Source organism: Lepidochelys kempii, chromosome 20 (genome assembly GCF_965140285.1).
Source record: "Lepidochelys kempii isolate rLepKem1 chromosome 20, rLepKem1.hap1, whole genome shotgun sequence".
Classification (NCBI taxonomy): Eukaryota; Metazoa; Chordata; order Testudines; family Cheloniidae; genus Lepidochelys; species Lepidochelys kempii.
The window spans coordinates 21,575,998-21,861,616 of record NC_136399.1 but is presented as its reverse complement, the minus strand read 5'-3'; the positions used below and the strand labels follow the sequence as shown (position 1 = coordinate 21,861,616).

Genomic DNA, 285,619 nt, shown 5'->3' with positions numbered 1-285,619 from the left:
TTCTCGTCCACTGTCACCCCTAGGTCCTTTTCCGCAGAACTGCTGCCTAGCCATTCGGTCCCTAGTCTGTAGCGGTGCATTGGATTCTTCCGTCCTAAGTGCAGGACCCTGCACTTATCCTTATTGAACCTCATCAGATTTCTTTTGGCCCAATCCTCCAATTTGTCTAGGTCCTTCTGTATCCTATCCCTCCCCTCCAGCGTATCTACCACTCCTCCCAGTTTAGTATCATCCGCAAATTTGCTGAGAGTGCAATCCACACCATCCTCCAGATCATTTATGAAGATATTGAACAAAACTGGCCCCAGGACTGACCCTTGGGGCACTCCACTTGATACCGGCTGCCAACTAGACAAGGAGCCATTGATCACTACCCGTTGAGCCCGACAATCTAGCCAGCTTTCTACCCACCTTATAGTGCATTCATCCAGCCCATACTTCCTTAACTTGCTGACAAGAATACTGTGGGAGACTGTGTCAAAAGCTTTGCTAAAGTCAAGAAACAATAAATCCACTGCTTTCCCTTCATCCACAGAACCAGTAATCTCATCATAAAAGGCGATTAGATTAGTCAGGCATGACCTTCCCTTGGTGAATCCATGCTGGCTGTTCCTGATCACTTTCCTCTCATGAAAGTGCTTCAGGATTGATTCTTTGAGGACCTGCTCCATGATTTTTCCAGGGACTGAGGTGAGGCTGACTGGCCTGTAGTTCCCAGGATCCTCCTTCTTCCCTTTTTTAAAGATTGGCACTACATTAGCCTTTTTCCAGTCATCCGGGACTTCCCCGGTTCGCCACGAGTTTTCAAAGATAATGGCCAATGGCTCTGCAATCACAGCCGCCAATTCCTTCAGCACTCTCGGATGCAACTCGTCTGGCCCCATGGACTTGTGCACGTCCAGCTTTTCTAAATAGTCCCTAACCACCTCTATCTCCACAGAGGGCTGGCCATCTCTTCCCCATTTTGTGATGCCCAGCGCAGCAGTCTGGGAGCTGACCTTGTTAGTGAAAACAGAGGCAAAAAAAGCATTGAGTACATTAGCTTTTTCCACATCCTCTGTCACTAGGTTGCCTCCCTCATTCAGTAAGGGGCCAACACTTTCCTTGGCTTTCTTCTTGTTGCCAACATACCTGAAAAAACCCTTCTTGTTACTCTTGACATCTCTCGCTAGCTGCAGCTCCAGGTGCGATTTGGCCCTCCTGATTTCATTCCTACATGCCCGAGCAATATTTTAAACTCTTCCCTGGTCATATGTCCAAACTTCCACTTCTTGTAAGCTTGTAGAACACATTGGAAATTTGTTCCCATGGATCCTAGATATGCTGTTCCCCTCCTGCAATCCCTCACACCCTCCGCATGCCAAGGACCTTCCAAACCAAGGCATTTGACCCTCCAGGGTTGCTTTGTTCCCTTCTCAACTATGGTCTCTGAGAGTGGACACATCTGCGCCGAGGGAGGAGAGTCTGTTTCTCAAGATCCACAGGGTCGGGGCAAAGAACGTCACATTTATCTGTGGAAACAGCTGAAAATATTTCTTGTGAAACGTTTCATCCGGTGCCAATGACTCGAGCTGAGGCAGAGAACGATCCCAGGGGAGAGATCTGAACACTGCAGAACCAGGGACCATTGATCCCCTCTTCTGTAATATCCTCTGGCAGCTCTCGGTCCCTCCCCGTGCACAGAGCTGATGGCACTGCCAGGGCTGAGATGGATCAATGGGATCACAGAGGCCAGATTCTGCTTAGAGTTAAAAATGAAGTGACTACAGTGGGCTCAGTTTACACCAGTGTACCTGAGAGCAGGATCTGAGTCAGAGTTTCCAGCGCCTGTCTTTAGGCTCTTCCCTGCCACTTTCAGGCTGCAACTAATCTCCCCATCCCAGGCTCTGGGAAGAAACCGCATGGACTTTTGTCATCTTCACTCCACCCAATGTAGATCCTTTCCCCCACCAAACACTTGCATGGTGCAGCCCTTCCCTTCCTCATTCCTTGGGTCAGTAACTGGACTAGACCAAACTCTTGCTGTCCTCAAGGTAAGCTCCCACTGGTTTCTGGGATTATGGCACAGACTGGACCCAGGAAGCTCCAATGAAAGGCTCTCTACAGGCTGAGCCAGCAGGTACAGGAGGAAGGAAGAAGAAGAAGTGCAGGCTGTAGCTCATGAAAGCTTATGCTCAAATAAATTGGTTAGTCTCTAAGGTGCCACAAGTCCTCCTTTTCTTTTTGCGAATACAGACTAACACGGCTGTTACTCTGAAACCTGTCATTATCCCAGCTGAGTGACATTAATATGAGTCTATTACCCCTTTTCAGCCACTGGAGCAGAGATGGGGTGTGACGGGTTGGGTCACAGAAACCCCTTTGGGAACTGCCACCTGATGTGCTGTGACTACCTCTGAGCCCATTTTCCCTGGCATCTTGGGACTTCAGCAGAGGACTACAGGGCATGTGGCACATGGCCAAGCCTTTCTCCTTCCATCCAGCAGAGGGCAGGGGTACAACTGCCCCCGCAAGCCGATTTCTGTATCAAAGAAAGCACTGTTTCATGCTGATTCCCTGAACCGCATAAGGTATAGGAAGCTGCTTTCTCATTAGTTTGGATCAGGGGTGACCCAGACAGAGCTGTTAAGCACTTTCCACGATGAATCATAACCCAGTGTGACACAGTGCAAACCCTCCCCCAGTAAAACAGCTCCAGTGCATCAGGAATAAGGAGGTCTCTCCACTTCTCAGACACAGTGGGAGCCCAGAAAGGCAGCACAATCCAAAGGCTCAGCAGGTGAGCCCCCGACAGGGAGCAAAGTGAGGGGATCCCCACACCTTTCTATGGTGCAAGGTCAAGTTCACAGCTCTGGAGAGGTGAAGGGGTCTCCCATCTCTGATGGCCCCACTCACCACCCTGGAGTTCAGCTGAACATTCCTCAGCCTCTCACCAGCTGGTAGCAGGGAGGAGAGTCTGTTTCTCAAGATCCACTGGGTCGGGGCAAAGAACGTCACATTTATCTGTGGAAACAGCTGAAAATATTTCTTGTGAAACGTTTCATCCGGGGCCAATGACTTGAGCTGAGGCAGAGAACGATCCCAGGGGAGAGATCTGAACACTGCAGAACCAGGGACCATTGATCCCCTCTTCTGTAATATCCTCTGGCAGCTCTCGGTCCCTCCCCATGCACGGAGCTGATGGCACAGTCAGGGCTGAGATGGATCAATGGGATCACAGAGGCCAGATTCTGCTTAGAGTTAAAAATGAAGTGACTCCAGCGGGCTCAGTTTACGCCAATGTAACTGAGAGCAGGATCTGAGTCAGAGTTTCCAGCGCCTGTCTTTAGGCTCTTCCCTGCCACTTTCAGGCTGCAACTAATCTCCCCATCCCGGGCTCTGGGAAGAAACCGCATGGACTTTTGTCATCTTCACTCCACCCAATGTAGATCCTTTCCCCCACCAAACACTTGCATGGTGCAGCCCCTCCCTTCCTCATTCCTTGCGTCAGTAACTGGATTAGACCAAACTCTTGCTGTCCTCAAGGTAAGCTCCCACTGGTTTCTGGGATTATGGCACAGACTGGACCCAGGAAGCTCCAATGACAGGCTCTCTACAGGCTGAGCCAGCAGGTACAGGCAGGGAGGAAGAAAAAGCGCATTATCCCAGCTGAGTGACATTAATATGAGTCTATTACCCCTTTTCAGCCACTGGAGCAGAGATGGGGTGTGACGGGTTGGGTCACAGAAACCCCTTTGGGAACTGCCACCTGATGTGCTGTGACTACCTCTGAGCCCATTTTCCCTGGCATCTTTGGACTTCAGTGCCTTGCCTGTTTGTGCCAGACACACTAGCCTGCTACAAACACAGACCGAGGTCCAAACCACGTCCCCCCAAATCTGCAGGCTTTACTGAAAACAGCTTAAGAAGTGCTCCTGTCTCCAACACCCAGATACCCAGTTCCCAATGGGATCCAAACCCCGAATAAATCCGTTTTACTCCGTACAAAGCTTATATAGGGTAAACTCATAAATTGTTCGCCCTCTGTAACACTGATAGAGAGAGATGCACAGCTGTATGCCCTCCCAAGTATTAATACATACTCTGGGTTAATTAATAAGTAAAAAGTGATTTTAGTAAATATAAAAAAGTAGGATTAAGTGGTTCCAAGTAATGACAGACAGAACAAAGTGAATTACCAAGCAAAATAAAACAGAAACACACAAGTATAAGCCTAATACAGTTGGAAACTAAATGCAGGTAAATCTCACTCTCAGAGATGTTCCAATAAGCTTCTTTGACAGACTAGACTCCTTCCTAGTCTGGGTCCAGCAATCACTCATACCCCTGTAGTTACTGTCCTTTGTTCCAGTTTCTTTCAGGGTGGAGAAGCTCTCTCTTGAGCCAGATGAAGACAAAATGGAGGGGTTTCCAAGGGTCTTACATAGTCTCTCTTATGGGTGGAAACCCCTTGTGTTTTACTATGCAGAATCACAGCTACAAGATGGAGTTTTGGAGTCACATGGGCAAGTCACATGTCCACGCATGACTCAGTTCTTTACCGGCCGACACCATTGACTACATGTTAGTTTGAACATTCCCAGGAAACTCAGCTGTGGATTGGCATCTTTCAGTGTTCGTTGTTAGTTAAGTACTCCTAATTACTTGAATAACCACTTCACAGTATGTTGACCACATCTGTTTTAAATGCTTCCTACAGCAAACACTTTAAATACAAGCATAGAGCCAACGCTCATAACTTTTTATATAAAAATGATACATGCATACGAATAGGAAGAAACATTCAGTAGAACATAGCCTTTGCAAAGATATGTTACATGGCATATGTAGCAAAAAACATATTCCAGTAATGTCATATATACATTCATAAGCATATTTCTATAAAGCATTATGGGGTACAATGTCACATGGGGATTGTGTCCTGAAACAAAAAATGGATTAGACTGAAAACCTTGAACACAGTCCCAGAGCCAGGTGTGGGCCCCAGTTATACCAGTGTAAATCCAAAGACACGCCACAAGAATCCATGGAGTTAATCCTGATTTACACAGGTGTAAACACTCAGAGCTCAGATACCATGGTGATGGGTGTGGAATAAGAACCTGGGGGGATAGAGAGAGATTAGAGAGAGATGTGAGCAAGTCTGGCCTGCTGGTGCCAACAGAGTATGCAGATTACTCTCTCTCTGGCAGATGCTGCAGTATTGATGGAGAGCCAGATACTCAGCTGATGTAAATCAGCTTAGCTGCATTGAAAGCAGCGGAGCTACCTGTTTTACACCATCCGAGGATATCGCCAGGAGTGTCTAGAAGAAGGCAAACCCTTTTTAGTGGAAGTTCCTCATGTTAGAGGAGGGAGAAGGAAGAGGGGATCCTAAGGGCTTTGTACACAGGAAGAAAGTTGTTGGTTTCCTATCCACCAGCACCACAAACCCAGCCTGGGACCTAGGCGTCCAGTTAGGATCATTAGTGGGGTGAGGTCTGTGGATGTATGGCAGTTGGGCAACTCATCTATAGCACTCGGGGCAGCTTAGTGTCACTGGGGAGGGTCTGCCTTTACTGTCAGAGAGTTTTGTAGCCATCTGGGTTGAATACTGCAGAAATAGCCACCACCAGGCTGGAAATCCATAGCCGAAAGGGTACATGAATCTCTTCTTGAACCGGCTGGTACTGGTGTAATTCATGACCTTCAGTTTCCTGATGGTGAGGAAGGAGGTGCAGGCCCTTCAGGAACATCCAGGTGAAGCAGGCCAGGAAGAGGTAGTGTAGGAAGCCAGCAATGACAGCACATGCCACCAGGGGGAGATAGAGAACCCAGGGACACTGCAGTGGGGAAGGGAAATGCTGAGTTTGGGGGAGACCTGTCAGGGGGTCAGGGTGGGATTCTTGTTAGCACAGATCTCCAGTTATAGTGCTCCGTGACCCAGAGACGGCAGGTTCCTCGGTCTATGGAGGGTCCTATGGCTGCACATTGCTGATGCAGGAAGGGAGCAGAGATTAGTGGTTAGAGCAGGGAGCAGGGCTCAGGGGATCCTGGTTCTGTTCCCAGCCCTGCCACAGATTCCCTGGGATAGTGGGCAAATCACTTAGTCTCCCTCTGCCTCAATTCCTCTCCTGTGACATGGGCAGAGAACTGGCCAAACTCCTGGGGATGGGGAGACTGAGGCCACTGTGCCCAGTTTGAAGGGGCTTAACATGGGGTGGAAACATCCCCCCGGGAATCCCCTCTGTGTCCTGCACAGCCAGAATCCAGGAAGCACAAAGGGGTTCAAAGCCACACACCCCAGCCCTGCTGCGAGTGGAGAAACAGAGCAGGGGAGAATCAGGCCGTATACGACTGCAGGTGCGGGTCACCACAGTGAGGAAGAGCAGGTAGGCCAGGAAGAGGCAGAGGTAGAGCTGCAGGTGGAGAGAGGTGCTGGCTGTGATGGGGCAAGGTCAGCTGGCTATAGGAAAGTAGTGGGAGAAAGATATATTAGCCCCAGGCTAAACAAATCCCTGTTACCAGGGTAAGCAAATGGCAGTTGCTCCAGATCAATTAAGGCACCTGGGGCCAATTAAGATCCTTCCAGAAAGCAGGTAAGATAGCTAGGTTGATTGGGACACCTGAAGCCAATCAGGGGCTGGCTGAAACTAGTTAAAAGCCTCCCAGTCAGGTGGGGGCGCATGTGTCAGGAGCTATAGGAGGAAGCTGCGCTGCTGGAGAAATGGAGCAGTACAAACCCTGTCAGGCACAAGGAAGGAGGCCCTGAGGTAAGCGTGATGTAGATATTGAGGAAGTGGGGGCTGCTGTGGGGAAGTGGCCTAGGGAATCGTACTTGTCCTGTTTCCAAAAAGTCAGCTACCAAGAGCTGCTACTATCAGGAGCCTGGAGTAGAGGGTGGGCCCAGGCTTCCCCATCCCTTCCCTGACTAATCACTGAGACTGGGAGACAACAGAGACTGTGTGAGGGAGTGTAGCTTCTCCTCACCTTTCTTGTTGGCTTATGATGAAAATGGCTCAGTAGGCTGTGACCTTTGCCTCTAGAGGGAGAAGGGCTATGTAGAGGGTCACAGTGAGCCTCTGAGGCTAGCGTAATCCGCCAGGAAGCACAGGACTCGCTGAGACAAGGTCAGAGCTTTGCCACATGACATTGTGGATGGAGCGGCAGAGGAGGAAGGTGAGGATGGTGAGATCCTGAGGTTCCTACTCAGACATTACCCCAGCAAAGCCACCAATGGCTCAGGGTCCAGGCCTCTGAGCTGAGTCTGAGAGTGAGATACCTGCACTGTTGTGGGACCCATAAGGAGAGCGAAGCTGGAGAGATGGTCACAACTGCAGGTGGTGTGAGTGCTGTTTGTGTGCAGAGCGGTGCAGCCGGCTGGAGACCAGGTGCCTTCCCCAGTGGATGCAGGGAGCCTCTTCCTTGGCTGTCTTTGCCTGGAAACACAATAGCACCATTATCATCCTCATGAGATCACAGAGATGATGTTGTTTCTGTTATTGTGTGTCTATATTCCACGCAGTAACAAACCCAAGGCCACGTAGTGCTCCATGGCTCTCCCCATGCAGCACCCAGTGCCCATGGGTCATTTGATGATGACAGTGGAGAGAGAACTCCGATCCCAGAGCTCTAAAAGCAAAGGCCCTGCTACCTGAGAGCCCTTGTTAGCTAGCGGACTACAGGGCATGTGGCACATGGCCAAGCCTTTTTCCTTCCATCCAGCAGAGGGCAGGGGTACAACTCCCCCTGCAAACTGATTTCTGTATCAAAGAAAGCACTGTTTCATGCTGATTCCCTGAACCGCATAAGGTATAGGAAGCTGCTTTCTCATTAGTTTGGATCAGGGGTGATCCAGGCAGAGCTGGTACCCTGGAGCACTTTCCACGATGAATCATTGCACCGTGTCACACGGGGTTAACCATTGTTACCTCCCCCAGTAAAACAGATCCAGTGCATCAGGAATAAGGAGGTCTCTCCACTTCTCAGACACAGTGGGAGCCCAGAAAGGAAGAACAATCCAAAGGCTCAGCAGGTGAGTCCCAGACAGGGAGCAAAGTGAGGGGATGCCCACACCTCTCTCTGGTGCAGGGTCAAGTTCACAGCTCTGGAGAGGTGAAGGGGTCTCCCATCTCCAATGGCCCCACTCACCACCCTGGAGTTCAGCTGAACATTCCTCCGCTTCTCACCAGCTGGTAGATTCCCCTCACTGAGAAATGTCTTGTTAATGATGGAGTCCAGGGTGGAATAAGTAATACAAGCAACAGCCGTGAAACCTGTTGGAACAGGAGATGATACCTCGTTCTGGACATAGGGATGCTGAAGTTGAAGAAAGAGCCAGCCAGGTGCAGCTAACAGGGAATTTCAGAGAGCATAGTTGCAGAGCCTATGGTTGGAGTTAGAGGGACTTGGTGAGCTGTTCAGTGGTGGTTTGTCTCCATGTAGCTGGAATTTGGGTCCCCTGGAGATGTCGGGTGAGAGAAGTCTGTTCTTGTCTCTGTGGGGGGCAGAAGAACCACCAACATCTGGAAGCTGAAGCCAGACAAAATGAAACTGGAAATCAGACACCACAGCGAGAGCGATTAACCATTGGAACAAACTCCCAAGGGAAGCAGTGGATTCTCCACCCCATGCTGTCTTCAAATCCAGACCGACTGCCCTTCTGGAAGGCACCAGGCAATTTAGACAAACACAAGTTATTGGGCTCAATTCACGGGGCCAGTTCTATGCAGAAGGTCAGACCAGATGATCCAATGGTTCCTTCTGGCCTTAAACTCTATGAGACACCCAATGACCAGTGAGACTGTGGCAGAAATGGGCATCAAACTCAGGAGTCCTGCCTAATCACTGGAGCAGGCTACCTCCCCGGTCTGAGGCCAGAGAAGCATTCCATCTTGGAAACATTAAGCTGCAGAAAGCCGAGGCGAAGACGTGACTTCTCAGTGAAGACAAGCAGAGAAGTTGGTCAGGGAGGAGCTTTCCCTGGTGCTGGAGGATTCGGGAGCAGTATCAGGACTTGTCTACTCTGCAAGTTACTGTGCTGCAAGCGAGGTGGAGAATCTATGGCGCACCAGCTTGCTGCGCAATAACATCCCTTGCAGGCACTGCTGTAGCACGCTGAACTGCAGCAATGCTGACAGGGGATTTTACTGACCCGCAAGCTGGTACGCTGGAGATTCACAACCTGGCTTGCAGTGCAGCATCTTGCCATGTAGACAAACTCTCAGTTAGGTCGTATGAGCCTGAAAGTGGGAGTTGAGGGGAAATGTTATTCTGGTTCCCACCCAGGGAGATGCTCATCTCCAGCCTGGGGTTTAGCTGGGCTAAGAATCCCCTCCCCTTTCCATTCATACCACAGAGGCCCTCTGCTGAGCCATCTCCCCTCGGAGCCCCCACCTCTGTGAGACAAGCAGAAATGAAGGCGTCTGCACAGTCCCATGGCCGACAGCCTGAGAACTACTGGCACAGTCAGCAAGGTCCCCACTCGTGCTGGAGCCAGAGACGAGGCTCCTGGCCTGGGGATCCACGGGGACAGAGCAAGAATAGAACCAGGACGGGGGTTTGGTGCCTGAGAATCGCTCTGTGCTGCAGTTTGGTCCCTGGGCATCTCCATCCCCTGGATTGTACCTTGTGTGGTTGCCATGGTGACTGTATCACAGGGAATGTCCATCGTCTCCTCCTGAGCTCTCAGCCTGAGGCCCCGCTGTCTGCACTGCAGTACCCTGTGAAACGCGAATCTCAGTACCTTGTGGGAGGGGAGGTGGGAGAGGAAGTGACAGAGCTCCCCACACTGAAACCACTTCCCCAGGAATCTGTCCATTCTTGCCCAGATCCTTACCCCTCTCCCACTCTGCCTGGTGTGTGAAGGTTTTTGGGGTTCTTCCCTGTTGGGGAAGGGGATGGTTTGGGGCTCCCCCTCTCTGCCTCCCCTTGGCCCATCTCCACGTATCCCCTCCCCACATTCTGGCTGCATCCCCTCTGCACTCACCCAGCTGGTGGAGTGGCGTTTGGGGTGGGGGCAGAATGGGGGGAGAAGTGCCTGGCTCAGCATAGCTGACCCTAGGGGCAGACTGCAAGTATTGCATTGAAAACCTCAGGCATTTTCTGATACACCTCAGGGCACTGGCTGGGCTGGATTAAAATTCCTGGGGCAGGGGGCAGTGCTGTTCTGTGTCTGTATTGAATGCACTGTATAATCTTCTATCCCACAGCAGCTGAGAGCCAGATGGCCCCTTCACCTGTAGATCCTGTCCTCCCGTTCTGAGTGTTCATCTCTGGAGACCGGAGCAGAGTGGCCAGCATGGCCTGTTTCATGGCCTGCATCAGGAGCGTCACAGCCGATGCCACCTCTCCCTTGCTGGCACCGGCCCGGAGGGAGCTGCTGTTCAGGAGGGAGTCGAAAGGGTGAGTTGCTTCCTAGCGATGGGGCAAGACACACCTTGTGAGTGAGGAATCTGGGGGCTCCAGTGCCACATCCCGTGTGGGGACAGTGACGTTGCTTGGGGACACTGGGGGTCAGACTGGCCTTTCCCAGCTAGGGGTGCTGCACACCAATGTACACTCACCACTAGAGCGTGCATGCACACACACATCCCCAGTGGAAAGCATAGATATTTTCTGAAGAGTATCTATCTGCACCTCTTCCTGCTGTGAGACCCCTACATGAACTAAGGGGTCACTGGGCTCTGGGGCACACCCAGGGCAGACCCTCTCACCTGTAATGGTAACGCCACACTCCACATGTGGATATGAAAATCTTTACAGTTGAATTCATGAAAGAGTAAACCCCACAGCTGCTGCTGCTCATCTCTCCCTGCAGAGAGACCCAGGGCAAAGGGTGAGTTCTGCAGGCACCGGAGGGCAGTGCAGAACTGAGGCAGGTGTCTCCTCATTGCCATTTGGCATAGACGCATGCAGAGGCCTGATCCTGCCAACCCTAACCGTAGGCATAGAGCTTTTCAGGATTGGGCCCCAGCTATGAAAGGTACAAACAAAAAGGCAAGATTGGTGATTTGGCGTCACTGGAAGGGCAGAGTTAAGCTTGTTGGTGCCTGAGCTGTGCATTTCTGACCTTTCTGATAAGTAGGTTTCCTTTCAGTTTAGTCGGGTCTGGCCCATGCTGAAGGACAATGGCTTTGGGGGTAAGGCACAGGACTGGTACTCAGGAGATCTGGGTTCAGCTCCTGGCTCTGATGTTGACTCTGGGTGCTCCTGGGCCGATCCCATAATCTCTCTGCACCTCAGTTTCCTCTTAAGCAAAGCATGGATAATCATCCTTCCTCTATTTGGTTTGCAAGCGCTTGAGGACAAGAAGTGTCTGTGACTCACTCTTTGGAAGGGCCTAGCACAATGGGGAGCTGATCTTGGCTGGTGCTTCTAGGCACTACCGTAATACAAACACCAAAGCTTTTAGTCTCGACGTTTCTGTAGTGTTGGCAGAAACACTGAGCAAAACACCCAACAAATGAATGATCAGTTCAAAGGTACCTGCAGAGAGAAGTTCCTGCACCTCTCTAGGGTCCCCCTCTGTCTCCCCAGCTGCTCACCGCACCCCGCTCCGGACTGCTCCAGCCCCAGTTCCACCACTCGGTCTCTGCACTGCTGCTGCTCTGCCTCCAGCTCCCTGGGCTGCTTCTCTGGTCCCTCTGGCTCTGGTTGCTGCAGCTCTGCTCCCAGGACAAGTCTGCTCTGCAGGCTGCTTCTGTGACTTTGCTCCCAGCACTGACCTGCTTCGTGGGCTAATTTTCTGGCCCCTCTGGCTCTGGTTGCTGCAGCTCTCCTCCCAGGACAGGTCTGCTCTCTCTGGGCTGTGCCTCTGGCTTTGGGGCTGCAGCTCTGCTCCCAGGACAGGGTCTGCTCTCTCTGGGCTGTGCCTCTGGCTTTGGGGCTGCAGCTCTGCTCCCAGGACAGGGTCTGCTCTCTCTGGGCTGCTTTTCTGGTCCCTCTGGATCTGGCACAGCTCTGCTCCCCAGCTTACCTTGGGCCCCTGCTTTCTCCTTAGCTCGGCCCCACTCTGTCCGACCAGGCAATTCCAGCTCATGAGGAGGATGGGACCTCCCTGGCCTCCTGACTCCTGACTCAGCCTGATTCAGGCTGACCTGGAGCCTTGGCCTCTCCCCATTGTTCCTGGGGACTGTCAGTCTCAGGGTCCTGATTCCCCATCAACCCTTCCCCCTTTTTAGTACTGGGAGCTAGCAACTAAAACACCCCCATTGAATGTTGGTAAGGGGGCAACAGTCCTCTTACACAAGCACAAAGACATTCCCTTTTATAGCCCAGCTGCACTGACCTGGGACATGGAACCCAGGTGTCCAGGGCCCTGAGAAGTCAGTTAGAAAGGACCCAGAGGGGCTTTCCGGTGAGCTGGAGACAGTGAAACCAGCTGGAAACCCGGGGAGGTGGAGCCAGTGCAGAGGGTTTGCACAGGAAGCAGGATGCCTGGGGGGACACGGCTTTGGGATTCAGGATCCTGGGCTCCCGGGCAGGTGTCAGCCTCTTTCTGCTGCTGCAGTTGGAGGGAGGGGGATTGCAGGGTGTGATGGGATGAAATCCATGTTGATGAGTGACCCCGGTCGGAGCAGAGATCTCTCCAGTCTATCATGAGCCAACCCCTCAGGTCAGGAGTCTCTGTGGGGCTGGAGAACAGGGATGGGGACCTGAGGGGCTCTTCTTTTGCCCCATCACCTTGGATGGTGTCTGCTATCATCAGGTGCTAATGGATGCAGCATCACATTGGGCCCCATTCTTCTCTCACTGTTGATCTCAGCCAAGTCAATGGAAAGCAGAAGTGTCATGGCCTCACTCTCCCGAAAGCTCCTGAATCAAAAGGGTTGTGAAGTGATGCAAGAATAGTCACATCTGTTTTTTGCTATACTTGCCCAAGGCTAGCCCTACCCTGAGAGGGGCCAATCACCTCCAGGAGGCACTGGTGAGCAACCTCAATTCCTTCTGAGTGAAGGAAACTCCGCGTTTCCCAGGGGACACTCAGAACCTCACAAACTTTCTAGCAAACACATGGAACTTGGAGTTTGGAGGAGTCTCATAGACTTTAAGGTCAGAAGGGACCATTATGATCATCTAATCTGATGACCTGCACAACGCAGGCCACAGAATCTCACCCACCCACTCCTGTAACAAACCTCTGACCTAACTTTGAGCTATTGAAGTCCTCAAATCGTGGTTTAAAGACTTCAAGGTGCAGAGAATCCTCCAGCAAGTGACCCGTACTCCACACTGCAGAGGAAGGCGAAAACCCCCCAGGGCCTCTGCCAATCTGCTCTGGAGGAAAATTCCTTCCCGACCCCAAATATGGCTAAACCCTGAGCATGTGGGCAAGACTCAGCAGCCAGACACCCAGGGAAGAATTCTCTGTAGTAACTCGGATCCCACTCTATCCAGTGTCCCATCACAGGCCATTGGGCATATTTACCGCTAATAGTCAAAGATCAATTAATTGCTAAATTAGGCTACCCCATCCTACCATCCCCTCCATAAATTTATCAAGCTTAGTCTTGAAGCCAGATATGTCTTTTGCCTCCACTGCTCCCCTTGGAAGGCTATTCCAGAACTTCACTCCTCTGATGGTTAGAAACCTTCATCTAATTTCAAGTCTAAACTTCCTGATGGCCAGTTATTCTTGTGTCCACATTGGTACTGAGCTTAAATAATTCCTCTCCCTCCCTGATATTTATCCCACTGATTTATAGAGAGCAATCATATCTCCCCTCAACCTTCTTTTGGTCAGGCTAAACAAGCCAAGCTCTTTGTGTCTCCTTTTAAAAGACAGGTTTTCCATTCCTCGGATCATCTTAGTAGCCCTTCTCTGTACCTGTTCCAGTTTGAATTCATCCTTCTCAAACATGGGAGACCAGAACTGCACACAATATTCCAGTTGAGGCCTCACCAGTGCCTTGTATAACGGTACTAACACCTCCTGATCTCTTCTGGAAATACGTCAACTGATGCATCCCAGGACCGCATTAGCTTTCTTCATGGCCACATCACATTGGCGACTCATAGTCATCCTGTGGTCAACCAATACTCCGAGGTTTTTCTCCTCCTCTGTTACTTCCAAGTGATGCGTCTCCAGTTTAGAACAAAAATTCTTGTTATTAATCTCTAAATGCATGACCTTGCACTTTTCACAATTAAATTTCATCCTATTACTATTAGTCCAGTTTACAAGGTCATCCAGATCTTCCTGTAGGATATCCCAGTCCCCCTCTGTATTGGCAATACCTCCCAGCTTTGTGTCATCCGCAAACTTTATTAGCACACTCCCACTTCTTGTGTCAAGGTCAGTAATAAAAAGATTAAATAAGATTGGTCCCCAAACCGATCCCTGAGGATCTCCACTAGTAACTTCCTTCCAGCCTGACAGTTCACCTTTCAGTTTGACCCGTTGTAGTCTCCCCTTTAAACAGTTCCTTATCCACTTTTCAATTTTCATATTGATCCTCATCTTTTCCAGTATAGCTAATAATTCTCCATGTGGGACCGTATCAAATGCCTTACTGAAATTGAAGTGAATTAGATCCACTGCATTTCCTTTGTCTAACAAATCTGTTACCTTCTCAAAGGAGGAGATCAGGTTGGTTTGGCACGATCTACCTTTTGTAAAACCATGTTGTATTTTGTCCTAATTACCATTGACCTCAATGTCCTTAACTACTTTCTCCTTCCAGGCACCTGGAAGTCAGTCTGTGCGCACATGGCTGGAATTCTAGCTGTGGTGGTCACACATCTGAAATAGTTGTCTTGATAAAAAAGCAGTTTAGTTTTACAAGCATGGAATCCTCTCCTGTTATTACCCAACATGCAGTACACGAAAACTGGTGGCTGGGGTCTGCCTAGTGAGACCTGCAGCTCAGAAGAGTGTGTTTAACAGAAAAAACAAAGCAGCACCTAGAAACGGAGCAAACAGCCACTAAACCAATTCCTGCTCCAGGGCTGGCTACTTCACAAGGAGTAAGTACCACAGGCACTCACTCCCAACCAACAGGTGAGGGACTGAGCAGTGATCCCAGGAGTGAGTAGGAGCAGGGAGGTGATTTCACCTTTGCATATGGCATTGAGGAGGCATAAACTGGAATACTGCCTCCCATTCTGAGGTCCCATTTGGAAAGGGATGTTGAACAATTGGAAAGGGCGCAGAAAAGAGCTACAAAAATGATTCAAGAGCTGAAGAAATGCCTGACAGTGAGAGCTCAATCTGTTTAGCAAATCAAAATGAAGATCAAGAGGGGAATTTGCCAGCTCCTGAGTCTTCAAATCCAGACTGGCTGCCTTTCTGGAAGATGCTTTACTCAAGCACCTCCTTCTGGGCTGAATAGAGGGTAACTGGATGAAATTCTATTGTCTGTGTTACACAGCAGAGGAGACTTGATGATCTAATGATCCTTTTTGGCCTTAAAATCTGTGACTCTGAACAATTCCTCTTGGCACAGATACACCAGAGAATCTAGGCCGGTGAATCTAAGGTTTCACTGTCGGGACAGTATCTCAGATGGTGGAACATTCATATTGGAGGGAGCAGAAGTAATTGTAAATTACATCAACTTAGACCCTTCTGGACTCTCCTAATCCATCCCTGAATTCATCCCACTGACTTCATTCCACTCACTGGACAGAGTCCTGTCACCTCGGCTTCCCACGGCAACTCAGAGGCTATCAGGAAAGGAAGAGCGCTGAGGCTTCTGAGCTTTGCAGATCCCTTATCTCAGAAAAACAACACAGGAAGCCAACCTGATGCACATCTTGTTATCAGCCAAAAGTATCATATCAGCCAAAAGTATTGCAGACAGGAAAGAGCTATCTTCCCACCCTGCCTTGCTCACACTTCCTGCTGCCCCACCTCACCGCCCAGCCTGGGCACCTCATAATCATTTGCTTCCCCAAGTAACTTATTCCTCATGGGTGAAATTTACCACAGTGCAGAGGGCTCAGCACCATTTGAGTCCTGGCCTCAACGGAATGTACGTAATGCCCAGACTGAGCATTGCTTACCATCAGAATGGACTGAGATTTCAGTGTCTTGGTGTCTTTAACTATTCATCCTAAGGCAGTACAAATATAATGCTTAGGTCACTTATATACACTCTCCTAAACCCAGGAATACACTTTCTGGAACATAACATATCTTAATAAAAAGCCAGACCTTCATCCAGATGGCAGTGTGGCTCCTTATCAGTGAGAAGGTGTTGGTTCTAGCTTACATCTGCAACTGTCTCCTTCAAGAAGCAGATTGTCAATGCGCCAGATCCCCAGCTGGTGTAAACCAGCATCACTCCATTGGAGTCAACAGGGCCAGATCCCCAGCTGGTGTAAATGGGCAAAGCTCCATTGGAGTCAACGGGGCTAGATCCCCAGCTGGTGTAAACCAGCATCGCTCCATTGGAGTCAACGGGGCCAGATCCCCAGCTGGTGTAAATGGGCAAAGCTCCATTGGAGTCAACACACCCATTCACACCCTCTGAGGATCTGGCCCTGTATGATGAACTTCCACACACTCAGGCGTAGGATCATGCCCAGAACTAGTGCAGGGACGAGATGGGGTGATTAACGAGAATGAGGAAGCTCTTGAAAAGTGTTCTATGTCTAACCTGGGGGAGTTAAACTCAGGCTCAGCACAGAGGCTGTTTGAGCCAAAACACTGAGCTGGTGTAGGAGACCAAGCCCAGACTGAAAGGGCTAGTGAGGCTCCCAGCATAGGCTGAGCTACACGTCCCCCACACAACGTGGACCATGCACTCTAACTGTCCCCGCGCCAGAGCAGTTCTTCCCCAGCAGCACTAGTGTTGTGGATGTTCGATGCAGTGGCTGGTTGTGTCGGGAGCACTGAGTGCACCCAGCTGATGAAAGGCTGGCATTTCGGGGGGGGGCTTGTGGGGCACGGAAGCTGTGGTAATGACACAGTGTGACTGTGTTGGAGAAGTTGGAGCCATGTCATGGGAACTGGCTGTGCTTTTTATTTCCTTTCTTTTGTGGGTTTCATTGTGAACGTGTTTCAATGTAACAGCCGTGATGAAGTGAGCTGTAGCTCACGAAAGCTCATGCTCAAATAAATTGGTTAGTCTCTAAGGTGCCACAAGTACTCCTTTTCTTTTTGTGTTTCAATGTGTATCATTACAAAGCTTATAATCTACTGTGTGTTCATCCTATTTCTATGTATTATTCTTGTATCTAAAACTAGAAATATGAAGTATAATTCTGAATAATTCCAATGGGACTTCAAAGTGTGGGCCATTAATTATGGCTCGGAATCTTGATGGCTCCCATTAATTAGAACAATTGACTGTAGATGGCTCTGTTTACCTGCAAGCCTGGTGACATTGTAACTAGGTTGCATCCAGTTAAAGATGCAAACAGAACAAAGGGATCCCAGTCATGTGGAATCCCCTGCTTTTCACATAAGATGCCTGCTGGAACTAACAAGGTCTGTACTGGGGGAAGGATTGGGCCCAGACTAAGAAGGAGTCTAGTCTGTGAAAGAAGCTTATTGGAACATCTCTGTGGGTGAGATTTACCTGTATTAAGGTTCTTAAATGTATTAGGCTTAGATTTGCATGTTTTGTTTTATTTTGTTTGGTCACTTACTTTGTTCTGTCTGTTATTACTTGAAACCACTTGCATCCTACTTTTTATATTTAATAAAATCACTTGTGTTTATTAATCTGTGCCTAGATGATCCTTGACCTCCACTCCATCCTCAGTGTTTAGATTTTTTCTTTGTTTTCTTCTTACTTATACGGCTATGAACCTTTTACTATTGGTTTTAATTCCCTTTGCAAGGTCCAACTCTACTTGACTTTTAGCCTGTCTCACTTTATCCCTACATGTTCTGACCCCAATAAGGTAGCTTTCCTTGCTGATCCCTCCCATCTTCCACTCCCTGTATGCTTTCTGCTTTTTCTTAATCACCTCTCTGAGATGCTTGCTCATCCAGCTTGGTCTACAACTCCTGCCTGTGAATTTTTTCCCCTTTTTTGGGATGCAGGCTTCCGATAGCTTCTGCAGCTTTGATTTAAAGTAATCCCAGGCCTCCTCCTAGTTGCAGATTCATTTTTGTTAATCCTTCCGTTCAGTTTGAACTGAATTAGCTCATGATCACTTGAACCAAGATTGTCCCCTACAACCATTTCTTCTATGAGGTCCTCACTACTCACCAAAACCAAATCTAAAATGGCATCCCCTCTAGTCAGTTCAGCAGCTACTTGATGAAGGAATCCATCAGCTATCGCATCTAGGAAAATCTGAGCCCTATTATTATTACTAGCACTTGTCCCCCAGTCTATATCTGGGAAGTTAAAGTCTCCCATGATCACTCAGTTTCCATTAGTATTTACTTCATTAAAAATATTAAAGAGGGCTCTATCCATATCCAAATTAGATCCCGGCGGTCTATAGCAGACCCCAAGCACTATCCCAGGGGAGGCTCTAGTAGTTTTCTTCCCCCATGTAATTTTTGCCCAGACTGACTCCGTCTTATCCATTCCTTTGCTTCTTATTGCTTTACATTCTACCTCATCATTGATATACAATGCTACAACTCCACCTTTACCTTACCTTTATTTCGATCTTTCCTAACAGCACATACCCTTCAATACCTGTAGTCCAGTCCTGACTACTATTCCACCATGTTTCTGTTATCCCTATAATATCTGGTTTCACTTCCTGAACCAGTAGATCTAGTTCCTTCATTTTGTTACCTAGGCTCCTCGCATTGGTGTACAAACATCTTAATTTTTGCCGTTTGGCCTCGCTCACATTCTGTACTCTATTAGGCACGGTCATTCTACAGCCAGAATAACCTATTAGACTGGTATCCACACTGCCCTTCCTCCTTATGCCCATTCTCCTACCCATGGCTGTATCCTTTCTTACTTCGTTTTCTTCCCCCTCAATGCTAAAATCCAGCATAGAGATTACCTGGACATCTCCCAACCATCTCCCCCATATTCCTAGTTTAAAGCTGTCTTAATCAGTTGTCTCAGCCTCCATCCTCAAAGTCTATTTCCTTCCTTACTCAGATGAAGTCCATCCCAAGAAAACTGTCCTCTGTCCATGAATGCCTTCCAGTGGCCATACATCCCAAAGCCCTCCTTATAGCACCACTGCCTAATCCATCTGTTGATAGTCATAATCTTGTCACACCTTTGTTGCCCTTCTCTAGGAACAGTCAGAATCCCACTAAAGATCACCTGAGCCTCGATTTCCTTAAGCATCTTCCCCAGCCTAGCATAGTCTCTCTTAATACTCTTCTATTCTCTGGATCAGCTCTAGTTACAGGCCTGTCTATTCTTCTCAGTAAAGAGTCGATCACATAGACCTGCCTTTTCCTGGTGACAGTGCTATTCTCCAGTCTATCCCCTGTTCCCTCTGGCTGCAAGTTCTTCCCATTCCTATTCTCCCTTGTAATCCTCTTCAACCCATCCTGTATCCTCCTGGGGCTCATATTTGGTGTTGTCTCCATTGACTCTTCCCCTTTTCCTAGCCGCTCTTCTCTTCTTTCTTCGCCCTTCCACCTTCAGTGACTACCTGCTGAGCCCCTTCTTCATTTTCCAACTCTGCAAACCTGTTCTTGAGCTCTATTTCTCCTTCACTAGCCCATCTTTTCCTCTGCCTGGTTCTTTTAGTCACATGCTTCCACTGACCACTTTCCTCACTCAGCAGTCTCCTCTCAGAATTCCTCAGTCCTGCTTCCATCTGCAAGTCTGAGCTTTTCTTTTCAGATACCTCATGTCTTTGCTCCATAATCTGCTCGAACTCCTTTCTAAACTCAACCAGACTTTCCACCTGCATCTCCAAACCTCAGATCTTTTCCTCCATCAGCTCTCTCAGATGGCATTTCATGCAGACAAAAACTCTTACCAGGTACTCCCTCCAGGACCAAGTACATACCGCAGCTTCCCACATCCAGTCATCTTCATTGTGTCTTCCACTGCCTGGGTCACTCCCACTGCTGCTTCTGTGTCTGTCATCGCCTTCAAACCTAAATCCTGTTAATCTGGGAAACACAAACCACACCAAAACACCACCCCCCACAGCAAAAACAAACCCCAAACAAGCACCACAAACACAAACTACCCTTACAAACTCCCCCTGAAACTCCCCTGTTTACAGCTCTGTTTGCTGGCTCCTGTGCCGCTACAGGAGTCTGTATCTTTAAATATTCATGGTAAACAGGCCCAAAGGGGATGTTAGATGGGGTGGGATCCGAGTTACTGCAGAAAATTCTTTCCTGGGTATCTGGCTGGTGAATCTTGCCTATATGCTCAGGGTTCAGCTGATCGCCATATCTGGGGTCGGGAAGGAATTTTTCTCCAGGGCAGATTGGAAGAGGCCCTGGAAGTTTTTCATCTTCCTCTGTAGCATGGGGCACGGGTGACTTGCTGAAGGATTCTCTGCTCCTTGAAGTCTTTAAACCACGATTTAAACCACTGTAATTCACAGTTCCCAGATGGTCGAGGAGCTCATCAATCTGGGGCATCGGATAGGCGTCAAACATCGAGACTGCATTTACCTTCTGAAAGTCGATACGGAGGTGATGGCTCCCATCAGGTTTTGGGACCAGTACAATGGGGCTGCGCCACTCAATGACTCCCAGTTCTACCATTGTTTGGACTTCCTTCTCTGGCCATTATCTTTGAAAACTCGTGGCGAACCGGGGAAGTCCCGGATGACTGGAAAAAGGCTAATGTAGTGCCAATCTTTAAAAAAGGGAAGAAGGAGGATCCTGGGAACTACAGGCCAGTCAGCCTCACCTCAGTCCCTGGAAAAATCATGGAGCAGGTCCTCAAAGAATCAATCCTGAAGCACTTGCATGAGAGGAAAGTGATCAGGAACAGCCAGCATGGATTCACCAAGGGAAGGTCATGCCTGACTAATCTAATCGCCTTTTATGATGAGATTACTGGTTCTGTGGATGAAGGGAAAGCAGTGGATGTATTGTTTCTTGACTTTAGCAAAGCTTTTGACACGGTCTCCCATAGTATTCTTGTCAGCAAGTTAAGGAAGTATGGGCTGGATGAATGCACCATAAGGTGGGTAGAAAGCTGGCTAAATTGTCGGGCTCAACGGGTAGTGATCAATGGCTCCATGTCTAGTTGGCAGCCGGTATCAAGTGGAGTGCCCCAGGGGTCGGTCCTGGGGCCGGTTTTATTCAATATCTTCATAAATGATCTGGAGGATGGTGTGGATTGCACTCTCAGCAAATTTGCGGATGATACTAAACTGGGAGGAGTGGTAGATACGCTGGAGGGGAGGGATAGGATACAGAAGGACCTAGACCAATTGGAAGATTGGGCCAAAAGGAATCTGATGAGGTTCAATAAGGATAAGTGCAGGGTCCTGCACTTAGGACGGAAGAACCCAATGCACAGCTACAGACTAGGGACCGAATGGCTAGGCAGCAGTTCTGCAGAAAAGGACCTAGGGGTGACAGTGGACGAGAAGCTGGATATGAGTCAGCAGTGTGCCCTTGTTGCCAAGAAGGCCAATGGCATTTTGGGATGTATAAGTAGGGGCATAGCGAGCAGATCGAGGGACGTGATCGTTCCCCTCTATTCGACATTGGTGAGGCCTCATCTGGAGTACTGTGTCCAGTTTTGGGCCCCACACTTCAAGAAGGATGTGGATAAATTGGAGAGAGTCCAGCGAAGGGCAACAAAAATGATTAGGGGACTGGAACACATGAGTTATGAGGAGAGGCTGAGGGAGCTGGGATTGTTTAGCCTGCAGAAGAGAAGAATGAGGGGGGATTTGATAGCTGCTTTCAACTACCTGAAAGGGGGTTCCAAAGAGGATGGCTCTAGACTGTTCTCAATGGTAGCAGATGACAGAACGAGGAGTAATGGTCTCAAGTTGCAGTGGGGGAGGTTTAGATTGGATATTAGGAAAAACTTTTTCACTAAGAGGGTGGTGAAACACTGGAATGCGTTACCTAGGGAGGTGGTAGAATCTCCTTCCTTAGAGGTTTTTAAGGTCAGGCTTGACAAAGCCCTGGCTGGGATGATTTAACTGGGAATTGGTCCTGCTTTGAGCAGGGGGTTGGACTAGATGACCTTCTGGGGTCCCTTCCAACCCTGATATTCTATGATTCTATGATTCTATGATTCTATGATCTCTTGCATCTGCCATGGGAGGGGGCGGGCCGCTTCCCGGACCACCTGTCCCGGGGTTGACTGGATCGTGTGCCGTACGATGGTGGTCTGGCCAGGCTGTGTGGTGCAAGTCTTCTGGAAGGCTTCCAGGAGGCACTGAGCTTCTTTCCGTTGATCAGCTGATATCGTGTCACCCAACCTGGACCCGTGGGTACCTGGACCCATGGGTACACTTTATGTCTCCGTGACCATACTGGAGTCAAATCTCTCCGTCGGTCCTTTTTGGGTTCGGGATGACTCCCTGCCATATGAGGGTGTGCCCACATCCTGAATCCAGGAGGGCCGTGACTGGCTTGGGGCCTACTTCCACTGGCGTTGTCAGCTTCGGGGAGGATGGCTTGCGGGTCTGGGATTCCCTGGCGCAGACCTGGCCAAAGCTACAATCCATCTCAGGACATTAGTGCTGTAAGTGTCCGAAATGGCCACACGTGAAGCAGGGCCCCATGTCTCAATGTGCTGGCAGAGGCACTGCTTCTAGAGGTAGGCTCCGATGATAGTCTGGGCCCACCAGGCTCAAGGCTCCCCGAGAAGCGCGCCCTGTGGATGATTGGGTGGGGAGTTACAGGTGCGGTTCTCTGAGTTGCGGGCACCTGGGTGCTGCTCAGGTCTGGGTTCGGGTGTTTGGGTTGATACTGGCTGCCAACTAGACATCGAACCGTTGATCACTACCCATTGAGCCCGACAATCTAGCCAGCTTTCTATTCACCTTATAGTCCGTCCATACAGTCCATACTTCTTTAACTTTCTGGCAAAAATACTGTATCAAAAGCTTTGCTAAGGTCAAGATATATCACATCCACTGGTTTCCCCATATCCACAGAGCCAGTTATCTCATCATAGAAGGCAATTAGGTTGGTCAGGCATGACTTGCCCTTGGTGAATCCATGTTGACTGTTCCTGGTCACTTTCCTCTCCTCCAAGTGCTTCAAAATGGATTCCTTGAGGACCTGCTCCATAATTTTGCTGGGGACTGAAGTGAGGATGACCAGTCTGTAGTTCCCCAGTTCTCTTTCTTCCCTTTTTAAAATATGGGCATTGTATTTGCCTGTTTCCAATTGTCCGGGACCTCCCCCGATCACCACAAATTTTCAAAGATAATGGCCAATGTCTCTGCAATCACATCAGCCAACTCCCTCAGCACTTTTGGAGCCATTAGATCTGGACCCATGGACTTGTGCATGTCCAGCTTTTCTAAATAGTCCTTAACCTGTTCTTTCACCACTGAGGGCTGCTCACCTCCTCCCCATACTGTGCTGCCCAGTGCAGCAGTCTGGGAGCTGACCTTGACTGTGAAGACCAAGGCCAAAAAAACCCCCAAACCCAAACCCAAAACCAAAAAAAAAAAACCAACCCAAAAAACCCAACAACCACATTGAGAACTTCTGCTTTTTCCACATCCTCTGTCACTAGGTTGCCTCCCCCGTTCAGTAAGGATCCCACACGTTCCCTGACCACCTTCTTGTTGCTAACATACCTGTAGAAACCCTTCTTGTTACTCTTCACATCCCTGGCTCGCTGCAACTCCAATTGTATTTTAGCCTTCCTGATTACACCCCTGCATGCTCGAGCAATATTTTTATACTCCTCCCAAGTCATCTGTCCAAATATCCACTTCTTGTAAGCTTCCTTTATGTGTTTAAGCTCACCGAAGATTTCTCTGTTAAGCTAAACTGGTTGCCTGCCCTATTTGCTATTCTTACTGCACTTCGGGATGATTTGTTCCTGCCCCCTCAATAAGGCTTTTTTAAAATACAGCCAGCTCTCATGGACTCCTTGCCCCCACATATTAGCCTCCCAGGGGATATTGCCCATCAGTTCCCTAAGGGAGTTTAAGTCTGCTTTCCTGAAGTCCAGGGTCTGTATTTTGCTACTCTCCTTTCTTCCTTTTTTCAGGATCCTGAACTCAACCATTTCATGGTCACTGCTGCCTAGGTTGCCACCCACTTCTACTTCCCCTATCAATTCTTCACTGTTTGAAAGCAGCAGGTGAAGAGGAACATGGCCCCATGTCAGTTCTTCCAGCACTTGTACCAGGAAGTTGTCCCCAACACTCTCCAAAAACTTCCTGGATTGTCTGTGCACTGCTGTATTGCTCTCCCAGCAGATGTCGGGGTGATTGAAGTCCCCCATTAGAACCAGGGTCTGTGATCTGGAAACTTGTCATAGTTGTCTGAAGAAAGCCTCGTCTATCTCATCCTTCTGATCCGGTGGTCTATAGCACACGCCCACCACGACACCACTCTTGTTGCTCTAGCCTCTAAACTTAATGCAAAGACTCTCAACAGGCTTTTCTCCAGTTTTAAACTGGAGCTCTGAGCAATCACACTGCTTTCTTACGTACAATGCAAGTCCTCCACCTTTCCTCCCATACCTGTCCTTCCTGAACTGTTTATACCCATCCATGACAGCGCTCCAGTCATGTGAACTGCCCCACCAAGTTTCTGTTATTCCAACCACATCATAGTTCCTTGAGTGTGCCAGGACTTCCTATTCTTCCTGCTTGTTTCCCAGGCTTCTTGCGTTCATGTACATGCACCTAAGAAAACTAGCTGATTGCCCCTACTTTCTCAGTATGAATCAGGAGGCTTCCCATCATGTATACTCCTCCTTGTGTTTCGTCCTGGTATCCCACTCCTCCACTTACCTCTGGGTTCAGGTCACCGTCCCCCGCTGAACCTAGTTTAAAGCCCTCCTCACTAGGTTAGCAAGCCTGCCTGCAAAGATGCTCTTCCCTTTCTTCGTTAGGTGGATCCCATCTCTTCCTAGCAATCCTTCTTCCCAGAACAACATCCCATGGTCTAAAAATCCAAAGTCCTGTCTCCGACACCACCTGCGTAACCACCTGCGTACCTCCACAATTTGACAGTCCCTACCTGGGCCTATTCCCCAGCCCCACCCCAGAGCCTGAACCCCCAGCCAAAGCCTTCAGCCCCCGACCCCAGCCCAGAACTCCTTCCTGCACCCCAAACCACTCATCCCTGGCCCCACCCCAGAGCTTTCATCTCCAGCTGGAGTTCCCACCCCTTCCTGCACCCAACCGCTTGGCCCAGCCTAGAGCTCCCTCCCGCACCCTGAACCCCTCATTTCTGGCCCCGCCCCAGAGCCGACACCCCCAGCTGGAGCCCTCACCCCCTCCAGCCCCCCAACTCCCTGCCCCAGCCTGGTGAAAATGAGCGAGTGAGTGAGGGTGGGGGAGAGCGTGCGACAGAGAGAGGGGGGGATGGAGCGAATGAGAGGCGGGGCCTTGGAGAAGGGGCGGGACAGGGGCAGCGTCTCAGGGCAGGGGTAGGGCAGGGGATAGGGATAGGGTGTTCGGTTTTGTGCTATTAGAACTTTGGCAGCCCTAACTACATACTATCAGTACCATTCTAAGGAGCCTGACGGGTTCTTTAAAATAGTTATACCAGCAAACCCTTCCTAGTGTAGACAAGGCCTTAGTTCCAATCAGTTAGATTTGCGCAAAACTTTTGAAGACAATGGGGTTGCTCCGGTGTCACTGAGGTAATTCAGATTTATACCAGTGTAAATAAGATCAGGAGAATTTCCAGTAAAAGCTGGATGTAAATGACAGGAGACTAAAGCCCAGATACTCTGTTTTTTCCATTCAGGTCTCATCCTCTGATATTACTTAGGGGCATGGGTCTGAGGAGTTTTTCTTTCTCCTAGCACTGCAAGTTTTGAGGATGAGACAGGGCTTTCCCTGTGTGCCCTTATTCATTTGGCCTCTGGTTACACAGGACTCTCCCATCCACTCCTCATTGCTCAGTGGGGGAGCACAAAGATTTCTATTAGGGATCTGGAAGACATCTTACCTCTAGTTGTCTTCTATGGGGAAAGAAGACCTTAAAACTCTTCTCTCCTTGTATTTTCAGGAGATGACTTAATGGGATGATTTAATTGGGGATTGGTCCTGCTTGAGCAGGGGGTTGGACTAGATGACCTCCTGAGGTCCCTTCCAACCCTGGTATTCTATGATTCTATCATTCTATGACTGCTTGCCCACTCCCAAGTTTGCAGCTTCTGGTCTCCTGCACTACCCATACCATATGTCTTTGTGAGGAACATCTGCTCGGCCAATACCCCTTCAAACCCTCCTGCCTGCACCCCTCTTTCTATGGGAGCATAGCTAGAAACACTCCCAGGTCCTGCTCCTGCTGCATATGGGTCCTGTGACATTCAGGGAATGTCTACACTGCATTCAGGAGATAAAAGCTAGCTTGAGTAACAATAGCAGTGTCGTCACTGCATTGGGTAGCTCTAATATGGACAGGGCAGTACAGAAAGAAAGTTTAAGGTGAATATTGGAGAATACCAGCAGACAATAGAGCTGGCTGACTTTTTTCAAAGTTTTGACAAAAATGCTGTCAAGGCTGATTCCACACTCTGGTACTTCAAGTGTGGAAGGTGGGGCCTGCTAGGATTTTAAAAATTAATACTTGCCACTCCACGCTTGTATTAAACTCCCAAAGTTACAGCTCCTCTGTGACCTTGGCTTGGTAAACACTTCCACCACCCAAATGCAAAACCCCTTTTGGAATCCAGGAAGACACACTTGGGAATTCCTTCCTGTGGGGTACCCTCAAGCCCTTTCACCTCCTCCCCCCTCTGGGAAGAGCTGAGAAAGAAAACAAAGGAAATTAGCTGTTGCTACCAGCTAATTTGACAACATATGCACAAACCTCTTAGGACACCAAAAATCCAACCCTGTTCTTTAAAACAGGTAAATATTATTAAAAACAGAAAAGAAAGAAAAATGCATCTGTAATTTAGGCATTTGCTAGATTCCAAAAATTAAGCACCCAAACTAGCTTTCTTGAGGGTTCATCTTAAAGGTTACAAGCAAACAAAAGCATCTGGGGTTAGCACAGAGGAGACCATTAGCCATAAGAAATAAACAGAAATAACCCTAATTGGGTCTTTCTAAACATTCCTGATCCACTTACACATTTGGGAGTTCCAAATAAGTAGTTCTAGGTATGATCTGATGATTTATGATCATACCTGGCTTAAAGCTTCTCATAGCATAACTGCTCCCTGTTCCCCTCTTTCCCAGAGCAATAACAACAGAGACATAAAGGGGAAGTTTTTTCCCCATTTGAATAAGTTCTAGCCTTCCCATTGGCTCTTTTGGTCAGGTGCCCACTCCCGTTTCTTCACCTGGGGGACTTTGTTAACCCTTTACAGGTAAAGCAAGCAGAGAACAGCCACCAAAAGGGACTTTTTAGCTAATTGGCTGGCTGGGTGTCCATAAAAGAGAGCTTCTCCCCCCCCCCCGCCCTGCATTTATCACAAATGCATTGAAACCGTAAACTTTAACCAAAAAAAGGAGTGGGGAAAGAATCAAGAACATTTTGAATTTCAACAAAAGGGGGACGGGGGAGAATGCAGGGAGGAAAAATGTCAAAGTTTTTATAGTTTTTGAGCAACTATGTAGCTGGCTGAAATTTTTTATATTTCAAAATTTCATTGAATAAGTACAGACAATTTTTCAACAATTTTGTTGTTGCATCTTCCCCACCCCTCACAGCTTTAGTGGGAAGTGACTATCAAAATAGTAACTGTAGGGGACTTAGGCACCAGAATTTAAGAGTTCGAAATAAGACTGGGTGACTTAAGCAATCAATTAAAACAGCTTGAGAACTGAACATTGAATAAGTCATTCAGCAAAATTATTCCATGGATAATGTTGAACCATGACTATATTCAAGGGAATTGATTTCAGAGGGGTAGCGGTTTTAGTCTGTATCAGCAAAAACAACAAGGAGTCCTTGTGGCACCTTAGACACTAACAGATTTACTTCGACATAAGCTTTCGTGGGCTATAACCCACTTCATCAGGTGCATCAGATACATGAAAGCTTATGCCCAAATAAATGTGTTAGTCCCTAAGGTGACACAAGGACTCCTCGTTGTTTTTATTCAAGGGAATTGCAATCCATTTGGGGGAAATTTTCAAACAGGCAAAGTTAATTTAGGGCCAGATTCTATAACTCATTTAGGCTCCCAAGCCCCTTCTCTCTTCCCAGGGGCAAAATGGGATCCTCCCTTCCCACCAGTTTTAAACCCCTCTTTCTGTGGCCTGCCGTCAATAGACGCCTGAGTCTGTTCGAAGGCATCAGCTAAAAGAGCCATCTCATCCACAGACTTGACATCTTCGTCCCATAGACACTGGTTTACTTCAGCCTTATATATGCTTAAGAAATGCTCTTGAGCAACAAGATCAACTTGCCACCTCTTTACCCCTCACCCATTTCCCCAACAAATCTTTCATTTTGTTTACATATTCCCCATTACTCGTCCCAATATCCCTCTTAAGATTCCTAAATGTAACTCTATATGTTTCAGGGGTAATCTGAAATCTTCACAAAATAGTATCTTTAAATTTATAGTAGTCTAAAGCATCTTCAATAGGCATTCCATTGAATACACTTCGAGCTTTACCAGTTAATTTCGCAATCAGGGTAGGAACTCTCTTATTATTTCATGTATTACACACAGCCTTTCAAAGGTAGTCAGATATTCAGCAATATCATCCTGTATGCCAGACATAAGAGTTCCCATCTGTGGATTTTTGGAGTGATGAGAGTTGTTGGGGTCGGGGGGTTCTGGTTCTGCTTCTCTAGCAGGTCCAGTTGGTGTTTTCGCTCTCTCTCTACCTCTGTTCTCTTTCTTCCCACTCTGTTTCTCTTTCTTCCCTCTCTTTCTCTTTTTCTTCTATGGCCCTTCTGTGTGTAACCTCCTCTCTGGCTGCCTTCCTGGCTGCCTCTGCTTCCATAGTTTCCCTGGCTGCAGCTGCTTCTTTGAGCCTCATTTCTGCCTGCCACATTTGAAACTCGCAGTCCTTTGCCTTCTCTGCCGCTTCCAGTCTGGCCAGATCTAGTTTTTTAGCTGCCTCACTGGTAGTCATATTTCTGCTTTCTTGTGCTTATTTCCCTTTCCCGAAATAAACAAACAGAAAATAACAAAATTGTGACCTCCTCCTGACTGTTTTTAGCCAGTGCACTTAAGACTCAGTTAAAATCACAAATATCGGTGCTTAAAGTGTGAACTCTACTTGGAGTAACAAGCTGCACATACAACCCTGCTCTCTGCCCCACTGTGATGTTCCCCTCTGGTGTTATCTGGACCGGTGATCTGCTAGATCAGTCCAATTCTTTGACTCTGGGAGCCAGCCTTACCCTACTCTGCTGTTAGAACCCCCACTCTTGGGCTGTTCACGCACAGCCTCTGGCATATAAGCTGCTCCTTGGATTGTGCAACCGAATGACACTAACCAATATCTCCGGTCCCAGACACAAACCTAGGAACCTCCGTCTTGCAGTGTCCAGTTATGCCTGCTGGACGCTGCAAGCTTATATAAATTCGTCAGTGCAACAAAGAAATTGATATGCACCAGGCTTGTTATTCCAAGGAGAGTCTCTGACACGCTTCAAACCAAACACACTGCTACAGTAGGATAAACAAAGAGATTTATTAACTACAAAGATAGATTTTAAGTGATTATAAGTCAAAGCAAAACAAGTTGGATTTGGTCAAATGAAATAGAAACAAAACACATTCTAAGCTGATCTTAACACTTTCAGTGTCCTTACATATTTAGCTGCTGCTCACCATGGGCTGGCTGGTTGCCCTTCAGCCAGGCTCTCTGCTTTGATCAGTGCTTCAGTCGCTTGGTGGTGATGTCTGTAGATGGAGGTGGAAGAGAGAGGAAGAGCATGGCAAACATCTCTCCCTTTTATCATGTTCTTTCTTCCCTCTTGGCTTTGCCCCCCTCTTTCAGACTCAGGTGAGCATTACCTCATCGCAGTCCCAAACTGACCAAAGGAAGTGGGGTGACTCACTCAAGAGTCCAACAGACCCTTTGTTGCTGCCTAGGCAAGTGTCCTTTGTTCCTTTGAGGCTGGGCTGGGTTTGTCCCATACATGCCCTGATGAGGTGTGAACTGCCCCTCTGCTCTTGGAGAGTTTTGCCTGGGCCTATTTTAAGCCATGAGGACACATTGTCATCCTCATAACTATATATATGAATTTACAGCCCATAACATTACTATAACATTACTGTAACAACCATTACTATAACATCACTATATAGCATCATGAGCCTTCCGAAGACTCCCAATATGATATACTTTGCATTGGATACCACACAGTCATATTATAAGGATGAACATGGAGGTGCAGGGTGTTCCCCCGAGGTACAGAACGTCACTCCTCCCCCATTAACTTACTGCAAGAGGGTTAGTCACTGACGAGCTCAAAGGTAGTTTGTGTTATTGTTCTCTTGGCACCCAGCCATCAAGGCCATCAGGCGGTGTGCCTCAGTTTCCTCATTCACACACAGCAAACCAGGTTTTTTATGGTTTTTCTGCTGTGATAAGCTTTAAACCTGTTTACAGGTATTAATTGAAAAGTAGCATTATCATAAGGTTTAACATCCATGTCAAAATTTTTATCCTAAAACTTAACATTAATACCAAAATGTTTATCTCAGATGTATGTTTACCAGTATCTTTATGATATCACACCCTCTTTTCAGATAGCGTAGTGTAAGGTTAGTTTGTTCATTACCCATGCTGTCCTTTGACTCTCTCCAATGTAATCAGTCACTGGCTTTTCTTTCCCTCCAGCATTCCCCTCTGTGTGGGCTCTTAATATAATCATGTTTCTGGAATTTTGGTGCCTCAGAGTCTGGCAAGATAGGTGTTCAGGGGGATCCTGCACATTGGCTGGCCCTTTGGGGAGTGGTCTCCCAATCCCAGGACTGTACATAGGTAGAAAATCCAGCTCCCCTTTTGGGGTTAGCCAGTGTTTCCTCCTCCCAGCACTGAGTCCTTCCCTGCCCCCTAGTGGGCTGTGATCGGGGCTTTCTGGGCGAGGTGTCTTTACCCTTCGATCAGATTCACCTTCTCCCAGCAGCCTTCCCGTAACTGCTCCCTGTTTCTCACCAGCCTGGGGGAAAACACCCCCTTCTCTGTCAGTTGGGTCATTTGTATTCCGGCAAACTACCCCCTGGCAATTTCCTGGTCCCAACTCCTCTGTTATCACAGGCATTGGAGCTGCATCTTGATTTAAAGAGACAAGGTTACTTTCCAAAAACTTATCAGAAATAGCATCCTGAAGAACAGGGACCTGGATTGGGGTACCCTCCGCCACCCCTTTCTCTGTCCCTGAGAAGTCAGCTGTGTGACTGCTCCCCTCCAGGAGGCTTCTTGTCAAAACCTGGGTCACAGACTGAGTGCCTGGGTGCATAGATCCTGACCCAGCCACCCTCATAGTGTCCCGGGCATCCTGCGCCGAGTGACTAGTGAGGAAACATTCCTGTACCCCCATTATTCCTTCCCCAGTTCCCTCCTCTGGGCCCTCTCCTAAGACACATTCTACTGTGGGTCATCAGCAGGGATTGTACCTAGAATCTTCTGCACTGAAAGCATGAGCCTTGTACCCTTTTAGCTAAGGGATATGCAGCATAAGAACAGTCTGATTCCCTGTTGGCCTGTGAGGGCACTGTGATGAAGCGGGACTGTTCTTAACGTTTCCTCTGAATATTGTGGGGGTGCCTCAGTTTCCCCTAAGCAGTTCTTAAGTATCTAGGTGGTGGGATAAGGGTGTATGATCATTGCAGAGCCCTAGAGGGTAGGTGTGTGCAGGGGCTGGACACAGAGAATGGCCAACACCCTGTTTCCTGGCAACTGGTGGCCTGGGCCCTTCCCCTCTGCAAGGTGAGAGCTAAAGGGTCGGAGATAAAGAGATCAGGTGACCTCCTGGCCCGGGAAAGGGACAAAACCCAGGGGAGGAGGGGCTGGAGAGAGTTTCAGTTTGGGGCTGGCTGGGGACATGGAGTGAAGGGCAGATGTGGTTGTCTGGCTCACTGCCCCCCAAAATGGACCCAGCTGAGGGGTCCTTGTTCTCTGCACCTACAAGCTCTGTTTAGACCATGTTCCTGTCGTCTAATAAACCTTCTGTTTTACTGGCTGGCTGAGAGTCACGTCTGACTGCGGAGTTGACCCTCTGGCTTCCCGAGGAGTCCCGCCTGGGCGGAGTCGCTGTGGGAAGCGCACGGAGGGGCAGAGGATGCTGAATGCTCCGAGGTCAGACCCAGGAAGATGGAAGCTGTGTGAGCTGTGTATCCTGAAGACAGGCTGCTCCCAGAAAGGAGACTTCCCCAGAGTCCTGACTGGTTTCGTAGGGAGCAGTTCCAGAGCATCGCCTAGGGACTCTGTGACAGGCACCTAGCACACTTCAGGGGTTGGGGAAGATAATAAATAATAAAGGGCCCATCCCCTTAGTGGGATCAGCTGCTGACTTCCTTGAGGTGAACTTGGCCCAAAGACTCTGTTTCCAGACACCAGAGATAAGGGGAGTAAAGAGGAAGTTGCTGTGAGCGAGTTTGTGTCAGTTCTGCTTGTGGGTTTGTTTTGGGTTAATAAGGAAGGTGCCAGGGTCAGAATCCCAGAGCTTGTCTTCTGAGCAGCCATGGCACGCCGAGGCTTCGCGTTTCCTCCAAGTAAGTAGAACCGAGTTAGTGATGACAGAGCTGTGGTGTTTGGGAGAGTGTGGCAGGGAAGCCGCTATCCGCTGAATAGCTGGGAGTAGCCAGCTGGCAACTTATTGGAGATGCCAGGGAGGGGAAGTTAGAAGGGTTCTGTCCTGAAGTACTTCGGAGGTTCCCTGGCCTATCAGGGTACATCTACACAGCCTGTGGCAGGGACCCTCCAAGCCCACCTTGACAGACTCAGGCTTTTGCTACCATGATAAAAAGAGCGGTGTAGTCAGCACTTTTAAGTTGTGGTTTGGACCAGCTGAGGCCCATTCCTTTCCCTAGACTTCAGAGCCTGACCTCCAGTCCAAGCCACCCGCAACTTAGAAGCTCTGTGTACTCAGCTACTTTTAGCACAGGAGCCCGAGCCCGAGTCTGTCGAGCTGGGTTCTGAGCCCTGCTGCTGCAGTCTGCTGCGCGGTGTAGATGTACATTCTGTTACCAGCTGGGCTTCACAGGTGGACAGAGAGCAGCTGCAGCACCAACTCTTGGCTAAACAGATTAGCAAGATACATGCTCTCCTGCAAGCTTACGGTGCATCTTGCCCCTCTCTAGGGCATGTGTTTGTTTCCTTGCTGAGCATTGGGCATGCTGACCCATGAGGAACAGATGGGAGAAGGTTATATCTGACAGAACCCAAATGACAAGGGCAAAGGGGGAAAGCCCTGTGTGGTGATTGTAAAAAGAAAAGGAGTACTTGTGGCACCTTAGAGACTAACCAATTTATTAGAGCATAAGCTTTCGTGAGCTACAGCTCACTTCATCAGATGCATATCGTGGAAACTGCAGCAGGCTTTATATATACACAGAGAATATGAACCAATACCTCCTCCCACCCCACTGTCCTGCTGGCAATAGCTTATCTAAAGTGATCATCAGGTGGGCCATTTCCAGCACAAATCCAGGTTTTCTCACCCTCCACCCCCCCACACAAATTCACTCTCCTGCTGGTGATAGCCCATCCAAAGTGACAACGCTTTATACAATGTGCATGACAATCAAGTTGAGCTATTTCCTGCACAAATCCAGGTTTTCTCACATCCCCCCCACCCCCATACACACACAAACTCACTCTCCTGCTGGTAATAGTTCATCCAAACTGACCACTCTTCAAGTTTAAATCCAAGTTAAACCAGAACATCTGGGGGGGGGGGGTAGGAAAAAACAAGAGGAAACAGGCTACCTTGCATAATGACTTAGCCACTCCCAGTCTCTATTTAAGCCTAAATTAATAGTATCCAATTTGCAAATGAATTCCAATTCAGCAGTTTCTCGCTGGAGTCTGGATTTGAAGTTTTTTTGTTTTAAGATAGCGACCTTCATGTCTGTGATTGCGTGACCAGAGAGATTGAAGTGTTCTCCGACTGGTTTATGAATGTTATATGGTGATTGTGTGAATTTTGGTAATGATTTATGATTCCTGTGCATGCTTCAGTTTCCCTCCGGCCTTTGCATTTCTGTGCATTGAGCGTAAAGGGATATGATGTGGTATTTGACTCAACAGTCTGGCTGGAGACCAGAGTCATTAACAAACTAAGTAAAGAAAATTTACACCTGTGAATGGAGGGTCTGGAAAAGACAGCGGAAACCCCAGTGGCCAGGACATTCACTCCTTGTGATCAACAGCTGAGAGGAAGGAGATTTCCTGGAGGCTTGCAGGGCAGCAAACCAAATGCACTGTGCGGGAGAACAAAGGGGAAAGGTGACAGGTGGCTGGGTTTAGAGCTGAGCTTTCAGAGACACAGGAAACACACCTGGAACTAAAGGAACAGAGACGGTGAGAAAGTGCCAAGACGGTTTGTTCCTACAGCAGCCTGACTCATGGGAGCTCTGGCATTGGTCAGCATGGACCATGTCTTAACCTGTGCCTCTCTATGCTACAGTAAGGACTGTTGGATTCTGTAGGCCAGGTGGCTAATACATTCTTAGCTTGTTTTGAAAAGGCTGCCTGGCATTACTGAAAATACTCACTGAGAGCATTGTTCCCTGAAGGAGTACAGAACAAACCTCCCACTGGAGTCTGGCTCTGCTGGACTTACTACTGGGAGCCATGGAAAATGATGGGGATTGCTGGCACCCAAAGGCCTAGTTTTCGAGGCCACAGGTCTGCCCCTGTGGAACTGTGTGGGTCCTTGGGGCCCAGCACATTACAGGGATCTCTCCAAAGGGACTGGTTACAGGCTGTGTCATAGACCAGACCCTGTGACTCCATGACACCCTGCCCCAGGCCATTGAGAAGCTACTCAGACTCCAGCCTCCCAGCTGCCTCCTACAGGGCATCAGAGGGTGAGACTAGAATGGAAAAATCCAGTTTCTACCTTCCATTCTCCCCACATCAATGAGGTCCAGTGCCCTGATCCTATTTCTGATCTCCTAAGTCCCAGGATAAATTCAGGATTACGCCAATAAAAGTAAATCAATGGAGTCATTCCAAATTGACACCAGTGTAACTGAGATTAGGTTCAGACTCATACAAAGGTGCTTAGACTCCTTTATTTAGTAATGTCTCCCTGTGTTATTTGCTGCCATATCTTAGATTTTAAACAAATTTTGTTCATCTTCTCTCAAGTGTTTTTCCTCCTTGGACTGTTCTGGTTTCTACCACCAGCAAGTACCCAGATGACAAACAGAATTGGTAAATTCTCAGGTAAGTGAAACATAATGCCTTGTGTACATTGGTGAGGCCTCATCTGGAGTACTGTGTCCAGTTTTGGGCCCCACACTCCAAGAAGGATGTGGATAAATTGGAGAGAGTCCAGCGAAGGGCAACAAAAATGATTAGGGGTCTAGAACACATGACTTATGAGGAGAGGCTGAGGGAGCTGGGATTGTTTAGTCTGCAGAAGAGAAGAATGAGGGGGGATTTGATAGCTGCTTTCAACTACCTGAAAGGGGGTTCCAAAGAGGATGGCTCTAGACTGTTCTCAATGGTAGCAGATGACAGAACGAGGAGTAATGGTCTCAAGTTGCAGTGGGGGAGGTTTAGATTGGATATTAGGAAAACCTTTTTCACTATGAGGGTGGTGAAACACTGGAATGCGTTACCTAGGGAGGTGGTAGAATCTCCTTCCTTAGAGGTTTTTAAGGTCAGGCTTGATAAAGCCCTGGCTGGGATGATTTAACTGGGAATTGGTCCTGCTTCGAGCAGGGGGTTGGACTAGATGACCTCCTGAGGTCCCTTCCAACCCTGATATTCTATGATTCTATGATTCTATGTGTAACGTTTCTGTGCCCATAATAAGTGAGTATCATATAGAGTGTCTGTCATGAAGCTGGTATTGGCTTGGCAGCTCTCAGCAGCATTCTCTGGAGTCTAATGTGGGGGTTCACTGCATCTGGGTCATTAGGCGCAGCGGAATGCCCAGAGGGGTGGGTCCACCTCAGGTTCTAAACAGGCCCTGAAGGGAAAACCCAGAATTTTGAGAACAGGGAAGATTGGGTGTTAGGGATAATTCCTCCTTCTCTGTGTTCGTTTATTCATTCACTCCCTCTTTCTCCCTCTGTCACTCCTTAGGGTATTCTAGTTTTAGTCTGCTCACACTCTGTCCCATGGTGGACAAGAACCTCTTTCTGCTTCCATGTCCCACTGAGAGGTCTTTTAATAGTGTCACTAGGCCATACTGAAAAGCCAGAGGTGGGCCCAGAAAGCGGTAGCTGGTGACTTCCTATACTGGACTGCAGTCCCTGGAAGTCTGTCAGAAAGGAGCGAGGGAGAATGAAGTAGCAGTAACTCTGGATCTGTCGTTTTGGCAGCTTCCTCTTTAAGGAGCTGTGAGTATTACAGAATTGCAAATGAAAATTGAGATCCTGATCAATTTCATGTAGAAACTAGAAGCGCGGGGAAATTCTTATTGCCAAGAAGGCCAGTGGCACATTGGGCTGTATTAGTGGGAGCAGTGCCAGCAGATTGAGCGAAGTGATTATTCCCCTCTATTCAGCACTGGTGAGGCCACACATAGAATCATAGAATATCAGGGTTGGAAGGGACCTCAGGAGGTCATCTAGTCCAACGTCCTGCTCAGAGCAGGACCTAATCCCCAACTAAATCATCCCAGCCAGGGTTTTGTCAAGCCTGACCTTAAAAATCTCTAAGGAAGGAGATTCCACCACCTCCCTAGGTAACGCATTGCAGTGCTTCACCACTCTCCTAGTGAAACAGTGTTTCCTAATATCCAACCTACACCTCCCCCACTGCAACCTGAGACCATTACTCCTCATTCTGTCATCTGGTACCACTGAGAACAGTCTAGATCCATCCTCTTTGGAACCCCCTTTCAGGTAGTTGAAAGCAAATCCCCCCTCATTCTTCTCTTCTGCAGACTAAATAATCCCAGTTCCCTCAGCCTCTCCTCATAAATCACGTGCTCCAGCCCCCTAATCATCTTTGTTGCCCTCCGCTGGACTCTTTCCAATTTTTCGACATCCTTCTTGTAGTGTGGGGTCCAAAACTGGACACAGTACTCCAGATGAGGTCTCACCAATGCTGAATGGAGGGGATCGATCATGTCCCTCGATCTGCTGGTAATGCTCCTACTTATACAGCCCAAAATGCCGTTAGCCTTCTTGGCAACAAGGGCACAATGTTGACTCGTATAAAGCTTCTCATCCACCGTAACCCCTCAGTTCTTTTCTGCAGAACTGCTGCCTAGCCGCTCAGGCCCTAGTCTGTAGGGGTGCATGGGATTCTTCCGTCCTAAGTGCAGGACTCTGCACTTGTCCTTGTTGAACCTCATCAGATTTCTTCTGGCCCAATCCTCTATTTTGTCTAGATCCCTCTGTATCCTATCCCTATCCTTCAGCATATCTACCACTCCTCCCAGTTTAGTGTCATCTGCAAACTTGCTGAGGGTGCAATCCACGCCATCCTCCAGGTCGTTAATGAAGATATTGAACAAAACCAGCCCCAGGACCGACTCTTGGGGCACTGTGCTTGATACCGGCTGCCAGCTAGACTTGGAGCCATTTATCACTACTTGTTGAGCCCAAGGATCTAGCCAGCTTTCTATCCATCTTATAGTCCATTCATTCAGCCCATACTTCTTTAACTTGCTGGCAAGAATACTGTGCGATACCATATCAAAAACTTTGCTAAAGTCAAGGAATAACACTTGGAGTATTGCAAACAGTTTTGGTCCCCCCACTACAGAAGGGATGTGGACACATTGAAGAGAGTTGAGTGCAGGGCAATGAAAATGATTAGGGGGCTGGGGCACATGACTTACGAGGAGAGGCTGAGGGAACTGGGGTTAATTTAGTCTGTAGAAGAGAAGAGTGTGTGGGGGGATTTGATAACAGCCTTCAACTACTTGAAGGGGGGTTCCAAAGAGGATGGAGCTCGGCTGCTCTCTGTGATGGTAGATGACAGGAAAAGGAGCAACCATCTCAAGTTGCAGTGGGGGAGGTATATGTTGGATGTTAGAAAACACTATTTCACCAGGAGGGTGGTGAAGCACTGGAATGGGTTCCCTAGGGAGGTGGTGGAATCTCCATCCTTAGAGGTTTTTAAGGCCTGGCTTGACAAGCCCTGGCTGGGATAGTTTAGTTGGTGTTGGTCCTGCTTTGAGCAGGGGATTGGTCTAGCCCAGTGCTTCTCAAGCTATCTGATGTGGGGGACCAGCAATTTTTTTTTCCAATGTGCGCGCAGACTGGCAGCTGATGGCTTGCAGACCAGCGCCGGTCCACGGACCACCACTTTGAGTAGCACTGGTCTAGATGACCTCCTGAGGTCTCTTCCAACCCTAATATTCTATGATTCTATGATCCTACAAATGGAGCTAAATCCTGAGAGGCATTGAGGACCGGCAGCCAGGGCCGGCCCTAGACTAAATTGTGTGCATCCCCTTCCATTTGTTAAACCTTTATATACCTTATTTTTGATTGCATTTGTAGTCCATTTCATGACTTTGATGCATTATTTGTATGCATGATTTATCTCTGTCTGATAAGATTAACGGTTGATACTAGGGTTGCCAGGCATCCGGTTTTCAACTGAAATGCCCAGTCGAAAATGGGCCCTGGCGGCTCCGGACAGCACCACTCACCGGGTCATTAAAAGTCAGGTCGGTGGTGCAGTGAGGCTATGGCAGGCTCCCTGCCTACCCTGGCTTTACGTAGCTCCCTGGAAGCAGCCAGCACGTCCAGCCCCTAGGCTCAGCGGTGATCAGAGAAGCTCCAAGTGCTGCCGCTGCTCCCAGGGCCAGCTCCGCAGCTCCCATTGGCTGGGAACTGTGGCCAATGGGAGCTGTGGAGACAGCGCCTGTGGGCATGGGCAGTGCACACTACACAGAGCCACCTGGCTGCTCCTCTGCCTAGGGGGCAGAACATGCTGGCCACTTCTGGGAGCAGTGTGGAGCTAGGGCAGGAAGGGAGCCTGCCTTAGCCCCGCTGCGCCACCGACTGGGAGCTGCCTGAGGTAAGTGCCGCCCAGCCAGAGCCCCCACCCTGAACCCCCTACCCTAGGTTGGAACCGCATCCTGCACCCAAACCCCCTCCCAGACCCCACACCCCTACTTGTACTCCAACTCCCTGCCGCAGGTCAGAACCCAATTCTGCACCCTAATTCCCTCCCAGACCCTGCACCCTCACCTGGATCCCAAATCCTTGCCCCAGGTTGGAACCCCCTCCCACATCCAAACTCCATCCCAGAGCACGCACCCCCAGATAGAGCTCTCACCCCCTCCCACAACTCAACCCTCTGCCCCAGCCTAGTGAAAGTGAGGGAGGGAGGCAGAGAGTGACCAATGGAGGTAGGGAGGCTGGAATGAGTGGAGGGCAGGTCCTTGGGGAAGTGGCGGGGCTTGGGGAAGGGGGCAGGGGCCAGGGTGTTTGGTTTTGTGCAATCAGAAAGTTGCCAAGCAGGTGCTGCCCTGCTCCGTGTATAGTCACAAGGGCATGGCTGACAACATTCTAGGAGGCTGGAGGAAAATGTAGTTCTCAGAAAATCTGGAAGGTTCCATGAGATCCTATAAAGGTCCAGAACATTCTAGGAGGCTAGTGAAAAATGAATCCATATATGAAATACCTGAAACATTTTACTTCAAACATTCTGTTTTCCCTTTTGTCGCTAACAACCAAAACAGCACCCCGAGCCCGGGGCCCCCCAAACCTGGCGCCACCGGTGGTTGCCTGGGTCACCTGCCCCTAAATCCAGCCCTGCCGCCAGCTCCCATTCAGGCTAAGAATGATGGGCCTCATTCTCTTCTCACGTACATCAATGTAAATCAGGAGAAATGCACTGAAATCAATGGAGGTCATATGGTGTAAGGGACAGGAGAAGGAAGCCCAGCATTTCACAATATCTCCCCTCACTGATCGTATTAAAGGGCCTGAAGCTAGACAGTCAGATTCTCAGCTAGTGGAAATTTGAGAAGCTATAACACATTTGGCCTTAATTTTCTTTCCACTCAGGGCAGAGAGAGAGCTCTGGGAGTGAGGATAAAATGTTTATTGAGGGATATGATGTTTCTGGATCTCTCTATAAAGAGCCAAGTGGGATGTCAGCTGGGGGGTAATGGGCAGAATCCTCATGTTTTGTAAATCAGCAAAGGTCTGTTTGTAGTCAGTGGTGCTACACTGATTTACACTATTTGAAGATCTGGCCCTATATAATTAAAAGAGAAATAAAAGAAACTTATTAAATTAAAGTTTTATTTAACTTTTTAAATCGTAATTTTATTTATCTGTTTCTTATGTGTGTTTAATAAAGAATTCTCTCTCTCTCTTTCTGTGTGTGTATATACATATATATATATATATATATATATATTTAACAGTGGTGGTTACAAAAGGAGACCATGCCAGTGATAATTTGACACAAGACCCCAAATCACACATATGTGTTTAATGTTGTAATAGTACAAAGGGGTTTTATTACTACTGTACCCCAATAGGTCCAAGGCACCTACCCTTCTCAACACAACAGACTAAGGTTCTATTCCCAATGCTGAGAAGGATTGTAGGTTTTAATGCTTAGAGCACAAGAGACTGAGAGTCAGGAAACCTGGGTTGTATTCTTATTCTACTGCTGATTTGTGGGGTTACTTTGAGCAAGCTCCTAACCCTCTCTGTGCCTTAATTTCCCCCTCAGTGCAATGGGGACAGTAATATTGACCCATCTCCTGGTGGGACTGAGAATTTTTTAAAGTGTTTTGAGCTTAGACAGGAGGTGCTAGGGGAGGGCAAACAATTATTCTTAGAACTGAGTCCAAATCATTAAGTGTGCATCTGGATCTGACATTTTTCTGTGTTTCCATGAGTGTTTGGATACAGGATTCTGGTTCTCAACAATTATAGAGATCAGGGACAATCATGGAGTTCTGATCCAGATTGGAACGTTCCCCGAAGTCGTGTTTGGTTCCAAGGTCTTTGTTGGGTTCTAAGCTGTCTAAGTTGCGCTTGTTTATTATTTAAAATAATGTTTACTATTGATAAAAATTATTTTCATTTAGATTACAAATATAATGGGGAAAATTTCTAGCTGCATTAAGATTTTCAAGTTCCTTTTCTTTTTTACTGGGCCTTAATTTTTGGCCTGAACAAAGTTGATCCAGTCCCTTTTACTCTATCCACCTCTTGACAGTGTCTCTCTCCACCTCTAACATTTTATTGCTATTTTTCCTTGCAGGCACATGTCAGACTGAGACTCTGGGAAGAGAATTCATCACCTCCTACATGGAGGACTGTGGGAACTCGAGTCAATTTGAAGTGCAAATTACTGGTTACTTTGCCTTCACTTCAGTGTCTGTTTCCATCTCCAATTACACGGGTGATGGGGCAAGGTTTGAGAATAAGACTATGGTAAATCAGGGAGAGATGGTGCCGGTCAGGCTACCAGAGTCAGTGGGAGTTAAGGGCAGTACCAAGTTCTCCAAGGTGGTCCTAGTCAAGGCTGACAAAGATATCTCGGTAGTGTCTGTCAGCAACAAACATGTGAGCCCTGAGACCACTGTGCTGTATCCTGTCTCCAGCTTGGGAAATGAACACTACGTAGTGACTCCCTTCACGGAATCCTTCAAGAGTTATCCAGAGTTCTCTATTATAACGTACCAGGAGCCCAACTCCGTGGACGTCCATGTGAAAGGCAAGTTACATTACCTAACACAGGTCTACTCCACTGGCAACAAACTGGGAATTAAGCTCCCCAGTTTCCAAGGCATCCAGTTACAAGGCATAGAAGATCTGTCTGGCACCAGGATTGTCTCAGAAAAGCCAGTGGCCGTCTTGGTTGGCCAGGTGTGTTTTTGTAATAGCACAAAATGCAAGCACGTCTTTGAGCAGCTCCTACCAGTCTGCAGCTGGGGTACAACATACATCATTCCTCCCTTACCCTGGCAGAAAGTAGATGACATAGTCTATATCACTGCTTCCCAGAGCACGACTGTGATGTATCAACGAGGGGACAAGCAAGAGAATGTTACTCTAACAGGAGGCAATGTACTCCAACTTCCTGTCGAGCCCTCAATCTCACTCTACATCTCTGCTAACGTGGGCATCCAGGTGGTGTTCTACAGCCTGGGCGCAGCTATCCCTAATTCCTCCCACGCCTTCCTGATGAATGTTCCAGATGTTGCCAGTTACTGCCTGATGTATTCTATAAATGAGCAGGAGGGCTTCAAGAACTTTGCCTTGATGGTGGCCAATAGATCAGAGACTGGCGCCATCATCTTAGACAATCAGCCTCTAAAGGATGTGAAGTGGAACCCAGTCCCTGGCACTGAGTTCGTTTGGGGCATGCGTACGCTTGGACCTGCCATGAGATCCCATGCTGTGGAACATGCCAGCTCTCCATTCGCACTCCTGAGTGTTGGCACTGCTCCCATGGACAGCTATGGGACTCCAGGTTCCTGCAGGAAGGGTGAGTAGCCTGGGTTTTAAATCTATTTTGACCACAGTTTCTGTGCATGATGCAAAGAAAACAGTGTCACAATCGGGGAGGCAACCATGGGCCTGGTGTAAAGTCTGTTGATTTTGATGGGGCTCCATTGAGTTACACCAGCTGAGAATTTGGCCCAGCATGCCATCCTAGGCCACCACTAGCCACAGTTACTCAGGCTGTGTCCATACTACAGAAGCTACAGCAGCAAGTACGGCGCTGCAGATGTGCCTCTGAAGCACTGTCGTGTAGACACTTGGTACAGCGATGGAAGGGGTTTTTCTGTCACTGTAGTGAATCCACCCCGCCGCGAGCTGGTATCTGGGTTGACAGAAGAATTCTTTTGTCAACCTAGTGGTGTCGACACTGGGCTTTGGACGCTTTAACTACGTCTCTCAGGGGTGTGCATTTTTCACACCGCTGAGTGACATAGCTAGATGTACCTAAGTTTTAGGCGTAGTCCAGGCCTAAGATTGTACCTGTGTTGCTAGCTGTACTCAACTAGTTTCCGCCCAGCTCATGTAGTTAGGCAGCTGCTCGCCAGCTGGTCTGAATTGGTTTAAGGACCATTGCACTTTTCCTCCTACACTTGGTTGTGATGCCCTCTGGTACCCAAGGGAATTTTGTGCCTGATTCTTACTTATGCCACTCCTGTGCTTGCACTGGGGAAGACTATAGAAGACTTCTTCTCTTGTCCTAGCTACCACCTCTGAGAGGCGGATTTACTACAGCAATGGAAGAACCCTTCCATCACCATCGTCAGTGTCTACACTACAGTGACACAGCTGCAGCTGCACCACTTTAGCGTTCCTAGTGTAGACATACCTTGATGAGAGTTAGGCCTTTTAGAAGTACAAGAGCAGGGTTAGAACAGTTCTTGGGAAGGGAAACTTCTTGAGTATTGATGTAACAACTGTCTTCTTGGTAACCCCAAGGATCAAACCCAGGACCTTTTAACTCCATGACCCACTCCTGATTGAGCTAAGAGACAAACTCCCATAGCTAGGAGCTGTAGCAGAACCAGACCTTTGGTGGAGCAGCCCCAGAGGACACATAAGACACACTGATCAATGAGACACACAGACAAAGCTTAAGTGAGTATTAACCAGGTGATGTGTGGACACACACCAGGCTTTTAGGGCTGAATGTATTGCTAACTGATTATAAACTCAGTTGAAAGTTGTCAGACAGGGCTAAAGGGATCAATGGAGCTAAAGGAAGAAAACACCTTCAGGAGATCATCAACTTTGTATTCTGGAAGGAAGAAAGGATGGCCTTTGTGGTTAAAATGTTAGGCTGGGACTCAATTGATCAAGCTTCCATTCCCAGCTCCGTCATAGAGTTCGTGTGAGTGTGGTCTTAGGTGTGTCACTTTGGCCAAGATTTTCAAAATTGCCTTGTGATTTTGGTTGCCTAACCTGACACCTTAAAGGGTGAGTGCTCAGCACTTTTGAAAGTCAGGGCCCTTTTAAGATGTCTGAAATCACGAGACACTTTTGAAAACCTTAGCCCTGCAGATGTTGACTTGATGTAATTGTCCGTGCCTCTCTTTGTGTTGCTAGATGTTACCTTTAAATGCCAGACTGAGACTCAACAGATAAGAGAGCAGTTGAAGAAGTGCAGAGATGTCTTTCAGCAGGTATGTGTAAGGGGTTTATTTGGGCTTTGAGGGTTTTCACAAAGAGTACACAGAAAACTTTGAGCCTGAGGATTCTCTGCTTATCCAAGGTTTACCACTGACTTCAGTGGGAGCAGAATCAGTCCAACACAAAGTGCTTTTGAAAACTCAACCTTCAATACTATGTGAAATATCAGCATGTCTGTGGGCTTCAGCACACTTAGCCTTAACATGTATAATCTGTGGACATTGTAGTGGGACAGCCAGCCAATCACAGGTCAAAGCAAGATCACGATGAGGAACCATTTACCTTAATTTTGGGTGGCCTTTCCATGCTTGTAGAAATAACCCATTTCCTCTGATTGTTCTGCAGGGCAACACCAGTGAATTTTGCTCCTTCATGAATTCAACCTTAGTGAATTTGGAGTCCATGTGTGCAGAGGGCAGAGCAGCATCGCTGGAGGTTAGAGGTTCTGCCCCTACGTGGGTGGACGCTCCATGGCCAAATGCCCTGCGCATTGGTATAGTCCTCTCACTTTGGGGGAAATTGTAGCTGCTCTTCAGAAAAGGGGTGTGTGTGCGCATGTGCATGATCTCTAGCTGAAGTGGCAGGGGATCTGGGTTCTGTCCCCACTGGTCCTAGGAAGATCCAAATTGCTTCCGGGGGCAACACAGAGAGAACGGAGATGTCTGCTGATTGGTTGTAATGTTCTCTGGCACCTACACTGAAGGGACCAGGGATGAGGAGCGAATGACACACGGTGTTAGACGTACCCTGGCTTCAGGTTACTGTGAAGTCCTGAGCAAGCCTCAGTAGCCTCACTCGCTCAGTAAAGGGCTCCCTCTTTGAGAAAGCTGCAGTCCCTCTGAGTGGGAAGGTCACTATGAACCCGTATGTCCCTAAGAGGGTCATTGTTCCCCTGGGAGTCTGAAGAATGTGTCTCATGAACCACTGAAATCCTCCGTCCTTCTCAGGGTGTTTCCTTTCCCAATCCCAGGAAGTTGCTCGCCCCTTTGGTTCCTTGCTGAATAGCTCCTTCCTCAGTGCTGGTGGGACTGAGAGCAAGAGGGAGGTGGCCTCTGCCGTGACCTTCCTCCTGCAGAGTGTGGAATTGGCTGCACTGACGGTTGCTTTGCGGTCTCCGGAGAATAAGACGAATGTGACAACAGAGTTTATGGGTGAGGAGGATGAGAGGCTCCCACATCGCCTTGTGGCAGCTGTGAGATGGGGGTTATACTCTTTTCAGTGCAGAACACCACTGCAGCCTCACTGCCCCTCCCTCAGGGTTTAAAACCCAGCCCTGGGCGGCAGCTGAATGAGCCACTGAGGGAGGTTAACCATGGAGAGAAACTAGCCCCAGGCCCCTCCCTCTCTGCCCAAGGCCCATCCCCTCCTCTTCCATCCCCCATCTTCCACTAGAGCCCAGAGAAACCTGCCTCGCACCCCGCACTACCCCAGACCCAGAGCGTCAGATGGGTACTGCAGCCAGAGAACCCCCAGCCCTAGAGTGCTGGGCAGCCGGAGCATCCCCAACTCCAGTGCCCGGCAGATGGGCAGACAGCATGACGTGGCATGGCCCCAGCCCCAGCGCCCCCAGCCCTGGGCCTTGTGAGCACCTGCCTGCCCCAGCCTGCCTGCCCCAGCCTCTCAGCCATGGAAGAGTCAGAAGGGAACTGGAAGTAGGCAGGAGGGAGCCTGGGGGCAAAGCATGGGCTGGGCCATGCCAGGCTGTTTAGGGAGGCACAGCCTTCCCCGGCCTATGCTACCCACCACCCATAAACCCAGCCCTGGCGCTTTGCAGCAATGGCAGCTGCCTGAGAGGGGTTTAAAAGCAATGCCAATCTCCTGTCGCCACAGGCAGCTGCCATTAGTTCCTCCTTTCACTCCCTGCCCCAGCAATACCCCTTCTTGCTGCTTCCCCTGCTAAAGTGCAGAGGTGAGGCAGCAGGGAGAAGTTGCCTTCTGCCTCTTGGCACAGTGGCATCTTCATGGGGGCGCAGGCATGATGGATCACAGAAGGTCAGCAAGAGGGGCTCAGGGAAACACAGAAAGATGGAGGTGAGGAGGAAGGGGGAGGGGTGGTGGGATTCAGAGATAGTGGAGCTCCAAACCTGCCTTGCCCTTGCAGCAAGAAGCATTGCCATTTCTCTCTCCAGCTATTGAGACGCTCCTCGTCCGAGCTGCAAGTTGCCGTGATGAGGTCTTCAGGCTGAGAGGTCAGGAGGAGACAATGGACGTTCACTGCAATGCTGTCACCAGAGCAGCCACAGAAGGTACCATCCTGGTGCTTCCCAGGCACTCACCCCTTTAGACACCAAACCCCGGCCCTAGTTCTCCCCTTCCTCTCGCCCCACACTGGCTTGCTTGCCTTTGTTATCCTGACACTAGTGTGGACCTTGTTGGCTGAGCCAGTGTTTCTCAGGCCGTTGAGCTGTGCAGAGCCCTTCATTCCTGGCTGTCCCTCAGCATGAAAACCAACCCATGTGGGGCAGGGAGGAGAGAGAAGCTTTGATGGGCATATGAATTGGTCCAGAGAATGGAAAGATCAGAGATCCGTTGGCCCAACACATGATGTCCTGATGATGAGCCCAGCTAGGCCCCAGGTTGACGTGTGTGACTTCCTGGAATGGAACCAGATAATATTGACCAATTTTACTCCAATTTTCAGGCCAGTATGACGTAACTGGGACTGGTTCTTAATTCTTTAGCCCCAGTGAAAGCTCCTCACTAACCAACCTCGCAGTCTCTCCTAACCAAGAAAAACTATGGCTTCACCTCAGTGCCTTTCACCTAGGGCTGTGTACCGAGCTGGATAAGGTGCAGTATGGGGGTATGATTTCTAAAGAGCACTAACTAACTGTGCATTAATTGGTCCGTATAGACCCTACTAGTGTGCACTAAAGGTTCCCTAGTGTGCTTTAATGTACGTTAGTGCACTTTAGGACTCACACTCCCATCGTGCACGCCAGATGTTTCCAACACAGAAGTGCTTCTGTGGAAGAAGAGGAAGGAGGCAACATATTCGAGTGGTTAAAGCTCAAAATGCTAGCCAGGACTCCTGGGTTCTTTTCCCAGCTCTGCCCCAGACTCGCTGTGACCTTTGGCACCTGGCTTGCTCTTTCTTTGTCTCAGTGTCCCTGTCTCTATGATGAGGCATCATTTCATGTTTTCAGATCCTTGGGCTGTTGCTTTTATTTCTTACTCCACCTTGGACTCCATCATTAACACGACATTACTTGATGAGGGAGATCTAATGGCTGATGAGAAAATGAGGAATTTTCACCTGAATTCCAGGGTGGTGAGTGGGGCTATCGGAGATGGGAGGCCCATGTACCTCTCCAGACCTGTGAATTTCACCCTGCACCATAGACAGGTGAGTGTAGATCTTTTTACTTTGCTGTGTGCCCAGGACTCCAGGACTCCGGGACACAGACAGGGGTAAGGGGGCCAAGGCTGGGACTGCAGCTGGTGGTGGGTCTGGGTCTGGAAGCAGGGCCAGAGCCGTGGCCGGGAGCTGAGGCTGGGAGCAGGAATGGAGCAGGAGCCAGGCTGCGGTGGGGGCCAGCAGCTGAGTCCATGGCGAGGTGCGGCTCCACTCCCAGCCCCGCCCCTTCCCCCAGCCTGGGCCGGGAATGGAGCTGCAAGAGGCTGGGGCTCGGAGTGGAGCCATGCTGAAGCTGGGGACGGTGCCAGACCTGGGGCTGGAAGTCAGGGATGCGACTACTGGTGGGACCAGAGCAGAGCTCAGGGTGGGGAGGGGCTGGGTGGTGCTTCCTTTCTGCCCCCCATGGGGGCTGACCCAGGACCTGTCATGTCTCTCCAAAGGGGGGTGCACCCCACAGTTTGGGGACCTCTGCCCTATAGACAGAAGAGTTCAGGGAAACGGCATGAGATGGTGCCGTCTTTGACAAAGTAATGAACTTGCTAGAGTGCATGTGGGTATTTGTGGGCGGGTGTGTGAATGCCTTTTAATGGCTCAAATCAAAACTTCACAATTGTGTGTCATAGACCCCACAGTGCCCAGAGTTAAGGGAATTACCACTTTAGCTCTGGGGTCAGGGACTTGTGCTATTGGAGCGGGAGGATCTCGCTTGTATTTCCACTGCCAATGGGAAGTCCCATGGGAAGTTAGGTGCAGCACAATGAGAGTCATGAAGCCGTTGGTGACTTCAGGTTTATTATTGTCTATTAGAAACGTGTGAGAAAAGAAACAGTATTCTCCCCATGACCCAGTGAGGATGATGATGGGGTGTTTTGGTTTCCAGGCAAAGAAAGAGGAGGAAGAGACTCGCTGCGTTCACTGGAAATTCATCCCTGGGAAAGGCACCTGGGCTGAGGATGGCTGCAAAAGTCTCCAGACGAACAGCACTCACACCATCTGCAGCTGTGACCATCTCTCCAGCTTCGCACTCCTGATGGGTCACACCAGAGTGGAGGTATCTCAGTGTCAGACAAAATCAGTGGGAATTTTGCCTGAATGACCGCTGAGTAGGAACCTCAGGGTATAATCTGTGGCTGTACAGGATGGGTGGGGTTTTGATCTGAGGTGCCTAGAGTAGCCCACACTGAAAATGCCAAGGTCATGGCAGGCTGCAAAAAGGAGAGCAGATTTCCCCAAAACTGCTGGTTAACACTGTAGTTAGAATCACCAACCAGTCACAATCTGTGCTCCAGATCCCCAACACTGGTTACTGAGAAGCTGAAAAAAAGAAATCACACAGCCCCCTTTATTGCATTCTAGTCTCTGGCTCCCAATCAGCAGATAGGGCCTGTAAAATGAGAAGTTACTTAAAAGCTCTATTCAGTTAACAAAATGTTCTTCTGATCTCCCATGGGGCAGCCACATTGCCAGGTCAATATTAGTTTGGCTCTTACCCAAAATACCATGCTGCCAGTCAATCCTTTAGTATCTAAAACTAAAGGTTTTTATTATAAATGAAAAGAAAAGAAAGAGAGTTGTTAAATGATCAAAGCAAACCGATACATATGACTTCAAGGTCCATATATCAGGTTCTTAGCAGCGTTGGTGAGTTTGCTGGCTTGTAAAGTCCCTCTGGAACACATCCAAAGCTTAGATGGGTCTATCAGACCTTTGTTCAAAGCTTCAGTCTGTCGAGAAGTTACTCCAGAGGTGAGAAGCAGGATTGAAGACAAAATGGAGGTGATGCAGCTGCCTTTTTCTATCCTTTTCCATGTGGCTTGTACTTCCTCTGTCCCAAAGAGAAGATCACAGCACATGGGCATGGAAAGGTACTTGGAGTCTCCTGTTCATAGGCATGTTCCTACATGTCCTACTGACTCTTGGGCATAGCCCCTGGCTTCTCTCAATGCGTTCATTCTAGAGCTCAGCGATTCTCAAACTTGAGGAACCTGAGGACCCCCATTTTGATTTAAAATTTTTCGCAGACCCCCAACCCCCTGCTCAGCTCAAGGCCCCACCCGCATTCTATCTATTCCCCTAAGGCCCCACCCACATCTTCCCGCCCCTGGTCCACCCCTGCTCCTCCTCTTCCCTGTGTCTTTCTGCCCCCTCCCCCGAGCGCCCCCCATGCCCACTCCTTCCCCTCCCTCCCAGTGCCTCCTGCATGCTGCTGAACAGCTGTTCTCCGGCATGCAGAAGGCACTGGGAGGGAGGTAGAGGACTTGGTCAGCAGGGTCTTCGGACCCCCTGGAGTGTCCTTGCGGACCCCCGTTTGAGAAACGCTGGTATGTTACACCAATAAAAATGATACCAACAGGATCTTGTGAGAGGGACAAGGCAAATTGCCACGTTTATTGTAAATACAACAAAATATTCCTATATGCAATTTCTATATAGATCCAATCACACACACAGACATTCACACACAGGTTCTACATAAAGGTTGTTATAGTTACCAGCCTAGATGTTGCTCGTGCCAAGTCACTGGCCAGGTGGCCTGGACACGAGAGTGGAGCCGAGTCGTTGTCAGATGCGCATCCGATGCTCCTGAAGGGTGGTCGTAGAACCAGACTCAAAGAACACAGTCCCTGGACCCAATTTTTATAGGTCTCTGGTTCAATACAAGTCTATGGAAGTTGCTTCATCATGCTGAATTTACAATTGAGATGACCATCAATCAGCTCAATCAGCAGGTGGTACATCCATGATGGCTCCATGATGGCTAGGTGTTATCTTCTTGCTCTTCCTTGATGCGTTTTGGGTGGATTCCGGTTCGCCCTCCAGGGGTCACCCGGTTATCTCCACTTTGCATATTCTTCGGCCCACGGATATCAAGGTTGAAATTCTTAGGATTAGGCTGGCACCATTTATTAACCAATTATGTCCCTGCTTCAGGCTCTCAATTCCATGCACTCATCATTCGTTCTTTTACTTAACAACACAATCTATGACTCTTGATTCATTTAACAAGTTTTATCCCACTATCTGTTTTTCCCTCTTTGGATACCAAGATTTACATAGGCATGACAAGGAGCCCCTGCGGGGGAAGAGCATCAGGGTGTTGTTTTAAAGAACAGCGTTTGTTTCCTCAAAGTTCTTATCACTTTCCAGCACAGACTCTTTGTCCTGTATCAGCCTGAAATAATTAGCGCTTTGGCCTTGCATTTGTTACAGAGTGAAATTCAACGGCACGGAACTGATGTTCATACCTTTTTACAATACCTATATACTCTTTTGTCTATCTTTATTTCTACTACTACATAATTATAATTCTATCCTACTTATATAGCTTTGAGGGCAACCCAACAGATATAGCTGATTACCCTTGATGGGCCATCAAACAAACTGGATAGTGCTGATGCCAATCTGTCTGGGGGTGTCACCCAGAAACACAGCACAGACATATCACACATTTATAACTCACGATGCAAAGATGATACATACATATAAACAAGATGTTCATACTTACAAATCGTAACTTTTCGACTAATACCTTACATGGTAAGGTAAGATTCACTGAAATTTTGTAATATTGTTACACATATAAATGGTCACCCATATTCCATAGAATCATAGAACTGGAAGGGACCTCAAGAAGTTATTTAGTCCAGTCCCCTGCACTCAAGGCAGGACTAAGTATTTTCTAGACCATCCCTGACAGCTGTTAGTCCAACCTGCTCTTAAAAATAATGATGGAGATTCCACAACCTCCCTAAGCACTTTATTCCAGTGCTTAACCACCCTGACAGTTAGGAAGTTTTTCCTAATGTCCAACCTAAACCGCCCTTGCTGCAATTTAAGCCCATTGCTTCTTGTCCTATCCTCAGAGGTTAAGAACAATTTTTCTCTCTCCGCCTAGTAACAAACTTTTATGTATTTGAAAACTGTTATTATGTCCCCTCTCAGTCTTCTCTTCTCCAGACTGGACAAACCCATTGTTTTCACTCTTCACGCATAGGTCACGTTTTCTAGACCTTTAATCATTTTTGTGGCTGTTCTCTGGACTTTCTCCGATTTATCCACATCTTTCCTGAAAGGTGGCGCCCAGAACTGGACACAATTTTCCAGTTGAGGCCTAATCAGCGCGGAATAGAGCGGAACAATTACTTCTCATGTCTTGCTTACAATACTCCTGCTAATGCATCCCAGAATGATGTTTGCTTTTTTTGCAACAGCGTTACACTGTTCACTCATATTTATTCTGTGATCCACTCAGGGCCGTCCTTAGGCATACGTAGCTGCATATGTGGCTGTGTAGGGCACCTGAAAATTTGGGGCACTGCTGGGGCTTAGTGTCCACCCTTCTGCCTCTTCCTATCCCTGTTCTGACTCTTCCTGCAGGCTCACACAGCTAGCTGCTGCAGCCTGGTGACTCTACTCTGGAGGGGATCCAGTAACTTAAAAGTGAAAGGTTTCAGAGGAACAGCCGTGTTAGTCTGTATTCGCAAAAAGAAAAGGAGTACTTGTGGCACCTTAGAGACTAACCAATTTATTTGAGCATGAGCTTTCGTGAGCTACAGCTCACTTCTGATGAAGTGAGCTGTAGCTCACGAAAGCTCATGCTCAAATAAATTGGTTAGTCTCTAAGGTGCCACAAGTACTCCTTTTCTTTTTAAAAGTGAAAGCCTCCAGTCTGCCAGACCTATTAGCACAACACTGAAACTGTTAAAGAGCCATTCAAGTGGTAATGAAGCCATTTAACAGGCATTTGCCAACCCCTAGGTATATACTGTCAGTTTCTGAATTTACTGACAAAAACAGTTGTGCATTACTGTAATATTTACTCAGAACATATTAGTCTACAGGACCTTAGTTTAAAATGTGCTTTAAAAGTATTTCATTACAAGATTGCTGAAGATCATAAAATCACATCTCTAAAGAATCCTTGCATAGATTTTAAGATCCACAATCGGAGTATTCATCTTTAGCTTTAAATGCTTGGATCATCAGACATCTAGTTTTTTAAATAAATCCTTCAAACAACCACTCTTATCTAAAATACACATTTTAATTTGAATTACTATAGTACAAAAAACTTACTTCCAAAGTCTTCCTGTCTATCCCTTTCTCCCCCACCCCTCATTGAAGAGAGGCTAGCTCTTAAAGGGACAACACCCCCTTCCTTCCAAATAGCTGGACAAACGAGTTTCCCTTTCTTTACTTCTGACTATTTGATGAACTAGTTTTAAGAGAACCATCCAGCGAAATCAGTACCTTAGTAAGATATAAAATCCTTTGTTATGCCTAAAATCTTTGGAAACATATTTTTTAAAGTTGGTGAAATTTTATAAATGTGTCTGTTGTTATGGAGATCACACAAAGTAAATTAGTTTTCCCTTTCTCTAAAAGCAATGAACATTGTTATGAACACACTAAACCTCTGTGACTGATTAATTTAAAATAATATCTTTGTTTCAGTGAGTTAAATATGTAGTCATCTGGAATGATTACTTTATGAAGGCTTAAGAGTACATTTAAAAAATAAAACGAGTGTAGAAATACTGATTAAGAAAATATAAAACAGAGAAGAGCTGCATCATGTATTCCATAATATTTAATGTTGTATTCGGCAGGACAGCTGACTTGCCCTTACTACAAAGTTTTTTCAAATAAATCTCTGACAAACTTCAGGGTATATCAAAATAGTTGAGACTGACATTTTTTATTCCTAAATTTAGTGCTTTTAATTAGGTACCTTCTGCATGTCCAGTCTTCACCTTCTGGCATGCAGTGGAAAACATGCTCCATTTTCTTTTGAACCCCCCCTCCCCATCTTCTGCAATTTCTTTCTAATGTAATTTGCTTCATTTGGATTCAGGGATTTGGCTGGAAGGGGATGAGCAGGGAGTGGAAGGGAAGAGAGGAGGGAGACAGTGGGGAGGGTCGGGGCCTGGACAGAGTGGGGGCGGGGCCTGGGGTGGAGCAGGGGTGAAGTATGGGCGGAGCCACAGGCAGAAGAGGTGGGCTGGGGAGCTACCTTGGGAAAGTACCAGATTAAATCTGGGAAAGTACCAGATTTAAGATGGATTCCAGTATCATGTGACATGGTCACATGTCCTGTGAGACCCCCTAGTCTCCATTCCTCCAGGGCTGGCCTGCAGGTACCGGAATGTTTGCAAGTAAACAGAGCCATTTACAGGTGATTGCTTCTGAAGCACCCTTAATGGCTTCCACTTAACATGTGTACATCAGTGATACAAGTTTATATCTTATTCTCCTAACTCCAAACATAGAAATAATACATGCAAACAAATGGGATGAACACACTCAGTAGATCCTAAGCTTTGTAATGATACCTTACAAGAGACCTTTTGCGTAAAGCATATTTCAGAAACATCATAGTTACACTCATAAGCATATTTTCATAAAACATTATGGAGTGCAACGTCACGCGCACATACTGCGTAGGGAGAGGGTACGGGGGTCTCTGTGGGGAACTGTGACTCTCCATCTCCGTGAGGCGGGCCGGGTGGCTCAGTATCCTTGCTGCCTCATCCTTCTCCCCCCACCCACAGCTTGACTGTGAACCACGGATAACTAATCTCTGGGAACGATTTTCCAACCAGTTATGCACCCACCTAAAAGTGTCTCCATCTAGGTTGTATTTGCCTAGTTTGTTTATGGGAAGTCTCAGAAGCCTTAGAGCTTGTCTACACTGGCAATTTATGGCGCTGAAACTTTCTTGCTCAGGGGTGTGAAAAAACACCCCCTGGAACACAGCAAGTTTCAGCGCTATAAAGCGCCAGTGAAGCAGTGCACCAGGTAGCTACGCCTCTCGTGGAGGTGGGTTTTTTAAAGTGCTGGGAGAACTCTCTCCCAGTGCTCTGCTGCGACTACACAAGCCGCGGTAAAGCGCTGCGATGGCAGCACTTTAGCATTGCCAGTGTAGACGAGCCCTTGCTAAAGTCAAGAAATACCACATCTACCTTGTCACCACCATCCACAAGGCTTGTTACCCTGTCAAAGAAAGCTATTAGGCAGGCTTGACATGATTTATTCTTGACAAATCCATGCTGACTGTTATTTATCACCTTTTTATCTTCTAGGTGTTTGTAAACTGATTGCTTAATTATTTGCTCCATTATCTTTCCGGATACGGAAGTTAAGCTGACCGGTCTGTAATTCCCTGGGGTGTCCTTACTTCCCTTTATTTCCCATGTAGCATCACAGGGCTCACTGGTGAGTCTCCCTTTGCTGTGTTACAGGAGAGTTATCCACTGACCGTCGTCACCTACGTGGGACTGACCTTCTCTCTGCTGTGCCTCCTCCTCGCCATCCTCACCTTCCTCCTTTGCCGCTCCATCCGCAATGTCAGCACCTGCCTCCACCTGCAGCTCTGCCTCTGCCTCTTCCTGGCCGACCTGCTCTTCCTCACCGCGGTGACCCGCACCCGCAGTCGGGTCTGTTACCCACTTTTATTCTTGGTTTAAAATTGAGCTGTGTCCAGATCCTCTGTCAGCATTTCTAACGCTCCCCTCACTCCAGCACCTTTTTATACCCTCAGCTGGATGGTAACATTTATTCCATGCTCTTTAGTCCTGAAGAAATAATTATTTACTCCCCTCCAAAAGAAATCTCTCTGGGTGAAACCAGTCCTTCCCTTTCCCTTGTGGGCTCCATCCTTCATCAGACAAAGGAACCTCGATTTCCAGAGTCACAGTCCCCTGCCTGTCCTCTCTGCCCCCACACTGATGGGCAGATGCAAGGCACCTATATCTTGAAGCAGATACAGAGAAGAGAACCGACACCATCCTGGTCTCTCCCTATTATGAGGACCGGAAACTTGTTTATGTCCCTGCTCCCTATCCTAGGATTCCTCACAGTATCCAACAATTTCCACGATTCATTTGGGAACTACAACCCCCAGAAACCATCTTTTCTGAGTGGAGATCAGGACCGGCCTGGTCTCTGAATGATTGAAAGGGCCAGCCAGCTTGCCCTTAGACAAGCCCTCGTAGACTGAAGAATGTATTTTCTCTGGGAGAGAGCCGTAACTGGAGACATGTGTTAATAAAAAGCCCTATATGATCCTCACAAAAGTCCCCCCACCTCCAAATTCAGTGTTTCTCTTCCCAGAAGCAGTGTCCCAGAGCTCTCTCTCGTCCTGTCCTCAGGTGGTGTGTGCTGTCATTGCTGGCTTCCTACACTACCTCTTCCTGGCCGGCTTCACCTGGATGTTCCTGGAGGGACTGCACCTCTTCCTCACAGTCCGGAACCTGAAGGTCGTGAATTACACCAGCGCCAGCCGGTTCAAGAAGAGATTTATGTACCCGTTCGGCTATGGATTCCCAGCCCTGGTGGTGGCTATTTCTGCAGCGGTGAATCCTGGAGGCTACGGAACTTCCAACCAGTAAGTGCAGTGCCCATCCCAAAGGGGAGCTGGGATCTGGCTTCCATGCAGGTGTTCGGCTCACCCCAGGTCTGACTTGAACCTAGATTTCCCTGCTCACCCTGCCTGGGAGCTGACTGTGACACTAGGCTGCCCTGAGTGCTGTAGTTGAGTTGCCCACCTGTCAGACATCTACACTCCTCGCCACACTGATGATGTGGAAGAACAAGCCAGAAAGATCCCAGCTTGACTTCCAGCTCCCAGGCTGGGTTTGTGGCATTGGTGGGTAGGAAACAAATGCACCTTCTTACTGTGGGCAAATCCCTGAGGATCCCCTCTCTCAAGTGAGCGACTCCACTAAAACAGGGCATGGCAGGTTCTAGACACCCCAGGCTAGATCCTCAGCTGGTGTCAATCAGGGTAGCTTCACTTCCTTCAGTGCAGCTCGGCCAATGTACATCCGCTGCATGTCTGGCCCTCCCTCAATACTGCGCCCATCCACCAGGAAGGGTCATTTGAGGAGGTGGAAGAGGAAGTGGTGGCTGAAAGCTGAGGTGCTGAGGTAGATGGGGAGAGCTGTTAGCCTGCAGCCCGCAGGAGAGTCGGCCATGTCACAGGCTGGCTGAGATCTATCTTGCTTTTGAGAGCCAGCTGCCCTGTGACACCCTCTCTCTGCCCACGGTGCTGAAAAAGGGTCATAATCCCATTAAAGTCACCTTCTTCTTGCTCCCTGCCTGTAGCTGCTGGCTCAGCCTGGAGAGAGGATTTCATTGGAGCTTCCTGGGACCAGTCTGTGCCATAATCCTGGTGGGTACCTCACAGAACCACAGGGCCCCATTTTCCTCTCTCCTCTGCGACCCTGTGGAGTCCTGTGGAGCCAAGAGAGGAATATCTCCCAGAGAATTTAAGATGAAAGAGTCCAAGAAGATCCCATTTCATTCCTCCCTCTTTGGCCAGTGCAGGATTTCCCACTAACAGAATAGCCTACGTTCTATGGAGGCAGTCCGGGCGAATGGGTCGGGCACTGGGTTGTGAGTCAGGGGACCTGACTCTGCCACTGGCCTGCTGTGTTAACTTGGGAAGTAGCTTCCCCTCGCTGTACCTCTGTTTCTCCTCCCACCCTTTGTCTGTCTTGCTCATAGGCACCGAAAAAAATAGCGGATGCTCAGCACCCACTGGCAGCCAGCTCCCCACTGCCGGCGGCCGTGCGGATCAACTCCTCCCCCTCCATCCCAGCGCCTCCCGCAGTCAGCTGTTCTGTGGTGTGCAGGACGCGCGGTGGGGGAGGGGGTGGAACTGGGTGGGAAGAGGTGGGGTGGGGGTGGGAAGAGGCAGGTGTCACGGAGTCCCCGGGCGATGCTCTGGAACTGCTCCCTACGAAGCCAGTCAGGACTCTGGGGAAGTCTCCTTCCTGTGAGCAGCCTGTCTTCAGGACACACAGCCCACACAGCTTCCATCTTCCTGGGTCTGACCTCAGAGCATTCAGCATCCTCTGCCCCTCCGTGCACTTCCTACAGCGAGTCCACCCAGGCGGGGTCCTGGGGAAGCCAGAGGGTCCTGCACCCCAACTTCGCAGTCAGACGTGACTCTCAGCCAGCCAGTAAAACAGAGGTTGAAGGGAATCCTCTATAGACAGGACCTAGAAGCTTTGGGCCAAATCACACAGCTCTAAATCTGGAATCAGTGGAGTCACTACAGATTCAGATAAGAGCAGAATGTGGCCCTCTGGCTGTATGATCACATGTGATGCATTGCAGCCCTGCCTTTGCCAACTGTTCCCTGCATGGCCTGGGACCAAGATTTGGTAGCGAATGGTATATGACCCACCTTGACGAGCAGTCACTGGTCTGCAGCAGTCTGATCCCATAGGATTGTTCTGTGCCTCAGGCAGAGAGACTGGCCTTGGCTAGCATGTTTTACAAGGAATATTTCACGCTGTTTCCACAGATAAATTTAACATTTTTTATTGTAACCCTCTGGATCCTGAGAGACAAACTCTCCTCCCTTAATGAAGATGTGTCCACTCTCAAAGACACCAGGTAGGACAGCACTATATCTACTAGAACAGGGATGGGCAAACTTTTTGGCTCGAGGGCCACATCTGGGTGGGGAAATTGCATGCAGGGCCATGAAAGTAGGGCTGGGACAGAGGTTGGGGTGCGGGAGGGAGTGTGGGGTGTGGGAGGGGATTCGGTGTGCAGGAAGGGGCTCAGGGCAAGGGGTTGGGGTGGAGGAGGGGTGTGGGGTGTACGATGGGGCTCAGGGCAGGGGGTTGGGGTGCAGGATGGAGTGCAGAGTGGGGGAAAGGGCTCAGGGCAGGGGTGCAGGGAGGGGTCCGGAGTGCGGGAGGGGGCTCAGGAAAGGGAGTTGAGATTTGGGTTATAGGAAGGGTTCGGGGTGCAGGCTCCATCCCGGCGCCACTTACTAGGAGTGGCTCCGGGGTGGCAGCGGGGCTCAGGCAGGCTCCCTGCCTGCCTGCCCTGGCCCTGCACTGCTCCCAGAAGTGGCCAGCACCAAGTCCCTGCTGCCCCTGGAGGGGAGGGGGCAGAGGGCACCGTGCGCTGCCCTCGTCTGCGGGTACTTCCCCCAAAGCTCCCATTGGCCATGGTTCCTTGTTCCTGGCCAATGGGAGCTGCAGGGGGGCAGGGGTAGAGGAGCGGTGTCGGCAGGCGAGGGCAGCGTGCGGAGCCCTCTCCTCTCCCTTTCCCCCAGGGGCTGCAGGGCTGTGGTGCCAGCTGCTTCTGGGAGTGGTGCGGGGCCCACGGCACCACAGGGCTGACAATTCGCAGGCCGGATCGAAAGCCCTGATGAGCCAGATCTGGCTAGTGGGCCGTAGTTTGCCCACCCCTGTACTAGAAGGGTCCAGTGAGCCTCCTGTATGGGAATTCCTGTGGGATTCCCCAGAGAGTGCTGCTAGAATACAGCTGAGCAGATGCCACTGTAGGGTTTCCAGGTTATCTTGGTGACCTTCTGCTTGATGAGAGAGTAACAGTCTCACTGTCCAAGGAGCTGATAAACCCTAACTCACATCAGCAGTCCCTTACTCATGAGTCCTAAAGTTGTCCATGGGACCATCTGCCAAAATAAGGACAATTTGCATGAGTAAGAGTATGCTGGATCGGACCTTAAATTAGACACACCACAGCCAGGGTGGCAAAGGAAGGGTCAGGTTAGGAGAGAGGAGAGGTCTATGGCAGAAAAGGATCATCATGGGAATTACTTTTCTGCCATGTGTATCATCTTCGTCCCTGGATGGATTTTGAGATGACAGTTGCAGTCTGTTCCGAAGCCTGCTGAAGTCAGTGGAAGTATTGGTACGGAAGAGACTGCTAGATCAGTGAGGCTCTCGCAGTAAGTCCTGTGGCACATTCAGATTGTGGCATGCAAATTGTCTTTCAATTAGCTCATCATGAAATCTGTTTGTTAGGGAGGAACAAGATCAGGGCCGCCAGCTGGGAGTGCTGGGTGGAGACATGAGAGGGGAAAAAGATTTTGGAACCAGTTCAGAATGTTGAGGCTTCAGAAAGCCATGGTCTTACTGCCCGTGCGTAGTGCTGTGTAAGGAGAACTGCAAGTCTGTGCTGATAGTGAGAGCTGGGCCGTGTGCTACTTAGGGAGGAAACTCATCTCTTTTCCCTGTGGCTGTGGATACTGTCGAGGTAAAGTGCCATCCATTGAGGAGGAAGGCAAGTGTGGCTTGCTGTTGCTCTGTAGCAACCCCTCTGTCTATCGATGGACCAAGATAGATGGGTTCCCGAGAGCCCAATATCCTGTTCCCTCTTGATTGTCACATTGCCAGGGCCTGATGTGAAGGGATTAAAAACAAAACCGTAATGAGAGGTTGAACCATTTGCTTTGGAAGAGCCACCTGTGGGAGGTTAAGGTGTGTGTGTGTGGGAGAGATGGTTGGGCACAATATTGTATTTTGGATTCATAGGCGTAAGTTGCCATTGTGTTCATCTTGACAGTACCCCTAAGTCACAGTAAAGCATGTGCCAGCTGTTTCGCCCCACACTGCCCGCAGTCCCCTGACTCAGTCACTCACCAGAGGATCGTTATAATGGGATCTCTCCGTCTGCCTTTATCCAGACTACTGACTTTTAAAGCTATCGCCCAACTATTCATTCTGGGCTGCACATGGAGTCTTGGTCTCTTCCAAGTTGGCTCAGCAAAAATGGTCATGGCGTATTTATTCAACATTGTCAACAGCCTGCAGGGAGCCTTCATCTTCCTGGTGCACTGTCTCCTCAATCGCCAGGTAACGCCCATGGCATGTCATCAGCCACCCAGTGACTTCACGGGACTAGCAGTGGCCTGTCTGAGGGTGTTAGTTACATGATGTAGTGAACATGTCCCTTATTCTGCAGGTGAGAGAGGAGTACAGGAGATGGATTAAAGGCACAAGAAAACCCAGCCCCACAACTCAAACGTTTAGTCCGTCTGTGGCCACTGTCGCTACCAACACCAAGGTGGTAAGAGATCCTCTATTCTGTTCCAATATCAGCATCCAAAAGTCGCATCCATCTGGGTCTGTCAGAGCTGGTGATATGCCTTGTCCCCTGAGTGACACATGCTTGTTTTAACCCATCTGAGAACGGCACTGGGAGTCTTAGTGAAATTCAATTGCATCCAAATCAAGGGGGAATCCCAGGTCTCCTAGAACCCAGCACAGAACTCCTCTTTTCTTGCGCACCTCCACATTCCCTTTCCTTTGCTTCTTTGCAAGCTCCATGCATCACTCACTGTGGAATGGGCTGGGATACAAATTCAGGTAATTATCCAATTGGGGAAGTTTGCAAACCAAAACCTGGGTGGAAATCTTCCCAGTGTAGATGAGCCAGGCCAACGAAGAGTTAGCACTGGATGGAATTTCCTCTGGCTCTTCTACTGGGAAAGGATCCAGAAGCTTTGTCTGGAGTGAAAAGTGGAGACTTATATCTGGGAAAATCTCCCTGCTCCAGTCCCAGCATGAGACGCCACAACCTTTGTCTGGAAGTACACATTTCTGGTTTATTTAGAGCAGCCTCTATTAAGCGCTACTTTATGGCTTACCTGTGCATGGGTTGGGGAAGGGAGCGGGCTTTGTCTACATTTGTTTAGTTATTTTCCTGCACGTGATGTCACTTCAGTGGAGGCTGGCTGAATTTTTGCAGACTCTGCACTATTCCTGAATGAGGACCCAGTCCTGATCCCATTGAAGTTGACTGGAGTTTTCCCATGGGATTGGCACTCAATGTATATTTGTTTTGCTGGCAGGTGAGTTGGGGAGAGCCCTCCACTTCATCTCCATGAAACAATCATCTTTCCAACCAACGATGTTTATCATACAGCCGGCTTTGCTGTGCCAGCGGGGCAGTTGCCGTTCTTCATCCCAACTACATACAAAACCTGGAAGGGGAAGCGGGATTGGACAAAATCCTCTCTCTAATCCAAATCCAAAACTCCTACTGAATTCAAAGGCCACCCTAGGGCTTTAGCTGCTTGTGTCTCCCAGATTTAAAGGGCCAGATCCCAGGTCAGAGAGCAGTTATTTCTTAGGGAAAGCACAACATGTGTGGGGGTTTGGGGGGTGGGAGGCGATTTGCAGAGGCCTCGCGTGCTGTGTGTGTGAGCTAGCTCTGCTGTTTCACTGTAATGCGTAAATAATAAAATAACCTGCTTATGGAGCTTGGTTGCTTCTTTGGTTTGAGGGTTTGCTGTCAGGTTCTGCCTGTCCTGGAAACCTAGGGCCCAGTTCTAAAGCCTCTTTATGCCAGTCTGGCTTAAAGGTGTAAAGGGGCTTTAAAGTGGGCAGCAATGGCCCTGTGATTAGCCCTCCTGGGCAGGAGTCCTTCCTGGCTGCTGTGGAACTGGCATAAAATCTCTCCATTAGCCCTGCTCCCAGCCCCTGGCATGGGGGTTGTGACTGGTGGGGTGGAGGTGCTGCTGAGGGCATGGCTGAGGCACACTGCTTCGTGGCTATTGTCTGCTTCCCAAGGCCCCGAAGGACCCTTGGAAATGCACGAGTTTACACCAGCTGAGGACCTGGCCTGTAACCGCGTTTCAGCTTCAGCGATGTCACTGCACCACTAAATGCTCTTGACGTTACCTGGCGATTGAGGAGACACTGCACCCAGGAAGATGAAGGCTCCCCGCAGGCTGTTGACAATGGGGACTGCTGGGCCGACTTGGAGGAGACCAAAGCTCCATGTGCAGCCCAGAAGGAAGAGCTGGGCAATAGCTTTAAAGGTCAGTAACCTGGATACAGGCAGATGGAGAGATCCCGTTACAATAACCCTATGGAGAGCAATTGGGTCAGGAGGATCTGGGCAGAGTGGCGTGGAGCTACCAGCCCCTGCTTCCTGTGTGGGACAGGGCTACTGTCAGTGAGAACACATTGGGAATTTGTTCCCATGGATCCTAGATATGCTGTTCCCCTCCTGCAATCCCTCACACCCTCCGCATGCCAAGGACCTTCCAAACCAAGGCATTTGACCCTCCAGGGTTGCTTTGTTGCCTTCTCAACTATGGTCTCTGACAGTGGACGCATCTGCGCCGAGGGAGGAGAGTCTGTTTCTCAAGATCCACAGGGTCGGGGCAAAGAACGTCACATTTATCTGTGGAAACAGCTGAAAATATTTCTTGTGAAACGTTTCATCCGGGGCCAATGACTCGAGCTGAGGCAGAGAACGATCCCAGGGGACAGATCTGAACACTGCAGTACCAGGGACCATTGATCCCCTCTTCTGTAATATCCTCTGGCAGCTCTCGGTCCCTCCCCATGCACAGAGCTGATGGCACTGCCAGGGCTGAGATGGATCAATGGGATCACAGAGGCCAGATTCTGCTTAGAGTTAAAAATGAAGTGATTCCAGTGGGCTCAGTTTACACCAGCGTAACTGAGTGCAGGATCTGAGTCAGAGTTTCCAGCGCCTGTCTTTAGGCTCTTCCCTGCCACTTTTAGGCTGCAACTAATCTCTCCATCCCGAGCTCTGGGAAGAAACCGCATGGACTTTTGTCATCTTCACTCCACCCAATGTAGATCCTTTCCCCCACCAAATACTTGCATGGTGCAGCCCCTCCCTTCCTCATACCTTGGGTCAGTAACTGGACTAGACCAAACTCTTGCTGTCCTCAAGGTAAGCTCCCACTGATTTCTGGGATTATGGCACAGACTGGACCCAGGAAGCTCCAATGAAAGGCTCTCTACAGGCTGAGCCAGCAGGTACAGGCAGGGAGGAAGAAGAAGAAGCGCATTATCCCAGCTGAGTGACATTAATATGAGTCTATTACCCCTTTTCAGCCACTGGAGCAAAGATGGGGTGTGACGGGTTGGGTCACAGAAACCCCTTTGGGAACTGCCACTTGATGTGCTCTGACTACCTCTGAGCCCGTTTTCCCTGGCATCTTGGGACTTCAGTGCCTTGCCTGGTTGTGCCAGACACACTAGCCTGCTACAAACACAGACCCAGGTCCAAACCACGTCCCCCAAAATCTGCAGGCTTTACTAAAAACAGCTTAAGAAGTGCTCCTGTCTCCAACACCCAGATACCCAGTTCCCAATGGGATCCAAACCCCAAATAAATCCCTTTTGCTCCGTACAAAGCTTATACAGGGTAAACTCATAAATTGTTCGCCCTCTATAACACTGATAGAGATGCACAGTTGTATGCCCTCCCAAGTATTACTCTGGGTTAATTAATAAGTAAAAAGTGATTTTATTAAATATAAAAAGTAGGATTAAGTGGTTCCAAGTAATGACAGAGAGAATAAAGTGAATTACCAAGCAAAATAAAACAAAACCACACAAGTATAAGCCTAATACAGTAGGAAACTTAATGCATGTAAATCTCACTCTCAGAGATGTTCCAGTAAGCTTCTTTGACAGACTAGACTCCTTCCTAGTCTGGGTCCAGCAATCACTCACACCCCTATAGTTACTGTCCTTTGTTCCAGTTTCTTTCAGGCATTTCTTTGGGGTGGAGAAGCTCTCTCTTGAGCCAGATGAAGACAAAATGGAGGGGTTTCCAATGGTCTTACATAGTCTCTCTTATGGGTGGAAACCCCTTGTGTTTTACTATGCAGAATCACAGCTACAAGATGGAGTTTTGGAGTCACATGGGCAAGTCACATGTCCATGCATGACTCAGTTCTTTACCGGCCAACACCATTGACTACATGTTAGTTTGAGCGTTCCCAGGAAACTCAGCTGTGGATTGGCGTCTTTCAATGTTCATCGTTAGTTAAGTACTCCTAATTACTTGAATAACCACTTCACACTATGTTGACCACATCTGTTTTATGTGCTTCCTACAGCAAACACTTTAAATACAAGCATAGAGCCAATGCTCATAACTTCATATATAAAAATGATACATGCATATGGATAGGAAGAATACATTCCGTAGAACATAACCTTTGCAAAGATATGTCACATGGCATATGTAGTGTCAAAGTTTGACTCAGACTCACAATTTATCAGACCACTCTGTTTTATTAGCAAAGCTGCTCTGCTAATACATTTAGAAGTGAGCCCCCCGAGTGGGGCTTGTGTCTCTTAATTTATACAGTTTTTTGGAGAACAAGTTACAGAGAAGTTACGGACAAAAGAAGAAAAAGATTTTAGTCACCACCCTTCGAGATCCCTGAGACCAGTCACGTATCTTCAATTACCTGCCACCCTTAACAATCTCCTTTAACAGCTTCCAGTTAACTTAACTAATTGCCCTTCACACCTTCCATTCTGATGCCTGCTTCTTAGATGTGCTGGCTCTATCTTAATTGCTTCTCCATTCAAAAGCTAGCTGTCCCTGCGTGTGCTCCCTCAGATACTTTGTAACATGTTTTGGCATGCCCTCTCATATACAATGTATCCAGCATGTCCCCTTATACAATGTTATACTTCCACAATCCCCCCTTTTGGTCAAGGCTACGCCCATGACCAATGACTTACTGGATTCCATGCATCAATCGTTCTTTTTCATTACTTTCACTGGTGACATTTAACAACATTAGATTAGCACTCTGATGGATGGTGTGTCTTGTGCAGTTTTGGATACAACAAGAAATCAATTGAAAACACACAAAGATTATTAGAATTCCAAATAGGATAGTCAGGATTCCTTGAAACAACCAGTTTCCCAGACTAGAGAAATTGAATAAGTTACTTATCCATTTCCACAAGGAACTTGGTTCTTCATGGGGAAGGTATGCAATTTGCTCCAGATGGCTAGCATGATTTATTACCTCATTAGTATTATCAGGTATGTATACACAGCATTCTGTTCCAATTAGAGCACAGGTCCCTCCTTTGGCTGCCAGTATTATATCTAATGCTTGATTGTTTTGGAGGGCCAGTTGTCGGACCGCTCCTGCTTCTTTGGCTAGAGCTTTTAAGCTCTCTCCTGTTTCATTGGCCATGATCTCAACCACTGCTTGTAACCTTAAAAGCCTTTTTGCATGGTGGATTACCCCCTCTACCAGGACTAAAGAAATGCCAACAGCTTCTTCCCAAGTTAGGGGGCTTATGTTATCCACATACCATTTAGCATCTGGCAAGTCCCTCCTTTTTCGCCTGAAATTACGGAGGCGATTTCGTGGGAGGGATTGAAGCACCCGGAATTGTGGGAAAAGCTGAGCAGGATAACAGATACCTGACCAATTTGCTGGTAACACAGTGTAAGCATTTTCCCCACAAACCCAATGATGTCCCATTAAAGCTGGGAAGTGTTGACTGCAACCCTTTGACATGTAAGAATTTACGAAGGAGGAATAGTATCCCCCAAAGGGCACAGGATGATTTTCACTGGGAGAAGAGGTAGCATTCACATGACATTTGTAGATGGTGCTGTTTTTCTCAGGGAGGCTGTAGGGGGAGCAAGAGATTGAATCTTTGGTTTGGTCCCAGGTTGAGAGGAAGTTTATCTTTCCATACCCGGTTCGCCATTCTCCAACCTTGTTTGAATAGTCCCATACACCATGGGACACGATGTATTGGAGACAGCTGCTCCTCCCTAGATTCAGCCCTGTCCCACTACACACCCAGCACCAGTGGCCCTTTCCTTTCACCACACTTGTAAGTTTAGGAACATATGTTTTTCCCAGCCCCCAAGTGTCATTTTCCTTCCATGTCCTTTTAAGTGGATAGGGTTCTCCAGCAAGCTCTGAGGAATTCAAAGGGATTGCCATGGTGGGGATACTAGCTTGTGAGTGAGCTGGGATGTGGCTGCAGACCCAGCAATTAGAAATATTCAGGATCTGGGCTATCTGCACCTGTTGTTGGATGAAAGAATTGTCACTGTCACTCTGGATTCCCCAGACCCTCAGGACACAGGAGCTGAGGATTAAGCTTCTCAAAGGACACATGTTGGAAGCAGGACCCTTTCTGGTTCCGACAACCCCTTTCGAGGGAACCGCAGTCACGGTTTTACGTCCACCAGGCAGCAGGCGCTAGGCTCACTGCTGCTTCTTGTTTGTTGGGTCCTGCTGCCTGCTTACCCTCTGCTTCTGGCAACCCTTACGAGAGCAGAGATTGTAAGGTATTGCAGGCTGTTCCTCTGTGTCTTCTGGGGTTGAAGCTGGTTCGGCGTGGTCTTGCAGAGGTGCTTGGTCCCCTTGAGGTGGCGCTGGCTTACACTGTGAGGCGTGGATCCATGCAGCGATGCCGGATAATTTCACTGCTGTCTGGGTGGTGAGCAGTACCTGGTATGGACCCTTCCACCGGGGTTCCAAGGCGTGCTTCCGAAGGTGGTGCCGCAGGCAGACCCAAGCACCAGGCTCAAGAGTGTGACAGGCAGCAGAGGTGGGTTCCCTCAGCCAAGCTGCTCGCACCTGCGAATGGAAGGAGCTCACAGCTTGCATTAACCCTTTGCAGTACTGGAGGAGCATGCTGTGAGTTAGGTTTAGGGCTGGGGTAATAGTAACCATTGTTCGCATAGGGCGTCCCATGATGATTTCAAATGGATTCAATTTGTGTCTCTGGGATGGGGATGACCAAATTTCCATAAGGGCCAGTGGTAAAGCAGCTGGCCAGTTTAACCCTATGGAACTACAGATTTTTGCCAACTTATTTTTAAGCACACCATTTCGCCTTTCAACTGCCCCTGCACTCTGTGGATGGTAAGGGCAGTGCAATAGGTGGGTGACATGTAATACCTGGTTTAGATGTTGAACAATTTTTCCAGTAAAATGTGTTCCCCGGTCACTAGAAAAAGTGGCAGGAATTCCCTTGGTAGGGATAATGTGGTTTAACAGACATTTTGCAACGGACAATGAATCAGCTTTGCGACAGGGAAAAGCTTCAATCCAACCCGAAAACAGACATATTATAACTAAAATGAATTCATATTTCTGACACTTTGGCATTTGTACAAAATCAAGTTGCCAGTGTAGGAAAGGTGCTTGAGGCAAACCCTGGAACCCTTGTGTTACTTTTACAGATTTGCCTACATTGTGGCTTTGACAAGTAACACAAGCGGCACAGTGGCGGGTTGCAAAGGAGCTGAAATGGGGAGCCCACCACCCCGCCTTACTCATAGCAGAGACCATCCCCTCCTTGCCGACATGCGAAACACCATGTAGCAGCGTGTCTAGAGACAGGTAGAGTGAGAGGGGGGCTACAAAGGTACTGGTGGGTGATCGCCAAAGGGAATCAGAATGCAAAGAGCAACCCAAAGCACTCCAGGAGTCTCTCTCTGTTTCTGGGGCAGAATCCTGGAGCTGAGCGAGATGAGACAGGGATGGTGGCGTTACAGAGACAGAGAGGGGACCAAGAAACGCTTCTGGTGAAGGTTTTATAGTGGCGGCATGTTTTGCAGCAGCATCAGCAAGTGCATTACCTTTTGCCACCTCGGTGTCTGCCGCTGAGTGGCCAGTACACTTAGCAATTGCCAAGGCAGACGGTAGTAAAACTGCATACAGGAGGGCGGCAATGTAGGGTCCATTCTTGATGGGGTACTAGTAGAGGTAAGAAAACCTCGAGCCTGCCAGAGGGTGCCAAAGTCATGCACAACCCCAAAGGCATACCGAGAATCAGTAAAAATAGTGGCAGAGAGCCCCTTGGCTAGAAAGCAGGCACGGGTTAGAGCAATCAGTTCAGCCACCTGGGCAGAGGTCACAGAGGGTAAGGGCGCAGCTTCTGTGGTCTCAGAGAGAGAGACCACAGCGTACCCTGCAAGAAGGTGGCCTTGGTCATTTCTATAACAGGACCCATCAGTGAATAATACCAGGTCAGAGTTAGGGAGAGGTACATCTGAAAGGTCGGGGCGCGGGACAGTGATAGCAGAGACAGTTGCAAGGCAGTCATGGGGTTCACCATCACTAGGTAAAGGAAGGAGGGTAGCAGGGTTTAACCGGGAGCAGCGCTTAATTGTGATATGTGAGGCTGAAAGCAGCAAAAGTTCATACCTAGTGAGGTGAGCAGAGGAGAGGTGAGCAGTGTTGTGTTGCAGAAGGAGAGTTTCCACAGAATGGGGAACCATGAGAGTGAGAGGAGAGCGGAGGACAAGGGACTCAGATAGCGCGTAGGCAAGGGGATAAACCCTGGGCTACAGGGTCCAAGGTTGCAGAAAAATAAGCCACTGGGCGATTTCTGTCACCGTGCTCCTGAGTAAGAACCCCGAGGGCACAAGCAGATTGTTCGTGACAGAAAACGTTAAAAGGCTTCTCATAGTTAGGTAACCCTAAGGCAGGGGCAGAGGCTAAATTCTGCTTAAGGGAGATGAAAGCAGCATTTGCTTCAAGTGGCCATGGCATGGGGTTAGGTACAGAGGATCGAGTGAGTTCTTGGAGGGACTTGTACCAGGGCTGGATAGAGTGCACGGGAGCCCTGGGAGAGAAGGAAGCCTAGGTATGTGACAGAGGTTTGGCAGAGCTGCAATTTTGTGCGAGAAGCCTTATGACCCTTGTTCGCTAAAGCTGTGAGAAGTGTTAGTGAATCAGTTTCTGAGGCAGACAGAGAGGGGGAGCACAGGAGTAAGTCGTCCACATATTGGATCAGTGTGGATCCTGATGGGAAAACTAGATCAGCAAGATCCCTGGCTAGGGCTTGAGAAAAATAGGATGGACTCTCTGTATACCCCTGGGGAAGGGTAGTCCATGTATATTGCTGACCCTTGTAGGAGAAGGCAAAGAGATACTGGGATTCAGAGTGAACTGGGACAGAGAAGAAAGCGGAGCACAAATCTCCAACAGTGAAGTGGGTTGCATTTGGGGGAATAGACGCTAGTATTGTAGCAGGGTTAGGAACCACTGGAAAAGGAGGTCTGACAATACGGTTAATAGCTCGAAGGTCTTGAACAAATCACCACAATTTGCCATCAGCCTTTTGAACTGGGAGGATAGGGGTGTTACAGGGGCTGGAACAAGGGACAATAATTCCTTGTTCTTTTAATGCAGATATAACTGGAGCAATCCCAGCCTCTGCCTCAGGATTCAAAGGATACTGAGACAGGAGAGGCAGAGGTTTGGAATTGTCTACAGTAATCCGAACTGGGTCAGTATTTAATCGGCCCACTTCAGATGGGTGAGATGGCCATAGGGAGGAAGGAACCTGAGAGATTAGGTGCTCTAGGGACAGAGTTAAGGGACAGCAAGGGACCGGAGTGGAGAGGGAAGTTTCAGACAGCAGGGAGGCTACAGAATCACATAAGGAAGACAGAGGGATTTGCGGATAGACACCATCTGGGGAGCAGTAAATAGAACAGCCAAGTTTGCATAGCAAGTCCCGTCCCAGAAGGTTTGCAGGGGTGGAATCAGAGAGGAGGAATGCATGCTCCTCAGAGAGGGGACCGACCTGAACAGACAAAGGTTTTGAGAGGGGAAAAGAGGTAGGGATCCCTGTAATGCCAACAGCAGACACAGATCTTCCAGATCGGGGAACCTCAGGCAAGTCAATGGTGCGGATTGTAGAAAGAGAAGCTCCAGTATCAACAAGGAAAGGGAGAGAGAGATCATTTACAGTCAGGACACTGTAGGGGACAGAGGTAATAAGGGAGCTAAAACTTTGTGAGGTTCCCCAGCATCCCGTCATTGTTGGGGTGAAAAATAGGGTTGGGGATCAGCTGGAGGAACCAGCGGGGGGTTCACTTGATTTCCCATACAATTATTAGGTCATCTCGGACACTCTTTTTTCCAGTGTCCAGGCTGTTTACAGTAGTTACAAACCCCAGTTAATCCAGCTCCCTGCCCCCTTCCGCAACCCCGTCCCTGTCCCCGGTGTGGTCTGCTTAATCCTGAATAATGCTGTATCTGCAGAGCCATTAACTTTTGGGAGGACTGTTCCTCCTTTCCTTTTAAAGTGTGGTGGCAATGCTCTGCTACTGTCAGCAATTTGTCCATGGTTTCAGTCTCCCATCCCACACTTATTCGTTTTAACATGCTGCCTGTGGCAAGGAGAAGACCATCAACCAATGCATGTGCCAAGGCCCCCTGCCCATTTACATCGGGCTCTTGTATTCCTGAATGTTGTAGGAAAATATCAGTTAGCTGGGACCTATAGTTGCCTGGGCTTTCTCCTTGCCCTTGCTTACAGCAAGGTATTGCTGTCCAGTTTGTTTTAGGAGACCACACTTTGGGAATGGCTTGATGCAGGCGCTTCCAAAGAGCCATACACCGGTCTCTGTATGCCGAATCTGGGCCAGTTCTTTTTATGGTTGAGTGGCGTGCCTCAGCTGGCCAGTCTGCGGCAGCCAACCATTTTTCATAATAACTGGCAGGAGCTAACAATTTACACAGTTGGAGGAGATCTGTCTCAGAGGGTTCATAGGTTTCACAGATTAACAGAAACGCCTCAGCAAATTTGACAGTTTTCCTGTGGTTTGGGAAAACTTTTAACTATAGATAAAAGTTCCGTATGAGTCCAGGGCTTATAATCCCATATGGACTCACTTTCTCCCATCTTAAGGACTCGTAAGGGTGCCACAACAGTTTGATCAGTCTCTCATTAACCTCCCATCAGGTTCTCTTTTCCAAGAAGAGATGTCAACAGAATCTTTGCAGTCTGCTTTGGATTTCTTCTTCATAATATTTTGCAGAGCTGTGAGGCCAATGAGGGTATCTTCTTCACTTTCATTATCTGTAGTCACTGAAGATTTTTCCTTTTCTGATTTCTTATTTGCGCAGGAGTATGGTGGGGGTCGGGTTTGATCTGGATCATTGTACAGGACTGGGCAAAGGGGAGCGCTCAGACTAGTGGTGGGAGAGACTGCATCCAATTGAACTGTTAGTTTTTTGATAGAATTTTTAAGAGAGGTGAGTTTTGACTCAGTCCATCTACAATTTGCCTCTTCCCACCACTGCATGAAGCAGTCTACTTCTCGTCTCTCCAATTTGGTTTTTGGGAGGACGAGTTTGCTTTTTAAAGCATCCACTCGATCCTTGTCCCAAGAACCTAACAGTGGCCACTGTAATTTGGGGTTCTCTAGAGCTAATTTGTACCATTTTTCAAGAAACCTACAAGAGTCCAGACCCCTCCTAAAATACATAAAATAAGCTGGAGTTCCCTTAGGGAACTGTTCTACCTTAGACTTCTGATTACCCATCCAGGAGGACTTCACACAGCGCTCACACAAAAAGGAAATTCGGGCTCAGCAGAGCAGTACCCGGTGCAACACACAGAAAGGAGCCCACAGGCTACTGCCTCAACTGCCCTTGCTTTCACACCAGGGGTTATACCCAAGGCGTGGTGCGGCTGCAGCTGTGCAGATTCCACTTATTCAGACCGTGGGGATGGGGACCCCTTGGTCAGCCAGTCTCCGGACAGAGATGGCTCCCAGATTCACACACACACCACGGGGAAGACGGACAGACACAAAGACAAGATAGTCCTCAAACTGGTTAAAGCACAAAAATAATAATTACCTGAGACGTCTGATTCCAGAAGCTGGATCCAAAGACCCCTACCCGAACAGAGTGGGAACCAACAAGTTCAATGGCGTAGACTGCGTTGCTGCTGTGTACCTTTCTGTTTTGTGGAGGATCGCTTGGACTAAGCGTCCAGGCGCCGGCTGCCACGATCGTCCTGCAAGGCAGTCAGGGATCACACAGCCCCAGTGAAGCTGCTTGCCATCTTGGTGGGACCTCCAAATTGTCAAAGTTTGACTCAGACTCACAATTTATCAGACCACTCTGTTTTATTAGAAAAGCTGCTCTGCTAATACATTTAGAAGTGAGCCCCCCGAGTGAGGCTTGTGTCTCTTAATTTATACAGCTTGCTGGAGAACAAGTTACAGAGAAGTTACGGACAAAAGAAGAAAAAGATTTTAGTCATCACCCTTTGAGATCCCTGAGACCAGTCACGTATCTTCAATTACCTGCCACCCTTAACAATCTCCTTTAACAGCTTCCAGTTAACTTAACTAATTGCCCTTCACACCTTCCATTCTGATGCCTGCTTCTTAGATGTGCTGGCTCTATCTTAATTGCTTCTCCATTCAAAAGCTAACTGTCCCTACGTGTGCTCCCTCAGATACTTTGTAACATGTTTTGGCATGCCCTCTCATATACAATGTATCCAGCATGTCCCCTTATACAACGTTATACTTATACAATGTTATACTTCCACACTTCTTACCGCCCTGGGAAATAACAAAAAACTTATTCGGTGGAGTTTAGCTCTCCAAGATTTTGATTTCGACATCCAACACATCTCAGGAGCCTCTAACAAAGTGGCTGATGCACTCTCCTGTGAAAGTTTCCCAGAATCAACTGATTAAAATCGTCCTTGAGATGTGGAAAATATTGTTAGTCTTTATGTACTTGGTAGTATATTTAGAGGTGCATGTGTCTTATTAACTTTGTTTTTTCCTAGAGCTCCAGGAAAAAATCCCAGCCAGCATTTTACCCTAGCTGAGATTTGGGGTGTGTGTCATAAATATAAAGCAAAGGGTAAACCCCTTTAAAATCCCTCCTGGCCAGAGGAAAGAATCCTCTCACCTGTAAAGGGTTACGAAGCTAAAGGTAACCTCGCTGGCACCTGACCAAAATGACCAATGAGGAGACAAGATACTTTCAAAAGCTGGGAGGAGGGAGAAAAACAAAGGGTCTGTGTCTGTCTGTGTGATGCTTTTGCCGGGGACAGAATAGGAATGGAGTCTTAGAATTTAGTAAGTAATCCAGCTAGGTATGTGTTAGATTATGATTTCTTTAAATGGCTGAGAAAATAGCTGTGCTGAATAGAATAAATATTCCTGTCTGCGCGTCTTTTTTGTAACTTAAGGTTTTGCCTAGAGGGATTCTCTATGTTTTGAATCTAATTACCCTGTAAGGTATCTACCATCCTGATTTTACAGAGATGATTCCTTTTTACTTCTATTAAAAGTCTTCTTGTAAGAAAACTGAATGCTTTTTCATTGTTCTAAGCTCCAAGGGTTTGGGTCTGTGGTCACCGATGCAAATTGGTGAGGATTTTTACCAAATCTTCCCCAGGAACTGGGGTGCAAGGGTTGGGAGGATTTTGGAGGGACAGACGTGTCCAAACTCCATTTTTTTGGGAACCCAGATAAAAGTTTGGTGGTGGCAGTGGAAGTCCAGGGGCAAAGGGTAAAATAGTTTGTACCTTGGGGAAGTTTTAACCTAAGCTGGTAAAAGTAAGCTTAGGAGGTTTTCATGCAGGTCCCCACATCTGTACCCTAGAGTTCAGAGTGGGGAAGGAACCTTGACAGCTGGAGACAATGAAACCAGCTGGGAACCCAGGGGAGGTGGAGCCTGTGCAGAGGGTTTGCACAGGAGGCAGGATGCCTGGGGGGACATGGCTTTGGGATTCAGGATCCTGGGCTCCTGGGCAGGTGTCAGTCTCTTTCTGCTACTGCAGTTGGAGGGAGGGGGATTGCAGGGTGTGATGGGATGAAATCCATGTTGATGAGTGACCCTGGTCGGAGCAGAGATCTCTCCAGTCTATCATGAGCCAACCCCTCAGGTCAGGAGTTTCTGTGGGGCTGGAGAAAAGGGATGGGGACCTGAGGGGCTCTTCCTTTGCCCCATCACCTTGGATGGTGTCTGCTATCATCAGTTGCTAATGGACACAGCATCACATTGGGTCCCATTCTTCTCTCACTGTTGATCTCAGCCAAGTCAATGGAAAGCAGAAGTGTCACTCTCCCGAAAGCTCCTGAATCAAAAGGGTTGTGAAGTGATGCAAGAATAGTCACATCTGTTTTTTGCTATACTTGCTCAAGGCTAGCCCTACCCTGAGATGGGCCAATCACCTCCAGGAGGCACTGGTGAGCAACCTCAATTCCTTCTGTGTGAGGGGAACTCCGCGTTTCCCAGGGGACACTCAGAACCTCACAAACTCTCTAGCAAACACATGGAACTTGGAGTTTGGAGGAGGCTCATAGACTTTAAGGTCAGAAAGGACCATTATGATCATCTAATCTGATGACCAGCACAACGCAGGCCACAGAATCTCACCCACTCACTCCTGTAACAAATCCCTGACCTACGTTTGAGCTATTGAAGTCCTCAAATCGTGGTTTAAAGACTTCAAGGTGCAGAGAATCCTCCAGCAAGTGACCTGTACCCCACACTGCAGAGGAAGGCGAAAATGCCCCAGGGCCTCTGCCATTCTGCCCTGGAGGAAAATTTCTTCCCAACCCCAAATATGGCGAAACCCTGAGCATGTGGGCAAGACTGAGCAGCCAGACACCCAGGAACGAATTCTCTGTAGTAACTCGGATCCCACCCTATCCAGTATCCCATCACAGGCCATTGGGCATATTTACTGCTAATGATCAAAGATCAATGAATCAACAAATTAGGCTACCCCATCATACCATCCCCTCCATAAATTTATCAAGCTTAGTCTTGAAGCCAGATTTGCCTCCACTGCTCCCCTTGGAAGGCTATTCCAGAACTTCACTCCTCTGATGGTTAGAAACCTTCATCTAATTTCAAGTCTAAACTTCCTGATGGCCAGTTTATACCCATTTATTCTTGTGTCCACATTGGTACTGAGCTTAAATAATTCCTCTCCCTCCCTGATATTTATCCCACTGATAGATTTATAGAGAGCAATCATATCTCCCCTCAACCTTCTTTTGGTCAGGCTAAACAAGTCAAGCTCTTTGTGTCTCCTTTCATAAGACAGGTTTTCCATTTCTCGGATCATCTTAGTAGCCCTTCTCTGTACCTGTTCCAGTTTGAATTCATCCTTCTTAAACATGGGAGACCAGAACTGCACACAGTATTCCAGGTGAGGCCTCACCAGTGCCTTGTATAACGGTACTAACACCTCCTGATCTCTACTGGAGATACCTCAACCCAGGACTGCATTAGCTTTTTTCCTGGCCACATCACATTGGCGGCTCATAGTCATCCTGTGGTCAACCAATACTCCAAGGTTTTTTTCCTCCTCTGTTACTTCCAAGTGATGCTTCCCCAGTTTAGAACAAAAATTCTTGTTATTAATCTCTAAATGCATGACCTTGCACTTTTCACTATTAAATTTCATCATATTACTCCAGTTTACAAGGTCATCCAGATGTTCCTGTAGGATATCCCAGTCCCTCTCTGTATTGGCAATACCTCCCAGCTTCGTGTCATGTGCAAACTTTATTAGCACATTCCCCCTTCTTGTGTCAAGGTCAGTAATAAAAAGATTAAATAAGATTGGTCCCCAAACCGATCCCTGAGGAACTCCACTGGTAACTTCCTTCCATCTTGATAGTTCACCTTTCAGTTTGACCCGTTGTAGTCTCCCCTTTAACCAGTTCCTTATCCACTTTTCAATTTTCATATTGATCCCCATCTTTTCCAGTTTAGCTAATAATTCTCCATGTGGAACTGTATCAAATGCCTTACTGAAACTGAGGTGAATTAGATCCACTGCATTTCCTTTGTCTAACAAATCTGTTACCTTCTCAAAGGAGGAGATCAGGTTGGTTTGGCACAATCTACCTTTTGTAAAACCATGTTGTATTTTGTCCTAATTACCATTGACCTCAATGTCCTTAACTACTTTCTCCTTCCAGGCAGCTGGAAGTCAGTCTGTGTGCACATGGCTGGAAGTCTATCTGTGGTGGTCACACATCTGAAATAATTGTCTTGATAAAAAAAAGCAGTTTAGTTTTACAAGCATGGAATCCTCTCCTATTATTACCCAACATGCAGTACATGAAAACTGGTGGCTGGGGTCTGCCTAGTGAGACCCGCAGCTCAGAAGAGTGTGTTTAACAGAAAAAACAAAGCAGCACCTAGAAACGGAGCAAACAGCCACTAAACCAATTCCTGCTCCAGGGCTGGCTACTTCACAAGGAGTAAGTACCACAGGCGCTCACTCCCAACCAACAGGTGAGGGACTGAGCAGTGATCCCAGGAGTGAGTAGGAGCAGGGAGGTGATTTCACCTTTGCATATGGCATTGAGGAGGCACAAACTGGAATACTGCCTCCCATTCTGAGGTCCACATTTGGAAAAGGATGTTGAACAATTGGAAAGGGTGCAGAAAAGAGCTACAAAAATGATTCAAGAGCTGAAGAAATGCCTGACAGTGAGAGCTCAATCTGTTTAGCATATCAAAATGAAGATCAAGAGGGGAATTGCCAGCTCCTGAGTCTTCAAATCCAGACTGGCTGCCGTTCTGGAAGATGCTTTACTCAAGCACCCCTTACTGGGCTCAATAGAGGGTAACTGGATGAAATTCTATTGTCTGTGTTACACAGGAGAGGAGACTTGATGATCTAATGATCCTTTTTGGCCTTAAAATCTGTGACTCTGAACAATTCCTCTTGGCGCAGGCACACCAGAGAATCTAGCCCTGTGAATCTAAGGATGTTTCACTGTCAGGACAGCATCTCAGTTGGTGGAACATTCATTTTGGAGGGACCAGAAGTAATTGCAAATTACATCAACTTAGACCCTTCTGGACTCTCCTAATCCACCCCTGAATTCATCCCACTGACTTCATTCCACTCACTGGACAGAGTCCTGTCACCTCGGCTTCCCACGGCGACTCAGAGGCTATCAGGAAAGGACGAGCGCTGAGGCTTCTGAGCTTTGCAGATCCCTTATCTCAGAAAAACAAACACAGGAAGCCAACCTGATGTACATCTTATTACATGCCATCATATCAGCCAAAAGTATTGCAGACAGGAAAGAGCTATCTTCCCACCCTGCCTTGCTCACACTTCCTGCTGCCCCACCACACCGCCCAGCCTGGGCCCCTCATAATCATTTGCTTCCCCAAGTAACTTATTCCTCATGGGTGAAATTTACCACAGAGCAGAGGGCTCAGCACCATTAGAGTCCTGGCCTCAACGGAACGTACGTAATGCCCAGACTGAACATTGAAATCTCAGTCCATTCTGATGGTAAGCAGTGTCTTGGGGTCTTTAACTATTCATCCTAAGGCAGTACAAATATAATGCTTAGGTCACTTATATACACTCTCCTAAACCCAGGAATACACTTACTGGAACGTAACATATCTTAATAAAAACCCAGACCTTCATCCAGATGGCAGTGTGGCTCCTTATCAGTGAGATGGTTATCTTAGCTATGATTATAGCTCACATCTGCAACTATCTCCTTCAAGAAACAGATTGTCAATGCTCTAGATCCCCAACTGGTGTCAGTCAGCATCGCTCCATTGAAGTCAATGTGGCCAGATCCCCAGCTGGTTAAATGGGCAAAGCTCCTTTGGAGTCAACACACCTGTTAGGGGGCTTATTCCTTCACCCACTTACTTCCCTGGTCCTTCTCGCAGGAACAGAGCAACAATACCCAAAGTCCAAAGGTGCAAACAATTCGATGGTTATTGGGGTGAACTTCCAGCAAGCATGATTCCAGTTTCCTTCCTTAGTATCCTCCTTCCCAGCTCTGACACCACAGAGCCTTACACCTGTGTCCCTGTTCCGATTCCTGCCCTTAGCCAAACAGGATTCCAGTTTCCCCACTCCCATTCCCTGTGCCCATCTCCCCCTTTAGCAAAACATGATTCCAATTTCCTTACCCCCATTCCTCCCCACCCCCAACCACTTCCTGACTGACTGCAGACTATATAGTAAAACTTGAGTTCTGCTTTGCTATACCTTAACCAATCATGTTCCTGAAATTTAACTAACCAATCCTAATATATTGTAACATGATTATGTAACCAATTATATCCCACCACCTTAATTAGTTTACAGCCAGCAAAATTAATTATGCAGCAGACAGGAACAATCACAGAACCAGACAGAGATTATACAGACAAACAATAGCAAAGTAGGAACTATAATGACAAAACAATACAGAAGTGAGGATTCCACATCCCAGCTATTGATAAGTGAGTTCTTGCCAGACAGCATGCTATCAAACTAAGTTTCCTTTTACATCTTCTAGGCACTTCCCTTTCTCTGGGGGCAGTAGGCATGATCACGACAGGATTGTGTTCCTAACAGCCCAATAGCACCTTATTTCAATGTGACTAGTTTGGAATGTGAGGAGGTGACTGTTCGCTTCCCAGCTTATGGCTGCCTCTGTTGCTTAGCCAAAGGCCTTAGCCTAAGAACAGGGCCTCAGACTGTCACAGTAAGAGAAGGCCCTTACACCGGCAAACAGTGATTTTGATTCTTTTATACCTCTATAATTAGCCAAGTGATAAGAATACACCTAAATTCTTAGAGTATAGGCCTTTACAGACAGACCTGAATATCTATATCCTAACACCCATTCACACCAGCTGAGGATCTGGCCCTGTATGATGAACTTCCACACACTCAGGCGTAGGGTCATGCCCAGAACTAGGGCAGGGACGAGATGGGGTAATTAACGAGAATGAAGAAGCTCTTCAGAAGTGTTCTATGTCTAACCTGGGGGAGTTAAACTCAGGCTCAGCACAGAGGCTGTTTGAGCCAAAACACTGAGCTGATGCAGGAGACCAAGCCCAGACTGCAAGGGCTAGTGAGGCTCCCAGCATAGGCTGAGCTTCACGTCCCCCACACAACACAGACCACACACTGCAACTGGAACGCTGTCCCCGCGCCAGAGCAGTTCTTCCCCAGCAGCACTAGTGTTGTGGATGTTCGATGCAGTGGCTGGTTGTGTCGGGAGCACTGAGTGCACCCAGCTGATGAAAAGCTGGCGTTTCGGGGGGCTTGTGGAGCACGGAAGCTGTGGTAATGACACAGTGTGACTGTGTTGGAGAAGTTGGAGCCATGTCATGGGAACTGGCTGTGCTTTTTATTTCCTTTCTTTTGTGGGTTTCATTGTGAACGTGTTTCAATGTGTATCATTACAAAGTTTATAATCTACTGTGTGTTCATCCTATTTCTATGTATGTATTATTCTTGTATCTAAAACTAGAAATATGAAATATAATTCTGAATAATTCCAATAGGACTTCAAAGTGTGGGCCATTCATAATGGCTCGGAATCTTGATGGCTCCCATTAATTAGAACAAAGAAAAGGAGTACTTGTGGCACCTTAGAGACTAACCAATTTATTTGAGCATGAGCTTTCGTGAGGTGAGCTGTAGCTCACGAAAGCTCATGCTCAAATAAATTGGTTAGTCTCTAAGGTGCCACAAGTACTCCTTTTCTTTTTGCGAATACAGACTAACACGGCTGTTCCTCTGAAACCTGTCATTAATTAGAACAATTGACTGTAGATGGCTCTGCTTACCTTGAAGCCTGGTGACATTGTAACTAGGTTGCATCCAGTTAATGATGCAAACAGAACAAAGGGGTCCCAGTCATGTGGAATCCCCTGCTTTTCACATAAGATGCCTGCTGGAACTAACAAGGTCTGTACCAGGGGAAGGATTGGGCCCAGACTAAGAAGGAGTCTAGTCTGTGAAAGGTTTCAGAGTAGCAGCCGTGTCAGTCTGTATTCGCAAAAAGAAAAGGAGTACTTGTGGCACCTTAGAGACTAAATAAATTGGTTAGTCTCTAAGATGCCACAAGTACTTCTTTTCTTTTAGTCTGTGAAAGAAGCTTATTGGAACATCTGAGGGTGAGATTTACCTGTATTAAGGTTCTTAAATGTATTAGGCTTAGATTTGCATGTTTTGTTTTATTTTGCTTGGCCACTTACTTTGTTCGGTCTGTTATTACTTGAAACCACTTGCATCCTACTTTTTATACTTAATAAAATCACTTGTGTTTATTAATCTGTGCCTAGAAGATCCTTGACCTCCACTACATCCTCAGTGTTTAGCGGTTCCACTTCTTTCTTTTTGTTTTCTTCTTATTTATATGGCTATAGAACCTTTTACTATTGGTTTTAATTCCCTTTGCAAGGTCCAACTCTACTTGACTTTTAGCCTGTCTCCTTTTATCCCTACATGTTCTGACTCCAATAAGGTAGCTTTCCTTGCTGATCCCTCCCATCTTCCACTCCCTGTATGCTTTCTGCTTTTTCTTAATCACCTCTCTGAGATGCTTGCTCATCCCGCTTGGTCTACAAATCCTGCCTGTGAATTTTTTCCCCTTTCTTGGGATGCAGGCTTCCAATAACTTCTGCAGCTTTGATTTAAAGTAATCCCAGGCCTCCTCTGCCTTTAGATCCACAAGTTCTTCAGTCCAAACCACTTCCCTAACTAATTTCCTTCATTGTTGAAAGTCATCTCTTTTGAAATCAAAAACCCTAGTTGCAGATTTTTGTTAATCCTTCCGTTCAGTTTGAACTGAATTAGCTCATGATCACTTGAACCAAGATTGTCCCCTACAACCATTTCTTCTATGAGGTCCTCGCTACTCACCAAAACCAAATCTAAAATGGCATCCCCTCTAGTCAGTTCAGCAGCTACTTGATGAAGGAATCCATCAGCTATCGCATCTAGGAAAATCTGAGCCCTATTATTATTACTAGCACTTGTCCCACAGTCTATATCTGGAAAGTTAAAGTCTCCTATGATCACTCAGTTTCCATTAGTATTTACTTTGTTAAAAAGTATCCTGCCCTTCCTCCTTATGTCCATTCTCCTACCCACGGCTGTATCCTTTCTTACTTCGTTTTCTTCCCTCTCAATGCTAAAATCCGGCGTGGAGATTACCTGGACATCTCCCCCAAATTCCTAGTTGAAAGCTCTCTTAATCAGTTGTTTCAGCCTCCATCCTCAAAGTCTATTTCTTTCCCTACTCAGATGAAGTCCATCCCAAGAGAACTGTCCTCTGTCCATGAATGCATCCCAGTGGGCATACATCCCAAAGCCCTCCTTATAGCACCACTGCCTAATCCATCTGTTGATAGTCATAATCTTGTCACACCTTTGTTGCCCTTCTCTAGGAACAGGCAGAATCGCACTAAAAATCACCTGAGCCTCGATTTCCTTAAGCATCTTCCCTAGCCTAGCATAGTCTCCCTTAATACTCTTCTATTCTCTGGATCAGCTCTAGTTACAGGCCTGTCTATTCTTCTCAGTAAAGAGTCGATCACATAGACCTGCCTTTTCCTGGTGACGGTGCTATTCTCCAGTCAATCGCCTGTTCCCTCTGGCTGCAAGTTCTTCCCATTCCTATTCTCCCTTGTAATCCTCTTCAACCCATCCTGTATCCTCCTGGGGTTCATATTTGGTGTCGTCTCCGTTGACTCTTCCTTTTCCTAGCCGCTCTTCTCTTCTTTCTTCGCCCTTCCACCTTCAGTGACTACCTGCTGAGCCACTTCATTTTCCAACTCTGCAAACCTGTTCTTGAGCTCTATTTCTCCTTCATTAGCCCATCTTTTCCTCTGCCTGGTTCTTTTAGTCACATGCTTCCACTGAGCACTTTCCTCACCCAGCAGTCTCCCCTCAGAATTCCTCAGTCCTGCTTCCATCTGCAAGTCTGAGCTTTTCCCTTCAGATACCTCATGTCTTTGCTCCATAATCTGCTCGAACCCCTTTCTAAACTCAACCAGAGTTTCCACCTGCATCTCCAAACCTCAGATCTTTTCCTCCATCAGCTCTCTCAGATGGCATTTCATGCAGACAAAACTCTTACCAGGTACCCCCTCCAGGACCATGTACATACCGCAGCTTCCACATCCAGTCATCTTCATTGTGTCTTCCACTGCCTGGGTCACTCCCACTGCTGCCTCTGTATCTGTCATTGCCTTCCCACCTAAATCCTATTCATCTGGGAAACACAAACCACACCAAAACACCACTGCCCACAGCAAAAACAAACCCCAAACAAGCACCACAAACACAAACTACCCTTACAAACTCCCCCTAAAACTCCCCCGTTTACAGCTCTGTTTGCTGGCTCCCGTGCCGCTACAGGAGTCTGTATCTTTAAATATTCATGGTAAACAGGCCCAATGGCCTGTGAGGGGATGTTAGATGGGGTGGGATCCGAGTTACTGCAGAAAATTCTTTCCTGGGTATCTGGCTGGTGAATCTTGCCCATATGCTCAGGGTTCAGCTGATCGCCATATCTGGGGTCGGGAAGGAATTTTCCTCTAGGGCAGATTGGAAGAGGCCATGGAGGTTTTTCGCCTTCCTCTGTAGCATGGGGCACGGGTGACTTGCTGAAGGATTCTCTGCTCCTTGAAATCTTTAAACCATGATTTGAACAAAACACATTCTAAGCTGATCTTAACACTTTCAGTGTCCTTACATATTTAGATGCTTCTCACCACAGGCTGGCTGGTTGCCCTTCAGCCAGGCTCTCCGCTTTGATCAGTGCTTCAGTCGCTTGGTGGTGATGTCTGTAGATGGAGGTGGAAGAGAGAGGAAGAGCATGGCAAACATCTCTCCCTTTTATCATGTTCTTTCTTCCCTCTTGGCTTTGCCCCCCTCTTTCCGACTCAGGTGAGCATTACCTCATTGCAGTCCCAAAGTGACCAAAGAAGTGGGGTGACTCACTCAAGAGTCCAACAGACTCTTTGTTGCTGCCTAGGCAAGTGTCCTTTGTTCCTTTGAGGCTGGGCTGGGTTTGTCCCATACATGCCCTGTTGAGGTGTGAACTGCCCCTCTGCTCTTGGAGAGTTTTGCCTGGGCCTATTTTAAGCCATGAGGACACATTGTCATCCTCATAACTATATATATGAATTTACAGCCCATAACATTACTATACCATTACTGTAACAACCATTACTATAACATCACTATAACAACAATGCTCAGTGCATCATGAGCCTTCTGAAGACTCCCGATATGACAAACTTTGCATTGGATACCACACAGTCATATTATAAGGATGAACATGGGGGTGCAGGCTGTTCACCCGAGGTACAGAACGTCACTCCTCCCCCATTAACTTACTGCAAGAGGGTTAGTCACTGACTAGCTCAAAGGTAGTTTGTGTTATAGTTCTCTTGGCACCCAGCCATCAAGGCCATCAGGCGGTGTACCTCAGTTTCCTCATTCACACACAGCAAACCAGGTTTTTTATGGTTTCTCTGCTGTGATAAGCTTTAAACCTGTTTACAGGTATTAATTGAAAAATAGCATTATCATAAGGTTTAACATCCATGTCAAAATTCTTACCCCAAAACTTAACATTAATACCAAAATTTTTATCTCAGATGTACGTTTACCAGTATCTTTATGATATCATGCCCTCTTTTCAGAAAGTGTACTGTAAGTCTAGTTTGTTCATTACCCATGCTGTCCTTTGACTCTCTCCCATGTAATCAGTCACTGGCTTTTCTTTCCCTCCAGCATTCCCCTCTGTGTGGGCTCTTAATTTAATCATGTTTCTGGAATTTTGGTGCCTCAGAGTCTGGCAAGATAGGTGTTCAGGGGGATCCTGCACATTGGCTGGCCCTTTGGGGAGTGGTCTCCCAACCCCAGGACTGCACCTAGGTAGAAAATCCAGCTCACTTTTTGGGGTTACCCGGTGTTTCCTCCTCCCAGCACTGAGTCCTTCCCTGCCCCCTAGTGGGCTGTGATCGGGGCTCTCTGGGCGAGGTGTCTTTACCCTTCGATCAGATTCACCTTCTCCCAGCAGCCTTCCTGTAACTGCTCCCTGTTTCTTACCAGCCTGGGGGAAAACACCCCCTTCTCTGTCAGTTGGGTCATTTGTATTCCGGCAAACTACCCCCTGGCAATTTCCTGGTCCCAACTCCTCTGTTATCACAGGCATTGGAGCTGCATCTTGATTTAAAGAGACAAGGTTACTTTCCAAAAACTTATCAGAAATAGCATCCTGAAGAACAGGGACCTGGATTGGGGTACCCTTCGCCACCCCTTTCTCTGTCCCTGAGAAGTCAGCTGTGAGACTGCTCCCCTCCAGGAGGCTCCTTGTCAAAACCTGGGTCACAGACTGAGTGCCTGGGTGCATAGATCCTGACCCAGCCACCCTCCTAGTGTCCCGGGCATCCTGCACTGAGTGACTAGTGAGGAGACATTCCTGTACCCCCATTATTCCTTCCCCAGTTCCCTCCTCTGGGCCCTCTCCTAAGACATATTCTACTATGGGTCATCAGCAGGGATTGTACCTAGAACCTTCTGCACTGAAAGCATGAGCCTTGTACCCTTTTAGCTAAGGGATATGCAGCGTAAGGACTGTCTGATTCCCTGTTGGCCTGTGAGGGCACTGTGATGAAGCGGGACTGTTCTTAATGTTTCCTCTGAATATTGTGGGGGTGCCTCAGTTTCCCCTATGCAGTTCTTAAGTATCTAGGTGGTGGGATAAGGGTGTATGATCGTTGCAGAGCCCTGGAGGGCAGGTGTGTGCAGGGGTCTGGACACAGAGAATGGCCAACACCCTGTTTCCTGGCAACTGGTGGCCTGGGCCCTTCCCCCCTCCAAGGTGAGCGCTAAAGGGTTGGAGACAAAGAGATCAGGTGACCTCCTGGCCTGGGAAAGGGACAATGCCAGAGGAGGAGGGGCTGGAGAGAGTTTCAGTTTGGGGCTGGCTGGGGACATGGAGTGAAGTGCAGACGTGGTTGTCTGGCTCACTGCCCCCCAAAATGGACCCAGCTGAGGGGTCCTGTTCTCTGCACCTACAAGCTCTGTTTAGACCATGTTCCAGTCGTCTAATAAACCTTCTGTTTTACTGGCTGGCTGAGAGTCACGTCTGACTGCGGAGTTGACCCTCTGGCTTCCCCAGGAGCCCCGCCCGAGTGGACTCGCTGTGGGAAGCGCACGGAGGGGCAGTGGTCAGACCCAGGAAGGTGGAAGTTGTGTGAGCTGTGTGTCTTGAAGACAGTCTGCTCACAGAAAGGAGACTTCCCCAGACACCAGAGATAAGGGGAGTAAAGAGGAAGTTGCTGTGAACGAGTTTGTGTCAGTTCTGCTTGTGGGTTTGTTTCGGGTTAATAAGGAAGGTGCCAGGGTCAGAATCCCAGAGCTTGTCTTCTGAGCAGCCATGGCACGCCGAGGCTTCGCGTTTCCTCCAAGTAAGTAGAACCGAGTTAGTGATGACAGAGCCGTGGTGTATGGGAGAGTGTGGCAGGCAAGCCGCTATCCGCTGGATAGCTGGGAGTAGCCAGCTGGCAACTTATTGGAGATGCCAGGGAGGGGAAGTTAGAAGGGTTCTGTCCTGAAGTACTTCGGAGGTTCCCTGGCCTATCAGGGTACATCTACACAGCCTGTGGCAGGGACCCTCCAAGCCCACCTTGACAGACTCAGGCTTTTGCTACCATGATAAAAAGAGCGGTGTCGTCAGCACTTTTAAGTTGTGGTTTGGACCAGCTGAGGCCCATTCCTTTCCCTAGACTTCAGAGCCTGACCTCCAGTCCAAGCCACCCACAACTTAGAAGCTCTGTGTACTCAGCTACTTTTAGCACAGGAGCCCAAGCCCGACTCTGTCGAGCTGGGTTCTGAGCCCTGCTGCTGCAGTCTGCTGCGCGGTGTAGATGTACATTCTGTTACTAGCTGGGCTTCACAGGTGGACAGAGAGCAGCTGCAGCACCAACTCTTGGCTAAACAGATTAGCAAGATACATGCTCTCCTGCAAACTTATGGTGCATCTTGCCCCTCTCTAGGGCGTGTGTTTGTTTCCTTGCTGAGCATTGGGCATGCTGACCCATGAGGAACAGATGGGAGAAGGTTATATCTGACAGAACCCAAATGACAAGGGCAAAGGGGGAAAGCCCGGTGTGGTGATTGTGTGAATTTTGGTAATGATTTATGATTCCTGTGCATGCTTCAGTTTCCCTCCGGCCTTTGCATTTCTGTGCATTGAGCGTAAAGGGATATGATGTGGTATTTGACTCAACAGTCTGGCTGGAGACCAGAGTCATTAACAAACTAAGTAAAGAAAATTTACACCTGTGAATGGAGGGTCTGGAAAAGTCAGCGGAAACCCCAGTGGCCAGGACATTCACTCCTTGTGACCCACAGCTGAGAGGAAGGAGATTTCCTGGAGGCTTGCAGGGCAGCAAACCAAATGCACTGAGTGGGAGAACAAAGGGGAAAGATGACAGTGGGCTGGATTTAGAGCTGAGCTTTCAGAGACACAGGAAACACACCTGGAACTAAAGGAACAGAGACGGTGAGAAAGTGCCAAGATGGTTTGTTCCTACAGCAGCCTGGCTCATGGGAGCCCTGGCATTGGTCAGCATGGCCCATGTCTTAACCTGTGCCTCTCTATGCTAAAGTCAGGACTGTTGGATTCTGTAGGCCAGGTGGCTAATACATTCTTAGCTTGTTTTGAAAAGGCTGCCTGACATTACTGAAAATACTCACTGAGAGCATTGTTCCCTGAAGGAGTAAAGAACAAACCTCGCACTGGAGTCTGGCTCTGCTGGACTTACTACTGGGAGCCATGGAAAATGATGGGGATTGCTGGCACCCAAAGGCCTAGCTTTGGAGGCCACGGGTCTGCCCCTGTGGAACTGTGTAGGTCCTTGGGGCCCAGCACACTACAGGGATCTCTCCAAAGGGACTGGTTACAGGCTGTGTCATAGACCAGACCCTGTGACTCCCTGACACCCTGCCTCAGGCCATTGAGAAGCTACTCAGACTCCAGCTTCCCAGCTGCCTCCTACAGGGCATCAGAGGATGAGACTAGAATGGAAAAATCCAGTGTCTACCTTCCATTCTCCCCACATCAATGAGGTCCAATGCCCTGATCCTATTTCTGATCTCCTAAGTCCCAGGATAAATCCAGGATAATGCCAATAAAAGTAAATCAATGGAGTCATTCCAAATTGACACCAGTATAACTGAGATTAGGGTCAGACTCATACAAAGGTGCTTAGACTCCTTTAATTAGTAATGTCTCCCTGTGTTGTTTATTGCCATATCTTAGATTTTAAACAAATTTTGTTCATCTTCTCTCAAGTGTTTTTCCTCCTTGGACTGTTCTGGTTTCTACCACCAGCAAGCGCCCAGACGACAAACAGAATTGGTAAATTCTCAGGTTCGTGAAACATAATGCCTTGTGTAACGTTTCTGTGCCCATAATAAGTGAGTATCATATAGAGTGTCTGCCATGAAGCTGGTATTGGCTTGGCAGCTCTCAGCAGCATTCTCTGGACTCTGATGTGGGGGTTCACTGCATCTGGGTCATTAGGCGCAGCGGAATGCCCAGAGGGGTGGGTCCACCTCAGGTTCTAAACAGACCCTGAAGGGAAAACCCAGAATTTTGAGAACAGGGAAGATTGGGTGTCAGGGATAATTCCTCCTTCTCTGTGTTCGTTTATTCATTCACTCCCTCTTTCTCCCTCTGTCACTCCTTAGGGTATTCTAGTTTTAGTCTGCTCACACTCTGTCCCATGGTGGACAAGAACCTCTTTCTGCTTCCATGTCCCACTGAGAGGTCTTTTAATAGTGTCACTAGGCCATACTGAAAAGCCAGAGGTGGGCCCAGAAAGCGGTAGCTGGTGACTTCCTATACTGGACTGCAGTCCCTGGAAGTCTGTCAGAAAGGAGCGAGGGAGAATGAAGTAGCAGTAACTCTGGATCTGTCGTTTTGGCAGCTTCCTCTTTAAGGAGCTGTGAGTATTACAGAATTGCAAATGAAAATTGAGATCCTGATCAATTTCATGTAGAAACTAGAAGCGCGGGGAAATTCTTATTGCCAAGAAGGCCAGTGGCACATTGGGCTGTATTAGTGGGAGCATTGTCAGCAGATTGAGCGAAGTGATTATTCCCCTCTATTCAGCACTGGTGAGGCCACACATAGAATATCAGGGTTGGAAGGGACCTCAAGAGGTCATCTAGTCCAACCTCCTGCTCAAAGCAGGACCAATCCCCAACTAAATCATCCCAGCCAGGGCTTTGTCAAGCCTGACCCTTAAAAATCTCTTAGGAAGGAGATTCCATCACCTCCCTAGGTAATGCATTGCCGTGCTTCACCACTCTCCTAGTGAAACAGTGTTTCCTAATATCCAACCTACACCTCCCCCACTGCAACCTGAGACCATTACTCCTCATTCTGTCATCTGGTACCACTGAGAACAGTCTAGATCTATTCTCTTTGGAACCCCCTTTCAGGTAGTTAAAAGCAGCTATCAAATCCCCCTCATTCTTCTCTTCTGCAGACTAAATAATCCCAGTTCCCTCAGCCTCTTCTCATAACTCACGTGCTCCATAGAACCATAGAACCATAGAATATCAGAGTTGGAAGGGACCTCAGGAGGTCATCTAGTCCAACCCCCTGCTCAAAGCAGGACCAGTCCCCAACTAAATCATCCTAGCCAGGGCTTTGTCAAGCCTGACCTTAAAAATATCTAAGGAAGGAGATTCCACCACCTCCCTCGGCAACGCATTCCAGTGTTTCACCACCCTCCTAGTGAAAAAGTTTTTCCTAATATCCAACCTAAACCTCCCCCACTGCAACTTGAGACCGTTACTCCTTGTTCTGTCATCAGCTACCACTGAGAACACTCTAGATCCATCCTCTTTGGAACCCCCTTTCAGGTAGTTGAAAGCAGCTATCAAATCCCCCCTCATTCTTCTCTTCTGCAGACTAAACAGTCCCAGTTCCCTCAGCATCTCCTCATAAGTCATGTGTTCCAGTCCCCTAATCATTTTTGTTGCCCTCCGCTGGACGTTTTCCAATTTTTCCACATCCTTCTTGTAGTGTGGGGCCCAAAACTGGACATAGTACTCCAGATGAAGCCTCACCAATGTCGAATAGAGGGGAACCATCACCAGCCCCCTAATCATCTTTGTTGCCCTCCGCTGGACTCTTCCCAATTTTTCGACATCCTTCTTGTAGTGTGGGGTCCAAACTGGACACAGTACTCCCGATGAGGTCTCACCAATGCCGAATAGAGGGGAACGATCACGTTCCTTGATCTGCTGGCAATGTTCCTACTTATACAGCCCAAAATGCCATTAGCCGTCTTGGCAACAAGGGCACACTGTTGATTCCTATAAAGCTTCTCATCCACCGTAACGCCTCAGTCCTTTTCTGCAGAACTGCTGCCTAGCCGCTTGGTCCCTAGTCTGTAGCGGTGCATGGGATTCTTCCGTCCTAAGTGCAGGACTCTGCACTTGTCCTTGTTGAACCTCATCAGATTTCTTTTGGCCCAATCCTCTAATTTGTCTAGGTCCCTCTGTATCCTATCCCTGTCCTCCAGCGTATCTACCACTCCTCACAGTTTAGTGTCATCTGCAAACTTGCTGAGGGTACAATCCACACCATCCTCCAGATCATTAATGAAGATATTGAACAAAACCAGCCCCAGGACTGACCCTTGGGGCACTCCACTTGATACCGGCTGCCAACTAGACATGGAGCCATTCATCACTACCTGTTGAGCTCGAGGATCGAGCCAGCTTTCTATCCCCCTTATAGTCCATTCATCCAGCCCATACTTCTTTAACTTGCTGGAAAGAATACTGTGTGAGACCGTGTCAAAAACTTTGCTAAAGTCAAGGAATAACATCTGGAGTATTGCAATTTTGGTCCCCCCACTACAGAAGGGATGTGGACACATTGAAGAGAGTCCAGTGGAGTGCAATGAAAATAATTAAGGGGCTGGGGCACATGACTTACGAGGAGAGGCTGAGGGAACTGGGGTTAATTTAGTCTGCAGAAGAGAAGAGTGAGGGGGGATTTGATAGCAGCCTTCAACTACTTGAAGGGGGGGTTCCAAAGAGGATGGAGCTCGGCTGTTCTCAGTGATGGCAGATGACAGGAAAAGGAGCAATGGTCTCAAGTTGCAGTGGGGGAGGTGTACATTGGATTTTAGGAAACACTATTTCACCAGGAGGGTGGTGAAGCACTGGAATGGGTTCCCTAGGGAGGTGGTGGAATCTCCATCCTTAGAGGTTTTTAAGGCCTGGCTTGACAAGCCCTGGCTGGGATAGTTTAGTTGGTGTTGGTCCTGCTTTGAGCAGGGGATTGGTCTAGCCCAATGCTTCTCAAGCAATCTGATGTGGGGGACAGGCAATTTTTTTTTCAAATGTGCGTGCAGACCGGCAGCCGATGGCTTGCAGATCAGCGCGGGTCCACGGACCACCACTTTGAGTAGCACTGGTCTAGATGACCAACTGAGGTCTCTTCCAACCCTAATATTCTATGATTCTATGATCCTACAAATGGAGCTAAATCCTGAGAGGCATTGAGGACCGGCAGCCAGGGCCGGCCCTAGACCAAATGGGGTGCACACCCTTCCATTTGTTAAACCTTTATATACCTTATTTTTGATTGCATTTGTAGTCCATTTCATGACTTTGATGCACGATTTGTATGCATGATTTATCCCTGTCTCATGAGATTAACAGTTGATACTAGGGTTGCCAGGCATCCGGTTTTCAACTGAAACGCCCAGTCGAAAATGGGCCCTGGCGGCTCCGGACAGCACCACTCACTGCGCCATTAAAAGTCAGGTCGGTGGTGCAGTGAGGCTATGGCAGGCTCCCTGCCTGCCCTGGCTTTGCGTAGCTCTCCGGAAGCAGCCAGCACGTCCAGCCCCTAGGCTCAGCGGTGATCAGAGAAGCTCCAAGTGCTGCCGCTGCTCCCAGGGCCAGCTCCGCAGCTCCCATTGGCTGGGAACTGTGGCCAATGGGAGCTGTGGAGTCAGCGCCTGTGGGCATGGGCAGTGCACACTACACAGAGCCACCTGGCTGCTCCTCTGCCTAGGGGGCAGAACATGCCGGCCACTTCTGGGAGAAGTGTGGAGCCAGGGCAGGAAGGGAGCCTGCCTTAGCCCTGCTGCATCACCAACTAGGAGCTGCCTGAGGTAATTGCCGCCCAGCCAGAGCCCCCACCCTGAACCCCCTACCCTAGGTTGGAACCTCATCCTGCACCCAAACTCACTCCCAGACCCCACACCCCTACCTGCACTCCAACCGCCTGCCGCAGGTCAGAACCCAATTCTGCACCCTAATTCCCTCCCAGACCCTGCACCCTCACCTGCATCCCAAATCCTTGCCCCAGGTTGGAACCCCCTCCCATACCCAAACTCCATCCCAGAGCCTGCACCCCCAGATGGAGCCCTCACCCCCTCCCACAACTCAACCCTCTGCCCCAGCCTAGTGAAATTGAGGGAGGGAGGCAGAGAGCGACCAATGGAGGGAGGGAGGCTGGAGTGAGTGGGGGGCAGGGCCTTGGAGAAGTGGCGGGGCCTTGGGGAAGAGGGCAGGGGCCAGGGTGTTTGGTTTTATGAAAAATGAATCCACATACGGAATACATGAAACATTTTACTTCAAACATTCTGTTTTCCCTTTTGTTGCTAACAACAAAAACAGCACCCCGAGCCCAGGGCCCCCCAAACCTGGCACCACTGATGGTTGCCTGGGTCACCTGCCCCTAAATCCAGCCCTGCCGCCAGCTCCCATTCAGGCTAAGAATGATGGGCCTCATTCTCTTCTCATGTACATCAATGTAAATCAGGAGAAATGCACTGAAATCAATGGCGGTCATATGGTGTAAGGGACAGGGGAAGGAGGCTCAGCATTTCACAATATCTTCCCTCACTGATCGTATTAAAGGGGCTGAAGCTAGACAGCCAGATTCTCAGCTAGTGGAAATTTGAGAAGCTATATTACGTTTGGCCTTAATTTTCTTTCAACTCAGGACAGAGAGAGAGCTCTGGGAGTGAGGATAAAATGTTTATTGGGAGATACAATGTTTCTGGATCTCTCTATAAAGAGCCAAGTTGGATGTCAGCTGGGGGGTGATGGGCAGAATCCTCATCTGTTGTAAATCAGCAAAGGTCTGTTGTAGTCAGTGGTGCTACACTGATTTACACTGTCTGAAGATCTGGCCCTATATAACTAAAAGGGAAGTAAAGGAAACTGATTAAATGAAACTTTTATTGAACTTTTTAAATTGTAATTTTATTAATCTGTTTCTTATGTGTGTTTAATGAAGGGTTCTCTCTCTCTCTCTCTTTCTGTATATATATATTTAACGGTGGTGGTCACAACAGGAGACGGTGCCAGCGATAACTTGACACAAGACCCAAACCACACTTATGGGTTTAATGTTGTAACAGTACAAAAGGGTTTTATTATCACCTGAGCCAAATAGGCCCAAGGCACCTACCCTTCTCAACACAACAGAATATGGTTCTATAGTTTTTAACGCTTAGAGCACAAGAGACTGAGAGTAGGAAACCTGGATTCTATTCTTAGTTCTACTGCTGATTTGTGGGGTTACTTTGAGCAAGCTCCTAATCCTCTCTGTGCCTTAGTTTTCCGCTCAGTGCAATGGGGACAGTAATATTGACCCATCTCCTGGTGGGACTGAGAATTATTGAATGTCTGTCTGTAAAGTGTTTGAAGCTTAGACAGGAGGTGCTAGGGAAGGGGAAACAATTATTCTTAGAGCTGAGTCCAAATCATTAAGTGTGCATTTGGATCTGACATTTTTCTGTGTTTCCATGAGTGTTTGGATCCAGGATTCTGGTTCTCAACAATTATAGAGATCAGGGACATTCATGGAGTTCTGATCCAGATTGGAACATTCCCCGAAGTCATGTTTGGTTCCCAAGTCTTTGTTGGGTTCTAAGCTGTCTAAGTTGTCCTTGTTCATTATTTAAAATAATGTGTACTATTAATAAAAATTATTTTAATTTAGATTAAAAATATAATGGGAAAAATTTCTAGCTGCATTAAGATTTTCAGGCTCCGTTTCTTTTTACTGGGTCTTAATTTTTGACCTGAACAAAGTTGATCCAGTCCCTTTTACTCTATCCACCTCTTGACAGTATCTCTCTCTACCTCCAATGTTTTATTGCTATTTTTCCTTGCAGGCACATGTCAGACTGAGACTCTGGGAAGAGAATTCATCACCTCCTACATGGAGGACTGTGGGAACTCGAGTCAATTTGAAGTGCAAATTACTGGCTACTTTGCCTTCACTTCAGTGTCTGTTTCCATCCCCAATTGCAAGGGTGACAGGGCAAGGTTTGAGAATAAGACTATGGTAAATCAGGGAGAGATGGTGCGGGTCAGGCTACCAGAGTCAGTGGGAATTAACGGCAGTGACGTGGTCTCCAAGGTGGTCCTAGTCAAGGCTGACAAAGATATCTCGGTAGTGTCTGTCAGCAACAAGCATGTGAGCCCTGAGATCACTGTGCTGTATCCTGTCTCCAGCTTGGGAAATGAACACTATGTAGTGACTCCCTCTACGGAATCCTTCGATAGTTACCCAGAGTTCTCTATTATAACGTACCAGGAGCCCAACTCCGTGGAGGTCCATGTGAAAGGCAAGTTACATTACCTAACACAGGTCCACACCACTGGCAGCAAACTGAAATTTAAGCCCTTCAGTTTCCATGTCATCCAGTTACAAGGCATAGAAGATCTGTCTGGCACCAGGATTGTCTCAGAAAAGCCAGTGGCCGTCTTGGTTGGCCAGGTGTGTTTTTGTAATAGCACAAAATGCAACCACGTCTTTGAGCAGCTCCTACCAGTCTGCAGCTGGGGAACAACATACATCATTCCTCCCTTACCCTGGCAGAAAAAAGATGGCATAGTCTATATCACTGCTTCCCAGAGCATGACTGTGTTGTATCAACGAGGAGACCAGCAAGAGAATGTTACTCTAACAGGAGGCAATGTATTCCAACTTCCTGTCAAGCCCTCAATCCCAGTCTACATCTCTGCTAACGTGGGCATCCAGGTGGTGTTCTACAGCCTGGGCGCAGCTATCCCTAATTCCTCCCACGCCTTCCTGATGAATGTTCCAGATGTTGCCAGTTACTGCCTGATGTATTCTATAAATGAGCAGGAGGGCTTTGAGAACTTTGCCTTGATGGTGGCCAATAGATCAGAGACTGGTGCCATCATCTTAGACAATCAGCCTCTAAAGGATGTGAAGTGGAACCCAGTCCCTGGCACTGAGTTCGTTTGGGGCATGCGTACGCTTGGACCTGCCATGAGATCCCATGCTGTGGAACATGCCAGCTCTCCATTCGCACTCCTGAGTGTTGGCACTGCTGCCATGGACAGCTATGGGATTCCGGGTTCCTGCAGGAAGAGTGAGTAGCCTGGGTTTTAAATCTATTTTGGCAATGTAAGGCTTTTAGTGTAACTGAGGCCTGCTCAACACCTAAAACTTCAGTCAATCATAAGGCAGCCTAAGCCTCAGGGTAGGCAACACAAGGTCAACAGAAGACTTCTTCTCTTGTCCTAGCTACCACCTCTGAGAGGCGGATTTACTACAGCAATGGAAGAACCCTTCCATCACCATCGTCAGTGTCTACACTACAGTGACACAGCTGCAGCTGCACCACTTTAGCGTTCCTACTGTAGACATACCTTGATGAGAGTCAGGCCTTTTAGAAGTACAAGAGCAGGGTTAGAACAGTTCTTGGGAAGGGAAACTTCTTGAGTATTGATGTAACAACTGTCTTCTTGGTAACCCCAAGGATCAAACCCAGGACCTTGTAAATCCATGACCCACTCCTGATTGAGCTAAGAGACAAACTCCCATAGCTAGGAGCTGTAGCAGAACCAGACCTTTGGTGGAGCAGCCCCAGAGGACACATAAGACACACTGATCAATGAGACACACAGACAAAGCTTAAGTGAGTATTAACCAGGTGATGTGTGGACACACGCCAGGCTTTTAGGGCTGAATGTATTGCTAACTGATTATAAACTCAGTTGAAAGTTGTCAGACAGGGCTAAAGGGATCAATGGAGCTAAAGGGAGAAAACACCTGCTGGGTTTCAGGAGATCATCAACTTTGTATTCTGGAAGGAAGAAAGGATGGCCTTTGTGGTTAAAATGCTAGGCTTGGACTCAGTTGATCAAGCTTCCATTTCCAGCTCCGTCATAGAGTTTGTGTGAGTGTGGTCTTAGGTGTGTCACTTTGGCCAAGATTTTCAAAATCGCCTTGTGATTTTGCTTGCCTAACCTGACACCTTAAAGGGTGAGTGCTCAGCACTTTTGAAAGTCAGGGCCCTTTTAAGTTGTCTGAAATCACGAGACACTTTTGAAAACCTTAGCCCTGCAGATGTTGACTTGATGTAATTGTCCGTGCCTCTCTTTGTGTTGCTAGATGTTACCTTTAAATGCCAGACTGAGACTCAACAGATAAGAGAGCAGTTGAAGAAGTGCAGAGATGTCTTTCAGCAGGTATGTGTAAGGGGTTTATTTGGGCTTTGAGGGTTTTCACAAAGAGTACACAGAAAACTTTGAGCCTGAGGATTCTCTGCTTATCCAAGGTTTACCACTGACTTCAGTGGGAGCAGAATCAGTCCAACACAAAGTGCTTTTGAAAACTCAACCTTCAATACTATGTGAAATATCAGCATGTCTGTGGGCTTCAGCACACTTAGCCTTAACATGTATAATCTGTGGACATTGTAGTGGGACAGCCAGCCAACCACAGGTCAAAGCAAGATCACGATGAGGAACCATTTACCTTAATTTTGGGTGGCCTTTCCATGCTTGTAGAAATAACCCATTTCCTCTGATTGTTCTGCAGGGCAACACCAGTGAATTTTGCTCCTTCATGAATTCAACCTTAGTGAATTTGGAGTCCATGTGTGCAGAGGGCAGAGCAGCATCGCTGGAGGTTAGAGGTTCTGCCCCTACGTGGGTGGGCGCTCCATGGCCAAATGCCCTGCGCATTGGTATAGCCCTCTCACTTTGGGGGAAATTGTAGCTGCTCTTCAGAAAAGGGGTGTGTGTGCGCATGTGCATGATCTCTAGCTGAAGTGGCAGGGGATCTGGGTTCTGTCCCCACTGGTCCTAGGAGGATCCAAATTGCTTCCGGGGGCAATACAGAGAGAACCGAGATGTCTGCTGATTGGTTGTAATGTTCTCTGGCACCTACACTGAAGGGACCAGGGATGAGGAGCGAATGACACACGGTGTTAGACGTACCCTGGCTTCAGGTTACTGTGAAGTCCTGAGCAAGCCTCAGTAGCCTCACTCGCTCAGTAAAGGGCTCCCTCTTTGAGAAAGCTGCAGTCCCTCTGAGTGGGAAGGTCACTATGAACCTGTATGTCCCTAAGAGGGTCATTGTTCCCCTGGGAGTCTGAAGAATGTGTCTCATGAACCACTGAAATCCTCCGTCCTTCTCAGGGTGTTTCCTTTCCCAATCCCAGGAAGTTGCTCGCCCCTTTGGTTCCTTGCTGAATAGCTCCATCCTCAGTGCTGGTGGGACTGAGAGCAAGAGGGAGGTGGCCTCCGCCGTGACCTTCCTCCTGCAGAGTGTGGAATTGGCTGCACTGACGGTTGCTTTGCGGTCTCCGGAGTCTAAGACCCAGAACGTGACAACAGAGTTTATGGGTGAGGAGGATGAGAGGCTCCCACATCGCCTCGTGGCAGCTGTGAGATGGGGGTTATACACTTTTCAGTGCAGAACACCACTGCAGCCTCACTGCCCCTCTCTCAGGGTTTAAAACCCAGCCCTGGGCGGCAGGTGAATGAGCCACTGAGAGACGTTAACCATTGAGAGAAACTAGCCCCAGGCCCCTCCCTCTCTGCCCAAGGCCCATCCCCTCCTCTTCCATCCCCCATCTTCCACTAGAGCCCAGAGAAACCTGCCTTGCACCCCGCACTACCCCAGACCCGGAGCGTCCGATGGGTACTGCAGCCAGAGAACCCCCAGCCGTAGAGTGCTGGGCAGCCGGAGCATCCCCAACTCCAGCGCCGGGCAGATGGGCAGACAGCATGACGTGGCATGGCCCCAGCCCCAGCGCCCCCAGCCCTGGGCCTTGTGAGCACCTGCCTGCCCCAGCCTGCCTGCCCCAGCCTCTCAGCCATGGAAGAGTCGGAAGGGAACTGGAAGTAGGCAGGAGGGAGCCTGGGGGCAAAGCATGGGCTGGGCCATGCCAGGCTGTTTGGGGAGGCACAGCCTTCCCCAGCCTATGCTACCCGCCACCCATAAACCCAGCCCTGGGGCTTTGCAGCAATGGCAGCTGCCTGAGAGGGGTTTAAAAGCAATGCCAATCTTCTGTTGCCACAGGCAGCTGCCATTAGTTCCTCCTTTCACTCCCTGCCCCAGCAATACCCCTTCTTGCTGCTTCCCCTGCTAAAGCGCAGAGGTGAGGCAGCAGGGAGAAGTTGCCTTCTGCCTCTTGGCACAGTGGCATCTTCATGGGGGCGCAGGCATGATGGATCACAGAAGGTCAGCCAGAGGGGCTCAGGGAAACGCAGAGAGATGGAGGTGAGGAGGAAGGGGGAGGGGTGGTGGGATTCAGAAATAGTGGAGCTCCAAACCTGCCTTGCCCTTGCAGCAAGAAGCATTGCCATTTCCCTCCCCAGCTATCAAGACGCTCCTCGTCCGAGCTGCAAGTTGCCGTGATGAGGTCTTCAGGCTGAGAGGTCAGAAGGAGACAATGGACATTTACTGCAATGCCGTCACCAGAGCAGACACAAAAGGTACCATCCTGGTGCTTCCCAGGCACTCACCCCTTTAGATACCAAACCCCGGCCCTAGTTCTCCCCTTCCTCTCGCCCCATGCTGGCTTGCTTGCCTTTGTTATCCTGACACTAGTGTGGACCTTGTTGGCTGAGCCAGTGTTTCTCAGGCCGTTGAGCTGTGCAGAGCCCTTCATTCCTGGCTGTCCCTCAGCATGAAAATCAACCCATGTGGGGCAGGGAGGAGAGAGAAGCTTTGATGGGCATATGAATTGGTCCAGAGAATGGAAAGATCAGAGATCCGTTGGCCCAACACATGATGTCCTGATGATGAGCCCAGCTTGGCCCCAGGTTGACATGTGTGACTTCCTGGAATGGAACCAGGATAATATTGACCAATTTTACTCCAATTTTCAGGCCAGTATGATGTAACTGGGGCTGGTTCTTAATTCTTTAGCCCTAGGGAAAGCTCCTCACTAACCATCCCCTCTGCCTCTCCTAACCAAGAAAAACTATGGCTTCACCTCAGTGCCTTTCACCTAGGGCTGTGTACCGAGCTGGATAATGTGTAGTATGGGGGTATGATTTCTAACGAGCACTAACTAACTGTGCATTAATTGGTCTGTATAGACCCTACTAGTGTGCACTAAAGGTTCCCTAGTGTGCTTTAATGTATGTTAGTGCACTTTAGGAATCACACTCCTATCGTGCACGCCAGATGTTTCCAACACAGAAGTGCTTCTGTGGAAGAAGAGGGAGGAGGCAACATATTCCAGTGGTTAAAGCTCAAAATGCTAGCCAGGACTCCTGGGTTCTTTTCCCAGCTCTGCCCCAGACTCGCTGTGACCTTTGGCACGTGGATTGCTCTTTCTTTGTCTCAGTGTCCCTGTCTCTATGATGAGGCATCATTTCATGTTTTCAGATCCTTGGGCTGTTGCTTTTATTTCTTACTCCACCCTGGACTCCATCATTAACACGACATTACTTGATGAGGGAGATCTAATGGCTGATGAGAAATTGAGGAATTTTCACCTGAATTCCAGGGTGGTGAGTGGGGCTATCGGAGATGGGAGGCCCATGAACCTCTCCAGACCTGTGAATTTCACCCTGCGCCATAGACAGGTGAGTGTAGATCCTTTTACTTTGCTGTGTGCCCAGGACTCCAGCTGGTCACTTGAAAGGTGCGTGTTCTGTAGGGCATTTGAGTTCTGCTGCCTTTCTGGACTGAGAAACAGTTATCTGAGAAAGAGAGGGAGCTTCTTCAGTCCTGACGCTGGGGAGGACATTACATAGCTTTCACTCCAGGCCTGACTGGGTTACGATTAATCATGTAAAATGCTCAGGAATAACAATTGTGCCTGGCTCACCCCTTAGAGCAGGAATAAATGGAAGGCAATTCCCTATAGCAGTGGTCCCCAAAGTTTTGAGGGTCTCACCCCCCCCGACCCCATTCACAGCTCTTCCCCTGAGCCAGGGCCAGGAGCGGGGCCATGGCTCGGGGGCAGGAGCAAAGGACACAGACAGGGGTAAGGGGGCCAAGGCTGGGACTGCAGCTGGTGGTGGGTCTGGGTCTGGAAGCAGGGCCAGAGCCGTGGCCGGGAGCTGAGGCTGGGAGCAGGAATGGAGCAGGAGCCAGGCTGCGGTGGGGGCCAGCAGCTGAGTCCATGGCGAGGTGCGGCTCCACTCCCAGCCCCGCCCCTTCCCCCAGCCTGGGCCGGGAATGGAGCTGCAAGAGGCTGGGGCTGGGAGAGGAGCCATGCTGAAGCTGGGGACGGTGCCAGACCTGGGGCTGGAAGTCAGGGATGCGACTACTGGTGGGACCAGAGCAGAGCTCAGGGTGGGGAGGGGCTGGGTGGTGCTCCCTCTCTGCTCCCCATGGGGGCTGACCCAGGACCTGTCATGTCCCTCCAAAGGGGGGCGCACCCCACAGTTTGGGGACCTCTGCCCTATAGACAGAAGAGTTCAGGGAAACGGCATGAGATGGTGCCGTCTTTGACAAAGTAATGAACTTGCTAGAGTGCATGTGGGTATTTGTGGGCGGGTGTGTGAATGCCTTTTAACGGCTCAAATCAAAACTTCACAATTGTGTGTCATAGACCCCACAGTGCCCAGAGTTAAGGGAATTACCACTTTAGCTCTGGGGTCAGGGACTTGTGCTATTGGAGCGGGAGGATCTCGCTTGTATTTCCACTGCCAATGGGAAGTCCCAAATGGCTTTTACGTGCAGCACAATGAGAGTCATGAAGCCATTGATGACTTCAGGTTTATTATTGTCTATTAGAAACGTGTGACAAAAGAAACAGTATTCTCCCCATGACCCAGTGAGGATAATGATGGGGTGTTTTGGTTTCCAGGCAAAGAAAGAAGAGGAAGAGACTCGCTGCGTTCACTGGAAATTCATCCTTGGGAAAGGCACCTGGGCTGAGGATGGCTGCAAAAGTCTCCAGACGAACAGCACTCACACCATCTGCAGCTGTGACCATCTCTCCAGCTTCGCACTACTGATGGGTCCCACCGGAGTGGAGGTCAGTGTCAGACTCAGTGTCAGACTCAGATCAAAGGGCTGAACTCTGAGCTCCTTACTTGGACAAAATCAGTGGGAATTTTGCCTGAATGACCGCTGAGTAGGAACCTCAGGGTATAATCTGTGGCCATACAGGATGCGTGGGGTTTTGATCTGAGGTGCCTAGAGTAGCCCACACTGAAAATGCCAAGGTCACGGCAGGCTGCAAAAAGGAGAGCAGATTTCCCCAAAACTGCTGGTTAACACTGTAGTTTGAATCACCAACCAGTCACAATCTGTGCTCCAGATCCCCAACACTGGTTATTGAGAAGCTGAAAAAAAAAAATCACACAGCCCCCTTTATTGCATTCCATGCTGCCAGTCAATCTTTTAGTATCTAAAACTAAAGGTTTTTGTTATAAATGAAAAGAAAAGAAAGAGAAGAGAGTTGTTAAATGATCAAAGCAATCCGATACATATGACTTCAAGGTCCATATATCAGGTTCTTAGCAGCGATGGTGAGTTTGCTGGCTTGTAAAGTCCCTCTGGAACACATCCAAAGCTTAGATGGGTCTATCAGACCTTTGTTCAAAGCTTCAGTTTGTCGAGAAGTTACTCCAGAGGTGAGAAGCAGGATTGAAGACAAAATGGAGCTGATGCAGCTGCCTTTTTCTTTCCTTTTCCATGTGGCTTGTACTTCCCCTGTCTGAAACACAAGCTCACAGCACATGGGCATGGAAAGGTACTTGGAGTCCCCTGTTCATAGGCATGTCCCTACATATCCTGCTGACTCTTGGGCATAGCCCCTGGCTTCTCTCAATGCGTTCATTCTAGAGCTCAGTGATTCTCAAACTTTAGGAACCTGTGGACCCCCATTTTGATTTAAAATTTTTTGCAGACCTTAAACCCCCTGCTCAGCCCCAGGCCCCACCCCCATTCCATCTATTCCCCTAAGGCCCCACCCCACGTCTTCCTTCCCCTGGTCCACCCCTGCTCCTCCTCTTCCCTGTGTCTGCCCCCTCCCCTGAGCGTCCCCCATGCCCACTCCTTCCCCTCCCTCCCAGTGCCTCCTGAACGCTGCTGAACAGCAGTTCTCCGGCATGCAGAAGGCACTGGGAGGGAGGTGGAGGACTTGGTCAGCAGGATCTTCGGACCCCCTGGCGTGGCCTCGCGGACCCCCGTTTGAGAAACGCTGGTATGTTACACCAATAAAAATGATACCAACAGGATCTTGTGAGAGGGACAAGGCAAATTGCCACGTTTATTGTAAATACAACAAAATATTCCTATATGCAATTTCTATATAGATCCAATCACACACACAGACATTCACACACAGGTTCTACATAAAGGCTGTTATAGTTACCCGCCTAGATGTTGCTCATGCCAAGCCACTGGCCAGGTGGCCTGGACACGAGAGTGGAGCCGAGTCGTTGTCAGATGCGCATCCGATGCTCCTGGAGGGTGGTCGTAGAACCAGACTCAAAGAACACATGAAGTATGGGCGGGGCCACAGGGAGAAGAGGTGGGCTGGGGAGCTACCCTGGGAAAGTACGAGATTAAATCTGGGAAAGTACCAGATTTAAGATGGATTCCAGTATCATGTGACATACTCTCCATTCTTCCAGCGCTGGCCCGCACGTACCCGGAAAGTTTGCAAATAAACAGATTTCAGAGTAACAGCCGTGTTAGTCTGTATTCGCAAAAAGAAAAGGAGGACTTGTGGCACCTGAGAGACTAACCAATTTATTTGAGCATAAGCTTTTGTGAGCTACAGCTCACTTCAACGGATGCATCCGATGAAGTGAGCTGTAGCTCACGAAAGCTTATGCTCAAATAAATTGGTTAGTCTCTAAGGTGCCACAAGTCCTCCTTTTCTTTTTGCGAATACAGACTAACACGGCTGTTACTCTGAAATGTGTACATCAGTGATACAAGTTTATATCTGATTCTCCTAACTCCAAACATAGAAATAATACATGCAAACAAAGGGGATGAACACACTCAGTAGATCCTAAGCTTTGTAATGATACCTTACAAGAGACCTTTTGCGTAAAGCATATTTCAGAAACATCATAGTGACACTCATAAGCATATTTTCATAAAACATTATGGAGTGCAACGTCACGCGCACATTCTGCGTAGGGAGAGGGTACGGGGGTCTCTGTGGGGAACTGTGACTCTCCACCTCCGTGAGGCGGGCCGGGTGGCTCAGTATCCTTGCTGCCTCGTCCTTCTCCCCCCACCCACAGCTTGACTGTGAACCATGGATAACTAATCTCTGGGAACGATTTTCCAACCAGTTATGCACCCACCTAAAAGTGTCTCCATCTAGGTTGTATTTGCCTAGTTTGTTTATGGGAAGTCTCAGAAGCCTTAGGGCTTGTCTACACTGGCAATTTATGGCGCTGAAACTTTCTTGCTCAGGGGTGTGAAAAAACACCCCCTGGAACACAGCAAGTTTCAGCGCTATAAAGCGCCAGTGAAGCAGTGCACCAGGTAGCTACGCCTCTCGTGGAGGTGGGTTTTTTAAAGTGCTGGGAGAACTCTCTCCCAGCGCTCTGCTGCGACTACACAAGCCGCGGTAAAGCGCCACGATGGCAGCACTTTAGCATTGCCAGTGTAGACGAGCCCTTGCTAAAGTCAAGAAATACCACATCTACCTTGTCACCACCATCCACAAGGCTTGTTACCCTGTCAAAGAAAGCTGTTAGGCTGGCTTGACATGATTTATTCTTGACAAATCCATGCTGACTGTTATTTATCACCTTTTTATCTTCTAGGTGTTTGTAAACTGATTGCTTAATTATTTGCTCCATTATCGTTCCGGATACGGAAGTTAAGCTGACTTTTCTGTAATTCCCTGGGGTGTCCTTACTTCCCTTTATTTCCCATGTAGCATCACAGGGCTCACTGGTGAGTCTCCCTTTGCTGTGTTACAGGAGAGTTATCCACTGACCGTCGTCACCTACGTGGGACTGACCTTCTCCCTGCTGTGCCTCCTCCTCGCCATCCTCACCTTCCTCCTTTGCCGCTCCATCCGCAATGTCAGCACCTCCCTCCACCTGCAGCTCTGCCTCTGCCTCTTCCTGGCCGACCTGCTCTTCCTCACCACGGTGACCCGCACCCGCAGTCAGGTCTGTTACCCACTTTTATTCTTGGTTTAAAATTGAGCTGTGTCCAGATCCTCTGTCAGCATTTCTAACGCTCCCCTCACTCCAGCACCTTTTTATACCCTCAGCTGGGTGGTAACATTTATTCCATGCTCTTTAGTCCCACAGAAATAATTATTTACTCCCCTCCAAAAGAAATCTCTCTGGGTGAAACCAGTCCTTCCCTTTCCCTTGTGGGCTCCATCCTTCATCAGACAAAGGAACCTCGATTTCCAGAGTCACAGTCCCCTGCCTGTCCTCTCTGCCCCCACACTGATGGGCAGATGCAAGGCACCTATATCTTGAAGCAGGTACAGAGAAGAGAACCGACACCCTCCAGGTCTCTCCCTATTATGAGGACCGGGAACTTGTTTATGTCCCTGCTCCCTATCCTAGGATTCCTCACAGTATCCAACAATTTCCACGATTCATTTGGGAACTACAACCCCCAGAAACCATCTTTTCTGAGTGGAGATCAGGACCAGCCTGGACTCTGAATGATTGAAAGGGCCAGCCAGCTTGCCCTTAGACAAGCTCCTGTAGACTGAAGAATTTATTGTCCCTGGGAGAGAGCCGTAACTGGAGACATGTGTTAATAAAAAGCCCTATATGATCCTCACAGAAGTCCCCCCACCTCCAAATTCAGTGTTTCCCTTCCCAGAAGCAGTGTCCCAGAGCTCTCTCTCGTCCTGTCCTCAGGTGGTGTGTGCTGTCATTGCTGGCTTCTTACACTACCTCTTCCTGGCCGGCTTCACCTGGATGTTCCTGGAGGGGCTGCACCTCTTCCTCACCGTCCGGAACCTGAAGGTCGTGAATTACACCAGCGCCAGCCGGTTCAAGAAGAGATTTATGTACCCGTTCGGCTACGGATTCCCAGCCCTGGTGGTGGCTATTTCTGCAGCGGTGAATCCTGGAGGCTATGGAACTTCCAAATAGTAAGTGCAGTGCCCATCCCGAAGGGGAGCAGGGATGTGGCTTCCATGTGGTTGTCTGGCTCACCCCAGGTCTGACTTGAACCGAGATTTTCCTGCCTGGGAGCTGACTGTGACACTGAGCTGCCCTGAGCGCTGTAGTTGAGTTTCCCACCTGTCAGACATCTACACTCCTCGCCCCACTGATGATGCGGAAGAACAAGCCAGAAAGATCCCAGCTTGACTCCCAGCTCCCAGGCTGGATTTGTGGCATTGGTGGGTAGGAAACAAATGCACCTTCCTACTGTGGGCAAATCCCTGAGGATCCCCTCTCTCAAGTGAGCGACTCCACTAAAACAGGGCATGGCAGATTCTAGACACCCCAGGCTAGATCTTCAGCTGGTGTAAATCAGGGTAGCTTCACTTCCTTCAGTGCAGCTAGGCACATATACATCCGCTGCATGTCTGGCCCTCCCTCAATACTGCGCCCATCCACCAGAAAGGGTCATTTGAGGAGGTGGAAGAGGAAGTGGAGGCTGAAAGCAGGAGATGCTGAGGTAGATGGGGAGGGCTGTTAGCCTGCCGCCCGCAGGAGAGTCGGCCATGTCACAGGCTGGCTGAGATCCATCTTGCTTTTGAGAGCCAGCTGCCCTGTGACACCCTCTCTCTGCCTGCGGTGCTGAAAAAGGGTCGTAATCCCATTAAAGTCGCCTTCTTCTTGCTCCCTGCCTGTAGCTGCTGGCTCAGCCTGGAGAGAGGATTTCATTGGAGCTTCCTGGGACCAGTCTGTGCCATAATCCTGGTGGGTACCTCACAGAACCACAGGGCCCCATTTTCCTCTCTCCTCTGCAACCCTGTGGAGTCCTGTGGAGCCAAGAGAGGAATATCTCCCAGAGAATTTAAGATGAAAGAGTCCAAGAAGATCCCATTTCATTCCTCCCTCTTTGGCCAGTGCAGGATTTCCCACTAACAGAATAGCCTACGTTCTATGGAGGCAGTCCGGGCGAATGGGTCGGGCACTGGGTTGTGAGTCAGGGGACCTGACTCTGCCACTGGCCTGCTGTGTTAACTTGGGAAGTAGCTTCCCCTTGCTGTACCTCTGTTTCTCCTCCTACCCTTTGTCTGTCTTGCTCATAGGCACCGAAAAAAATAGCGGATGCTCAGCACCCACTGGCAGCCAGCTCCCCACTGCCAGCGGCCGTGCGGATCAACTCCTCCCCCTCCATCCCAGCGCCTCCCGCAGTCAGCTGTTCTGTGGTGTGCAGGACGCGCGGTGTGGGAGGGGGTGGAACTGGGTGGGAAGAGGTGGGGTGGGGGTGGGAAGAGGCAGGTCTCACAGAGTCCCCGGGCGATGCTCTGGAACTGCTCCCTACGAAGCCAGTCAGGACTCTGGGGAAGTCTCTTTTCTGTGAGCAGCCTGTCTTCAGGACACACAGCCCACACAGCTTCCACCTTCCTGGGTCTGACCTCAGAGCATTCAGCATCCTCTGCCCCTCCGTGCGCTTCCTACAGCGAGTCCACCCAGGCAGGGCTCCTGGAGAAGCCAGAGGGTCAACTCCGCAGTCAGACGTGACTCTCAGCCAGCCAGTAAAACAGAAGGTTTATTAGACAACTGGAACATGGTCTGAGACAGAGCTTGTAGATACAGAGAACAGGACCACTCAGCTGGGTCCATTTTGGGGGGCAGTGAGCCAGACAACCATGTCTGCACTTCACTCCATGGCCCCAGCCAGCCCTAAACTGAAACTCTCTCCAGCCCCTCCTCCCCTGGGTTTTGTCCTGATCTCTTTGTCTCCAACCCTTTAGCTCTCACCTTCCAGGGGGGAAGGGCCCAGGCCACCAGTTGCCAGGAAACAGGGTGTTGGCCATTCTCTGTGTCCAGACCCCTGCACACACCTGCCCTCTAGGGCTCTGCAACGATCATATACCCTTATCCCACCACCGAGATACTTAAGAACTGCATAGGGGAAACTGAGGCACCCCCACAATATTCAGAGGAACCATTAAGAACAGTCCCACTTCGTCACATCTCTCCCCCTTTCAAGACCGAACTGAGTGGGGTCACTTTAGCTGGTGACCTGGGGAAGTTCTAACCCACCAATGTTCCCATAGATGCCCCAGCACCACTTGGAGAAGGAGTGGGGTGGGGGCGGGGCTTGGGGTGGGGTGGGGGGTTGAGTGGCCCAGAGGAAGCCGGTCTCTGTGGTCTTGCTTAGTTATTTTGCAAACAAATGCTCCAGGACAGGGGCTGTTCCTTTCTAGGTGTGAGTACAGAACCCAGTGCCGTCTCAGTTGGAGCCTCTAGGTGCTACCACAATATGATTAATTATAATATGTCATTACTCATGCAATGCTGCCATGGAAGCAAGTGGGACCTCTGCCGGAATGAGGATAGTTTTGTCCCGTGCCTTGTCCAGCCTGGCTGGTAAATAACCCAAGTGATGGGGGAAGGGAAGGTGGCTGCTGCATGGGGAGTTTGGGGAAGGAAGGGAACATGTGTTGTAAGAGATAAAGGTAGCAAATGTCCTTGCAGATTCCTCCCCATCTCAGGCAGCAGGTTAAGAATTAATTTCAGTCTCAGAATTGAAGGGAATCCTCTATAGACAGGATCTAGAAGCTTTGGGCCAAATCACACAGCTCTAAATCCGGAATAACTGTAGACCCCACTGGAATCAGTGGAGTCACTCCAGATTCAGATAAGAGCAGAATGTGGCCCTCTGGCTGTATGATCACATGTGATGCATTGCAGCCCTGCCTTTGCCAACTGTTCCCTGCATGGCCTGGGACCAAGATCTGGTAGCGAATGGTATATGACCCACCTTGACGAGCAGTCACTGGTCTGCAGCAGTCTGATCCCATAGGATTCTTCTGTGCCTCAGGCAGAGAGACTGGCCTTGGCTAGCATGTTTTACAAGGAATATTTCATGCTGTTTCCACAGATAAATTTAACATTTTTTATTGCAACCCTCTGGATCCTGAGAGACAAACTCTCCTCCCTTAATGAAGATGTGTCCACTCTCAAAGACACCAGGTAGGACAGCACTATATCTACTAGAATAGGGGTGGGCAAATTTTTGGCTCGAGGGCCACATCCGCGTGGGGAAATTGCATGCAGGGCCATGAAAGTAGGGCTGGAACAGGGGCTTGGGGTGCGGGAGGGAGTGTAGGGTGTGGGAGGGGCTAAGGGCAAGGGGTTGGGGGGGGAGGAGGGAGTGGCAGAGTGTGGGAAAGAGCTCATGGCAGGGGTGTAGGGAGGGGTCCAGAGTGGGGGAGGGGGCTCAGGGAAGGGAGTCAAAATGTGGGTTACAGGAGGGGTTCGGTGTGCAGGCTCTGGCCCGGCGCCACTTACCTGGAGTGGCTCCAGGGTGGCAGTGGGGCTCAGGCAGGCTCCCTGCCTGCCCGCCCTGGCCCTGCACCGCTCCCGGAAGTGACCGGCGCCACATTCCTGCGGCCCCTGGGAGATGGGGGGCGAGGGCTCCGTGCGCTGCCCTCGTCTGCGGGTTCTTCCCCCGAAACTCCCATTGGCCGTGTTTCCTTGTTCCTGGCCAATGGGAGCTGTGGGGGGAGGGGGTGGGGGGAAGGGGTAGAGGAGCGGTGTTGGCAGGCGAGGGCAGTGTGCGGAGCCCTCTCCTCTCCCCATGCCCATGCCTAGTGCTGTGTAAGGAGAAATGCAAGTCTGTGCTGATAGTGAGAGCTGGGCCATGTGCTACTTAGGGAGGAAACTCATCTCTTTTCCCTGTGGCTGTGGATACTGTCGAGGTAAAGTGCCATCCATTGAGGAGGAAGGCAAGTGTGGCTTGCTGTTGCTCTGTAGCAACCCCTCTGTCTATCTGTGGACCAACATAGATGGGTTCCCGAGAGCCCAATATCCTGTTCCCTCTTGATTGTCACATTGCCAGGGCCTGATGTGAAGGGATTAAAAACAAAACCGTAATGAGAGGTTGAACTATTTGCTTTGGAAGAGCCACCTGTGGGAGGTTAAGGTGTGTGTGTGTGGGAGAGATGGTTGGGCACAATATTGTATTTTGGATTCATAGGCGTAAGTTGCCATTGTGTTCATCTTGACAGTACCCCTAAGTCACAGTAAAGCGGGTGCCAGCTGTTTCGCCCCACACTGCCCGCAGCCCCCTGACTCAGTCACTCACCAGAGGATCGTTATAATGGGATCTCTCCATCTGCCTTTATCCAGACTACTGACTTTTAAAGCTATCGCCCAGCTATTCATTCTGGGCTGCACATGGAGTCTTGGTATCTTCCAAGTTGGCTCAGCAAAAATGGTCATGGCGTATTTATTCAACATTGTCAACAGCCTGCAGGGAGCCTTCATCTTCCTGGTGCACTGTCTCCTCAATCGCCAGGTAACGCCCATGGCATGTCATCAGCCACCCAGTGACTTCACGGGACTAGCAGTGGCCTGTCTGAGGGTGTTAGTTACATGATGTAGTGACCATGTCCCTTATTCTCCAGGTGAGAGAGGAGTACAGGAGGTGGATTAAAGGCACAAGAAAACCCAGCCCCACAACTCAAACGTTTAGTCCGTCTGTGTCCACTGTCACAACCGGCACCAAGATGGTAAGAGATCCTCTATTCTGTTCCAATATCAGCATCCAAAAGTCGCATCCATCTGGGTCTGTCAGAGCTGCTGAGATGCCTTGTCCCCTGAGTGACACGTGCTTGTTTTAACCCATCTGAGAACGGCACTGGGAGTCTTAGTGAAATTCAATTGCATCCAAATCAAGGGGGAATCCCAGGTCTCCTAGAACCCAGCACAGAACTCCTCTTTTCTTGCGCACCTCCACATTCCCTTTCCTTTGCTTCTTTGCAAGCTCCATGCATCACTCAATGTGGAATGGGCTGGGATACAAATTCAGGTAATTATCCAATTGGGGAAGTTTGCAAACCAAAACCTGGGTGGAAATCTTCCCAGTGTAGATGGGCCAGACCAATGAAGAGTTAGCACTGGATGGAATTTCCTCTGGCTCTTCTACTGGGAAAGGATCCAGAAGCTTTGTCTGGAGTGAAAAGTGGAGACTTATATCTGGGAAAATCTCCCTGCTCCAGTCCCAGCATGAGACGCCACAACCTTTGTCTGGAAGTACACATTTCTGGTTTATTTAGAGCAGCCTCTATTAAGCGCTACTTTATGGCTTACCTGTGCATGGGTTGGGGAAGGGAGTGGGCTTTGTCTTCACTTGTTTAGTTATTTTCCTGCACGTGATGTCACTTCAGTGGAGGCTGGCTGAATTTTGCAGACTCTGCGCTATTCCTGAATGAGGACCCAGTCCTGATCCCATTGAAGTTGACTGGAGTTTTCCCATGGGATTGGCACTCAATGTATATTTGTTTTGCTGGCAGGTGAGTTGGGGAGAGCCCTCCACTTCATCTCCATGAAACAATCATCTCTCCAACCAACAATGTTTATCGTACAGCCGGCTTTGCTGTGCCAGCGGGGCAGTTGCCGTTCTTCATCCCAACTACATACAAAACCTGGAAGGGGAAGCGGGATTGGACAAAATCCTCTCTCTAATCCAAATCCAAAACTCCTACTGAATTCAAAGGCCACCCTAGGGTTTTAGCTGGGTGTGTCTCCCACATTTAAAGGGCCAGATCCCAGGTCAGAGAGCAGTTATTTCTTAGGGAAAGCATGTGGGGGAGTTGGGGGGTGGGAGGCGATTTGCAGAGGCCTCGCGTGCTGTGTGTGTGAGCTAGCTCTGCTGTTTCACTGTAATGCGTAAATAATAAAATAACCTGCTTATGGAGCTTGGTTGCTTCTTTGGTTTGAGGGTTTGCTGTCAGGTTCTGCCTGTCCTGGAAACCTAGGGCCCAGTTCTAAAGCCTCTTTATGCCACTCTGGCTTAAAGGTGTAAAGGGGCTTTAAAGTGGGCAGCAATGGCCCTGTGATTAGCCCTCCTGGGCAGGAGTCCTTCCTGGCTGCTGTGGAGCTGGCATAAAATCTCTCCATTAGCCCTGCTCCCAGCCCCTGGCATGGGGGTTGTGACTGGTGGGGTGGAGGTGCTGCTGAGGGCATGGCTGAGGCACATTGCTTCGTGGCTATTGTCTGCTTCCCAATGCCCCGAAGGACCCTTGGAAATGCACGAGTTTACACCAGCTGAGGACCTGGCCTGTAACCACGTTTCAGCTTCAGCGATGTCACTGCACCATTAAATGCTCTTCTGCCTTTTTTTTTTTTTTAAGGACATTTGTTTCAAACGGTGCTGTTCAAACCGTGCTGTTCCCGCAGCACTAGGAAATTCGCTGATGTCATCGTTCTGTTAGAAACTTCTCCAAACTGAGAGCAGTGACGGTGTCAGCCCACTTCTGTTCGCCGTGTTTATTTATGTGATCTGGGCACGTACAGTCCCATTGTGCTTGGTGCTGTACATACTCATAGTCAGAGACAATCCCTGTCCCAAAGAGCTCACAATTGTGTGCTATTTTACGGGTTGAATGACTGAATGACATAATCCCCCCCCCCCACCCCCTCCGCAATGTCCGTCACGAAGTCCGGTAATTTTGTCAAGTGTCCGTCACGCAACGTGGTGGTGCCTACTCCTGCCCTGTGCTTCAGGGGGACACAGGGTCATAGAATCATAGAATATCAGGGTTGGAAGGGACCCCAGAGGGTCATCTAGTCCAACCCCCTGCTCGAAGCAGGACCAATTCCCAGTTAAATCATCCCAGCCAGGGCTTTGTCAAGCCTGACCTTAAAAACCTCTAAGGAAGGAGATTCTACCACCTCCCTAGGTAACGCATTCCAGTGTTTCACCACCCTCTTAGTGAAAAAGTTTTTCCTAATATCCAATCTAAACCTCCCCCACTGCAACTTGAGACCATTACTCCTTGTTCTGTCATCTGCTACCATTGAGAACAGTCTAGAGCCATCCTCTTTGGAACCCCCTTTCAGGTAGTTGAAAGCAGCTATCAAATCCCCCTCATTCTTCTCTTCTGCAGGCTAAACAATCCCAGCTCCCTCAGCCTCTCCTCATAAGTCATGTGTTCCAGACCCCTAATCATTTTTGTTGCCCTTCGCTGGACTCTCTCCAATTTATCCACATCCTTCTTGTAGTGTGGGGCCCAAAACTGGACACAGTACTCCAGATTAGGCCTCACCAATGTCGAATAGAGGGGAACAATCACGTCCCTCGATCTGCTCGCTATGCCCCTACTTATACATCCCAAAATGCCATTGGCCTTCTTGGCAACAAGGGCACACTGCTGACTCATATCCAGCTTCTCGTCCACTGTCACCCCTAGGTCCTTTTCCGCAGGGTCCAGGGTGGCCTGCAGGGCTAGTGGGGGGCCTGGCGGCAGCAGCAGCAAGTAACCTGGCTCCAGCCCGCTCCGCTCCACCCTGCCGGGTTCGCGGGGTTGCTCATGGGTGGGGGTGGGGGGAAAGGGTGGGGGTGGGGGTGGGAAGAGGTGGGGTGGAGCAGGGTGTGCTGGGGCCGGGTTGCTCACTGCTGCTGGTGCCAGACACCCATTGACCCCCCCAGGCCACCCTGGACCCTGCGTCTCCCTGAAGCACAGGGCTCCCCAAAGCATGGGGCCTGGGGCGTTTGCCCCGATCCATACTATGGATGGGACGGCTCTGCTTGGGCACCACCAAAAATTATACAAACCTGCCGCCCATGTAGATCGGACATCTGAGATTTCGTGCTGGACGTTCGGAAGCCCTTGATCCATCTCCTGTACGCCTCTCTCACCTGGAGCGTGAGGGACACGGTCACTGCACTATGTAACTAACTCTGAGGAGATCAGGCATGGCCACTGCGAGGCTGATGAAGGTGCTGGGTGGGGGTGATGACAGGCACAGGCGTTACCTGTCAATTGAGGAGAGAGTGCACCCAGGAAGATGAAGGCTCCCTGCAGGCTGTTGACGGTGGTGAATAAATACGCCATGACCGTGGCTGCTGGGCCGACTTGGAGGAGACCAAAGCTCCATGTGCAGTCCAGAATGAAGAGCTGGGTGATGGCTTTAAAGGTCAGTAACCTGGATAAAGACAGATGGAGAGATCCCGTTACAATAACCCTCTGGAGAGCAACTGGGTCAGGAGGATCTGGGCAGAGTGGGGTGGAGCTACTGGTCCCTGCTTTCTTGTGTGGGACATGTTTACTGTAAATGAGAACACACTGGGAATTTGTTCCCATGGATCTTAGATATGCTGTTCCTCTCCTGCAATCCCTCACACCCTCCGCATGCCAAGGACCTTCCAAACCAAGGCATTTGACCCTCCAGGGTTGCTTTGTTGCCTTCTCAACTATGGTCTCTGAGAGTGGACGCATCTGCGCCGAGGGAGGAGAGTCTGTTTCTCAAGATCCACAGGGTCGGGGCAAAGAACGTCACATTTATCTGTGGAAACAGCTGAAAATATTTTCTGTAAAACGTTTCATCCAGGGCCAATGACTCGAGCTGAGGCAGAGAACGATCCCAGGGGACAGATCTGAACACTGCAGAACCAGGGACCATTGATCCCCTCTTCTGTAATATCCTCTGGCAGCTCTCGGTCCCTCCCCATGCACGGAGCTGATGGCACTGCCAGGGCTGAGATGGATCAATGGGATCACAGAGGCCAGATTCTGCTTAGAGTTAAAAATGAAGTGACTCCAGCCTTCAGTGGGCTCAGTTTACACCAGTGTATCTGAGAGCAGGATCTGAGTCAGAGTTTCCAGCACCTGTCTTTAGGCTCTTCCCTGCCACTTTCAGGCTGCAACTAATCTCCCCATCCCGGGCTCTGGGAAGAAACCGCATGGACTTTGTCATCTTCACTCCACCCAATGTAGATCCTTTCCCCCACCAAACACTGCATGGTGCAGCCCTTCCCTTCCTCATTCCTTGGGTCAGTAACTGGACTAGACCAAACTCTTGCTGTCCTCAAGGTAAGCTCCCACTGGTTTCTGTGGCAGCTGTGCCCGAGTAAAGGCTCTGGCCTGGGGATACAGCCATACATAGAGTTTTATGGGCCATGTTCTCCTCCTGGCTCCTCTGAAATCAGTGGGGTCGCAGAGGAGAGAGGAGAATGGGGCCCTGTGGTTCTGTGAGGTACCCACCAGGATTATGGCACAGGCTGGATCCAGGAAGCTCCAACGAAAGGCTCTCTACAGGCTGAGCCAGCAGCTACAGGCAGGGAGGAAGAAGAAGTGCATTATCCCAGCTCAGTGACATTAATATGAGTATATTACCCCTTTTCAGCCACTGGAGTAGAGATGGGGTGTGACGGGTTGGGTCACAGAAACCCCTTTGGGAACTGCCATCTGATGTGCTGTGACTACCTCTGAGCGTGTTTTCCCTGGCATCTTGGGACTTCAGTACCTTGCCGGGTGGTGCCAGACACACTAGCCTGCTACAAACACAGACCCAGGTCCAAACCATGTCCCCCAAAAGCTGCAGGCTTTACTGAAAACAGCTTAAGAAGTGCTCCTGTCTCCAACACCCAGATACCCAGTTCCCAATGGGATCCAAACCCCAAATAAATCTGTTTTACTCCATACAAAGCTTATCCTGGGTAAACTCATAAATTGTTCGCCCTCTGTAACACTGATAGAGAGAGATGCACAGCTGTTTGCCCTCCCAAGTATTAATACATACTCTGGGTTAATTAATAAGTAAAAAGTGATTATATTAAATATAAAAAGTAGGATTAAGTGGTTCCAAGTAATGACAGACAGAACAAAGTGAATTATCAAGCAAAACAAAATAAAAACACACAAGTATAAGCCTAATACAGTAGGAAACTAAATGCAGGTAAATCTCACCCTCAGAGATGTTCCAATAAGCTTCTTTGACAGACTACAGAGTAACAGCCGTGTTAGTCTGTATTCGCAAAAAGAAAAAGAGTACTTGTGGCACCTTAGAGACTAACCAATTTATTTGAGCATGAGCTTTCGTGAGCTACAGCTCACTTCATCGGATGCATACCGTGGAAACTGCAGAAGACATTATATACATACAGAGACCATGAAACAATACCTCCTCCCACCCCACTGTCCTGCTGGTAATAGCTTATCTAAAGTGATCATCAAGTTGGGCCATTTCCAGCACAAATCCAGGTTTTCTCACCCTCCCCCCCCCCCCACACAAACTCACTCTCCTGCTGGCAATAGCCCATCCAAAGTGACCACTCTCTTCACAATGTGTATGATAATCAAGGTGGGCCATTTCCTGCACAAATCCAGGTTCTCTCACTCCCTCACCCCGCTCCAAAAACCACACACACAAACTCACTCTCCTGCTGGTAATAGCTTATCCAAAGTGACCACTCTCCCTACAATGTGCATGATAATCAAGGTGGGCCATTTCCAGCACAAATCCAGGTTTTCTCACCCCCCCCCACCCCCATACACACACAAACGCACTCTCCTGTTGGTAATAGCTTATCTAAAGTGATCATCAAGTTGGGCCATTTCCAGCACAAATCCAGGTTTTCTCACCCTCCCCCCCACCCCCAAACTCACTCTCCTGCTGGTAATAGCCCATCCAAAGTGACCACTCTCTTCACAATGTGTATGATAATCAAGGTGGGCCATTTCCAGCACAAATCCAGGTTCTCTCACCCACTCCCCCCGGGGACACACACACACACACACAAACTCACTCTCCTGCTGGAAATAGCTCATCCAAACTGACCACTCTCCAAGTTTAAATCCAAGTTTAACCAGAATGACGGGGGGGGGGGGTAGGAAAAAACAAAGGGAAATAGGCTACCTTTCATAATGACTTAGCCACTCCCAGTCTCTATTTAAGCCTAAATTAATAGTATCCAATTTGCAAATGAATTCCAATTCAGCAGTTTCTCGCTGGAGTCTGGATTTGAAGTTTTTTTGTTGTAAGATAGCGACCTTCATGTCTGTGATTGCGTGACCAGAGAGATTGAAGTGTTCTCCGACGGTTTATGAATGTTATAATTCTTGACATCTGATTTGTGTCCGTTTATTCTTTTACGTAGAGACTGTCCAGTTTGACCAATGTAAATGGCAGAGGGGCATTGCTGGCACATGATGGCATATATCACATTGGTGGATGTGCAGGTGAACGAGCCTCTGATAGTGTGGCTGATGTTATTAGGCCCTGTGATGGTGTCCCCTGAATAGATATGTGGGCACAGTTGGCAACGGGCTTTGTTGCAAGGATAGGTTCCTGGGTTAGTGGTTCTGTTGTGTGGTATGTGGTTGTTGGTGAGTATTTGCTTCAGGTTGCGGGGCTGTCTGTAGGCAAGGACTGGCTTGGGAGTTCAGCTGAACATTCCTTAGCTTCTCACCAGCTGGTAGATTCCCCTCACTGAGAAATGTCTTGTTAATGATGGAGTCCAGGGTGGAATAAGTAATACAAGCAACAGCCGTGAAACCTGTTGGAACAGGAGATGATACCTCGTTCTGGACATAGGGATGCTGAAGTTGAAGAAAGAGCCAGCCAGGTGCCGCTAACAGGGGAATTTCAGAGAGCATAGCTGCAGAGGCTATGGTTGGAGCTAGAGAGACTTGGTGAGCTGTTCGGTGGTGGTTTGTCTCCATGTAGCTGGAATTTGGGGCCCCTGAAGAGGTCAGGTGAGAGAAGTCTGTTCCTCTGTCTGTGTGGGGCAGAAGAAGAACCACCATCTGGAAGCTGAAGCCAGACAAAATGAAACTGGAAATCAGACACCACAGCGAGAGCAATTAACCATTGGAACAAACTCCCAAGGGAAGCAGTGGATTCTCCACCCCATGCTGTCTTCAAATCCAGACCGACTGCCCTTCTGGAAGGCACCAGGCAATTTAGACAAACACAAGTTATTGGGCTCAATTCACGGGGCCAGTTCTATGCAGAAGGTCAGACCAGATGATCCAATGGTTCCTTCTGGCCTTAAACTCTATGAGACACCCACTTCATACCACAGAGGCCCTCTGCTGAGCCATCTCCCCTCGGAGCCCCCACCTCTGTGAGACAAACAGAAATGAAGGTGTCTGCACAGTCCCATGGCCGACAGCCTGAGAACCACTGGCACAGTCAGCAAGGTCCCCACTCGTGCTGGAGCCAGAGACGAGGCTCCTGGCCTGGGGTTCCACAGGGACAGAGCAAGGATAGAACCAGGACTGGGGTTTGGTGCCTGGGAATCGCTCTGTGCTGCAGTTTGGTCTCTGGGCATCTCCATCCCCTGGATGGTACCTTGTGCGGTTGCCATGGTGACTGTATCACAGGGAATGTCCATCGTCTCCTCCTGAGCTCTCAGCCTGAGGCCCCGCTGTCTGCACTGCAGTTCCCTGTGACACGCGAGTCTCAGTACCTGGTGGGAGGGGAGGTGGGAGAGGAAGTGACAGAGCTTCCCACTGTGAAACCACTTCCCCAGGAATCTGTTCATCTGGCCCAGATCCTTACCCCTCTCCCACTCTGCCTGGGGTGTGAAGGTCTTCGGGGTTCTTCCCTGTTGGGGAAGGGGATGGTTTGGGGCTCCCCCTCTCTGCCTGTCCTTGGCCCATCTCCCCGTATCCCCTCCCCACATGCTGGCTGTACCTCCCTGGGGGTTCTGCATCTCCTCTGCACTCACCCAGCTGGTGGAGTGGCGTTTGGGGTGGGGGCAGAATGGGGGGAGAAGTGCCTGGCTCAGCATAGCTGACCCTAGGGGCAGACTGCAAGTGCTGCATTGAAAACCTCTGGCATTTTCTGATACACCTCAGGGCACTGGCTGGGCTGGATTAAAATTCCTGGGGCAGGGGGCAGTGCTGTTCTGTGTCTGTATTGAATGCACTGTATAATCTTCTATCCCCCAGCAGCTGAGAGCCAGATGGCCCCTTCACCTGTAGATCCTGTCCTCCCGTTCTGAGTGTTCATCTCTGGAGACCGGAGCGCAGTGGACAACATGGCCTGTTTCACGGCCTGCATCAGGAGCGTCACAGCCGATGCCACCTCTTCCTCGCTGGCACCAGGCCGGAGGGAGCTGCTGTTCAGGAGGGAGTCGAAAGGGTGAGTTGCTTCCTAGCAATAGGGAAAGACACACCTTGTGAGTGAAGAATCTGGGGGCTCCAGTGCCACATCCCGTGTGGGGACAGTGACGTCACTTGGGAACACTGGGGGTCAGACTGGCCTTTCCCAGCTTGGGGTGCTACACACCAATGGACACTCACCACTAGAAAAAAGAACAGGAGGACTTGTGGCACCTTAGAGACCAACAAATTTATTTGAGCATGAGCTTTCGTGAGCTACAGCTCACACATCCCCAGTGGAAGGCATAGATATTTTCTGGAGTATCAATCTACACATCCTCCTGCTGTGAGACCCCTACATGAGCTCAGGGGGCACGGGGCTGTGGGGTGCACCCAGGGCAGACCCTCTCACCTCCAGTGATAACGCAACACTCCCATCTCTGCACGTGGATGTCAAAATCCTTACAGTTGAATTTATGAAGGAGTAAACCCCGCAGCTGCAGAGAAGCCTCTCACCTGCAGGGATAATGCCGCACTCCCATCTCCGCGTCACTGGAGGGGCAGAGTTAAGGTCCTTCGCATGCAGAGGGAGTGAGGGATTGCAGGAGGGTAACAGCATATCTAGGATCCATGGGAATGAATTCCCAGTATGTTGTCATTCACAGTAACCCTGTCCCACACAGGAAAGCAGGGGCCGATAGCTCCACCCTACTCTGCCCAGATCCTCCTGACCCAGTTGCTCTCCAGAGGGTTATTGTAACGGGATCTCTCCATCTGCCTTTATCCAGGTTACTGACCTTTAAAGCCATTGCCCAGCTCTTTGTTCTTGGCTGAACCTGGAGCTTTGGTCTCCTCCAAGTCAGCCCAGCAGTCATCATCGTCAACAGGGAGCCTTCATCTTCCTGGGTGCAGTGTCTCCTCAATCGCCAGGTAACGCCCATGCCTGTCATCACCCCTGCAGCACCTTCACCGGCCTCACGGTAGCCATGCTTGATCTCCTCAGAGTTAGTTACATAGTGCAGTGACCGTGTCCCTCACGCTCCAGGTGAGAGAGGCGTACAGGAGATGGATCAAGGGATTCCGAACGTCCAGCACGAAATCTCAGATGTCTGATCTACCTGGACGGCAGGTTTGTATAATTTTTGGTGGTGCCCAAGCAGAGCCGTCCCATCCATAGGACGGATTGGGACAACCACCTCAGGCCCTGCGCTTTGGGGGCCCCCGCACTTCAGGGGAAGTGGGGTCTAGGGTGGCCTGGGGGGGTGTCTGGCACTGGCAGTAGCAAGCAACCCAGCCCCAGCATGCCCTGCTCCACCCCACCTCTTTCCACCCCGCCCCCACTCCACCCCTTCCCCCAAACTCCCGCCCATGAGCAATGCTGCAAGCCAGGGGGGTAGAGTGGAGCAGGCTGGGACCAGGTCACTCGCTCCTGCTGGCACTAGGCCCCTCGCTAACCCCCCAGGCAGCCCTGGACCCCATGTCCCTCGAAGCACAGGACAGGAGTAGGCACCACCATGTTGTGTGACGGATACTTGACAAAATTACTGGTCATTGTGGGGGTGGGTATTATGTCATTCAGTCATTCAACCCTTAAAATAGCACACACTTTCCCACACTGAAAAAACACAGTAACCTAATAATAATAATTAATCATAATAAATTCAACTCATAGAATTCATGAGCACACCTCCTTTTTGCAAGTTCATAGCCACTTTTTCTGCAGCTTTTCCAAAGTGAGCAAAACACCGTGCTGCCTGATACCCTTCCACACACCTTAATCTACAGGGACTGTTAGGCAACACCTCTTTAGAACAACAAAGCTGATTTTCACCAGCTGAATATCTGAAGGGTGCTGAGGAGATAGAGAGATGGGAAAAGTCCGTCTTAACCAAAAAACCATCCTAAGGAAGCAGAACTGAATTTAGTTCCTGATTCTACTACAGGCTCCCTATTTGACTTTAGCCAAGTCACCTGATCCCCTCTTCCCCTGCTGTCTAACAGGGGTAATAATCCTTCTCTTCTCCCACCTTGTGTCCATCTCGTCTACTTGGCTTGTGAGCTCCTTGGGACAGGGATTGTCTCTGACTGTGTGTGTGTACAGCACCAAGCACAGTGGGACTGTACGTGCCCACATCACATAAATAAACACGGCGAACAGAAGTGGGCTGACACCGTCACTGCTCTCAGTTTGGAGAAGTTTCTAACAGAACGATGACATCAGCGAATTTCCTAGTGCTGCGGGGACAGCACAGTTTGAAACAAATGTCCTTAAAAAAAAAAAAGGCAGAAGAGCATTTAATGGTGCAGTGACATCGCTGAAGCTGAAACGCGGTTACAGGCCAGGTCCTCAGCTGGTGTAAACTCGTGCATTTCCAAGGGTCCTTCGGGGCCTTGGGAAGCAGACAATAGCCACGAAGCAGTGTGCCTCAGCCATGCCCTCAGCAGCACCTCCACCCCACCAGTCACAACCCCCATGCCAGGGGCTGGGAGCAGGGCTAATGGAGAGATTTTATGCCAGCTCCACAGCAGCCAGGAAGGACTCCTGCCCAGGAGGGCTAATCACAGGGCTATTGCTGCCCACTTTAAAGCCCCTTTACACCTTTAAGCCAGATTGGCATACAGAGGCTTTAGAACTGGGCCCTAGGTTTCCAGGACAGGCAGAACCTGACAGCAAACCCTCAAACCAAAGAAGCAACCAAGCTCCATAAGCAGGTTATTTTATTATTTACGCATTACAGTGAAACAGCAGAGCTAGCTCACACACACAGCACGCGAGGCCTCTGCAAATCATCTACCCCCACCGCATGGTGTTCTTTCCCTAAGAAATAACTGCTCTCTGATCTGGGATCTGGCCCTTTAAATGTGGGAGACACACCCAGCTAAAACCGAGGGTGGCCTTTGAATCATAGAATCATAGAATCATAGAATATCAGGGTTGGAAGGGACCCCAGAAGGTCATCTAGTCCAACCCCCTGCTCAAAGCAGGACCAATTCCCAGTTAAATCATCCCAGCCAGGGCTTTGTCAAGCCTGACCTTAAAAACCTCTAAGGAAGGAGATTCTACCACCTCCCTAGGTAACGCATTCCAGTGTTTCACCACCCTCTTAGTGAAAAAGTTTTTCCTAATATCCAATCTAAACCTCCCCCACTGCAACTTGAGACCATTACTCCTCGTTCTGTCATCTGCTACCATTGAGAACAGTCTAGAGCCATCCTCTTTGGAACCCCCTTTCAGGTAGTTGAAAGCAGCTATCAAATCCCCCCTCATTCTTCTCTTCTGCAGGCTAAACAATCCCAGCTCCCTCAGCCTCTCCTCATAACTCATGTGTTCCAGTCCCCTAATCATTTTTGTTGCCCTTCGCTGGACTCTCTCCAATTTATCCACATCCTTCTTGAAGTGTGGGCCCAAAACTGGACACAGTACTCCAGATGAGGCCTCACCAATGTCGAATAGAGGGGAACGATCACGTCCCTCGATCTGCTCGCTATGCCCCTACTTATACATCCCAAAATGCCATTGGCCTTCTTGGCAACAAGGGCACACTGCTGACTCATATCCAGCTTCTCGTCCACTGTCACCCCTAGGTCCTTTTCCACAGAACTGCTGCCTAGCCATTCGGTCCCTAGTCTGTAGCTGTGCATTGGGTTCTTCCGTCCTAAGTGCAGGACCCTGCACTTATCCTTATTGAACCTCATCAGATTCCTTTTGGCCCAATCTTCCAATTGGTCTAGGTCCTTCTGTATCCTATCCCTCCCCTCCAGTGTATCTACCACTCCTCCCAGTTTAGTATCATCCGCAAATTTGCTGAGAGTGCAATCCACACCATCCTCCAGATCATTTATGAAGATATTGAATAAAACCGGCCCCAGGACCGACCCTTGGGGCACTCCACTTGATACCGGCTGCCAACTAGACATGGAGCCATTGATCACTACCCGTTGAGCCCGACAATCTAGCCAGCTTTCTACCCACCTTATAGTGCATTCATCCAGCCCATACTTCCTTAACTTGCTGACAAGAATACTATGGGAGACCGTGTCAAAAGCTTTGCTAAAGTCAAGAAACAATACATCCACTGCTTTCCCTTCATCCACAGAACCAGTAATCTCATCATAAAAAGCGATTAGATTAGTCAGGCATGACCTTCCCTTGGTGAATCCATGCTGGCTGTTCCTGATCACTTTCCTCTCATGCAAGTGCTTCAGGATTGATTCTTTGAGGACCTGCTCCATGAATTTTCCAGGGACTGAGGTGAGGCTGACTGGCCTGTAGTTCCCAGGATCCTCCTTCTTCCCTTTTTTAAAGATTGGCACTACATTAGCCTTTTTCCAGTCATCCGGGACTTCCCCGGTTTGCCACGAGTTTTCAAAGATAATGGCCAGTGGCTCTGCAATCACAGCTGCCAATTCCTTCAGCACTCTCGGATGCAACTCGTCCGGCCCCATGGACTTGTGCACGTCCAGCTTTTCTAAATAGTCCCTAACCGCCTCTATCTCCACAGAATTCAGTAGGAGTTTTGGATTTGGATCAGAGAGAAGATTTTGTCCAATCCCCTTCCCCTTCCAGGTAGTTGTGATGAAGAATGGCAACTGTCCCGCTGGCACAGCAAAGCTGGCTGTACGATAAACATTGTTGGTTGGAGAGATGATTGTTTCATGGAGATGAAGTGGAGGGCTGTCCCCAACTCACCTGCCAGCAAAACAAATATACATTGAGTGCCAATCCCATGGGAAAACTGCAGTGAACCCCTGCCCTGAGCTCTTTCCCGCACTCTGCACTCCCTCCTGCTCCCCAACCTCCTGCCCTGAGCCCCATTCTACACCCCACAGCCCTCCTCCACCCCAACCCCTTGCCCTGAGCCCCTTCCTGCACAATGCACCCCCTCCCACACCCCGCACTCCCTCCCGCACCCCAACCCCCTGTTCCAGCCCTACTTTCATGGCCCTGCATGCAATTTCCCCACGCGGATGTGGCCCTCGAGTCAAAAAGTTTGCCCACCCCTATTCTAGTAGATATAGTGCTGTCCTACCTGGTGTCTTTGAGAGTGGACACATCTTCATTAAGGGAGGAGAGTTTGTCTCTCAGGATCCAGAGGGTTACAATAAAAAATGTTAAATTTATCTGTGGAAACAGCATGAAATATTCCTTGTAAAACATGCTAGCCAAGGCCAGTCTCTCTGCCTGATGCACAGAAGAATCCTATGGGATCAGACTGCTGCAGACCAGTGACTGCTCGTCAAGGTGGGTCATATACCATTCGCTACCAGATCTTGGTCCCAGGCCATGCAGGGAACAGTTGGCAAAGGCAGGGCTGCAATGCATCACATGTGATCATACAGCCAGAGGGCCACATTCTGCTCTTATCTGAATCTGGAGTGACTCCACTGATTCCAGTGGGGTCTACAGTTATTCCGGATTTAGAGCTGTGTGATTTGGCCCAAAGCTTCTAGATCCTGTCTATAGAGGATTCCCTTCAATTCTGAGACTGAAATTAATTCTTAACCTGCTGCCTGAGATGGGGAGGAATCTGCAAGGACATTTGCAACCTTTATCTCTTACAACATGTTCCCTTCCTTCCCCAAACTCCCCACACTGCAGCCACCTTCCCTTCTCCCATCACTTGGGTTATTTACCAGCCAGGCTGGACAAGGCACGGGACAAAACTATCCTCATTCTGGCAGAGGTCCCACTTGCTTCCATGGCAGCATTGCATGAGTAATGACATATTATAATTAATCATATTGTGGTAGCACCTAGAGGCTCCAACTGAGACGGCACTGGGTTCTGTACTCACACCTAGAAAGGGACAGCCCCTGTCCTGGAGCATTTGTTTGCAAAATAACTAGGCAAGACCACAGAGACCGGATTAGTCTGGGCCACTCAACCCCCCACCCCACCCGAGACCTCTCCCTCACCCAACCTCTTCTCCCAAGCCACCTCTTCTAACCTCCGAATGGCCCCAAGTCCCGCCCCCACCCCACCCCTTCTCCAAGCCCCTGCCTCTTCCCACCCCCACCCCACCTCTTCCCACCCAGTTCTGCCCCCTCCCCCACCACGCGTCCTGCACACCACAGAACAGCTGACTGCGGGTTGCACTGGGATGGAGGGGGAGGAGTTTATCGGCACGGCCGCCGGCAGTGGGGAGCTGGCTGCCAGTGGGTGCTGAGCATCCACTATTTTTTTTCGGTGCCTATGAGTCAAACAGACAAAGGGTAGGAGGAGAAACAGAGGTACAGCGAGGGGAAGCTACTTCCCAAGTTAACACAGCAGGCCAGTGGCAGAGTCAGGTCCCCTGACTCACAACCCAGTGCCCGACCCATTCGCCCGGACTGCCTCCATAGAACGTAGGCTATTCTGTTAGTGGGAAATCCTGCACTGGCCAAAGAGGGAGGAATGAAATGGGGTCTTCTTGGATTCTTTCATCTTAAATTCTCTGGGAGATATTCCTCTCTTGGCTCCACTGGACTCCACAGGGTCGCAGAGGAGAGAGGAAAATGGGGCCCTGTGGTTCTGTGAGGTACCCACCGGGATTATGGCACAGACTGGTCCCAGGAAGCTCCAATGAAATCCTCTCTCCAGGCTGAGCCAGCAGCTACAGCCATGGAGGAAGAAGAAGGTGACTTTAATGGGATTACGACCCTTTTTCAGCACTGCGGGCAGAGAGAGGGTGTCACAGGGCAGCTGGCTCTCAAAAGCAAGATGGATCTCAGCCAGCATGTGACATGGCCGACTCTCCTGCGGGCTGCAGGCTAACAGCTCTCCCCATCTACCTCAGCAGCTCCTGATTTCAGCCTCCACTTCCTCTTCCACCTCCTCAAATGACCCTTTCTGGTGGATGGGCGCAGTATTGAGGGAGGGCCAGACATGCACTGGATGTACATTGGCCTAGCTGCACTGAAGGAGGTGAAGCTACCCTAATTTACACCAGCTGAGGATCTAGCCTGGGGTGTCTAGAACCTGCCATGCCCTGTTTTAGTGGATTTGCTCACTTTAGAGAGGGGATCTTCAGGGATTTGCCAACAGTAAGAAGGCGCATTTGTTTCCTACCCACCAATGCCAGAAATCCAGCCTGGGACGTGGAAGTGAAGCTGGGATCTTTCTGGCTTGTTCTTCCGCATCATCAGTGGGGCGAGGAGTGTAGATGTCTGACAGGTGGGCAACTCAACTACAGTGCTCAGGGCAGCCTAGTGTCACAGTCAGCTCCCAGGCAGAGAAATCTAGGTTCAAGTCAGACCTGGGGTGAGCCGAACACCTGCATGGAAGCCAGATCCCAGCTCCCCTTTGGGATGGGCACTGCACTTACTGGTTGGAAATTCCGTAGCCTCCAGGATTCACCGCTGCAGAAATAGCCACCACCAGGGCTGGGAATCCATAGCCGAACGGGTACATAAATCTCTTCTTGAACCGGCTGGCGCTGGTGTAATTCACGACCTTCAGGTTCCGTACGGTGAGGAAGAGGTGCAGTCCCTCCAGGAACATCCAGGTGAAGCCGGCCAGGAAGAGGTAGTGTAGGAAGCCAGCAATGACAGCATACACCACCTGAGGACAGGACGAGAGAGAGATCTGGGACACTGCTTCTGGGAAGGGAAACACTGAATTTGGAGGTGGGGGGACTTTTGTGAGGATCATATAGGGCTTTTTATTAACACATGTCTCCAGTTACGGCTCTCTCCCAGGGACAATACATTCTTCAGTCTACAGGAGCTTGTCTAAGGGCAAGCTGGCTGGCCCTTTCAATCATTCAGAGTCCAGGCCGGTCCTGATCTCCACTCAGAAAAGATGGTTTCTGGGGGTTGTAGTTCCCAAATGAATCGTGGAAATTGTTGGATACTGTGAGGAATCCTAGGATAGGGAGCAGGGACATAAACAAGTTCCCGGTCCTCATAATAGGGAGAGACCTGGAGGGTGTCGGTTCTCTTCTCTGTATCTGCTTCAAGATATAGGTGCCTTGCATCTGCCCATCAGTGTGGGGGCAGAGAGGACAGGCAGGGGACTGTGACTCTGGAAATCGAGGTTCCTTTGTCTGATGAAGGATGGAGCCCACAAGGGAAAGGGAAGGACTGGTTTCATCCAGAGAGATTTCTTTTGGAGGGCAGTAAATAATTATTTCTGCGGGACTAAAGAGCATGGAATAAATGTTACCATCCAGCTGAGGGTATAAAAAGGTGCTGGAGTGAGGGGAGCTTTAGAAATGCTGACAGAGGATCTGGACACAGCTCAAATTTAAACCAAGAATAAAAGTGGGTAACAGACCCGACTGCGGGTGCGGGTCACCGTGGTGAGGAAGAGCAGGTCGGCCAGGAAGAGGCAGAGGCAGAGCTGCAGGTGGAAGGAGGTGCTGACATTGCGGATGGAGCGGCAAAGGAGGAAGGTGAGGATGGCGAGGAGGAGGCACAGCAGGGAGAAGGTCAGTCCCACGTAGGTGACGACGGTCAGTGGATAACTCTCCTGTAACACAGCAAAGGGAGACTCACCAGTGAGCCCTGAGATGCTACATGGGAAATAAAGGGAAGTAAGGACACCCCAGGGAATTACAGACCGGTCAGCTTAACTTCCGTATCCGGAACGATAATGGAGCAAATAATTAAGCAATCAGTTTACAAACACCTAGAAAATAATAAGGTGATAAATAACAGTCAGCATGGATTTGTCAAGAACCAATCATGTCAAACAAACCTGATAGCTTTCTCTGACAGGGTAACAAGCTTTGTGGATGGCGGGTGGGTGGTGGGGAACGGTAGATGTGGAATATCTTGACTTTAGTAAGGCTTTTGATACTGTCTCACATGACCGGTCAGCCTCACTTCAGTCCCTTGTAAAATCATGGAGCAGGTCCTCAAGGAATCCATTTTGAAGCACTTGGAGGAGAGGAAAGTGATCAGGAACAGTCAGCATGGATTCACCAAAGGCAAGTCATGCCTGACTAATCTAATTGCCTTCTGTGATGAGATAACTGGCTCTGTGGATGAAGGGAAAGCAGTGGACATGTTATTCCTTGACTTTAGCAAAGCTTTTGACACGGTCTCCCACAGTATTCTTGCCAGCAAGTTAAAGAAGTATGGGCTGGATGAATGGACTATAAGGTGGACAGAAAGCTGGCTAGATCGTCGGGCTCAATGGGTAGTGATCAATGGCTCGATGTCCAGTTGGCAGCTGGTATCAAGCGGAGTGCCCCAGGGGTCAGTCCTGGGGCCAGTTTTGTTCAACATCTTTATTAATGATCTGATGATAGGATGAATTGCACCCTCAGCAAGTTTGCGGATGACACTAAACTGGGGGCAGGTAGATATGCTGGAAGTTAGGGATAGGGTACAGAGTGACTGAGACAAATTGGAGGATTGGGCCAAAATAAATCTGATGAGGTTCAATAAGGACAAGTGCAGAGTCCTGCACTTAGGACGGAAGAATCCCATGCACCACTACAGGATGGGGACCGACTGGCTAAGCAGCAGTTCTGCAGAAAAGGACCTGGGGATTACAGCGGATGAGAAGCTGGATATGAGTCAGCAGTGTGCCCTTGGTGCCAAGAAGGCCAATGGCATATTGGGCTGTTTTAGTAGGAGCATTACCAGCAGATTGAGGGAAGTGATTATTCCCCTCTATTCGGCAATGGTGAGGCCACACCAGGAGTATTGCGTCCAGATTTGGACCACCCACTACAGAAGGGATGTGGACAAATTGAAGAGAGTCCAGCGGAGGGCAATGAAAATGATTAGGGGGCTGGGGAACATGACTTATGAGGAGAGACTGAGGGAACTGGAGTTATTTAGTTTGCAAAAGAGAAGCGTGAGGGAGGATTTGATAGCAGCCTTCAACTATCTGAAAGGGGGTTCCAAAGAGGATGGAGCTCAGCTGTTCTCAGCTGTGGCAGATGACAGAACAAGGAGTAATGGTCTCAAGTTGCAGTGGGGGAGGTCTAGGTTGGATATTAGGAAACATTATTTCACTAGAAGTGTGGTAAAGCACTGGAATGAGTTACCTAGGGAGGTGGTGGAATCTCCATCCTTAGAGGTTTTTAATGCCTGGCTTGACAAACCCCTGGCTCGGATGATTTATTTGGTGTTGGTTCTGCTTTGAGCAGGGGATTGGACTAGATGACTTCCTGACGTCTCTTCCAACCATAATATTCTATGATTCTATGACCTTTTCATAAACAAACTAGGGAAATACAACCTAGATGGAACTACTATAAGGTGGGTGCATAACCGTTAGAAAATCGTTCCCAGAGAGCAGTTATCATTGGCTCACAGTCATGCCGGAAGGGCATAACAAGTGGGGTCCCGCAGGGATCAGTTCTGGGTCTGGTTCTGTTCAATATCTTCACCAGTGATTTAGATAATGGCATAGAGAGTACACTTATAAAGTTTGTGGATGACACCAAGCTGGGAGGGGTTGCAAGTGCTTTGGAGGATAGGATTAAAATTCAAAATGATCTGGACAAATTAGAGAAATGGTTTGAAGTAAATAGGATGAAATTCAATAAGGACAAATGCAAACTACTCCACTTAGGAAGGAACAATCAGTTGCACACATACAAAATGGGAAATGACTGTCTAGGAAGGAGTACTGCGGAATGGGATCTGGGGCGTCATCTTGGATCCAGGGCCGTCCTTAGGATTTATGGGGCCATACGCAGTATTATTAAACTGCTGCCCCTATGCCTGATGGCAGGAAAGGATACCGAGACGCCCGGCTCGCCTCACGGCGGTGGAGACTCACAGTCCCTCGCAGAGATCCCTGGACCCTCTGCCTCACGCAGAATGCACGGAAACTCATTTGTCCAGCTATCTGGAAGGAAAGGGGTGTTGTCCCTTTAAGAGCTATACATAATGACAGGTTTCAGAGTAACAGCCATGTTAGTCTGTATTCGAAAAAAGAAAAGGAGTACTTGTGGCACCTTAGAGACTAACCAATTTATTTGAGCATGAGCGTTCGTGAGCTACAGCTCACTTCATCGGATGGCGATGAAAGCTCATGCTCAAATAAATTGGTTAGTCTCTAAGATGCCACAAGTACTCCTTTTCTCTTTAAGAGCTAGCCTCTCTTCAATGTGGGGGGAGGGGGAGGGAGAAAGGCATGGACAGGAAGACTTTGGAAGTAAGTTTTTTGTACTATAGTAATTAAAATTAAAATGTGTATTTTAGATAAGAGTGGTGGTTTGAAGGATTTATTTAAAAAACTAGATGTCTGATGATCCAAGCATTTAAAGCTAAAGATGAATACTCAGATTGTGGATCTAAAAATCTATGCAGGGATTCTTTAGAGATGTGATTTTATAATCTTCAGCAATCTTGTAATGAAATATTTTTAAAGCAAATTTTAAACTAAGGTCCTGTAGACTAACATGTTCTGAGTAAATATTACAGTAATGCACAACTGTTTTTGTCAGTAAATTCAGAAACTGACAGTATATACCTAGGGGTTGGCAAATGCCTGTTAAATGGCTTCATTACCACTTGAATGGCTCTTTAACAGTTTCAATGTTTCAGAGTAACAGCCGTGTTAGTCTGTATTCGCAAAAAGAAAAGGAGTACTTGTGGCACCTTAGAGACTAACCAATTCATTTGAGCATGAGCTTTCGTGAGCTACAGCTCACTTCATCAGATGCATACCGTGGAAACTGCAGCAGACTTTATATACACGCAGAGAATATGAAACAATACCTCCTCCCACCCCACTGTCCTGCTGGTGATAGCTTATCTAAAGTGATCATCAAGTTGGGCCATTTCCAGCACAAATCCAGGTTTTCTCGCCCTCCACCCCCCCACACAAATTCACTCTCCTGCTGGTGATAGCCCATCCAAAGTGACCACTCTCCCCACAATGCGCATGATAATCAAGGTGGGCCACCCCCAGCACAAATCCAGGCCTTCTCACCCCCCCACCTCCATACACACACAAACTCACTTTCCTGCTGGCAATAGCTCATCCAAACTGACCACTCTCAAAGTTTAAATCCAAGTTAAACCAGAACATCCGGGGGGGGGGGGGGGGTAGGAAAAAACAAGGGGAAATAGGCTACCTTGCATAATGACTTAGCCACTCCCAGTCTCTATTTAAGCCTAAATTAATAGTATCCAATTTGCAAATGAATTCCAATTCAGCAGTTTCTCGCTGGAGTCTGGATTTGAAGTTTTTTTGTTTTAAGATAGCGACCTTCATGTCTGTGATTGTGTGACCAGAGAGATTGAAGTGTTCTCCGACTGGTTTATGAATGTTATAATTCTTGACATCTGATTTGTGTCCATTTATTCTTTTACGTAGAGACTGTCCAGTTTGACCAATGTACATGGCAGAGGGGCATTGCTGGCACATGATGGCATATATCACATTGGTGGATGTGCAGGTGAACGAGCCTCTGATAGTGTGGCTGATGTTATTAGGCCCTGTGATGGTGTCCCCTGAATAGATATGTGGGCACAGTTGGCAACGGGCTTTGTTGCAAGGATAGGTTCCTGGGTTAGTGGTTCTGTGTGTGGTATGTGGTTGTTGGTGAGTATTTGCTTCAGGTTGCGGGGCTGTCTGTAGGCAAGGACTGGCCTGTCTCCCAAGATTTGTGAGAGTGTTGGGTCATCCTTTAGGATAGGTTGTAGATCCTTAATAATGCGTTGGAGGGGTTTTAGTTGGGGGCTGAAGGTGACGGCTAGTGGCGTTCTGTTATTTTCTTTGTTAGGCCTGTCCTGTAGTAGGTAACTTCTGGGAACTCTTGTTGTTCTAATAGGTCTGGCAGACTGGATGCTTTTTCATTTTAAGTTACTAGATCCCTTCTGGAGTAAGAGTCACCAGGCTGCAGCAGCTGCAGGAAGGGTCAGAACAGGGATAGGAAGAGGCAGAAGGGTGGACACTAAGACCCACAGGTGCCCCAAATTTTCAGATGCCCTACACAGTCTTGTATGCTGCATATGCCTTAGGACAGCCCTGAGTGGATCACAAGCTAAATATGAGTGAACAGTGTAACGCTGTTGCAAAAAAAGCAAACATCATTCTGGGATGCATTATCAAGGAGTATTGTAAGCAAGACACGAGAAGTAATTCTTCCGCTCTAGTACACGCTGATTAGGCCTCAACTGGAGTACTGTGTCCAGTTCTGGGCACCAAATTTCAGGAAAGATGTGGATAAATTGGAGAAAATCCAGAGAAGAGCAACAAAACTGATTAAAGCTCTAGAAAACATGACCTATGAGGGAAGGTTGAAAAAATTGGGTTTGTTTGGTCTGGAGAAGAGAAGACTGAGAGGGGACATGATAACAGTTTTCAAATACATAAAAGGTTGTTACAAGGAGGAGGGATAAAAATTGTTTTTCTTCACATCTGTAGAAAGGGCGGTTTAGGTTGGACATTAGGAAAAAATTCCTAACTGTCAGGGTGGTTAAGCACTGGAATAAATTGCCTAGGGAGGTTGTGGAATCTCCATCATTGGGGATTTTTAAGAGCAGGTCGGACAAACACCTGTCAGGGATGGTCTAGATAATACTTATTCCTGCCATGAGTGCAGGGGACTGGACTAGATAACTTCAAGGTCCCTTCCAGTTCTATGATTCTATGGACTATGGGTGACCATTTATAATATGGTTACCAATGTTACAAAATTTCAATGAATCTTACCAGATATGCCATGTAAGGTATCAGTCGAAAAGTTATGATTTGTAAGTATGATAATCTTGTTAAAATGTATGTATTTTCTTTGCATCGTGAGTTATAAATGTGTGATATGTCTGTGCTGTGTTTCTGGGTGACACCCCCGGACAGATTGGCATCAGCACTATCCAGTCTGTTTGGTGGCCCATTGAGGGTAATCACCTATACCAGTGTTTCTCAAACTGGGATCTGCAAGGGCATTCCAAGGGGTCCACAGGCCCCGCTGATCAAGTCCTCCACCTCCCTCCCAGTGCCTTCTGCATGCTGGGGAACAGCTGTTCAGCGGCATGCAGGAAGCGCTGAGAGGGAGGGGGAGGGGCGGGGATGGGGTACGCTCAGGGGAGGGGGCAGAAAGACACAGGGAAGAGGAGGAGCAGGGGTGGACCGGGGGTGGGAAGAGGTGGGGTGGGGCCTTAGGGGAATAGATGGAATGGGGGTGGGGCCTGGGGCTGAGCAGGGGGTTGGAGGTCTGCGAAAAATTTTAAATTAAAATGGGGGTCCTCAGGTTCCTAAAGTTTGAGAATCGCTGAGCTCTAGAATGAACACATTGAGAGAAGCCAGGGGCTATGCCCAAGAGTCAGCAGGACATGTAGGGACATGCCTATGAACAGGGGACTCCAAGTACCTTTCCATGCCCATGTGCTGTGATCTTCTCTTTGGGACAGAGGAAGTACAAGCCACATGGAAAAGGATAGAAAAAGGCAGCTGCATCACCTCCATTTTGTCTTCAATCCTGCTTCTCACCTCTGGAGTGACTTCTCGACAAACTGAAGCTTTGAACAGAGGTCTGATAGACCCATCTAAGCTTTGGGTGTGTTCCAGAGGGACTTTACAAGCCAGCAAACTCACCAACGCTGCTAAGAACCTGATATATGGATCTTGAAGTCATATGTATTGGATTGCTTTGATCCTTTAACAACTCTCTTCACTTTCTTTTCCTTTCATTTATAATAAAACCTTTAGTTTTAGAAACTAAAGGATTGGCTGGTAGCTTGGTATTTTGGGTAAGAGCCAAACTAATATTGACCTGGCAATGTGGCAGTCCCTTTGGGGATCAGACGAACATTTTGTTAAGTGAATAGCATTTTAAGCAACTTCTCGCTTTACTGGACCTATCTGCTGATTGGGAGCCAGAGACGGGAATTCAATAAAGGGGGCTGTGTGATTTCTTTTTTTCAGCTTCTCGGTAACCAGTGTTGGGGATCCAGAGCACAGATTGTGACTGGTTGGTGATTCTAACTACACTGTTATCCACCAGATCACAATCCCAGCCCAGCCCACTTGACCCTGACCGATCCTGTGTGGCCACAGATTATACCCTGAGGTTTCTACTCAGTGGTCATTCAGGCAAAATTCCCATTGATTTTGTCCAAGTCAGGAACTCAGAGTCCAGCCCTTTGATCTGAGTCTGACAGTGAGATACCTCCATTCCGGTGGGACCCATCAGGAGTGCGAAGCTAGAGAGATGGTCACAGCTGCAGATGGTTCATCTGGAGACTTTTGCAGCCACCCTCAGCCCAGGTGCCTTTCCCAGCGATGAATTTCCAGTGAACGCAGCGAGTCTCTTCCTCCTCTTTCTTTGCCTGGAAACCAAAACACCATCGTCCTCCTCACTGGATCAAGGGGAGAATACGGTTTCTTTTGTCACACATCTCTAAATAGACAGTAATAAACCTGAAGTCACCAATGGCTTCATGGCTCTCATTGTGCTGCACGTAACAGCCATTTGGGACTTCCCATTGGCAGTGGAAATACAAGCGAGATCCTCCCGCTCCAATAGCACAAACCTCTTGTGATGCTGTCAGGGTTCCCTCCCCACTCTGAAATCTAGGGTACAGATGTGGGGACCCGCATGAAAGACCCCCTAAGCTTATTCTTACCAGCTTAGGTTAAAACTTCCCCAAGGCACAAATTCTTTGCCCTTGGAGGGTACGCCGCCACCACCAAGTGATTTAACAAAGAATCAGGGAAAAGACCACTTGGAGAATATCCCCCCAAGCCCTTACACCTCTTTTCCTGGAGAGGCTTGAGGATAATATCCTAACCAATTGGTTACAAAGTGATCACAGACCCAAACCCCTGGGTCTTAGGACAATAGAGAAATCAGTCAGGTTCTTAAAAGAAGGATTTTATTTTAAAAAAAAGGTAAAAATCACCTCTGTAAAATCAGGATGGAAAATAACTTTACAGGGTAACAAAAGATTCAAAAACACAGCAGAACTTCCTCTAGGCTTCGTTTCAAAGTTACAAAAAACAGAATAAACCTCCCTCCAGCAAAGGAAAAATTCACAAGCAGAACAAAAGATAATCTTAGACGCCTTGCCTGGCTTTTACTTACAATTTTTGTAATATGAGAGACTTTTAGGATGGTTTATAGGAGGAGTTTTCTGACCTGATGCTTCTCTGCTTCCCAAGAGAACACACATAAAACCAAAGCCTTCCCGCCCCACCCCAAGATTTGAGAGTATCTTCTTTCCCCACTGGTTCTTTTGGTCAGATGCCAACCAGGTTATTTGAGCTTCTTAACCCCTTACAGGTAAGGAGGAATTCTAGGCTGCCCTTATCTGTATGGTTATGACAGATGCAGCAAGGAGTGGGGAGTACTGACCTGGGAATGTTGCAGGGGAGTTTTACTGGGAATGTCTGCATTGGGGATGGGAGACTTTCCTTGAGGGAAGATACCTGAGCATGTAACATGAGAGCCCGGGAGGGGGGTTGGGGCCAGGTGACACCTTCTGCCCAGGAAACTGGACAAAGGCTGGAGGAGGGGGGTGTGAGATGGCTGGAGGGGGTTTCAGTTTGGGGCTGACTGGGGAAACAGAGGGAGCCCCGGGACTGGGGTCTAAGCTCCCTGCCCCACAGAAGGACTTCATAGAATCAATCATAGAATATCAGGGTTGGAAGGGACCCCAGAAGGTCATCTAGTCCAACCCCCTGCTCAAAGCAGGACCAATTCCCAGTTAAATCATCCCAGCCAGGGCTTTGTCAAGCCTGACCTTAAAAACCTCTAAGGAAGGAGATTCTACCACCTCCCTAGGTAACGCATTCCAGTGTTTCACCACCCTCTTAGTGAAAAAGTTTTTCCTAATATCCAATCTAAACCTCCCCCACTGCAACTTGACTTGACTGAGGGGTCCGTGTTGTACCTACCAGCTCTGTTTGGGACTGTGTTCCTGTTGTCCAATAAACCTTCTGTTTTACTGGCCGGCTGAGAGTCACAGTGAATTGCAGGAAGTGGGGGTACAGGGCCCTGACTCCCCCACACTCCGTGACACCCCTGACCCCAGAGCTGAAATGGTAATTCCCTTAACTCTGAGTACTGTTGGGTCTATAGCACACAATTGTACAGTTCCGATTTGAGCCATTAAAAGGCATTCTTACACCCACCCACAAATATCCACATGCACTCTATCAAGTTCATTACTTTATCAAAGAAGGCACCATCTCATGCTGCTTCCCTGAACTCTGCTATCTATAGGGCAGAGGTCCCCAAACAGTGGGGTGCACCCCCTAAGGAGACATAGAGGAACCTTCAGAGGGACATGACAAGTCTCGGGTCAGGCCCCATGTGGGGCAGAGAGGGAACACCATCCAGCACTTCCCCACCCTGACCTCTGCTCTGGTCCCACCTGTAGCCACATCCCCAACTTCCAGCCCCATGCCTGGCACCATTCCCAACCTCAGCATGTCTCCACTCCCAGTCCCAGCCCCTTGCGGCTCCATTCCCGGCCTTCCATTTATTCCTGCTCTGAGGGGTGAGCCAGGCACAGTTGTTATTCCTGAGCATTTTACATGATTAATCATAATCAGGCCTGGTGTGAACCCTATGTAATGTTCTCCATCAAAACAGCCCCAGCGTCAGGACTGAAGAAGCTTCCTCTCTTTCTCAGATAACTGTTTCTCAGTCCAGAAAGGCAGCAGAACTCAAATGCCCTGCAGGAGATGCATCTTTCAAGAGACCAGCTGGAGTCCCGGGCACACAGCAAAGTAAAAGGATCTACACTCGTCTATGGCGCAGGGTGAAATTCACAGGTCTGGAGAGGTACATGGGCCTCCCATCTCCGATAGCCCCACTCACCACCCTGGAATTCAGGTGAAAATTCCTCAATTTCTCATCAGCCATTAGATCTCCCTCATCGAGAAATGTCATGTTAATGATGGAGCCCAGGGTGGAGTAAGAAATAAAAGCAACAGCCCAAGGATCAGAAAGAATGAAATGGTGACTCATCATAGAGACAGGGACACTGAGACAAAGAAAGAGCAAGCCAGGTGCCAAAGGTCACAGCGAGTCTGGGGCAGAGCTGGGAAAAGAACCCAGGAGTCCTGGCTAGCATTTTGAGCTTTAACCACTCGAATATGTTGCCTCCTCCCTCTTCTTCCACAGAAGCACTTCTGTGTTGGAAACATCTGGTGTGCACGATGGGAGTGTGATTCCTAAAGTGCACTAACGTACATTAAAGCACACTAGGGAATCTTTAGTGCACACTAGTAGGGTCTATATGGACCAATTAATGCACAGTTAGTTAGTGCTCTTTAAAAATCGTATCCCCATACTGCACATTATCCAGCTCGGTACACAGCCCTAGGTGAAAGGCACTGAGGTGAAGCCATAGTTTTTCTTGGTTAGGAGAGACAGAGGGGATGGTTAGTGAGGAGCTTTCCCTGGGGCTAAAGAATTAAGAACCAGTCCCAGTTACATCATACTGGCCTGAAAATTGGAGTAAAATTGGTCAATATTATCCTGGTTCCATTCCAGGAAGTCACACAGGTCAACCTGGGGCCAAGCTGGGCTCATCATCAGGACATCATGTGTTGGGCCAACGGATCTCTGATCTTCCCATTCTCTGGACCAATTCATATGCCCATCAAAGCTTCTCTCTCCTCCCTGCCCCACATGGGTTGGTTTTCATGCTGTGGGACAGCCAGGAATGAAGGGCTCTGCAGAGCTCAACGGCCTGAGAAACACTGGCTCAGCCAACAAGGTCCACGCTAGTGTCAGGATAACAAAGGCAAGCAAGCCAGCATGGGGCGAGAGGAAGGGGAGAACTAGGGCCGGGGTTTGGTGTCTAAAGGGGTGAGTGCCTGGGAAGCACCAGGATGGTACCTTTTGTGTCTGCTCTGGTGACGGCATTGCAGTAAATGTCCATTGTCTCCTCCTGACCTCTCAGCCTGAAGACCTCATCACAGCGACCTGCAGCTCGGACGAGGAGCGTCTCGATAGCTGGGGAGGGAAATGGCAATGCCTCTTGCTGCAAGGGCAAGGCAGGTTTGGAGCTCCACTATCTCTGAATCCCACCACCCCTCCCGCTTCCTCCTCACCTCCATCTTTCTGTGTTTCCCTGAGCCCCTCTGGCTGACCTTCTGTGATCCATCATGCCTGCGCCCCCATGAAGATGCCACTGTGCCAAGAGGCAGAAGGCAACTTCTCCCTGCTGCCTCACCTCTGCGCTTTAGCAGGGGAAGCAGCAAGAAGGGGTTTTGCTGGGGCAGGGAGTGAAAAGAGGAACTAATGGCAGCTGCCTGTGGCAACAGGAGATTGGCATTGCTTTTAAACCCCTCTCAGGCAGCTGCCATTGCTGCAAAGCCCCAGGGCTGGGCTTATGGGTGGTGGGTAGCATAGGCCGGGGAAGGCTGTGCCTCCCCAAACAGCCTGGCATGGCCCAGCCCATGCTTTGCCCCCAGGCTCCCTCCTGCCTGCTTCCAGTTCCCTTCCGACTCTTCCATGGCTGAGAGGCTGGGGCAGGCAGGCTGGGGCCGGTGCTCACAAGGCCCAGGGCTGGGGGCACTGGGGCCGGGGCCATGCTGCTCCCACTGTGCTGCCCGCCTGGTGCTCCGGGGCTGGTGTAGCGTGGGGTGCAGGCGGGATGGGTTGCTCTCGGCTCCATTGGAAGAGAGGGGGTGGAAGGGACCTATGGCAGAAAGGGAGGGGCTGGGGGCTAGCCTCTCTCAATGGCTCGTTCTCCTACCACCCATGGCTGGGTTATAAACCCTGAGAGAGGGGCAGTGAGGCTGCAGTGGTGTTCCGCACTGAAAAGTGTATAACCCCCTATCTCACAGCTGCCACGAGGCGATGTGGGAGCCTCTCATCCTCCTCACCCATAAACTCTGTTGTCATGTTCTGGGTCTTCTTCTCTGGAGACCACAAAGCAGCCATCAGTGCAGCCAATTCCACACTCTGCAGGAGGAAGGTCACGGCGGAGGCCACCTCCCTCTTGCTCTCGTTCCCACTAGCACTGAGGATGGAGCTATTCAGGAAGGAACCAAAGGGGCGAGCAACTTCCTGGGTTAGGGAAAGGAAACACCCTGAGAAGGACGGAGGATTTCAGTGGTTCATGAGACACATTCTTCAGACTCCCAGGGGAACAATGACCCTCTTAGGGACATACGGGTTCATAGTGACCTTCCCACTCAGAGGGACTGCAGCTTTCTCAAAGAGGGAGCCCTTTACTGAGCGAGTGAGGCTACTGAGGCTTGCTCAGGACTTCACAGTAATCTGAAGCCAGGGTACGTCTAACACCGTGTGTCATTCGCTCCTCATCCCTGGTCCCTTCAGTGTAGGTGCCAGAGAACATTACAACCAATCAGCAGACATCTCGGTTCTCTCTGTGTTGCCCCCAGAAGCAATTTGGATCTTCCTAGGACCAGTGGGGACAGAACCCAGATCCCCTGCCACTTCAGCTAGAGATCATGCTCATGCGCACACACACCCCTTTTCTGAAGAGCAGCTACAATTTCCCCCAAAGTGAGAGGGCTATACCAATGCGCAGGGCATTTGGCCATGGAGCGCCCACCCACGTAGGGGCAGAACCTCTAACCTCCAGCGATGCTGCTCTGCCCTCTGCACACATGGTCTCCAAATTCACTAAGGTTGAATTCATGAAGGAGCAAAATTCACTGGTGATGCCCTGCAGAACCATCAGAGGAAATGGGTTATTTCTACAAGCATGGAAAGGCCACCCAAAATTAAGGTAAATGGTTCCTCATCATGATCTTGCTTTGACCTATGGTTGGCTGGCTGTCCCACTACAATGTCCACAGATTAAGACATGTTAAGGCTAAGTGTGCTGAAGCCCACAGACATGCTGATATTTCACATAGTATTGAAGGTTGAGTTTTCAAAAGCACTTTGTGTTGGACTGATTCTGCTCCCACTGAAGTCAGTGGTAAACCTTGGATAAGCAGAGAATCCTCAGGCTCAAAGTTTTCTGTGTACTCTTTGTGAAAACCCTGAAAGCCCAAATAAACCCCTCACAAGTACCTGCTGAAAGACATCTTTGCACATCTTCAACTGCTCTTTTACCTGCTGAGTTTCAGTCTGGCATTTAAAGGTAACATCTAGCAACAGAAAGAGAGGCACGGACAATTACATCAAGTCAACATCTGCAGGGCTAAGGTTTTCAAAAGTGTCTCGTGATTTCAGACATCTTAAAAGGGCCCTGACTTTCAAAAGTGCTGAGCACTCACCCTCTGAAAATCAGGCCCCTTTACGGTCTCAAGTTAGGCAACCAAAATCACAAGGCAATTTTGAAAATCTTGGCCTAAGTGATACAGCTAAGACCACACTCACACGGACTCTATGACAGAGCTGGGAATGGAAGCTTGATCACTTGAGTCCTAGCCTAGCATTTTAGCCACAAGGGCCATCCTTTCTTCCTTCCAGAATGCAAAGTTGATGATCTCCTGAAACCCAGCAGGTGTTTTCTCCCTTTAACTCCATTGATCCCTTAAGCCCCGTCTGACAACTTTCAACTGAGTTTATAATCAGTTAGCAATACATTCAGCCCTAAAAGCCTGGTGTGTGTCCACACATCACCTGGTTAATACTCACTTACGCTTTGTCTGTGTGTCTCAGAGATCAGTGTGTCTTATGTGTCCTCTGGGGCTGCTCCACCAAGAGTCTGGTTCTGCTACAGCTCCTAGCTATGGGAGATCGTCCCTTAGCTCAACCAGGAGTGGCTCATGGATTTACAAGGTCCTGGGTTTGATCCTTGGGGATAACCAAGATGACTGTTACATCAATACTCGAGAATTTTCCCTTCCCAAGAACTGTTCTAACCCTGCTCTTGTACTTCTAAAAGGCCTGACTCTCATCAAGGTATGTCTACACTAGGAACGCTAAAGTGGTGCAGCTGCAGCCGTGCCACTGTAGTGTAGACACTGACGATGGTGATGGAAGGGTTCTTCCATTGCTGTAGTAAATCCGCCTCTCAGAGGTGGTAGCTAGGACAAGAGAAGAAGTCTTCTGTTGACCTTGTGTTGCCTACCCTGAGGCTTAGGCTGCCTTATGATTGACTGAAGTTTTAGGTGTTGAGCAGGCCTCAGTTACACTAAAAGCCTTACGTTGCTCTGGCCTGGAAAAGGCGGTTCAAGTGGCTGGAAAAGGATCCTAAGAATGTTCCCTGTGGAGGGACCCTCCACAGCGAGTGTGGAACTGGTATAAGGGCCTTTATATGATCTTGGCTTCATCTGCAAGGCAGATCAAGGATGTGGTCAGAACATACCATGCTACAGCTACTTTCTGGTTCTCAGGGGCCATGGGAAGCAGAGGGTAAATTACAGCAACCCTGCATGGTCCCAGAATGCACAGAGCACAACGGTGGCTCAAAGCGACCTGTTCCTCCACCATTGCTGTTCCCTGGTGCAAGCACAGGACTGGCATAAGTAAGAATCAGGCACAAAATTCCCTTGGGTACCCAGAGGGCATCACAACCAAGTGTGGGAGGAAAAGTGCAACGGTCCTTAAACCAATTCAGACCAGCTGGCGAGCAGCTGCCTAACTGCATGAGCTGGGCGGAAACTAGTAGAGTGCAGCTAGCAACACAGGTACAATCTTAGGCCTGGACTACGCCTAAAACTTCGGTAGATCTAGCTATGTCACTCAGCGGTGTGAAAAATTCACACCCCTGAGAGACGTAGTTAAGGCGTCAAAGCCCAGTGTCGACACCACTAGGTTGACAAAAGAATTCTTCCGTCAACCCAGATACCAGCTCGCGGCGGGGTGGATTCACTACAGTGACAGAAAAACCCCTTCCATCGCTGTACCAAGTGTCTACACGACAGTGCTTCAGAGGCACATCTGCAGCGCCGTACCTGCTGCTGTAGCTTCTGTAGTATGGACACAGCCTGAGTAACTGTGGCTAGTGGTGGCCTAGGATGGCATGCTGGGCCAAATTCTCAGCTGGTGTAACTCAATGGAGCCCCATCAAAATCAACAGACTTTACACCAGGCCCATGGTTGCCTCCCCGGTTGTGACACTGTTTTCTTTGCATCATGCACAGAAACTGTGGTCAAAATAGATTTAAAACCCAGGCTACTCACTCTTCCTGCAGGAACCCGGAGTCCCATAGCTGTCCATGGCAGCAGTGCCAACACTCAGGAGTGCGAATGGAGAGCTGGCATGTTCCACAGCATGGGATCTCATGGCAGGTCCAAGCGTACGCATGCCCCAAACGAACTCAGTGCCAGGGACTCGGTTCCACTCCACATCCTTTAGAGGCTGATTGTCTAAGATGATGGCGCCAGCCTCTGATCTATTGGCCACCATCAAGGCAAAGTTCTTGAAGCCCTCCTGCTCATTTAGAGAATACATCAGGCAGTAACTGGCAACATCTGGAACATTCATCAGGAAGGCGTGGGAGGAATTAGGGATAGCTGCGCCCAGGCTGTAGAACACCACCTGGATGCTCACGTTAGCAGAGATGTAGACTGGGATTGAGGGCTTGACAGGAAGTTGGAGTACATTGCCTCCTGTTAGAGTAACATTCTCTTGCAGGTCCCCTCGTTGATACAACACAGTCGTGCTCTGGGAAGCAGTGATATAGACTATGTCATCTACTTTCTTCCAGGGTAAGGGAGGAATGATGTATGTTGTACCCCAGCTGCAGACTGGTAGGAGCTGCTCAAAGACGTGGTTGCATTTTGTGCTATTACAAAAACACACCTGGCCAACCAAGACGGCCACTGGCTTTTCTGAGACAATCCTGGTGCCAGACAGATCTTCTATGCCTTGTAACTGGATGCCTTGGAAACTGAGGAGCTTAATTAAATAAAACTTTCATTTAATAAGTTTCCATTATTTCTCTTTTAATTATATAGGGCCAGATCTTCAGCTAGTGTAAAATCAGTGTAGCACCACTGATGACAACAGACCTTAGCTGATTTACAACAGATGAGGATTCTGCCCATTACCCTCGAGCTGACATCCCACTTGGCTCTTTATAGAGAGATCCAGAAACATTGTATCTCCCAATAAACATTTTATCCTCACTCCCAGAGCTCGCTCTCTGTCTCTGAGGGGAGATATTGTGAAATGCTGAGCCTCCTTCCCCTGTCCCTTACACCATATGACCGCCATTGATTTCAGTGCATTTCTCCTGATTTACATTGATGTACGTGAGAAGAGAATGAGGCCCATCATTCTTAGCCTGAATGGGAGCTGGCGGCAGGGCTGGATTTAGGGGCAGGTGACCCAGGCAACCACCGGTGGTGCCAGGTTTGGGGGGCCCCGGGCTCGGGGTGCTGTTTTGGTTGTTAGCGACAAAAGGGAAAACAGACTGTTTCAAGTAAAATGTTTCAGGTATTCCATACGTGGATTCATTTTTCACTAGCCTCCTAGAATGTTCTGGACCTTTATAGGATCTCATGGAACCTTCCAGATTTTCTGAGAACTACATTTTCCTCCAGCCTCCTAGAATGTTGTCAGCCATGCCCTCGCGACTATACACGGAGCAGGGCAACACCAAGGGTTGGCAACTTTCTGATTGCACAAAACCAAACACCCTGGCCCCCGCCCCCTTCCCCAAGGCCCCGTCCCTTCTCCAAGGCCCTGCCCCCCCCCCCACTCCAGCCTCCCTCCCTCGGTTGCTTGCTCTCCCCCACCCTCACTCACTATCACTGGGCTGGGGCAGGGGATTGGGGTGTGGGAGGGGGTGAGGGCTCCAGCTGGGTGTGTGGGCTCCAGGGTGGGGCTGGAAATCAGAGGTTCGTGGTGCAGGAGGGGGCTCTGGACTGGGTCAGGGGGTTGGGGTGGAGGAGGGGCTGAGGGCTCTGGCTGGGGGTGTGGGCTCTGGGGTGGGGCTGGGGATGAGGGGTTTGGGATGCAGGAGGGAGCTCTGGGCTGGGGCCAAATGGTTTGGAGTGGAGGAGGATGCTCAGGGCTAAGGCAGGGCATTGGAGGGGATGCTGGATGCTGGCTCCGGGGCGGGGGGGGGGGGGGTTGGGTGCGGGAGGGGGTTCCAACCTGGCGTAGGGGGTTCGGGGTGGGGGCTCTGGCCGGGCGGTGCTTACCTCAAGCAGCTCCCAGTCGGTGGCTCAGTGGGGCTAAGGCAGGCTCCCTGCCTGCCCTTGCTCCGTGCTGCTCCCAGAAGTGGCTGGCATGTTTAGCCCCTAGGCGGAGGCGCAGCCAGGTGGCTCTGCACGGTGTGTGCTGCCCACGACGACAGCCAGCACCCCCACAGCTCCCATCGGCCACAGTTCTCGGCCAATGAGAGCTGCGGCGTTGGCACTGGGAGTGGCGGCAGCACTTGGAGCTTCGCTGATTGCCGCTGCGCCTATGGGACGGACATTCCCGCTCCTTCCGGGGAGCTGCATAGAGCCAGGACAGGCAGGGAGCATGCCTTAGCCTCACTGCGCCGCCTACCAGACTTTTAAAGGCCCGGTGAGTGGTGCTGTCCGGAGCTGCCAGGGTCCCTTTTCGACTGGGCGTTCCGGTTGAAAACCAGACGCCTGGCAACCCTAGTATCACCAGCTAGTCAAATGAGACAGGGATAAATCATGCATACAAATCATGCATCAATTAATGACATGGGCTACAAATGTAATAAAAATAAGGCATTTAAAAGTTTAACAAATGGAGGGGGTTGAACACCATTTGGTCTAGGGCCAGACCTGGCTGCAGGTCCTCAATGCCTCTCAGGATATAGCTCCATTTGTAGGATTTCCCAGCGCTTCTAGTTTCTACATGAAATTGATCGTGATCTCAGTTTTCATTTGCAATTCTGTAATGCTAATAGCTTCTTAAAGGGGAAGCTGTGAAAAGGACAGACCCAGAGTTACTGCTACTTCATTCTCCCTCGCTCCTTTCTGACAGACTTCCAGGGACTGCAGTCCAGTATAGGAAGTCTCCAGCTACCACTTTCTGGGCCAACTTCTGGCCTTTCAGTGTGGCCTAGTGACACTATTAAAAGACCTCTCAGTGGGACATGGCAGCAGAAAAAGGTTCTTGTTCACTATGGGACAGAGTGTGAGCAGACTAAAACTAGAATACCCTAAGGAGTGACAGAGGGAGAAAGAGGGAGTGAATGAATAAACGAGCACAGAGAAGGAGGAATTATCCCTGACACCCAATCTTCCCTGTTCTCAAAATTCTGGGTTTTCCCTTCAGGGTCTGTTTAGAACCTGAGGTGGACCCACCCCTCTGGGCATTCCGCTGCGCCTAATGACCCAGATGCAGTGAACCCCCACATCAGAGTCCAGAGAATGCTGCTGAGAGCTGCCAAGCCAATACCAGTTTCATGGCAGACGCTCTACATGGGACTCACTTATAATGGGCACAGAAACGTTTCACAGGGCATTATGTTTCACTAACCTGAGAATTTACCAATTCTGTTTGTCGTCTGGGCGCTTGCTGGTGGTAGAAACCAGAACAGGCCAAGGAGAAAAAACATTTGAGAGAAGATGAACAAAATTTGTTTAAAATCTAAGATATGGCAATAAACAACACAGGGAGACATTACTAAATAAAGGAGTCTAAGCACCTTTGTATGAGTCTGACCCTAATCTCAGTTACACTGATGTCAATTTGGAATGACTCCATTGATTTACTTTTATTGGCGTTATCCTGGATTTATCCTGGGACTTAGGAGATCAGAAATAGGATCAGGGCATTGGACCTCATTGATGTGGGGAGAATGGAAGGTAGACACTGGATTTTTCCATTCTAGTCTCATCTTCTGATGCTCTGTAGGAGGCAGCTGGGAGGAGTCTGAGTAGCTTCTCAATGGCCTGAGGCAGGGTGTCAGGGAGTCACAGGGTCTGGTCTATGACACAGCCTGTAACCAGTCCCTTTGGAGAGATCCCTTTAGTGTGCTGGGACCCAAGGACCCACACAGTTCCACAGGGGCAGACCTGTGGCCTCCAAAACTAGGCCTTTGGGTGCCAGCAATCCCCATCATTTTCCATGGCTCCCTGTAGAAGGTCCAGCAGAGCCAGAATCCAGTGTGAGGTTTGTTCTTTACTCCTTCAGGGAACAATGCTCTCAGTGCGTATTTTCAGTAATGTCAGGCAGCCTTTCCAAAACAAGCTAAGAATGTATTAGCCACCTGGCCTACAGAGTCCAACAGTCCTGACTTTAGCATAGAGAGGCACAGGTTAAGACATGGTCCATGCTGACCAATGCCAGGGCTCCCATGAGCCAGGCTGCTATAGGAACAAACCATCCTGGCGCTCTCTCACCGTCTCTGTTCCTTTAGTTCCAGGTGTGTTTCCTGTGTCTCTGAAAGTTCAGCTCTAAACCCAGCCACCTGTCACCTTTCCCCTTTGTTCTCCCGCTCAGTGCATTTGGTTTGCTGCCCTGCAAGCCTCCAGGAAATCTCCTTCCTCTCAGCTGTTGGTCACAAGGAGTGAATGTCCTGGCCATTGGGGTTTCCGCTATCTTTTCCAGACCCTCCATTCACAGGTGTAAATTTTCTTTACTTAGTTTGTTAATGACTCTGGTCTCCAGCTAGACTGTTGAGTCAAATACCACATCATATCCCTTTACGCTCAATGCACAGAAATGCAAAGGCCGGAGGGAAACTGAAGCATGCACAGGAATCATAAATCATTACCAAAATTCACACAATCACCACACAGGGCTTTCCCCCTTTGGGTTCTGTCAGATATAACCTTCTCCCATCTGTTCCTCATGGGTCAGCATGCCCAATGCTCAGCAAGGAAACAAACACACGCCCTAGAGAGGAGCAAGATGCACCGTAAGCTTGCAGGAGAGCATGTATCTTGCTAATCTGTTTAGCCAAGAGTTGGTGCTGCAGCTGCTCTCTGTCCTCCTGTGAAGCCCAGCTGGTAACAGAATGTACATCTACACCGCGCAGCAGACTGCAGCAGCAGGGCTCAGAACCCAGCTCGACAGAGTCGGGCTCGGGCTCCTGTGCTAAAAGTAGCTGTGTACACAGAGCTTCTAAGTTGTGGCTTGGAGTGGAGGTCAGGCTCTGAAGTCTGGGGTGGGGATGGGCCTCAGCTGGTCCAAACCACAACTTAAAAGTGCTGACGACACCGCTCTTTTTATCATGGTAGCACAAACCCGAGTCTGTCAAGGCAGGCTTGAAGGGTGCCCGCCACATGTTATAATTACTAGTTTAGAGTTTGGATTAATTTAGTGGCTAGCTAGGTTGATTGTGCGTAGGGAGGAGCTAGGTTTTGTTGGTTACAATAAGATACTTTGGAGAAGTTTTGGCAGGATGAACTGAAAGTTTTGTGGTAAGGCATTTTGTTCATACAGTGATTTTTTTTACTGGGACTAATGAATTTTGTATTGTTATGCTGTAATTAATTGTGGGTTGATGAGTGCTTGTTTTTTAATTTATTTTTTATTTTGTTTTTTATTAAGTTTTTTAGGGAGTTATTTTATGCTGTTTTTATTACAACTATTTTCTTTTTATTGACAGGTGCTTCTTTTATGTTTAGAGTTGTTCATTTGCTTTTTTGATATTTTAATAGGGGTGTGTTGCAATTTTTTGGAGCTTTTAGGTTTGTTTGGGGTTTTTTTTAGAAGATTTGGTTTGGTGATGGCTTTTATATTTATTTTTTTAATATATATATATATATATAATTTCATCTATGTATGAAACAGGATTGATTTACACAGAGCATTTGAACAGAAAAATTACATTGCAATGCAGGAGAAAACAATTATTGCATTTTTCTACTTACTTTAAAATGCTAAACTTACAGCAAAGTGGGGACCCTAAAGCTCTGTTGCTGCTTTGAAATCAGCTTTCGACACAGATTTTGGCGGCTGCATTTTTACTAATGGCCCATTAGGCCATTTTTTTTTTTACTTTTAGGAAGGGTGGCTGGCAGGATATGGTTAAATTATCTACTACTATATTGAATGCAGGCTACATTATTAATCTTTATTTTTTATTTTAAATTATACAAACTATAAACAAAAGATGTCATTACTACATTGGGTTTGATTTTTTGAGAACCATTTTTGAATGCGTTATATTTGACATCACTGGTTTATAGCGATAAACTGAGAGGCAATTTGAGCTTCTGGCTGTCATTTAAAAACCATTATTTGTTTTTGTTTAATAGTACATACAACACATGCTTAGCAAGCAAACACAGGACGATATTAACACAACTTGCAGTAGGTGAAACATGACAGACAATACGCTTTTAGAAGTCGGGACGAACCTGTAACATACCTTAGTTCGTTTGCTGTTCGTTTTATGTTAGGTTTCAGAGTAACAGCCGTGTCAGTCTGTATTCGCAAAAAGAAAAGGAGGACTTGTGGCACCTTAGAGACTAACCAATTTATTTGAGCATGAGCTTTCGTGAGCTACAGCTCACTTCAACGGATGCATCCGATGAAGTGAGCTGTAGCTCACGAAAGCTCATGCTCAAATAAATTGGTTAGTCTCTAAGGTGCCACAAGTACTCCTTTTCTTTTTGCGTTTTATGTTAGTTGCATTTAGTATTTTAACTTTGAGTTTAGTTTTAATTAAAGCAGCTTAATACATATGTGGGAGTCTTTTTTTAGGCTCCGTTCTTTTTTTGGCTGCCAGGCAAATTTATAATAACGTTTAGTCATTTACATTGAGATGGTATTAGGGCAGCTATATTTTTACTGGTTTTTTATGGTACTGCTTTTTATAGTAATTAGGGAAGGTGTTGGAATGGCTTTTTTATATATATATTTAATTTTATACAACACACAAGTGCATGTAGCTAGGCTTGCATGCTGGAAGTTGATTAAGACTTGCTAATTATTAATTGAATTTTTTAAAGCAATTAATGTTTGATATAGATTTATATATATATATATATTGGTAATTTTATTGTGTGCTTTCACATTTTTCGGTTTATTTTTTATTTTTATGAACAGATAAACGTTGTGTTTTATGCATATTTTGCTTCTAACTGTGCTTTTATTATTTAAGGATTCTTTGTTGTTAATAGACTGGCATTTTTTGAATTTTGCTTTTTGCAGGGTTGGTTTTTGTCAATACAGGTAAAATGCTTATTAATTTTTTTTTACTCAATGCAGAATTTAGTTTGTAACCTAATATATAACAACGCCAGCAACAAGACAAACAACACACAAAACACAAAACAATTTTTGTTGCGACAGTAAATTCATGGCATTTTGGGTTGCTTTTTCGCTGGTGCCAGCATTTTTTGATTTTTTGAAAGACAAAAGGAACGTGGTTTTACCCCTTTTGGGGTGGTAGATTATTGCTTAAAATTTTCTTTTTATAAATATTTGTGCTGATTGCCGGCAAAACAGAGGAATTACCCTTATACTTTTTTGTTTTTTTGTTCTATAGGCAGGCCAGGTTTTAATGGCTTTTACTTTTAAAGGGTTTTGGGTAAATTATTTTACTGTTTAGTTATTAAATGTATGAGGTGGTGTACTTCAGGGGTTTCTTTATACAGCAGACTAAGTTTGTAATTTTTTTTTGCTGTGCTAAGCTTTAAGTTTATTTACAGGTAATAGCTGAGAAGCATGACTATATGACTTTAAAGGTTTTTTTAAAAAATCATACATAATATGCATTGTTACCGGGGTACTTATTAACATTAAATTTATCCTAATGTTTTATATTAATAATAAATGTATTTAAAGTATTTTGTTATACTGTACCTTTTATTTAGACTATTTGTTTTTGAGGCCAGTGTATTGAATGTGGTTTTTTAAAAATTTTTGCATAGGCTTTTTAATTTAATTATATTTTGGGGGGTTTGGTGAATTAAAAGGTGGGGTGGAATGCATATAAGCAGATTTTTTTTTTACTTGTTTTTAGATTTTAGCATTGCATACACAAAAAGGTATGTTTTTATTTAGTTAATGTTTTTTTTTATCTTTAGGTTTTCTTTTTCTTTTTTTCCCCTTCTTTCCGGAGGGTTATAATTTGAGTTTTTTGGTTTTAGGTAGTTTGTTTGCTAATTAGGTATGTTTTTTATTTGCAGGTTTTTTTGTGCTGCCATTGATGGGCAGGGTTGGTTTTTTTGTGGGGTTTTTTTTAAATTACTTAGGTAATTTGCATTAGCACAGATGCTGTTTGGCTTGCTTTTGGATTTAAAGCCATTAGCAGAACTTAGAGACTTTGGTTTAAAAGGGACACACTCAACTTCCACTAGAGTTCTGATTACTTTTTATTTTTAACTTTTGTTTTTAAAACACACAGCCATGTGAAAAAGAAAACACAGCCTATGGTGGCTCCCTTTGGGGCCTTAATAGGATTTAAATTAAGTAGCATGTTTTGTTTGCATTTTTAAAACTTTTTTTACAATATACCCTGCACATTTTGTTCTGGGCAAAATGAACATTTTTTATAATTTAACTTTTATGACATTATATTAGCCATATTAATTTTTACTTAAGGTATAACTGGGTTTTGGGGTTTTTTTGTGCTTACCAAGTTTTTATGTACTTTTATTAAAGTGACAGTTTGATTACACAGAGCCACCTTAAGGCTCAGTGTTTTTAATGTTGCTTTTTTTGTTTTGTGCACCTTACCCCTGCTGTTCCTCCAGAAGGGCACTGTTTTTTAAATTTTTTTATTATAGCTTTTATTTGATATTTTGTTGCCAAAACACAAATTTAGATTTTTATTTTATTTTGGGAGTTTGACTGCCTTACTGCAGCCACGACTTTGGTCTTTAAAAAGATATTGACCTTTATAAAGCACGGAGGTACCTTAAGGGTTAAATGCTAAATACCAAAACCAAACCACACTAGTTATTTGCGTTTGGCAAAAAGTATTGGTTAGCTTTGCAATTCTGAATGAAAGATTCAAATGGATTTTAGTGGTATTATTTAAAAATGAAAGCAAACCAATTTATTTTAAACTTACAAAACAAGAGTTTTACAAACTAGGAGTATTGATTTAGGTCTTGAAAACCTTACATATTTACACAATATATTTACACACACACACATTTACACACACACGTGTATATATACATACTTTTAAAAAACATTTTTAATATTACTGTAATAATTTTTACACAGCTGTACATAGATGACTTTTTTTTTTCATTGGGACCAATGAATTTTGCACTGTTATGCTGTAATTAAGTGTTGTTTGATGGGTGCTTGTTTTTTTAATTTTTTATTGTTTTTTATTATTTCTTAGGGAGTTATTTTATGCTGGTTTTGATCACAGCTATTTTGTCTTTATTGACAGGTGCCCGTTTTATTTTTAGAGTCATTAATTTTCCCTCCTCTGACATTTTAATAGGGGCGTGTTGCAATCTCCTGGCGCCCTTACGTTTGTCCTTGGTTCTTTCCTTGAACATTTGGTCTGGTGATGGCCTTTACACTTATTTTTTAACAGACACTTTCCTCATTTACACACAAAACAAGATTGATTTACACAGAGTATTTGAACAGAAACATCAAATTGCAATGCAGGAGAAAACAATTATTGCATTCTTTTACTTATTTTAAAATGCTAAACCTACAACAAAGTGGTGACCCTAAAGGTCTGTCACTGCCTTGAAATCAGCTTCAGATCCAGATTTTGGCTGATGCATCTTTACCAATGACCCATTAGGCCATTCCTTTCTGCTTTCAGAAATGTGGGCTGGCAGGATATGGTCAAATTATACACCAATACATTTAATGCAGGCTACATTATTATTCTTTATTTTTTATTTTAAATTATGCAAAATACAAACATAAAATTTTACTACTACAGCTGTGTAATTGTAACCTGATAGGCCAGGGAACCTCCGAAGTACCTGAGGACAGAACCCTTGTAACTTCCTGTCCCTGGCATCTCCAATAAGTTGCCAGCTGGCTACTCCCAGCTATTCAGAAGATAGCGGCTTGCCTGCCACACTCTCCCATACATCACGGCTCTGTCATCACTAACTCGGTTCTACTTACTTGGAGGAAACGCGAAGCCTCGGCGTGCCATGGCTGCTCAGAAGGCAAACTCTGGGATTCTGACCTTGCAGCTTCCTTCTTAACCAGAAACAAGACCCAGAGCAAAACTGACACAAACTCGCCCACAGCATCTTCCTTATCTTCTCCTTATCTCTGATGTCTGGATACAGAGTCTTTGGGCCGAGTTCACCTCAGTGAAGTCAGTAACTGATCCCACTAAGGGGATGGGCCCTTTATTATTTATTATCTTCCCTCACCCCTGCAGTGTACTAGGTGCCCTCACAGGGCAACAGGGAATCAGACAGGCCTTATGCTGCAATTTACACTCTCATGGGAGATCTGGCACACCAGGTGAGAGTTGTATACAATTGGTGCTGAAATAAGACGACTGTCCAGGTAGGTAGTCCACCTCCCCGAGAGGTGAAAGTTAGGTGGAAGGCAGAATTCTTTCATCAACCTTACGCTGTTGACACGGACACTTAGCTCGGCTTAACTGCGTCGCTCAGGGATGTGGATTTTTCCAACCCCTGAGTGAAGTTGCTGGGTCGATTTAATTTTCTAGTATAGACCAGCTGACGTGCAGTTCCAAAACGTAAAAGCTCATTTGTGCTTCCCATGCATCACAGCTGCTTACAGACGGCTTCGATTCCTGTGAGCCCCAAGCAAGTATTTTCTAATGAACAGTTTATATGTTGAATTTCATCACTTTTCCCACCCTCACTTGCTCGGGTGCCAACCACAATGTTTGTCCAGGATTTGAAATTATTGGTGCCTTTCAACTTGAAACATAACTAACCAGCTTAGGCCCAAGGTCTTGGCTGTGCCCAGGAACCTCTTAGGGCTTGGCTGGTTCTACACCAGCCCTGATGGAGTCTGGTGCAGCCTGGGGGCTGCCAACTGGTAATGCCTGCCCCGCCAGCTATTCTGGAGCTGGAGGGGAAGCTGCAGGAGCTAGCTACGTTGGCCCTACACCCATGGAGGACTCTCTACCCCGGGGACATGAGGTCAGTGTTCGTACAAACGGAGTGAAGTGGGTCAGAGGATCAGGCGTATTGTAAATATCACTCTTGATTGTGCCGTTCTCTGTTCACTTTCACTGGCTCTTCCTGGTGTACAGAAACCTGATGGATGGAGGCCAGCTGTGCACAAACGGCATTGGTTGGTTGGGGCCTGGGTGCACAAAACTTAATTGATGGGGTGGGGAGGGAGGCGAGTGCACACAAACCTGATTTTGAGAACCAGGGGCATATAACTCCTTCTCTGGCCAGAGCTACCGTTCTGCCGGAGTGTCTCGTGCCGCAGAGAAGAGCTCCGTGCAGCTGCTGGATAAAATATTCTCTGCCGGCAGCTGCACTTCTCCCCCCAGTTTTCTCCCCCACTGGGATCTGCAGTTAAACATGAACAACACGTTGAAAATGAAACCCACAAAAGGAAGGAAATAAAAAGCACAGCCAGTTCCCATGGCATGGCTCCAGCACAGTCACACTGTGTCATTACCACAGCTTCCGTGCCCCACAAGCCCCCCCCGAAATGCCAGCCTTTCATCAGCTGGGTGCACTCAGTGCTCCCGACACAACCAGCCACTGCATCGAACATCCACAACACTAGTGCTGCTGGGGAAGAACTGCTCTGGCACAGGAACAGTTAGAGTGCTTGGTCCACGTTGTGTGGGGGACGTGTAGCTCAGCCTATGCTGGGAGCCTCACTATCCCTTTCAGTCTGGGCTTGGCCTCCTGCATCAGCTCAGTGTTTTGGCTCAAACAGCCTCTGTGCTGAGCCTGAGTTTAACTCCCCCAGGTTAGACATAGAACACTTTTCAAGAGCTTCCTCATTCTCGTTAATCACCCCATCTCGTCCCTGCACTAGTTCTGGGCATGATCCTACGCCCGAGTGTGTGGAAGTTCATCATACAGGGCCAGATCCTCAGAGGGTGTGAATGGGTGTGTTGACTCCAATGGCGCTTTGCTCATTTACACCAGCTGGGGATCTGGCCCCGTTGACTCCAATGGAGTGATGCTGGTTTACACCAGCTGGGGATCTGGCCCCGTTGACTCCAATGGAGCGATGCTGGTTTACACCAGCTGGGGATCTGGCGCATTGACTATCTGCTTCTTGAAGGAGACAGTTGCAGATGTGAGCTAGAACCATAGCTGAGATACAGACAACACCTTCTCACTGATAAGGAGCCACACTGCCATCTGGATGAAGGTCTGGCTTTTTATTAAGATATGTTACGTTCCAGTAAGTGTATTCCTGGGTTTAGGAGAGTGTATATAAGTGACCTAAGCATTATATTTGTACTGCCTTAGGATGAATAGTTAAAGACACCAAGACACTGAAATCTCAGTCCATTCTGATGGTAAGCAATGCTCAGTCTGGGCATTACGTACGTTCCGTTGAGGCCAGGACTCAAATGGTGCTGAGCCCTCTGCACTGTGGTAAATTTCACCCATGAGGAATAAGTTACTTGGGGAAGCAAATGATTATGAGGTGCCCAGGTTGGGCGGTGTGGTGGGGCAGCAGGAAGTGTGAGCAAGGCAGGGTGGGAAGATAGCTCTGTCCTGTCTGCAATACTTTTGGCTGATATGATGGCATGTAACAAGATGTGCATCAGGTTGGCTTCCTGTGTTATTTTTATGAGATAAGGGATCTGCAAAGCTCAGAATCCGCAGCGCTCTTCCTTTCCTGATAGCCTCTGAGTCGCCGTGGGAAGCCGAGGTGACGGGACTCTGTCCAGTGAGTGGAATGAAGTCAGTGGGATGAATTCAGGGGTGGATTAGGAGAGTCCAGAGGGGTCTAAGTTGATGTAACTTGCAATTACTTCTGGTCCCTCCAATATGAATGTTCCACCAACTGAGATGCTGTCCTGACAGTGAAACATCCTTAGATTCCCCGGGCTAGATTCTCTGGTGTGTCTGTGCCAAGAGGAATTGTTCGCAGAGTCACAGATTTTAAGGCCAAAAAGGATCATTAGATCATCAAGTCTCCTCTCCTGTGTAACACAGATCATAGAATTTCATCCAGTTACCCTCTATTGAGCCCACTAAGGGGTGCTTGAGTAAAGCATCTTCCAGAACGGCAGCCAGTCTGGATTTGAAGACTCAGGAGCTGGTGAATTCCCCTCTTGATCTTCATTTTGCTATGCTAAACAGATTGAGCTCTTCAAGTCTCTCACTGTCAGGCATTTTTTCAGCTCTTGAATAGTTTTTGTACCTCTTTTCTGCACCCTTTCATAGAATCATAGAATATCAGGGTTGGAAGGGACCTCAGGAGGTCATCAAGTCCAACCCCCTGCTCAAAGCAGGACCAATCCCTAGGTAGTTGAAAGCAGCTATCAAATCCCCCCTCATTCTTCTCTTCTGCAGACTAAATAAGCCTACTTCCCTCACACTAAATAATCACAGTTCCTCATAAATCATGTGCTCCAGACCCCTAATCATTTTTGTTGCCCTTCGCTGGATTCTTTCCAATTTGTCTACATCCCTCCTGCAGTAGGGGGACAAATACTGGATGCAATACTCCAGGTGTGGCCTTACTAGTGCCGAATACAGGGAAATGATCACGTCCCTCAATCTGCAGGCAATGCTCCTACTTATACAGCCCAAAATGCCATTTGCCTCCTTGGCAACAAGGGCACACTGCTGACTCATATCCAGCTTCTCGTCCACTGTAACCCCTGGGTCCACTCGTTCCCTAGCCTGTAGCAGTGCATGGGATTCTTCTGTCCTAAGTGCAGGACTCTGCACTTGTCCTTGTTGAACCTATTCAGATTTCTTTTGGCCCAATCCTCTAATTTGTCTAGGTCCCTCTGTATCCTATTCCTACCTTCCAGCGTTTCTACCACTCCTCCCGGTTTAGTGTCATCTCCAAACTTGCTGAGAGTGCAATCCATGCCATCCTCCAGATCATTAATGAAGATATTGAACAAAACCAGCCCCAGGACCAACCCTTGGGGCACTCCACTTGATACCGGCTGCCAACTAGACATGGAGCCATTGATCACTACCTGTTGAGCCCAACGATCTAGCCAGCTTTCTATCCACCTTATCGTCCATTCATCCAGCCCATGCTTCTTTAACTTGCTGGCAAGAATACTGTGGGAGACCGTATCAAAAGCTTTGCTAAAGTCAAGGAATAACACGTCCACTGCTTTCCCTCATCCACAGAGCCAGTTATCTCATCATAGAAGGTAATTAGGTTATTCTGGCATGACTTGCCCTTGGTGAATCCATGCTAACTATTCCCGATCACTTTCCTCTCCTTGAAGTGCTTCAAAATTGATTCCTTGAGGACCTGCTCCATGATTTTTCCAGGGACTGAGGTGAGGCTGACTGGCCTGTAGTTCCCAGGATCCTCCTTCTTCCCTTTTTTAAAATGGGCACTACATTAGCCTTTTTCCAGTCATCCGGGACCTCCCCCGATCGCCATGAGTTTTCAAAGATAATGGCCAATGGCTCTGCAATCACATCCGCCAACTCCTTTAGCACTCTCAGATGCAGCACATCTGGCCCCATGGACTTCTGCTCGTCCAGCTTTTCTAAATAGTCCTGAACCATTTCCTTCTTCACAGAGGGCTGGTCACCTCCCCATGCTGTGCTGCCCAGTGCAGTAGTCTGGAAGCTGACCTTGTTCGTGAAGACAGAGGCAAAAAAAGCATTGAGTACATTAGCTTTTTCCACATCCTCTGTCACTAGATTGCCTCCCCCATTCAGTAAGGGGCCCACACTTTCCCTGACATTCTTCTTGTTGCTAACATGCCTGTAGAAACCCTTCTTGGTACTCTTAACATCCCTTGTTAGCTGCAACTCCAGGTGTGATTTGGCCTTTCTGATTTCACTCCTGCATGCCTGAGCAATATTTTTATACTCCTCCCTGGTCATTTGTCCAATCTTCCACTTCTTGTAAGCTTCTTTTTTGTGTTTAAGATCAGCAAGGATTTCACTGTTAAGCCAAGCTGGTCACCTGCCATATTTACTATTCTTTCTACACATCGGGGTGGTTTGTTCCTGCAACCTCAATAAGGCTTCTTTAAAATACAGCCAGGTCTCCTGGACTTCTTTCCCCCTCATGTTATTCTCCCAGGGGATCCTGCCCATCAGTTCCCTGAGGGAGTCAAAGTCTGCTTTTCCTTGCAATGCTTGGCTGTCTTCTACCAGGCTCTAAGGGCACCTCTTTAGCTAGCATTTTCCATCAATATATGAAATTGGTGCTTAGACTTCAAATAGGCACAAGCTCCCTGAGGTCAAGCATGAGTAACTCCATGGCAGTCAGCGAGGTTACGCAGAGTGAGCACAGAATCAGGCCCAGAGAGTCTGGGAAGTGCTTCAGGATCCTAATGACTACAGATGTAATGTGGGGAAGTAGTGCAGCTCAGTTGTGTGTCATATGCCCAGTACTGCTAAGAGAGGGTCTCCTGTACCCTGAGAGATCAGGGTTTTGAAGCAGGAAGATCTGAATTCTGAGCCTGCTGCCTCGAGTTCCACAGAAAGCAGGCTGCCATGCAGAGACATCCCAGATTCCTGTGTGGCTAGGGGCTTGTTACAACATTATAATGGGTTCCTCCGGAGTGAGACATTCCACACACCAACAGGGTCTGACGGGGGTGGCCTGGCCTGCCGCTCTGGTGTCTTGTCCCTCCATCCCCATTGGACTAGAGTTTAGGCTCAATTTTTGGAAGGAAAATAGCAGCACTGCCTGTGGAATTCCTCCCGACCAGTGCAGAGTCCCTGGGATGAGAGGAGAGATGCTTCAGCCAACAGATTCACTCTCATCATGGTTTCAGAGTAACAGCCGTGTTAGTCTGTCTTTGCAAAAAGAAAAGGAGTACTTGTGGCACCTTAGAGACTAACCAATTTATTTGAGCATGAGCTTTCGTGAGCTACAGCTCACTTCATCGGATGCATACCGTGGAAACTGCAGAAGACATTATATGCACACAGAGACCATGAAACAATACCCCCTCCCACCCCACTGTCCTGCTGGTAATAGCTTATTTAAAGTGATCATCAAGTTGGGCCATTTCCAGCACAAATCCAGGTTTTCTCACCCTCCACCCCCCCCCCCCCCCCACAAACTCACTCTCCTGCTGGTAATAGCCCATCCAAAGTGACCACACTCTTCACAATGTGTATGATAATCAAGGTGGGTCATTTCCAGCACAAATCCAGGTTCTCTCACTCCCTCACTCCCCTCCAAAAACCACACACACAAACTCACTCTCCTGCTGGTAATAGCTTATCTAAAGTGATCATCAAGTTGGGCCATTTCAAGCACAAATCCAGGTTTTCTCACCCTCCGCCCCCCTCCCCCAAACTCACTCTCCTGCTGGTAATAGCCCATCCAAAGTGACCACTCTCTTCACAATATGAAAAGGAGTACTTGTGGCACCTTAGAGACTAACCGATTTATTTGAGCATGAGCTTTCGCCCCACCCCCATACACACACAAACTCACTCTCCTGCTGGTAATAGCTCATCCAAAGTGACCACTCTCCCTACAATGTGCATGGTAATCAAGGTGGGTCATTTCCAGCACAGATCCAGGCTTTCTCACCCCCCCGGGAACACATACACACACACATAAACTCACTCTCCTGCTCATGCTCAAATAAATTGGTTAGTCTCTAAGGTGCCACAAGTACTCTCATCATGGAAGCTAAATATTTATCCCTCGCCTTTCTCATCAGTAGATCCCAGTATCACTGTCCCCCGTATACAGATGGGAACCTGAGGCTCAGAGAGGGGAAGTGACTTGCCCCAGGATCAGCCAGCAAGCCACACTAGGTCTAGAACTGAGCTCTCCTGAGAAGTAGGCCAGTGCTCTGCCCACTAGTCTACACTGCCACCAATTCCACTGTGGCACAGTTCTCTATGTAATCTCAGGTGATGGGGGATATGAGTCAACAGTGGTACCACTGAGAACCGTCTAGATCCATCCTCTTTGGAACCCTAGACACCATAGATTTAGTGACATTGGTGCAAAAACTGAGGCAGAGCAGCCCACAGAGAGGCGGCGGAGCCAGGCCAATCATTTACCTGCTGGCCCAGGTGAGATCTTCCTTTTCCTCTTCCTCTGCTGGGTTCCCCTCTCAGCCCAGTTTTCAGAGGTATTCTGCAGCTCTGTCACTGGCAGTGTCTCTGTCCTGAGCTATCTTGGCGTTGGAGTCAGCCAGCTGGAGATGAGAGCCATTTCTTGAGGAACAGACGAATATTATTTATTTGTATTACAGTAGCATCTAGGAGTCTTGGTCAGATACCAGAACCCAAGATATCATCCCCTTTCTTAAGAACTCTACTCAGAACAGAACTCCCTGAGACACCCACCTCACTGTTACAGTCTCTGGGCTGGAGAGGTGATTCTGCATCTCTAGGGGCTAGATACCTTTGAAAATCTGGCCCCAAGTGCCTTTTGAAACTGGGATTTATGCTCCTAAATTACTTAGGGTATGTCTACACTGTGATAAAAAATCCACTGCACTGAGCCACAGAACTGGGGTCAATCGACTCGGGCTTCTGGGACTTGTGCTGTGGGGCTAAAAATCGCAGTATAGAATTTTGGGCTTCGGCTGGAGCCCCGGCTCTGAAACATGGTGAGGGGCAGGGTCTCAAAGCCTGGGCTCCCACCTGAGCCCAAATGTCTACACTACAATTTTTAGCCCCTGCAGGCTGCCCTTGTAGATTGGCTTCCCGTTTGGAGCAGAAATCGGTGACATGGAGTCAGGTGTTTTCTTAGTGCCATTTGTTTATTTGTAAGATGTTCACCATTCTGTTTCCCTGAACAGCAATGTTCACAGACTGCACACGCGAGAACCCCTCTTGCCGGGCCCAGGGTAAGGACATGCCCAGCTCCGAAAAGATCCTCCCACTTAAAGATTGTCTGCGCTCCTTGGGTCACTGGGTGGGTGGCTATTGTTTGTCAGCTGCACCAGGAATCCTGATTGGATGAAGGCTCCCAGCTGCTAGAGGAGAAGTGACAGGGTCACAGATCTCTGTGTTCTGAAGAGAGGAAGAGTGGCTGGGTACATGTGTTTCCTTTTCCAGGAAAGATGCTCAGAACCTCAGCTGGTATAAAAGCCGTTTGAGCCATTGGGGTAGGAAGAGGCTCAGAGTGATGCCTTCAGGCAGCATTTACCAAAAGTGCGAAGAGTCCGACCAAGGGACGCTCAAGGAACAGGAGACAGAAATGGCTTTTGGGAGAGCAGGTAACCCCAGGCTGCATTAGTGGGAGAGTGCGCAATCATTTCCTGCTAATCAGCTCACTCCTTGATAACACGCCCTGATCCTGCAGACTCCACACCCCAGTGAAGCCAAGAGGAGGGCGGCGTCAGCGAGGTTTGCAGGATTGGGCCCTACTTATGGAGCGGCATAGTGCTCAGCAGCGAAGTCAGACTCGAAGGCAGGTCTGTACTCTGGGAGGGTGGCATTTCATACATCACAGCAGGAGGTGCTGGGCAGAGCCAGGCTGAGAATTCCAGGCTTGTCTCAGCAGCATTTCATCAGATGTTTATGTTTGGTGCTTGCATACTCTGGCAATGAGGGGTTTAAAAGCAGGGGAGCAAGAGAGAGAGAGAGTGTATGGGGATGGAGGGGTGCTGTATGATGATAGATAGATAGATAGATAGCTGTGGATGAACTGGTGTGTATGGAGATTGTGAGATAGATATGGATGGATGTGTGTGTATGGGGATGGATAGATAGGTGGGGGGTATATGGAGATGGATGGAGGGGGGTGTATGGGGATGGATGGAGGAGGGTGTATGGGGATGGATGGATGGATGGACGGATGGAGGAGTATGGGGATGGCTGGATGGGGTTGTATAGGGATGGCTAGCATTTATGGGATTGAATGGATAAATGGATAAATAGATCCATTTTGCATCCATATTGCACTCAGGACTAGTGTCCACAATGTACGAGTTGCTGGGCGCTGGAGCCTGTCGTACACAATTGCAGGTTATACCATCAGGAGCCTTGGCCCTGATCCCTGTCCCAGCCCAGGGGTGGATGTGTTACGAGAGGCATTTCAGAGCCAGAGTTCTGCTGATCAGGCGGGATGTCCCTGCGTTGTGCAATAGGAACATGCCTCGTGCAATTCTGCGCTTACAGCAGATTTGTGCTTCTTTTCTTCCTCTTTTTTTACTTTCATTCCTGGGAAGTGAAGGGGGATACGTGCGTGTGTGTGTGGGAGGGGGCGCTGATTTGAGATGTAGGCGTTGGAGACACAGCTGCTTCCTTCCCCTCCCCAGCCCCGCTGCTGACAGCAGCACAGTGGGCTGGGGCAGTGGAGGAAGGGGGGGTTGGCTGGTGAGTACATGGTACTGTGCATGGAGCAACGCTCTGAACCAAGGGCTTGTCCCTGCCTGGAGGAGGCTACAGTGGCTGGGACAAAGCAGCACAGAGCGGGGGGCAGCCTCTCTGCCTGGCAGGCTTCATGGCACATGAGTCTGCAGCAAGATGGGGAGGAATCTTAGAGGACAGTGTATGGGGGAGCATAGGGCACTGGGGGGGAGGCCAGGGCTGGCCATAGGGAGGTGGTACAAGCAACCATCAGGAGGGGAGCACGGACTGAACAGGGGGTGAGGGGGAGATGTAGGCAGGGGTTGCAGCCGCGGAGCTGTATCCTGATAGTGGAAGGCAGTCAAAGCAGAGAGAGGAAAGGGTGGGAGGTGACACCCCAGGGAATCATCCCAGCATCTCACATGGATCTCATGGCCTGGCTCCCCCAAAGGATCCTTCGGAAAACAGAGAGGACTCCCAGGAAATGGGGTTCTCTTACTTCTGGGGCTTAGGCTCAATGGAAATCCAGGTGGGCAAATGATAGATAGATAGGGTGGATATAAGGAGCAATGGTCTCAAGTTGCAGTGGGGGAGGTCTAGGTTGGATATTAGGAAAAACTCTTTCACTCGGAGTGTGGTGAAGCACTGGAATGGGTTACCTAGGGATTTGGTGGAATCTCCATCCTTAGAAGTTTTTAAGGCCCAGCTTGACAAAGCCCTGGCTGGGATGATTTAGTTGGGGATTGGTCCTGCTTTGAGCAGGGGGTTGGACTAGATGACCTCCTGATGTCTCTTTCAACCCTAATATTCTATGATTCTATAGGGATAGATAGATAGAGGGTGTGAATTCCCCTGCATGCTCTGTGCTGCACAGAGATTCCTGACCCCAGTGGCACGTCCATCTCTATTTATGAATTACAATAATAGTGAATTCTGAATTCCCCTAGTGCCTTCCCCGCGAGGCTTCGAGCACACCTGCTCCCGCAGCACTGGTTCGCCAGAGGGCAGGGACCAATGCTCTAACCCCCGCTGTCTCTGCTCCTGCCTTCCAGGGAATTCCTTGCTGCAGTGCGGTAGCGGCCTGAATGGGGAGGAAAGGTCTGTATTACCCCTTTACGCTGTGAACGCCGTGTCGTTTGTATTATGGGTCATCCTCCTCGCCATGGTGATTGGAAAGTGTAAGTATCCCGGAGTGCGTTTAGGACTATCACACAGGAATGGACCAGTGGAAAAGACCAGGGGTGAAATCCCGACTCCATCAAGTCAATGGCCAAACTCTCATTGGCTTCAGCAAGGCCAGGATTTCAGGCCAAGAGTCCCTCCCAGCCAGGTCCCCTTGTGTCTGGCAATGGCCAGTGTCAAGACACTGCAGGAGAAGGGATATAGGCCCCCACAATGTGTTTCATTGTGCCATAGTGCTGCTAATTGTAAGACAAGGCTCATTAAGTCAGGCCGCCTGCCCTCCAATTCACAGCAATGGGGCACCTTCCCAGAGCCCACACTGTGAGCAGGAACACGCTGGTGTTTGATTCTTGAATGTATTCACAGGTACAAGTAAGTACAATATATGTTGGGATGCCCTCTAGCAGCTGCTCCACGCAGGATAACAGCCTAACTACTCCTGCCAGTTAAGAGAGTAGCTCCTGTAGCTCAAAAGGTCTTTGCTGTGGCAGGGATTCACATCCTGCTGAGGAGCCTTGGTGGGTGTCATTACACAGAGCAGCCTCAGCGTTGTGAACTCTAGGTGGTGTTTGAATTGAAGCCCCAGCTCCAGGAGTCTTGTGATTGGGTGAGAATCTGAGCTTTCATTTAAAAATACTGAGACAGATTCTAGTTGCAGAGAAAAGCTTGGGAAAGTGATGTAATGGCTCAGAAACCAGGAGCCAAAGAAAAGAAAAGTCTATTATTTTTCACAAATCTCTTGATTTTTAAGCCAATCTTGTGATTGGAGTTGGCCAGACTGCGCCAGGGCAGAGGTCATTCAGAGGGGACTCTGGGTGAAATCCTTGAAGCCAGTGAGGCACCTAAGGCTCCTACTGCAATCCACAAAACTCCCACTGAGCACTGTAGGCACCTAAACTCACTCGACACCTCTAGGCATGCGCACTCCTGCCTCCCTCGAGGCATCTGGATGCTTGTCTCCCACCTAAGCCCCTATACAAATCCTTTCTGCTCCTCTGCCAGGGAGGAGGGATTTGAACCTGGGTCGCCCACATCCCAAGTGAGTGTTCTGACCATTGGGCTATAAATTATAAAGTGGGCAGCAGCACCTCCTCCCCTGCATTTTGTGTAGAACGAGGTAGGCACCTAACTCATTCCCAAAAGACACTACTTAGGTGCCTAAGCCAGGAGAGGACTTCCTGTCTGTGGATCACTAGTGAAGCTAGATACTTCCCATTCCTGCAGCCTGGACTAGCATGCCTAGCTCTGAGAAAAGGGCGGGGATGGCTCATCAGTATCTCCCATTGGCTACTGTCACGGTTCCTCCCCAACTCTGAACTCTAGGGTACAGATGTGGGGACCTGCATGAAAAACCTCCTAAGCTTCTCTTTACCAGCTTAGGTCAAAACTTCCCCAAGGTACAAAATATTACATCCGTTATCCTTGGACTGGCCGCTACCACCACCAAACTAATACTGGTTACTGGGGAAGAGCTGTTTGGACGCGTCCTTCCCCCCAAAATACTTCCCAAAACCTTGCACCCCACTTCCTGGACAAGGTTTGGTAAAAAGCCTCACCAATTTGCCTAGGTGACTACAGACCCAGACCCTTGGATCTTAAGAACAATGAACAATCCTCCCAACACTTGCACCCCCCCTTTCCTGGGAAATGTTGGATAAAAAGCCTCACCAATTTGCATAGGTGACCACAGACCCAAACCCTTGGATCTGAGAACAATGAAAAAGCATTCAGTGTTTTACAAGAAGACTTTTAATAAAAAATAGAAGTAAATAGAAATAAAGAAATCCCCCCTGTAAAATCAGGATGGTAGATATCTTACAGGGTAATTAGATTCAAAAACATAGAGAACCCCTCTAGGCAAAACCTTAAGTTACAAAAAAGATACACAGACAGAAATAGTTATTCTATTCAGCACAATTCTTTTCTCAGCCATTTAAAGAAATCATAATCTAACACATACCTAGCTAGATTACTTACTAAAAGTTCTAAGACTCCATTCCTGTTCTGTCCCTGGCCAAGACGACTACAGACAGACACAGACCCTTTGTTTCTCTCCCTCCTCCCAGCTTTTGAAAGTATCTTGTCTCCTCATTGGTCATTTTGGTCAGGTGCCAGCGAGGTTACCTTTAGCTTCTTAACCCTTTACAGGTGAGAGGAGCTTTCCCCTGGCCAGGAGGGATTTCAAAGGGGTTTACCCTTCCCTTTAGATTTATGACAGCTACTTACACAGCTCCCCGCCTAGCGTGCTGGGTTTTGGGGATTGCACTCAGATGCATTGCTCTCCCCAGTCATTGTATCGGAACCTGGGCATGTAACTTGGCTTTGTGGGTGTTCCTGGGATTTTCTAGGCACTGTGGTGCTCAGCATTGCAATGCCAAAATCCCTTTGGGGATATCACCCTCAGAGATTATCTCCCCAGGGGGAAGTTGGAAAGTAGAAATGCAGCATGTCGCTCTATGCTGTGAACCCAAATCGAAAACTCAGCCCCCCCCAACCCCCCAAATCATATAAACAACAGCTGGGGTCTGTCCTTCTGTCTAGACTCGGAGATGTCCAAGGAGCTGGAGCAGTTGCGGACTGGTCAATCCATGCTGAGAGGCAACGGTAACAATTCAGTTTACTTATGAGTGTCCGTGTATTTGTATTATTGATGTTGCCCCTTTGGCAGAAGCAAAATCGGAGGTGCTGTCGGGTTTGTTCCTGTTAGGGGGAGCAATCGCTGCTCCCAAGCAGGTCTGTTCTCGCTGTGATCTTGTTTTGTTACAACATCTTGTTCCCTTGAACACAACAGGAACAAACAGCTGCAGGCTGTTCCCTGTCTCGGAAATCCCCCGTCTGCCCCTTCAGCTCTGTGCCCAAGAAACTCCATCTCTGCTTCCTGACAGGGTCCCGCTCACAGCTTCTTCAGCCTCCCTCATACACAGGCTGCTCCGAGCACCTGGGGCTACAACCAGGGTGCCCCTCGACGCACACGGCTCTTTCCTGCCATGCAGCCTGGTGCCTTGGGTGGTCACTTTCATTGTCTGCAGCTGTTTCACTACATAAATGAGGTTGATTGCTCCTCCTGTTGGGTCTAAAAGTGGATACTTGGAACTCATTGGCTATAACAAGGACTGTGATTGTCTATGGATCCCAGACTCGCCTGTTAGGTGTATTATGGCAGCACCCAAGAGCCCCAGTTATGAACCAGGACTCCATTGTGTGAGGTGCTGTACAAACATAGTACACAAAGCCAGTTCCTGCCCCAAAGAGCTTCCAACCTAAGTGTAAGACATGGGATGATAGGTGGAGACAGACAGACAGGGAGGGGGACACAGGGAAACAAGAAATACCAAACCTCTCTTCTTTTCTGTTCTGCTCCGATTAACTAACTAATGGTTTGATCTGAAACCCACCGAACCAATAGAAAGGCTCCCATTGTCTTCAGTGGTGTTTGGCTCAGGGTCTATCTAATTAGTTAGAATCATAGAATGATAGAATCATAGAATATCAGGGTTGGAAGGGACCTCAGGAGGTCATCTAGTCCAACCTGCTGCTCAAAGCAGGACCAATCCCCAATTAAATCATCCCAGCCAGGGCTTTGTCAAGCCTGACCTTAAAAACTTCTAAGGAAGGAGATTCTACCACCTCCCTAGGTAACGCATTCCAGTGTTTCACCACCCTCCTAGTGAAAAAGTTTTTCCTAATATCCAACCTAAACCTCCCCCACTGCAACTTGAGACCATTACTCCTTGTCCTGTCCTCTTCTACCACTGAGAATAGTCTAGAACCATCCTCTCTGGAACCACCTCTCAGGTAGTTGAAAGCAGCTATCAAATCCCCCCTCATTCTTCTCTTCTGCAGACTAAACAATCCCAGTTCCCTCAGCCTCTCCTCATAAGTCATGTGTTCCAGACCCCTAATAATTTTTGTTGCCCTTCGCTGGACTCTCTCCAATTTATCCACATCCTTCTTGTAGTGTGGGGCCCAAAACTGGACACAGTACTCCAGATGACGCCTCACCAATGTCGAGTAGAGGGGGACGATCACGTCCCTCGATCTGCTCGCTATGTCCCTACTTATACATCCCAAAATGCCATTGGCCTTCTTAGCAACAAGGGCACACTGCTGACTCATATCCAGCTTCTCGTCCACTGTCACCCCTAGGTCCTTTTCCGCAGAACTGCTGCCTAGCCATTCGGTCCCTAGTCTGTAGCTGTGCATTGGGTTCTTCCGTCCTAAGTGCAGGACCCTGCACTTATCCTTATTGAACCTCATCAGATTTCTTTTGGCCCAATCCTCCAATTTGTCTAGGTCCTTCTGTATCCTATCCCTCCCCTCCAGCGTATCTACCACTCCTCCCAGTTTAGTATCATCCGCAAATTTGCTGAGAGTGCAATCCACACCATCCTCCAGATCATTTATGAAGATATTGAACAAAACCGGCCCCAGGACCGACCCCTGGGGCACTCCACTTGACACCAGCTGCCAACTAGACAAGGAGCCATTGATCACTACCCGTTGAGCCCGACAATCTAGCCAACTTTCTACCCACCTTATAGTGCATTCATCCAGCCCATACTTCTTTAACTTGCTGACAAGAATACTGTGGGAGAGTGTGTCAAAAGCTTTGCTAAAGTCAAGAAACAATACATCCACTGCTTTCCCTTCATCCACAGAACCAGTAATCTCATCATAGAAGGCGATTAGATTAGTCAGGCATGACCTTCCCTTGGTGAATCCATGCTGACTGTTCCTGATCACTTTCCTCTCATGTAAGTGCTTCAGGATTGATTCTTTGAGGACCTGCTCCATGATCCAGCTAGGTTCCTGTCTGCATTAGGGAAGTTTGCACCATCGTTGCTCATAGATGTTATAGCCAGAAGGGACTGTTATGGGCCTCTAGTCTGACCTCCTGCACAGCAGAGGCCACAGAATCCCACCCAGCGATTCCTATATCCAGCCCATATCTGGTAGTCGAGCTGGAGTGGAACTTTTAGGAAGAGAAAGACAATCTTTTTATAATTCCAGGTGATGGAGAACCTGCCCCTTGTCTACAGACCATGTCCTGATAGGTAAATGCTGATGCAAACCACTAATGTAGACACACACTGGGATAATGCAAAGTAGGACTCACATCAATGGGTCTAATCCTGGTAACCTGGGCAAGCCTTGTGCCATGTGTCTGCACTAGGGATTTGCACCAGTCCACGGTGACACTAGTACAAATTTCCCTAGTCTGGATGGGCCCTAACTAAACTCACTAATGCTGTCCCCAGGCAGGGCTGGTAGCTGGAGGTGGGGTCTGAGTGAATGAGCACAAGTCAGGGAGCCCCGAGTTCTAATCTTGCTTCACTACCTGGCCTGGGGCAAGTCGCTCTCCATCTCGGAGCCTGAGTCATGGACCGTCATGGCTAGGGGACGAAAGGAAATCCACCCGCGCCGCCTCTTCCCAGGAAGGAAACCAGCCCCGGGAGACCCCAGTACCTGACAGACCCGCTCTGCTCGGGAACACGGCCCTGCCCCACGAGATGAAGAGAGGGGTAGTTCCCAGCTCACCGGCCTCTGTCTCTTCCAGGCTCCAAGACAGCGAAGCAACTGGAGACACTTCATTTCAACCAGTCCGCCATGCACAGCACTGGTACGTACTGAAGCCCTCACAGACCCACAGCCCAGCAATACCTCTACGAACCTCCTGCACCCCAGTCACGTCACTCCTCCTCCTCCCAAACTCCCCCCAACAGCCCCGATTCCCTGGCCACCTCCTTGTTCCCGCTGAGCCCTGGGTCCCCTCCCAGGAACGTGATCAGCCCTGTTTATCTCTCAGAGGTGGAGCTGGCCACGGAGCTGAAGAGGCTGCAGTCGGACCAGGCCACGCTGAGAGTGGAAGGTGAGTGCCCATGGCGGGGCGGGGGGCAGGGAGCAGGGCTCAAGCAGAGGAGGGGGTGGAGAACAGCAGAAAGAAGAGAGCGGGGTGGAGAATCTCAGCGCCAGGTTCCCATGGCGATTTGGGATCCATTCCACCCTACCCCGCCAGGCCAGCCCGCGCAAGCAGCATTTGGGATCAAGTCACCGAGGCCGGAAACCAGGGTCCTGCCCTACTCTGGGTGACCCACCGGAGGGGCGGGGACACAGCCAGTGCCCACAGAGCCTCTGCACTCAGGGCTCCTCTTGTACCAGGCTCAGTGTGTGTGACTAGCTGGGGTGAACTGGGGAAGCCAGTTCACTCTTCAGTTCCAGGGATTCTCACCCCAGGTGCATTCCCAGTCACTGCAGGAGTCTCTGGCCTTTAACGATTCCCATGGGCTGGGCTGCTACAGAGGGGGGATCTGGCTGTTTCTTTCTCCCTAGGTTCACTTGGGACCGCTAGGAGAGGGGATATGTGTTTTGGAAGCAGGGGAGGGCCGAGGGGAGGGAGATGGGGATGGTGACTCATTAGTGGCTGAGGGGAGGCAGGTAGATTAAAGGGCTGGGCAGAAGATGACCCAGGTGTAATAAACTGGGGAGCCAGAGGTAGGGAATTGTGGGGCAGGGCAGTGTGCCTGGGTATGAGGCAAGGTCAGGGCTCCTGCTGAGGTTTGGGGGCGGGGACCTGGTTTTAGATGAATGATTTTGACCCTTGTGAAAGGTTCAGGTTCAGCTGGTGATTCCGGCCAGTCCCTAATGACTGTATCAGACTGACCGTGTAACAAGCTCTGTGACTCCTGCTGCTGGGATAGGGGCCCACTTCAGTGTCACAGCCAGGCCCCAAATCCCAGTGTTTACGACCTGCACACAGGTGTGCCAGGCCCAGCTGCACACACTCGCTGCTCTAGTTGACCTCTGGCAGCTTCTGAAGTACAGAATATGGTGAGCGCCACTCGAGGCTCACAGACTGTTTAAAGGGATACAACCCTATTCCTACATGTGACAGTGTGTTGTGTTTGCAGTGTCGGAGGGTCTGGCCAAAGCGAAAAGTGACAGAGATAACATCAGGGCTGAAGCCTACAAGATTCTGGATGCTGTCCAGAAAAGGAACGGTGAGACACACGCCAGCCTCGACTTGCTGAGACTGTCAGCTCTTCACGGCAGGGACCGTCTTTCTGTTCTGTGTTTGTACCATGCCTGACAGAATGGGGCCTGATCTATGACTGCGGCATCTAAGCACTGCCATAATACATGTAATAAATAATGTACGGCACCCAGCAAATGGGGGCCTGGGCCATGGCACCTCGTGCAGTTAGGATTCCTGCTCGTTTTCCACACAAGCAGTGATAATGTTCAGGGGGCTAAGTGGGATTTCCCCTAGGTTGTCAAGGAGTCAGTTTTGTCTAATAGTTAGAGCAGGGGACTGGAATGCAGGACACCTGGGTTCTATTCCCATCTCTGAGAGGTATATGAAGTCTAGTGGTTAGAGCAGAGGGCTGGCCACTGGGACTCCTGGCTTCTATTCCCAGCTCCTTGAGGCCAATGTTGTCCAGTGCAGTGGCTTTCAACCTGTGGTACGCAGACCCCTGGGGGTCTGCAGACTATGTCTAAGATTTCCAAAGGGGTCTGCACCACCATTAGAAATGTTTTAAAGGGCCGTAAACGAAAAAAGGTTGAAAACCACTGGGCTAGTGGTTAGAGCAGGTGAGGCTGGAAATCAGGTCTCCTGAGTTCTCTTCCTAGCTTGGGAATGGTCTTGAGCAAGTTACTGCACCTCTGTCTGTCTCAGTTTCCCACCCTCTGTAAATTAAGGGTGACGCTTCCCCACCTTGGCTAGGCGTGTTGAGGTCATTGGCTAAAGGGTACTGGGCAGATGCTACTATTGTCCGTTGCAGTCCAGCGCTGAGAGTGACCTCTGCCTGTCTTGCATTGCAGACTCTGCCTGCAGCATTTGTCCAGCCGGCTGGCTGCTGAATTCAGGGACCTGCTACTACTTCTCCACAGTGCGTAAACACTGGTCCTATGCCAAGCAGGCCTGCAAAGACCAAGGTGCCGAGCTGATTATTATTGATAACCCACAAAAGCAGGTAAGTCAGGCTCACTGAGTCAAGCCACACAGCTCGGACAGGGTGTGGAGATGGTCTCCCAGCAATTGGGAGGCTCTTGGCATGAGAGAGATGCCTGGGGACAGGATAGTAGCTGACGTTTCTCTGCTCAGTGCCTAGGAAACACATTATGCACTGGTGTAAAGATGTGCACAAGAAGGGCAACAAAAATGATCAGGGGGCTGGAACAGCTTCCAGATGAGGAGAAATTAAAAAGAGTGGGACTGTTCAGCTTGGAAAAGAGACGGCTAAGGCTCTTTTGTGACAGAGGCTATAAAACCAGGACGGGTGCGGAGACAGTGAATAAAGAAGTGTTATTGACCCTTCACAGAACACAAGAATTAGGCGTCACCTGATGAAATTGATAGGCAGCAGGTTTAAACCAAACCTAAGGAGGTATTTCTTCACACAGCACACAGTCAGTCTGAGGAACTCACTGCCAGGGGATGTTGTGGAGGCCAAAAGTATAACTAGGGTCAAAAAAGAATGAGATGAGTTCCTGGAGGACAGGTCCATCAATGGCTATTAGCCAAGATGGTCAGGGACGTAACCCCATGCTCTGGGTGTCCCTAAGCCTCTGACTGCTAGAAGCTGGGAGTGGATAACACAGGATGGATTACTCAATAATTGCCCTGTTCTGTTCATGCCCTCTGAAGCACCTGGCCCTGGCCACTGTCGCAAGACAGGACACTGGGCTAGATGGGCCATTGGCTTGACCCAGTATGGCCACTCTTAGGTAGCCATTTGCAGTGCACAAGAAATTGTCTTGGTCCTACAAAACCCAGGGACCATGCTACATATACTTGAGCACCATCTATTGGCACAGGATCGAGTAGCAAACCACTTCCCAGAACACAGACTTCAGGCACTCCCCCAACTCCCAAGAGTCACTGCACAATTCATCCCAAGCGCCAGTCAGGCTGCTGGGGACCCTCAGGCAAGTCAGCCTGACAGCTCCAGGGAAGCTCCCTGGGAAGGGAACCTTTGCGGGAATCAGAGAGAGACCCCTGATTGTAAGGAGTGATGGGGAAAGGGTTTGGAGACACAGCGTCTGGTGGACGACTGGGATCCATGAGATCGTGGTCACTTGGGAGCTCCCTGATGTTTCCTGCCTAGCCTCCATGTCCACATGGTGCTTCCACATCCATCCAGAGCCGCAGCTCCCTCAGCAGGTCCTTTGGGAGGGGAGCCAGCCTGGTCTAGTGGTGCAGGACAAGCCTGGGAGCCAGGACAGCTGGGTCCTACTCGCTGCTCTGCCACTGACCTTCTGTGTGACCTGGCACAAATCACCATGCCTTAGTTTCCCCTCTCACTCTTGGTTTTGTCTGTTGGATTGTAAGCTCTTTGGGGCAGGGAGCGTCTTTCACTAGGTGTCTGTGAAGCACCTGGCCCAAGGGGGCCTCGATCTCAGTCGCTGCCTAACCCAATGGGCCACATCTCGGCACAAGGAGAACAACAGAGAGACAGAGAGGAGTACGGGCTGTGTGAGGTGGGATTGGGGTGGTGCCTTAGATTTGGGCCATATTTTATTGCAATCAATCATTTTCTTTTTTCAGGAGTTTTTGACAAAGAACACTAACGGCAAGCAGTACTGGATTGGCCTGCACGACGTTAGCAATGAAGGGACATTTATATGGGTCGACGACAGTTCTGTGTCATACAGGTCAGCCCAATCCCGCTCACTGGTACATGAGGGCAGGGTGGGGGGTTGGCTCCGGTACAACTGGCCAATCAGTACGTTTCAAACACATTGAGTCATTGGCTGAGTGGGTGGAGCTGCCCTTTCTTGATTCATCTTCCATCTGCTCTGCTCTTTAAACTGTCCAGGGTTTCCCCACAGGGAACCAGAGCTAGTGCGGTAGAGAACAAAGTGGTGGATGATGCTCAGCTTTAAATTGTCACCTTCAGCTGAGCAGTAGCAGTTTTCAGGGTCTTACGGGGCAGTTTCCCCTTTGAGAAGAAATCGGTGGAATCTGGCTCCTTCTTAGTGTAACTTGTTTATTTACACTAGACCTGGGGCAGAGGTATCACCAACAGCACCCAGGTCAGTCCCCTCTTGCATAAACCTCAGCCCAAATAGCCCAGTGTTCCCAGGAAGTGACTCTATCCTGAGAATTAACTCCACGTAGAGAGTCAGGCTGGAAGCGAGGACTGACCAAAGAGAACGTGGATCACAGCACTAACCATGCAGGGTGTCCTCCAAGCCTGGTCAGTGCTCAGCTACTCAGGAAAAGCACTTGTAAGACTGTGGGTAACTCTCACTGTAACAGTATGGCCCTGATCCACCACTGTATTACCCCAGGTTTACACCAGTGTAAATTCCATTGAAGTTAATAGCTAGACCAGTTTAAAACTGGAGTAACAGAGGTCAGTCAGGCCCTATATCATTACACTTGGCTCTTATCCAGTGCTCTGTAACAGTCAGCCTCAAACCACTTTCCAGAGGGTGAGGCCGGATCACCCTCTCTGGGGGCTTAAGTGGGATTTCAGGGAGTGCATTTCACCAGGGCTTCCCTCGAATGCCTAGCTGAGTTTGCTACTCTCTTTGATCCCCAGCAACTGGGATCGAGGGGAGCCCAACAATTTTGGCAGTGGTGAGGACTGTGTGATGATGCTCAAAGATGGGAAGTGGAACGACGCTGCGTGTACGATGAATGGGGATGGCTGGATCTGTGAAAAGAAGTGGACTTGTTAAACAGTGGCCAGGAGGAACACAACACAGCCAGTGCATCTTAATAACCACAGAGCCACCCCGTTGCCCTCTGCCCCTTCCATGCAAGGTCTGCCAGCTCTTTACAAACTTCAGTGCATTAAACCTCACAGACCTCACCCCTTCCACTCTTGGGAGCAAGGTACTATCAGTCCAACCTTATAGCTGGCGAAACTGAAGCACAAGGACTTACCCAGGTCACAGCAGTGAATCAGTGGAAGAGACTGGATTAGTACCCAGGAGTCCTGACTCCCAGTCCCCTGCTCTTATTACACCACAGTATTTCACATGGCTGGAAACAGGAGTCCTGACCACTACTGCTCTAACCACTAAACCATCCTCCCCGCCAAGAGGCCAGGGATAGAACCCAGGAATCCTGACTCTCAACCCCCCTGACTCTAATCCCTAGACCCCATTCAACTCCCAGAGCTGGGAAAAGATCCTAAGTGCCCTGAATTCCAGCCCCTGCTCTAACTATTAGACAAAACAGACTCTTTCACAATGTGGCAATTTATTGGGTGGAAAACCCAGCTAGCCCCCTGAACTATATTAATCCATTATCAGCATTTATGGGGAAAGGGGGCAGAATCCTTACTGCACAAGAAGTCAAATTTTAGAACCTGCCAGTCAATCCCATCAACATGGTATAGATCTGGTCATTTCTCTATAGTAAAGGATGTGACCAACTTCCTGGTTTAATGCAAATTTTCCTCCCCTGCTAACTAGGGCTAAAATTTACACAGCTCCAGCCGCCGCTACTGCCCCGGGGCCCTTTAAATCCCCGCCTGAGCCCTGCTGCCGAAGCCCTGGGGTAGCAGCGGCGGGACTCCGGAGGGGATTTAAAGGGCCGGGGCGGTAGCGGTGGCTAGAGCCCCAAGCCCTTTAAATCCCCGCCTGAACCCTGCTGCCGAGCCCTGGGGTAGGGGTGGGGGGGCTCTGGCGGGGATTTAAAGAGCCCCGGAGCTCCAGTCACTGCTACTGCCCCAGCCCTTTAAATCCCCGCCGGAGCCCTGCTGCCGAAGCCCTGAGGTAGCGGCGGTGGGGCTCCGGCGGGCATTTAAAGGGCCGGGGCAGTAGTGGTGGCTGGAGCCCCAGGGCCCTTTAAATCCCCAATGGAGCCCAGCCACCGCTACCCCAGGGCTCGGGCAGCTGGGCTCAGGTGGGGATTTAAAGGGCTTGGGGCTCTGACAGCTGCTACCACAGCGAAGCCCCAGGCCCTTTAAAGCTCTGCCAGAGCGCAGAGCCCTGGGGTAGCGGTGACAGCCGGGAGCCCCCAGGGCTCCTCAGTGATTTAAAAGGCCCAGGGCTCAGCTGCGGTAGCTGGAGCCCTGGGCCCTTTAAATCGCTCCCGAGCCTCCCAGCCGCCTCTGCAGCTGGTAGCTCAGGTGTGATTTAAAGGGTCCCGGGCTCCCAGCCGCCACTACCGCAGCTGGAGCCCTGGCCTGGGGAGTTAAGGCCCTGCCTCTTCCAGTTGAGGCCACGCCCCTGCTCCACACTCTGGCGTACCGGTAAGTCCTCTAACTTACTTTCACCCCGGGGGCGCCCCAGGGATGTGGGGAGCTCAGGGACTAGTGGGTAGGGTTGCCAGGTCTCCAGTTTTTGACTAGAACGTCCGGTCGAAAAGGGAAACTAGCAGCGTCCAGTCAGCACAGCTGACCGGACACTAAAAGTCCAGTTACGTGCAGTAACCCGCCTCTGCCACCGGGGAGCGGGAAGAGCAGCAGCTGTTGCTGGAGAAGCGGCTCCGCTCAGCAGCTGCTGCTCTTCCCGCCCCTCCAGGCCTGACAGACAGAACTGATTGGCTCCTGGATTGGTCCCCAAAGTAGATACCAGTGCCGTCCGGGGAGGGCGGGGGATAACCTGTCTGCCTCCCACCCCGATTTCCCCAGCCCCTCACTCCAGGGGCCGACCTCCCTCACTCTGCTGTGCCCTGATTTCCCCTCCCCAGCCCCTCGCTCCAGGGACCCCCCACCCCACTGTGCCCCCCAAAAGTTATGGTTTGCTGAATATGATTATCCTATCTTTTTATATCTAACGTTATGAATATTGATTGTATACCTGCATTTCAAATGTGTTTGCTCCCGGGGTCACACCCACAAGACAGCTTACTTCTAGTCTGGCCAGCACATTGTCAAGGGATTATACAAGTTGAATGGCCCATCAAAGAACACTTAACTCACACTGGACCATAGAAAAGGCTTATCCCTACCTGATGGACTTTCCAGCTAGAGTATGGGTCATGGCCTCTGTTATGACTCATCGAAGCAGGCGTGGGCATGTGACTAGATCATGGGATACTAAACTCCATCTTGTGCCTGTACTGTTCCACAAACTGTGCTGAGGGCTTTGCTTGGAACAGTGGGTTTCCCTCCACACAGCAGAAGCTATAACAGGCCCAAGAAACGTCTCCATTTTGCCTCGTCCCTGCTGTAATCTCTGGGCTATGGAAGCATTCTAACCAAAGGCCTGAGGACCTTCCAGGTCATTTGGAAGCAACCAGAGATTTAACAAGCCAACAGTTTAGTGCATCCCTGCTTCAAGCCTGAACCAAGAACTTTGCAATTATTGTATGTATTTGATTCCTTTAACCAATTTTAACTCTCACCTCTTGCTTTCTATAAATAAACCTTTAGATATGAGATACTAAAGGATTGACAACAGCGTCATTATTGGGTAAGATCTGAGTTATATATTGACCTGGGTATGTGGCTGCTCCTTTCACGGAGCGACTATCACCGAGTGTTTTTCTTACATCATCGGAGCAAGTGTTTATCTTTTGACCGGATTTTAAAATTGTATTCTAACGACTTAGTGCAAAACGACCGGATGGTGATGAATTTTGTAAAAAATACATTTAAATTCTTGGGCATGCCTAGCCTTGCTCAAAATGTGTTTCAACAAGCCCAGACATGTGTATCTTGCAATGCTTTTTATAGCCAGGTTATCCAATATTCTCAGGCATTACAGACAATGTTTTGTTTGGCATTATCCAACACATTTTTTATAAAGTAACTTTTCCCACAGTTGCTAGTCCCCGCGAGAATTGCAGAAAAGGGGTGTTTCCACCTCGTATCCACTTTAAAATCCGTAGGGCAGGGTTTTAAACTCTTCTCCTAGGACCCTCTTGTTGTAAATGACTTTCTGTGTTTTCTTAAGGGTTTTGGTCTCTATTTAACACTGATTTTTGTTCCTTACGATAGAGGGCTGCTGCACCTCTCTCTTTTTTGAGGTGTTTTCTCGCAGGCCCGTGCAATAGTCCAGGACTAGATCTTTCAAACTGTCAAAGTTGATCTATTGACAGTTTGCCAAGTTCAGGGTAATACCTTTGACTTTCATACAGGCCTTTCCTCCCGACAGCTTATACCCGTATGTTTTCGGGCCTGCCGACACAAACTCGGTGATCTAGCGGGATCTCACTCGTGAGGGAATTTAGAAAGAGTTTAGCGATTTGGCATTTAGCGGGGTTAAACCTGATCTCGTGGTGGCACAAACGCACGCCTTCTTTCTGGTAGAAATCGTTCAAGTACTTATTTTGTTTTTCTTCGTCTGTGCACCAGCTGGGATACCCTGAAGCCTCTTGTTTCTGGTGGAGGTGTCATTTGATGAAGTCTTTTCAGAGTACATCAGATTTTTCATTAAAAAGCCAGATTTCATATATTTTTGCCACCGCGTACCCCTTCGCTATGGCCGCGTTCAATTCCACCGTGCACCAAGTCCCCAGGATGGCCCTCTCCTCGTCAGTATGGATGCACATCTCCCGCTGCTCGGTTTCCACACAGGTTCGGCATAGCGGGAACATAAGCTTGCCACCCACTCTGACAGGTAACAATGGGAAAAAGAAGCCTTGTGTGGGGTACACTTTAACTTTTGCAATTCCAAAATAATTTGCAAGGGGTCCAAATTTGTCATAAACTATATCGGAGTGTTCGAGAGGGTATTTGGTTTTCTTTACAAAAGGGTAGAAGCTGGTAAAATCATAATAGTGGATTTCTTCCCCGGAGTTAAGTTTGTAATATAGGCGCATAGCGTTTGTCCTTCCCCCAAAAAGAGCATCCCTAGGCATGAGAGGCTAGGGCAACTGGGCTCAGTTTAAAAAACCTGCAAGCTCCCTGTCTGTTTCTTTCATCACTTCCCACTCTTGCTCTCAAAGAGTCCTCACTACAAAACCAAGTTGTTTCAGATAGTCGGTCTTGAGCTGCGTCTTGTAATAAAGAAACCCAAAAGTTGTCCCCGTCATAGGGTTTTGTGCTTTTTCACAATGACAGGTGGCACAGGCGTGGAAAAGAACACCTGTTAAACTCTAAGGCTGTGTGTACCCTGTCAACACTGGCATAACCGTCTAAAGAGTAGGAGCCTACCTGTAGTTCCCCACCCTGTAAAGCATGCCGTATTTGTATAGTTTCTTTGTGAGAGGTATACAACAGCCACTGAACAGATGGGGTCGAATATCTTTTTCCTGCCTGTGATCATTGTCTGGAGGGAGAAGAGCTACCGTGTTAGGCTCCAAAAACATAAACCTGTACATAGCCATGCAGACAGATGCCAGTGTTATGTACCAGAATGGATCTATACACAGTTTTATCTCGGTGAATTTACCAGGTTCTCTCTCTACTAGTTCTCCCTTCTCCATGATTTTCAAAATCTCTTTTCTGTAGAGGATACAAAGCTGTCTCAAAATTTTGACATCCTGCTGACAGTAATATGCGAGCTCTTTCTGCAAGTCAAACGTCTCCTACCTGTGGGCCTGCTACCAGTCGAGAAACTCTGCTTTTTCCCTGGGCATCATGCTTTCTACGCCATAGTGCTCCACACCGGGCATAGGCCCCATGTCATTTTGATTTTCTAAAGTGTTCAAAAAATGTGGAAAATACCCTTTGCACCCTTCAAACCCCATCACCTGCGGGAGCTTACCAAGCTTCATGGGTAAGAAGTTTAAAGAGTCTATAAAACGAATGCCCAGGACCTTACCTTCCACACACATTACTTTACTGCCCTGAGTGATCAGTTCTAGGCACATCTTTTCCTTCATTAACTGTCTAATGATGAAGTATGCATCGTAACCTTTGGAATTGTGCGCCTGGAACGTGTAGACCCGGAACTCTTTGCCAATAAAGGTCTGAACAAACACAGAAAGACACTCATCACCCTTAAATTCCCAGGACTTTTCCGGCTTGAGGGACATAGCAAAAATGTAATTGGGAGTGTGCAACCCAGTCTCCTGTGTGTATTCAGAATCATAACAAATACACTTTTCTGAGGATTCGGGCTTTCTAAGGCTGTCCATAAAACCGAGGTGACCGTCTACATCACCAGCGATCAAAGCCTGACCCCGCTTATAGCGCCTCCCTTTACACCTGTGCCGCTTGTCCACGGAAGACTGACCCTTATCGCACAACGTTTTAGACAGGCATTCAACTTGTTCTGTCGACGCCCAGTCGATGTGTCTGTCTAAACGCTCTCTGGACTGACAATACAGTCTACAGCGAGGAGACCTCAGCTGCACGTCCACGCTGTCTGAGCATGTTATGCTCAAGCAGAGGCAGCAGCTGGACCTGCAAGAGTGGCCGTGACTGTGCACCGTGGGGCAAAACTCACCGTAATTTTTTGCTCCAAACAACTTTTTCACAACCAGAACCCCCTAGTAATGCTCATCGTGCAACAGGATGAAATAAGTCTTGGGGTAAACTGCCCCCCCCATTTTAAAAAAGCCCCTTTCGCCGCATACAGCACCACCTGTATGTTGACTCCTAAATTCTGTTCAGACATTGCTACGTCACTGAGCATAATCTTTCTTTGATCTGACCAGCCCAGTTTCTCATGCAACTTTCTCGCCCCCGCTAACGATTCCGCGTCCGTAGGTTTATGGTCGGACATGACAGCCAAGAGTCCACGCGCAAAACACAGATGGGTACCCGTGTAAGTCAGGTCTACTAAACATTGTCTCTTTTTTATGGATGATTTGACTACTGAGGATAGAATTTAAAACTCTATGAGCGGTCCCCACCCCTGTTTTTTTACAACTGTCACAACGAGGTGCAATGTCCCATTGACATGCAACTCTATTGCTCTGTGGCAGCTTTGAGGTCTGATTGAAGAAATCTTCAGCAGACAGCTCATCCCTAGTTCTTCAGACCAAAAACAACGGTTTAGTTAAATTACAGCTCTCTAAATGTAACTGAACATAATCATCAGGGCCTACCCTACCATTAACGTCATTGAGAACTAACTGTATCCCCCTGTGTATGGCTTCAACAACCTGCTGAGCTGAATTTATTCGCTCAAGATTGACAAAATGAAATTCCTCACAATACACCGACCCCCCAAATCTAGGTAATTCACGTTGCCAACTTCTCACTCTCTCCATACACACCTCTGCATTTTCAGGGTTACTTGGGGGTTCCTCTACGGGACCATCAGCGGCATCTTCTACATCAGATGCTATTTGAGAGTCAGACTCCGAGGCGCCTCCGTGAGGGTCATCGGGAGAAGATGGGGACCCATCATTCTAAAGAGCCCTCTGGGGAATTTTCTAAACCAGACTCTGTGTGAGAGTCTGATTCCACCTCCCCATTTTCAGACATGCCAGTTAGAGAGCCTCCAGTCGAGGGCATCTCTTTTTGTCCCCCCTCCCCATTACCTCTTTAGCTCTTTTTAAAATTTTTACAGCGATCCTGGCCTGGAACTTTTTGGCAGCCATTTGTTTGTCCACCAAGCGCTATCCCCCCTTTTGTTTACACCTGAGCTGATGTGTATCCTTGCGGGTGCCCTTTTCCATGACTAGTCACGCCTGCGCAGAGCCAAAAATTGAAATATTTTTCAAAAAGTCACCCACCAAAGCTTTTGCTTTGTTGATGTGCTTTCCAGCCCTCCGTTCTTTTAGACCCCCTGAAGATACACCATTCACCGGTATTCTGAACGAGGCATCATATTTTCCCCAAACCTTTTTTAGAATGCCGTTCTTTTAGAACCCCCGAGGATACAGCGTCCCTCAGTCTTCTGAACGAAGCATCGTAGGTGGGCGTTTTCACTCACGGTTTTCTCAGGGCTTGGTGTGGAGGTGGCCGCTGAGGAACTGGAGTTGTGTTTGCGTGGTTGGTTTTCACCAGAGTTTTTTGTTTTGTCCTTGGCTTTGACGTAATTGAGGTTTGGACTGCCCTGATGCTTCATCTGCACTCTTGTGCCGTTTTGAGTTGTTAAAGGTCTCAAAGCAGATTTCTGGTTCTTTGGCTGGTCTGGTGGAGGTGTCCCTGTAGCTTTGACTACAGCATTGTCAGGAGAACTGCACATACCCGATTAGGGGGGAAGGAACATATTACAAAACTTAACTTTACCATCTTTCTCACCCACACCGATGTATTTACTTAAAATACAAAACCTCATAACCTCACAAACACAATATATTTACTGGGCTTCATCCATACATCTGGGGAATTTTTCTTTTCAGCTGTCTCTTTTCTTTTTCTTTTAAGCTTGTTTACCCTCTGGTCTGAGGGTCTCTCATGTTTTGATCGTACTGTGGAGCAGACAATATTATTATGATTATTATTATTATTATAATTATTATAAATCACATGAAACTGTCTTGTAAACTTAAAAATAAAATATTCATTAGGGTGTTTTTCTATTTAAAAAGTCAGAGCTTTCAAACAAAATAATCCATTTCAGGCTGTACAACAAACAGGAGTTTTGAGTTTATTTCTACCACTTTAAAACAAAAAACAACAAACCCGCAAACATTTTTTTTAAATACACCTCATTTTGCAAAATAAAAACCAAACTGCTTTTAAAATCAACTTTTAAAATCCAGTTTAAAACACATTTTGCACAGTAAAAAAACACCCTGTTAGTTTGAAACACACCATTACCATCAGTTTGCAGCCATATACTTTAAAAAAAACCCACCTATGTTTTTTTACACACAGAGAGAGAGAGAGAGAGAGAGAGAGAGAGAGAGAGAGAGAGAGAGAGTTTAAAACACAAAAAGAAAAGGAGTACTTGTGGCACCTTAGAGACTAACCAATTTATTTGAGCATAAGCTTTCGTGAGCTACAGCTCACTTCATCGGATGCATACTGTGGAAAATACAGAAGATGTTTTTATACACACAAACCATGAAAAAATGAGTGTTTATCACTACAAAAGGTTTTCTCTCCCCACACCCTACTCTCCTGCTGGTAATAGCTTATCTAAAGTGATCACTCTCCTTACAATGTGTATGATAATCAAGGTGGGCCATTTCCAGCACAAATCCAGGTTTTCTCAACCCCCCCCCCCCCCCAAAGAAAAACAAACCCACTCTCCTGTTGGTAATAGCTTATCTAAAGTGATCACTTACATTGTAAGGAAACCTGGATTTGTGCTGGAAATGGCCCACCTTGATTATTAATGTGTGTGGTGGGGTTTTTTGGTTGGTTGTTTTGGTTTTTTTTGGTAAATATAGTATTTTAAACTTTTAATGGCTTTGAATTGCTAGAAAGAGTGACCCATAGCATTCAAAACCACTCCTGGGTCATATTTAAACTGTCCAGTAGAGTTCTGCCAGTTCCTGGGTCATTTTCACTGTCCAGTAGAGTTCTGCCAATTCCTGGGTCATTTTCACTGTCCAGTAGTGCTCTACCAACTCCAGGGATTATATTTAAACTGCCCAATAGCATCTGCGAATTCCTGAGGTTTTATTTCATTTCATATTAATCCGAACTCACCCATCCACCTCCCTTACTATGGGTGCACACCCATCAAATTTATCCCTATAGCAACAAGGGTAAGGAATCACAGTTACCGTCACTATTCAGTGGGGGTGTGGTTAAAACCATTCAGTTCAACAGGATGAGGCAACTCTGTTGTACTCAAACACATGTCTGAACCATCCCTGTTTTGTTTTCGTGTTGTAAGCAGAGGCAGGATGAGCTCTACCCTGACATCTGGTGGTGAGTTGTGGAAAAGGACTTCAGGAGCTGATCTCGTTTGCACAGGCACACCCACCCCGCCTAGCATGAGCCCACAGGAGCCCAAACGGTCACTTTGGCTGCTGTGGGATCCCCAGTGTCTCTGTTATTGGGGCAGGAAGAATAAAGTGTCGTTATCCTGATTATGTGAACCAAGGACAGTGGAACTGTACTTGGCCTTTTATGACGGAGGGACTCACCATCAACTAAGTAGCACTCGCTAGGCAAGGGACAAGGATTGCAAAAGCCAGTGAATTGAGAGAGTTTGAGGATGGAGGTTTGTGCCTAGTGGTGTGAGCCCCCTTCTGAGGGCCCCAAACACCAATTGCACCTTCTCTCCATTGTGTAATATCAGAGAGAATTTTGATTCTATTAGGAGTTTGGTTACAGACTGCAGAGCTGAATTCACTTTGGGTTCATGGTGCCCCAGCTCTGAGGCCCACTACTACTTAACACAGTATTCAGTGATTTCAACTTGACGTAGGGAAGCTTCAGTGCCCCACTGGTGGGGGCTTGACCTGGTTTTGCATTGTGTTTCTGGAATGGAACTCCTAGATACTGAACCTAGACCCTGTTGTTGCCAACTCTGATGGGCAGAAGGGTTACACTGTAAATACATTTTTAGGATTTGTTCCCCTCCCACTTCACAGCTTGTTGCTGTAAATGGGTCTCTTTTACACAAAGACACAAGAGCTAGGTTCTCACAAACCATTTTTTTTCAATTTAAAAGTCATACAGCTTCTTGAAAACAAACCCAGATGCTCCATAAAAACTTTTAGCTCACTTAAGGGCCAGAGACCTTCTAACAGAAACACAGATAATCACAAAGCCCTTTTCATTCAATTTTTTAAAATGTACAGCGACCAAGTTTTATATTGCATGTTTGTCCCCTCATCATTCTCTCAATTAATCCTTTTAGATTTCTTACAAATAGTCTTTTTCTTAAGCAGGGTTCTGTCAGTTTTTGTGTGGACCAGACGGTCAATGTAACGCTGTAAGCAGGCATCTTCCATTTTGGACATTTTCTTTAAAACACGGTCAGGGTCTCCACTGAATTGCACAGCATTTCTCAAGGTCACCGCTTGCGCTAAATGTTCTTGGGTTAGGCACAGATGTTGCATAACATAACCTATGGCAATAATAGTGTTCAATAAGCTTTCCAAACACAGCTCAGCACACAGGCCCCAGAGCTTGCAGTTTCTATCCATTGAAGTCCAAGTCACACGGGCATGGTGCCATTGGGCTGGGGCATTTATGACACAGCCCTCACCATTTTCAAAAAGCTTTTCCCTAAGACAGTGATGAAGAACAGCATAAACAGCAACGCGTACAATAGTCCGCATAACATTTTTACGCTCGTGACGTGGCACTGGCTCAGCGAGTTCCATGCCAAGTCTCCTCCTAAACTCCTCATAGCCGTCCTCCTCAGAGTCATTTTCAACAATTTCTAGCGGCGTTGAAGAAAAACAAGGCGAGCCTGGTTCACCTTCGCTGCTTGATGCAACGCTGTCCAGTGTTAGGATATAGATATTCAGGTCTGTCTATAAAGGCCTATACTCTAAGAATTTAGGTGTATTCTTATCACTTGGCCAGTTATAGAGGTATAAAAGAAAGAATCAAAACCACTGTCTGCCAGTGTAAGGGCCTTCTCTTACTGTGACAGTCTGAGGCCCTGTTCTTAGGCTAAGGCCTTTGGCTAAGCAACAGAGGCAGCCATAAGCTGGGAAGCGAACAGTCACATCCTCACATTCCAAACTAGTCACATTGAAATAAGGTGCTATTGAGCTGTTAGGCACTATCAGGACAGGATTGTATTCCTATCACCTCCAGAGAAAGGGAAGTGCCTAGAAAATGTAAAAGGAAACTTAGTTTGATAGCATCCTGTCTGGCAAGAACTCACTTATCAATAGCTGGGATGTGGAATCCTCACTTCTGTATTGTCTTGTCATTATAGTTCCCACTTTGCTGTTGTTTGTCTGTATCATCTCTGTCTGGTTCTGTGATTGTTTCTGTCTGCTGTATAATTAATTTTGCTGGGTGTAAACTAATTAAGGTGGTGGGATATAATTGGGTACATAATCGTGTTACAATATGTTAGGATTGGTTAGTTAAATTTCAGGAAAATGATTGGTTAAGGTATAGCAAAGCAGAACTCAAGTTTTCCTATATAGTCTGCAGTCAATCAGGAAGTAGGGGGGTGGGGGTGGGCATGCGGGTGAGGGAGATGGGAACAGGGAATGGGGGTAAGGAAATTGCAATCATGTTTGCTAAAGAGGGAAATGGGAACAGGGAATGGGGGTAAGGAAATTGGAATAATGTTTTGCTCAGGGCAGGAATGAGAACAGGGACACAGGTGTAAGGCTCTGTGGTGTCAGAGCTGGGAAGGAGGACACTAAGGAAGGAAACTGGAATCATGCTTGCTGGAAGTTCACCCCAATAAACATCGAATTGTTTGCACCTTTGGACTTCGGGCATTGTTGCTCTCTGTTCATGCGAGAAGGACCAGGGAAGTAAGTGGGTGAAGGAATAAGCCCCCTAACATCCAGGGCCTCCGGGTCCTCTAGAAAGGCATCGTCAAGCTGTCGAGAGATTTTCAGACAAGAAACAAGCGTAAGTTCCCACTACTTGTTTTTAGATTTACACAACCCCTGGTTCCTAACCCCATTACACCCAATCATCGACTGTCGCTTCTTAATCATTCATTTACCGGAGCTACGTCTTTTCCATTCACCTTGTCTGCCAGTGCCTTCCCCGAGCCATGATCTCCTTCCTCCTCCAGGGTGGTGGATGACGAGAGGCCACCATGCTCATGGGGGTGTCTCATGAGCAGTTGGGCTTCAGGGTCGGATTCTGGCATATCCATCAATGGCTGGGCCAAAGGAATCCCCTTGGCTTCTCTCTCATCCTCTTCAGAACTGTCGCTGCTGTAGCGCTTTCTCCACACAACTCCAAAGGTCCTCGGGGCTAAAACAAAGTCTGAAGGTCTCACATGGGAGGTAAAAGAGTCCACGTTTCCTCTCAGACTTTCCACAATTTCTAAAACATGTCTTCTTGGTAAGAGATGGCCTCCTCTTCCCAGCGCTGGGACTTATGAGGTGATGGTGCTGCATTCTGATTGGCAGAGGTCGTTGGAAGGAATCCTTAGAGGGGTCACACGACCCTCTTCTGGGCGGTTGACCCCGTCCCAGAACCCACCCTATTTTGGTCGAATCTCCTTTCGGAGCTGTCCTCTGTGGCCAAAACCCATCACGATTGGTAGAGGGTGGTGGGAGGAGTTCTTAGAGGGGTCACACGAGCCACTTCCTGATGGGTCACCCCGCCCCAGAATTCCCCCCAATTGGACAAATCTCCTCTCGGGGTGGTCCCCAGTGGCTGAAACCCCTCCTGATTGGTAGAGGGCAGTGGGAGGAGTTTTTAGAGGGGTCACACAAACTCCGGAACTCCCCCTGATTGGTCAAATCTTCTCTCGAGGTGTTCCTGTTGGGGCAAAATCCATCCTGATCAGCAGAGGACAGTGGGAGGAGTTCTTACAGGGGTCACATGACACACCTTGCTTCCGGACATGTGTCCGCCTTGACCCCGGAAGTAATACTCCCATGAGGTGGGACTTCCGGTGACCTGTGTGCAGGGCTTACAGGGTCAAGGGGTGGGGTTAACGTTTGATTGATGGTAGGGCCCTTATACTACTCGCACCCGCGACCCAAAATTGGAACAAGAGAGACTATAATACTGGAGAGAAAGAAAGGAATGTTTTAAATGTTTTAAATCCTTGTACTGTGCTGTAAATTCTTTTCCCCAAATTAATTAAAAACATTAATTTGTATTTTTTATTTTTCTATTTTTTTTGTTGTTTTATAAAACAATACAGCAACTATAATACTGGCCAGTATTATACTTTTATAAATAGAATACAACAACCATAATACTGGCCCGTATTAGCCATTCTCCTACTGCTCAGATGCTGTAAGGGAGATAAGGATCAGGCCCTGTAAAGTAGGCTGGGTTGATTTTTTATGATTCGAAGTGTTTTTATTACACATCAGGACATCTAGTCATTCTGATTTAATTGGGGATTGGTCCTGCTTTTGAGCAGGGGGTTGGGCTCGATGACCTCCTGAGGTCCCTTCCAACCCTGATATTCTATGATTCTATGCAGCCTCTGGACAAGCTCAGTGATAAGCATGTACATTACACTGCTTGCTCAGGGGTCATTACTGTAGAAACAGCCAAGTACTGGCCCAGATCCTCAAATACACCTGAGCTTTAGACTCTGGGTTGTTCTAAATTACGCTGTCTTGTAACAGCGATTGCTGTACGGGAGATTGCTGTAGCACCGGGGTCGGCAACGTTTGGCATGCAGCCCCCCAGGGTAAGCCCCCTGGTGGGCTGGGCCAGTTTGTTTATCTGCCGCGTCCGCAGGTTTGGCCGATCGCGGATCCCACTGGCCACGGTTCCCCACTGCAGGCCAATGGGGGCTGCAGGAAGCCGTGGCCAGCACATCCCTCGCCCCGCGCTGCTTCCCACAGCCCCCATTGGCCTACAGCGGGGAACCACGGCCAGTGGGAGCCGTGATGGGCCGAACCTGCGGACGCGGCGGGTAAACAAACTGGCCTGGCCCGCCAGGGGCTTACCCCGGGGGGCTGCGTGCCAAACGTTGCCAAACCCTGCGGTAGCACAGCGCACACTGTGTGTGCCTGTAGTGGGCTGGTCACCGGCTCCTGCTCTGAAGGGCTTGAAATCGGCCCTGGGAGAGGGCTCAGCGTGCCAGAGGGCTGCTGCTGCTAGGAGAGCAGCGAGCCTCGGCTGACTGGGGAAAGAGCCACAGAGGCGGCCATGCCCCAACAGCTGGCCTGTATGAAAAGGCTGGGAGCCAGGCGCTCAGAAAGGCTCTGTCCAGGCTTGTAGGGCGTAGGGCCTGGCTGTCTGCAGAAAGGGGAGTGGGAGTGAAGCCGGGCTGGGGAAAGGCCAGAGGAGCTCCAGGCTGGCAACTCCCCAGGCTGCAGGGCCTGGTCCTAGGCCCACAGAGGTAGTGGGTGGTAGAGGAAGGCAGCTGGTCCAAACCCCCCTGGCCTATGATGAGTGGCTTTTACACTGCAGCCTGCCCCAGGGAGTGGGGGCTTGATGGTGACTGGCAGTAGCGCAGACTGAGGCAAGGTGGGGATTGGAGGGTTGTGGGTTCCCCGGAGAGGGGAGACCCAGAGGCAGGGTGTGGGGGGTATTGCCAAGGGGCAGCACCCCAGATAAAAAGGCACCAGGGTCCGGGAGGGCCAGGGGGCCAGGGGACAGTGAGACACCGGCCGGCAGAGGGTGCTCCGTGCTGGAAAGAGCTAATTCCCGGACGACCAGCAGGAGGCGCCGCAGGGGTGAGTCGTAGTGCTGCTCCCGTGCCATCTTCTGTTTCCAGCTCACACCCCATATACTTGGGTGGGAAGCTAGGAGTTGGTGACCTACAGCCAGCTATGCTGGCTCTACGCTATATCCGCTAGTTCTCTGTGTGTTAGGGATTTGCACATGCTGGGGAATTCCTAGCTGCCTCTTAGGGCAGCTTTGTGGCTACTTTGCCCTGCTCCACGGCAACATAGGGCAGCAAAAAGGTGACTTTACAACTAACCCCACCCCTATTTATGCACCTACATGTGATTGTTAGGAGTCTAAGTTTAGGTACCCAGGTTTGGAAAATTCAGTCACCTGGCATAAAGTTGTCTGACAAATATGCCTTTAAACATCATTCCCCTTGTTTTTCAAATATCTATTTTAAACACCACAATGTTGACAGAGATTTAGGTGCCCTAATCAGCACCTCTGCAGGTGGCTATAATGGGTATTTAGGCATAACTGCAGATTTTAGTGCTTAACTTTAGTCACCCAAAGCCTTTGTATTTGTATTGCCCAATCCTATGAGTTGCTGAGTGTTCTCAAACTCCCACTGATGTTGTTGGGAGATAAGGATGCTCTGCCCTTCAAAGAAGGCAGATATAACTCATCCTCCCAAGTTAGCTACTGTGATCCTCCACCTCCATATAAAAAGGTCACTGAATGGTCAGGTTTCTAGTCTCCATCACCACCTCATTCTCCAGTTTACTGTCCCCCTGGGTTCAGGGCCTGTGAGGATTCCTCAGGCAGCAGTTAGCAGAGGAGGGCGAAAGGCAGAGGGAGTCTGGGATGTTATTGCTTACAGCTCTCAATGGGGAGACAATGTTCCTCTAACAGTTGGATATTGGAAGGAAATCAATAGAGACCCCTGTTGAATTGACACATTCAAAAGCGACAATATTAAGTAGTATGGGTTCCCCTAATCTTGTAGTGTTTCCTGTTCTGGTGATTGCTTTCTATATAATATCTAGCAGCTTATTCCCTGTCCATGTCATCATATTATTGTTCCCTAGTATTCTCCTCTCTGTTTATGTGTAGTAAGGGGCACTGTACAAAAGACTGATGACTCTTCACATTTCTTTTTCAGGTGCTGGCCATGTATCTCACAAATAAGGTCAGATGTAAATAACCCAGCCCCAGACTTTGTATTCACTGTGCACACATTTCCTACGAAACTGTTTGAAGTATCTGCTTCAATTGCTCAGAGGCCTGATTTCTTCTTTCAGAGAAATTGGGGCTTCCTGCCTGTCCACTGTAACCATGATGTGCGGGCTTCTTCCCTTGCCCGTTCTCCATGGAGATGGAAGAAGACCTCAGTGCCTCTCTGGGGTCTCTAACCACTCTTTTGGGATCCCCACAAAGCTAGATCTAATCTCTGTAGTTAGTGATCTGGGGACTGGTTCTTAATCATATTCTCTTCTTTGTTTTTCTGGGAATTCAGTGTTGCTGATGAATTCTGGCTTGTAAGCGGCACGGACTGTGTTTTGGTGAGTTAGCCTCCCTCCTGTCTAGCCTATTTCTGGGTCAGAAGGCTATCTGTGAACTGCGTCTGTTTACTTACAGACTTAGGATAGGTGCCTGTAATAGTGCGTGTGGGAAGGCATCTCTGCTTTTCTAAGCCAAGTCCCTGTTTGTATACTGCAAGACTTTATCAGAGAAGACCCATAGGATTCCCTAACTTCCCCCACTGCACTACAAGGGAATGACTGTCATTGGGTATCTCTGATAGGGTATGTCCTGCTGTGCTGACTGGTCTTGTGACTTCTCTGTATCAGGGACCAGCTCATTTTGTTAATAATTCACATTGGACTAGAGCTGGGTGAAGGCTGAAGGGTCAGTTCACTGTAGGGCTCACCAGTTAAACTCCACAGTTCAGAGAATCCTAGAAATGTAGGACTGGAAGGGTCCTAGAAAGATCATCCCAGTCCAGCACTATACTTAGACCCTCCCTTACAGCTCTTTGTCTAATGGGTTCTTAGAAACCTCCAATGATGGTGTCATAAATATAAAGGGAAGGCTAACCACCTTTAAATCCCTGCTGGCTAGAGGAAAAAACCCTTTCACCTGTAAAGGGTTAAGAAGCTAAAGATAACCTCGCTGGCACCTGACCAAAATGACCAGTGAGGAGACAAGATACTTTCAAAGCTGGAGGGTGGGGCAGAAAACAAAGGGTTCTCTCGGTCTCTGTGTGGCCTTTGCCTGGACCAGAGCAAGAATGCAGGTCAGAACTCCTGTAAAAAGTCAGTAAGCAATCTAGCTAGATGTGCATTAGATTCTGTTTTGTTTAAATGGCTGATAAAATAAGTTGTGCTGAATGGAATTCCTGTTTTTGTGTCTTTTTGTAACTTAAGGTTTTGCCTAGAGGGATTCTCTGTGTTTTGAATCTGATTACCCTGTAAGGTATTTACCATCCTGATTTTACAGAGGTGATTCTTTTATTTTTTTCTTCAATTAAAATTCTTCTTTTAAGAACCTGATTGGTTTTTCCTTGTTCTTAAGATCCAAGGGTTTGGGTCTGTGTTCACCTATGCAAATTGGTGAGGATTTTTATCAAGCCTTCCCCAGAAAAGGGGCTGTAGGGTTTGGGAGGATTTTGGGGGGAAAGACGTTTCCAAGCAGGCTCTTTCCCTGTTGTATATTTGTTAGACACTTGGTGGTTGAAGCAATAAGGTCCAGGGGCAAAAGGTAAAATAGTTTGTACCTTGGGGAAGTTTTAACCTAAGCTGGTGAAAATAAGCTTAGGGGGTTTTTCATGCAGGGCCCCACATCTGTACCCTAGAGTTCAGAGTGGGGAAGGAACCTTGACAGATGGGGATTCCACAACCTCCCTTTGAAGCCAGTTCCAGAGATGAACTATCTTTATAGTTAGAAAGTTTTTCCTAATATCTAACCTAAATCTCCCTTGCTGCAGATTAAGCTGATTCCTACTTCCAGTGCACATGGAGAACAGTTGATCAGGGTCCTCTTTAGAACAGTCCTTAGCCAAACCTCAAATATGTTAAGATAAAGAGGCATCTGGAGGAGGGAAAGCAGGTGACAGGGGTATGTGTGCAGCTTTCTTGGCTTGCCCAGGGCTCTGAGTCACCTTGTTACCCATCCGGCGAGAGGAAGATTTTCTCAGGGAGCTGATATCTAGTCAAGCATAACATCACCAGTCTGTTAGCCATCCTACCAATCTCCACAGGGCTCTGCCAGCCCTTGCTCTGCCGTGCACGGTAACAGTAGTTGCACCGCAGCCCCCAAGCCCCTCTGAAAGTGTCCCCCAGTAGCATCAGGTTACAGTCACAGGACACTCACAGAAATTACCAGGTTAGCTGTCCCCAAGGGAACAGAATCCAAACAGCGTGATTGGTACAGCTCAGGATCAGATCTTTGATAACCTCACAGCACTGAGATATATGCAGAGTGGAATAATCCTAAAGTTATTATCAAAGGTTAAGAGTTAAGAGGGACTGAGTCAGGATAATGGAAACAGAACTGGTTACATACAAAATGAAAATCATAACATGCTTCTTAGTCTAAATTTAACATTAACAGGCTAAAATCAACTATTACAGCAGTTTTTCCACCTAAAGTAATCTCCCAGCATCATTAACCACCGTGCCTTGGATCCAACTTTCATGAGGAAGGAAAAAGGCTTTTTGCATGCTGTGACCCCAAAGTAACAGGCACATCTGGTAGGCTCATTGATTAGGGTTACTCTTCTGGGGAGGGAGGGATTCTGTAATTCTATTAATGTGCTGCTTTTGTCACTTGTGTGTTCATATGGAGCTCTACTCCTTCCTTCTGCAAGTGCCCTCCCAATGGAGCTACCCTGCAGGCCCTCGGTTCCCCAGGGCTGGGTCCCTCCAGCCTAGAACTAGATAAACACGCACGCACGTACGCTCACACTAGCAGAGCAAGTCTGAGCGGACCAGGTCAATCAGCCCTCTCCAGCTGATCCTCTCATATGGCCCTGTACTCAATGGGCTGGATTAAGCAGCACTTTCAGCTGCTCCCCTCTTATGTGCCCCAAGTTTAACACATCCCTATCCCACTTTCACGTTACAATTGTACTGGTAGTAACCCACTTCATGAGCAAACCCCACAGTATTTTTGGGCACTACCGGGATCTTTAGCTTAGGTAAAAGAAGGGTTGCTGCAGAGTAAATGGGGGAAGCGGAAAACACCAAAGAGTAAAATTCAGAGAGGGAGAGAGAAGCAACCAGCTGAACCATAAAAGTTATTTATTGAATAATAGTGATAACTACACAAGGAGGGCTAAACAAACATAATGGTTACATTGGAAAGGTTAATACCTGAGGAAGAAAAGAAAACGGAGGGGCGAGGGGGGGGGGGAATCTCACCCACTCCATGAGGCTTGAACTGGGTGGGGTTCCCAGGTAATGGTGGTAGCTCAGGGTCCTGAGTGCTGGAGACAGGCAGAGCCCCCAGCACAATCAGTCAGGAGATGGAATCCCAGTGGAACTGATGCAGAGTTTGGGTCTATACATCAGAACCCTTACTTGGGCATAGGTAGGGGGTTTTGTAGAGAAAATACAATAGTTCAAGGGAGAACACTAGATTTGTTTATGGGTAAACTGATGACTCAAGGGTTTTCTTCTTTGCCTTTGTTTCTGTCTTTCGTGAACAGCACATACCCTTCAATCCCTGTACTCCAGTCATGCCTATTCCACCAGGTTTCTGTTATCCCTAGAGCGTCTGGTTTCACTTCCTGTGTCAGTCGCTCTAGCTCCTCGGTTTTGTTACCCAGCCTCCTTGCATTGGTGTACAGGCATCTTAATTGCTGCTGCTTGGCTTCACCCACATTCCTCGCCCAATTGGGTACAGTCATTCTGCTTCCAGTATCGCCTTCCTGAATGGTATCGGCACTGTCCTTCCTCTAAATGTCCATTCTCCTACCCACTGCTGGTCCTTTCTCCATTGCTGTGTCTGTCCTTCTTGATTTTTTCCTTCCGGTCAATATTAGAATCAGGCATGGAGATTACATGAGCATCTCCCAACCATCTCCTGTGAGTTCCTAGTTTAAAGCTCTTTTAACCAGTTGCACCAACTCCATCCCAAACGGCTATTTCCCTCCCTACTCAGGTTTCGGTCCATCCCATGAGAACAGTCCTCTGCTCGTGAATGCCTCCCAGCAGTCAAACATCCCAAAGCCCTCCTCCTAGCACCACTGCCTGAGCCCTCTATTGATCATCTCATCTTGTCTTGCCTTCACTCTCTCCTCTAGGGAGGGAAGAATCCCACTGAAGATCACCGGAGCCTCCATTTCCTTAAGCATCTTCCCTAGCCTGGCACAGTCTCCCTTGATGCGAGAATCTAGTGTCATTTGTTCCCACATGAGGGACAATCAGTGGATTCTTTCCTGCTCCCATTAGGATCCTCTTCAGCCTCAGATCCACATCCTGAATCTTAGCTCCTGGCAGACAGCTCATCCTGTGCTCCGGATCAGCTCTGGTGACAGGCCTGTGTGTTCTTCTTAGTAGGGGAGTCCCCAGTCATGTTGACCTGCCTCCTCGTGGTGGTGGTGTGATTCTCAGGCCTAGCTCTTGAGCAGCTTTCTCCCCAAGAGGACAGAGCTCCTGCATCACCACAACTTGCCCCCACCCCGGCCTGCCCTTGCCTGGACAGCAGCACCCACAGCGTGGCCAGCTGAGGCATGGGGATGGGCTGTTCCCATCCCTCCCTGCAGGAAGTATCTGCACTTAATATTGTTCAGGGTGCCCTCGGGCAGCTTGGCCAGCTCTATGTCTCTCTCGGCATGGAGAGTGGTGTCTCGGGGCTGCCGGGTCAGGGCTTCCACCTAGAGAAGAACACACAGGCCACAGTAGAGACCAGGTAGGGGAGTCCTTTGCCCTCCCAGCCAAGGGCTGCCTGGCATCCGAGAGAGAGGCACCTGGAGAGGTACAGAACCCAGGCATCCTGGCTCTCTGTTTTAACCCACAAGCCCTCCCCGAGCTTGGAAGAGAACCCAGGAGTCCTGATGCCCAGTCCCACCCTCCTCACTCTAGCCAGGAGACTTATTGAAACATCCCTGAGGGTGAGATTTTATCTGTATTCAGTTGTATTACTGTATTAGAGATAGATTTGCGTGTTTTATTTTATTTTACTTGGTAATTCACTTTGTTCTGTCTGCTACGACTTGGAACCACTTAAATCCTACTTTCTGTATTTAATAAAATCTCTTTTTACTTATTAATTAACCTGGAGTATGTATTAGTATGTGTGGGGGCAAACAGCTGTGCGTATCTCTCTATCCGTGTTATAGAGGGCGGACAATTTATGAGTTTACCTTGTATAAGCTTTATACAGGGTAAAATGGATTTATTTGGGGTTTGGACCACGTTGGGAGTTGAGCATCTGAGTGTTAACGACAGGAACACTTCCTAACCTGTTTTCAATTGAGCCTACAGCGGTTAGGGGACGTGGTTCAGACCTGGGTCTGGGTTTGCAGCAGGCTAGTGGGTCTGGCTCCAACCGGGTAGGGCACTGAAGTCCCAAGCTGCCAGGGCAGGAAAGCAGGGGCAGAAGTAGTCTTGGCACATCAGTTGGCAACCCCAAGGGGGTTTCTGTGATCCAACCCGTCACACTGGCTCAGCCTAATTTCCTGCAGACAGGCAAGGCTGGCACCCAAGGACCACGTTTTGGGCCTACCCTGTGTAACTGTGTGGTCCTTGGGACCCATCACACTGAAGGGGTCACTCCCAAGGGACTGGTTCCAGGGGGGGAGGCATAGGCTAGACCCTGTAGCTCTGTGACAGGGAGGATGACTCACCAGAGAGAAGCGGGGAAGCCTTGGCATTTAACCTCCTGCAGCTGTGTGGGCACGTGTGTGCGCCGGGGCTGCACCAGTGTCCAACCTCGCGGAGTCCACCCCGGAGCCAGGAATAGAGCATGGGGAGCCGGATCCCGCGGCCAAAGGCCAGGCAGGACCGGGAGCCTGCGGCCAAAGGTGGGGCTGGCAGAGGAGGGTGGGCGGGGGGCGGGCAGGAGCTGGTTCTGAGCTGGGAAGTGGCCCTGCATGGCACTGAAGAAGGCACAGCGAGTGACTGGGAGGCCGTGCTGCAGCCCACAGGGCGTATGGCATGATACCCTCACGTGTCACCTCTGCTGCCAAAGTTCCTCCAGGGCAGGCCACGGAGCCGCACCGCCCCCTGAGGCCGAACTGCTGCGGTGCCGGCAGCACTCCGGCTTCACCCCCTGAGCTCTGCTCAGCGAGTCCAACAGAGAGATTCCTGGCAGAGTCCACTTCACAGGGACCGATGCACCAGAGACACTCACCCAGGCGGGTTGATTCGGCAGCTGGAACCCAGCATGAGAAGTGCTCGCTTCACCATGAGCCTTAAAGCACAGGCAGTTCCCGCCAGCCCAGAGCAACGCCATGCCAGCTGTCTCTGACTCCCTTCCTTGGGCCAAGCAGTGAGAGCTCCCAGCCTCTTCCAGAAGCGCACTCTTTTCCCCCCACCTCCCACCACCCAGTCCTTTGGTCTCGAGCCAGGGTCTCTGCTCAGCTTCCCTGCTCAGAGGTGGCGGGGCACTGGTTGCCAGTTATCCATGTCCTGGTGACCGGGGTTTTCCACTGATATGGGTCGGCCTCAGCCAGTCCTGTCTAATGACCACTTCAGCCCCTTCAGACAGCGAGGACACACACACACCCCTCCCCCTCCCCCTCATGTCTCTCAGTCTGCCCTGAGAGCAAACAATCCTTTTCCCCCGCTGGGTAGCCATGCAAAATATAGGGGAAACCGAGGCAACGGGACTCCAAAATATTACCAAAAATTCCCATTTTGTCACACCTGCCCCTGTGGTGTAGGATCCCAAAGAGACAACAGAGCCCCAAGGACTGGGCTGTTCACAGTTAAGCCGAGGCAGGCTGGGTGTGGGCATGCAGCCTGGCTGGAGACCAAGGGAACAGATGGCTGCAGGGTGCTTCTGGGAGCAGAGACTCCAAATAGGAGACCACGAGGATGGAGCTCAAAGGATCAGGACGTGGCACAGCCCTGGCTCCCACCACGACAAACTGTCCCATGCTCACCTGTCTCATGCTAACCTAAGGGTCCCCAACACCCTATTGCAGGGGATTAGTAACTACCCCCGCTCTGGAAAGGCCGCACAGTGTCACTGTAGGTACTAGCTTATGCAGCAATCCCTGACAGGGAAATGTCCCCAAACATGAGCTCACTGTGGGCAGCAGGGGCCGCTGGAGCCCAGAGGCCCAGGCTCAGAGGTGCTGAGGCTGTGTGGCTTGCCCTGCAGAGACAATGTGACCCCTGGGATCTGATGCATTACAGGGCTCACCCCAGGATGCTCTGCAAAGGCCGCAGCTCAGACCCCAGACCCTGTGAATCAGGAACAACCGGTCCCAGCACATAGAGCAGCACCACAAGCCAAGCACCTGACCTGACCCGGCTGCGACCGCATGGGCCACATCACAGGGAGGGGGGCTGCACTGCAGGGTGCCCGGGCTGTACAGTAGCTGGGTTGGCTGCTCCATCAGCGAGGCTGCCCCTGGCCAGGTCTTGGGAGAGGAGGGAGAACCCCCCACAGCCTGCCCTTCGGCGAGTGACTATTCCCGCCTGCCACACACCCCACCCCTGCTGGCAGAGGGACCAATGTGAGCGGGGCAAGGCAGCCACACACAGCACTAGAGGAACTGGAAGCCAGCAGGCTCCCCACAGCTCAAACCAGGGGGAAATTCTTTCCCAGCCCCTCCAGCAGTCCAAGAACAGTGTCTGACCCCATCAGCCCCTCCACCCACCTCCTGGGCAAGTACCAGAGCCTCCCATCCCACCAGGAGCTGTGCTGCCTTGGGCCCGGGACCGTGGGCTATGCCAGCGGGCCAGCACTTCCACTGCCTACGGGAGGGACCACGACACTGCTCCATATCCCCCAGGAACACAATCCCTCCAGGAGACACCACACCTGGCCCCACCTGCCAGGCATAACCCCCCAGCCGCCCCTCCTCACCATGCTGGTCTGGAGCTGATTTTCCACAAAGAGCTTAAGGTTGGGCAGCACGGCTGTGAGCGCTGCATCCTGTGTGGAGAGAGATGCAGACAGCGCCTCAGCGCCGGCAGGCAGGCTGATGCTGCCATCAAAGCCCATGGGCCCAGCCCTCTGGCTGCTCCCCCCAACATCTGGGCATAAGGGTCTGTCTATAGCACCTTCCATCCCAACACACTTTGCTGAGTGTGCAGGGACCACTGGCCCACCACAGAAATGCAGCCACCACTGGAGTGAGGCTGACAGCTGTTCAAGGGGCACGTAACAGTGCAGAAGTAGAAAGGACGTTGAAGTGGAGGGCAAGACTCCAGCAATCCTGGGACACTGTGTCCTGGGCAGGCCCCAGGAGGCCACACCTTCCCAGACACATCCCAGAGGGCCGCTGGGCTCTGGAGAGGCTTCTGCCAAACCCAGGACCACATCTGGGAAGAAGATTCCCATGGGAGATGGGGGATCCTCGGAGCTGGAACGTGACCTGGATGCTGGATTGAACATTCCCAAGTCAGAGAGGAGGGGCATCCTGCTGGGGCAAGTGCAGGTCCTGGGGAGGACTCTGACTGGGATTCCAGCCAAGGTGCCCTGCACTAGGGAAGTGTCCCCAGCCCCCAGGAAATGGTGCTGGTGGGGAGGGTCTCTTCAGGTCCTTGTCCAGTCAGTGGACAGCACCAGAAGGGGGAGCTCTCTGAACGTGGGTGGCCTGGGTAGCACGATGGGTTGAGAGGCTGGGAACTCGTTCGCTCCAGCGACTGCCAGGCTGCGGAGGACAAACTGCCAGGGGCCCCAGCAAGGAACTAGACAGCACCTACCTCCTGCTCATCCTGGGGCTCGGACTCACTCTGCCCCATGTCTGCTCCCGGCCCTGCTCCCAGGCCTGTCCCAGAAAGGTGCCTGAGAACAAGCAGAGACCTTTATGCTGTGCCCTTTGGGGGAAGCCAGGGTCCACCATGCCCAGCTCCCATGACCCCCCAGCACCACAGATCTGCTTCCTCACCTTCCCAATAGTGTCCCTCCCTCACCGAGGGCCCCATTCCCCCCACCCCACCTCCCCAAGACAGCACCCTCCCAGCCAGCCTGTTACCTCCTGGCTGGGAGCACAGGTCACTGGGCAACATGGGGCTGGCCCTTCCCTCACTGATCCTTACCCTACTGCCCTTGACCTGAACTGCAGACACACCTGGGGAGCAGCTGGTCCTGTGGGGCTTCCCACCAGTGCTAGTCCCACTGTTTGGGGCAGGAGTGTTGCTGCTTGACGTCTGCCAAGGAGAAAGGTCTCAGGCAGAGTCCAGACCCTGCCCACTCACCTCCTGAGCCAGGGGTGTCCCTGCCCCATTCCAGGGCAGATGGGCCCTCTGCACCTGCCCTCCAAGTCACCACCTTGTCTATCACCAGACACAGACCGGAGATGCTTTGCCCAAGAACACAGGCACCATGACTCAGACCCCAAGCCCCTGCCAGCCGTGCAGCGTGCGGGGTGTGGAGGAGAGAGTCCCAGTTCGCACTGTGGAAGTGGGCAATTTCCAGCTCAGGACAGGGCTGGGCACTGGGGGTCAGGCCTGTACTGAGACGCAGGGGCTGCCTCCCAGCATGGGCAGACGGGTACACAGGAGTTCGGCTGCTTCCAACAGCAGCACGGCCACGGCAGCCGGTTGACTCCCAGCTGAGTATGTTCCCTGGGGGTGAGCGGGATTGTACTCTGGGGGCCACCCGCACACTGGGGCCACACGGCTATTGTTCACGCGCCAGCTTGTGTAAAACTGTGCCTCTCTCCACCTGGCTAGGGAGCAACCTCCTAGCTGCTGTGCAGATAGACCGGGGTGACCAGCCTGAGACGGAGCCAGAATTTACCAAGGTGCCTTGCCAAAGAGCCACAGTAACACGTCAGCAGCCCCCCGTCAGCCCCCCCCCAACGCCCCCCGTGTCTCCCAGCCGCCAGCAGCACCGCCAACCAGCGCCGAACTCTCCATCCCTCTGCCTCCCCCCGCCGCCATCCGCTGTTCTGTGGCGTGCCGAAGGCTCGCGGGGGAGGGGGGAGGAGGAGCAAGGGCGCGGCAGACTCCGGGGAGGGGGTGGGGGCCTTGGGGGAAGGAGTGGAGTGGGGCTGGGGGCTGGGGCTGGGGCAGAGCCCGGAGTTGAGCAGTGAGCACCCTGTAGCACACTGGGAAGTTGGCGCCAGTAGCTCCAGCCCTGGAGTTGGCGTCGATACAACGAGCCGCATATTAACCTCTGAAGAGCCGCACGTGGCTCTGGAGCCGCAGGGTGGCCGCCCCGAGACAGACCGTAGGCAGGGAGAGGCCAGTTAAGGCCACCCAGGCCGTGTGTTGCCTGGGGCAGATGAGGAAGGATGTCCAAGAGGGGTGCCAGCCCCTAGAGAGGAGGGGGTGATAAGACAGACTCACTCATTCCCTCCAAGAGGGACAACCCCCCGCACCCCCCAATCCCTCGTTAGTAACGTTCTCCCCCATGCTGTGTTGGCTTCCATCAGAGCAGCACTAGCCAGTGCTGCCCCTGCAACCTCTCCTGCCAGTGCTGCCCTGCCCCAGCCCCCCGTGCGGGCGCCGACCCTGGGCTGAAATGGCTCCAGCAGGACATTCTCGCTGCACACCAGGACCTCACCAGGAACTCGCTTGCTGCAGCCTGGACACACGGGCAGGGCAGGCAAAGCGGCGATACACAGGGGCAGCTTAACCTTCGCCGGCCAAGGCCGAGCTCTGTGGTCTCAGGGGAAGGGGATGCCGACAGAGCCCTGGCCGGCCAGGGAACACATGGGAGAGGCTGTTGGAGGGCCAGGGCCAGCACCAGTCCCCTAGGGAGGGCTGTTCACCTCCTCTCTCCACTGTGGAATATCAGAGCTAACTTTGATTCCATTGGGAGTCTCGTTACAGGCTGTGGAGCTCACTTTGGGCTCATGGTGCACCAGCCCTGAGGCTCCCCTACTAGAAGCTGAAATCATGAAAGAGCTAAATTTACTAAGAGCTGCAATCCCTGAGCGCTGTGTTAAGTAGTGGGGGAGCCTGAAGATCTAGTGTGGAGCAGTTTGCGGGACGGCTGGAGCTGCTTGTGGGCTGCGGAGCGGAGCAGTTTGTGGTGCAGCGAGCGGAGCGGAGCGAAGGCCCATGGAGCTGTGGGGCGGTCAGCTTCAGATCACGTAAGGTGCCTTTTACCCCCGCCCCCATCTCCACCCAGGTTGGGAGGTAAAGCTCTGCAGATCAATTTTTGAACTCTGGGGCTGCCCTGACCAGGGACAGAGACTTTTGGGGCATTGGACTTTTGGGACTTTGGGTGATTTGGGGTTGCTGGACTCAAGAACCAAAGGGAAAGGACATGCCCAAATTTGCTTGGGGTGGGTTTTTTTTTGCTCATGGGTTGTGTTATGAATCCTGTTGGTGGTGTTTCCCCAACATAATGCCACATTGTTTCTCTCTGTTATTAAAAGGCTTTTTGCTACACTCAGACTCTGTGCTTGCGAGAAGGGAAGTATTGCCTCTTGGAGGCGCCCAGCGGGGGTGGTATATATTTGTCCCAGGTCACTGAGTGGGGGCTCGAGCCGGTTTGCATTGTGTTATTGTAATGGATCCCCTAGATATTGAACCCGGCCCTTGTTGCTGCCAACTCTGACGGGCAGAAGGGTTACACAGACTTAAAAGTGGCAATTCTTCAACAAAAAAAATCGTCAAAAACAGACTTGAACGAGAAACTGCAGAACTGGAATTAATTTGCAGACTGGACACCATCAAATTAGGCCTGAATAAAGACTGGGAGTGGCTGGGTCACTACAAAAAGTAAAAACAATGAGAAGTCCTTGTGACACCTTAGAGACTAACAAATTTATTTGGGCATAAGCTTTCGTGGGATATAACCCACTTCATCAGATGGGTTTTAGCCCACGAAAGCTTATGCCCTAATAAATCTGTCAGTTGCTAAGGTACCACAAGGACTCCTTGTTGTTTTTGCTGATACAGACTAACATGGCTACCCCTCTGAAACTTGTCACCACTACAAAAAGTAATTTTCCCTCTGCTGATACTCACACCTTCTTATCAACTGTTGGAAATGGGAGACGTCCACCTTGATTGCATTGGCCTTTTAGCACTGACCCAACGCTTGGTAAGGCAACTGCCATCTTTTCATATATATAGTGCTTACTGTATTTTTCACTCCATGCATCTGATGAAGTGGGTTTTAGCCAATGAAAGCTTATGCCCAAATAAATTTGTTAGTCTCTAAGGTGCCACAAGGACTCCTCGTTGTTTTTGCTGATGCAGACTAATGCGGCTACCCCTCTGAAACCTGAATTACGAGAGAGGCAGAAACGGCCACTAGAGGGAGCCATGGAGATTGCACTCTTTGAATCCACAAAGAAAAATACACAGACATTTGAAAAGACCATGGGGCTAGGAAGAAGGGCCTCGGTAGGGCGTGAGTATGATAATGACCCAGGCTTGGTCCTGTCATCCCCCTCGTTATCTTAATGCAAAGAGAAATGATGTGACATTGACCCTGGAACTAGATACAGGAGTGGCGATGCCCATGGTCGCTCAGGGGGTTATGTGGAAGTGTGAAAGGGAAAAGAGGACTTGTGTGCAGGTATTTTAGTTTGGTTAAGAGACCGAGCAAGAAACAGGCCAACCTTAACCCTAATAATGCGAGATTTGTAGAAGCGGGGTTTGTGCGAGGCGGATGGGAAAACTACAAGGGACCTTGCTTTAAGATAAGAATGGAACGCAATGTTGACTCAGGATAATGGGATGAAAAATGTATAAACAGGACACAGATATATGTAACGAAAGGGGATAAATATTGCTTTATATTGTTTGTACTTTGAAGATTTGCCTAAGGACAGACACTCTGTCCAATTGCTGTCATCCCTGAAATTGCATGAATAAACTGTCTCTGATTTGTTGTAAGAGTGAAGACTGAGTTTTCTTCCACAGTTACAAATCCCCTGTGGGATGATTGAGAGACACTGAGCTGCTTTTACAGAATTACAATACTGGGCAGACAGGAGTATTAGGCAGTCTCCCAGTCACTGCAATATATAAAGGTAGCTGTTCCCCATTAGAGTTAATTGTAACGGAAGGAAATGGTCCCCCATTGATGGGCAGAAAGTGGGTATCCAACGTTTGACTGGATTGGAGTGTGGTGCACCACATGCCAGACAGAGATGGGGAACGGAAAGAAAACTACAAAGCTGTATATAATACAGACATGGGATTGGTAGAAGGCACAGCAGCAAGGCTGGTTGCATCTGACAAGGCCATTTCTAAACCCACTGTGACAAAGTGGGAATTTTCTGTGATATTTTTTATTATGCCTATATGTGCCTCAGTTTCCCCTATGAGCTGCAGGGTTACCCTAGGGGGTAAAAAGGCTTGTTTGCTCTCTGAAGAGGCTCAGAGACTCTGGTGTGAATGGCTCCTAACTGTCTGGGGCTTGGGCCCCATATCAATGGAGTTCTCAATAAGACAATGGCAAACCCAATCACAGAGCCTTTGATAGCAATGACCATGGATGGCCCACCTCTCAGCAGGAAGCAAGCAGTGTTTGCCCAGCTGGAGAACAAAGGACTGGGGAGGTGCCAGGGGGTGATTAAGTGTTGGCTTCTGAGGGCTTCTGGGCACACACCTGAACTGGGACAGAGTGATCAGAGGGACAGAGCTTTGGGCTCTGTCCTGACCAGGATGGACTCTGCTGTAACATCCTTGTCTCTGTGCTAGCCAAGGACTTCCTTTGCTGTGTTCCAGCTGGGTGTCCCTACGGATGCTGCTGGAAGAGGAGCATTACTCCATGAGATTGTACAAGTCCCCCTCAGAGATCTGCCTCAGTTGGACTTGCTGAGTGGCACACTCAGTGTGAAGCAGGGGTGCTGAAGGCCCAGAGGTCCAGCCTAAGGAGGCAATGAAGCCATGTGCTTTCCCTGGAGGAAGAGTGAGGTCACTAGGGGCCTGGCTCACTGAAGGAGTTCTCCCAGAGGCTGTTGCAAAGCTGGGCTCATAGCTCCAGTCCTGTGGATTGGTGACAGAGACCTGTGCCATATGCTCTGCGATAGACAGCGGAAAACCAAATGGAGGAATTGCAAAATGGTGTAAGTTCAAGATCATTGAATGGGCTGCCCCAGTTGTGTGTACCCCAAAGAGGGATGGCAGCAGAAGAATTTGTGGGGACTATAACATCACCATAAACTCCGGGCTGAAAGTGGCCCAATATCCAATTGCTAAACTACAAGATTTGCAGAACTGACAGCAGGAGTGATGTTTCCCAAGCTAGACTTGTCTCAAGCCTACCAGCAGGGGGTGCTGGAACCAGATTAAAAAATATCTGACCTTGAAGCCACATAAGGGGCCATTGGGTGTGAAAGCTGACCTTATGACCCCCTTGCGGGGAGCTAGTGCATCTGCTGTGTATCGAAGAGTAACGGTCAGGCGCGGCAGGGGGTGAATGGTGAGGACGGTTATTTTGATGACCTATTGATAACAGAGGAATTCAGAAGGGCTAGAGGAGGTTCTACAGAGATTGTTAACTCTAACGCTATATTTTTGCGAAGATAAGTGTACGTGTTTCAAAACCAGGTTACTCGCTTGGAGCATTGAGGCGGTGGAGAAGGGTAAACCCGTTAAAAGAAGCCACCGAGAATGCACCAGTAACAGAGAATGTCTTGGAGTTTAGATTGTTTCTGGCCCCGTTAAACTGCTATGGAAGGCTACTTCCAAATGGAGCCGCATTAAGCAGTCCGATGTCCACGCTGTTATGGACAAATACGAAGCCAGTTTGGACAGAAAAGGAAAACAAGGGTTTTGAGGCCTCAAAAAAGAATCGGAGTCATTCCAGGCTCCTGGAATATTTCAGTCCGGGATCCCCTAGCACTGGTCTGTGAGTGAGGCCTCTCCTGTAGGTGCTGGGGCTGTCACTGCACACACTGGTAAAGATGGGAGTGAAAACCCCAGAGAATTCACTCCAGAATGTTCTCAAAGGCTGAGAGAAACTATTCACAGATAGAAAAAGAGGCTTTTGGCACCATTTTGGGGGTAATTAAACTCCATGAGGACCTGTTTAGACAAACGTTTGCCCTCATCACTGATCATAAACCCTAGGCCCAAAGGCAGGGGTTCCACTGAACTGAGCTGAGCTTCAGAGATGGGCTGTGATCTCTGCTGCCTACCAGTAGGTGTGTATCATACCCCATCAGAGGCGCTGTCCCATTTGTGTCTTTACACAGGGAAGCAGAGAGGAAAACCCTGTGTGTACAGTCTCTTGGCTCACCACCCTATTACAGCTAAGGAAATTGCTCTGGAAACAACCACAGACCCCGCTTTAGTTAAGGTGATGCACTAAGCACTTTCAGGGTGGCCAAATCACACAATCAAAGAGCAACCTGGCCCTTGCTATTTCAGGAAAGTGGAGTTATCCATGGACAATGGTCGTTTGCCATGGCGCCCATTAGTAATAATACCCGAAAGCTTACAGAAAAGGCTGCTAGTGGAATTACATGAGCAGCACCAAGGGGTGGTAATAACGAAAGGGGAGGTGTGACATAGAGACTCCTTGGCAAAGGGTCCCCTGTTCTTTGCACACATCTCTCACCTCTGACCTGACAAACTCTCTACGCCAACCAGGACTTGCAGGATATTGCTCCATGAACAGTAACGTATAAGGTATCTACAGAAAGCTCAGAACTTGTCAAGATTCATACTCATTACAAGACATACGTATGCACAGGTAATATTTAAGGAATAATATATTAATATTGACAGCATGCTTTATAAACTTGGAGTCAAAGTCAGTCACCAGGGGATAATATGTCTCAGGGACGGCCTGTTTAAGCAGGAGAGAGGTGTACCTGCCCTGGTTGGCCGGTGATGTAATGCAAGGCTCAGTTGTCCAGCCTTGCTCCATCCCAAGACTGTCCATGGAAAACCATCAGAGAGAACTGCAAGTAGTCAAAACCTCTTGGAGGTAAAGAAAGGAACTTTACAACAGACAGGGGATCACCCAGTCTAGGAATAGAGACTGGGAAGCTGGAAGACCAGGTGCCAGCTCATGTCAAGACCCCTAGGCCTCAACTGAACCCTGACAAAGACATAGCTGGAACCAGTCTGGCTCGCCTGGGTGTTAGTGTTGTTAAACTAGGTATTAGGTTTGTGACACAGGGCCAGAAAGGGTTACACAGCTAGCAGGCTGATTGACCCAGATTCAACCTTTAAAGACATATTAGTAGATAATGATTGTGTTTTTTGTCTGTTTACATATTGTTAGAGTTTGACAATGTAAGCAAATGGTTCCTGTCTATCGCTGGATTCTGTTAATTCAGAGATCAAAAGGCAATGTTAACATTTAGATGAATTGTGAATGTCGTAATATCATCGTCCTTATTTCTCTTTGAAGTTTGTGGTAAACTACCTGTAAATGGCTGAAGATGGGCAGTTGCCTTATGTTAATCCATGTAGCTAATTATCGGTGATGCTTAGGAAATAGGAGGTCTCCTCCAAAGCTAGGATAATTGCCTATTGTTCACCCAAGGACTGCACGCTGTCAAGAGGCTGCTAGAAAACTATAAAAAGAACTCTAGGGCCCCAATCCTATCATTTCTGATCTGCTTAAGCTTTATGAGGGGAAGTTTGAGTCACAAGAATGAGGTCTCCAGTCCCACCTGAGTCACCCTGATGTTGGACGTTGGACTGCCACACATATGGACTAATTCTGAAAGTACTTTTTTCAACTCTAAAGCTCACCATCTCTACTATAAGAAAAGGAGGACTTGTGGCACTTTAGAGACTAACCAATTTATTTGAGCATAAGCTTTCGTGAGCTACAGCTCACTTCATCCGATGAAGTGAGCTGTAGCTCACGAAAGCTTATGCTCAAATAAATTGGTTAGTCTCTAAGGTGCCACAAGTACTCCTTTTCTTTTTGCAAATACAGACTAACACGGCTGTTACTCTGAAACCTGCCATCTCTATTATGAAACTGATCTAAGAACTCTATTCATATCTGTATGTGTAATGATCTCTACCCGATACTCTCTCCTTTCATTTTTAATAAATTTTAATTTAGTTGATAAGAATTGGCTGTAAGCATGGATTTGGATAAGATCTGAAATATTCATTAACTTGGTGGGTAATGTGTCCGATCCTTTTGGACTGGTAGAACTTTTTATATAATGAACAAGATTTTCAGTAATCCTCATCATATTTGACTTGGCTGTCTGGGTGGGAGCTGAAGGCTGGGTTGCTATAAGGAAACTATATTTCTGGCTTCTGGGTAACCAGTAAGGTATTGGGGAAGCTGTTTTGTTGCTGGCTTGGTGAATCTAAGTATTAGAATAACTGCCACTTTAATGTATTCTAAGAAGGTCTCTTGTCTAAAAGATCTCCGGCTGTGCTATGCAGGACAGACTGACTGAGCACAGTGGTTCCTTCTGGCCTTGAAATCTATGACTCTATAACCCATTAGATCCCACTCCCCTCCCAGAGCCAGAAATAGAACCCAGGAGTCCTGCCGCCCAGCTGTTGGCTGTGACCACTGTCTCTCCTCCCCAAGACAGACGCAAAACCCAAGACTCCTGAGCCCCAATATCCTGCTGCCGTCTAGTAAATAGCTGTGTAACCCATCATCAAAGTGAGTGCCACCCCACACCCCAGTAGGCTCGCATGGGTGGGGTCGGGGGCTAATCCCTGGCCCTTTTGCCCAGGCAGCATAGCTGGGGCTGGGCTCCTGCCCACATGGTTTAGAAGCAGCTACACACAGGATTTCTGTTGTTCTGGTTTTATTTTTCAGCCGCTGAGTTATTTTAGCACCACCCCATTGGCCGGTTCAAATGCCTGGAGCTGCCGGTCCTGGTGCGCTGGGCAACCCGGACCAAGGTTCCTTGCTGCAGATGGCATTACTCCATATGGATGCTGCTGTCACACCCAGCAGGCAGAGAAGACGAGGGGTGTGACGTTATTGACATGAACTGTGACAGTATAGATCATTGTTGCAACCAAGGTCCTATAGTTGCACCAAATCTTGTACAGAGGTCTAGTAAGGTGTCTATGAAAAGGCTATAATTTGCTGGTTATGATTATGCTGTCTGTATGTGTGTATCATTTTTGTATTTGAAGTTATGAATATTGGCTATGTACTTGTATCTCAATGTGTTTGATTCTAAGTAGCATCAGTGAAGCATTCAGTCGGCTTCTTGAGAAAGGACTGTTCTGTGTAAGTGTCCAATCAGGAAACACTTAACTGACAATGGACCTTGGGAGACTCCAATCCACATCTGAGGAGCCTTCCTGGCAGCCGGCAAACTGAGTCATGCATGGACATGTACTTGCCCACATGACTCCAAACTCCATCTTGTTGCTGTGATTTTCCACAGAAAGAACAAATGGGTCCTTCCACATGGCAGAGGATATACAAGGCCCTGGAAACTCCTCCATTTTGTCTTCAGTCCTGCTTCTGACCTCTGGAGGAACTGTGCTTGAACCTGAAGCTCTGAACAAAGGACAGAACAACCCATCCAAGCTGGGATGTCTGTAGTCCAGAGACTTGATTGGTTTAAATCAGCAGTAATCCTATCAAGCCTGAACTAAGAACTTTGCAATTGTTGTATGTATTTGATTCCATTTGACCAATTTTAACTCTCATCTATATTTCTTTCTTTTTATGAATAAACCTTTAGATTCTAAAGGATTGGCAATAGCATGATTTGTGGGTAAGATCTGACTGGTACATTGACCCGGGTCTGGGGCTTGGTCCTTTGGGATCGGGATAACCTTTTTCCTGTTACTGGGGTATTGGTTTTCATAACCATTCATCCCCATAAGGAGCGGTGCTGGTGGTAATACTGGGAAACTGGACTGTCTGACTTCTGGTTAGCCAGTGGGATAAAACTGAAGTCCTCTCCGTTTGGCTGGTTTCGTGGGCCTTAGTAGTAAAGGACCCCCAGCCTTGGGCTGTGACGGCCCTGCTCTAAGCAATTTGTCCTGAATTGATACTCTCAGTAGTGTCCCGTCAAAGGCTGCTTTGTTACAAGGGGGTGGTGATAACACACAGAACTGGGCACTGAGACCTGGGCCCTTGCTGCCCTTCGCCCCGCTCAGTTGCCCAGAGTTTCTCTGCCAGTGACTGGGCGCTAGCCTAGAGGTCACAGCAGGCAGAGGTGGGTTAAAATTTATTGAGGCCCTGGGCACAAAGAACATTTGGGCCCCCACCCCATTCAAACACAAATGTATCAAAATGTATTAATACAAAGACTCCATTCACTCTTTACACAACGCATTATTAATGAAGCAAACCAGTCCATGATGTCTAAATAAACTACTCAATTTTTCCACATAGAATATGAATACGGCTAGATATCACTACACAAAGGTGTTCACTGCGACTTTGGACAACACCGATGTTACAAGAATCAGTCGTTCACAGGTCAACAAGCAGTTCTTTCATCTCCCCCAGTTTTCTTAAGCCTGACCGTTATGCAGGGGCCCCTCGCCAGCGGCAGTGACTCTTGCTGGTGGCCACTCTGACACTTGTTCCTAAAATACTTAATTAACTTTAAGAAAAAAATAAACAAATACGCACATACACACACGTCCAAATTAGTGTAATTTATTTACGTAGGGTTTGGGGTTTTTTTGCAGACTGAATAATAAAAATAAAGTACAGTTTTCTCTATTCTTTACTGGCCCTAAACAGAATAGAAACGCAAACAAACGTGCTTTGCATGTTCTTGTCTTTTTTGTTGTAGTTTCTTTTGCTTTTTTGGTTGCTTTGGTTATTTTTAGTCTTATGAGCTAGTAAATCTGCTGCCGTGAAAAATGATACTTGTATGTTAATATGACTTTTCACAGCCTCCCAGCTAGCTACTAAGTCTGCTGTGAAAAGTGACATTACCAAACATACAAATATCACTTTTCACAGCAGTTACACAGCCCTGGCAAGCCCGGAGACAAATTAAACCCTGTATGGGGAGGTGGATATGGAGGCAGTGGGGGCCCGGGGCACTGAAGGGAATGAATAGAGAGCTGGTGGAGGCAATGTGGGACTGTGGGGGTGGGAGTGGCAGCAGGGGCCAGAGTTGATGGTGGAGAGGGGAGAGCTGGGGGCCTGCACCCGCTGCTGCATGGTCAGGAGCCAGAGCCAGAGAGCCCAAAAACCCGGGGCTGGAGGACGCAGAGTGGGCTTGGGCAAAGGGGGGTTGGTGAGCCTGGGGCTGGCACTTGCTGCCTCACAGCTGGGGACCAGAGCCAGAAGACCCGTGGCCAGATCCTGGGGCCTGAAGCCCTGTGGCCAAGGAATGGAGCACGCGGTTGAAGTCTGGGGCTCGAGGAGGCAGTGGGGACTGGGGAGATGGCGGGGGGGGGGGGGGGGGCTGGGGCCGGTGGACAGAACCCAAAGCTCAGTGGCCAGATTCCAGGGCCAGATCCTGAAACCCCGAGGCCAGATCCCAAAGCCTCGTGGCCTCGACCCTGCAGCAGGGGCCTTGGACTTCACCATGGTCCGGAACCAACTTAGAAATATCATGAAACCAACTGTCCCGCAGCTCCAGGTCCATCTGCCCCAGCGGCCACATATGGCCCCCTGCTCGCTCTCTCAACCATTGTTTGTCTCTTTGAGCCATGAGTTCCCTGTGGGAGGGAGTGGGTCCCTGCTGGGTCTGCAGCCAGCCCTCCCGGGCACGGTCTGGCGATACACACACACAATGGGGAATTGTACATGTGCGTGAGTAACAAAGGCTTCCCTGCCCCAACTCCCGCAGGTGACTGCAGGCAGCAGGTTGCGATTGCTGGGCAGCTGCCCCCTGGATCGCTGCCCCACCCCAAAGCCACCTGCAGCAGAGTGAGAAATGGCCTTTGCCAGCGCTCACCTGGGGCACTGGGGGCCCCTCAGGAAGATCGGCCAGAGCACTGAGCCACGTGCCTGCAGGCCTCTCAGCTGTTCATGCCCCAGGCCAGGCAGGTGGATTGATGAGTGCAGGAGTGGGGGGAGCAGGACAGAGCAGGAGGAAAGATGCCTACCCTCCGGGGAAGAGGAGTGAGAGACAGACCAGACCCTCAGCTACAGACAGCAGCATCGGGGCACAGGTGGGCTGGCAAGAAAGCAGGGGCTGATCCACTAACAAGCCCATAGCATTTAGGGTTATTGACCACGTGTTCTTAGATGCCCCACCATAAGTATGTGGCACTTCACCCCCCAACTGCATTTACCCTCATCCCCTGTGGGCAGGGCCATTAGCCCCATTGCACTGATGGGAGTTGAGGGCCAGAGGCTGAGTGACTTTCCCAAGGCCACTCAGGGAGCCTGTGGCAGAGCGGGGAATTGAACATGGGTCTCCCACATCCTAGACTAGTGGCCAGACAGCTTGGCATCCTGCCTCTGGCCAGTGGGGGCAGGGAACACAGGCCAAAGGGTCGCCCAGGCTGTGAGCGGGCAGCGCCGGGAGCCAGGCTGCTTGGCTCCCTTTCTAGCTCTGACATTGAGTCACCAGGTGGCCGTGGGCATCCAGCGGGGCTGGGGAGAGGCACTTGTCACCCTGCCTCCCAGGGGCAGGTGGGGGAGGGCTAAGCAGCTGGTGTCTGAAAGGAGCCTGCAGCACCTGAGGGGCCCCATGCCCGGACCCCACAGCGCCTCCTTTGGTACAGAGGGCTGGTCTAGATTAGAGGAGAGAGCTGGCCCCACCATGATCCCCACCTGGTCCTCCACTTGGCAGGCCCCTGAGCTGTGCGGAGCAGGCTGGATCCCCGCAGCGGGCGGGAGCGCACGGCCCTAGGAGCGCGGTGCAGGGGGCCGGCCCTCACGGCTGGGCCCCAGCGGCTCCAGGTGCAGCCACAGCCCGTTCTCGCTGCGCAGGATCAGCTCGGGCTTGCGCCGCACGGGCCTGCTCTGGTCCAGCTGCAGGGCGAAGCGCAGCAGGGTCAGCACCAGCACCACCTTCATCTCTGCCATGGCGAAGTTCTGCCCGATGCAGTTCCTGCGAGAAAGCCAGGGGTGTCAGCCGGTGCTCTTCGCCTGGAAGCCACACCCCCTGTGAGGGCAGGGATGGGGGAGCAGGGACAGACAGATGCTGGGGGGAGCCCACCCCCCTGTGGGAGAAGGGACAGATCCTCAGCAATAACAGCTGGCCCCAGCACTGACCAGAGGCCACCTCCTGCCTGTCCCACAATGCTTCACTGCAGCCAGGGAGCCGCTTGCTGGTGGGCAGCCGGGGGTGTGGGAGGGGGCAGTTCGTGCGGCGAGGGGCTCTGAGCCCGGCAGGCAGGTTACCTGGGTCCAGCAGAGAAGGGCATGAAGGCCAGTGGGGGCTGGTTCTTGGAGTTCTCTGGGTCGAAGCGGTGTGGGTTATAGACCTGGAGCAGCAAGCACAAGGCACGGTGAGGGGAGCGAGGGCGAAGGGTGGGGTGTGGGGCTGGTCCCTGAGCCAAGGGGGAGCAAAGGCAGCCCCTCCCCGGGTGCAGCTTGGGCACCAGGCTCCCCAAGAGTGAGCTTCTGACTGGGGCCATGCGCTGGCAGCGGGGATGGTCCTGCCTCCACCCAGCACTCAGTGACCCATCCCCACCCAGTGTGAATGGGGGTGCGACCCTCACTCCCCTCTAGGCGAGCTGGGGGGGGGAGGAGCTTCCTCTCTGGGGAGGGTCACTGGGCATAAGAAGCTGCTACTTTGACGGCGCTTGAGCACCCCCTGGTGCCACGCTGGGGCATTGGGTCAGCAATGACTCCGAGGGGACAGTGCCCCTACCGAGCCACCCCATCCCACTCTCTGCAGCACAGCGCCCCCTGGTGCCACGCTGGAGGTGGCCGTGGGGTGGAGTAGAGCCAAAGGGGCAGAACAGAGTAACCAGTGGTACCTGGGGCTCCGGCCAGACAGCAGGATTGTGATGCGTCCCATAGATACTGATCAGACAGACGTTCCCTGCCAGAGAGGAAACTGCCTCATTAGAGAGAGGAAAGGGAGAAGGAGGGGAGGGGTTGTGCACCACAGGGGTTATGGGCCCAGTTCCGGTGCCATGCCCCTGGCTGGGGAGCAGGGAAGAAGGCTGGTACCTTTGGGTAGGACACGTCCGTCGGGCAGTTTGATGTCCTCCGTGCAGCGCCGGGACACGGCCGTGACGGGCGGGTGCAGGCGCAGACTCTCCTTGATGCACATGGTGGAGAAGGGCATCCGGGACAGGTCCTCCCTGCAGAGAGCAGAGCTTAGCGCTGGCCCCAGAGGTGGATGCATGGGGGGCCCAGTGTGAGCCCATGAGCCAGGCAATGGGGCTGGGACAGACTCGCATAGGCATGGAGCTGGCACTGAGGGGACAAACAACACCGTGACGAGGGGGGCGGGGGAGCATGCACATCTGAGTGGCAGGGTCCTTGGGCATCCAGGGGGGACATGCAAAACCCAGAGCAGCAGGGCCCTCGGGCACTGGGGAGCAGCTAGGCCCATCTTGCAGGGGAAGCCCTCCAGCTTGTGGGGCTGGCAGAGGTGAAGGGACCCCAGTGCTAGGCATAGACTGGTGGGGAGGGGAGGGGAGGGCAGCGGCTGGGCTAACCCTCACAGGTGGGGTGGGGGCTGTGCTGGAACTACAGGGCGTGGAAGTGGGGGGTGCTGGGGGTCAGCACTGCAGCTGAAGCAGCCATCTCACCATTCAACCTCCTCCGACTCCTTGTCCCGCAGTAAGTCCTTGATCTCCTCCCGGCAGCGCTCCTGGTACTCGGGGTGACAGGCCAGGTTATACAGCACCCAGGAGAGGCCGCTGGCTGTGGTGTCGTGGCCTGCAGAGAGAGAGGCCAGCGCAGCGTGAGAGCCGCCAGGGGCAGAGAGGGACCGTGGAGAGTCCGGGGCTGGAGGGACCCTCCCCCTGCCAGCACCTCCTCCGGGGCCTTGCTCCCCGTGACTCTCTGGCAGTGCCAGCTGGGAACTCCAGGCCCCTCGTGCCTGCGGGGCAAATGGGGTGACTCTGAGCATCTGTCTCCCCTACCACCACCTCCTCCGTTGCTGGGACTGTCTGGCAGTGCCCAGGGGCAGATCTGTCTGAGCCCCATTTCATGGAAAGGCACACCCAGCTCACTCAGAGCCAGGGACTGAACCCAGCTCTCCTGCCCTCCCCCCAGAGCCATGTCATCCGCAGAGACCCCGTCCTCCCACATGAGGCGGTGAGGTCAGCAGGCGAGCCCCCCCACCTCCTCTCCAGGGGGGCTCCTCACCCTCAAACATGAAGGTGTCGGCCTCAGCTGCGATGTCCTCGTCTGACAGGTCCTGGCCGTCCTCATCCTGCACAAAGCACACACTGCTGGATGGGTAACCTGGCTCCCCGTGACTCAGGGACCCCAGCCCCACCGGCCCACGCCTCCCCCACTTCAGAGCCTGGGAGGATGGGACATCTTGGGGTGGAGTGAGCTTGGCCATCTCCCCTCCACCCAGCCCGGGGAAAAAGGCAGTCCCTGCCCTGCCCCACAGCCCCAGGCCCCAAGGTGGGCTCCCCCCTTCCCCCATGCCCAGCCTGGCTCTGGCGTTAGAGCTCCCCAGAGGTGCCAGCCTCATGTCGCCAAGTGCAGTTCATATCGCTCCACGCTGAGCATGCCGGGAAGGCAGCTCTGGCTGGGCCGCCCCAGAGAGCTGGGCCGGGGGCAAGTCCCGGTGTGACAGACATCACACAACACCTTCCACCTGGCTCCCCAGGACTCTCTGGCAGTGCCAAATGGGAACTCCAGGCCCTGCCCTGGACGTCAACGAACCCCCACACTCCCGAGGGCAGGATCTCCCACTGTGTCCCCTTGGCCAATCGCAGGACATCCGTGACCTCCGCCCACCCCCATGGGGCAGGCCCCCCATGTCCCCTTGGCCAATCGCAGGACATCCATGACCTCCCCCCACCCCCACGGGGCAGGCCCCCCCATGTCCCCTTGGCCAATCGCAGGACATCCGTGACCTCCGCCCACCCCCATGGGGCAGGCCCCCCATGTCCCCTTGGCCAATCGCAGGAGATCCGTGACCTCCCCCCACCCCCACGGGGCAGGCCCCCCATGTCCCCTTGGCCAGGAGCAGGACATCCGTGACCTCCCCCACCCCCACGGGGCAGGCCCCCCCATGTCCCCTTGGCCAATCGCAGGACATCCGTGACCTCCCCCCACCCCCATGGGGCAGGCCCCCCCACCACGTTACCTTGGCCAGGAGCAGGATGTCAATGAAGTCCACCGTCCTGCCCTGCTTGGATTTGAGCCAGGCCTCCCTGCCCCGGTGGCTCAGGGCCTGGTGGCGCCGCTGCACCACGTCGGCCGTGAAGCGGTGCACGGTGTCGCAGGCGCGCCGGAAGCGCCGCCCGTCGGGTGACAGGCGGTACAGGAAGTCGCAGTGCAGGAGCAGGCGATGCTGGCGTCTCACCACCAGGGAGCTGAGTTCCAGGATGGCTGCGATGTAGTCACTGGGTGTCCTGCAACACAACAGGCCAGCATGTGCCTGACAGGCCGGGGCGGGGGCCCCCTGATCAGAGCTGGGGGATCCCGGCGGGCTGGGCCTCGCCACAGAGCGATGGCGTGATCTCCCAGCCACGGGATCTCCGGGCCGGCCGGCGGGGAAGGGACCAAGCTTGGGTGCCTCTGGCTGCTGCTGCAGCTCAGCCAGTGTGGGATGGTGACAAATGACCAGAAAGGGTTAAGCATCCTGCAGGACAAATGACTCAGATTCAACCCTTAAAAACATACGGGGAGATCACGTTTGTGGTTTTGAGTATTTACGTACATACTAGCAGAGGTCAACAATGTAATCAAACAGTCCCTGTCCATGCTGTATTCGGTTAATTCAGAGATCAAAAGAACATCAATGAACTGTAAACGCAGGATATCGTCGCTGTATTCCTCTCTCTTTGAAATGTACAGCCAATCATCTGCGACTGGTGGAAAAACCGGCAACTGCCTTGTGTTACTTCGTGTAGCTAATTACCGGTGATGGACCTACTTCAGAGTCGCCCCGATTGCCTATTGTTGGTCTAAGGACTCCAACCTGAGTCCAAAGTCCAAAGAAGGCCTGGAGTTGGATAAAAAGACCCTTGGGTCCTGATCCTGTTTATCTCAGATCTGCTTGAGGCTTCATGCAGGGGAAGCCTAAGCCACAAGGACTGAGATCCCAGTTCTGACTGGACCGCCCTGAATATAAACACTGGTCTATAACCAATGGACTATTTCTGAAAGAACTCTTTGCCTCTGCAAAGCTCTCCATCTCGGCTATAAATCTGAACCTCAAGAATTATACTCATGTCTGTATGTGCACCAGTGCAGTAAAACAGGTACAAGCTGCCGACGAGGGCCCTGCAGTACACGTACAAACTGGGGGCAGGAGGGTTCTGGGGTGATGGGACTGAGGCGAGGAGCTTCCTGGCAGCGAGAGGCATGCAACAGCAGGATCATCCCCCAAGAGTCACAGCACAGCCATGCCGACCCCACAGGCGTTAGCAGACAGACCTGCGAGTGCAAGCACCAAGCACCAGCCTCCGCGCAGTGAGCTGCAGGAGCTCCACCCCCAGTGCTGACCCGGGCCTGGCGCAGCCACTGTAGCAACCCCCCAACGCCTCCAGACACCCCACTGGAGAGCCCCTGCCCAGGCCTGCAGTAACGCCCTCCCCGCCCTGGGATCTCCAGTTCAGGGACCCATTCCGTGAATCCGGCCAGGCTCACTGGGGCCAGGCCAGGAAGGGAGGGAGGGACCCTGCAGCCCATTCGCCCCACTCTGACCTCCCCCAGTGAGGGGGCTCCCACCCTCGGGTCAGCGCGGGGCCCTGCTGGGGGAGCTGCCCCCGCGTCACTCACTCCTGGCAGTTGCTGTTGTAGCCGAAGACGCATTTCTGCAAACTGTCCAGGGTCATGAGGCTGATCTGACCAAACATGTCCAGGGAGGTGGAGCCTGACGCCACCAGCCGGCGCCACTTGGCCTGTGGGGGAACAGTGCCCGTGAGAGCCGCCCCCGAGCAGCTGCCTGCAGGGACAGCACTGCGGAGCCCAGTGCCCATGCAATGCGGGTGGGCCAGCGTCAGAGACAGGCAAGCAGACAGGGGAGGAGGCTAGTGGACTGGTGCAGTGACAGGGCTGGGCATGTGGTGGGGGCAGGTGAAAGAGCAGTGGGCAGGCGGGTGGGTGGGCAGGGTATCGGTGCAGTATATGCCCGGGGGGCGGTGCAGGGCCAGAAGCACTGCGTAGTGATGGTACAGCATATTGCATAGGGTGTGGGGGAGGCATGGGGAGGGCAGGCTGCTGGTTCCACATATGCCAAGGGAGGAAGGCACTAGTGCAGCGTGTGCCATGGGGGGAGGGTCACGGGCAGGCTGGGGGTGGCAGGGTGCCAGGGCACTGTGTGCCATGGGGGGGAAGGTCCCAGGCAGGCTGGCAGGTGCCAGGGCAGTGTGTGCCATGGGGGGAGGATCACGGGCAGGCTGGGATTTGAAGGGTGCCAGGGCACTGTGTGCCATGGGGGGAAGGTCCCAGGCAGGCTGGCGGGTGCCAGGGCAGCGTGTGCCATGGGGGGAGGATCACGGGCAGGCTGGCGGGTGCCAGGGCAGCGTGTGCCATGGGGGAGGGTCCCGGGCAGGCTGGCGGGTGCCAGGGCAGCGTGTGCCGTGGGAGGGGCCAGAGGCACAGGCATAGATTTGGTGCCATGACGGGAGGGGGTTACTCACATGCATGATGTCAGTGCTCTGGTTGAAGATCTTCATGTAGGGCTTCAGGATGTCGAAGTGGAAGGCTGGCGTCAGCATGCGCCGGTGCCGCACCCATTTCGGACCATTGCTCAGCAGCAAACCGTCCCCTGAGATGACAGGCACTCAGCTCAGAGCCCTGGCAGAGATCCCGCAGCCCAGGCCCCCTGCAGCCCGCTGAGTCGCAGCCAGCTGGGGTGCTCAGCGAGAGTCAACCTCCCTGGTGCATGTTGGGCAGCACGAGAGTGCGTGCACGTGTGCAATGCGTGCATGGGTGGGGGTGTGAGTGAAGCATGTGTGTGTGTGTTTGTGGGGGCACGTGTGGGCATGAACATGCAGGCGCATGCGTGTGTGTACGTGCAGGTGCGTGGTGGTATGCGTATAGAGGTACGTGCGCATGTGACGGCGTGTGTGTGATCCTGGGCACACCCATGTGCTGGCGCTCACGGCTATGGCACGAGTAGCTCCAGCTCCACACTGACATAAGAATGGACAGACTGGATCAGCTCAATGGTCCATCCAGCCCAGTCTCCTGTCTGCCAACAGTGGCCATATCCCTCCTTTGTCGTCTCTTTTCCAAGCTGAAAAATCCCCGTCTTTTTAATCTTTCCTCATATGGAACCTGTTCCATACCCCTAGTCATTTTTGTTACCCTTTTATGAACCTTTTCCATGTCCAATATATTTTTTTTGAGATGGAGCAACCACACCTGCATGCAGTATTCAAGATGTGGGGGTACCATGCATTTATACAGAGACAATATGATATTTTTCTGCATTATTATCTCTCCCTTTTCTAATGGTTCCCAACATTCAGTTTGCTTCTTTGACTGCCGCAGCACATTGAGTGAATGTTTTCAGATAACTATCCACAATGACTCCAAGATCTCTTTCTTGAGTGGTATCAGCTGATTCAGGCCCCATCATTATTTATGTATAGTTGGGATTATGTTTTCCAATGTGCGTTACTTTGCATTTATCAGCATTGAATTTCATCTGCCATTTTGTCACCCAGTTTGGAGAGATTCTTTTGAAACTCTTTGTAGTCTGCTTTGGACTTAACCTGAGCGGTTTTGTATCATCTGTAAATTTCGTCACCTGTTTACCCACTTTTCCAGATCATTTATGAATATGTTGAATGGGACTGGTCCCAGTACAGACCCCTGGGGGACACCACTATTACCTCTCTCCATTCTGAAAACTGACCATTTATTCCCACCCTTTGTTTCCAGTCTTTTAACCAGTTACTGATCCAGAAAGGACCTTCCCTCTTATCCCACGATAGCTTACTTTGCTTAAGAGCCTTTGGTGTAGGAACTTGGTGAGTCACTCCCCTTCCCTTGGTCAGTCAGGGACTGCGATGAGGTAATGCTCACCTGACCGTGAAGGGTCAGGGTGGGGGGACACAGCCAAGAGGGAAGAAAGAACATGATAAAAGGGAGAGACATTTGCCATGGTCTTCTTCTCTCTTCCACCTCCATCTACAGACCTCACCAAGCCACTGAAGCGCTGATCAAAGGGGAGAGCCTGGCTGAAGGACAACCAGCTAGCCTGTGGTGAGAAGCATCTAAATTTGTAAGGACAATAAAAGTGTTAAGAATGTGTTTTGCTTTCATTTTGTTTGATCAAATCCGACTTGTTTTGCTTTGACTTATAAATCACTTAAATCTATCTTTGTAGTCAATAAATCTCTTTGTTTATTCTACCTGACACAGTGCATTTGGTTTGAAGTGTGTCAGAGACTCCCCTTGGGAGAACAAGCCTGGTAAATATCAATTTCTTTGTTAAATTGATGAAATCTCATAAGCTTGCAGCAGGCATAACTGGACACTGCAAGACGGAGGTTCCTAGGGTTGTGTCTGGGACCAGAGATATTGGCTAGTGTCATTCGATTGCACAGACCAAGGAGCAGCTTACATGCCAGGGGCTGTGTGTGAACAGCCCCAGAGTGGGGGTTCTCACAGAAGAGCAGGGTAAGGCTGGCTCCCAGAGTCAAGGATTGGAGTGACCTAGCTGATCATCGGTCCAGATAACACCAGAGGGGAACATCACACCCTCCATTCCCCACAAGCCCCTCCCCTGGGGTCCGGGCCCCATGACACCAAGCACAACAGATCCAAGCCCAGAAGAAAGGGCACTCACCTAGCCAGGGCTTCAGGAAGCCGTAGAACAGGTAGTCCTTGGGTGCGATGGCAACTGTGGGGGAGACCAGAGACGGGCAGGCCCAGGGGTTAGTGCTGAGACACACATGGCTCGGGGGTGCAGAGATGCGGCACACCTGGGGTTTAGTGCTGAGACACACACACGGCAGAGTGGAACAGAGATGGGCGCACCCCGGTGTTAGTGCTCAGACACACACGGCACTGGGGGCGGTAATGGGGTGCACCCTGGCGTTAGCGCTCACACACACATACACGGTTTAGGACACAGGGAAGGAGTGCAGGACTACTGTTATCAGAGCCCCGGCTGGAGCTGCAGCTCCACTGGGCCCCCTTTTGGTCTGGAAAGGGGCAGCTGCAGGAATGTGGGTCTGTCCAGTGCCCACCTGCTCCACAGGCTGTTTCCTAAGGAGCCTTGGCGCATCGCCCTGTGAAAGCAGCCCCCATCAGACAAGGCAGAACCCTGCTGGACACCCTGCTCCAGGCTCTACCCTAGGAGCCAGGAGGGTGGCTGCTGGGGCAACGGGACAGGCTCAGTGAACAGCGTGAAGGAGCCACACGACAGGGACCAGGTGCTGAGCCACCAGGCCCCTCACGCAGAGCAGGCTTGCTCTGAGCGAGTCACAGACAGGTAGGAGGACACGGGGCACAAGCAGCATCCGCAGCCTGGGCTGGGCCTGCAGCGCGACAGAGACTCCTCCTGGGGCAGTGCCTGTGACCCACGGACTGCGTGAGCTTGGCAGTCACGTGGGGCCTTCACAATAGAGAGCTTGGCATCCTTAAAACTCCCTATTAGCTGTATTCCCTGGCTCTGCGAGCAGAGTGGGGATCCTGTGGCTACAGCAGGGTCTGGAGGGGGCTGGGAGCCAGGACTCCTGGGTTCTATTCCTGTCTCTTACATGGACATGCTGTGTGAGTCCCCTGCCCCCTCTGTACCTCAGTGACTCCCTACCTCGCAGGGCTGTGCGAATGGCTGGCACTCGGGTGGGGGACACGGGAGACGGGCAAAGGTGGCTTGGCAGGCCCAGCTCTCTGAGACTGAGCTGGCCACAGCTGCTCCTCTCCCTGGGTCAGCCAGAGACAATAAGGGGCAGAAACTGCCCCCCCTGCACCACTAGCCCCAGGACCACCCCCTCTCTGCACCATTCTCCAGATTCCCCCACCCCCAACATCCCACTAGCCTCACGGCCATGCACCCCCACAACAGTATCAGCCTCACACTCTCTGCTGCTCCCCATAGGCCCCCGCAAGAATATCGGCCATTTGGTCCTTATGACTCTCCCTGACCTGTTTCTCCCCTGGACCACCTCCCTCACTGTCCCCTTCACCCCACAGCCCTGCCGTGCCCCCTTTGGGACCATGGACTGAGTTGATGAAGGTGTCCCTGAGCCAGCTGGATGCTATCAGATCCCCCACTCGCCTATCACCAGCCAGGGATGCTGGCAGGGCTGCAATGAACCTTTGCTCCCATGGGTCACTGGCCCAGAGCCTGACGGCAGCTCCAGCTGGGCTTCAGCCAGTGCGACGTGCTCCTCTCAGGACGCCAAGGGATGGCTACAGCCTCTGCCCTAACTCCTCTGGGGCCAGGGGGACTCACTAAGGACCCTGGGTTGGCAGCACCCAGCCAGACAAGCAGCCCAATGAACAGCCACCTGCCGAGCTGAGCTCGGCCTGAGACCTGATCCCTTCCCCCAGCCCCGACAGCCAGGCAGCTTCTTCCTCAGCCACGTGGAGGAGGGCTGGTCGCAGCAGCCAGTCCTCCTGGCCGGGGGCTTTTCTAGGGAGCAGCTGCCCTCTCACCACTGGGCCCATGTCCCTAGAGGTCCCGTCATGGCGGGTGCAGCACACATAACATCGAGAGCTCCAGGCGCCTGCTGGGAATCCAACCCCTGCTGAGCCCCAGGACAGACAGACGGACGGACACACGAACTCCTGGGGCTGGGGCCACCCTCACTACCTGACTCCAGCAGCACGGGTTTAACGGCCTCTGGGTGGAAGAGCCGGAGAATGGGAAACCAGGGCCCAAACCACCAAAGGCAGGAGTGGCTGTAGCCCCCGACGAGCTCATCTACGCACTGCATCCCCTCCTCCGTGTTCTGACCCTACAACGAGGAGCCAGGGGTTAGCCACGGGCCAGCTGGGACTCCGGCCACGTCTCCGGCCAGGGCGACATGCTGGGCCCAGCGCCCGACTCAGCCCACTGCAGGAGCGGCAGCTCCCCAAGCAGACCCACTGCTGGCTGCTCTCAGAGCGCCTCTGGCTTCCTTTCTAATGGGGGAGCGGGGGCTGCCCTCACCTGGCAGTCGGTTGGATGGGGCCACTTGGGGCTCCCTGTGTTATTGCAAACACGGCTCCCAGCCATTCTCCGTGCAGAGGTGAACCCGGGGGCTCAGTGGGCAGCGAGCATGAGCCCTCAGCCCCGGCATGAACGGGCTACATGCATTCACACAGCCCCAGCACTGCATCCCCGCCCTGCGCTTCTCTGCCATCCAGCTGAGCTGAGCAGGAGACTGAGGGCTCCTGAGCCCCGAAGCACCTCTCTCCTGGCCCCGTGACATCCAACTCTGCTCCAGGGAGCAACGCTCATTGCTCAGACCCAGCTGCTGGCTTTGAGGACTAAGGCCAGACCTCCCCTCTCTGTGTCCTGCCAAGCCCGCCTGGCACTGGGGGAGGGAGCTGGACTCTGTTCCCGCTGCTGCATCAGCAACGGGATTGTTTACAAAGTTCCCGCAGACTGCACTGGGCTCCTGGGCACAGCGAGTCATACAAAGGGCTGGCGGGGTAGGGCTGGATGCTAGGCTGGCGGGGAGGGGCAGCATTTCTATTTGTTGCTTTGGCTCTGGACTTAGGGCCCTGGTGAAACTTCCAGAGTCACTTCTCAACCACCCTGCAGGGCAGCAGTTCAGGGATGAGCAAACAAGCCCCAGCGTAGCGCCACGTGCCCTTGGCCCTGCGGGCCCAGGCGCCACTTGGAGCAGGGCTAATTGGGAAGAGTGGCAGCAGTACGTTAACGGGGACAGATGTCCCCTCCGCAAGGGGGCAGAAGAGGCTGGAGCAGGAGCCCCCAGGCCAGGGAGCAGCGACCAGGCTGGGGGCTGGATTCCGTCGGAGTCTGGCTTCAGCTCATCGCGCGTCCCCCTGCAGCGCACAGCCCCAGCAACTCGCTCACCAGAGAGGGGCCTGCGCTGGCGGTGCTGGGACACCTGGAGGCGTTCTGCCTGCTCCTGCACTCCTCGCCCACACCCCAGTGGGACTCTGCCCCATCCCCCTATGGCAGCAGGCAGCCTTCTGGGTGCCCCTGGATCCAGAGAGTAGCAGGGGCTGGGCTGGACTCCCCAAAGCAGTAAATGACACAATCTCTCAAGAGCCAAACAGGAATTGGTACAAACTAGGGCACAAGGAAGACCCCACCCCCCAAACACCTGGCCCCCGCAGCTACATGGCCCCATTTTATTCCCCTGCCTCCCTGCACAGAGCACGTTGACGGCCTTTGCCCAGGGTGAGCTGGTGCAGACAGTGGCCTGCAGCAAGAGCAGTCACATCAAGGGAGCTGGAGGAGCTGGACTAAGGCAGCCTGTCCTCCAGGGGGGATCCAGAACCGCCCGGGGGGGAAAAGGGGATTCTGTAGAGCTGCACAGCCCAGCCTGTCCGACAAGGTTTCCGCTGCAGCACGGCCCCAGAGACAGGCTGAAGCTTCCTGGGGCTGCCTGGGCAGAGCTGTCCCACAATGGAGCAGGGAGGCAATAGCCCCTCCCTCCAATGTGCCCCCACCTCAAATAGCACAGCGACAGCTGGGGAGGGGTCTGGAAGGAGCCACCAGAACACCTCAAGCTCTGGGAAACCTACCTCTCTGGGGGAGGCTACAGGAGCCCAATGGATTTAATTTCTTCAAGGGCAGGAAAAGAGGTGCCTAGATCCCAGCTACCAGCCCCTCCATGGGCAGGGATGCCTGGCAGCAGGGGGCTCTGCCATCCAGCAGACAGCGGCAGAGTCAGATCCAGCGGGAACGAACTCAGACTGACAACACAGTGCAGGTGTTTAACAGGGAGGGGATCGAGCCCTGGGAACTGTTAGGATATAGATATTCAGGCCTGTCTGTAAAGGCCTATCCCCTAAGAATTTAGGTGTATTCTTATCACTTGGCTAATTATAGAGGTATAAAAGAAAGAATCAAAATCACTGTCTGCTGGTGTAAGGGCCTTCTCTTACTATGACAGTCTGAGGCCCTGCTCTTAGCTAAGACCTTTGGCTAAGCAGCAGAGGCAGCCATAAGCTGGGAAGCGACCAGTCACCTCCCCACATTCCAAACTAGTCACATTGAAATAAGGTGCTATTGGGCTGTTAGGCACTATCAGGACAGGATTGTATGCCTATCACTTCCAGAGAAAGGGAAGTGCCTAGAAAATGTAAAAGGAAACTTAGTTTGATAGCATCCTGTCTGGCAAGAACTCACTTATCAATAGCTGGGATGTGAAATCCTCATTTCTGTATTGTCTTGTCATTATAGTTCCCACTTTGCTATTGTTTGTCTGTATCATCTCTGTCTGGTTCTGTGATTGTTCCTGTCTGCTGTATAATTAATTTTGCTGGGTGTAAACTAATTAAGGTGGTGGGATATAATTGGGTACATAATCATGTTACAATATGTTAGGACTGGTTAGTTAAATTTCAGGAAAATGATTGGTTAAGGTATAGCTAAGCAGAACTCAAGTTTTACTATATAATCTGTAGTCAATGAGGAAGTGAGTGGGTGGGCATGTGGGTGAGGGAAATGGGAACAGGGAATGGGGCTGGGGAAATTGGAATAATGTTTGGCTAAGGGCAGGAATGGGAACAGGGACACAGGTGTAAGGCTCTGTGGTGTCAGAGCTGGGAAGGAGGATACTAAGGAAGGAAACTGGAATCATGCTTGCTGGAAGTTCACCCCAATAAACATCGAATTGTTTGCACCTTTGGATTTCGGGTATTGTTGCTCTCGGTTCATGCGAGAAGGACCAGGGAAGTAAGTGGGTGAAGGAATAAGCCCCCTAACAGGAACAGCTGGCCCAGGGACACAGGGGCTTTGCCATCCCTGGGAGTCTTTACATGGAGATGGGCTGTCCCTTTGTAACGCTCCCTCCAGCACAGCCAGGAGCTCGGGGCTGGCTGAAGGGAGCTCTGGGGAGGGTCTCTGCCTTGTGTGACACCGGCAGTCAGATTAGAGGAGCAGAATGGTCCCTCCTGGCCTGACCCACCCTGCATTCAGCTCTGGGCCCCCTGGACAGTAAACCAATCCCAGGGGTCAAGGCCAGAAGAGGCTGCTGGGCCCACACAGTGCAGAACGCAGGGGAGAGCAGCAAAGGTGGCAGGGAAGGATTGGTTCACCTGGGCAGAGGAGCGAGTCAGTTGAGCCAAGGGGCCTGCACTGATTATGTATGAGAACACGAGGGTTGTGACCCACGGGGCTGGGGGGTTGACCTGGAGCAGAGGGAAACCCAGGCTGGACAGTGCGGACTCCGAGGAGCTATTGCAGGGAGACGGCCATTAGCTCCCCAGGCGGATTGTCCTGTCTGGTGCCTTCCCCAGGGCTCTGGTCGGGCTGCTCTGCAGGGTCTCAGGTGACTGGCTCCCAGCCCTGCCCTGGGGAAGTCAGGAAAGCCTTCATACCACCATGATGTCACATTGGGGGTAAGGGACTGGCTGGGAGCCCTGTCCCTTGGGATGTTCACAGCTAGCCTGGCCAGGGCCCTGGAGAACAGATTGCTGGGGCCAGTCCTGCATAGGTTCCCAGGGGACGGGCTAGAGGGGCCCAGCTGGTGTCTTCCATCTCTGGCCCCACAAGTTGTGTCTATAGTGCACGTAGACACTCGTGACCTGCCCATGTCAGCTGACTCGGACTCAGGGCTGTAAATCTGAGGTATAGACATTTGGGCTTAACTGGAGCCCAAGATCTGGGATCCCACAGGGAGGAGGTCCCAGAGGCCAGGCTCCAGCCCCAGCTGGAATATCTACACTGCAGGGTAACATCCCCACAGTCTGAGCCCGAGCCAGCTACAGGTGTCTACGTGCTGTACGGACATACCCTCAGAGCCTCACCCCCCCCCCCCCCCCAGGAGTCAGCGTACCTGAGGCTGTTGTGATCGGCTTGAGGGAATCAGGGTGCACCAGGCACAGGACTGGCAGGAAGGGCCCCATCCATGTCACAAAGACCTGGGAGAATGTAGCCACTGTTTGGGACACCAGGCTCAGCCCCTCCTCACCAGGTATGAACTGCAGGAGGGACGGGGCAGAGTTAATATAGGAGGGACCCAATCCTACCCGGGACTCCTGAGCAAGTCAGCGCATGCCAGGCAGGGGCAGAATCGGATCCTGTGATCAGAGGCAGGACTGCCGTGTGCAATGCCTCACCAAGTGTATCTGTCAAACCCTCGCTCCTGGCCCAGTGCTCACATCCCATCCATCTTGGGGGATGCTCCCCAGAGCAGGCAATACATTTCCGAGACTGCCCCTCTCCCCAAGGACCTACAGACTGGCCTGACCCCTAGTGTCAGGGGACCCTCCGACACCAACCCTATCTCCCCTCACTGCGTTGGTGGCTGCTCTGAGGCCAAACATGCCTCACTCCAAGCAGCCAGTTGGGTCTCCTAGGTCCCTCTGTGCTCTGAGGGGCAGAGCTCCTGCAATGCCCGATGTCACAGCACATGGTGATTGGCTATGCCCTTGCCAAAGCTACACCAGGTGGGGCCATCCTGCCAGGGGCTTTATAACCCTCCCTGCTCCACAGCAAAGGCGGCCGAACAGGCCCAGGGGCCACTTACCACCAATGCAGGCAGAGCCATTGGGGTGCAGCTGGCTGGCAGGGGTGTCACGGGGCTGGGCCAGGGAGCATGGCAGGGGCCAGTGGTGAGCAGAGATGCTTCTATGGATTGGTTCCCTTAGAGCCCCTGCCACTGGGCAAGTGTGTGGGCACCAGCACCCAGAGCCACCCACCAGGGCACATCCCACGCTCAGCCTGGGGCCCTGCCTGGAGACTGTGGCATTTGAGTGCAGGGCACTGTGTGATTAGGGGGCCATTTGCACCCCTGTCTCACTCTGCATGTGGGCCGGCATCCCACCTGCCCCATCCAGTGCCAGAGGTGGATCCCAGGGCCCTGCCGTATCCGGGGTGCATCAGACCCAGCAGCCATAGGAAGGGCCCCACCCACAGCAGAGGGGGAGCAGCAGTGTGGCTAATGCCTCTGCCTCCAGCTCAGGCCCGCCTCGTTGGGTCAGGAAGTCTGACTGAGTTCAGACGCTGCTCACTCTGGTGCCAGACAGGGCGCGTGCTGAGAACCTGGCGGAGCTGTCCCAGGACCCTCGTCTCCTACCCCTGCTCGGTCCCAACCCCATTCCCATGTGTCATGCAGCTGCAGCGAGCACGGCGCCCTGAGCAACCTGCCATGCCATGCTCCCCTTGCCAGCACCAGCTGGGGCCAAAGCCCTTCACCTGGGAGAGAGGGAGAGGCTTGAACCAGCAGGGTCACCTGCCCCCAGCCCTCTCAGGGGCTATTCTACCAGCCCCTCCCTTGGGGTGGGCCAGGGTGGCTCCTCCCAGCAGGGGTCAAGCCATGTCTCAGTGGCAACAAGGAGTAAGAGGGGAGAAAAGACACTCACCCCCTTCTCGCCCCCACGGGACATGACACCTACCATCCCCAAGTGTCCCAGCAGCCAGTTGCGACGCGGAGGCTCCGGGAAGCAGCGCAGCCGCTGGCAGGTCACATAGTAGCGGTGCCAGGATCTCCCAAGCTGCAGGAGGGTGCGGAAGAGCAGGGCCAGCAGAGCAAGGAGCAGGGCGGAAACGGTGTAGGCGCGGAAGGGGGTCCGCTCCATGCTCAGCAGCTCCAGCACCCAGTCCGTGAGCGGCAGCATCCTGGGGGGAAAGACCAGGCTGTTACCGGGGGTGAACTGCCACTGGGTCCCTTTGTTACAAGCTGTATGTACGTTACTGAGCTGCTGAGAGGTAGATACACTGGAGGGTAGGGAAGGGTCCAGAGTGACCTAGACAAATTGGAGGACTGGGCCAAAAGAAATCTGAGGAGGTTCAACAGGGACAAATGCAGAGTCCTGCACTTAGGAAGGAGGAATCCCATGCACCGCTACAGTCTGGGGACCGACTGGCTAAGCAGCAGTTCTGCAGAAAAGGACCTGGGGATTACAGTGGATGAGAAGCTGGATATGAGTCAGCAGTGTGCCCCTGTTGCCAAGAAGGCCGACGGCATATTGGTAGGAGCATTGCCAGCAGATTGAGGGAAGTGATTATTCCCCTCTATTCGGCACTGGTGAGGCCACACCTGGAGTCCTGTGTCCAGTTTTGGGCCCCCCACCTCAGGAAGGATGTGGACAAATTTGAGAGAGTCCAGCGGAGGGCAATGAAAATGATTAGAGGGCTGGGGCACCTGACTTACGCGGAGAGGCTGAGAGAACTGGGCTTGTTTAGTCTGCAGAAGAGAAGAGTGAGCGGGGATTTGACAGCAGCCTTCAACTACCTGAAGGGGGATTCCAAAGAGGATGGAGCTCAGCTGTTCTCAGTGGTAGCAGATGACAGAACAAGAAGCAGTGGTCTCAAGTTGCAGTGTGGGAGGTCTAGGCTGGATATTAAGAAACACTATTTCACTGGGGGGGTGGTAAAGCACTGGAATGGGTTCTCTAGGGAGATGGTGGAATCTCCTTCCTTCAAGGTTTTTAAGGCCCAGCTTGACAAAGCCTTGGCTGGGATGATTTAGTTGGGGTTGGTCCTGCTTTGAGCAGGGGGTTGGACTAGATGACCTCCTGAGGTCTCTTCCAACCCTAATCTTCTATGATTTTATGTGTGAGCCAGGAGAGAACCCAGCCCCCCTAGCCAGCCAATAACCCTTCCTGCTCCTAACCCCCCAGGCTCCCCCACACAGCCAATAGCCCTTTCTGCTCCCCAGAGGCAGCGTGTGCGTGTGTGGGGGGGGGGGGTCACACAGGGTCACATATCCCCCTCTCCCCCCAAGACTTCTACCAGGGTTTATATCCACTGGAGCCACCTGGCTCTTCCCCAGGGCACAGGCTGGGGCTGGCTGGTGTAGGAGACTCACTGCCGACTTCTCCCTCTCCTCACACAGGCCTGGGCTCTGCAAAACTGCCGCGAGCTTCCCCTGGGCGGGCAGGGCAAGGCACTTGGCAGCAGGGCGCTGGCTCCCTCGGCCATGCTGCAGAGTGGCTAGTGCTCGCATCTCTTCCCGGCTCCTGCTCCCTCCGCATACAGCTGGCTCTAGCCCTCCGTGCCCAGCACCTCCCTGGCGCAGCTGGCTCCTTTCCTGCCCTTCCCCCCTGCACAGAGCTGGCTCAGGGCTGCCGCACAGAGCTGGACCTTGCCCCAGCTGCCTGCAGGCTCAGGGCGGTTCCCGCCCAGCTAGAGCCTCTCCGGGACCCTCCTGCACACAGCTGGCTTCAAGCTTTTACTCCCGGCGCCTCCAGCTCCTGCCCGTCTCCCCCCATCACACACCTGGGGCTGGGCTCTCCTGGGGGGCACAACGGCCACTCCCCGCCTGCCTACCTACCCCAAAGCCGGCCTTCCCCAGGCCCTGGCTTCCTTACCTGCCAGAGCTCCCTGGACACCAGCTGCAGCAGCCTTTCCCTTGGGTCCTACAGCCTGACAAGTCTGGTGCAGCCAAGGAGGGACTTCCCCATCGCGGTGGGCTGTAACCTCAGGAGCAGCTGCCTGCAAGACCGGTCCCCAGCTGAGACTCCATAGCACGGCGTGCAAAGCCGCTCTGGAAACCAAAACGCCTTTGTCCCCGGCGCGCCTGCCCTGAGCCCCGCTGCGTGCCCCCAGAGCCTTTGCATCGCTCCGCGCCCTCAATAGTTATGGGGCACCTCCGCTGCCGCCCCACCAGCAGCCCTCCGAGCCCTGCCCCCCACCCCCGGCTCCCCCTCCCAGCCCGGGGCATTCGCTGCTGCCGGGATCCCGGCTCATGGGAAGCCCCGCTGACACCGAGTGGGGGGGCTGGGCCATGCAGAGCCCGGCCCGGGCAGGGGACGAACCAGCCGCTCCGCTCACCTGGGCCGGGCACGGACGCTGGGACTCACGGGCTAAGCTCCGGGAGTGGCCTTCATAGCCAGGCGGGGCCAGAGGAGGGGCTTGGCTTGGCTCGGCTCGGCTCGGCTCCGTGGGTGATGGGCTCCAGGCTGGGACACGATTGCCCCCTACCGGGGGTCCGCACGGGTCGGGGTGTGGCTCCGAGCGGCCGCAGCCCGGGGCCGTCGCTTGGCTCCAGCGCCGGCAGAGCCCGGCCCGCCAGCTCCAGAGAGCAGGGGCCACAGCTCACGCTCCAGCCCGCAGGGCCCGGGAGCCACCTCTGCTCTTGTATCAGCAGCTGATTTGTCTGCCCGGTTCCACCCGGGGGGCACTGTGCCGCTGCCCGTCCCTGCTCCCCCCCCAGCTCTCCCCATAGCGACTGCAGAGACCGCAGCGCTATGCTGGTGCCAGCCAGGGGCCCTTGTCTCTCTGGCGAGGGGGCAGGGAGCCCAGCCTGGTGCTCAGGGCCTCTGCAGCTGGCCGGACACCGGAGGGGAAAGCCCAGCCTCCCCCCACCAGCCAGCATGAATTGGCTCTGCACTGGATGAACCTGGGCCCATCACACTGTTGGGAACACTGGGGCATGGCCACTAGGTAACTCGAGGGGATGGAAGACCACGAGTGTCGATGAAGCCCCCTTGCACTAGGCCCCGGTGTCCTTGGCCCCCACTCCTGCCTGGAGGCACTCGCAGCAGCTCTGCGTGCTAGGCCCAAGTGTCCTTGGCCCCCCCGCCTGGAGGCACACACAGCAGTTATGCTGAGAATCTGCAACAATATGTTGCAGAGTCAGACTGCCTGAAACTAAGCAAGGCCAAACAGGGGAGATATGGAAGAACAATGCTGAATAAAGCAGCTTTATGTAGAGTTTAACAAATGATACAGAGAATCAGGGAACTAGCTGGGAACTGAATTGGCTGGCTATATGGATACTTGGGGCAGCTTGCTATTGAATAAGTATGCTGGGAAAAAGGATGTATAAAAGCCTGTGTAACTTCCTGCTCTGTTGTGCAGGATTTGAGATTTTATTCTCCCTGTACCTTTTTGCAGCTGCAAATAAACTTTTCTGCTTCTCCACCCCGTTGTGATTATTGGGTGCAGCACACCGGGTAACGAACCAACTCAAGCTGTTGTTCAGCCTCTCGGCACTGGGTGCCGGCAACAACACGAAGCCACTGCACAGACCCAAACACACACCCAGGGAGCCCATCCAGAACAGTGTCATTTTCAGAAAAAGCCCAGCTAACCCGCCACTTTACACCCCGTGAACATCTGACACCCACAGCCTGGGACTGCTCCCTTGTGTGTGTCTGAAAGCGAAGTTAGGGAGTGTAAACAAACAGTAGTCCAGGTTGCTCTGAGACCTAATTCAAAGTTAAACATGCAGGAAGTTAATACACTGTTAATCTTTCATCAATTTACCTCTACTAGCAAATTGACACCAGTTATGGTACAGAATAAAAAACTAGCTTGGAACGCAGTCATAACTCCATATTAATAATGGTGCTCGCTGGTCACTGGCGGTGAGTGACCCTGAGCCTCAGCACATACAAGTGTGAGTCTCTTTGGGGGCCAAAGGAGCTGCTCTGGAGCTTCAGTAGACCTCTAGGGCTATGGCGTCACTGCAAAACGGGCATAGCGCTGATCAAGTGCAACCCTAGTGGAGACAAGGCTCTGGAATTTCTACTTCCATGTAGCTAGGTGAGCTCAAGCTGAAGTGTGTGCGTGCGGGGGGTCTAGTGTTGACCTCAGCAAGTTACATGGAGGTAAAAACTACTTGTCCCTCGTCTCCACTAGGGCTGTATATTGAGATGCGGAGAATTTAAGGCCAGAAGAGACCATTAGATCAGCGTTTCCCAAGCTGTGCTCCGTGGAACACTGGTGTTCCTCATGAGGTGAAGAGGTGTTCCGTGAAAGAATCTAGAGTTTAATTATGACTCTTGCCCTTCATTTTTGTACTACTTTATAAGCACTTTCCAGTTCGAAATTGTTAGTTCAAGTTATTTTAAATTTGTATTTTTGCTTTGTTTTATAAAATAAAATATATTTGAGCATAAATAACGCAATTTTTTATTTGAAAACCAAACGACTACAGAATAATATTATAAGTATTCGGTAATAGACTAAAAAGTGCTCCGTGGCCAAAACAGTTTGGGAGACGCTGCATTAGATCATCCAGTCTGACCTCCACAGGCCCTTCCACGTCACTCAGCTACCCCTGCATTGAGCCCAGTAACTTGCGTTGGACTAAAGCATCTCCCAGAAAGGCCTCCAGCCTGGATCTGTAAACATCAAGAAATGGAGAATCCACCACTTCCCCTGGGAGTTTATTCCAATGGCTAATCCCCCTTTACAGAGCTATCACCCCTGTACAGGGTGACCACATGTACCGATTTTTGGCTCTCTCTCTCTCATATAGGCTCCTATTACCCCTCACCCCCCGTCCCGATTTTTCACATTTGCTGTCTGGTCACCCTACCCCTGTAGAAACAACTGTTTTGTCAGTGAAGTTGTAGCCAACGTGTGTCAAAGCTCATGTCCGTGTGACAAGGCTGAATCCCCAGTCTGTCACTCCGAGTGCGGAAGGTGGGGGCCTGCAAGGCTTCTAAAAATTAATACTGGCCACTCCAAGCTTGTATTACACTCCCAAGATTTCAGCTTTTCTCTGACCTTGACTTGGTAAACGCTGCCACCACCCAAATGCAAAACAAAACAACAACAACAAAAAAACCCCAAAGAAAACCCTTGGATCCAGGAAGGAACACTTGGGAATTCCTCCCTGTGGGGTACCCTCAAGCCCTTTCATGCCCCTCCGGGGAAGAGCTGAGAAAGAAAACAAAGGAAATTAGCTGTTGCCACCAGCTAATCAAACAACATGCACAAACCTCCTAGGACACCAAAAATCCAATCCTGTTCTTAAAAAAGGTAAAAAAAAAATTTAAAAAGAAAAAAATATATCTAGGAGCTTAGGCTTTTGCTAGATTTTAAAAGCGCAATTCCAAATATTAAGCACCCAACTAGCTTTTGGGGGGGTTCAGCTTAAAGGTTACAAGCAAACAATAGCATCGGGGTTAGCACAGAGGAGATCCCCAAGCCAAAATAAAAAAATAAACCTGATTGTGTCTAACAAAACATTCCCTGTCCAAATAATTTCTTCTAGGTATGGAAGATGAAATGTCATACCTGGTTCAAGCCTTACACAACACTGCTGCTCCATGTCTCCTTCTCCGGAGAACAGACAAAGGGAAAGTTTCTTTCTCAATTTTAAAAAGTTCTAACTTCCCATTGGCTCTTGTGGTCAGGTGCCCACTCCTTTCCTTTTACCTGCGGGCTTGTTAACCCATTACAGGTAAAGCAGAGAACAGACAAGAAGGAATGTTACAGCTAACTGGCTGGCTGGGTGTTCATAAACGGGGGCTACCCCCCACCCTTCATTTATCACACCTTGTTCACTTACTCCTGGTCTCATTGCGTTCTGAGGATGTCTGAAAGCAACCTTGACTTCCAGCAAACTAAGTGTGGGGCTGGATTTGCTTCCAGGGCTTTTACAGAAAATAACTGAAAACAGCACACAGTAGCTGAAGACAATTGAAATAAGGATAAGAGATAAGGAGCTTTTCTGAGAGGGGATGCTCCCCAGAAAGGTAGTTTTTAAACTTATTTCTTGTCTTCATGGTTATGAGCTATATAACAACAACACCTAGCTCTTATATAGCACTTTCCACCAGCAGGTCTCAAAGCGCTTTACAAAGGAGGTCAGTCAGTATCATTATTGCCATTTTACAGATGGGGACACTGAAGCATAGGGTAAGGAAGGGCCTTGCCCAACATCATCTGAGAATCCACATCTCCTGAGTTCATTCCTCCAAGTTCACTTCCTCCAAACCAAGACCCCCATCCTGCAGCAACTGCAGCCCCAGGGGATGCACAATCTGGCGCAGGATCGGGTCCTACAGTTTTTGGCTGGATAATATTGTTCTATAGAGTCCTGTGGAAAAGAAAACCCTGCCGCCACCTGAACTCTGGGTCGCTCCAGCCCCACCAAACCAACATGAGATAAGTTCCCTTGGTCCTTCAGGGCACTGGTGACTGAATCCTGGGCTGTCCTATGCAAGGTAGATCTGAGCTAGAAGAGTGAGTCAGGTTTCCTTTCAGTCACACGACTCTATGTTTAAATGTTTGTTCTATTGAGGTAAAAGGTTAGCAAAATATACATATAAGTACACAGGCCCTGCATTATCCCTACTGCAACCCAACAAACATTACTTTGCTTTTTCATTACCAAGGATACAATGTTTATGAGAGAGTTGTAAATACTGTTATATTAACCTCACATTTCATGATTCTGTCGAGTGATAAGGCAGCATATACTGACCTTGGGGCATGCCGCCTTTACCCCATTTCATACTCCAGCCTTGGGATATAAACACCTATGAGCCATCACGGGATTTTTTTTCTCCTTGAGAAATTCAAGCACTTTGCAAACCAATTAAACCATATATATATTTAATTAATAGATGTTAAGGTCAGATTTAAAGACTCCAAGTGATGGAGACCCCACTATGTCCCTAGATCCATTGTTATGATGGTTCCTCACTGATAAAAATTTCTAGTCTGATTTTTGTCTCACTTCAGCATCTCATTCAGCCATTGTCTCTTAGATTAAAGAGCCCTAGATCATCAGCAATCTCCTCCATAGGGACAGGATAACAGCAAGCGGCTAAGGGCTGAGTTTCCATGGGAGTTTGTAGAAGAGCGTTTGAAGCCTTTATCGGCACATTACAAGAGTGAACAGCTATTGTGATCTGCACCAGATATGCCACATTCACTTCCTGCCTGAGGAAACTCCATCTGCATGAGGTGTGAGGCTGGCAGCTTGATGGAGGAGAAGGTTTGTGGTCCGGAGGAACAGCTGATCATGTTGCAAAACACCAAGGCTATGGCGAAATTCCTGGGTACTCAGATCCAGCCAGCACCATGGCAGATACCACACTGGGAGGCTGTGGAGTCCAGTGACCAAGGGAGACAAGAAAACAGAAAAGATGACTGGAAATTTGTTATCTCCAGAGGTAGGAGAACCCCAAGGATCTGCTCACAGCTGGAAAGTATCAAATCGCTGCCAGGCGCAGAGAAAGGCATCTGAAGAGAGCAACCTCCAAGAACGAACCAGAGGGAAGGACCTACAGACATTAGAGAAAAGAACTGAGAACTGCTGCCAGCTCAGGCTAGACAGACCCAGACAAGCCCAAGAGAACATCCACAACTGGCCAAAGGAGACAGACAGTCCTTAGTGGGGACTGTATGCTAAGAAGAATGGACAGGGCATTCTGCAATAGGTAGAAGCACGGCAGGACAGCTAGCTGCCTTCCGTGAGCGAAGATGAAGAACGCCACCACCAGAATAAACTAGATTCTGAGGTCAGCAGGAGAGACCCCTTCTGCAGTGACCTACAAAGACGCCAATTCAGACACACTTCTGCAGATCCTGGAACGTGCCTGCACAGGCTGGAGGCAGGGCTTAAAAGGGGAAGCAGAGCATCTCAGAAGGGGGCAGGCAGCGGAAGGGAGCAGACCTGTGCTCTGAACTCTTGGGAAGGGGCATCCCAGGAACTCTTGCAGCCTGAGGCTTGGAGATACAGACCTAACCAAGAGGGACGGGGGACTTTTGAAGCTCAGAGATTTTAATTTACCCTGCAGGAAGAGATGCTGGTAGGAAGCGATCCAGGGAGGCAGTTGCATCACACTCCAAAGTGCCGATCTCAACAGCCTACCACTGGGCCCTGGATCAGAGTCCTGTGGAGAGGGTGGGCCCGAGCTCCCCTACTAACCCCTGAAAAGGTGACAATGACAGAAGTCTATCCCTTGGTGGGAACCTAACTGGGGATGATCCTGAAGGTGCAAGGGTCCAGAATCCCAAACCCCAACCCAAATGGGAAGCCTGGGAAGAAGACAACTCAGCACACCTGGCCTGACCACTAGGTGGAGCTGCCAGCGAGTGTTCCCCTTCACATGGTACAAACCCCCAGATATGTAAACCAGACTCAGTGTTATGCATCTGACAAATCCAAGCACAAAGGGGCATGTAAGGAGCACATGTTTAATTATCTCTATATTAATGCCCGGAGCCTGGGGAATAAACAAGAGGCGTTGGAGACACTCAGGTAGGAGAGAGGACACACGACATGGCTGGTATTACTGAAACTTGCTGGCTTGGATTTGTGACTGGAACGTTAAAAATCAATAGTTAAAACTTGTTCCGTCAGGGCAGAATGGGAAAAAGGGGAGAGATGGTACTTTACCTCAAAGGTGCCGTTACCTGTCCCAGACCATGCAGAATCACAGGACCACAAAGGCTAATGGATTAAAGTTCTCACTGGTAAAAGTAAAACTGAGGATATGGGGGGGGTACTGGTGGGCATCTGTTACAGACCACCTAATCTCACTAGGAAACAGAACAAACTGCTTCTTAAGCATCTGTCAATAATGTGTAGGAAGAAACACTGTTATTATGGGGGACTTCAACCTGGGAAACACTTGCTACACATTTCCTTTGGCTGGTAACAAAACTTCCTTGGGGTGTATAAAAACAATAGATGATAATTTCCTAACACAGAGAATCCTGCTCCCAATGCAAAGGAACTCAGTATGGAACCTCGTTCTGAGGGACAAAGAACAGTTAATCACTGAGCTGAACATTAGCAGTTGCCGAGGTACCAGTGATCATGATCCGGTTGCATTTACTTTGTGCGAACAGAATACGGCACCAATTAGGGTCATGTGTACTTGCAGTACTAAAGGGCCAATTTCCAAAAGCTTAAAGCAGCAGCTGGCTTAAGTGAGTGGGACCATGAATATATAGTGGGAAACGGTAACGAAAACTGGGAGGTGTTTGGGGAGAACTTACTTGATGACCAAAAAGCTACAATTCTGCAGACACAGGAAAAGTGAGAGTGGGCCAAAACCCAGCCTGGGTCAAAGGAGATGTGGGTTCAGCGATAAAACACACAAAAATCAGTATATAAGGGGTGGGGGAAAGGGGAAGTAACTGGCAATGAATGTAAGTTACAGTTAAACAATGTCGATATCCTGGATTTCCAGGATGGTCTGTGCCCCCCGGCCTTTACACAGCCATGCTTCATTGTGCTGGGCCTGAGGCCTCCATTGTTTGCCCCATGGCTCTGCTAGTCAGAGATGGAGCCCTTGGGCTCCAGCCCCCCTGTTGTCAGAGGTGCCACGGCTTGTTGGAGGTGATTTAATTATGTTGACAGAAGAGCTCCTCCCACCAGTAGAGAGTGGCTACAAAAGTGATTGTACAGCGGCACAGCTGTATCGGTACAGCTGTGTCACTGGAAACTCGCTAGTGTAGACATGGCCTAAGTTCCGCTTCCAGCCAATGGAGCATGTTAGATTTTTTCTGCTAGATTGAAGAGCTGATTGTTAAATATTTGTTCCCCATGAAGGTAACTATAGCGTGTAATCAAGGCATCCTTTAACCTTCTTTTTGGTAAGCTAAATAGATTGAGCTCCTTGGATCTATCATTGTAGGCATGTTTTCTAATCCTTGAATCGTTCTTGTGGCTCTTCTGAACCCTTTCCAGTTAATCAACCTCCTTCTTGAAATGGGGGCAGCAGAATTGGATACGGTATTCCAGCAGCTGTCAGACCAGCGTCAAATCCAGAGGTAAAATAACCTCTCTACTCCTGCTCAAGAGTTTTCTGTTTATGTGTTTAGCTCTTTTGGCAACAGCGTCACACTGGTAGCTCATGTTCACTTTATTATCCACCTCTGCGCCCAGCGAATCCCCGTCCTGTAAGTGTGGCCTACATTCTTTGCTCCTAGATGTATACATTTACAAGTAACCATGTTAAAACGCATCTTGTTTGCTTGTGCCCAGTTTACCAAGAGATCCATATCGCTCTGTATCAGTGACTTGTCCTTTTTGTTTTTTACTAGTCCCCTTATGTCAGGGTTCCCTCCCCACTCTGAACTCTAGGGTACAGATGTGGGGACCTGCATGAAAGACCCCCTAAGCTTATTTCTACCAGCTTAGGTTAAAACTTCCCCAAGACACAAATTCTGCCACCACCAAGTGATTTAACAAAGAATTAGGGAAAGGACCACTTGGAGTTCCTATTCCCCCAAAATATCCCCCCAAGCCCTTACACCCCTTTTCCTGGGGAGGCTTGAGGATAATATCCTAACCAATTGGTTACAAAGTGATCACAGACCCAAACCCCTGGGTCTTAGGACAATAGAGAAATCAGTCAGGTTCTTTAAAAAAAAAAAGGTAAAAATCACCTCTGTAAAATCAGGATGGAAAATAACTTTACAGGGTAACAAAAGATTCAAAAACACAGCAGAACTTCCTCTAAGCTTCATTTCAAAGTTACAAAAAACAGGAAAAAACCTCCCTCCTGCAAAGGAAAAATTCACAAGCAAAACAAAAGATAATCTAACACGCCTTGCTTGGCTTTTACTTACAACTTTTGTAATATGGGAGACTGTTAGGATGGTTTATAGGAGAAGGAGTTTTCTGACCTGATGCTTCTCTGCTTCCCAAGAGAACACACAAAACCAAAGCCTTCCCCACCCCAAGATTTGAAAGGATCTTCTTTCTCCATTGGTCCTTTTGGTCAGGTGCCAACCAGGTTATTTCAGCTTCTTAACCCCTTACAGGTAAGCAGGAATTCTAGGCTACCCTTAGCTGTATGACACCTTAGTTTTGTGATTTTATGTTTCTTCTAGGTCATTGATAAAAATGCTAACTAACGTAGGGTCAAGAACCGATTCCCTGTTTACTGTTACATTTTGTGACCTATTAGTTAGCCAGTTTTTAATCCATTTACTCTATGGCATGTTAATTTTATATTGTTCTAGTTTTTGAATCAAAATGTCACACAATACCAAGTCAAATGCTTTACAGAAGTCTAAGTATATTACATCAGCACTATTATCTTTATCAAACAAACTTGTAATCTTGTCAGAAAAAGCTATCAAGTTAGTTTGACAGGATCTATTTGCCATAACCCCATTTTGATTTGTGTGACAAAGTGGTCATTTTTTGTAATATTTATATAAAGCCTATGTGTGCCTCAGTTTCCCCTATATGCTGCATTGTTACCTAGTGGGTGGAAAGGGATTGTTTGCTCTCTGGGCAGGCTAAACCAGAAGTGTGAGTGTTGCCTAGCTGTCTGGGCCATGCTTCCCATATCAGTGGAGCATCTGAGAAGAAAATGCCAAATCCAATTGCCAGGACACTGATGCCTAGCAACCAATAAGGCAGGGGGATAAGGATGTGACTGGTTCCCCCCAGCTCTTTCAGGTGCTGCCTGGAACTGGGGTACCACTGACTTTGCCTGACCCACCAGCCTTGACTCCCTTTCACCCTGTAGTGCTGTGACAAGCTGTAGACATGCTCCCAGCCTCACACTTTCACCACCACACAAGTAGGGACACACCTAGCTGCAGAAACACACAGACACTAAAATCACCTTTGCATGGGAAGGCTTAGCTAAGGAATTGCCCAGTACTCAAGTACACACATCCCTCTTGAGGGTAAACCCAAAATTGTTCCGTCTTGCACTGCAGAGATAACTGTACAGCATAAGCTCATGAAATTCACCCCCTCCCTCAGTGTGGAGAAGGCTATAAGCAGCTTTCTGCCCCAAGTTATGATTTCCACACACTACTTTTAGACAAAACAAGTTTATTAACTACAAAAGATAGATTTTAAGTGATTATAAGGGATTATAAGGGATAGCAAACAGATCAAAGCAGATTATCTAGCAAATATAACAAAAACGCAATCTAAGTTCAATATATTAACATAATTGGATATGAGCAGCAAATTCTCACCCTAAAGACAGTTTACAGAGAGTCTTGAAGACATGCTGCCCTTGCTTGCAGCTTAAAATTAATAGAATCATAGAAGATTAGGGTTGGAAGAGACCTCAGGATTTCATCTAGTCCAATCCCCTGCTCAAAGCAGGACCAACACCAACTAAATCCAACTAAATTCCAGATATTCCAGACACAGGGAAGGCAACACTCTAGCCTGGGTTCAGCCCTTCCCCCTAGTTCAGTCCTTTTGTTTCTCAGGTGTTTCCAGCAGCCTTCTTTCTTGGGCGGGGAGTCAGTGAAGAACGAACAACGATGATGTCACCCCCCTGCCTTAAATAGTTTTTGCATATGGCAGGGACCCTTTGTCTCCCAGTTTGATTCCCACTCCTGGTCAGTGGAAAAACACTAGTATTATCATGAAGTCCAGTACCAAGTGACTTGGTCACATGTCCCTGCAGCCATAACTCAGAGACTGTTTGCAGCGTCCCCAGGAAGGCTTCTCAGGAAGGCTCCCTGGCGGGTGACTAGCATCTTCAAAGACCTATTGTTCTCCCTAATGGCCTTTCCCAGCCATCCATCTAGACTGATTGCATTCTGCCTAGTGGGTGTTCCCCAGGTGTAAACACATTTGTAATAGATGCATAGACAATATTCCAAACTTCAGATACAAAAAAGATACATGCATACTAGTACGATAATCATATTCAGTAAATCATAACTTTTCCAATGATCTCTCACATGCCTTATCTTGCACAAAATACATCATAATTATGCCATACTCACATCACAGTAATATTACTATAAAGAATATGGGGCGTCATGCCACAATGAACTTCCCCACCTCTTCTTAGGGAGGCTGAACAGCTTCTCCCCAGCTCAAGAACAAAGGATTGGAGAGGTAAGAGGTGTAGGTTAAGGGTGGGCTGAGGGAAGCAGTCGGGACACACATCTGGGAGTCGAACAAAGGGGGTCAGACAGACATAAGAACATCCATACTGGGCCAGACCAAAGGTCCATCTAGCCCACTATCCTGTCAATGCAGGTGCCCCAGAGGGACTGAACAGAACAGGTAATAATCAAGTGATCCATCCCATCGCCCATTCCCAGCTCCTGGCAAACAGAGGCTAGAAATACCATCTCATAATAGCCATTGATGGATCCATCCTCCATGAATTTATCTAGTTTTTATTTTTTGAACCCTGTTGTAGTTTTGGCCTTCACAACATCCTCTGGCAAAGAGTTCCACAGGTTGTGCATTCTGTTAAGAAATACTTCCTTTTGTTTCTTTTAAACCTGCTGCCTATTAATTTCATTTGGTGACCCTAGTTCTCGTGTTATGAGAAGGAGTAAACAACACTTCCTTATTGACTTTCTCCAAGCCAGTCATGATTTTATAGACCTCTATCATATCCCCCCTTAATCGTCTCTTTTCCAAGCTGAATAATTCCAGTCTTATTAATCTCTCCTCATACGGCAGCTGTTCCATGTCTCTAATCATTTTTGTTGCCCTTCTCTGAACCTTTTCCAAGTCCAATATATCTTTTTTGAGATGGGGAGACCACATCTGCACGCAATATTCAAGATATGGGCGTACCATGGATTTATATAGAGGCAGTAGGATATTTTCGGTCTTATTATCTGTCCATTTCCTAAGAATTCCCAACATTCTGTTCTCTTTTTTGACTGCCGCTGCACATTGAGTATCCACTTTTCAGAGAACTATCCACAATGACTCCAAGGTCTCTTTCTTGAGTGGTAACAGCTAATTTAGACCCCATCATTTTATATGTATAGTGGGATTCTGCTTTCTGCCTTTTCTGTATTAGGATTGATTATTCTATTATTTCCCTGTAGTAATGGTCTGGATCAGGGTTCACTTCCCAATCTTTAGTCCTCTCTGCACAGCTCCATAATATGCCTCTCAAGGAACTGATTACATGCCACCTCCCCCACTGTTTTCTGGAACTAAGCTTGTTTCTACTGTTGCGGTCACTTCTTGCAAAACTTTGCTGTTGCATTCAGCGTCTCAGCTCTCCCGCCAGCTGTCGCGGATTTACAGGTTGCTCTGACCCAGCCATTACAGTCGCTCTGGGACTGCTCCCTTCGTTGTTCTAGGCCTGAGGCCTCCACATTTTGCAAGGGGGAGTGCCATGGCCCCACAACTCTGAGATGGAGGCCTGGGCCTCCAGCCCTTCTGCTTCTCGCCAGGGCTCCCCAGTGAGTCCAGCTGAGTGTAGACCCCTGTGAGAGACTCAACCCCTTTGGCAACGATGCAGCCAGCAGGGATTGGCAGTGACATTGCACGGCCTGTTCAGACCACGCCCTCGTCATTGGTCACCTGGACTCCAGGACCAAGGGGGGCAGGTTTGTCTGGGAAAGCCAAACCAAGCTCAGAGCCTGTGTTGGCAGCATCCCCTGCCCCTCTGCTCCAAAATCCCTGGATTTCAGCTCTCTCTGCTACACAGCAGTCATCTTAACACCCCACACACCCACTTGGTCCCTTTCTCTCAGGTGCCGTCCTGCTGAGCACACACGTTCTCCTCTCCTTGACAGTTCATTCAAACCAACCCAGACCTGCCTGCTTATGACCCACATCCCTTGTCTCACCTTGTCCCAGAGGAAATATTAACCCCTTTACACCCAGGCTGTGGCAATACACAGTGAGTGGGGAAACGGAGTCATGCATATTGTTCATAAAAACATTACAAAAATGTCCACATTCTCCACAACAGGTGACTGAGAAGGGAAGTCAAAGGAACCACTGAAATATCAATGGCCAATACGGTTAATGACAATAACATCGAGGAAAAAAAAACACACCTTGTGATGGTACAGGTCCTTTGCTAGACGTAGACGGTTCAGTGTCAGGACCCCTGAGCTCTGCTGCTGACTGGTTGGGTGACCTGGGGTAAATCCCACGGCGCCTCTGAACCCCACTTCAAAAATAACCAGAGTTAAAGACACAACTCGTATCAGAGCCTTGCCAAACAGATTTCACCGGACCAAATCACAGTCAGTTCTCTTCTCCACTTCCCAGCCCTCCAGAGACTGACGGGCTGCGGCCACAGACAGAGCAGGAGGGACCGAGATGCCACCAAGGCCTCAGGCCCCTGCAGTGGCAGAGAATTGTTTGGGTGAGACAGGTTCAGATGATCCTCGCAGGATCCCTGCTCCATGCTGGAGAGGAAGCCGAACCCCAACTTCCCCTGCCCCCCCAAGGTCCCTGCCAGTCTGACTTGGGGCAAAATACCTTCCTGACCCCAAAACTGGCAATCAGTGTGACCCTGAGCCTGGGAGCAAGAATCACCAACTGGGCATCTAGGAACAAAGCACTTACTGTAACACCTCAGGGCGGGTGGCAGGGATAGCTCAGTGGTTTGAGCATTGGCCTGCTAAACCCAGGGTTGTGAGTTCAATCCTTGAGGGGGCCATTTGGGATCTGGGGCAAAAATTGGGGATTGGTCCTGCTTTGAGCAGGGGGTTGGACTAGATGACCTCCTGAGGTCCCTTCCAACCCTCATATTCTATGTCTATGCCCTGGTCCGTATCGTCCTGTGTCCTTCCTCCAGCTGTGGCCAATCCCTGATGCTTCAGCGGAAGGCGAAAGAAAACCAAAATGCACTGGGCCAATTGTGCATCTGCGGGGAAAGTATTCCTCCCTGACCCCTGCAGGTGACCAATTGAAGCCCTGAAGCATGAGCATTGATTGTAGAAATTGTCTAAGTGTAAAGCTGTGAGTGTTCTCAGCATGGTGAGGACCATGCAGCGCTTCCTCTGCTCTCCAAGCCAGAGCAAAGAGGATGGTATTTTATCCTGGTGCTGGAGCCAGAGATACAGGACAGGGGTGGGGTTATTATAAATGATGTGAAGAGTGCCTTCAATGTGCTCTGCGCTTACACCACACAAATCGGACAAGGCCTTGCCCAAAGAGCTCGCAGACTGAATGAGTTAAGAGAGACAAGCAGCACAAATCCATCCCACCTTCTTCTCTGCATTGGGTGAGAGCACAACGCGCTCCCTGCACTGGCCCTGTGGGGCTGCCAGGCTTGGTTGCCGGGCTCCCATCTCTTTCTCTTGCCCTCTCTGGCTGTGTGTGGAAGCAGGATGCTTGTGCACTAGGAGACCTGTGGGAACAGATTTCCTTCTGAGAGCAGTAATGCTAATCCCCGCTAGGATGTTGCTCTGCCACCCGAATCTGTCCCCTAGCAACAGGAGAGACAGCAGTGGACATTGGGACAATCCCCAACATCAGGCCCCCCATGGCATCACCATGGCAGTCCCCACCCTTCCAATTGCTTCTGCCTGCAGGCATTGCTGAATTTCAGCTACTCTCTCTCCCTCAACCATGCTATGGGTCTGTTTGCCCCGAGCCCTGTTAGGAGCCAGTCCGTCTCCTGCCCTCTACAATGAGTCTGTTCTGATTCCATTCCAGAGCCACTGACCTTGGGGCCTGAACCCCCCGCCCGGGCCGGGATTTTACACTTGGCAGAAAAGCTTTGAGCCAGGATGTTCCAGTTACTTCAAAGGCAAAAGTGGCTCCAGAGTGGCAGGGTCAATGAAACAAGGTCTCCCCTGCTCTGAGCACATTCTAGGGTCACTCGTCACATCTCTCCTTTATCTTTATCCCCAACCTCCTAACCCTTATCACCTCGGACCTGTTGGGCCCAAACAACAGAGCCCTGGGCCCCAAAGCCCCACATCTATCAGAGATTTCAAACCCAGACTGGGATCTGGGTCCCAATTGACGCCATCTTCACTATGAGGTGAACCACAGCCCCAGACCCCGGCAATTTGGGCTGTTAGAGATGGAGCCCAGATCTGAATTCGGTATCTTGGCCCATCTCTTACAGTGACCCATAGCACAGGGTGGGACTAAGGGGACCTTATGGCCTCTTCTTTCACGCACACACACACACACACAGAGGGAGCCAGGGAGAGCTGAAGAATGGTCAGTCACCTCAATTTACCCCGTCACGCTGTGTGGAGAGGCTCACAACTGTGAGTGCTGACCTCCAGGCAGTCTGTCAATAACAGGGCAGACACCCCATGCTGGTGCTGTGTTCTATAATTAGATTTCACCAAGCCAGTAACAACTGTGAATTCCTGGATCACTATACCAGCCTTACCATGGAGTCACAGACAGTCCCCTTAGACTCTCCAGTCTATCCTGCCACCCAGACAAACTGGACTTAGTGATAAATGGTCACTTACACCAAAAATCACACCACATTCAGATTGCTTCCAGTCCCAAGGCACCAGTCACTTATCCCAGATCAGTTGGTACCTTCAATCTTCTACCAAACACAACGCCCGCAGCCAGTCCTATCTGAAAGTTTATTAACTAGGAAAAAGAAATAAATAAACAAATGAGTTGCAATCTAGATCCTAAGAGTGACAGAGTTGTAGTGATCTGTCAATTCAAAGTGTCTTTGAGGGCGAACTCAAAAGGCAGCCCCTGGTGATTTCTGACTTCAGTTTGGTGTCTCCAGCCCTGTCAGAGTTCAAACAGTGAATTCGGAACTGTTTAAGAACACTTTGCTAGATGCCCGAAAAGCCACAATAATGACAGATGAACATACTGGTTAAAAAAAAAAAAAAGACCTGGTTTAGAGGGGAAGTGAAGGCAACTATATACATATATATCTCAAATAAATGGAAGAAATGGGGAAGTTGGTAGTAATGAATATAAATCAGAAGCTAGGAATTGTAGAAAATTGATAAGGGAAGCAAAGGGACACAAGGAGAAATCTTGTGGCCAGAAGAGTTAAGGACAATAAGGAGTTTTTTAAGTCTATTAGGAACAAAGCGAATCCTAACAATAGTATTGGTCTATTACTAGGTGGAAATGGTAGAATTATCATAATAACAGAGAAAAGGTAGAAGTGTTCGATAAATATTTCTGTTCTATATTTGGGAAAAACACAAATGATGATTCATTTCATATGATAACACTCTTTCCATTCTACTAGTATCTCAGGAGGATGTTAACCAGTAGGGACTCATGTTTAATCAGTAGGTCTGGATAACTTGCAAACAAGAGTATTAAGAAAGCCTGCTGAAGAGCTTGCTTTAATGTTCATTTTCAACAAGTCATGGAACATGGAGAAAGTTCCAGAAGAGTCAAAGAAAGCCAACACTGTGCCAATATTTTAAAAAAGCAAACAGGATGACCCAGGTAATTATATACCTGTCAGTCTGAGGTTGATCCCAGGCAAGATAACAGAGCAGCTGATACTGGAATTAAAGAACAGTAATATAATTAACATCAATCAACATGGGTTTATGGAAAACAGATCCTGTCAAAGTAAATTGATATCTTTTTTGTTGAGTCTATAAGTTTGCTTGATAACAGCAGTAGTGTTGATTTAATATACTTTAATATTCTGAAAGGCATTTCACTTGGTACTGCGTTCAAACTAGAACGATATAAAATTAACATGATGATACACATTAAATGGACTAAAGCTGAATAAACTAACTGAAAGTTACATTTTGAGACTATATATATGGTGAATCATCATCAAACAGGTGATTCCAGCAGTGCACCACAGGGGTCCGGTTTTGGCCCCACATTATTTAAAGTTTTTTTCAACGACTTGGAAGAAAACATAAAGTCACTGACGAAGTTTGCAGACGACCCAATGAGTAGGGGATATTTATAACGACCTACATTCAAAAAGCGACATAAAAAGAATTAGCTGCAAATGCGAGCACCAAACAGGCAATGGTTAATTAAGGTTACCCCCGCAACTTTAATTTGGCCCTTGTGCATATGCATTATGACACGGCTTTTAATGCCATGATCGTTCACTATTACCCACAGGACCCTGGCCCCAATACTGGCATTTCCACACTTTTGAGTACATGGCTTTGCAACCTGAAAAAAACAAAATACCACCAAGTGGAGCCAAAATAACCCTCCTTGTGGGACCACAGGAGAGTTGACACATTTCAGTATACAGCATGGACCTCTGCCACTTGAGCTAACGGAGGAATTGGTAGAAGTGGTCGACTCTTATCCTCTCTCTGCACCAGCCTCTAGAGAGGGATGGGACACACGCTTTGCCAGTGGGTTCACAGCTATTTGCCAGACAGCGGAGGAATGCTGAGAGGCAGGGCTTGTCTAAGAAGGCGGATTAGTCCACCCTAACGAGAATGAGTGTGGCTTGAAAATGCCTGCGTACACACAACACAAACCCTTAAAGGGCGCTAACTCAGGAATCCTGGGCTCTGTGCCAGCTTTGGGAAGGGCATCTGTTCCGGGGGCTATTGACTCTGCTACCCCCTCCCCCACCCCACCCCTTCTGCCCCTGCCCCTAACATCTCCCTCCTCCTCCCCCTCTCCCCTCTGCGCCTATGCGCCTAGCCCTTATCCTTTTCCCCGACTACTCTCCCCTACTTCTCAGCCCCACAAACAGCCAGCCCCGCTGTGTTCCCTTCTCCCCTCTTTCTCACCCCTATGGTTAGGCTGTTTCCTCTGTCTCCCGGGGAGCATTGAGTGCACAGGAGAGACAGTCTGGGGCCCAGCACCACAGCATCCCCCAGCAGCCAGGAGGAGCCATTATAGGAAAAGCCCTGCTCATCCCTGTAGCCTGTTTCTGGTGATTTCTGGGCCCGTTTTGCTGTGATGCCCTGCCCTGCTCTTTGCACATAGAATCATAGAATCATAGAATCATAGAATATCAGGGTTGGAAGGGACCTCAGGAGGTCATCTAGTCCAACCCCCTGCTCAAAGCATCTGAAGAGGTAAAGTATTGCAGCTAACTCCATAGCTTCACCCCACTGCTTCTCTCCCTCGCTTTGGGCCAAACAAAGTCCATGCTGCAGTGCTGGTCATTTTCGGGAACTGCCAAGGTCAGCACTGCCTGGCTGCAACCCGCACCCACTCCCACACTCAAACTCCCTCCCAGAGCCCGCCCCTTTATCCACTCCTGAACCCCAAACACCTGATGCCCCAGCCCTGAGCCTGCACCCCACACCCTAACTCCCTCCCAGAGCTCTCACCCCTCATCCCCTCCCGCACCCCAAACCTCTGCAGCCTCTGTCCTGAGTCCCCACCCCACAGCCAAACTCCCGCCCAGAGCCCGCACCCAAACTCCCTCCCAGAGCCAAAACCCCCTCCCACACCCAAACTCCCTCCCAGAGCCTGCACCCTGCACCCACTCCCGCACCCAAACTCCCTCCCAGAGCCCACACCCTCTCCCACACCCAAACTCCCTCCCAGAGCCCACACCCTCTTCCACACCCAAACTCCCGCCCAGAACCCGCACCCCCTCCCGCACCCAAACTCCCTCCCTGAGCCCTCACACTGCACCTCCTCCCGCACCCAAACTCCCTCCCATAACCTGCACCCCCTCCTGCACCCCAACCCCCTGCCCCAGCCTGGTGAAAGTGAGTGGGATGGGGGATGGTATCAGGGCCCGCATCTCAGACAGCCTTCCCGGGCCCTGATACCATCCCCCACCCCACACACTTTCCCTCTCTGCCCCGATCCCATCTCCCGACCCCACACACATTCCCTCCCCATCCCTGATCCCATCCTGCACCCCACACACATGCCCTCTCCACCCCTGAACCCATCCCCCGCGCACACATTTGCCCTTCCCCCAAATCCTATCCACGTGACCCCAGGGACCTCTTGGTGCCAACTGGCAGAGGGGACAAAGTGGATGCACAGGGTTAACATGGATCCCCTGGGTCAGGAATAAGTATAATAATTCACCAAAGGTGACATGAAAGGTCTCTACCGAAAGCCAGTAGCTCACTGGTCATCACAATCACTGTGAAACGTATGTATGGATAATAGTTAAGAAGTTATGTATAGATGCTGAAAAATATGTGGTTTAAGTTGGGGGCTTCTTACCAGAAGGTGATTGTGACAGGGCGCTTGCCTCGCACTGGCCCTAAGAGGGTTAAAATCCACCTAGGGAGGCTGAGGGGCAGGCAGCCAAAGGAGGGGCTGCTGGGGAAACAGCTAATTAGGGCAGCGGCTGCAGAAAATTAGGGTGGCAGCTGGAGCAGCCAATCAGGGCCCAGCCAGCCTACATAAAAGGAAGCTGCAGACCAGAGCACATAGTCTGCTGTAGGGAGTCCTAAGGAGAAGACTGGCTTCCTAGAGGGCTACAGAGAGACCAGCACTTCGGGAAGGGCAGATGCTAACAGGGACCGGGAGAGCTCCTGACAGGCTGCCAGGACTTACAGGCTTGAGGCCCTGGGAAAAGGAGCTGGAGCCAGAGGCAGGAGCAGAAGGAACTGAGGCTGCGGGGAAGTGGCCCAGGGAATAGAGACAGTGAGCTGGAAGGAAGGAGCAGCCTGGCTGTGGACTGCCAAGCTGCTGAGAGGAGTGGCTGGATGCTTGTTGGAGGAGTCCCCTGGAAGTGGGGAACCGGATGGTGACATGGCTGGAGGGCTGTGCCACAAAGCAGATGAGAGAAAGGAGCTGTAATGGGTCTGCAGGCGGAGGTGAGAACGGGAGAGCCACCAGCTGAGAACGCACCTGCTGCACTGAGCTAATTCCTGAAATGACCAGCAGGTGGTGCCAGTGTGGCGAGTGATGCCTTGACAGGGATCAGCAGGTTCCTTTCAAGCAGGAGGTGAGAGATGCTTCTCTCTCCGTCTGAGCCGGTGTGTGCTGTAAGACTCACACTGGATGCCTATTTGCTTTATGGAGCCTGAACCTAATCAAGAGTTTGCAAAGTCTACAAGAAAGATGCAGACAGGAGAAAGCATCCAGCAGGGGGCATCCTGTTTACGAGCAAAGACAATGGATGTGGGAGGAGGGGTATAACTGGGAGTACTGGGGTACACATATGAGCCTAAAACTAGGGGACAGGCTACCAGCATGCATATCTTACGAAAGGAGGGTCCCAGCTGTTAAGTGCTGAGAGAAAGACTTTGGGTGAGCTAAGCTTTGTTAGACAGGGAAGTATCTCTGGTTAGTTAAGTTTAGGCTCTAGAAACCATGTTATGATTTTATTTGACAGGTAACTATTTGTTTTCAATATTTGTTACTTGCTGCTTTTCAAACTTCTATTCTTAATTGAACTTATACTTGGCTTCACTGTATAAACATGTCTAAGTGCTGTCTTTCAAGTGGAGCTGTATTCTGAGGTGTAGCTGCTAAGCTGCAGTGTCTGGCTCCTTTGGGAGCAGTGTAGCCAAAGGCATGGTGAGTGTTCCCCTGGAGAGGCCAGCCCCTGTGCCATGGGACACTCACGGCTTGGGTTGGAGTGCATTTATTGCTAACCCTCACAGTTCCTCTGTCCCCTTTCCCTCCCCAACATCCCTGTCCCTCCTTCCCTCCTCCACACTAGTAGGCTTGCCAACTTTCTAAACCCTGAAAACCAAACACTCCTGCCCCACCTCTTCCTCTGAGGCCCTGCCCCACCTCTCTCCCACTCCATCGCTCGCTCTCCACCCCAGCCCCCATGACTCATGCTCCTAGGACTTACCTGCTGCCTTGTCACCATTCCTCAGTGGGTCACAACTGAATACCAAATTCAGACCAAACTGCTGAGAAATAGGGCAGATAACCACCAGTTTTGGGGTGTATTCTTCCATAAAATATACCAAATCAGCAACAAAAGTAAACTTCTGGCTAACAAGAAGTCAAATTCAGCCTCCTTAGATATTCCAGTCCTGGATTCAACATCCAGACACTAGACTTAATGATGAGTGATTATTTAAAACCAATTTCATCAAACAAAGGGTTCTTCTGATCCCAAAGGAGCAGCCACATACCCAGATCAATATATAACTCAGATCTTACCCAATAATCACGCTGTTGTCAGTCCTTTAGTATCTCATATCTAAAGCTTTATTTATAGAAAGCAAGAGGTGAGCCTTAAAATTGGCTAAAGGAATCAAATACATACAATAATTGCAAAGTTCTTGGTTCAGGCTTGAAGCAGGGATGCACTAAACTGCTGGCTTGTTAAATCTCTGGTTGCTTCCAAATGACCTGGAAGGTCCTCAGGCCTTTGGTTAGAATGCTTCCATAGCCCAGAGATTACAGCAGGAACGAGGCAAAATGGAGACGTTTCTTGGGCCTGTTATAGCTTCTGCTGTGTGGAGGGAAACCCACTGTTCCAAGCAAAGCCCTCAGCACAGTTTGTGGAACAGTACAGGCACAAGATGGAGTTTAGTATCCCATGATCTAGTCACATGCCCACGCCTGCTTCGATGAGTCATAACAGAGGCCATGACCCATACTCTAGCTGGAAAGCCCATCAGGTAGGGATAAGCCTTTTCTATGGTCCAGTGTGAGTTAAGTGTTCTTTGATGGGCCATTCAACTTGTATAATCCCTTGACAATGTGCTGGCCAGACTAGAAGTAAGCTGTCTTGTGGGTGTGACCCCGGGAGCAAACACATTTGAAATGCAGGTATACAATCAATATTCATAACGTTAGATATAAAAAGATAGGATAATCATATTCAGCAAACCATAACTTTTGGGGGGCACAGTGGGGTGGGGGGTCCCTGGAGCGAGGGGCTGGGGAGGGGAAATCAGGGCACAGCAGAGTGAGGGAGGTCGGCCCCTGGAGTGAGGGGCTGGGGAAATCGGGGTGGGAGGCAGACAGGTTATCCCCCGCCCTCCCCGGATGGCACTGGTATCTACTTTGGTGACCAATCCAGGAGCCAATCAGTTCTGTCAGGCCTGGAGGGGCGGGAAGAGCAGCAGCTGCTGAGCGGAGCCGCTTCTCCAGCAACAGCTGCTGCTCTTCCCGCTCCCCGGTGGCAGAGGCGGGTTACTGCACGTAACTGGACTTTTAGTGTCCGGTCAGCTGTGCTGACTGGACGCTGCTAGTTTCCCTTTTCGACCGGACGTTCTAGTCAAAAACTGGAGACCTGGCAACCCTACCCACTAGTCCCTGAGCTCCCCACATCCCTGGGGCGCCCCCGGGGTGAAAGTAAGTTAGAGGACTTACCGGTACGCCAGAGTGTGGAGCAGGGGCGTGGCCTCAACTGGAAGAGGCAGGGCCTTAACTCCCCAGGCCAGGGCTCCAGCTGCGGTAGTGGCGGCTGGGAGCCCGGGACCCTTTAAATCACACCTGAGCTACCAGCTGCAGAGGCGGCTGGGAGGCTCGGGAGCGATTTAAAGGGCCCAGGGCTCCAGCTGCCGCTACAGCTGAGCCCTGGGCCTTTTAAATCACTGAGGAGCCCTGGGGGCTCCCGGCTGTCACCGCTACCCCAGGGCTCTGCGCTCTGGCAGAGCTTTAAAGGGCCTGGGGCTTCGCTGTGGGTTTCAGATCAAACCATTAGTTAGTTAATAGGAGCAGAACAGAAAAGAAGAGAGGTTTGGTATTTCTTGTTTCCTTGTGTCCCTTTGCCTTTCTGTCTCCACCTATCATCCCATGTCTTACACTTAGGTTGGAAGCTCTTTGGGGCAGGAACTGGCTTTGTGTACTATGTTTGTACAGCACCTCACACAATGGAGTCCTGGTTCATAACTGGGGCTCCTGGGTGCTGCCATAATACACCTAACAGGCGAGTCTGGGATCCATAGACAATCACAGGGCCTGTTATAGCCAATGAGTGCTAAGTATCCACTTTTAGACACAACAGGAGGAGCAATCAACCTCATTTATGTAGTGAAACAGCTGCAGACAATGAAAGTGACCACCCAAGGCACCAGGCTGCATGGCAGGAAAGAGCTGTGTGGGCCGAGGGGCACCCTGGTTGTAGCCCCAGGTGTTCGGAGCAGCCTGTGTGTGAGGGAGGCTGAAGGAGCTGTGAGCGGGACCCTGTCAGGAAGCAGAGATGGAGTTTCTTGGGCACAGAGCTGAAGGGGCAGAAGGGGCATTTCCGAGACAGGGAACAGCCTGCAGCTGTTTGTTCCTGCTGTGTTCAAGGGAACAAGATGTTCTAACTAAACAAGATCACAGCAAGAACAGACCTGCTTGGGAGCAGCGATTGCTCCCCCTGTAGCCAGACAGACAGCCCCCCCCCCCCCTTCAGACCAGCATTGCTGGAAATACAGGAGGAAGCCGGAACAGGGCACTTAACATATATTCCAGCACAGCCTTTGAAGCTGTGAAAAGCACAGGTGTGCTGCTACAATGTGCCTCTGGGAGCAGATACAAGGATTAAGCTCACAGCAGGCAGAGGCCCTGTGATAGACATGGCTCTTAGCCCCTACTAAATAGCGTGATGCACACACACCAACATCCTAGGTGGGAAAATATTTACCCTGATAAAAGAAATGTCCAGTAGTCGACACCTATTGTTTCTCTCCCTTGCAAGTGTAAACTACTCTTGCGAAAGCTGGCGTCACCCAGACAGACCAGCCTCAATTTGGCATAAGAAAGGAGAGAGAGAATAAAGGAGTACAGAGGTATAAGTAGGGGACCTACAGCACCATGATTTTTGAGTGCTTTTCACTATCTGCTGGTCAGATAAGTGACAGCCTCCCAAGGCTTCTGCAGCTAAGAGGGTCCCTAAGCCTTGTCCCTTATTCATCTTTCCGTGGAATTGAGTGACCGATCCTGGCTTGGCACCGCTGGAATCGAGAGATGCAAGGAGGGTAAGAAGCACCCACACCTGATCTCCTATCTTTAGTGTATACATATTTTGAAATAGAGCTCTATACTTTGTTTTCTTTCTTTGGGATTGTGGCTTCAGTTTTGTAACTTGTTTGTGTGTGTGTAACATCTCTACATTTAAATAAGTAGGCACTAGCAATTTTGTAACCACATGATTAGAATCTAGCTTAATAAATTTTGGTAACCATTTGTGCATAAGCCTGACTTGTTTTCTCTGGTTTACTGTAAAGCAGCCAACACAATTAAAGAACCTCAGCCGTTTTGGCTTTAAAGCCTGGCCATTAGGTGAGAGTACTAAGAGCCTAGCATTGAGTTGTGCCGCCTCCACGGGGCAAACTCTTGGGGCACCTGTCAGTCAATCCTGGCTGCCCGCTGCGAAGGAGCTCTGAGCTCTAGCAGTTAAAGTCACAGGTGGTTAGGACCTTGGGGCATCCATCAGCCTAGCCTGGGCTGCCCGCCGCAAAGGGACAGTGCGTCCTAGCGGTTAAAGTCATGGATGGTATAAATGGGCATAGCTGGCACCTCACCAAACATCCTTGGCCATCGGCTAACACCCCCTAACAGGAACAAACCTGACAGCACCTCCGATTTTGGCTTCTGCCAAAGGGGCAACATCAGTAATACAAATACACGGACACTCATAAGTAAACTGAATTGTTACCGTTGCCTCTCAGCACAGATTGACCAGTCCGCAACTGCTCCAGCTCCTTGGACATCTCCGAGTCTAGACAGAAGGACAGATGCCAGCTGTTTATATGGTTTGGGGAGGGGTGGGGGGAGGGGGGCTGAGTTTTCGATTTGGGTTCACAGCGTAGAGTGACATGCTGCATTTCTACTTTCCAACTTCCCCCTGTGGAGATAATCTCTGAGGGTGATATCCCCAAAGGGATTTTGGCATTGCAATGCTGAGCACCACAGTGCCTAGAAAATCCCAGGAACACCCACAAAGCCAAGTTACATGCCCAGGCTCCGATACAATGACTGGGGAGAGCAATGCATCTGAGTGCAATCCCCAAAACGCAGCACGCTAGGCGGGGAGCTGTGTAAGTAGCCAATGGGAGATACTGATGAGCCATCCCTGCCCTTTTCTCAGAGCTAGGCATGCTAATCCAGGCTGCAGGAATGGGAAGTATCTAGCTCTGCTAGTGATCCACAAACAGGAACTCCTCTCCTGGCTTAGGCACCTAAGTAGCGTCTTTTGGGAATGAGTTAGGTGCCTGCCTCGTTCTACACAAAATGCAGGGGAGGAGGTGCTGCTGCCCACCTTATAATTTATAGCCCAATGGTCAGAACACTCACTTGGGATGTGGGCGACCCAGGTTCAAATCCCTCCTCCCTGGCAGAGGAGCAGAAAGGATTTGTATAGGGGTTTAGGTGGGAGACAAGCATCCAGATGCCTCGAGGGAGGCAGGAGTGCACATGCCTAGAGGTGTCGAGTGAGTTTAGGTGCCTACAGTGCTCAGTGGGAGTTTTGTGGATTGCAGTAGGAGCCTTAGGTGCCTCACTGGCTTCAAGGATTTCACCCAGAGTCCCCTCTGAATGACCTCTGCCCTGGTGCAGTCTGGCCAACTCCAGAGGTTAAAAACCAATCACAAGATTGGCTTAAAAATCATGGGATTTGTGAAAAATAATAGACTTTTCTTTTCTTTGCCTCCTGGTTTCTGAGCCATTACATCGCTTTCCCAAGCTTTTCTCTGCAACTAGAATCCGTCTCAGTATTTTTAAATGAAAGCTCAGATTCTCACCCAATCACAAGACTCCTGGAGCTGGGGCTTTAATTCAAACACCACCTAGAGCTCACAACGCTGAGGCTGCTCTGTGTAATGACACCCACCAAGGCTCCTCAGCAGGATGTGAATCCCTGCCACAGCAAAGACCTTTTGAGCTACAGGAGCTACTCTCTTAACTGGCAGGAATAGTTAGGCTGTTATCCTGCGTGGAGCAGCTGCTAGAGGGCATCCCAACATACATTGTACTTACTTGTACCTGTGAATACATTCAAGAATCAAACACCAGCGTGTTCCTGCTCACAGTGTGGGCTCTGGGAAGGTGCCCCACTGCTGTGAATTGGAGGGCAGGTGGCCTGACTTAATGAGCCTTGTCTTACAATTAGCAGCACTATGGCACAATGAAACACATTGCGGGGGCCTATATCCCTTCTCCTGCAGTGTCTTGACACTGGCCATTGCCAGACACAAGGGGACCTGGCTGGGAGGGACTCTTGGCCTGAAATCCTGGCCTTGCTGAAGCCAATGAGAATTTGGCCATTGACTTAATGGAGTCGGGATTTCACCCCTGGTCTTTTCCACTGGTCCATTCCTGCGTGATAGTCCTAAACGCACTCCGGGATACTTACACTTTCCAATCACCATGGCGAGGAGGATGACCCATAATACAAACGACACGGCGTTCACAGCGTGAAGGGGTAATACTGACCTTTCCTCCCCATTCAGGCCGCTGCCGCTACCGCACTGCAGCAAGGAATTCCCTGGAAGGCAGGAGCAGAGACAGCGGGGGTTAGAGCATTGGTCCCTGCCCTCTGGTGAACCAGTGCTGCGGGGGCAGGTGTGCTCGAAGCCTCGCGGGGAAGGCACTAGGGGAATTCAGAATTCACTATTATTGTAATTCATAAATAGAGATGGACGTGCCACTGGGGTCAGGAATCTCTGTGCAGCACAGAGCATGCAGGGGAATTCACACCCTCTATCTATCTATCCCTATAGAATCATAGAATATCAGGGTTGGAAGAGACATCAGGAGGTCATCTAGTCCAACCCCCTGCTCAAAGCAGGACCAATCCCCAACTAAATCATCCCAGCCAGGGCTTTGTCAAGCTGGGCCTTAAAAACTTCTAAGGATGGAGATTCCACCAAATCCCTAGGTAACCCATTCCAGTGCTTCACCACCCTCCTAGTGAAAGAGTTTTTCCTAATATCCAACCTAGACCTCCCCCACTGCAACTTGAGACCATTGCTCCTTATATCCACCCTATCTATCTATCATTTGCCCACCTGGATTTCCATTGAGCCTAAGCCCCAGAAGTAAGAGAACCCCATTTCCTGGAAGTCCCCTCTGTTTTCCGAAGGATCCTTTGGGGGAGCCAGGCCATGAGATCCATGTGAGATGCTGGGATGATTCCCTGGGGTTTCACCTCCCACCCTTTCCTCTCTCTGCTTTGACTGCCTTCCACCATCAGGATACAGCTCCGCGGCTGCAACCCCTGCCTACATCTCCCCCTCACCCCCTGTTCAGTCCGTGCTCCCCTCCTGATGGTTGCTTGTACCACCTCCCTATGGCCAGCCCTGGCCTCCCCCCCAGTGCCCTATGCTCCCCCATACACTGTCCTCTAAGATTCCTCCCCATCTTGCTGCAGACTCATGCGCCATGAAGCCTGCCAGGCAGAGAGGCTGCCCCCCGCTCTGTGCTGCTCTGTCCCAGCCACTGTAGCCTCCTCCAGGCAGGGACAAGCCCTTGGTTCAGAGCGTTGCTCCATGCACAGTACCATGTACTCACCAGCCAACCCCCCCTTCCTCCACTGCCCCAGCCCACTGTGCTGCTGTCAGCAGCGGGGCTGGGGAGGGGAAGGAAGCAGCTGTGTCTCCAACGCCTACATCTCAAATCAGCGCCCCCCTCCCACACACACACGCACGTATCCCCCTTCACTTCCCAGGAATGAAAGTAAAAAAAGAGGAAGAAAAGAAGCACAAATCTGCTGTAAGCGCAGAATTGCACGAGGCATGTTCCTATTGCACAACGCAGGGACATCCCGCCTGATCAGCAGAACTCTGGCTCTGAAATGCCTCTCGTAACACGTCCACCCCTGGGCTGGGACAGGGATCAGGGCCAAGGCTCCTGATGGTATAACCTGCAATTGTGTACGACGGGCTCCAGCGCCCAGCAACTCGTACATTGTGGACACTAGTCCTGAGTGCAATATGGATGCAAAATGGATCTATTTATCCATTTATCCATTCAATCCCATAAATGCTAGCCATCCCTATACAACCCCATCCAGCCATCCCCATACTCCTCCATCCGTCCATCCATCCATCCCCATACACCCCCCTCCATTCATCTCCATATACCCCCCATCCACCCATCACCATAAACCCCCCTCCATCCATCCATCCCCATACACCCCCCTCCATCCATCTCCATATACCCCCCATCCATCTATCCATCCCCATACACGCACATCCATCCCTATCTATCTCACAATCTCCATACACACCAGTTCATCCACAGCTATCTATCTATCTATCATCATACAGCACCCCTCCATCCCCATACACTCTCTCTCTCTCTTGCTCCCCTGCTTTTAAACCCCTCATTGCCAGAGTATGCAAGCACCAAACATAAACATCTGATGAAATGCTGCTGAGACAAGCCTGGAATTCTCAGCCTGGCTCTGCCCAGCACCTCCTGCTGTGATGTATGAAACGCCACCCTCCCAGAGTACAGACCTGCCTTCGAGTCTGACTTCGCTGCTGAGCACTATGCCGCTCCATAAGTAGGGCCCAATCCTGCAAACCTCGCTGACACCGCCCTCCTCTTGGCTTCACTGGGGTGTGGAGTCTGCAGGATCAGGGCGTGTTATCAAGGAGTGAGCTGATTAGCAGGAAATGATTGCGCACTCTCCCACTAATGCAGCCTGGGGTTACCTGCTCTCCCAAAAGCCATTTCTGTCTCCTGTTCCTTGAGCGTCCCTTGGTCGGACTCTTCGCACTTTTGGTAAATGCTGCCTGAAGGCATCACTCTGAGCCTCTTCCTACCCCAATGGCTCAAACGGCTTTTATACCAGCTGAGGTTCTGAGCATCTTTCCTGGAAAAGGAAACACATGTACCCAGCCACTCTTCCTCTCTTCAGAACACAGAGATCTGTGACCCTGTCACTTCTCCTCTAGCAGCTGGGAGCCTTCATCCAATCAGGATTCCTGGTGCAGCTGACAAACAATAGCCACCCACCCAGTGACCCCAGGAGCACAGACAATCTTTAAGTGGGAGGATCTTTTCGGAGCTGGGCATGTCCTTACCCTGGGCCCGGCAAGAGGGGTTCTCGCGTGTGCAGTCTGTGAACATTGCTGTTCAGGGAAACAGAATGGTGAACATCTTGCAAATAAACAAACGGCACTAAGAAAACACCTGACTCCATGTCACCGATTTCTGCTCCAAACAGGAAGCCAATCTACAAGGGCCTGAAAAGCCACTTGTCAAAGGGCACCAACATCTTTCTCTCTTTTCAGGGTCTTTGTGCCATTGATGGCACTTGGCATCTTGTCAGTTTCACTGGTTTCCAGCCCTGCATAGGCTGTGAGTCGGGTTCCCCTGTTGTTTGCATTGATCTCTCTCACAGCACCAGGGAGGGGAAAACAAGGAAAATGTAAAGGTAAAAGTACAAAACTTGGCAGGAGTACCCAGGGGAGGAGTAGGAGCTGAAACAACTCGTGTAACTAAAATCACTAGGGGGAATATTTTCAAAAGCACCTAAGGGGATGTCTACACTGCAGCAAAAGCCATGCGGCATGGCTGTGGCTGACCCAGGTCAGCTGACTCAGGCTTGTGGGATGCAGCCTGCAGGGGCTAAAAATTGCAGTGTAGACATTTGGGCTCGGGTGGGAGCCCAGGCTTTGAGACCCTGCCCCTCACCGTGTTTCAGAGCCGGGGCTCCAGCCCAAGCCCAAAATTCTATACTGCGATTTTTAGCCCCACAGCACAAGTCCCAGAAGCCCGAGTCGATTGACCCCAGTTCTATGGCTCAGTGCAGTGGATTTTTTATCGCAGTGTAGACGTACCCTAAGTAATTTAGAAGCATAAATCCCAGTTTCAAAAGGCACTTGGGGCCAGATTTTCAAAGGTATCTGGCCCCTAGAGATGCAAAATCACCTCTCCAGCCCACAGACTGTAACAGTGATGTTGGTGTCTCAGGGAGTTCTGTTCTGAGTAGAGTTCTAAGAAAGGGGATGATATCTTGGGTTCTGGTACCTGACCAGGACTCCTAGATGCTACTGTAATACAAATAAATAATAATCGTCTGTTCCTCAAGAAATGGCTCTCATCTCCAGCTGGCTGACTCCAACGCCAAGATAGCTCAGGACAGAGACACTGCCAGTGACAGAGCTGCAGAATACCTCTGAAAACTGGGCTGAGAGGGGAATCCAGCGGAGGAAGAGGAAAAGGAAGATCTCACCTGGGCCAGCAGGTAAATGATTGGCCTGGCTCCGCCGCCTCTCTGTGGGCTGCTCTGCCTCAGTTTTTGCACCAATGTCACTAAGCCCTGGTCTACACTAGGACTTTAGGTCGAATTTAGCAGCATAAAATCGATCTAAACCTGCACCCGTCCACAGGATGAAGCCCTTTATTTCGACTTAAAGGGCTCTTGAAATCGATTTCCATACTCCACCCCTGACAAGTGGATTAGCGCTTAAATTAGCCTTGCCGGGTCGAATTTGGGCTACTATGGACACAATTCGACGGTATTGGCCTCCGGGAGCTATCCCAGAGTGCTCCATTGTGACCGCTCTGGACAGCACTCTCAGCTCAGATGCATTGGCCAGGTAGACAGGAAAAGAACTGCGAACTTCTGAATCTCATTTCCTGTTTGGCCAGTGTGGCAAGCTGCAGGTGACCATGCAGAGCTCATCAGCAGAGGTGACCGTGATGGAGTCCCAGAATCGCAAAAGAGCTCCAGCATGGACCGAACGGGAGGTACGGGATCTGATCGCTGTATGGGGAGAGGAATCCGTGCTATCAGAACTCTGTTCCAGTTTTCGAAATGCCAAAACCTTTGTCAAAATCTCCCAGGGCATGAGGGACAGAGGCCATAACAGGGATCCGAAGCAGTGCCGCGTGAAACTTAAGGAGCTGAGGCAAGCCTACTAGAAAACCAGAGGGGCGAACGGCCGCTCCGGTTCAGAGCCCCAAACATGCCACTTCTGTGATGAGCTGCATGCCATTTTAGGGGGTTCAGCCACCACTACCCCAGCCGTGTTGTTTGACTCTGTCAAGGTTCCTTCCCCACTCTGAATGCTAGGGTACAGATGTGGGGACCTGCATGAAAAACCTCCTAAGCTTATCTTTACCAGCTTAGGTCAAAACTTCCCCAAGGTACAAAATATTCTACCCTTTGTCCTTGGATTGGCCGCTACCACCACCAAACAAATACTGGTTATTGGGGAAGAGCTGTTGGAAATGTCTTTCCCCCCAAAATACTTCTCAAAACCTTGCACCCCACTTCCTGGACAAGGTTTGGTAAAAAGCCTTACCAATTTGCCTAGGTGACTACAGACCCAGACCCTTGGATCTTAAGAACAATGAACAATCCTCCCAACACTTGCACTCCCCCTTTCCAGGGAAATGTTGGATAAAAAGCCTCACCAATTTGCATAGGTGACCACAGACCCAAACCCTTGGATCTGAGAACAATGAAAAAGCATTCAGTTTTCTTACAAGAAGACTTTTAATAGAAATAGAAGTAAATAGAAGTAAAGAAATCCCCTCTGTAAAATCAGGATGGTAGATACCTTACAGGGTAATTAGATTCAAAACATAGAGAACCCCTCTAGGAAAAACCTTAAGTTACAAAAAAGATACACAGAAGGAAATAGTTATTCTATTCAGCACAATTCTTTTCTCAGCCATTTAAAGAAATCATAATCTAACACATACCTAGCTAGATTACTTACTAAAAGTTCTAAAAAGAAAAGGAGGACTTGTGGCACCTTAGAGACTAACCAATTTATTTGAGCATGAGCTTTCGTGAGCTACAGCTCACTTCATCAGATGTTTACCGTGGAAACTGCACGTTTCCACGGTAAAAGTTCTAAGACTCCATTCCTGGTCTATCCCCGACAAAAGCAGCATATAGACAGACAGAGACCCTTTGTTTCTCTCCCTCCTCCCAGCTTTTGAAAGTATCTTGTCTCCTCATTGGTCATTTTGGTCAGGTGCCAGCGAGGTTACCTTTAGCTTCTTAACCCTTTACAGGTGAGAGGAGTTTTCCTCTGGCCAGGAGGGATTTTAAAGGGGTTTACCCTTCCCTTTATATTTATGACATGCCCCCCAAATCTCAGCTAGGGTGAAACACTGGCTGGGATTTCTTCCTGGAGCTCTAGGAAAAACAGAGTTAATAAAACACATGCATCTCTAAATATACTACCAAGTACATAAAGACTAACAATATTTTCCACATCTCAAGGACGATTTTAACCAGTTGATTCTGGGAAACTTTCACGGGAGAGTGCATCAGCCACTTTGTTAGAAGCTCCTGAGATGTGTTGGATGTCAAAATCAAAATCTTGGAGAGCTAAACTCCACCGAAGAAGTTTTTTGCTATTTTCTTTGACGGTGTGAAGCCACTTCAGTGCAGCATGGTCGGTTTGCAGGTGGAAATGCCATCCCCAAACATATGGGCGTAGCTTTTTCAGAGCGTAGACAATGGCGTAACATTCTTTTTCAGTGACTGACCAGTTGCTTTCCTTCTCAGACAGTTTTTTGCTGAGAAACACTACAGGGTGGAATTCTTGATCAGGTCCTTTCTGCATTAAAACTGCTCCCACACCACGCTCGGACGCATCTGTGGTTACTAGGAATGGTTTGTCAAAGTCTGGGGCCCTTAGTACAGGGTCAGACATGAGTGTCGCTTTAAGCTTGTTAAAGGCCTTCTGACACTTTTCGGTCCACTGAACAGCATTTGGCTGTTTCTTTTTGGTTAGGTCTGTCAGTGGGGCGGCGATTTGGCTGAATTGCGGTACAAATCGTCTGTAATAACCGGCCAAGCCTAAGAAGGATTGAACCTGTTTCTTTGACTTTGGGACAGACCACTTTTGGATAGCATCCACTTTGGCCTGTAGGGGGCTGATAGTTCCTTGACCCACCTGGTGTCCAAGGTAAGTCACTCTGTTTAGGCCTATTTGACACTTCTTAGCCTTAACAGTTAGTCCTGCCTCCCTTATGCGCTCAAGGACTTTTTGTAGATGTTCCAGGTGGTCTGCCCAGGAATCTGAAAATATGGCCACATCGTCAAGGTAGGCAACTGCATATTCTCCTAATCCCACTAGGAGACCATCTACAAGTCTTTGGAAGGTGGCGGGTGCATTTCGCGGCCTGAAAGGGAGTACATTAAATTCATACAGCCCAAGATGTGTGGTGAAGGCTGACCTTTCCTTGGCAGATTCATCTAGTGGTACCTGCCAGTACCCCTTGGTTAAGTCCAAGGTAGAGATGAACTGGGCCCATCCCAGTTTCTCTAATAGTTCATCTGTGCATGGCATTGGATAGTTGTCTGGGTGAGTTACAGCATTTAGCCTATGGTAGTCCACGCAAAAACGTATCTCCCCATCAGGTTTGGGAACTAGAACCACTGGAAATGCCCATGCACTTCCAGAAGGGCGGATTACACCCATCTGTAACATATCCTGGATCTCCCGGTCTATAGCAGTTTTAGCTTGAGGAGACACCCAGTAAGGTTAGATCCTAATTGGGTGAGCATTACCTGTGTTAATGGAGTGATATGCCCGTTCAGTCAGTCCTGGGGTGGCTGAGAACGTTGGCGCGTAGCTAGTGCACAGCTCCTGGATCTGCTGTCGCTGCACACGCCCAAGGGTCATGGAGAGGTTCACCTCTTCCACACCACCAGCACATTTCCCTTCGTAGGAGACACCTTCAGGCCACTCAGCGTCGTCTCCTCCCTGGGCTGTAAACTGACAAACCTTTAATTCTCTGGAATAAAAGGGCTTCAGAGAATTAATATGGTACACCTTAGGCTTTTGGTTGGAGGTGGGGAATGCTATGAGATAATTAACAGCTCCGAGGCGCTCCTGGACCGTGAATGGCCCTTGCCACGATGCTTCCATTTTATGGGCCTGGAGCGCCTTTAAGACCATGACCTGGTCCCCTACTTTGAAGGAACGCTCTCTGGCATGTTTATCATACCAGGCTTTTTGCTCTTTTTGAGCATCCTGTAAGTTTTCTTTAGCAAGGGCTAAAGCGGTTCGGAGGGTGTTTTGTAGGTTGGTTACAAAGTCCAGAATGTTAGTTCCTGGAGAAGGTGTAAATCCCTCCCATTGCTGCTTCACCAACTGTAATGGCCCCTTAACCTCACAGCCATATACAAGTTCAAATGGGGAAAACCCGAAACTGGGATGTGGTACAGCTCTGTAGGCAAAGAGCAACTGCTGCAACACTAGGTCCCAATCATTGGAGTGCTCATTTATGAATTTACAGAACATGGCCCCCAAAGTTCCATTAAACTTCTCCACCATGCCATTTGTTTGATGGTGGTAAGGAGTGGCAACCAAGTGATTTACCCTCAAGGGATTATGAGTGGTACACTGTCAGTAGCAGTACTGTAATAGATGGGCAAAGGAGGGCGGGTTATGCTGTTGTGACCCTCCATGACACTGTGAAAGCTGAAGGTTTGCCTGCTGGGACCTCTGCCCAGCTTGCCAAACTAATAGCCCTGACCCGTGCACTTGAACTGTCAAAAGGAAAGCAGGTCAACGTTTTTACTGATTCAAAGTATGCTTTTGGTGTGCTGCATGCTCATGCTGGCCTGTGGAAGCAAAGGGGAATGCTGACAGCCCAAGGCTCCCCAGTCAAGTACGGGCCCCAAATCCTCCGGCTCCTAGAAGCCGTACAACTCCCCTCGGAAGTGGCGGTGGTACACTGTAAGGCCCATCAAAGGGACAATCAAGATGTGGCCAGAGGTAATGCCCGGGCAGATAGAGAGGCTAAGCATGCTGCCACCCTGCCATCCCCTCAGACTGAGAACGCCCATATGCATGCCCTTATCCCATCAGTAGGGGAGCTTCCAACCCCTCAGTACTCTGGGGAGGAGAGACAGCTAACCGACAAACTCGGTCTCCGGGAAAAGGAGGGATGGCTTCATTCCCCAGAAGGGAAGGTCCTCTTACCAAAGGGCCTGATCCAGCCAGTGCTGCAGAAACTACATCAAACCACTCATGCTGGCAGGGAAACACTTATCCAGCTAATGGGAAAATACTTTATCACTTCCGGACTCCGACCCCTGGCTGCCCAGGTACAAGCGGACTGCTTAGTCTGCCAAAAGAATAACCCCCGACTGGGACATCCTGTGCCACCAGCTGCCCTAGAACCCACTCCGGGCCCCGGACAAGTGTGGCAAATAGACTTTACTGAGTTTCCCCGGACCCAAGGGTTCAAATATCTCCTTGTCATAGTGGATCGGTTCAGCGGATGGCCAGAAGCCTTCCCATGCCATAACTGCACTGCCAGGACAGTGGCCCTCAAGTTTGTTAAGGAGATCATTCCTCGCTTTGGACTCCCGCTGTGGATGGAATCTGACAATGGGACACACTTCACGTCAAAAATCATTCAAAGCATCTCACATGCCTTACAGGTCCCCTGGAAACTCCATACGCCCTGGAGACCGCAAGCCAGTGGGGTAGTGGAGCGGACCAATCAGACCCTTAAACGGCATCTCTCAAAAGTGTGCCAAGAAGCCTCACTGCGATGGCCTGATGCTTTGCCCCTCGTCCTACTTTGTATCCACATTCTCCCGAGGGTAGATTAGGGCTTAGTCCCTTTGAAATTATGTTTGGAAGGGCATGGCCTATGAATGGCACCCCGGTTCTGTCAGGGGAATGGGAGTTGGGTAATGGTTTTTTGTCACAGTATATGTGTTCCCTGTCTGCTGTTCTCTTGTCTCTTCACAGGTATACCAAGGATTCCCAGCCTCTCCCCTTGGACTCTCCCTTCCACTCCTTACAGCCCGATGACTCTGTGCTTGTTCGTACCTGGAAAGACGAGCCTCTCCAGGAAAAGTGGAAAGGACCCTATACCGTCCTGCTGATCTCCCATACAGCGGCAAAGATCGAGGGACACAAGAACTGGATCCATCACTCTCGTCTGAAGGCAGTAACCGCCCCCTCGTCAGCAGAACAGTGGACCATCCAACCTGCTGACTCCTCATCTAGTGACGATCTCGGGCTAAAGCTACTGTTTAAAAGACACAAATAGCGGGCATCTTAACGCTAAAATGGGCCCTCCCAGGTACTGGAGACCCTAGGTTGGGAAGACTCTGGTGATAATTAATTGGGTAACATTGTTATTCTCTGTATTGTTATTTCCAAACTGTGCATATCGGGAGCATAACTCCTTTGTTTCGCTTGCGCACCATGTTGCTACTTTAACAAACCAGACTGATTGCTGGGTATGTGCTCCGACTCCACTGTCCCCCAAAACGGGAATGCCCCTTGACATGCTGCCCCTGACCCTAGCAGAATTAGCCACCACCAAAGAGCAGGAAAGAACGGACTCGCCGTTCTGGAATAAGACTTCTTTACAGCAAGCCGCCTATCAGGACCAGGAGTATTCAGTTGCAGTACTCACTGAGGGAGTGTTATGTTTTACCCAAAACCAATCTGATCACTATGGGCGTCCTGTGGGAAAAAGCTCTTGTGTTATTACACAGTGGGCTGATGGGTATTGGGTAAAGGCCAAAAGGGGAGGCCAACAGTGTGGATGTAATGGTTCCTCCCCTTTTAGGGAAACTCTTACAAATAATTTTACCACAAAAGAAAGGTTTGGAAATATAACTTGCCGTCCAGTTAATATCTCCAACGTAGCAAGCCAATGGTGGGTTTGTAGTGGTCCCTATGGCGAGTGTAATTTGAACGGCATAATTAGAAACGCCCCCACTTGTACCCAATCAGGAGGATGGGATACCACTTTAAGGGCATATGAACCATTTGGAAAAACAGCCAAAGCAGCTTTAAATATCCCAGGAATCCCCTTAAGAAACAGTCCTTACTGGGCCCTACAGGGTCACTATTTTGTATGTGGCCGAAAGGCTTACAAGGTGCTGCCAGCCAACTGGACAGGTAGCTGTTATATAGCTCATGGAGTTCCTCATCTTTCCATAACTGCCACACTGCCCAAAGGAAAGATTAGAAATGCCCGAGACACCTCTGTTGAGTCACGAGAAAAGACCCTGCGGCGACTGACTACGGCATTGGAGGGCAATATGAAGAATTCCTTCACAACCGAGAAGCTGGTAGGGTGCTCTGTACTGGGAATAGCGCCACTGTTTACCGGGCCAGCCACGGCATGCATAGGCCGCTATACTGCAAGGCTGCAAGTGGTACTTGAGAAAGTGGCCTTCGAGTTAGAGGACACGGTTAGTGATTTAGGATCAGCAGTAAAAACATTAAATAAAGAGGTACAGCAGCTCAGGACATTTTCCCTCCAAAAAAGGCTGGCTTTGGACTAATCTCTTGGCATCCCAAGGAGGGGTTTGTGCCCTCGTCGGGCCCCGATGTTGTGTATATGTCAATGATAGCAGTTATGAGATCTATGAAAAGGTGGTACAGGTTGAGACCCATGCCTGAGCTGGAGCACAGGTTGCCTATGCTGTTCCAGAGAGCGATTGGTTGCAAACCTTGTTTTCAGACTGGGGTTTGTCGTCTTGGCTTGGTGGTATATTTAGCCTGTTATTGAAACTTTTCTTTCCTGTATTGCTTGTATTACTGGTATTATGCTGTGCAGTATCATGTGTTAGGGCCCTTTTGCAAAAGTTAATAAGTCATTCTTTTCAGGGCTATCACAAAGTGCTTATGCAAAGTCCTATTGTAAAGAAATAAGTAGCCCAAGTGAGAAAACTCAGAGCCAAGGCTGTTGAGTGTTCTCAAGGGAGGGAGTTGTTGGGGACACTGGGGCATGGCCACTAGGTAACTCGAGGGGATGGAAGACCACGAGTGTCGATGAAGCCCCCTCGCACTAGGCCCAGGTGTCCTTACTTTATGTTTCAAATGTGAATGGTGTCCGCTGTGTCAATTAATTTTTTTAAATTATGACCATGATCTAAGATCCACATTTTCAGAATTTTCTTACATCATTCATATGCTGGGATGAATAAGGCTGCTTTCCTGAACTGCGGTCCATATTTGGAACTGTCTTTATAGTTTAGACTCAACCACCCTTCTTATACAGTTTGGAAGTTGTTCGATACTCCCTTGGGACCAGATTTACTCTTCTTTACACAGATTTGGGCCCTAGTCGGGGAGCGACATACTCATGTAACCGAGGAGCAGAATTTGGCCCTCATATGGGTTCAGTCTCTCAGTTAGGCCTGTCTTTTTATCTTATCTATTGATATAGCATCCATCCCGAGAGTAGAAGAGCAGCTGTCCCATTTCAGACGAGATACATCAATACCTATATTGATTATTCACAATGTTTTTATCTTTGTTGTACTGTTCCTTTTGAGAAATAAGAAAATAGAGTAAAAGTAAAATGTACTTTTTCTCCCAAATCTATGTGCCATTCCTGATCTTGATTGAACAGGGGAGAGTGTCTTTCCTCTGGATTAAGAATCCAGCTGAGACAACTACCCCAGCCCCACACATTCTACAAGGGAATCCAAAGTCAGAGCAGTGGCGTTCAGTGAAGGGTAGCTGCTCTCTTTGAACATCCTGATAGATGAAATAAAGGACTGGGGGTCATCATTAAAAGTACCTTAAATGGGAGCTCAATCCCCAAAGCTATGATTGCCGAATCAGGAAAAAACAAGAAAGTATGTCCTCTCAGGGATTGGCATATTCAAGTTTACAAGAGAGACGATAAAGACTGGCCATGACGTAGAAAAATCAAAATTCAAGTTTGCCAGTAAGAAAAGAGCCTGAGTAATAGTCAGCTAAAGAATGGAAGGGACCAGTTTACCCAGGAAGTTACAAGAGCCTTTATTAAAATGGAGAGCTACTTTTGTCATGCACATTGTGTAAAGAGTTGTCACTTTGGATGGGCTATCACCAGCAGGAGAGTGAATTTGTGTGGGGGGGTGGAGGGTGAGAAAACCTGGATTTGTGCTGGAAATGGCCCACCTGATGATCACTTTAGATAAGCTATTACCAGCAGGACAGTGGGGTGGGAGTAGGTATTGTTTCATATTCTCTGTGTATATATAAAGCCTGCTGCAGTTTCCATGATATGCATCTGAGGAAGTGAGCTGTAGCTCACGAAAGCTTATGCTCTAATAAATTGGTTAGTCTCTAAGGTGCCACAAGTACTCCTTTTCTTTTTGTCCTTCTGTCTGCTTGCTTCTGGCAAAGGTTGACTCAGGAATAGAGGGGGAATCTCTTGGGGTCCAGCAGCTCTGCTGGCTTGGGAAAGTGTGCACTGCATCACCCACTCCTCCCTGTGTGAGACAATCTCTGTGCCTCTGTTTCGACAGTTCAAAACCCTTAAAAATATCTTTCTTTACAGCTCAGTATAGAAATTGCCAGAACCTAGTCCTGTACTTTTTTCTTTAAAAACAAACAATGAAATGGGGATGTTTGCACGACAATGATATGAACCGATGTCTGTATTTTTATATCTTTAGACGCCCAACAAATACATAAAAATCTGCATGAAAATAACAATTAGTAAGTTTGCAAAACTGAGCAATGGAAAGTTCGGAAATGCCAGGATTCAGGGAGTCTGAGTACTGTGCACGTGCATTTTGACACAGTCTTGAATTGCACAATGGTAGTATTTTTTTCCACAGGCCCCTCATTCAGCGACTATTGAAGTGTTGTTTGTTGTTTGCCTTCCGACACTGTGTACATACTTCTGCAATGTGAACACATCAAGTCAGGTTCCAGGTCGCAGTCCTTCTCTTCCAGGGGCTCAGTGGCCAGGGCCCAGTATATCTAAGATATCAGGTAAATCCCTGGGATTAGGGGTGTGGCTGACAGGGCCTATTTCTCAGGCACCATGAAGTGTTCTACTCTAAGGATGAGGCTTGTCTGTGCAGTAGATAGAGCTTTCTCAGGGGACAGTCTGTGACAGGAGAACAAACTCCCATGTCATTCCGAGGCTATTAGAGAGACAAGGTGGGTGAGGGATAGGGTGACCAGATAGTGAGTATGAAAAATCGTGATGGGGGTGGGGTGGGATTGATAGGCGCCTAAACCCCGAATATCTGGACTGTCCCTATAAATTTAGGACATCTGGTCACCCTAGCTGAGGTAATATCTTCTGTTGGACCAACTTCTGTTGGTGAAAGAAAGAACCTTTCAAGGACCTGAAGGAGAACTCTGTGCACTCCTTTCACCAACAGAAGTTAGTCCAATAAAAGATATTACAATGGCAGATGTGAGTCATATTATTAATGTACTAGAGGAAGCTACTCAGATACTTCATTGATGAGAACAGTAGAAAAACCTAGATAGAATAAAGTGAAGGAGAAAGAGAGAGCCTCTTTCTGAGATTATCCTTTTCCTTCTCCCTAATGATCCTATTTGCTAACAAAGATATACATTCTTAGTGCTGTTGTGGCTTTGTGCAGAAGTGTGAATTGTCTCAGTAGATTCTGATGTATTTTATCTTTTAGGCAAAGATATCGAAAACAGGGAATACAAACAACACATGTTATGCAAACCCGCACCACTAGGTGGAAGCAGATATTTTGAGTTGTCATTAATTGAGAAACCATTTCAAAAAGCAAAGTAATGTTCTTGGAATTCTGCTTTAAGCCACAAGGCACACAGCTAAGCAGAGTCATCTTTTGAGTGCGGGATCTTTAATTTTTTTTCCATATGAGAACCTGCTTAAAATCCCATTAATAAACTGTGTTCTCTTCACTCTCCTATTTGTCTGTGCTGTGAGGGAAAAATATAATTGTCTGTCAATAATGGCTTTTATTTGAAGCAGAGAGTTAGAAAACATGTGTGTAAAATGCTTTGAAGAAGAAAATCTCTCTAGAAATGCAAATTATTATTATTGTTGTTATTGGGTCAAATTCTACAGTAGGTATTTAGGCTCCTAGCTTCCACTGATTTCAGACAGACAGACACAGACACAGACCCTTTGTTTTTTCTCCCTCCTCCCAGCTTTTGAAAGTATCTTGTCCCCTCATTGGTCATTTTGGTCAAGTGCCAACGAGGTTACCTTGAGCTTCTAAACCCTTTACAGGTGAGAGGATTTTTCCTCTGGCCAGGAGGGATTTTAAAGGGGTTTACCCTTCCCTTTATATTTATGACAAATGCATTTTCTGTATTTACCAGCTTTGTTTTCTTGCATCCTCAGTCATTTTGGGCCTTGTACATAATGTGTATAAATGGAATATTTATCATCCTCTCTGACTGTAATGTGTTTTAAGTGATGGTATATTGTCAAGCTGCATTCAGTATGGGTTAATCTGTTGATCCTCATTAGTGAGAGAAGTGTATGAATTACGAGCCCAAGCAGGATCCCGCTGCTCATTGCTGCAGCTCAACTTGCACTGCTGCAGAACACTATTTGCGTGTGTGCACAAGGCTTGTGTTGTGAAAACCTTGCCCCCTATAAATACACTCAAAGTCAACCTCTGATCCAGCTCTTGTCAAATGCAGCCAGTTAACATCACAGTGACCATGGGTGTAAAGCTGTGGCCTCCTCCTTTTGAGGGTCTACTGTTGCCCAAGTTCTAAGTCAAGCTGTGGCAGTGTTTGGGTGATGATGTGCTAATTTATGAGCTCCTTGATGCCTGCACAGTGTTTGTCATGGTTTTGCCACACATACTCTTGTTCTGTTCTTGATCTTAATTTGTTCTGTGGCATGACATAGTTCATGGTGTTACTTGTCACATGCTGAACACTCTTCCCATCACTGGTCCATCCGTAGTGGACTTATATGTGGATGCCTTGCCCGGATGTTAACAGCTGCAATGAGCAAGCATTCTTACAATTACTTGTGCTCCTACCTGATGCTGCATTTTTGAAAGGCCCGACTTTATGGAGCCAGGTGTAGACTGTGAGGGGTGCAGAACACCAGCACAGAGACAGGCAAACTCTCTGTGCTGACCAGGCCCTTAGCTTCTTGCAGAGCGGCCTGCTGTTTATGTACTAAAAATGGAGTAGGCCTCAGCTGTGTGCCACTGGATACTTTCCATCTTGTGCAAATGTACGAGTCCCCAGTTTACACAATGGCATGGAACAGGGGCTGAGTCACATCAGACCCTGACTCAGGAAGAAAGTTCCTGAAATAGGTAGCACTATATTAGTTATCTGCTGGTACCTGGTCAAAGGGGGCTTTTTGCTTGCTTTATTATCCTCTTGTCTGTTTGTTGTGCTGTTAAGATGTGTTAATTAATTAATGACAGTTAAGGACCATCTTGTTCTCTGTTTGTACAGGTCCTAGCGCAATGGGATCCTGCTCTGTGACTGGGACTGTGAGGCAGTACTGCAATACAAATAATCACATGCTGATCTCCAGAAATATTTTTATAGCATGGCCATCCCCACTAGCTTAAGAGATTAGTCACGGTAAATGGAAGTATGTGAACCTGACATCTGCAGTTTAACTCAGTCCCCTTGTCTCCTGCACTGAGTGTTCTTTCTGCTCAATACACACTCAATGGTAGGCATGCCCACAGAATAGGGTTATGAAGATGGGTCTCTGGGAGGCTTTGACTTCCTCTACCATGGGATGCTATTGCAGGAAGGAGGTTTGCTGGGAAGAGATGGGGTCCGTCTGACCAAGAAGGAGAAGAACATCTTCATGCACTGACTCACCAACCTTAGGAGAAGAGCTTAAAACTAAGTTCAGAGGGGGCAGGTGAAAAAAGCCACCAGGTAAAAAAAGGTGGCCTTAATAGAGAACTAGCAGTGTGGGGAGAAGTAAATGTGGAAAATTGCAGTAGAATTATAGGAGAAACAAGAGGGAAATCCATGGGGGCATCCGCTTAACATCTTAGATGTCTGTACACACAAGCAAGGAGTAATAATAATGGGGAATAAGCAGTAAGAACTGGGAGTTTTAGTACATGAATCTTAACTGAGCTTAACTGCATCACAGATACTTGATGGGATAAATCTCATGACTGGACTATTGGTATAGAGGGCCATAGCTTGTTGAGGAAGGACAGGCAGGAAAAAAAAGAGAGGACATATTGCATTGTAAACCTGTTCTGAGGTCCAGAAGGAGGTGAGAAGCAGACCAGTTGAAAGTCTCTGAGTAAAGATAAAAGAGGGACTAAACAGGGGTGAGGTCCTGGTAGGGGGTCTATTACAGACCACCAAATCAGGAAGAGGAGGGAGATGAGGCATTTCTAGAATGAACAACAGCAATATGCAAAACACAAATCCTGATCGTAATGGGGGACTTTACCTACCCAGACATCTGCTGAAAAAGGAATATGGTAAAACTCAAAATTACCCAATAAGTTCCTGGAATGTACTGGGGACAATGCTTTGTTTCAGAAAATGGAGGAAGTAAGCGGGGGGACAGCCATTTTAGACTTGATTCTGACCAGCAGGGAGGTGCTGGTGGTGAATGTGAAGGTGGAAGGTGATTTGGGTGAAAGGGATCAGGAAGGACAGATTTCATGATTCTAAGGAAAGGAAGGAGTGAGAATGACAGGAGAAGGACTGCCAAAAGCAGACTTTAACATCCTCAGAGAATTGGTAGGTAGCGACCCATGGGGAAAAAGTCTAAGGCATAAAGGAGTTCAGGAAAGCTGGCAGTTTAACCTCCAGGAGACAATATTAAAGGCACAACTGCCAATGCAAAGGAAAGACAGGAAGAATAGTAAGAGGCCAATGGCTCCATCAGAAGTTTTGTAATGACCTGAAAATCAAAAAGAAATCCTACAAAATGGGGAAACATGGACAAATTACTAAGGAGGAGTACAAAAGAATAGCATGTCCGTGTAAGGGCAAAATCAGAAAGGGTAAGGCACAAAATCACTTATACATAGCAAAGGACACATGTCATTGGAATTCTTTTTCCATATGGTTTACTGCAAAGAGTGTCATCACTCTGAATGCTTTGAAGGCAACATCATCTCCAAAATCAAGTGTGGCCTCTACATATGGCCATACATATGACACCACACTGTATTAAACACAACAAAAAATAATTTAGTTGATTTGTTTGGCGGGACATGGAAATGAAGAATAAATTTCAATTCATTGTAAAACAATATAAAATCAATATTTGTAATACAGTCCAATAAGATTTCATCAAGCTTTTTAATCAACCGAATTAAAAAGCAAAGGAAACCAACCACCCACACTCAAGTGTCACTGTGCATTCTCCAAGGCAGTTTCTTCTCTTTCTTTGTTCGGTGCTTTTATTTTCTATCCATTCAACCAGGAGCAGATTTTCCAATAAAACCAATATTGGAAAGTGTGGCAAACTGAGAGAGGGACGGAACCAAAATTCAAAATGATTTAGAGCAAATGAGAAATTCTACACTGGAGCAAATTTAGCCACCTATTGGACTGCGTACATGGATGGGCCCAGATATTGAAATGTATTTAGGTTCCTCACATCTATTGATTTCAGTGCGAGTTAGGAGCCTAAATCCCTTTGAGGCTCTTGTCCATGTCATCACAGCACCTACCTGGTCAGCAGCAGTTTATGTGCTATGTCACAGTCACAGCGATGTCATAATAGTGCTTGCATAATCTGAACTGGCTATCCTGGACAGGACAGCCTGAGAGGCCAGCTGCCTATCAGTACTGGAGCTCTTTGGAGAAAGGACTGGAGAAAGTGTTGAGGAAAGATTAAAACATGAATAAATTTGTGAGTGAGCAGGAGGTAACTGACAGAGGTAAGGTTCAGCATTGTATTCTCTATATCCATTCTATATTCACACACACATGTAGAAAGCATAGGCATACAGATTAGCTGTAATGTTCTCCTTTTGTATGAGCAGAACCTCAGCTGCTGGAAACCAGTGTCCCTCTGTTGACTTCTTTGTAGCTGTGTTGATTTACACCAGTTGAGGAGTTGGCCTACAGCCTCTGGACCTGGAAACTTTCCTGAGAATCTGAGTTTCTAGGGAATGTTATGGGGGAGGTCTTCCTTCTTTTCTCCCAGTTGTTTTATGTTTGTTATGGGCCCTCATTTTGTGTCTTCTGCATCCATGGAGCCAACTCCATCAGAGAGAGGGGAAATTAGAACAAAAAAGGAAGAAGGACTTCTCCTCTAGCTGTCTAAATGAAGCTCTGCTAATATCTTAAATGCAAGAGTACAAAGCATGGGGTCACATTTCTTAGCAACACTAGTGCTGCTCATCCCACACGGATGGGCAGTGTAGGTTACAGTTATGATTCCATTTGCATCTGGGTGTTACAACTGAAGGATGCAATTTGCATAACGGATGGGCAATCACCTAACCTCAAGTAGTCTTTCCTGGGAAGGGGAAATCTTGTTAGTTCCTCCTTCATGCTTGGAATGCTGTTACAATGGAGACAGATAAATACGGCATTTCAGATTTCTTGTGAAATATTAAGTCTCCTGGAGAATTTCTGCCCAGAGCGAAGAGACACATGGGAGATCAAATCCTGGTTTTTTTCATACACCAGCTATTTCATTGTTTCCTAGAGTTTAAGGCCAGAAGGGACCATTAGATCATCTAGTCTGACTTCCTGTATTTCACAGGCCACTAAATTTCACCTAGCAACCCTACCCTGAACCCCAAAACTTGTCTTGGACGAAAACATTTCAGTCTTTAGGAGACAAAACTGTTGTGTGCCATCAGCAGAGGACAGGAGAGACTGAGGTTCCACCAATGCCTGAGGCCCTTGCAATGGTCAAGAATTGATTAGGTCAGATATACTCAGATTATCCTAGCAGGTGATCAGTGCCCCATCCTCCCACTCAAAGGTCCCTGCCAATCCGACCAGGGGGAAATTCCTTCCCACCCACAACTCTGGAGATCAGTTGGACCCTGAGCATGTGAACAGGACAGCTAAGGAAACAGATTCTCTGAACCATCTTAGAGCACTGGTCCACCCTACCAGGTGTCCCATCTCCTGCTATGGTCAATCCCTGACGCTTCAGATGAAGGTTGGAGGGACCCACCCCACCCCACCCCACTCACAGCGTACACCTCGCCAATTGTGCATGGGGGGGGGAATTCCTTTATGACCTCTACAGGCAACTGTACAGGGGGGAGGGATAGCTCAGTGGTTTGGACATTGGCCTGCTAAACCCAGGGTTGTGAGTTCAATCCTTGAGGGGGCCATTTAGGGATCTGGGGAAAAAGTTGGGGATTGGTCCTGCTTTGAGCAAGGGGTTGGACTAGATGACCTCCTGAGGTCCCTTCCAACCCTGATATTCTATGAACTGGATGAACTCTGTTCCATGAGTCTTCTCTGCAAGTATTTAAACTACCATAAAAGAAGATTAAAGGCTTTCTTCAAAACAAGGGGCCTAAAGTTAGGCTTCTAAATTCATACTGAGCTCTCCAACAGTGGCCTGATTTTCAAGAGATACCAAGCCCCAAAAGTTCCCAGCATAGCCAATAGGTACATCTGGGTGCTCAGGATTTTTGAAAATGGGGCCCTGACTAAGCAAAACTCTTAAGCATGTGCTTAACTTTAGCTCTATTTCTTGGTTTAGAGTTAAATTATTACTCTGTATGCTATCAAAACTCATCAATTGACAGTAAAGAGGGAAAGGAAGATTATTTTACGGGGGGATCTACTTGAAAGGAGCAAATTTGCTTCATTATGATTTCCCCACAAGCACACTGGGTAGTTCAGCAAACAAACCTGGTCATGAGGAGGAAGGAAGAGGATTTCCAGGATTCCCAGGTCTACTTCTCACAGTGTTGGGGCTCCTGCAGAATCTTGACTGGATAGTGAATTAAAGAGGCCAGCACCAATTTCTGCTATCCTTTTATTTAATTTCAGGTGTTTATAATGAGGTTGTTTCCCTCCTGGCACATATGGATGATCAAGATAAGGGCAAAATTGCCCTCAGGATTGCCTTTATAGCCGAGACCAAGCTGGCTATCGTTCTGACAGTTCTGCTCGAGAAACTGCAAAAGGATGAGGTAGGGCAGTTTCATGAAATTACATCCGCTTTCCAGGTGTCCACACCAAATTCTGCCTGACTTCATGGGGGTACAGGGGACTGCACGGGGATAATTCAGTGTAGAACTTGGCCTGGCGCACCATCAGGAGAATCAGTATTCGCCCTTCTGTCCTCAGGCGTAAACTCATCATGCAAAATGCTGTTCTTACAGATCAGGATGATATAATGCTCTATAAAGAGAGCATTGTCCTTTTACACACAGTGGAGTACATGGGCTGTAGACAGTAAAAGTACACGATCGGACTAGCAGTAATCTCTTCTAATAATACTTTGCCCTTCTTTCGCATCTTCATCCAAAAATCTCAAAGCACTTCCCTAATACTAATGAATTAAGACTCACAGCACCCTTGTGAGAATGGGAAGCATTATCCTCATGTACGGATGACTTGTGTCACAGGGAATTAAGTAACTTGCTCAACACCACTTAGCAAGTTAGTCAAAGAATGTGAATAAAACCCAAGTGAACTGACTCCCTGCTTTAAATCCTAGCCAACACTCCTTTATTATGATGACATATTATTGAGATTATAGCATTGAAGGGACCCTTATCTATATATTTTCTACGGGGGGAATTCTGCAAGAAAAAAATAAAAATGATGCGTACAATATTTTAGAAGTTCTGCAAAATTCTGCATATTTTGTTTGTCAAAATAATACAATATAATTACACCCGTTAAAATTATTTTGGGTTATTTATTTCAAAATACCTGTCAGCAAGTATGTCTGTATGAATACAGACAACAAAAAGGATTCAGGAAATGTTTTTTGACAAACTGATTCCTTACTATGCATGTTAATACAGAACTCAGAGTAATAATTCATTTAAACTCAATACAGAACCATATTTCTTGCACCCCTTAGGCGCAGTGCAAAGGCTTGGTAGAGTCAGGGGTGATGGAGGAGCTGAGGGAGAGGGAAGTAAATTGCTGGGAAGGAGCCTGGGTGTGAACTTGGAGCGTTGCTGGGTATGGGTGGGAAAAGTATGGAACCGTTTTTTTGGGAGGGGCAGGGAGGAATTGTTAGGCAGCTCCCCCCATACAGACCTTGTCTGACCCCTAACCTCTCCCATTCAGTAAGGCACATCTGCCCCTGTCTCCATGTGTTCCTGCACACCCGTGGGTCCTGGCACCCCCTGTCCACATGTGTCCCTCCACCCCCACTCAGAAACCCACTCCCATGTAGATCTAACAGCTGAGCTCATTGCCCCTGGGCGCGGTTGAGGACTTACTGCAGGAGTTGGGTATTTTATATTCCACATTTACAAATTCTGCCTGGAGTGGCTAGAGCAAGGGCAAGGTGCTCATTTTTATTGTTTGTTCTGAATAAATGAAACTAGAGAAGGGGGCAGTGAAGGGCGCTTCCTCTGGCTCTTTTCTCTCCAGGAAGCTTAAACGATGTCAGTTGCTCGGCTGCTTCTGAAGCGCTGCTCAATGCGGTGCTTGTGGAGGGCCGGGCACGTTTAACACCAATTAAGCCACCAATTAGGGCAGGGGCTTATTAGCCACATTACTGTCTGGTCGGCAAGAAAGAGTTTTCCCAATTCTTCTCTTTTATGTTTTGTCCCCAGCAAAACAGAGTAGACATTTACTGTGTCCTGGAGAAAGTCTTACAGCAGGACACCCAGGGCCTGGAGAGAAGGCTTCTGAAGAAAATAATAACACTGGCCTCAAACCACATGAGAGAGACTCAGGTAAGTTAGTTCTCCCGAGATACCAATCAAAGGATCCAAAGCTTTAACTCATTCAAACTCTCTTTTGGGGGGATAAACTATATACTGAAATGAAAATGTATTCTTCTGTTAGAGGCCCACACCTTCCTCCAGACCAAAGCCCAGGTCCTAGACAGCACTTGTGCACATGCATAAGATGGGACAACTCATATGCTGAAAGTTACACATGTGCTGAAGTGCTTTGCAGGATCACGACCTGAGACACATGATCTCAGACCCAGAGACAGGCCTATGGTGTCTTAAGGAGAAAGTCTTTCCCGAAGTCTACTCAGGATTTCATTATTGATACTGATTTTATGGGGAAGGCGCTCTGATACTGTAGCGATAAGTGGCAGTATAAAGCCCCAAGACAGACAGAATCTGAGCTATCTCCAAAAGAAGCAGCATTGGATTTAGAATATAGTTTGCCAGCAGGAAAACCCATGGAAAAATCCCTCTCTTGTTCCAAAGGAAGTCAGCCTCCTTTTGGGGGACAGTTTATTCCAGGAAAGCTCTCGGAATATCTTGAAGCTGCCCAGTCTGTGTCTCACTTACCGCCTCAGGGAAGGGCAGGGAAAATATCATGTGACTATGGTGACCAGTCACCCACCACAAGTAGCTAACAGTGAATAGGCTAACGAAGCAGCTTGCAAGCAACTCGAAGGCTGAAAACTGTTTAGCCAAGTGACTCAAGGAATATTTATGACGAATGACTCTACCCTCAGAAAGTTGGGTTGGTTCATTCACAACTTGTGCACAGAAATAAGGACTTGACTCATGTAACCAACTCTGGCTAGTGCAACCGGCTTCAGTCACCTCAGTCTCTCTCTTTTGGTTTTTGTTTTTAGGAAGCAAGAAATGAACTAAAAGTGGCAGCTAGCAACACCTTAGTGACTCTGGCACGCTGCTATTTCAGTGATGTCATATTAGAGCTGATATATCATCTGGAGCTGCCTGAGGAGTTTATTTTCATTACGTTGGGCAACCTGTCATCCGCCTATGGTATGGTCACTTCCCTCTTTTCTTTCAAAGTGATTGTTTTTCATTTAAGGACAGGGGATTCTCTCTCTACCTAAAAATGTTACCGCTAAACAGAGCTCTGTTTGAGTGTGTGTGTAGAAACACAAGATTAACTGCTGTTGCTAGTTCTGGCCTCCAGATCATGAGCGATCCAGCCGGAGGTGCAAGCTCTAACTTAGGCCCCTGAGTGAAGTACCTTAAGGATGGGAATGAGTGGAAGATCAGGTCTAGTGGAGCTCTTCTCCACCCCACTTCCCATCCCACCCCAGTGCTCTCTCCCCTTACTCTGGGAGTGAGTTGGGCATTGGGCACAGCTGTACACTTGTGGAGGATTCCCCTCTTCAGGGTGAATCCCCCACTGGCTTTCAATGGCTGCTTTAAAGCCATTCTGCTCTGCTTACGCAGCGCCAATGGCCTCGGAGCCCATAGCATCCTGCCCCACAGTGTTTCTAAGTGTGTTGTAAGAAGGCAGAGAGCAGCTGATTGTCTGTCTTCCTTCTCTTCTGGTCTTTCTCTGCAGCACTTAAGTGTATCCCTTTTGTGGGAATGATCCTGAACGTCATGATCTCCATGTTGGAGTTAGTCGAGGACAGCAGGATGAGACAAGCATTTTGTGGTGGTAAGTGCCAGCACTTCCTGTAGGTGCCCCAAATGGATCATAGAATAGAATATCAGGGTTGGAAGGGACCCCAGAAGGTCATCTAGTCCAACCCCCTGCTCGAAGCAGGACCAATTCCCAGTTAAATCATCCCAGCCAGGATATTTAGGGGGTCTTGGTACAGATTTAAGTGACTGAGCAAGTCTGCAAACAGGCCCTGAACTGTGCTCCCTTCCCTGGATTGCACCAGGTGCTGCGTTCCTTGGCTCCCGTGGCACTCAGTGAAGTTGAGAATGCTCCTTACTTTGCAGGAGGTGCTGAGCATTTGTAAGTTCAGGCCCTTTGTGACTCACGCATATCGTTTAAAATAAACAGACACAAAGGCTGAAGCTGCCCCTCTGCCAGGAGGCTCCTGGGGGAGGAGGTGAAGGGAGCAGATTTCATTACTGTACATTTAAAAATCCCCTGTTTCCCACTCCTCCACCCATTCTCTCTCCTTAGTTTCTTCATCATCATCATCTCCTTTCACCCTCTTTCTCTGTCTTCTCTTCTTCTCCACTTCTCTCTTCCTTTGCTTTTCAGGTGATGCTCAGTAGGAGTTAATCCTGTGCCCTTGAGGGAAATGGGAATTTTGCCATCCACTTCATAGAGAACAGGATTGGGCCCTAATTCCTCTTAGCAAGGACACTAGATACACCTACTTTTAGGGCAAAGTGCTCCCCACTACCTTCAAATCCCACTAAAGCCAATGGCAGTTAGGGGCACTGAACATCTTTCAGACAAACTGTAACTCAAGATGAAATCATACAGTGTTCGGGTTGAATAAACAACAACTGCAGAGGACGTGAGTCTTCAAATGATGGTAATTGAAAAAAGATGGAGAGATGTACAAGGAAAAAAGCCTTTTAAGAAACAAGAAATGGAATGGGGGAAAGAGAAATAGCTCCAAATTGATATGGGATTTCAGCATCTAGTCCTGATAGGAGCTGCCATGGAATTGGAGTAAACGATAGGCCTGGGTGTCTTCTCTGAGAAAGCATCTTCTCCTCATTATTACTATGTCCTTTTCACATTGCCTGTCTTCTCTCCTTCCATGCAGTTCTGGAAAAATGCTCAAGGTCAGTGAATGGATATTTTATGAACTGGGAAAAGTGCTCATTCCCCAGAATGGGTGAATCACGATTCTGCAATCAAATTCTTCCCTTATATTGTCATGTGACCAGCAACTGGCTGACCTGTGAGGAGCTGGAGGTGAGAATTGCTGACTTTCTAAACCTTTAGCGGAAATTGTGATGTTACATTCTGTGTGTCTGGCACTCTTTGTGATGATGGCATTTAATGGTAGGTCCTTTTGGATGGAACAGAGTGTCATGTAAAACATCGAAAACCCATACGTTTATAATGTCACCACATCATGGAAATTCGGTCTGTACCTAGTGTACATGGATTCTAGTTTTGTGCACCTAATGTGCAGATGAACCCGGGATAGTGGGTTAAATTAATTCCTGGTCTAAGTCCATTCAGCCCCAGTGGAGTTACAGCAGGGATGAGTTGGCCTAGAATGCATATTAATCTGGGGAAATATTTTACCTGGTCTAGTTGTGAGGTGCATTAGAATATAATCCTGACACCAACCCTACGAGTCCTGGTTCTTTACCAGGAAATATTGGGATAGGACCGTTCCGACAGTGGAACAAGGGAAATTGCACTCATTAGAAGTAGAAAAGGTGTGCCTATTGGAAGATATTGAATGAATTCATAGGAACATAAATTCTGTGTCTCATCTATGCAGCTCAAGCAGGCCATCATCAAAGCCCTTGGTCCCATGATGGGCATCCTACTACACAAAAAGGAGCCACAAAATCCAATATTTAAGGAGATCTCATGGCTCCTTGAGCAATATAAGGAGGAAATTGATGTTTTTCACGTCACCAAGGTGAGGTACCACTCATTAAGGTAACTGTCTCTGTGTGTGCATGTGTGAACTGCAGGAGGAATTTGCTGCCAGTGGGGTTTCCTGGTCTAGATAGTGACTTGTTAGATAATAAATATGCACACAAGTTCTGGCTTTATACACATGGTGACCCAGGCAACAAGATTTGTAGGTAACTGCCTCTGATGAAAAGCATCCTCTGTTTCCTGGGGAGGAGGAGAAGGAGATAAAAAAACAAAACACCTGCACAACAAGATACTCTCTCCTTGTGATTTCCCAAAACATCCTGTCAACTCTGTGTCTCTCTTTTAGATCATAAGCTCCTCAGAGCAGGGGCTACCATATGTTGTCTCTGGTCGGTACCAAGTCAACTGTCAACGGTTGAAAATTAATAACAAGGAGGCTTGAGGGTCATTGCTTTGCACTGCATAACTAGATAGATATAAAATCATTGCCTGTCTGTTTCATCTACCGTTCTATGCAGTGCTGTTGTAGCCATGTTGGTCCAAGATATTGGAGCGACAAGGTGGGTGTGATAATCTAATTGAAGATATTGTCTCACTCGCCTTGTCTCTCTATTTCATCCACCCTCAGTACCACATGAGCGAGAAGTAAGGGGCCATATTCTGTCTTCAGTGGGGCTACACAGTTGTAAATGAAGTCATGAGACAGCTATAACTTCTTGGTAGTGATATTTACTCACCGTCTATGTTGGTTGAAGCTTTCTAGTACAGAGTATGTGGTCACTTTGGGGGTTGAAATACCCATGATTTGGAGGGAACCAATGTATCATGGACTTGTTTGATAGCATCAGGGCACTACACAACTGTGTAAACATAGTAAAGTATGTAGATGGCATCCGAGACATTCTGGAAGCTTCAAGCAGCAACGGAGAAAAGTGTGTTAGATGCAGGAAGGAATTCGATTTTCACCATTTTTTAATCAATAACCTGGCAGAGGACATAAAATCATCACCGATAAAGTTGGCAGATGAGATAAAAATGGGGGAGTGGTAAATAATGGAGAGGACAGCTCACGGATTCAGAGTGATCTAGATCACTTAGCAAACGGGGTGCAAAGAAACAATATGCCTTTAAATATGGCTGAATGTAAATGTATGCGTCTAGGCACAAGGGATTTAGGCCAGACATACATGATGGGGGATGCTGTCCTGGGAAGCAGTGACTCTGAAAAAGATTTTGGGGGTCATGGGGCATAATCAGCTGAACATGAACTCATGCTGTGGCCAAAAAAGCTAAAGCTGGGATGCATCAAAAGGGGAATCTCAAGGAGGAGCACAGTGGTTATTTTACCTCTAAATCTGGCACTTGTCTGACGACTGTTGGAATCCTGTGTCCAGTTCTAGTGCCCACAATTCAAAAAGGGTGTTGCTAAATTGACAGAAGAGCCACAGTGAGGAAAGGATTAGAAAATATGCCTTACAGAGGGAGAATCAAGGAAGTCAATCTATTTAGTTTAATACACAGAAAGTAAAAGGGTGTGTGATGGGGTTTACCTACCCCGCATTGGTTCAGCAGGGGTTAATCATGCTTTGTGGGCCGAGGAGGTCATGCCCCCTCATCTCTGCTCGGCATGCTTCAGCTGGACCCAGGATACAAAAGAGAGCCGCTCAGCTCAGGCTGGGATGGCTGCCAAAGGGAGCAGAGGCACATTGCAGGCTCCTGCAGAGAGACTGCCAGTGCTCCAGGATTCAGAGGCCAGCCGGACTGTGGCTGCAGCTGACCCCCAGCCACCCAATGCCAGAGATGGAGGCGAGACCCCAGAATCCCTGAGACTCCCAGCTGCGGAAGAACGGGTGGGAAGCAGCCTAGGTGGACGAAGCATTGATCCACTTGAGGTAGCAGGCTTGACTCAGCATGCTTTGGAAGGATCCCCGCTCAGTTGGTGGCAGATACCCCTGCGCCCTGGGCTGGGACCCTGTGGAATAGGTAGGACCCAGTGGAGAAGGGCTCACCACTAGGCAACACTTCCCTGCCGCAAAAGGTGGTTCTATCGACTCTGGCCACTAGGCCGCATTGCCCTGCAGCCAAGGGTGGGTCTACTGACTTTGGCCACTAGGCCGCACTGCCATCCCGAGAAGGGCAGCCCAAGTGACTCAGGCTGTTGGGCCGTGGTCCCTCACCCCAGGGCTGCTGCACTGATCCCGACCATTAGGCGCTGCTGCCCTAGGAGCCCGGACTGCTGTGGTGGCTAGGGAGACTAGGCCAGTTGGGCCGCTCCAGATCTACTTCAATTCTTCCTCAACCTGATACCACCCTGACGGGGTGGACCTATCCTGTGACAGGGTGACTTAATTACAGTCTATAATATCTTACATGAGGGACTCCTATTATCTAATGGGCTCTTCTGTCTAGCAGAGAAAGGTGTCACTTGATCCAATGGCTAGAAACTGAAGCTAGACACTTTCAGACTGGAAATACGGCGTACATTTTTAATGGTGAGATAATTAACCATTAGAGCCATTTACCAAGGGCCGAGGTGGATTCTGACGATTTTTCAATCAGGATTGGTATGTTTTTCTAAAAGCTCTGCTCTGGGAATTATTCAGGGCAAGGTCTCTGGCCTGTGTCATACCGACCGGAGGTCAGACTAGATGATGGCAAGAATCCGGTCTGGCCTTGGAATCTAGGAATCCCCTGAATCTGCTTCAGTCACTACATATGGCTCCTTTGTGTGCCCACCATCTGACTTTCGCCCTCTGTTGCAGAGTCTGAGCCAGCTCTTGGAGGTCTCTGTTGAATATAAGATCCCTCTACCTAAAGGGAAGTTTCAAGCCATCTGCAGTGCTCTGCACAACCAGGTGAGGGGTGGTTTTGCTTGGATCCCTTGAGCTTAGGCACAGCAGATCTGAAGCATATTAACACTAAAAAATCAATGGAATGATCGTGCAGAGCCTGGGGACCTCCTCATGCCTTACTGATTTCTGCAGGCTCAAGAGTAAGCAGGGAGCGGTCTCATTTTCTTAGCTACTATCCAGCTCAGTTTGTAAAGCGATTTCACCATAAGCCGATTACCAGGGGGAGTCAGAGTTGTAAAGTAAAAACTGTGGCTGTGTCTTGATTAGGTCAGCTCTGCTGCTCAAAACACTTTAGCTTCTCTTATCTAATGTATTGGTCATTGTCTCTGAGTCTTGCTGTGCATGCAGGACCATCTCCCTGGGGTTCAGACCTCTAGTTGGACAAGCAGGAAGTGGAAGCTTAGAAATGAATTGAACATTTTTCTTTTCCATTGCTTCTGATTAGTTTTTCTTTCACCATTTCCCTTCTTCCTACAGATCTGTTCTCCAGCTAAGCAGCTCAGCATAGAAAACCACCAAGAGCTGTTCCATTGTGTACTTCTGCTAGGTAAGGGGAAGAGACTCTGAGTTACACAGTGGTTTCTTTGTAACTTCCTTACCTTTGTGAGGTACGGTAAGAAGAAGAGTTCTGCAGACAGTGAGGATGTGATTTCTTCCCTTGCAGCCCGTTCTTCTCCTGATGATCTGCTAGCATTTCTACACGAGCAGCTGGAGATTGAGCATGAGGCCGTTCGTGTGGCGTCTTTAGATTTCCTGAGAGCTATTGTTGGTGCTGACTGTAAGTAACACAGGAGCAACTGTGCCAGCTGCCCTCTTGGCCGACATGCTGAGGGTTGAGCTGAGGACATCCAGAGCTAAAAGCTTGAGCTACTAGAGATTGAGCTAAAGAACCAAGGCTTTGTAGGCACGGCAGGGCTGCAGCAGACTCATCACCTCTGCAACTGGGGCACAGAGGCTCTAGAACACACAGTCACCAGTGGTTTGGAGATCCACTAAGGGACCAAATGCTGCCCTAAGTTACTCCCATATGGCCACACAGAAATCAACAGGTTCAACTAAGTGCTGAATGTAGCCCAAGATATTTGTCAAGGTCTTTTTCAACTTCAAATACAGAAGTTAACTTGGGGCTAATGCATGTTAACAATAATCAGATAAAAATAGAATAATACTCCTGACTCGAGAATCCTAAGTATTATACACTCTAGACTAGATTCTGAGTTCTGTTATGCCGGTGTAAACACAGATTAACTTCAGTCACCTCAGTCTATCAAACTCCTTTATAATATTTCCATCATGGTAGTAGGATGGCACTATTTAGAGAAATGGAATTACTTTAGATTTACACTGGTGCAACTGAGACCAGAATCTGGTCCTATGTCTTCCCCACTGATTCTGTAGAGGAGAGAAGCTTGATACTATTCTTAACTAGGGCCCTTTGAAATCCAGGATTAATTCCAATGTGGAAAGTGAGTGTGTGTGGAACAAAGAAGCACTGTACACCTCTCCTTATCTTTCAGTGCCTGAGACAAGAGTTAAAAAGCTTCTGATTGTGAAGGCAGTGAAATCCAGTCTCAGTGATCAGAATGCTACGGTAAGATTGTGTGTGGAACAGTGAACTATTTCAACTTTTTCAGTGTTATGGGATGAATGGATATCTGGGTGGAGCTTTCATTCTGATCCAGATGAGAGACTGCAGAATAGAGAAGGCATGTCATTCTCCTGCCGGCGTTAAATGTATCCATGTTTCTAATCCAAGGAGACAAAATCAAAAGCATAAGGACTCTCATATCATATCCTAGCTCCTATTTCAGGCAGAAGTGCTAACAAGAAGTGCTGTGTGTAATCTCTACCCTTGCAGGTGAGGAAGGCAGCTCTTCATTTCATCAGGACGCTGCTCAGTTCAGGAAGTGTGGAGAATTGTGCAGCATGGGATCTGGTAGCATATGTTTTCAGCGAGTTCAGTGTGTCCACCAGCAAACTGGTAAGGAGAGTTCTTAACACTTAGGACTCGGTCCTACCATTCTTGCATGCTGATTGCTCCCCTTGACTTCAGTGGGAGTTTTGACTCCAGGACAGCTGGACTGAATGAATAGAGCCAGAATCGGATCCGTTATATTGGTGTAAAGTCAAGGTAACTCCACTGACTTGAGTGGTGTTACTCTGGATTTATACTAGTGTAACAGAGACCAGAATCTCACACTGGGTATTTCCATCTAACAGAGTTATCTATGCTGCTCCAACCTCTGATGAGTCATTGAACATTCAGAAAACACCATTTTTCAGTGAAATGTTCCTGTACAAGGAAGCACATCTTTTTGTTTTAAATCGACTCTCCAAAAAACAGAACGATGCCCCGTTCTGTGGCTGTCAAAGCAGACCTAAACTATCAGCAAAACACTCAGGTTATGCAGGTTGCATAAAAATCTCTTCAATCCGTATTTCTATCCATGGACACAGCCGCGGGCCCCAGACACTTTGTGCTCCATGACTGAATCCGTGATAGGTATGAACATAAACAGTTCAACTTGACAGTAAGTTGTGGAAGATCTTAGCTCTGCCTGGCCCCTTTTCTACAAAGTTGGAGCTTGTGGCAATACACACACACACATCTCTCTTAAAGAAGGCTGCTTTTTCTCATCAGGCCAGTTTTGGTCCCATTGATAGAATCACACTCACTACACACAGAATGACCAAGCTGGTTGGGGCATCAGAACAAAGAGATTGGATCCCCCTGGTTCTGCAAATTTATTTCCCCTGGGCAGAATCGGAATGTTTTTCCTCAGAGATCAAAAGATGAAACAGTTTTTCAAATTTTAAAAAATTGAACACTGCTGGGGGAACTCTTTTGTGTTCAGTGAATCATTCCCTTCATTTTAGGGTTTTCCTAAGCCTGGGATCTGACCCACCAGTTCGGAGTTTCTATTATTCTCTTCCCTTCAGACGTTTGTGCACTTCCAGTGCAGTATAAAAGCAGGCAGAGGTCAATGCTCAAGATGGCTTTGTAAGAGAAGGACACTGGTTCTATTGCCAGTGTCTTACTACTAGCGAATAAGTTCTATGTAGCTATCTCACAGCAGGGTACAACACTTCTCACCCAGGATGTTGAGGAAGAAAGCACGATCCAAACCCTGTGCATTGACATCCTGCAATGTCTGGACACCTCAGTCAATGGAATGACCCAAGTAAGTGACCTCTTGCTACTGCTTCTTGAAATAGGGACGTTCTTCCTTACGTTCCTTGTACCCCTCCACAAGGAAGCCTTCTGCACAGTCAGCATAATGGAGGATCAGCATGTCACATTCATGTCAGGGATGATGTGACCCCTTCATCATGGAGTAAGCGGTTCACAGTAGAGAAAAGATATAAAGCAACTTAACTGGAAGGAATCATGTTGCAGAGATCGTCTCTTAATTCTTTCCACTGTCTGAGTGCAACTTCCCCTTAGATCCCCCATGAATACTTCTGAAACGTAGAGTTGGTGATCCTGGATTTGAAGAGATATTGGGGCTGGGACTGTGCCTTATATAGGTCTGTCAAGTTCTGAGTAAGCTTATGGTACTATCTAAATATCTCCATAATGCTCTAATGCTGGGAAAGAGGCTTCATCTCTGGGTGAGAGCCCAATTGCTCACTGTTAGGGGGCTTATTCCTTCACCCACTCACTTCCCTGGTCCTTCTCTCATGAACAGAGAGCAACAATACCCGAAGTCCAAAGGTGCAAACAATTCGATGTTTATTGGGGTGAACTTCCAGCAAGCATGATTCCAGTTTCCTTCCTTAGTATCCTCCTTCCCAGCTCTGACACCACAGAGCCTTACACCTGTGTCCCTGTTCCCATTCCTGCCCTTAGCCAAACATGATTCCAATTTCCTTACCCCCATTCCCTGTTCCCATTTCCCCCACCCCCCTACTTCCTGATTGACTGCAGACTATATAGTAAAACTTGAGTTCTGCTTTGCTATACCTTAACCAATCATGTTCCTGAAATGTAACTAACCAATCCTAACATATTGTAACATGATTATGTAACCAATTATATCCCACCACCTTAATTAGTTTACAGCCAGCAAAATTAATTATACAGCAGACAGGAACAATCACAGAACCAGACAGAGATTATACAGACAAACAATAGCAAAGTGGGAACTATAATGGGGGGAGGGATAGCTCAGTGGTTTGAGCATTGGCCTGCTAAACCCAGGGTTGTGAGTTCAATCCTTGAGGGGGCCATTTAGGGATCTGGGCCAAAAATTGGGGATTGGTCCTGCTTTGAGCAGGGGGTTGGACTAGATGACCTCCTGAGGTCTCTTCCAACCCTGATATTCTATGATTCTATGATAATGACAAGACAATACAGAAGTGAGGATTTCACATCCCAGTATTGGTAAGTGAGTTCTTGCCAGACAGGATGCTATCAAACTAAGTTTCCTTTTACATCTTCTAGGCCCTTCCCTTTCTCTGGAGGTGATAGGCACTATCAGGACAGGATTGTATTCCTAACAGCCCAATAGCACCTGATTTCAGTGTGACTAGTTTGGAATGTGAGGATGTGACTGTTCGCTTCCTGGCTTATGGCTGCCTCTGCTGCTTAGCCAAAGGCCTTAGCCTAAGAAGAGGGCCTCAGACTGTCACAGTAAGAGAAGGCTCTTACACCAGCAGACAGTGATTTTGATTCTTTCTTTTATACCTCTATAACTAGCCAAGTGATAAGAATACACCTAAATTCTTAAAGTACAGGCCTTTGCAGACAGGCCTGAATATCTATATCCTAGCACTCACCAAACAAGATAGTGTCTTTAAAAGACAGAGTGAGGGGGCACCAGACAGGTAGAGTGAGCTAATGGGGAGAGAGAGATGAGGTGATAGGTTAGGGAAGGGTCCGTGAGGAATCAAAGGAGAAGCTACATGGCAGGGAGGGATTCAGACAGCAGGATACTGGAGGTGGGGGAACGGAAATAGCTCCGTACTGAACAGTCTCGCTCTTCTCTGCAGGTGTTATGGCCAAGGCTGCTGGAGTATGTGGTGCCAGCTGAGTACACCGGTACTTTGAAGCCTCTTTGCAGATGCCTGAGGGAACTGGCTGAGAAAAAGCAGCGGGAAGGAGAAGCAGCTGCTTGCCTCGACTCCAGTGGACGAGGTTTATAAGAGAAACTCTTTCATTTCTTCTCTCCAGGCACTATGAAATGAACAGGTTCAGTCTGCTCCAGTTCTCTCATCTGCAATCAGGAGGCTAAAATGAATGAGGGATGGTCTTGTGATTACAACACGGCCATGGGAGGGAGCTAGGAAATGTGGGTTCTGTTCCCAGCTCGCCA

General features: G+C 49.3%; 6 protein-coding genes and 1 long non-coding RNA gene across 16 annotated transcripts; 4 read left to right on the top strand and 3 right to left on the bottom strand.

Moving 5' to 3' along the window:
* Positions 1–32,582: 32,582 nt before the first annotated feature.
* On the top strand, positions 32,583–61,581 carry LOC140901068 (adhesion G protein-coupled receptor E3). Its single transcript, XM_078849702.1, has 16 exons — positions 32,583–32,642; positions 35,245–35,322; positions 41,299–42,528; positions 44,109–44,185; positions 44,538–44,627; positions 45,163–45,343; positions 46,322–46,438; positions 47,339–47,538; positions 48,431–48,601; positions 54,792–54,986; positions 55,701–55,936; positions 56,656–56,722; positions 57,863–57,954; positions 60,005–60,173; positions 60,283–60,387; positions 61,172–61,581. Exons 1-16 carry the CDS (start codon positions 32,612–32,614, stop codon positions 61,205–61,207), a joined length of 3,075 nt encoding a protein of 1,024 aa, XP_078705828.1. The 5' UTR covers positions 32,583–32,611; the 3' UTR covers positions 61,208–61,581.
* Positions 61,582–85,068: 23,487 nt separating this feature from the next.
* LOC140900976 (adhesion G protein-coupled receptor E3) lies at positions 85,069–109,768 on the top strand. Its single transcript, XM_078849701.1, has 16 exons — positions 85,069–85,135; positions 87,025–87,102; positions 92,894–94,123; positions 95,149–95,225; positions 95,578–95,667; positions 96,203–96,386; positions 97,365–97,481; positions 98,383–98,582; positions 99,815–99,985; positions 102,906–103,100; positions 103,815–104,050; positions 104,762–104,828; positions 106,966–107,057; positions 108,216–108,384; positions 108,494–108,598; positions 109,382–109,768. Exons 1-16 carry the CDS (start codon positions 85,105–85,107, stop codon positions 109,415–109,417), a joined length of 3,078 nt encoding a protein of 1,025 aa, XP_078705827.1. The 5' UTR covers positions 85,069–85,104; the 3' UTR covers positions 109,418–109,768.
* Positions 109,769–110,462: 694 nt separating this feature from the next.
* Positions 110,463–140,903, bottom strand: LOC140901067 (adhesion G protein-coupled receptor E3-like). Its single transcript, XM_078849705.1, is given in 15 exon segments — positions 110,463–110,588; positions 111,646–111,752; positions 111,871–112,016; positions 121,951–122,042; positions 123,447–123,513; positions 124,225–124,492; positions 125,171–125,369; positions 131,983–132,043; positions 132,045–132,142; positions 134,563–134,765; positions 135,664–135,780; positions 136,656–136,839; positions 137,818–137,894; positions 139,879–140,483; positions 140,899–140,903. Coding segments are annotated over 15 exon segments (2,355 nt in total).
* Positions 140,904–157,643: 16,740 nt separating this feature from the next.
* LOC140900851 (C-type lectin domain family 4 member G) lies at positions 157,644–171,726 on the top strand. 3 transcript variants are annotated; one of them, XM_073318753.2, is made up of 10 exons: positions 157,789–157,877; positions 157,964–158,075; positions 160,005–160,130; positions 162,676–162,738; positions 165,692–165,754; positions 165,941–166,003; positions 167,043–167,132; positions 167,956–168,107; positions 169,682–169,788; positions 170,682–171,725. In XM_073318753.2, the coding sequence occupies exons 3-10, from the start codon at positions 160,115–160,117 to the stop codon at positions 170,818–170,820; spliced, it is 693 nt and encodes a 230-aa protein (XP_073174854.2). In that variant the 5' UTR covers positions 157,789–157,877; positions 157,964–158,075; positions 160,005–160,114; the 3' UTR covers positions 170,821–171,725. The 3 variants fall into 3 exon arrangements, with proteins under 3 accessions (XP_073174853.2, XP_073174854.2, XP_073174855.2); XM_073318752.2 differs by lacking the exon at positions 157,964–158,075 and having other exon boundaries at positions 157,644–157,877; positions 170,682–171,726; XM_073318754.2 differs by lacking the exons at positions 157,789–157,877; positions 157,964–158,075 and adding an exon at positions 158,907–158,979.
* A 14,788-nt stretch (positions 171,727–186,514) lies between these two features.
* On the top strand, positions 186,515–190,431 carry LOC144929615 (uncharacterized). 2 transcript variants are annotated; one of them, XR_013634861.1, is made up of 3 exons: positions 186,515–186,640; positions 188,691–188,830; positions 190,384–190,431. It is a non-coding gene; the product is annotated as an uncharacterized LOC144929615 (long non-coding RNA). The 2 variants fall into 2 exon arrangements; XR_013634860.1 differs by having other exon boundaries at positions 190,242–190,409.
* A 14,964-nt stretch (positions 190,432–205,395) lies between these two features.
* Positions 205,396–229,250, bottom strand: LOC140900798 (ultra-long-chain fatty acid omega-hydroxylase-like). Of its 7 annotated transcripts, none has more exons than XM_078849520.1 (14): positions 225,543–225,844; positions 224,465–224,566; positions 223,626–223,848; positions 222,065–222,209; positions 215,944–215,997; positions 213,785–213,912; positions 212,922–213,043; positions 211,282–211,549; positions 210,324–210,390; positions 209,762–209,891; positions 209,175–209,308; positions 208,979–209,043; positions 208,398–208,480; positions 205,396–208,104 (listed from the first exon to the last, which is right to left on the bottom strand). In XM_078849520.1, the coding sequence occupies exons 3-14, from the start codon at positions 223,845–223,847 to the stop codon at positions 207,900–207,902; spliced, it is 1,623 nt and encodes a 540-aa protein (XP_078705646.1). In that variant the 5' UTR covers position 223,848; positions 224,465–224,566; positions 225,543–225,844; the 3' UTR covers positions 205,396–207,899. The 7 variants fall into 7 exon arrangements, with proteins under 7 accessions (XP_078705646.1, XP_078705647.1, XP_078705648.1 ...); XM_078849519.1 differs by lacking the exon at positions 224,465–224,566 and adding an exon at positions 229,204–229,247 and having other exon boundaries at positions 205,397–208,104; positions 225,543–225,666; XM_078849521.1 differs by lacking the exons at positions 224,465–224,566; positions 225,543–225,844 and adding an exon at positions 229,204–229,250.
* A 19,595-nt stretch (positions 229,251–248,845) lies between these two features.
* Positions 248,846–254,314, bottom strand: LOC144929599 (uncharacterized). Its single transcript, XM_078849625.1, has 3 exons — positions 254,065–254,314; positions 251,760–251,891; positions 248,846–250,127 (listed from the first exon to the last, which is right to left on the bottom strand). The coding sequence occupies exons 1-3, from the start codon at positions 254,153–254,155 to the stop codon at positions 250,042–250,044; spliced, it is 309 nt and encodes a 102-aa protein (XP_078705751.1). The 5' UTR covers positions 254,156–254,314; the 3' UTR covers positions 248,846–250,041.
* Positions 254,315–285,619: the final 31,305 nt, after the last annotated feature.

Excerpts from the sequence above, each read along its gene's own strand:
- LOC140900976 (XM_078849701.1), top strand. The coding sequence starts at position 85,105 with ATGGCACGCCGAGGCTTCGCGTTTCCTCCAA. Across the intron at positions 98,583-99,814 it reads TCACCCTGCGCCATAGACAG|GCAAAGAAAGAAGAGGAAGA; the intron begins GTGAGTGTAGAT and ends TTTGGTTTCCAG. Across the intron at positions 108,385-108,493 it reads ACTGTCTCCTCAATCGCCAG|GTGAGAGAGGAGTACAGGAG; the intron begins GTAACGCCCATG and ends CTTATTCTCCAG.
- LOC140901068 (XM_078849702.1), top strand. The coding sequence starts at position 32,612 with ATGGCACGCCGAGGCTTCGCGTTTCCTCCAA. Across the intron at positions 35,323-41,298 it reads CAGAATTGGTAAATTCTCAG|GCACATGTCAGACTGAGACT; the intron begins GTAAGTGAAACA and ends TTTTCCTTGCAG. Across the intron at positions 55,937-56,655 it reads GGCTACGGAACTTCCAACCA|CTGCTGGCTCAGCCTGGAGA; the intron begins GTAAGTGCAGTG and ends CCCTGCCTGTAG.
- LOC140900851 (XM_073318752.2), top strand. The coding sequence starts at position 157,787 with ATGCCTTCAGGCAGCATTTACCAAAAGTGCGAAGAGTCCGACCAAGGG. Across the intron at positions 162,739-165,691 it reads ATCCATGCTGAGAGGCAACG|GCTCCAAGACAGCGAAGCAA; the intron begins GTAACAATTCAG and ends TGTCTCTTCCAG. Across the intron at positions 167,133-167,955 it reads TGCTGTCCAGAAAAGGAACG|ACTCTGCCTGCAGCATTTGT; the intron begins GTGAGACACACG and ends CTTGCATTGCAG.
- LOC140900798 (XM_073318634.2), bottom strand. The coding sequence starts at position 225,153 with ATGGCCGAGGGAGCCAGCGCCCTGCTGCCAAGTGCCTTGCCCTGCCCG. Across the intron at positions 213,044-213,784 it reads AGAGCACTGACATCATGCAT|GCCAAGTGGCGCCGGCTGGT; the intron begins GTGAGTAACCCC and ends GTTCCCCCACAG. Across the intron at positions 211,550-212,921 it reads TACAACAGCAACTGCCAGGA|GACACCCAGTGACTACATCG; the intron begins GTGAGTGACGCG and ends GTTGTGTTGCAG.
- LOC144929599 (XM_078849625.1), bottom strand. The coding sequence starts at position 254,155 with ATGCCTTCAGGCAGCATTTACCAAAAGTGCGAAGAGTCCGACCAAGGG. Across the intron at positions 251,892-254,064 it reads AATGGCTTTTGGGAGAGCAG|GGAATTCCTTGCTGCAGTGC; the intron begins GTAACCCCAGGC and ends CCTGCCTTCCAG. Across the intron at positions 250,128-251,759 it reads CGCCATGGTGATTGGAAAGT|ACTCGGAGATGTCCAAGGAG; the intron begins GTAAGTATCCCG and ends CCTTCTGTCTAG.